We start from the raw sequence: 288,358 nt of genomic DNA on the forward strand, positions 1-288,358 counted from the left end.
CTGAGGGCTGCTTAGAAGGTGTCTTTCAGAACGGATGCCTTAGTAACGTGCAGTGGTGGTGCAGTGCGTCTCCCAATACCCCCTTCACGATTGATGATGGGATACCATAATCAACAGAAGATATGGCTTCTAAGAATGAAAAGCATAACAGATTTGTAAAGCGACGCAGTTTTCCTGCAAGCGTGCCTTGGTGGTAAGCCTAGCCAACGTATGCCTACCAGAAAAATACATTGAAAAGGAGAACAGACAAGTTTTTATCATTTTATGAAATAGCATTCACTTATTCTTACAGCAGAGCGAAAGTGCAAGAGAGTTACAATGTTTAGTCATCACAAAATTAAGGAAGTATAACACCAAGATGTGGTTTAAATATCTTGGGGAGAACAAAGCGCCAGCTGAGGAAGAGGGCAGAGAGCACAGAAAAATAGGCAAACATAATTTTGCAGACAGGAAAGGTAGTGCCCCAAACAGCTCTGGGCAACGCGGAGGCCTTTACAAATAGCTATAATATGATAGTGGAAATTCCTCAGGTGGTCAGAGAAGGGTGCTCAATGGTTTTGAAATGAGATAAAGCCAACAGGGGAAATAGCCTTCACAACGTGGCATTTAGCACGCAATGCCTTTACCCCGCATCCATTAACACGCAATGCCTTCACCACGCATTGTCTTTACCACGGAGTTCGTTATTTATTTATTGCATTTCTAAAGTGCATTACACCAGAAGGCATCAAAGCGCTAAACCGGAAGAATAAACAGACAGAAAAAGTGGGAGCCTGCATCAGATCCTCAGCCCTACAGGATGTTTCTAACCAGCCTAATCTGCAAACAGCCAAGTTTTGATCTGCCTGCGGAACTTCAAGTGATAGCCCTGACTCCTAATATGTTCCATCAGGGAGTTCGATAGCCTGCCGCCCGCTGTCTTGAAGGCACATTCCCCCCATCTGACCTTAGATCTTGGAACCTCTGCCTTGTAGAGTCCAGCAAATCTCAGCGCTTTCCTGGGAACATACCACTTCATGGTTGTCCTAAGATAACTCGTGCCCCTGTTGTATAGGCCTTTATGGATCAAGCATAGTACTTTAAAGGCCACCCGTTTCTTTATCAGCAGCCAGTGAGGAGTCTCACACCTTCTCTGACCGAAGTGTGTTTGGGTATTCCCACGATTAAACGTGCGGCTGCATTCTGGATGACTTGGAGCTTGTTTAGAAAAAGTTGATTAATGTTTAGATACAGGGCATTACATTAGTCGAGGCATAAGATGATAAAAGCAATGACCACTGAGCTCCTTAGGAAGCAACGGCAGAATACTCTTCAAAAGCCTGATCAGCCAAAAACATGACCTCTCAGTTCTATTAACCTGGTATTCAAAGGTTAAGTTGTTGTCAAACAACACTCCCAGGATTTTGGACGCAGCCACAGGAACAGGTAGAGAACTGCAGGTAGCAGGCCGCCTTCGGTCAGACCAAATTGAGTTGTCAGCTTCAAACACCATAATCTCGGTTTCTCCCTAATTCATTTTTAACCAACTATCCTTCATTCACCTGCTCAACTTCTGCATACACGTCCTAAACTTGTCTGCTACCTCTTCCCATTCATCGGAGATGGTGACGATAATCTGAGAATCGTCTGCATAGGATGATACCTGGAACCCGAATGACCGTACCACTTTTGGCAATGGAGCAACATACAGGTTAAAAAGGGTAGGGCTAAGGGACGACCATTGGGGAACTCCACAGACAAGTTGGAAGGGGTTGCTCTGAAATCACCACATCTCACTGTGTTCATTTTATTACACAGAAAAGATTCCAACAGCGTGCGGGCCATATCCTTCAGCCCAACCTGCCACATTCTCTGCACCAACAGAGATGGAGATATGGTGCCAAAGGCTGCTGACAGGTCTAGCAAAACCAGGACTGCCGCACCTCCATGATCAACTTACCTATGAATGGTATAAGTGGTGGCAATAAGCACCGATTTGATGCTGTGATCCTTCCTGAGCCCAGTCTGCGAAGGCTCCAGGAATTCATGCTCAAGGAGGTATTTGGATAGTTCCTAGTTTATATGCTTCTCCAAGTTCTTCGCCGGAGAAGACAACAGAAAAATCAGGCACAGATTATTCAAGTCTGTGGGGTCACCATTAGGTTTCTTCTTAAGAGGGATGACAACTGCTTCCTTCCATTCCTCTGGGTACATCCCAGTCTCGATTTGCCACTCAGATGCCTTTACTGCGCATGCCTTTACATCTAAATGGTATGTCTGAAGCAGATCCAGATTGTACAATTTTTCAAAGATGTATTAGAGGCTACTGATTCACTTTTCCATCAGCTTTGCCTGAAAGACCTGGAGGTAAATATGTGTAGCAGATAGTGTAGAATTTGTCAAAGATGGAAGGATCACAAAAAGGATTTTCAAATAGGTAAAACCATTGCTTCCTTCCACTAAGAAGAGGGCAAGGCTGATGTGATATATATTGGTTGCACAGAACTTTACGAACGGGAACAATTGATTCTGATGGTCTCTAGACAACACCAAAGAGGTAAGAAGCAAGACAAGAGTCTGACTTAAGAGATGATAGACTGGAGTACACTGTATCCCTGGATATGCAATTAAAACAAGGAAAGAGGCATGTACCACTAGAATATAGCATGTTACAATGCATGCTATTACATCGGATTCTAGTACAATGCGGTGGTTACAACGACCCCATTATTAGAACGCGATACCTTTACATCGCAAGTCATTAGATCAACTTGCTGTAGGAGGCGCACTGGACTTAGGAATAGTATAATTTACTATTCCAACTCCAGCATGCGCAACAGTAGGGAAGGTGTTGGAATGGTAAATTATACTATTCCTTAGGTTAGAGCGCCCCCTACAGCAAGTCGATCTAATGACTTGCGATGGAAAGGTATCGCGTTCTAACAATGCGGTTGTTGTAACGACCATGTTGTAAAAGTAACGCGATGTAATGGCAGCGTTGTAAACGCTGTTTCCCATACCACTATCTTCTGAGAGTGGAACACAAGTTAAAAAAGCTGGAGAATGAGAGGAGACATTACTGATCAAGAAATGCATGGTAAGTTTAATTTTAGAGATAAAGAACCCAGAGGAGATTGTGCAGAGCTCAGCAGAAGGAGTAATCAGGATACACAGCAAAAGGGACTGATATGCCCATTCACTAAGTCAGTGCCCCCTTCAGTCAGGTTGCTAGCATTTACAATGAGCTCTTCCTAATAAGAGGTTTGAACAGACCTGACTATTTTTCTAGCTTCTGGGTGGTATTAACTAAATGACATTAGAAATGCTGCTTAGGTTGAGATGCCCCACTTGTTCAATATTTGTGCAGGCGCATTTGATGGTAACCAGCTCCAAAGTAAGCTAAGAAGCTGAAACACGATAGCGAGGTGACAGCATGATTTAAGTAAGTGGGTAAGTACTATCAAAAACCTCTGTTATACAAGAGTTAATGTTATTCAAACAGGAGAGAGCATTCTGGAGCTAAACAAATGTCGGTACTATATAAGAAGGCATTCACTCCTCAGCAATTTTCTACCATGTTCTTTTCACTCCAGTTATGAATTAGGGTGAAAATATATTTTAGAGCAAACTTAACAATGGGAAGGGCAACAGATTGCACCTGTTAGTTTAAACTTTTTCTGAGAAATAATATCTATTTGTTTTTAACACTTCTAATAACAGCACTTTGAAATTGCTAGTGGGTCTGGAGTGTTGCAGAAGGAATATTGAGTGGTCACATTATCGTATGTATGGATTTTCTATTCCTAACACTACATCTCTGTACGTTGATTATATATATCTTTAAGGTACGTAATGTGAATTTGTCTCCCCCCTCTCTCTGTGCACTTGCCTTGTCTGCAATATTCCAGACTACAGCCCTACTGTAATAAAAATATGTGCAGTTTTAGTGTGTCAATCGCACTTCAATTTCTTTTTTTTAAAAACAGATAGATTAATAATAACTGTAACAATAATCAACACATCTTATATTTCAGCATATTTGCAATGATGTCACTAAACAAATTGGGTTAACCCCTTCCCCCTAATCTTAGCACTATACCCATTACTTCAACATAAACCCAACCTATACCCTTAAACAGTATACCCTATGCACAATACCCTCTACTCGAAACCACGAACCCCTAATCCCCAACCAGGCCCCAAAACCTAAGCCTAACCCCAAAACCTACACCCTTAACTCTAGACCAGCATCACATAACTCTTAAAGCTATAACTATAACAACAAATTCTTAAGCCTTAACTCCAGGCCACTGTACTCTATACCATATACCCATAAATGTGTAACATTCTACATTTACCACTTAACCCCAAAGCATAATACCTTTATACCAAATCCTTAGCCATAAATCACAGTCCCTTAAACCCTATCCTCAAGACCTTAATCCTATACCTTTATCAAAATCCTTAACCCTATTCACTTATCTCCTATATCTCATACCTTAAAGACAGTCGTTACAGCATTGGATTTGTCCAGAATGGTCTATGCGAATGCTCATTTCTTTACCATTAAAAAAAACTATTAATGAAACTACAGATTCTCCAGAATGCGGCCATAAGAAAGCTCTTAGGCATTCCAAAAATCAAATCAGTCAACCAAGAATTGATTAAATTACACTGGCTTCCAACTCACAAAAGGATCTAGTTAAGATCTTCATGCATAGCTTTTAAAGCATTGCATAACATTGGAGCTGATTTTTTGAAAAAGCTATTTATTTGGTATTTTCCATCAAGACACCTAATATAATCTAACACTAAATATCTTAAGGTTCCCATGATAAAAAGAGCTCAGTGGGGCGGGCGAAGTTTCATTGCAGGAACAGCAAGACTTTGGAACACTCTTCCCATGGAACTCAGAGCCAGTCCTAATCTCTTCTCCTTAAGTAAGTAATTAAAAACTTGTTTTTTTAACAACTAGTTATTGCATATGTATGACCTCTCTGTGCCTTAAAGCAGCGCCAAGATGCCCCTGGACATTCAAGCGCTTTATAAAATTGAAATCTAATCAAATTAAATTAATCAAATCTAAATCCTGACCCATAATTGTTAACCTTTTCACACCTTAAACCCTGTCCTCATTTTAATAAAGTGTGGGATCAAACGCTGTGGGAAGTATTCATTTTAGAACTCAAAATGTGAAGTGTTATTTTTAAACGTTTTATTTTCAAAGTTTTGACACAATACCAAACATGATGGTCGGTCCAGGTTAGCAGAATGCAATTAGACACCAATTTCCCAGCAAATGAAGAAATAAACATGATTAAACCTATGTTCACCTTACCAGTAGGCCCTTTTATTATTTAATAGACCCAGCTTTAGACGAGCATCAGTCATGGTGAAGACATCAGGTCAGTCAGTCAACTTAGCCAAAGTTTAAAGTCACCTGATATTAAAAAAATTGGTTGAGTGAAGTACAAAGCAACCAATAACATCTGTAAAACTAATGCTATTACTTGCAGGCTGAAGAGGACGATAGCAAAATGGGTGAGGTTACTCTTCAAGGAGATCTTAGAATTAATGGCCAGCAGCTCACACTGGGTATGCAAAACAAGCTCAAATTCTAAATAGATAAGACTTTCTTTAAAAATGATAGCATGACTGGTCCCACATTGATATGTAGGTCAGAATGGATGACCTTGAAATCATCAGGAACTGCAATGATAATATTGGGCTCTGAGGTTTCAGGCTGCCAAATCTCAGTTACAATTATTTTATTTCGTGCTGGAGTCTCCCTATGGTAACGTATAGAGAAAATTAAATATATTAATATATAACTTACAAATAAATATTAAAAATATGTATATAGTAAATATTAAGATAAATTAATGTTATAGGTTTATTCTAAATTTAGAACAAAATAAAAATGGTATAGCACTACCAACTTAAATTTAAAATAAATATTCAATTACATTTATTTTTCTGAAGTTTAAATTAAAAAACAAATTCTCACCGAAAGAATGTTTATTACCCATTAATAACGATAAAAAGTGATGTATTGAATTAGTTACAATTAATTTAGTTATATTTTCATTAAAGTATTGTTATAATAATTTTGTTTAGTTTAACATTGTTTCCTATGTGGTTATAGTTTATTTCACGACTCTATTAGTTTCTATGGAAGGGCGTTGTATTACCAGTGGGTTGAGCAAGTGGAGCTGGGCTTAGTACTGCTCGTTTTTTGTTTTGTTTTTTGGTTTTTTTTAGCAGTAACTTACACTCAGATTTTGTGAATAGCCATCAGTAGTAAACTTACTCAAAACTGCAACTTACTCAAAAGTGTAAGTAACCTTTCTAAATCAGGACCAAAATTTCTGTCAGAAATAAAGAAAAATATCCTTATCGGGGGAGTAAGAATTCATAAGCGTGCATCGAAAGGGTTTCTTTGGTTTAGCAGGAGATGGCTGAGGTCAGTGGTTAGATTTAGAAATAGGAGAGGGCACGGTGATGTAATTAGCAAGGAACTTGAAAACAATATCACGTTTGGGATTATTCAAGAGAGTATTTGAGAGTGCTCCCTGTGGCCTATTACAGACAGCGGAGGTTAATTTGATAGTGATGTGTGTCCTGAGCCTAGCTGAAGTGCCTATGGGCACAGATGGGTTTGTCATAGGCATGCCACCAGCAGACCTACAAACACACATGCAGCAACATTAAAAGTGTCACCCTGGAAGAGCACGAAAGAGAAGTGTCCCAATATCAGAAAAAAAATGCCCAAGCAGGACCCAAGCAACTAATAAAAATAGAAAGGGACTAATAATATAGAATAAAAAAGAGTGCAAAGGCTCCTAAAGAGTACCATTTACTGGGATAGGAAGTGAACAAAAATGGTTAAAAAAAGAAATGTACAACTAAATTAAACAGCATTAATATAATAACAGGCCCATACACATAGATAAAGTTCAATGTTAAATAGCATGTGGGATCTGGGGCCAGATATAAGAAATGTAAAACATAGCAAAGCCAAAAAGTCTCACATTTGAAAGGTGTTAGCCAACCTTGTGGCTTTGCAAGTGCTTGTTAGCAATCCTAAATAGCACCTGCAAAAACGATTTTTTTTTATTTCTGATACTGAACAGCATCAGCAAAGGCAAAATCTGTGAGGTACATGTACACATGCATGTGCATACGTCATGAGGTGGCAGCCAATTTGGCTTTTAACTCCAGAGAAATGACTTGTGCATGCATGTGTCACATATGTCATGACGTATTACTCATTTGGGATTTTTTTTTATTTCAGCATTTCCAGATGGCAGACACTAATATTGGAGCAGCAAATGGAAAAAAATAATAATAATAACATTTGCAAGAAAATGCATTCAGAAAAACAAGTGGATGGTAGCAAATTACAGCTGCCAAACCTTCCTAAAAAGTGAAAAGGTGTAATACAAAAAAACAGGACAGAGAGGGGCATGGAAGCAGCTGAGGAGAACAGTGAGCAGAGAGAGATGGGTGTTCAACAGAGAATCTGTGATGTAAGCTATTAAAACAAGCATTTGCAATGCAATAGGTCTCGCATTAGCAAGAGTTAGAGCTATTGGCATTGTAAATGACAATGTCTTTTACCCATGTGTTATGGAGTGGATTGGATGTATGCGGTGTGGAGGGTAATTATGTGGGTTGGATTGGAATTGTTTGTTGTGGAATTATGTGGCATGGAATCGTGTGTTGTGAAATGGAGTTGTGTAGTGGAGTTATGTGGCATGGTGTGCTGTGGAAATATGTGGATAGTAATTATATGGTACTGAGTGTACTGGAATTTTGTAGAGTGGTATTGTGTGTAATGGAGTTAATTATGTAGAATGGTATTGTGTGTTGTGAAGTGGCATGTAGTCAAGTTGAAGTATGTGTTGTGTTGTTAAATGTTGTGGCATGATGTGTAATTTTGTGTTGTGGCTTGGAGGTATGTCGTGTGTTGTGGAATTGTGTTGTGGAGTTGAATTATGTTTTTTTTTGTGGAATTATGTGGTGTAGAATGGAAATGTGTAGAGTTGAATTGTGTGGCATGAAACTGTGTGGCATTGTGTGATATTATGCTTATTGGTCTTATGGGGCATGGTGTGCTACATTAGTCTGTCATTGTGTAGACTGTCACATGTATTTTTTCACTGCTGTTCACTAATCTAAGAAACACATTACACAACTTAATTAAGAACGAACAGATTACTTTACAAGTATCTACATTTTATAAATTCAGTGCAGAAAATTTGCTTAAAGCACAATACACCACTACCGCGTTAAAAGCCAAAAGACTGAGAGTGTTCCGCCTCCTCCATGTTGCTGACGTCAGATGGTTCTCCCAGACACGGTGCATCAAGTATGTCCACCACATTTCCTGGAAAGCCACTCCATATCCATGGAGGCATCCTAAGGCAAGGGTGAAAGAAAAGCGAGATGAGGAGGGATAATGTCCCTGAAAGTTTGGTAAAACGAGAGGGGATTCAGAGCACTGACTGGATTGAAAGTCGTAAATTAAAATGATAGCAGAGCTTGAGTACCAAGCGGAACACTAGGAAGGCAGACCATGTGTGCAGTGAAGAGATAACTCGTAACTCGGCTTCGCCATTACGTGACGAGCAGCTGCCAAAAAAAACGAGTAGCCCCTAAAAAAACACAGAAACAACTACAGCATAAGGAAACTGTAGTTGGCCGGTGCTCCCGAACTATAAAAACAGATGTGAAGTATGGGAGCAACACCAATAAGGAACCAGAAAATGCAAGTGACGCAGGAGGGAACCAATTGAAGCAGAAGGGGGGATTACACTCCATATAATGCCATTACAGCAGGTCTTTCAAACAGCGCATGCGCGCTGCCTAGGCTTGACCTAAAAAGTTGAGTTAGGTGGCAAACGGTGGGTTAAGAAACAGATTAGCGGGTGGTAGAAGAGCAACAGAGAGTGTAGGAAGCTGGAAATGTGAAGGAAGAAGCAGCACAGACTGGAAGAAGAGGAGAGAGCAAAAAACACATGCACTCTATGGAGTATTGATAGCAAAAGAAACAAGCATTGGCAAAGCCAATAGGACTCGCTTTTGGGACCTATTGGCTTTGGCACTGGTTTTTACTTCTGCTGTACACCATGGGGACTCGCAAGCATTTTCCCAGGGGTCAAAAAGCATGCTCTGTGGTGTGGCTGAGTGCTACATTGATGCTAGTAGGGTGAGGGTCTGGGCCCGTGTGGATGTATGGTGGGTGTAGGTGGAGTGAAGGACGAACACGATATGGACTATCAGTCATGGAGTGATTTTTAGGGTTTCATTCTATACTGCCCTCTGAATTATTCCTCTATTCTCTGGAAGAGATACTAATATGAAGATACTGTGCTAATCTGTTTCTGAGTCTCTGATCCTTTGCCACTCCCTGTGAGTAAGCCTTCTCTGCTTGCTATTGCTACCTTTAGTGCAGGGTATCCAACATTTTCTATAATGATAGCTACTTCTGATCAGTGAAAATCGCCATGATAAACTGAAGGCCAAGTAACTCTCACATTGTTACCAGACACCACCTTGCCCAGATTCATTGACTTTACACCTAATGTCCATGGAGCCTGATACTATGGTTGAGACAAAATACTGTGACTAGGGGTACTATAATAGGGCTGCCATGTACATCAGTAAGTGCATTGTCTGTGGGGGTGTTTGAACATGTGTGTGAATGAGTGGGATACATGTGTATGAGTGAATGAGAGCCTGTGTCATATGTACTTGTGGCACAGGACATATCTTCCCTCATATGTGGTACCATTACATGAAAAACACAAACTTACAACCATTTTTTTCAAATGGGAGAAATTTAAAGAACAGAAACATTTTCTGCAAAAATGTTCATAATAAGGGACTGCACTTGATAGAACATTTTTCCACACTGTAAATTTCTCCAATTTAAAACAAAATGGCTGTATTTTTAAGTTATAAATATGGCAGTGTGTCTACCAGCCACTGGTAGCAAGATACCTGCTGTGCGCAAATGCAACACTTTGAAATGAGAGAAAATTCAACTGAAGAATTTACTTTATGTTTATATGCATTACATAAAACTAATCATTTTCATTTTCTCCCATATCAAAGTGTTTTTACAAACAGCAGGCATTTTGCTCTCATTGGCATGAAGATTTGGTGCCATATTTATAATAGGAAAGTTATGTCATTTGTTTAAATGTGAGGAATTTGAAGTGAAGAAACATGCAATTAGTAATAATCAAAGAGAATGGATCACTTGTAACTGGCACCAGGAAGCATGTTTCTTCACATATTCTAATCAAAGGTAGGGAAATAGAAGAAGCTGTGATCCATTCGGCTTCCAGCTAATTAGTAATAATCAAAGAGAATGGATCACATGTAACTGGCACCAGGGTTCGGCTAGTTGTTTCTGATATCTGGTAAAAAACCCTCATTCACGTAAGGCAGTTCGTGGGCGGTATATCTTGATTCTCCGCCTTGATGTTAAATATGTGACAGCATCATCATAAGGTCCTGAAGAAAGCCCCCCAACCCCATTGGGCACATTAGGGGCTGAAACATGTCGACCGACCACTCAGACTAAAACTGCAGCGGATTCATTATACGTCCATTCTGCAACTAGCTGTTTTTTATCTATTTCCCTGCACCTAACGGAATAAAAATTGAATATAGGTAGCTTGAGGAATCTTTTAACATACTATTCACAACAGTTGAGCACTTCTCACCTTTTGTATTTTTATTTTTTTCCCTGATAACTACTGGAACTTCCAGTGGTTCCCTCTGGGTTGGAGGAAGCATGGGAAAAGCCCTATGATGATGCTGTCACGTATTTAACATCAAGGCGGAGAATCAAGATATACCGCCCACGAACTGCCTTACGTGAATGAGGGTTTTTTACCAGATATCAGAAACAACTACCCGAACCCTGGTGCCAGTTACAAGTGATCCATTCTCTTTGATTATTACTAATTAGCTGGAAGCCAAATGGATCACAGCTTCTTCTATTTCCCTACCTTTGATTAGAATATGTGAAGAAACATGCTTCATAAAACATTAGTGCTTAATTGGCTTAATAAAGACAATGTTTCATAGAAACATTTTTCTTCACTTTAGAATTTTCCAATTTGAAATAAAATTACTGCATTTTTCAGTTATAAATATGGCACTGTGTACCAGCCAATGGGAGCAAGATAATTGTTGCTCGTAAATGCAACACTTTGAAAAGGGAGAAAATTAAAATAAAGAGTTAACTTAATCATTTAGTTAACTCATCATTTAAATATTTTCTCATTTAAAAGCATTCAGAAACATCATTTTGTTCTCATGCTCCAATGCTGAGTTGAGAACCATTTTTAATTAATAGTTAACTACCTCAGTGCTTGAGTTCTAAACCTCTGTGACTGACATGGGTCATAAATCTTAGTGAGACACTGCTCATTATCAGGCTCTGCTATCTTCCACCCTTATAATAATGTAAAATAAGCATAGCCTTTCCTTAACTTTAAAAGGAAAACACACTTATTGCAGTTCTTAGTTGAAAATGAACCCAAGGCTGGGAGCTCCTCTGAAGGTTTCTCTGAGCTAATGGAGTGGCTCACAATGGACTCATTGGAGACACCGGCTTTAGCGAGTCAAGTGTGCAAAGAAAGTAACTCAATTATTGAATTTGAATGAAATAGAATATTATGCCTCAGATTGCCTTATTCCTTGAGTCTCTCATCAGTAAAACATTAGGAAATTAGGAATGCTTAGAAACTGGTTCTGCTAAGGTAGCAGGTAGCAAGTGCTATAACAACTTTGAAAAAAAGGTGCTTCATTTGTTCTTTCCTAATTCTGATGTATTTTGAAATATTTGTACAGTTCATTTACAGGCATTTCAGTTTGGTGTGTGCTTCAAAAAAAGAAAATCATACAGCGTTTTTACACTCCCAGTACCCAGCAAGATTGTCACATAAATCCTCTCACTTTGCAGTCAGAGAAAGAAAAGTAAACACGCCACTCCATTTAGAAGAATAAACACCAGTTGGTCAGAAGACAGAGTCTGCCCTTTGACCTCTGACTTTGAATGCACAGCAAATGTGACAAGGTCAAAAACAAAATATAATGGCCTCTTTATTGCTCTTTCAACTTCTTAACGTTAGCACATTAATTGGGGGTGCTTCAGCATCTCCTACACCTTTACTCCCAGCGACTATGGCATGTTCACGAAAATGATGAACAGGATTGTTTAAGTTATGTTACTTGTAAAGAACACTCACCAAAATAAACAAGCTTGTAGACAGAACATTGTTCCTCACACGCATGCAAGATTGATGAACTAGTAGCAGCAGAGAGAAATACAATTGGTCAAGCAGATAGATCGGAGGTAATAAACCTTCTCAAAGAAATACAGGGTTTTTTTATTGTTGTGAACTAGCATACAAGAAAGACAACTGTGAACACATGTAATCTTGTGAAGTGCCTCACGAAAAAGAAAAAAAAGAGTTCCAGAGACGTGGTAAACAGACTATGTTTCACTGGATAGACAAAGACATGCTGGACTGCATAAGACAAATAAATCCTGCAAATAGAAAGCAAGCAAAAGTGTGTGACAAAACACAAAGACAATGGTAAGCAATGGGCGGAATGCATACCTTGGAAAGTTTTCAACATGTTCCCAATATGTCTCTGCAACCTGTCTGGTAGGCTACGACCTAAAAATGGAGGTCCCTGAAGGTAAGAAGAGAAGGATACAAGTCATCCAATTAAAATGATGGTAATGAAACTATGCCCCAGGGAGCGACCAACACAAGAAGAAGAAGGAAAGCCATTGAATAAGAAGCAAATTATTAAGATTGGAAAAGCCACCCCATAGGGTGACTCAAAGTTCACTGTAAGTATTAGTACAGCACATAACATGTCTTTCACAACAGACAGCTATAGCTACCTGTAAGTTATGCTTAAAATGTGAGGCATTGTGCACAATCTTTAATATCAGCTCACCCATGATAGTCACACATGCAGTTGCTCAAAGTCACTGCTAAAAAGGGACACAGTAAGCAGGCAGTCCTGTTATCGCAAAGATGTAGGCACTCAACCAGGAAACAGGAAAGCAAAAATAGAAATAGGTGAAAAAATACAAATAAAATATTGCCCAGAAACACCTGGTTAGTGTCAGCTACTATGCAATATAAAATGAGCTAAATAAAAATGGGAAACACAAAAAATGAATAAACTGACATTATATACTGACAAACTCAAATAATAGTGAGCACAAAAGTGAAAATAACAAACAGAATTTAGGGTGAGGTTCTGAAATATAAAGAACAGAAAATTGGGACTGATATAACAAAAGAATGCCAGGTAACGTGTACAACGCTAAAAAGCAGGTCGGGATAGGACAATGCTTTTTAGGCCTTCTGTTTAAAGAGTGTGGAAGGAAGGCCATTTGGAGGCGTTGCATGGTGGAATTATTGTAAGTAAGGTTAAGAGTACAACAGTACGTGATGTGCAAAGAGTTTGTATAATGGATGAATGCGGTAGTGAATATGTGCATTTTCAAACCTTCATAGTACAAAACATTAACAACACAATGGTCCAGCACACTTAATTTAGGTCAAAGTTTTGCATGAGTGACTGGTGTAGTTTAAACATTTGTGAATCACATATCAAAATCAAGAATGGCAATTCAGCAGGGTTGTTCCTTCAAATCCTTTATTGGTGACTTCTGTTTTTTCGACAAGATAAAAGACCGCAGCAAACGCGTTTCGTCCTTTCGGACTTCTTCAGGGCGGAATAAAACACACGTTCTGGTTATCTTGACTGTATTTATTCACTTATATAGTTTCTCCTTCTAAAATCTGGTGATGTGTGATTGTATCTGATATTTCATATGTAGTATGGGATACTAGTCTATCCTCCTTTGCCAAATTAACACGGTTGGTAGTAAACCAGTTCCAAGGCAGGAGCGTCCTCTGCGTTATTTCATGGGTAATTCGGGCAGTCTGTCAGCTGGCATGGTAGCGTGGCGTGGTTTACTACCAACCGTGTTAATTTCCAGACAGTATGTTTTGTTCTGCCCTGAAGAAGTCCGAGAGGACGAAACGCGTTGGCCCCGGGGCACTTTATATAGTACGGCCCATGATGTGTACCTTCAACTGCAAACATCATTTGCTTCACGTGCCACAAAAAGCTACATGTCAAAAACACAAAGGACATTGGCAGTGAAGGAGGTTTGGAGAGGCTGGGCGTGGGATCAGGGGGACCCAGTGTTTGTTACGCCCATGGCACTGTTGAACGTTTGGCTGGGCCTGGTGGGTCACCAGGCGCTGCTGCATTGTACTGAAAACATGCTAGAAAACAATTTACGGTAGTAAAGGGGGCAACTGCACAAAACCCAGAGCTGATCCACCCACGGTAAAAATCTGACTCCAGCCTAGTAGTAAGTTTATGTCTTCAAATCCCAAGAAGATACCTTGTATTGGTTTGTACTCGGCCGAGAACAAGATAAGGGGACTCACGTCACAAATGCATGGGTGAGAGCAAAATGATACCGAGCTATTTGTGGGCTCTGGTGTTGGGCTGGGTGTGTGTTCGACACGCTCGATTAATACTCCGGCTGAAATGTGTAGGATAACTCGGAGCAGACAAGACAGGTCTGTGGCAGAACGGTGGGAAACAGCCCGGGGTATTAAGAGAAACCGATGAGTAAGCGGTGCGCTGTGATCTCAGCGTGCCTGAAGAAAAGGCGCTTTGCGGGCATGGTGTAGCTGGAATCATGACCAGGCAAGCAGTATGCGTGGTGCGGCGACGAGAGAGGAGCAGGAACAGACAGCATTTTATGCAAATCCAGTTACTCACATTGTGTAGCCTCGAGCCAGGAAACGTTTGAAGTGCAAGGAGGTAAAACTGATTTATTCATCTCACAAATGTTTCCTAACTTGTTTCCGAGCGTGTAAAGTTCTGTCCATACTGTTTACTTGCTCTCGTTTGAGAGCCTTCGATGCAGCGCCTTATTTGGGAATTAAAAATTGCTATTTGCTTGTTTATTTGTGGTCTTCGTTCTGCTCCGAAAAGCTATTTATTGTGGCTTGTATTTTTCTCTGCAAATAAACAGCAGATCGCCAAAATGTGAAAGTGAGGAAATGCCAGCCTTTCCCACGCCTCTTGTCTTGATAGAGGTAGGGTCCGAGATTCGGGATCCCTGCCTTTTATCCAGAAAATCCGGAGAGATCTCCTCTGGAGAAGGAAAACACCGTTCTTGTCGTGTGAGCCTGGCGTGTGTGTGTGTGGAGGCGGGAGACGAGGATGGGCGTAGCGATGATGTTGGGTGAATGGTGGGGGCGCTCTATTCTCTTCTTGCTATAAGGGGATTCTGCGCTCCCTCCACCCAGTCTGGAGTGTATGACAGGAGCCCCCGGCCCTGCCCCTCATCCCTCCCAGTCCCTGGACAGCGAGAGCCGCACAGTTTACGCGGAGAGCGGTGTGAGCGCACCGTTGGGAGCGGCGCAGTCTGGGAGACCGTGGGCGGGAGCCCTGGAGCTGCTGGACCAGCCCGTCTCTACTGGGGGTCTGCGGAGCCGGGCGCTGCTCTGAAGCCCCAACATCCTCTGAAAAAAACATTCATCAGGTGAGGGGCAAAGAGCTGCACATTCAGGGCAAAACTACATTGAGCGCTCGCACTGCTACTCTTGCACTAAAACACCCTTCACTTACAGCCCGCCCCCACCCCACCCCTACACTTACAACACCCATGCGCTCCCACCCTTACACTCACAACGCCCTGTATGTACTCAGCGCATCTCTGCCCTAAAAAACATGCATAAAACACACCAACCGCTGTGTCTGCGAGCGGCGCATTTCATCCTCTGAACCCGAGAGATGAGGGGGGCACCCAGGCTGCAATGTGGCCGGAGTACATTTCATTTCGGGACTGAGACATTTCTACGATAACGGGGGGACGCCGGTCCCGTTAGCCTGGTAAGGCTATATATTCCCAGCACCTTCTGAGTGGGACACAATTCTAGGCAGGACGTTTGACTTCAAGTTAGACTGGATGTTAAGAGAAGATGGCCTTGATTTATGTGACGCCAGCCCCCCCTTCTCACTGCGCGAGGTGCGTTATTTCTTTATTTCATCGTTATCTTCACAGCGTGTTGCAGCATTTGTTATGTGCCTATCTGCAAAGTCCAGAATACTTCTCATTCCGGGATCAGACGTGCGCTGCGCGGGATCCCACTCGGGTGAAAGCGGGGAGGGGGGCAATTGTACTTGGCTTGTGCGCACTGAAGGAAAGGGACCACGGACCTACGCCTCCACCTGGCACACAAACTACACGCATCGTGGACTGGCGGTCCAGGATGTGTGTCTCTTGTGGGGTGTCCGTATTCTGTCTATACCCGTGTGTTTCTGCCGGGTCTCCGCCCCGCCGGGTGCGCTTTGTGCCCAATGGTGGCCTGCTCTGCCCCGCGCCTATCCACGGTCCGTGCCTGCTGTGTCTTCTTTGATCCGAGGGTGTGCTGGCTGAGCCTCACAGGTCTGCGCCTAGTCTGTGGTTACTGGAATCTTACTTTTCTGTTCTGTTTGGGTACGTTAGGTCTGGGTCTGGTGTGTGTCCTCTCTCTGGCTGGGCTTTGGTGAACCCAGAGACTTTTTAAGGCATGAGCAAAGTGGCCTCTGGCCCAGGGCCCCCACCTTTCAGGGGGGCGGGGGCCTTGATAGAGCCAGTTCTGTTGTCTCTTGCCCCGATGACCTGAAAGAATTCTTAAAAATATTGTTTTAAATATAGTTTGCCTTTAATGTACTTTTTAATATGGGTAATATATGGGGGTCTTACTCTTTTACAAACATTTCGCAGAGAAATGGTTCATTTCCACATCATACGACAACCATTAAAAAGATATCTTTTAGACCAAAGCTGGACCTCACATATGAGAATGGGACGGGGGTCGCATGGATTATCTGCAATATTATTAGAGAGCTGCTTTTGAATTATAGATTGAAAACACACATCACTTTCCCTTAATATTAGATGGAAGTACATTTAGAATTTGGACCAGTGTTCCTGTGCAATGTCAGTGGCTTGGCCAAAGGGGGCACGCAAGAGCTGAAATTGGATCTAGCTGTTCCAAACAGGGGCCCCTTAAATATGTTTAGCCAGGGCCCCCCAAATCCTTAAGATGTCCCTGACTGAACCCAGTCTGACCAGCCTGAGCCTGTTTTGTTAAATGGTATGTGGTTGTGCCAACAGGGACATTTAAAGAATTTCGGGGGCCCTGGGCCAAACGTATTTTGAGGGCCTCTGTTGGGAGCAGCTTTGATTTTATGATCCAATTTCAGCTGTTTCATGCCCTCTTTGGCCGGTCACTGACAGTGCACAGGCACACTCGACCAAAGTCTAAAGGTGTTTACATCTAATATTCACCAATAATGACAAATGTTTCAATATTGTATAATAGTAGCAACAGCTCACTAATATAACTGCAAATAATCTCTGTGACACCCTCCCATTTCTGAAATGTGAGCTCCAGTTGTGATCTGCAGGACACTTTTTTATGGATGTTACATGAAAATGAAACCTAACATTTCTCTGCAAAAGGTCTGCAATATAATCTCACCCATCAACTGCATTAAAAGTAAATTAAATGAAAACGGTATTTAAAACAATCTGTTTAAAAACTATACAAGGTAATCAGGGCAAGACTCTGACAAACAAAGTTGGCTCCACCGTGGGCCCCCCCCCTGAAAAACTGGGTCCCTGGCCCAGAGCTCACTTTGCTTTTGCCTTAAAACGTCTCTGTGTGCCAAGTCTGATCGTGCATGTGTGTCCTAATACTAGCTAAGTTTGCCTTCCCGTGACACTTGGAGGGCTGTTTTGTAGCACATCTTTTGCCGCCTCCCTTTTGAGAGTGACCTGCCACATGCCTGTGTCTCTTCTGAGCCCGGTTTGTGCTTGATCTGTGCCTACTGTGGTCTTCGTCTATAACAGCTAAATGCCTGTTTTGCAAGTGGCCTTTGTCTGTGCCTGCTGTCTGCCTTGGATTTGTCTTTATTTAACAAGGTATGTGCTTGTTCTCTTCCTCATCACTATATCTCCTCTATCCTATTTCTTGTTTTCAGTGCCCGCTCCGAACGTGATCTGTCTGCTTCATGATGCTTGTTCTGAACAGTGCCTGTCCCTGTTCTGAGCTAAGTGCGTAGGAACCCCGGGGCTTATTTACAAGCCTCTTGCGCCACCGGTGCGTCACTTTTAATATGGGAAAAACGATGCACCGGCGGCGCAAGGGGCTTGTAAATAAGTCCCTCCGAATTTGGACCGAGCCTGTCCTGAGCTGGGCTGGTGCCTGTTATGAAACGGCTCTGTTGCTGCTGTGGGCTTGGAGTATGGTCTTTGTGCGAACCACCTAACAGGCGCTACAAGTGTTGACTTGACTTGCGTATAGGCTGAGACATGCCTGCTCTTTGACTTGTTCTTATATGTGCTTGTTGCGTGCCTTCACTCATGAGGGATGCCTGCTCCGAGCCTGATCTGTTGGCTGGTTCCTGTGTGCCTGTTCTGCGCCTGGTGTGGAGTTATTCTGAGACTGCTCTGGGCCTGTGCCTTCCATTGAAAGCGCTGATATCGCTGTAACTTACTGTTACCAGTTCTTGAATAAATACATAGAGCTGGCCTTGGCTCCACCCAGAGAACTACATCTATCTCACCTCATGCTTCTGGCTGGTTAGTGTATCACTCCACCTTCTAGAAAGTGCTTCAGTTAAAAAACACGAGGGACTCTTTTACATCTGAAAAGTGTATGAAAAGAAGGTACCGAAGCGCACAATTAATTCCCTACAATGCTGATAAGCACACAGTCCAATGATGTATCACCAGTAAAGGTGACTAAATGTTTTTTATTCTTCACATTTTTCTCCAAGCCTTGGTCTTATGGACAACACATCTAGGAAACGGCAGCCAACACATGTTTCATCTACAAGACTTTTTTAAGGCTGCAAATGGTCTACATAAAGCTCCTGTTACTGTGAGTTTGGATGACAACAAGGAAAGACCAAGAAACCTCTATAGAGTGGTGATAAAGATGAAAATGCAAAGAAAGAAGACTCACCCTTGAGGGAAGAAAAAGAGATACATGAGTGTGAAGAGTAGAAATTTTCCCAAGGCCATTTCCAAAAGAGAGAGCATGCGGCAGGAGACTCACGCTGTATCCTCAGTGTGAGATGTGCCGATTGTTACGTGGTGCCAGTGTACTCCAAACTGGAATGGAGCCTAAGACAAGGCTCCAAGAAATGTAAAAGCCCCAGGCGCCCATGTGACAATTAAAACCAAGACCATGTGTGTATCCCTGTCACAATGCCAGGACATCCTGGGTGATATGTACCCGTAAGGCGATGTGAAATCCTATCTCCGTGCGGTACTAAGTACAAAAATGAAAAAAAGGCAAAAGTCTGTGGAAAAATAAAAAATATAAACTATAATCCATCATGAAAGGGTGAGAATACGTAGCTTAGCTAATCAGGTAGTCTTAATGTTAGGAGTTAACGTAGCTCACCAAAAAGACACATGCAGTTTCCCATTTGTATCAACTAAAAAGATAGTATCAACAGGTCGTCACGTGAGCCATACCAACTGTGAGTCCTAATATGCATCATTTATAAGAGATCCCGTAAAGTGTACTCGCTGCCACCCCAATACCCAGTGAGCATGTGAAAGTTCCAGTGGCTGTCACTAGGAACCCCCAAATGTGCGTACAGACTGAAATACAGTAATGCAAAACACAGTGACCAAAATGTGGCATACTAAGTATGTGTTAGAAATGGGGTTTCTGGTTGGCTAGGGAATGCACCTAAACCAGGCATAGCCCACCACTCTCGTCAGGGTAAGGGAGTTACACATCCAAGATAATCCCTGCTCACCCCCATGGTAGCTTGGCAGAGCAGTAAGGCTTATCCCAGAGGCATTGTGCAAAGCGTGTGCTCAATATACACACACATCAGTGACACAATAAATATACCACAAAAAAGACTCTCCACAGGATGATATAGAAAATATCTCAGATATTGTATATGACACATAGACCACAATCACATAAATCATAAATCACTTTGCCAACTAGGCAATTGTCATGACATCACAGTTGATGCAATATGGTAAAGACTTACAAGTTGTACACGTCATAAAAAAACCAACCCTGCGCACACAAGGCGAATCCTAAAATAATGCTCATTATCCGAACAGTGCAAAGCAAAAACGGCATACATTAGAACACATCAGGGCCTAAAATGCTGGTTAGGTCATACATAAATCATGGCTGCTGGTCATACTATGCCAATCCTCGAAAGGTAAGGAAAAACAACATACATCACAACATTAGTGCATAAGAATGAAGCAGTTAGGTACGGCACACCACAGCAAAATTACCCACAGCATATCCATATCCCCATATGTCACCATACACAGCACTGGTCACAGCGCCCTTGCACTTCTATTAGACCAGTTATGGTAGCCAGTACATACATATATGGCATGCTGGAACTTTCAAAGGAGTCCCACCAGAGCCCCTCACAGAACAGGGGAAGGGGAGGCTGGCCCACAAGCCCCTGGAGAAAATGTAGGTCACAGAGCAGGGCCCACGCAGGCAGACCAGCACAAGGATCCTGGTAGCAAAGTGGCAGTCTCTAAAGAAGGTCAGCCCAACAAAGCAAATGCTTCAAATGGTGGTTCCTCCTGGCATCCCTAGCAATGTGCAGCGTATAGAGCCAGCAGCGTCTAGTTACAAGTCCCATGCAGTGTTTAAAATCGTAGGGTCAGAGCCCCTGTACTTATACTAAAAATGTATTTGTTCTGGAGGTAACTTGAAACAACTTTAGATGTGCACAACACCCCCATTCAATCCCCAGCCCTGGCTCCAGACACACAACAGGGAGGTGGGGGGGGGGAGAAAGCATTGTGAAAGGCAGGCGCAGCCCTATTCAGGAGACAACTCCTCCCAACCCTCTAGCCTAGGAAGACTCAGGATATGTGGGGCACACATCAGCTCCTTCTGTGACTGTCTTAAGTGAATGCACAAAACTGGACCCAGGCAGTCTAAACCAGACGTTGATTGGAGCCAGGCTGCAAAGCACAAAGAGTCATATGCGAACAAAAATGCCTATTTCTAAAAGTGGCATTTCTAAAATAGTAATATCAAATCCGCTTTGACCAATGAGCAAGATTTATCACCACTATTCCAAGCATACCAAACATGGCAATGCTACTCCTTTCATATTAGAAATTACCACTGAAACACAAATATCAGGGAATTCCAAAAGCAAACCTAGGAGGCTGCTCCTCACAGCAGTGAGAAACCAAATAGGCTGTTTGTCACTACCAGGACATCCCACACAACAAAGGTGCACACCCTACCTCTAACCTACACAGTACACTGTCCATAGGGCTACCTAGGGCCTACCTTAGGGATGACCCATATGTAGTAAAAGCGGAGTTCCAGACTTGGCAAGCACTTTAAATACAAAGTTGCTGTGGCAATAAACTACGCATGCAGGCCCTGCTGTGGCAGAGGCCTGAGACGGGTTTGAAAGGCTACTTCTGTAGGTGGTGCGAGCAGCACTGCAGGCCCACTAGTAGCATTTAATTTACAGACCCTGGTTACATAGGATACCACTGTATAAGGGACTTACAGGTATACTAAATATGCCAAACAGGTGTAGACCAATCTTACCAAGTTTACTCGAGACAGTACATGCACTTTAGCACTGATCAGCAGTGATAAAGTGCCCAGAGTCATAAAACCAACAAAAACAGGCCAGAAAAACTATAGGAGGAACGCACAATGTTTGGGGATAATCCTGCAAAAAAGGCTAGGTCCAACAGTATGGTAACAGGTAAAAATCAAGGCAGTCCTACCTATAGCAATAGTGATAATAGATCAATCCCCATGTGGCAATGGAGACTGGGATGTGCCTAAAAATATAGTAAAGCCTGATGTAAAAAAAAGTCTGCATACCGTATGCAGACTGATGTTTTATGCATTATGGTACCAGCAGCCACATAGTGGAGCCATCTTACCTCCTATTAGAAATTGAGTCTCTAGTTGGCAGAGGAATGCACCCTGTCCTAGTAGGGACCACAATCGTAGTCAGGGTAAGCTAGATACACATTAAAGATAACCTGTGCTCACCCTCTGGAAGTTTGGCAGAGAGTCAGGCTTATCTAAAGAGGCAATGTATTAAATATTTGTGGAACACACACACACAGTGAAAACACCACAAAAATACTTTATTCTTGTTCAGAAAAATAGAGAATATTTTTATGAAAAAATCAAGGCCAAAACGACAAAAGTCCAATAAGCTGAATCACAGTTATGAATTTTTTTGGAATAAACCAAAATTAGTGCTTAGAGGTCAATAGCGCTTAGGGGTTACTTGAGATCACGTTGGCCTGAGGAAAATCCAAAGTTCAGGCCGCCCGTAATCTGAGGCAGGCCGGCTACAGGAATCATGTAGGTCCCACTGAGAAAGTACCTTGGCTGGAGCAAGCGTCGACGACAAAGGCTCTATGCAAGGAGGCGCCACGTTGATCCCGTGAATGGAGCAGAAAAGTCAGCGCCGATCTGTGCAGTCAAGGACAGTTTCGTCGATAAACCCCATTACGATGCAGGTGCTGTGTCATCGTCGAGCCGCACTGTATATCGTCATCAAGCCACGCAGTCCGTCGAGGCAATGTCATCGATCAGCTCCGACGTCTGCACCGAAGGTCAATGCCTGCAGCCTTGTGGTCACTCTGGGCTAAATTGAGATAAGTCCAGTTCTTGTCCTCAGCAGAGCAGAGATCAGCAGGCGGCAGGGCAGCTCAGCAAAGCAGAAAGTAGTTCCTTCAGAGCAGCAGTCAGGCAAAGTGGCAACCCTTGTGACACAGCAGTCTTTACTCTTGACAGAGTTATTCACAGGTCCAGTAGTGTAGTGTCTTGGTAGGATCAGAGCCCCAGTACGTATACCCAAATGTGCCTTTGAAGTGGGGGTGACTTCAAACCAAGCCCTTGAAGTGCACAGGTCCCCTTTCATTCCAGTCCTGTCTCCACACTACCGTAGGGGATAATCAGACATTTGTGTGGGACACAGGACACTTCCTGTTGAGGTGGAAGTGTCAGCTCCCCCTCCCTCTAGCTATCAGAATGTAGATTAATGCAGATGAGTTTTCTGTCACACCCACCCTTCCTGTGTTTGGGACTGTGTAGAGGGAATGCACAAAGCGTGGCTGCCACCCATTCCAGAAGTGTATTGGAGACAGTCTGCAAAGCACGTAGAGCAGTAAGAGCAGAGAAATGCCAACTTTCTAAAAGTGGCATTTCGAAAAATAGTAACGTTGAATCAAACTTTACTTGTAAAGAGGATTTATCATTACCATACCAAAGAGAGGAAACATGATGCAGCTTCTCCTTTCTAATCAGAAATTACAGCTTTAAAGTGTTATAAGGAATTCTCGATGCCAGCCAATGAAAGGAGTAGGCCTCACAGTAGTGAAAAACAAATGTAGCTGTTTGTCACAACCAGGACATGTAAAACTTAAAAGTACATGTCCTACCTTTTAGTTACACAGTACCCTGCCCTTAGGGATACCTAGGGCCCACCTTAGGGGGGGGGACAAATGTGTAAAAAAGGGGAGTTTAAGGCTTGAAAAGTGCTTTTAACTGTCAAGTTGAAGTGGCAGTAAAATACACACACAAGCCATGCAATGGCAGGTCTGAGACAGGTTTGAAAGGCTTCTTGTGTGGGTGGCACAACCAGTGCTGCAGGCTCACTAGTAGCATTTAGATTACATGCCCTTGGTATATGCTAAATCACTTTACAAGGGACTTATAAGTAAACTGCATATGCCAATCGTGTCCAGACCAATGTCACTACGATTAGGGGAGAAGCACATGCACTTTAGCACTGGTTAGAATTGGTAAAGTGCTCAGAGTCCTACGGCCGACATAAAGCTACAGCAAAAAGTGGAGGTAAACAGGCTAAAAGTTTCGGGGAAGATGACCCTAAGGATGACAGGTCTAACACCTCCTACATATGGTTAGTCTCCAAACAAAATTAAGGGTGAGCGCAGAGTCCAGCAAGATAACAACGTGACATCGGAGGCCGTGATAAGCCTAAAAATAAATACATGCTAAAATTTACAACCAATCGTTATATCTATAACGAAGACTGTCATCAAGTCGCATGCCGTCAGAGACAGAGACAAATGTCATCTTACCTTGAGCTTGAAGTTCGTCACCGAAAACAGTGCAGAGCGAATGCCATATTCAGCATGTGATTAAACGTCCCCCGGTGTCTCTACAGGCATAGACATAGACACAGGACTGTTGTGTGGTCGATAACAGAGTAAAAGACAGTTGACATGATGGTCGAATAATGCGATCATTGTGGTATCGATGTCGAGTTCACAATTGCGCCCCAACTCACTATGTGGAGCAAAAAGAATGGGTTAGAGGTAACATAAAATAAAGAACGTATGGTCTGCAAGACGGTAAAGATGTCACAGTGACAGTCTGAAATCTGTTTCATGTTTTCCATTGTGCAATGCTAATGTGACGAATTTTAGATGAAAGTAGTTGTGGTGAAAACAACACGTTAATCAGCCCATAGGTGACGATACATGGTTAATGTGTTGTGCGAACCCTATAGCATAGCCATCGCTTCACTTTTGTACATCTGAAAAGTGTGTTCAATCATCATATTGTTTATCGCAAATAGTTCTTTATATCTGATATACATTCTACACAGAAAGCAATCTATCTTTTTTGCAACTTTCATTACCACGATTGGCAATGCTAGTAGACTTTGCTTTAGTCTGCTAAACAGCATTTGTGCGTGCAACACAATCAACAGCATTTGTGCATGCACAAGAACAACACCATTTGCGCATTCCTGTTTGAATGCGTGCACACCCTAAATATCACTTAGGGAATATCGTGGGATCTAATATCATAGACAGACTATCAACAGGCAAAATATCAAAAGGTAAGTATCTACAGATGTTCAAAACCTGACTCCACATATACGTTCCTCGTCAATACTATACAGTATTCTATATCCTCAAGGTACATATACATAGAGTTAAGAATAGTAAATCTATACTTTTATGTGCACTTACTTTTCAATATTTTGTATCTTGATATTTTGCCTACAATATTCTGCTACCTTGATATTCCTATGCTCAATATACTGTGGGACAATAGTTTGCATGCATTAGCATATTAAAGCCAGACCTCTTGGCATTGCAATGCTCGATTTTATTTTAAGCGTTCTTCTGAGTGCGCATGCTCAGTTCCAGTGTGTTTTCAGACACCTGTCTTTACTCTGCATTACTCTCTGTCCTATACAGATGTGCCGTCATTTTGTTTGCTACAGCCTGCTGGTAAAACAATCCACTTCCAGTGCTTGCGGGGTTACACACTCCGTGATTGATGACACGCCTTTTTACACTCCGCACTTTTTTATATGCTGCACTAGTTAATGGTTCAAAGTAACACTTTAATAGCAGTTTTACACATTGGATGTGTTAGTCAGTCATAGTAACACTCTCTGCACTATTTCACACTGCAATTGTTAATGACAAATTGAAGCTGTATCCTTGCATGCAGTGCTGTACAATGCACTGGTTCATTGCACACACAGTAGTAATCTCTATGCAGTAGCATATGTCGGTAGCACCCAGTAACTACCCACACTGCACTTTTATTCAATGTCATGGAATAAAACTCGAGTTGTAGTTTTACACACTGCACATGTCAGCATAGAGTGACACTCCCTCTGCAGTGTTACAAGACACTTGACAAGGCAAACTATTGCAGTTCCCCTACCACACTACACACTGCCTGTTTGTTACCATTGTACACACATAAGCAGTCTACTTAGTTCAGTCAGTTGAAACTTTATTTCAGCCATAGGCCGTACAAGTTACACATAAAATCAAGCATAAAAATGCATTTCATTATCATTGTGAGTATACTATACATTGATTTTAGTAATCTTCAAAAGACGTTTTGTGTACAGTAATTCTCTGATATCGTAACTGCTCAAAATCAAGGGGGAAACACAACCATTGACAAAAGCCTATTGTAGTCCGCCATGTTCTATGGTGGAATTTGTAAATTTGCTTTGGCCTAAATTTTCTTATGTAGCGGTGACCAGAATTGATAACAAAAAGAAAGATTATAATTTCAATTCCAGAAAGTTCATACTCTGTTAGTACCAAATTGCTGTTAGGTCAAAATGTATTAAAGTTACTTCTAATTACTGCAGTGACTCTAATCATTCAAAAAGGGACAGTCGGGTGATACAGTACTAGGGCTTAAAGTGCTACCGTATAAAGTGCAGTAATGCCGTTTCTGTGTGACTTTATTGATAATGTAAAACTTGAGACCACTAACACATACCCGTATCTGGGAATTCTAATAGATCATAAAGGCTCCTGGAGGCAGGCTATCGAGTCGAGGAAATTGCTTTTTATGAGGGCAACAGTTGCGTTAGTTCATTTTTCGAGGAGATTGGGAACGAAGCCTCCCATTGAGCTCATCAAGATATATAAAGCTAAATGTGTAGCCATTGCAACATATGGGGCCAGAGTGTGGGGGCATGGGAAGGTTGAAGCCCTACAAAAGGTTGAAAATAGTTTTTTAAGGTTTCTTCTCGCTGTCCCTCAGGGCACTGCGATTTATTCGTGCCATTTGGAACTGGGTCTGTCTTATTTGACAGACTTTGTTAAAATCCAACCTCTCCTCTTATGGCACCGTATTTGGACATCAGATAAAACTATCTTCTGCAAAGGGTTTATTCAGGACTGTATTTCTCTAGAGAATGCTCATAAGATTGGATGGATAGCTTACATTAAAAACTTTTTGTATGACTTGGATATGGCGCAATATTATCATACTCCTATCCTAATCTCAGAACTCTCTAGAAAAGCGTTTAAAAATCAATGCTTGATGCATTTAGAACACTTGCGGCTGACCAACGAGGCCAGTAAAATAACAGTCCAACATATGTTATTAATTCAAACAACTCTGTCCATCCAACCCTACTTAACTCTCAATCTTTCTAGCTATGAAAGATTTTTGTTAACTCGGTTTAGGTTGGATATTTTCCACCGTCTGGTCACTTTTCCAATAACTAATGACTGGGGAAAGAATCTACAATCATGTCCTTGTGATGATGTCTCTGCCCAATCTACAATCCACACAATCCTATTTTGTAAGTTTTATTGTGAACCAAGGAAACGTTGGCTTGTACCGATTCTAAAAACTTTGGGCTTTCGAAGGTGTCGCATCGCATTTCTCTCCCTCCAATACTTGGATGAAGAATGCTCTGCTAAAGCTATAGTTACATTTTTGAAGTTTGTTATTAGACAAAGGCCAAATTTAGACTAAGCTGAGAAATTTATTCGTCAGGATCATCCTTACTTTTATTAGCTGTACAGCTTAAGATGTTTCTTTTTTAAACTGCTCTTAATTGTTTTTATTTTTTTTTAATTGTGAAAATCGTGATAGTTGTAGATGAATTTTTTCGTATGTTCTTTACCAGAAGAACATATTTTAAATTTCAAATGATTTCATCTGTGTAAATCTTCTTTTAACATGTACTTTTATGGTTTTTTATCTTCCAAATATATAAAAACCGAATAAAGGACTAATGAATGAATGAATGAGTGTGACTTAACCAATGGTTTTTAATAAATATAGAAGAAACCAAGAAGGTATAGATTCGATTAGTCAAGACTGTTCCATTGGGGATCTTTGGTCGACTGATTGAGCAGTGCAAAAGCAAGTTTCCTCCTAATATCCCAACTAATTTAGAAATACTTTATTCTACAGAATGTAAAGCATATTAATCTAAGAGCAATTAGCCGTACTAAAATCATCATTTAAAAGACACATATAAGGAATCCTAATTATGGTAGCAGCAAGATCTATAAAGTGCGAAGAGAGGGGTGTAGCAAAAGATGATTTATGGTGAAGTCAGCATGCTGTCCCCATCTGGCATCAGCCCTCTTTGACAATCCTCTTTGCTCAAATCCTCCACACCCAAAGGAGAAACCTTGAGGTGGCAAATACAATGTGCTCCTTCGTGTCACATCAAAGGAGCCTGTGGGCCTCCCAATAATGTACTATGCCCAAAAGATCGCAAACGGGGATGATCCACCTTCTTTGAGGCTCAGCATAGCCTGGGCAGAAAAAAAGAAATTGCCAACTCTGGGGTCGACAGGCAAAAGGGGTAATTAAGAGTTGGAACTGTATTCTTGTCCCAGTCTACTTAGTTATTGTTCTTGGTTCTCCTGGCAGTGTTACATGCTACACTTGTCCCTGGTGCAAACAGTAGCAATCTCTATACAGTGTTAGACATTGCACTTTGTAGCGGGTCCCGATAGCACTCCCCTGCAGTGCTTGGAGCTGTACTTGTTAACGATAATTAATAACAATTTCCTTGATTACAGTTTTAGACACTTCACTTGATCATGGCACACAAAGTAGCATTCTCCAAGCAGTGTTGAACTCTGCCTATGTTAGTTGCACACAGTAAACACTCTCCCTGCAGTGTTACACACTGCACTTGTTAGGTGATACCATGAAATAACAACCTCCTTGTAGTTTTATGCACCGCACTTGTTAGTGCCACACTTTTTGCATTGTTTTACACTCAGTCTGGAGTCTCCCTACCACACTGCACCCTGCACAAAATCATTGCACATTTAGCAGTATCAGTCTCCCTACGGTGTTAACATAACATTTGCTACATTTGCAGTAGTACACGCTGCACTTGTTCATGGCACACATTAGCAGTCTCAATGGAGCCTTAAGTGCCCTTGTTAATAGCACCTAACAGAACCACTCTCCTTGTAGTGTTACACAGTTTGTTTGTAGGTGGTCAACAGCATCACTCTTGATAGGGTTTCTCAATACTTTCAATTGAAAGAATGGCTTCAGGCCGGGTTAATTAAGGGGCACCTGGTACAACCACAACTCAAATAACCAACAAAAAAACTATCAATTATTCACGAACAGCAAGAAACATAGACAAATCTGATTACAGTTCTGTGACTTCTTGAGCTTGAACAACTGATATTTTATTATTGTGCTTCCATTTCAGGACTTCTCCTAGGATCAGTGGGTCTTTGAGGTGGACAGAGCCTGCGCCAGGGCCCCAGGATGGGCTTCCTCACTTTTGTGGGTTTTTTGCTGCTGGAGTTGGTGGGCCTGGCCCTTGGAGGTCTTCAGCGGACCTCACCTTACACCAACCTGAGTGAGACCGACTTTACCCCATTCAACAGTACAATGTCTGTCCACTTCACCACCACCTCCTCCTATTCGCCGACCTTCAACCGCTCCATGCCCATGTGCTTGCAGAGGACACAAATCCACCATGCCTTCAGGTACTTCAACACTGTGCTCTTATGCATCATCTTCATCGTGGGGATGGTGGGCAACGCCACCCTCCTGAGGATCATCTACCAGAACAAGTGCATGCGGAATGGCCCCAACGCGCTCATTGCCAGCCTGGCCCTGGGAGATCTCATGACCATCATCATCGGCATCCCCATCAATGTCTTCAAGGTAGGCCTCACCAGGCTTCTTGCAGAGGCTGGTTTGAAACCTTAAGGTTTCAATGAATCAAATACATACTGCATAGAATCGAAAATTGAGGAATCTTGTATCATAGTCAACAATAGATCTCATTATGAAGACTTATTAAAGGGATATCAATGCTTAAAACTAGTTATGTGTAGTTGCGAGTAAGGTTCTGAGTAACTTACCCCTTGGTTTGCATTCAAATGGGAGTTGGAGCCTGAGGCCACTGATAGGCTGTAAAGGGAAGGAGGCCTACACAACCACTTTAGGAGCAAATAGCAGCTGTGGCAAATTTAACTAGGCTGAACAGTGTTCTGAAAATACATACTATATGAACAATAGCTCTTTAATTGTGTCTTTTCCATATTTTGAGAATGTTTGTACTTGAATCAATGTTTCAGACTTCTTATGAAAAAGAGAGTTGTAGATGTTATTAGTGTAGATGTTTCTGACATGATGTAATTGCTGCTTATGCAAAGCTATGCCTAGTGGGTCAACTCGCATGTCTTGAGGTAAATCAGAAGAAAGCGAAAGATAAAATGTAACCTTGGGCACAGTCAGCACAGTCGTGTTCATTTGATCAGGTGAAACGTAAAATGTGAGAAGGCTGTAGTTCTTTAACTTAGAGCTTTGCAACTGCTACCACATGAGTTGAAAGAAGAAACCTAGAAGTGCCACACTACATTCAGTGCTAACCTGCAGAACTCTACCTCCCCACACCACACAAAAAGTGTGAATAGTGTAACCACAACCTTCCAGGTCACTAGGGACACCGTGTCTAGTCCTGAACTTACGCGTGATCACCTAATTCATTCCCGGTGCTGTAGAGTTGATTTGCTTCATTTGTACTAACTAGGCCAACACACCTGAAACAGTGGGTTGTAGGTGAAAATGTCATGTCAGTGTCCATAATGACCTGGATTGAGGTTGCCACCCTAAGAGGGAGCACTCTATGTGCAGTGTAGATGGTGTCCTATGTTCTAAAAACCTTGTATGAAGTATTCTAAGATCAACATTTTTTTCAGCTATCTGCAAACGTAATGTATGACTATAAAATAATAGGAGGCTGAAATTTGCAGATGTAACTCTGACTTACACCTGAAAAAAGTAATAACTTATGCATGCGTATTTTCCACTTGATCCACAGAGCAGGAAATGTGTTAAATGCTGAGATCTACACTTTGCTTAGACAGTTTGTGCTTTTTCAGACCAGTAGATGTTCGGAGAGGAGTTTTGGAGTCGCGTTGAGGGATATTTAGTGCAAATAAGATGATCTATCACACAGTATTTACTTGAGTATTTACATCTTGTGATGCATTTCTCACACATCACATGTGACTTATACTTGAAATATTTAAGCCTTACTGTTGCCGCAAGTGTAGATTAGCGTAAGAGATTGCATCAGTGACATGGTGGGTGTATAGAAAAGGCACGCGGGAGAGGGAAACGTGCTAAACGAAACAGATAAAAGTGAGATTCCGCAAATTTCCTACTCATAGTTATTGATTGTTTATACAGGAGTATGGACTTAAAGGGTAGAAAACCCATGTGTAATTTAGCTTCCTTTGAGAATGCCATGAACTGACAAAGGGAATTTTCAGTGTGTGCAAATTACACACAGGTAGGTCAGAAGTGTTCGTGGAGAAGTACCTATGAATTAATATCATGGTTAGGAGTAAAGTATGCATGCTTTAGTTTGCGAGTGCTTTTCTTAGTATGTGCTAGTTGGGACAGCAAATAAAATCCTGCGTACACACCAGACGTGATGGTAATATTTAAACCAGGTCGCTTACTTTTTAATCAATAGAATAATGTAGTAATAGGTAATAAATCATTGTAGAGGGGCGAGTCCTACAAATACCCGGATGTAACTGAAACAATCGCCAAGTTATGCAGCTTCATGTCCACAACAAAAAGCAAATTGCTGATTATTTCTATTCTACTTTCAAAGTATGTTTTAATGACAAAAAACCTCCCTTTTCTGAAAAGTTTGTTTAAAGTCTATTTGACAGCCTGTTCTGCCTGCAGTTGTTTAATTGGTGTTTAAGCTACTCCATAGGCGGTAGGTAGGATTTGAGCGACGCCACAATTGGTTACTGATGCTTTGCCTCTGCCGCAGAGGATTACTTGAAGAAGAATATTGTGATTGGCTGGAGAGACTTTCCAATCATAATGTACTGCACAATACATGTACCGTCTCCTCAGCACTAATTGCTTTGTTTACTGGTCCATTAAATGCCACTTACTGATACATTAAATGTCACATTTTGCCATATTACAATTTCAGAGAAAATTCCAAATCAGAATAAAAGGTTTATAAACAAAGAATATGTACAACAAAAAACTACATATGGACGATGACAGTGGTACAAAACGAAGACATCAGTGAAGTGTCAAATTATATTTCTGGGCTCCTATGGAAGCTGCTCCTAGCATAGGATATCCTCTGATATCATAGACTTCAAATAGAAAGCAACTAGTTCCTTATCCGGACTCTAAGAAACAGATACCCCTTAACCTAAACTGAGGTGTGAAATTTGGTAGTGGGTGGGGAACTCAGGAGGTGGTGAGGTAAAAATACCTACAACAACTTGGATGGGAGTGAAACGAGCATGCCTGACTTCCTCCAATGCCTATAGCATCTGTCTTCATTTCTACATTCATCTTTCTTTCATTGGCCATCATGATTTTCCAAGTAGATTCTCAGACATAGGTCTAAGACAATTTCCCTTTAACATATATTTTCAGACATATTTGTTTATGACTGAGAATCTATTTGGAAGGGGCAGGGTGAAACATATTAAATGATAATACAAATCTCATAGTCACAGACAATCGACAGCACAGCTAGAAAACTCTTATAGGTTTATAAGGCAGTGCTAAAGCTCAGTTTACAAATACCTGGCAAGATCAGAAAGAAGAAAGGCTACACCAATCTTACAAGCTCAGGCTTTAGACAGAAGTATTGACAAATTCATAAAAACCTTGATCAATAATGATGAAATGTTTTCAAATATTCTTATGTACTCCTGCCACACATGGGCTAATGTACCAGTATGCGGCAGTGGAGGAGGCCCAAGTAGGTGCCAAGAAATGGGTCATCCTTCTGACAAATGTGATGCCCCCCACATTTTGCCATGAAGCCCGTAGTACAATAAGACTCAAGTTGTGCCTAGTACACGGAAGTGGTAGGGTTTTAGTATTTACCCTTCTTGCATGGTGTGATAATATACCACTGTTGAGTTCTTTATTACCCTGAAGAAGACCAATGACCTGTAGACACTGTCATAAGGGTCGAAACATCTTGGTAACTGCAGTATCCTTTTACGGTCAAGTGATTCATTGTTTTCACGTCATTACACGTGTCTCATGATTTTAAGTATTCCAGAGGTTTTGGTAATAAAGCAAGGTTTTCAGTATAACCCTAGGTATTTTTAAAGCCTTTTTCTTGCCAAATTAACAGGACCCAAGGTATTGTCCTGACAACAGATTTCTAAGAACTCCCAGAGTTAACAATAGCTTCCGTCGGTTGAGTCTGCTGGAGTGGCATTGGACCTACTCCAGTGTGAGAGGTCATCAAATGATGAAGCATACCTTGATAATTTAAGGGTGAGACGACCTCTCAAAAATCTTTTGATGACCCTCTGCTTAAGAAAGTCTAAACTGCGAAAGTATAGCAGTGACTTCATTGCCCTCAAATAGTTTGGTGTTTTGCATTCATTTATAGGGGGTAATAGTTGAGGTTGCACCTCCTCTTCTTTGTTATTGCGGAAGACAAATGTTGACTTTTAATTATGATAGTCAAATAACAGAGGTAGTGCATCATACGGTAGTAATCTATTTCCACCATTATTGTGCCAGTGATAGCCACAGTTGTGCCACCAGGGCAAGCCATAGTTCAAGAATGGACACGAATTAGGTCAGGATGTATGATAGCCACATTTAAGTCAAAAATGGCTATACTATGCAAAGGGTGGTCACGCTTAGATCCCCACCAGAATAATGCAAAGGATAGTTACAAAGAAGAGAGATATGCTGACGAAATGTCAAATATGGCCACTATTATGCTAGCCGTAGCCACAAATGTGTCATGTGTGACCACAGTATGCCAAATATGACCCAAAAAGTCCAGGCCCTTTTTATAGTAAGAATACGTAGAATTTTGTCAAGAATGACCCCAAAAGTCCAGGCCCCTTTTATAGTAAGAATACGTAGAATTTTGTCAAGAATGCATATAGTGTGCCAAGGATAAGCCAGAATGTTAGCAAGAACGTCCACAATATATGAACGATTGACCACTATTATGTCAGCACAGTAGCCAGAATGTTGTCAAGAATGGCTGCAAAATGCTAGGGATAGACCACTATTATTCCATGGCTAGGAATAATGTTCTCATGCATAGACAACAGGGTTTTGGAGACACCCAATAGAACAACTGATATATTTTATATCAAGAAGTGTTGTTGTATCTGTATACACAAATAGTATTGGTTTACAATATAAACATGTATGCAACATTTATTATTTGTCTATGCAGTTTGAATCTTAATAATACATTAATAGATTAAACCAGCTCAATAGCAGAAGTGGTTCATGGAGACGAAATAGAAGACAAAGTGTCCGCAAATTGTGGAAAGAAATTATATTAAAGCGTCCAGGCAACACATGTTTTGCTTCTAGCAGCCACTTTCCAGGCTCAAGGTGGTTACAAGCATTGCGTATCCTCCATCTAATAGTTATAGATTGAAATATATAATGGTGTATTTATCAATTATCTCAACATCTTATTTTCATCTATCTCTCAATTTGTGATATATTTGTAACTTCATTGGTATATAGTGCAAGGTGACCAAAGTAGAAATATGTCAGTAGATGTCAGTCTGTCATATGATTCCACTAGGGACCTTATCATAGGTCCATTTAAAACCAATATATACTAGCGTGCCCTCACCATTCTCTAATATATGTGACAAAACAGGGGGAGACTGGTGTAAATGAGGAATACTTCTAATTCTGGACCTGAATCTCCCTTGCTACCCCTATTTCTATTTTATTTTTTTATTGGCCTCATGCATGTTCATAACATATTAAGCACTGGCAGGTATTCTAAAAGAGACAGACTGAATGTCATGATAGATGCCAACAATATGGCAGGACTAAGCAAACATATTGCCTGTGTTAGCCAAAATATATTCATGCATGCCCGTAATATTTAAAAGATGAGCAACCATTAGGGTATGGATCATCAGTTGGCCATAATATGCTGTGTCAACGATATATATTAGTTACCATTACGATTCTAGCCCACCTGCAAGCGGCACCCACAGGCAGAAATACACAGATAGGTAGACACATATGTACACACACACATAAGCATACAACGCAACATACTTCTTTAGATTTGCTCACTCACCCAAAGACACGATTCCCATATACATTAACACATGCACAAAGTCTTTAGAACAAATGCGAGACGCCTATAATGGTGGCCCCACCCCATTTTTTAGACGCTGCTTGCACATTCAGGTTACCGCAAGCAGCGTCTAAACAAAGGGGCGTGGCCACCATTATAGTGAAAGCGCGTATGGTGCTTTCACCCAAAGTGCAAAAAAAAGTAATTTCAAAAGCTCTGTAGCACAGCCGCTAAAGGGAAAGTGGCCCGTGCTGGTAATTAAATAATTAAATAGGCGCAGCCGTTAAAGTGAATGCGGACTGCGCCGTATATTAAATAATTAAATAAGCGCGGCCGCTATAAAGCTGACTGCGCTGTAATTTGAATAAAAATATATTACTATTTAAAAGAAAGCATGCGGGTGTTCCGATGTCGTGGGTGGAATAGGGGAACAGCATTAAAGAAAATAGTGCTCACCAACTTATAGAGCAGACCGTGTAACAACTGAAGTAAAAGGGCCAGTTCTCCTGGGAGGTTACAAGTGAAGATATGGCGGTACTAAGCAGGGACTAACAAGCCTATGTACGAATCAGAAGCCAGCATTTATGAAGTGCAATGACATAAACCAATGACAAATATGGGAGGAGAGTGGGCGGGGCTTCAAGAGCATACTCCAATACAGCATGCCTCACAGAGCGAGCAGCACATGCGCGCTGCCCCTTAGCTCGACCTAAAAAGCAGTGCTATCTGCAGAGCGTGCTCTAAGTCAGTGAGTGGGTGCATGCCCCAGACCTCACAGTACTGTAATACAGAGAGGCAGTACACTCACGTTTACATGTTTCCACGCAGGTGGCTTCTGTACCTCTCAAAGCGGGTCACAGACTGCACACAAATTCATGGGGTTCTCCAGGACCACATTAAGGACTGACTTCAGGGTGCCCCTGCAAAAAAACTGACTGCACAGCTCCTGATGCATTATCAGATTCTCTGAAGGGGCCTTCCTGCCTACCTTTCAATGCCGGGATGCCAATGACTAGGGCCTGTCACTGAAATCTTTCTCCTATACGGGCATCTCTGGAGGCCCATTGGCCCTCTGTGTCCCCTCCTTCAAGGTTCCTAGAGGCACCCTAATGTGAATCAACTCGTGGGTGGCGAACTTGTGCTGCGATCCATGATATTCTGATTTTACTAAAATTATATGTAATATACTTACGGTGGCTTTTAGCCAGCCTTTTTCTTCCATTGGTCTGTTGTGTCATTCATTACAGCATACAGCATGGTCAATAAGTTAGCCCACCTCAGTCATTGGCTAACTCAACTGTGAGTGACACCACTCTGCTCTTTCACTAGGAACACGTCTGCATACAAAGTAGTTCCCTTCAGTGTAAAGGACTACTATGGCAATTTGTGTTTTTTGGGATGATTTTGTTTTGTGTTTAGCCAATGGTTTACCTAATGGGTCCAGCAGCTCTCCCAGCAATAAAATATTGCAAAAAACATGACAAAAATTCACCAGCAAAGCATAAAGGATTGCAACTACCACTTGATCTGATGGCTTTGGCAACATTTGTTTGTCCATGTGTGTGCTTCTGTAACATGACACAGGGAGAGGGGCAAATGTATTATGTCAGTGGCACATGTTTCTTGACCAAAGCACAGGACTGTGCAGATAACCCATCAGCCTCCCTCTCCTAAATCCCTGTTCTGTACTGACAATCTATAATAGGGAAAACAGGGGAGTCAGAAGTAGGTAGGCGGAGCAAACAATTATGATGAAGCAGCTCAGGCGAGTATGACAGTAGCACCTTAGAACCTGTAACGCAAAGAGGTTATTAACACACGGCGCACACTTATCAGAATGGAAGGTGCCCAAAAAATATGTACTCTTACCACCAAGAAGTCCAGAGGATAATTGGACTTGGTGGATGCTAGAAACTGGCCCGTTACAGATAAGACTGGAAGAACAACTGGGGAGATTTAAATGAGTAGGCGGCTACACAAGAAGCAGAGGAAAGACACAAGAACACAAAAAAGGGTGCGCATGGAGGAGAGGACGAAGTGAACAAACTAGTTGCAGCAGAGAGAACCCACATTGCCAGACATGGGGCCTGATTTAGATCCTGGCGGACGGGTCACTCCGTTGCAAAGGTGAGGGATATCCCGTCCGCCAAAATAGGGATCACATAGGATATAATGGGATTTATATTTCAGCGGATGGGATATCCGTCGCCAAGATCTAATTCAGGCCCATAGCCTGGAAGGCAGGACCATCATAAATACTATAAGTACCCTTTTTAACCCAAAAGTGAGGAATCCCCAAACAGGAAGCCAATAACCGCCATCATGGATCGGCAAAATAGGTCATTAAAGGTGACAGCAATTTAGGATCATCTCGGACTACAACAGTGCAAGAGGCCGAAAGTGGAATGGAGATTCAATATCTTTTTGCTGCCCTGGTGGTCTTTGTCATCGTCCACGAAGGCTAGCAAGTGGGAAGGCCTAGGACTCCATGGTGAAGATGGTGTAGCGCGCTGCACCCTTCTACCCACCCCCAAGAACCCAGAGTCCCCAAGAATCCCCCGGAGTCTTGACAACAGCACTCTATCCCGATGCGAATGAGGGAACAACCATATGCCACTCTATAAGTGCTAAGTTTGCACCTGTGCATTTGCTAATACAGAAAGAAAATCACCAAGGTCAGCTGCCAATTCAATACTACCAAGGGGATCCAGGTGTACTGACAATGGCACAAATACTGCCCTCCTCCCCTCCCCCTGTCTCACCCACTCCCGAGGGTCCATTTTGAACAGGAGGGGAGAAAGAAATTATCTGAAAGTATTACAAAATTATTTCACGGAGGACGACTGGGCCAGTGTGCATCTTGGCTGAGCTGCTGGGATTCTGACTGTCACCCATCAATCATGGACATAGGCTGTCGATGGAGAGCAACAGAGTCGAGGTAGCTTCCGACTGAGGAAATGTTTTAAGAGTGATGAGCATTCCCGCCTCTTACTCTTTCTCTCTGCCTGGGTTCAAATACTGACCAAAGTTGGACTTCATTTTGCCATCATACGGCTGCGCCGTTGGCCTGTGGAAAAACGAGCTGAAAATGAGTTTAAAAAATTCGCGTCTGTCTAGAAAGCCCATTCTGTTTTTAACAAGGACGCTTATGTCACCAGTTACATTACGGATGAGCTATAATGCAATGGCACGCAATGCTGAGGCTGTGGGTGCCGAGGAATATCATCGAAAGGAGGCAGATGAAGGCTTCAGCCGTCCAGTGACGTCGGGGGGGCGTGTCCAGTTATGGACTGCACCGCGCAGACTTCTTGTCCCTGGGAGATAACAAGGCCATTCAGGCCATTTCCCGTCACCTTTGCTCTTCTCCGCGGAGGTCTGTGAGGAATCCTGTGCTGCATGCCCCAGGGGCAGCCATTGGCCTGATGACCGGACATGCAGCCAGGGCAAAGGTCACAGCCTTTCTACATACCGTTGAAGAGACATGTTCTTCTGAAAGAGCTTTGTCGGTTGAAAACGTGCTCAGTTTTGTGAGTGTGCGAACAGGGCCAGGGCATTGTTATTAGTTTCGTTATTTACTATTTTGTATCTACTCATCCAAGGTGGAGAATTTGGCAGGCGCCATAATATGCACAGTGCAAGTTTTCTTCTCCTTTTCAAATCTGGATCACCTTCACATCTGTGCATGAGGCACACACCTTATTTCTCTGTTGCGCTCCGAATTAGTCAATGTTACTTTCCATTTGATACCTCACCTTCCATGAGTTGCAATCATCAACGGCCTAACGCAAAATTATAGCCCCCCCCCCCCCCCGCAGAATGTGATGAGGGGCCCCTGAGTCTCCCATTTCTCATAGATATTCATTGACCTTGGCCTAGATGGCCGCCCCTGGAGGGTTGTACCCCCCCCCCACCCCCAATGCACCTCAGGGATTACAGGTGCTCGCCTTACGCCCCTGGCTACTGCCCAGGGACCAAAGTTGAGGTTACCTCTCAAACGGTCTGACTAGTAGAATTTCGTAGGCCCTAGCTCCACATGCTCATTATAAATGACACAGACACAGTGTATCGTTACTGAACTGGCCATGAGCATGTGTGCTTGGGCCCTTTTATTTTCAGTCCCACGTCACTCGTGACGGCTGTGTTGGATGGGTGTGGGGTGTGTGTGAATGCCAGCCCTCAAGGGAGTGGCTGGTAAACTAGTGCATGCTAGAACAGTGAACGTGCACTGGTGATGCGCATGCGTAGTCTCTTACAAGGTAGCCTCTGCTGGCTTCCTGTCTGCCTGTGTCTTCACTCTTACTGTGGCTTGCCACTAGGGGGTGCACAATGTTATCCCCCCTTTCAGGGAGAGAGTCAGTCAGTTTCGGGTTCTCTGGTACCACCTGGTCTCCGTTGCAGCATGGGAGACAGGGAGCTGCGCTGGTCACTGCCCCCTCTGGTGAGTCAGTTTTCAGAGGGAACACATGGCCACAGTTCAGGTTTGCTGTTTAAGCCTTGAACATCCTTTACAGTGCAGGTACTTTATTGGGCATTGGCTTCCCTTGTGTCAGCACCTCTGGGCAGAGGTGTAAGCCTGGAGCCTCCTGCCACAGGGGCGTAACACAGGCCCCCGCAGACCCCGCGGTGCGGGGGAGGGCACACTCCAGGGGCCTCCTCACTCTCAGCGGAGGGAGACGGCTGCGCCTGCAAGCAAGCCTCTTCAGTCTTCGCAAATAAAATGGTGCTCCTGCGCGCACGGCCTCCCCAAGTCCCCAGAAATTAAACTGTGCGCGCACGCCACGGTGACAGCCTCTAAGCCTCCGAGTCTTCCCTCTCTTTCTGTCTCGCTCCTCAGTTAGTGAAAGCCGAGACTTCAAGAAATGGGTTTTACCCTCTCTTTCCTCCTTTCGTTTATTTGCTCACCTGTATAATGGATCCAAAAAAGAAAAACATTTTTGCTGGAAACGTTGTGTTTTTCTGACACAAGTGCAGCCTCGGGGTGGAGAGAAATAAAACATTCCTAATGTGAAAAATAAATAACTAATTAAAGCAAGACAGAGTGGTTGCAAGGTGGCCAGATTGATTTATTTACACCTAAACACATTAGCGCCACTTTACACTGTTTGCCAGTGAAGTGATACTTTTGTTTTCTCCTCTCTCTTTGAACAACATTGTTTTCCCTGTGTATGGGAAAGTGCACCTTGCCTGGAGGTACTGAGGGCCATATTATCAAGGACGGCGTTAAAATTATCGCCGCTTTAGTGGAAGGAAATTGCCGCTAAAGCAGCGATAATGGACTTGATAATATGCCCTTGTGAATTCCCATAGAAGCCCATGTTCACACCGGAACATGGGCTTCTATGGGAATTCACAAGAGCATATTATCAAGCCCATTATCGCCGCTTTAGCGGCAGTTTCCTGCCGCTAAAGCGGCGATAATTTTAACTCCGTCCTTGATAATATGGCCCTGAAATACCTGCTTGATGGGTGAATTGGAAAACAAAATGTGTACAGTGACTGTGTGTTTACGAATGTGGTCTTTTTAAACCATACTGCCTATGTTTTGAAAGGATATAAGCAATGGGCCCTGAAACGGGTCACTTGCGGGCCCTGTAGTCATGGCCTTACCTTTTCATGCAAAAGCACTCACTAATTTCAGAATAGTGAGTGTAAAATGAAAAAGGTAACCATGTTGTTCCTGCTTACATTTCACATGATTTACTTAATCTTGCATTCCCTATGAGTGTTTGCTTTTTCTAGGATGTTGTTAATTTTTTTTAGGCAGCATATTGCTCTTGTCTAGTGCGTAATTAGAATTGAGTCACATCCAGGTGTTTATAGCGGGTCAGTGCAGTGCAAGTTTCTTAAAGTGGGGCAGTATGGTGTTCAGTGGGGGAGAGGATGTGGAGCTATGGTCAGAGCTGCTGAAGTGGAGCTGGTGAATCAGGTTCAGCCTTAATGACCAGGCTCCCAGACCACTCTCCTGAAGTAGCACATTCCTGTGCTACACCTTAGAAGGCGCCGCAAGATCTTAAAAGCCCTGGTGTCTTAGCACCAGTAGGTGGACCCTAGTGGTGGCAAGTGTGGATTAACCTTTAAGGCCTGTCCACCACTGTCCATGAAGTTTACCTCCAGTCTTGGAGACAGACCTATGAAGCAGCACACCATAGAGTGGCAGTGACTCTGTCACTCAGGTCACAGGACCCTTGAGCAGGGTGGCTCTAGGGCAGTGCAACCGCACCGTGCGCTAACTTCAGGTGGGGGCGTCATGTTTGTAAGTATAATATGGTTTTAAAAGCACTTGCTGCCTCCTTCCTGGCCTCCAACATTTTTGGGCAACAATAAAAATGTCTTGATAACTGCAGTGATTAATGTTCTTAGAGAGAGATGGTGATTTGTCTAGTGAAAGGTGTGAGTCATGAAAAGGAATGGCAGAGGTGTAATGTGCATGCTACTAAGAAAATGTGCCATGCAGATCACAAAGTGCACATAATGTGAATAGGTCAGTGGGTTACTGCTTTTGTCAGAGAGACCCTATTGTTACTTGCAGTTAATAAGTTAAAATCCTAACATTGAACAGTGAGCTATTAACTGTCATGTAAGAGCTGCATGCAAACTCCAAGGTATAAATTAGAGTGTTATGTTTTTTTCATCAGTCTTCGATTATCCTAATGTTGCAAAAAAGGATTCATTTGGGTAGAAATCAATTCTGATTATTAAAGAGAACCCCCAACCATAGTATTATTTTTTAAATTCTGAGTTTGTGTTTCTGCATACCAATCACAATTAAACTATGCTGCCTACTAGTATGGTTGTCATGTGACTCCTACACCTTGTAGTCCTTTGTCTTATGTAACATTTCCTACACAGTGATTTACACACATATGAATGATTGTCTCTGTGTAATATGTGTGATGTAAAGTGCTCTGACACCCTACACTTGTATTAGTGATGCTGTACATTTTCTGATACTTTATTATTTTGAAATTTTTACACATGCTAACAGTCTCTGCAAAGATTTTTCCTCATTAGTACTAGTGGAGCATACAACTGCAGCAATGAGAAAGGTGACCAGTCAACCTTTGCAAAGGGCCCTCCACTTCACAGCAGCACAAGTCACATTTTTTAGTAACTTTTGATGTGTTTGAGCTATAAACAATTTATTAGTTAAAATTGTCAGATTATGCAGCAGATGATGTATTATGTGGCAAATATGGCAAAGCCATAGTTATGTGGAAAACATTTGCAAACTAGGATAATTTGCCATTCATGTTTGAACTGCTCTTGTGGAAAAAGGGAGGAGAAGTGCTGATGACAGAAACTCCATGGCTGGGAGACAAATGGCTTGCGATTCCACTTTTAAGGATATTTGGGACATTCTGTGATTGGAAACGTATCCTACTTTGTGAATGTATTTTAATGTCAATAACACATATTTAACCTTAAATAAACATGTGTATCTGTTGGTTAAATTAAATAATGTAATAATCTGTAACCGGTTAGTGAAATGGGAAACGAATACTAAAAATTGGGATATTTTGCTCTTTCTGCCACACCTCTCACTCCGCCCGCTGACCCAATCCATTGGTTAATCCCGCCCTCTGATTCTCCTCCCACAGTTCCCCTATTTTTTTCCCCCACTTCGACCACTGCCTGGCACTAACATGCATTAGAGACAACTGTGGGCTTTTACCACTGGGTCTCTTAGAGAATGACACCTCAGGTCCATACACGGGAGCTAAACACAGCATGTTTCTGGGCTCTGCGCACAACGTGTTTGCTATTTGACCCCAGACTTCTGCAGCTTGTGTTGGGGAAATTAAACATCCCCTTGTGCTTGTATAAAACATAGCTGCCAAGTGGCATTGGCACCATGTCGTGTCCATTCGTAGCTTTTATCCAACATCACTTTGCATGCTGGAATGTTTAACCCCTTACTTAGATGGTCACAGCACAACTCCCAGAATGCAAGGCACTGTTGGCTTAAAATCCAGGCCTGGCTGGCGGTGTCACACGTGACGATAGAGCCATTTGGAGGCAATGGTAAATCTGTAATTTAGCAGGCGTGTCTATACTCTTAGTAAATTGTAAATACCGCCAGTGTTGACACACTGAGGTCTGAGGCCTCTGTTTGTTATGAAGTAAGGCCCAGTCTGGTGGTTCAGGTCAGTCCTTGTGAGGGAAGCTGCTGGACTTGTTTTTACCATGCACTTTGAAAGTATTTTCACCTTGATGCAAGAAGAAAGTTGGATTGTTTTACAAAACATGCTTGATTTTTGTATATTGCTGGACTGGCGATTGCTTTATTTTGCACTTTGAAAGTATTTGCACTTTTTCTTTTGCTTTACCAACTACAGTTTGTATAGATTTTCATTAGGTACTTGCTGATATGGTTTGTTTTTATTCTACATGCAGTGTTATTTATGGTTTTGCTTGCACTTGTCTGTAAGACGTGTACCTTAAATCTTGTATTTAGCATTGTTTACACTACAGAAATGATACATTAAAACAGACAAACATCTGCATCAATGTTCTAAAGCATCCAAACAGTTTTCTTCCTCAGCCTTGTTTGCCTGCTTGTTTTGCAGTGCTTACTAATAAAGACATTATGATTGAAATTGCTTCCTCATTTCACGTTATTATCATGCACAAACCTTGACAGTCGCTAGTGTGTGGCATGCAGATAATTCACCAGTCTATTTCTCTTGACTTTCGCAGGATACTGAGTTATAGCTTGTGTACTTCTCCTATATATTGTCAGTCGAGTTTTTATGGAATTGCAGGTTTGGGTTGGTCTTTCAACGTTTCAAGGTATTGTCAATTCTATTTCAGACCCTTCATAGTTGTTCTTTGTTCTTCAGCCATAGGCAGTTCCTGAGACAACAGGATCACTGTTTGGCATTGTTCTGATTGCTGCCTCAGTTAAATAATCTGCTTTTGACAGTATTGTTACAAATGGTATAGCTTGTATGTTAAGAGTGTTTCCCACTTTCTCATTAGAACTTAGAGAAAGACAATATAGAGGCATTTCATTTAAATGTTGGAGGTTTCAAATCAAAATATGCTAGATTTCTGGGTGGTAGGGCAAAGTGGTAGATGGTGGGCCGCGCCGCCGGTGTAGGGAGAGGCCTCCTCCATGTGCTTTGCAGGGGGGCCCCCTCAAGTTTCGTTACGCCACTGTTCTGCCAGGATCAACCTTCCCCGCTAATTCGGCTGCTGCGGGCAGTGTGTGACTGTGCAGCAGGACCTCACTATCAGTCTCTAGTGCCTAGGTTGATGCTACAGGGTACCCATCTCTTTAACAATCAGGGTGGCATGGATATTGCGGGAGATGACCTGTTCTCTTTCTCTGCACCTCATGGGAAAGCAGATGCAGATATGGGGTGGAGGCCACCTAATGCAGGGGTAGCTGGACGGCTTGTCGCATTACAACATTTGTCCTGGCCGAGGCCACCGCACACCAGTCACTCCGGTAGGTGGTGCTGCCACCTCAAAGTTGGGGGCCACGGCAATCTTCTTAGTGCTGCGGGCCGTTTTTTAGTAAAATGCTTACTTTAGAATGGTGCTGTACCACAAATAACCACCAGGGGTTTAAGATGTTAATGTTGTAGCAGCATCTTTTGTTCTTGACTGTTGTTTTGTGGGCTCTAAGCCCACATGCTGCTAAATAACTGACACAGACAAGGTGGCTATGGTTAATTAACTGGCCACAAGCACGTGCACCCGGGCCCTTTTATTAGCAGGCTCACGTCACTCATGCCGCCTGTGATGGATGGGTGTGGGGTGCCTGTGTGCCCACTCCCCAAGGGAGTGGTCAACAACTGTGTCTGCTGAGACACTAGAACGTGCCCAGCAGGACACAACACTGACAACGGATTCCGGCTTTCAGCTGGCCGGGCTGCAGTGGTAGGTCTCCACTCTTCCCCTCGACGGTAGGCAGGTAGCCGCCAGGGGCACGCAGTGCTTTGTTCACTTGTCAGGGCTTCTGCTTGTGTCCACTGGGTTACTCTTCTCCCTCCTTGCCAGGACAAAGGGATAGCAGGCCCGGGCAGCAAACATTCATGCAGCTGGCAGTGGCAAGAGACTACACGAGCTTCGACTTGCAGGAGCTGCAGTGGTGCGCTGGGTGCTGTCTCAACGCCTCATCCATTGATGGCACACTGCACTCGCTCACAGCAGCTTTACTGATGGCTCTCTTCTCCTTGAGGGGCTAGGGCATAACGCTGCTTGCTCTTCTCTGCGCTGCGCTGCCCACCTCACTGAGTCTGACAGCGGATGGGTGGCAGTATGTACGGTGAGGTGCTGGAGGGTCTCTGTTTCCTCCTTCTTACACGGGGACAGGGTCACCCTCTTCTCGGGGCAACGTGACCACTTCCCTCGGTAGGCGGTAGTGCGCAGTTCCTGTGGAGTTGTTACCTTCTCCTTCATGAGAGTTGAGGAGCGAGGAGGCACAGCATGTGGGGTCAGACCCGTGGTCACCATTGTAACCCACATGCTCATTAATAATGACACGGACACGGTGTGTATCGTTACTGAACTGGCCACGAGCGCACGCCCTGGGGTTCTTTTACTTGCAGACCCACGTCACTTGTGACGCCTGTGTTGGATGTGTGTGGGGTGTGTGAAAGCCACCCCTCAAGGGAGTGGCTGGTAAACCAGTGCATGCTAGAATGTGTTCAACAGGACACTACAACTGGATCACCTCTGTGTGCCTGTAGCACATCTTGGAAGGGGGGAAGGGATCTATCTACCTGGCTCACCCCTTTGATTCCCAGTAATCCCCCTGTGCATGTATCACATCTCATAAGGTCCGAAGAGGCCTATCTGCCCTACTCATATCCGTGCGCCTGTAACATGGCTCACAATGTCTGAAGAGAGCTGTCTTACTGGCTTACTTATTGTGTACTTGTAACACATCTCACAAGGTCTGAAGAGCGCAGTGTTCCTGGCTCTCCTCTGTGTGCCTGTATCACATCTTGGAAGGTGGGAAAGGTCAGTCTGCCTGTCTCACCCCTATGTGTCCGGGTTGCCCCCCTGTGCATGTATCCCCTCTCATAAAGTCTGAAGAGGCCTGTCTGCTCAATTCATTTCTGTGTGCCTGTAACACATCTCACAAGGTCTGAAGAGAGCTGTCTTACTGGCTTACTGATTGTGTGCTTGTAACACATCTCACAAGGTCTGAAGAGTGCAGTGTTCCTGGCTCTCCTCTGTGTGCCTGTATCACATCTTGGAAGGTGGGAAAGGTCTGTCTGCCTGTCTCACCCCTATGTGTCCGGGTTGCCCCCCTGTGCATGTATCCCCTCTCATAAAGTCTGAAGAGGCCTGTCTGCTCAATTCATTTTTGTGTGCCTGTAACACATCTCACAAGGTCTGAAGAGAGCTGTTTTACTGGCTTACTTATTGTGTGCTTGTAACACATCTCACAAGGTCTGAAGAGCGCAGTGTTCCTGGCTCTCCTCTGTGTGCCTGTATCACATCTTGGAAGGTGGGAAAGGTCTGTCTGCCTGTCTCACCCCTATGTGTCCGGGTTGCCCCCATGTGCATGTATCCCCTCTCATAAAGTCTGAAGAGGCCTGTCTGCTTAATTCATTTCTGTGTGCCTGTAACACATCTCACAAGGTCTGAAGAGAGCTGTCTTACTGGCTTACTTATTGTGTGCTTGTAACACATCTCACAAGGTCTGAAGAGCGCAGTGTTCCTGGCTCTCCTCTGTGTGCCTGTATCACATCTTGGAAGGTGGGAAAGGTCTGTCTGCCTGTCTCACCCCTATATGTCCGGGTTGCCCCCCTGTGCATGTATCCCCTCTCATAAAGTCTGAAGAGGCCTGTCTGCTTAATTCATTTCTGTGTGCCTGTAACACATCTCACAAGGTCTGAAGAGCGCAGTGTTCCTGGCTCTCCTCTGTGTGCCTGTATCACATCTTGGAAGGTGGGAAAGGTCTGTCTGCCTGTCTCACCCCTATATGTCCGGGTTGCCCCCCTGTGCATGTATCCCCTCTCATAAAGTCTGAAGAGGCCTGTCTGCTCAATTCATTTCTGTGTGCCTGTAACACATCTCACAAGGTCTGAAGAGCGCAGTGTTCCTGGCTCTCCTCTGTGTGCCTGTATCACATCTTGGAAGGTGGGAAAGGTCTGTCTGCCTGTCTCACCCCTATATGTCCGGGTTGCCCCCCTGTGCATGTATCCCCTCTCATAAAGTCTGAAGAGGCCTGTCTGCTCAATTCATTTCTGTGTGCCTGTAACACATCTCACAAGGTCTGAAGAGCGCAGTGTTCCTGGCTCTCCTCTGTGTGCCTGTATCACATCTTGGAAGGTGGGAAAGGTCTGTCTGCCTGTCTCACCCCTATATGTCCGGGTTGCCCCCCTGTGCATGTATCCCCTCTCATAAAGTCTGACGAGGCCTGTCTGCTCAATTCATTTCTGTGTGCCTGTAACACATCTCACAAGGTCTGAAGAGCGCAGTGTTCCTGGCTCTCCTCTGTGTGCCTGTATCACATCTTGGAAGGTGGGAAAGGTCTGTCTGCCTGTCTCACCCCTATATGTCCGGGTTGCCCCCCTGTGCATGTATCCCCTCTCATAAAGTCTGAAGAGGCCTGTCTGCTCAATTCATTTCTGTGTGCCTGTAACACATCTCACAAGGTCTGAAGAGAGCTGTCTGCCTGGCTCACGTCTGTGTGTCTTACAAGGTCTGGAGAGGCCTTTCTGCCAGTTCACCTCCTAATCTGGGACCTGCTACTAGAAATACAGAGCACAATCCACTGACTAATTCCCCCCACCACAGGGGCAATGCTGTGTAGGGAATTCAGTTGTTCGATTTTACTTCATATTAAGTGTTTCTTACAAAAGGTGTATGAGTTCCATCTCCCTCCAAACTTTAAATCTCAGAAAGGATATGGCTACAACTATTGTTATTTGCCTGCAATCTGATTTGCAAAAACATATGGAACAGGTTTGTGAAGCAGACATTTACAGAGTAAGGCTGCAGCATGGGTGACAGCAGCCTTATCTCTCATGCTGCCAGACTGTTAATGGCCCTTCTACCTCATTGTGCACAACTGGCCCATAACTGTGAGGTGGGCAGCTAATAGCTGTTAACGCCCACAGCAGAGGGAAATAATGCTTCATTAGCACAAATCATCAATCTTTTAAATGAAAATGCAGATATTCTGCTTTGCTATGAGGAAGTGTTTTGGATATACTGGGGATATTGTGCTGGGGCATATACCATGTGATTTAAAATAAAGCTCTTCAGATTTAAATCCAGCCTTAGCCCTAGAAGCAACTTGGCAGCAGCAGCAGCATCCAGTGTGGATTCGTCCCCGAACGTCTTCTTGCTTCAGAAATCACACAACGCATTTCTGGTGTCTGGTTGTTTGTTCACATTCAGAGGTTAAGCTGAATGCCTGTGTTTATTCCGTTTCTATCTGTATGCTTTATTTCTAAGTCTGAGCCTTTTATACTCAATGCCAAAAACATGTTTTATTTGCAAATCTTGAAAAGGGAGATTCTGTCGTATTTGTGTAGTTGTGGTCAATTTGGCCGCTGATGTTTTAAAACAGTATTAATGCTGGGATTTGGCGCCCTGAAAACAAATTACATAGAAGTTAGAGAACAGCTAATACTGCACGCATTTAGCTGGACAGAGCACACCATCTTAGAAGACTCTTGCAGTTCCAGGCTGAATTCCCTGGCTTGGCAGAGTGAAGAGGCATCTCGAAAGAGCATAGAGTTCTAGCCGGAAGAGTGCCCACTCAGAGACTAGAATATTTGTCAGTGATTGGGGGTCCTGCCTGGGGCCCATCTCTGGCGGGTCTGCTCCAGAAAGCAATCCGCCTGCAGGAAAGAATTTTGAAACAATCTGCACATGCTTTCAGTTTAAAGAGGCCCTCTGCTGGGTGGTGCCATAGAGAGCTAAAAAACAGCGAGCAGTGTGTAATTTGTGCCGGTGCCAGTGGATGGTGGGCACTGGCACTTATTTTTGGGACAGCTGCATCTTTTTCATCTTCAAACTTTGACCCACAGCAACTGAGAGAGAAAGGTAGAAAAGGGAGACAGAAAGAAGGGAAGCATAGGAAAAGAGTGATGCAAGGATGAGTGAGATAAAGAGACGGCACAGCCTGGGCAAGCAAACCCAATAGGCCCAAAAGGCAAGACATTTTGGCTTTGCCAATGTTTGTTTTACTTTACGAGTGGGTGCAGAGGCCCCTTGGTGTGCAGGGCGATGATAGGAAATGCTACGCAGACTCTCATTAAGGCGCTGAAACGTTTAGGAGCCTCAACATCTGTTTACCATTACGGTGATGGATTTTCTGATGGGTCAGATTCTCCTTGGGGGGCTGGGTGGAGGTGGACATTAAACAGCCTCTGTACAGCACATCACAGCATCACGTTGTGTACTTTCATCATAGGGGCAGACGCTTATTGTCAAGATTTACACATGTTTACAATTGTACACGCAAGGGTGAAGACACAGGGAATGCCCGGTGTTTGCTATGGTTTTCTGATGCCCCTGGCTGGAAAGAGGCAATGCTTACATAGGACATGGGGCAATGCTTGCATAGGACATGTCTTCAGGCATTTGTAAATGGAAGATCTGTAGAATGGGGAAGGCTGTTTTTGTGTGTTTGATTTAGTATCCCACCACAATTCCCTTTATGTGTTTACTTGGCTGTGATGTGTGACTTAGGTGAAACACGTGCCTCTCAGATGCAGCTAAGTGATCAAAAGACCTTTACACTTGAGCAGACGTTTTTCTCAGTCTCTCTGTCTCTCCCCACCTCTCTTTTTATCCCTCTTATTCTCTCACTCTGTTACTCTCTCTCCAACCTCTCTATTTCCCCTCTCTATTTCTTTCTTCCAATGCCCATCTTCCTTTCTCTTATTTTCATTCTAATTTCTGCGGTCTCTTTTTGTCTATATCCTATCCCTGTCTCCTCACAACCTCAGGTTCTCCACAAATTATTCTTCACTCCATCCACCAAGGAGGTGGAAAATCTAAGTTGAGAATGTCCTTTAAGTACATTGCATACATTCAGCATGACACAGAAGTTCAACTTTATGGAAGGACAAATGCCCTCCCAAGCACCCTCTGCTTATTCAATCCACTGTACACAAGCTTTGCTGTTGGTGTCTAATCCAACACTACATTATCACTGTCCGATTCTTTAGGGTGAGCCTTGCATGAATGAACTGGGCTCCACTTGTACTTCCACCCTGCCTTATCCATCACAGGGGCAGATTATGGCTCCATAGTTCATATGGCTCCCCACCATAAACCAAAGGCAACCATCAAGCCATGAGGATCTGTCATGAGGAACAGCATTTGTCAATTACTGCAAGGCAACATCTGCCTAAATTATGAGGAACCAGCTACATCCAGGGAGCCCGTGCTCCTACCCTCAAACACATCTTCACATATGCCAATTGTTACATCAGGGACCACATTTCATATGTTTGCAATGGAGAATTCAAATGACAGCTTGACCTTGGTACTAATAACATAAGGAGGTTCAAGGGTTGTCTAATTTTAAATTACACCAGAATGGAACGTTGGCTTCAGCACCTACATGGTTACCTCCAGAGCTTGAAATGGAAAAATAGTAGTGCAGGTACACTGTACAACAGTACCTGCTTGTTTCTGAGAGGTGCCGGTACTCTCCAATTAAAAGTATTACATTTCTCTTGAGAAGTGCAGGAACTCTCCTTCTCTAAAAAAAAAAAAATGTGCCGGTATTTAAAGCACTGGTTACCTCACCGCAATGTAATAAAGTAATGTGACACTAAGACAAAATACTGTATTTTCTCGCACTCTGTCAATGCTTACATCCACTAACTGTTCAATATCCAACTAAATGTGGTTAATGCAGATTTGTAATTATTTATGAATGAGGTGCTGTGACCAAAAATAGTGTGCATAGTTTCAAGGCTGTATATTATGCCTTATACCACTGAATGGTTGCATACATTGGTGGCGAGTGTCAGCCATGTAGGAGCTGAGGGCTGAGAAGGTGGGCCTTGAGGGTGGGTTTGGATGTAGGCAGGAAGGATTCGGATCAAAGGTTGATGCAGTGAGTGCATGCCTGGAGGATACTAGATGGCTGACCAGATCAACATGACGTGGAAGTCCTTTTTCCATTCTGACTTCGAGCATTTTATCTTCTGGTCAGTCAGAGTTGGAGAGCATTGGAGCTTCCAGCCACAGCACGTTGAGTTTTGAGGTGCTCAAGTCTTCTATGGGGGATCTGGCACGCATGCTGATACTTTACAACTGATTCAATGGGTTTTGTGGTTCGAAATGGAAGTGTCCATGGTTTTAGCAATCCTGCAGGGGACGTACTGCCCCACAGAGCAGTGGTCATTTAGAAGGCAAGCATTTTCACAGCCCTGGGGTCTCATCTTTGGAAACTATTGGCTTTGTCAATCGCTCTAGCTATGTTGTACGGCATCCCTGATGCTGTGCAGCATGGCTTTTAAGAGAAAAAAAGCCTAAGATGCAATCCATGGTGCCATTTTGTGGGAATACGTGCCTAGCATGTACACGCCTACAAAATTGTCGATCTGAGTTGGATCGGTAAACAAAATGAAAACAATTTGCGTGGGTGGCACAATGAAACACAGGGGGTTAAAATCACGGAAGGCTGAGGAAGCAAAAGAAGGGCAGGGGTTGAAGCAACAGGAGGGGGAAACAGCAACACGGGGGCACAGTTTTCGAAGTCAGACAGAGCATGTGGATGGGGAAGAAACTCAGAGGGCGTGGGTGGGTGGAAGGAACATGGAAGGTACAGGGGAGCAAACAGACAAGAGTGAGCATTACGTGGAGCTGGGAGGGAGAGGCACATGGGCAAAAAAGCGAAGGACCAGCACACAAAGGCATCATGATTACTTATTGTTTGTGACTGCCCTTAGTTTTAGTACTTTCAGGCCATGTCCATCTTTTGTTTTCAGAGTGAACTTTACTATTTGGTTTCGATTTTTTATGTGTTTTACTTCATTTTTTAAAAACTGTTGGAATGTGCCTTTGAGCCATCTTTCTCTCCCTGCTGAGCCATGCAGCCGCCATCTTGCGTATTTAGCGACCCAGGCCAGTATCCTACTCTGCCTGCAGGGACCATGTTCACGTCAAACAAGCCATTGAAAATGGTGCACGCCGCAAGACAGCACTAGACAGAGTTTGGGGGAATTTCTGCTTTTATCACTCGTCCTGCTATCGCGATAGATTGGTAGAAGATTGGTCATTTTTATTTGTTATATTGCTAATTCTTGTAATACTGTGTACTGCCTCTAGTTGACCCTAATTTTGATGGCCATAAGTCGCAGTGTCTCTTTTGGTGTTTAGTTATTGTTTGTGACTGCCCATTTTTCAATTTGAACGGCAGTGAACATGGCACCAGTTTGTCTCTTCCTCATCTGCTGTGCCACTGCCATCTGGTTCATTTGGCAGAAAGTCTCCTGCACACAGCGGGGGAGCGGGTCACATGGCTAAGGTACATCAGTGGCAGCTCATATGCACCATTCTGCACCTATTCTTATCTAAGACTGCACAGGTACCGGGAGAGGCGGCATTAGGTATTGTTGTGCTCTGCCAGCTGGAATCGAAAAACAACATAGACATATCTTTTTCACTTTGATTGAAAACCTAAACAGAGCATTAACCTAAACAGGGCATTAGGCAACCCAACCCATGTAAAAACAGTTTGTTGCTGCCTCCCAGAGCAAGAATCAAGGACATGGGGGAATTAATTAAGGAGCTAAAGAAATTTACTGACTGGGCAAATTGAGCAAAACTTGCTGCATTTTGGATTGGCATGGGGTACATACATCAAAGCTTCTAACCGCGGAAGGTAGCCTCAATCTAGATCTGTGGGCCTCTCCCAGGCCTTTCCATTCTGAGGCACCCAGAATCTTGTGGCAGCATGCTGCTTAGCCGACCCCTCTCTCTTAATAAACACAGGAGGGAAAGAAACCTTCGCCTGGTAAAATAACACACCTGTCTTCATTTACGTTTCCGATCAAGCCTCAATTCCATACCACTGGTTCCATTATGTCCGTAAACTGATCCTTCGACCTTCTACTCTGCTCACTGCCTGCTCTACTTGGAGCTGTGAATCCGCTGACCACATTGGTCTGGATTGTCTATTTTTGTGAAAATGGTACGGTCATACATATGAAGGTCAGAAACAGATGCCAGACCAGACAACACCTTCATTTGTTCTATTAAAACGTTGAGAAATTAGCAATACCTCCACTAAAAATTATAAAATCTCCTGGGTTAGGAGATGTCAGAGCACTACAGAATGGCAACAGTAGAATTTGTGAATCAAATGTTCTTACATTGAATATCCATTAAGGCGGCCTCCAATGCTTAAGCAAATATTAATGTATAATATAGGGGAGTGCATGGTTTGTCTAATATTAATGCAAAGCTAAAATGGGTCTGTGAAACATGTGTTTTTCAAAAACGAAATCCTTCAAACTAAACTGATGTTCTTCAAGGAAACTGCTGCATTAAACACTTAATCTGGCAAACGTGATTGACTATTGAAGAATAAAGGACCAACTATGGGCCTGATTTAGAGTTTGGTGGACAGGTCTCTCTGTCACATGCATGTTGGATATCCCATTCGCCTCATTACAAGGGGAGGCGTAGGAGTGGTGCAACCTGGACAAATACTTTTATTTCTCCTCATTTGTTGCTCTTTCTATGTGCGCTGCTGTTTGTGCACCGGCGCAGGGGAGAAGGACAGGAATGTGCTGTATCCTGTAGATACGGCTCATCCGGCCCTTTAATTTGACGCACTGCAGCACAGCAGGAAGGCTCGCTGCGGTGCCGTGCGTCAAAATATAGTAAATGAGGCCCAAGGACTCTGACTTCAAATGTCCACTTTACTTAGTGGTGATCTTCACTTTCATGAATGATATTAAAAGAAATACAAGAGTACACATAGGGAATATATATAAGTTTACTATGAGATGAAATAGTAAGAGCACATTTGGCATAGTGCGTTTTGTTTTGTTAACTAAAACCATAAGTGCTAAATAAAACGATTGAGAGCATTCCTATAGCGGCACCAAAACGAATTAAAGGGCCAAGGGTTACCATGGAAGAAAACCTTTAAGAGTATAATACATTAAATTTAAAAAAAGAGCTGCAAAGCAGGCATGGCCATCAGTAACATTTCTAATACTAAGCATTCAGCAAGAACACTGCGAAGATTGTTTGTTCCTGACTCGAAACAACAAGCCGCGCTTTCCTGTGACGCACTCGACAAGTAAATACACGCAAACATCTGGAGATGATTCCTCCCATGTGATTTTGATGTTTTTGCCATTTATGTTTGCATATGTGGATCCTTCTATTGGCGTTTCCGTTTTGGTTCCTTTATTCTGGTTTCAATTTAATTTGGCTTCTCTTGCGTCTGTTGTAATTCATTTTAGTTTGGTTGCTCTTGGCGTCTATTTTCCTCGTTTGTTCCAATGCTGAAATGTCATTGTGTGTTGATAAACCTTATGCCCTATCCCCAGTGTTTGAGAATCATGAATCTAAAGTAACACATACGTATAAATGCAGCAAGCATTCGAAACTAGGAATAATAGATAATAATGCACATCAGGTCTTTTTAATTAGACTATTTACTATTAGGTTAATGTAGAGCATGGGCCAGGCCTTATGTGTGTCAGAGTGTAGCACACAAGCAGGCATACGGTTATTTGTATAATGTGGAACACACAACAAAAGATGAAGAAGAACAAGGAACATTATTTATCAGTTAATCAGTAAAGTCTGAAAGGGAAGCACGTGTGGTACAGTATTGACATTTTGCATTTACATCTGAGAAGATATCACAAAAGTTGAAGGCACTCTTAAATGGGCTTATGGAACAAGGCAAGCAAAGTGTCATCTCTACTGTTAGAATGAATGGGCTAATGCAATAAGGCAAGTATAATGACAAACCTACATATAGAATAATAACGGGATACTTCAATAAAGCAAGCAGAATGTCATACCTACATATACAATATTAAACAGTTTGAATAACTCACTTCAGACTGATAAGAGAATGAGCCTCTCTGAAGGAGTCGTAAAGGCAAAACTAGCAGAACCATGGAGGTTACCCACCTAGAAAACAAGGGGTTACATAGAAGCTCATAGAAGATTACCTGAGCAAGGACCTAGTTGTTTCGAAGACACACTCACTCGGGGCACATTGATTCAATTTTTTTAGTTTGTGAAAGCGGCAGTAGCCATGCCCAACCCGTTTCAGTTCGAGCCTCGAACCTTGATCACGGGATATGTTTTTTATATATATATGGTTGTGTTGGTTTGAGGATCTGGGTCTGTTATATGATATGGCTGTGGGGCCTTTCAAAAACTACAACAATTTATAAAAATAGAGAGTATTTTTATGAATTTTTAGAGACCTTGATGTTCAAAATCTATGAGAGGGTTCAGAGATACAGATTTTTGAACCTAAAAATACTTTTAAGAGAAACCACAAACAAGCATTGGTCAACAAATAAAAGTTTGTAAACTTTTGAAAAGTTTGAAAGAGTTAGTTTGGTAACTCTGGCCCGGCTTGTGTGACCACATCTGATAGGCTGGAGTTCTAGGGGGCCAGAGGGGATACTTTGGACAGCTACCTGACCACCAGAGGATTTTTAGGACACATTCCAAGCTTTACAGGGTAATCGCAATAGACTTTAACAGAGTGCTCCTGATGCTGGGGATACAGACAAAAGAAGCTGAAACGATGCTCCAGTTGAGATGCGGTCAATGGAGGTGTCTTGGTGGTGGTCAGTCGGTCAACGGGTGATGAAGGGTAACTTTGGCCACAGTGATCAAAGTCCTCCGAAGTCCTCTACATTGCAGTACCAGGCCAGCAGATGCCGGGCGACTGGTCCCTTTGCACCTCGGTTGGTTTGAGATGTCATCATTGATGTCACTGACCATGTCATGAGTGATGTAATATGTGAGTTCATAAGCAGTGCATTGTGGGGGTGTACGTTATAGTTAGCTCAGGTAACTATAACTAGCGAATTTCACTGGTTTTATATGAGGGAAATCTGAGCCTAACTATGATGTCCCTGTAACCTTTTTTTTCTGTGAATGTACATATATATATATGCATTGGATATTCCGAGTGCACAGTAGGGCCGTGAAAACAATTACAGAAAAATTAATTCTCTCAAGTCCATAATCTGACTCACAGATTGCCCTGGAGAGATGGCAACACTGAAAGAGAGAGCAGCAATGCAAACCACCACTTAGGTCCAGATCTACAAAACCCTCATAAAATGCAGCGTATCACCCAAAGTTGCTGTGCTAAGCAGCATGAGAGAGCAGTAGTGCTCCCTCCCTAGCATTGGCACACAATCAGGCTGCCGAGTGCCACGCACACAGTTTAGCACCGTAGTGCAAAGGCATCTGCATGTGTCTAGCATAGGCTTTGTACTGGAAGGCTCATCTTCCAGTTTAAAATACTATGCCTAGACAGACTTTAAAGCTATTCCCACACATACAAAGTGTGAAATGTTAGGTGGAATAAAAGGAATTCTCCGTTTTAACACCTGCTTCATAGTGGCATTATATTTTGGTGCCTACTGTTGTTAGTTTATAGGTTTTTATGTAAGGGTGTTGAGGCAAATTTCCAGGGCAAAACAAGTTTTTCACTGGAAAGTAAAAAATTCAGTGGTCAGTGGAACCCTCCCTTTAGTCTCCCAAAGGGCACCCTCTGAGGTGTATGATGGCAGTGTGCAACTCCTTGGTGGTGCACAGTCAATGCACCCTGGGCTTCTTTTTCCTGGCATCTGGCAATGGCAAATGAGCAAAGCACAAGGGCCACCTATCATGCAAATGATAGACCTGAATAATGTGTATTAGACAAGTGACTATGAATTGTTTTGCTGCCCATTCTATAATGCACAAGTAACTCTGGTGCACACAAGAGTGGGAGCAAACAGACATCCTTTTTCAGAAATTCTTCATACCCAAAGAGTAAGCATATCTGTTTATGGCTTTGTAAACATTAGAGAATCTGGGTGTTCTACCACTATATCATGGTTGAAGCACTGGCCCACAAAAATAATGCATCCACTATATCGACTACCACCATCTCATAAAGGTACCTGAATGGCGAGTTAATAATAGTATATATTTATTTACCTTGAAGATATAGTGATAATAGATATAGTGGATGTGATATTTTGTAGGTTAATATTTTGACTACGTTGTGGTGACCCGAGAATGTCTAATGAAAGGACCCAGAGTCACAGAATCTTGCCTTGCCTTCTAGGTAGGATCACAATTACAGAGCTGCTTGGTGCAGATGTCTAGAACCTTGCTTGCATTTTTACATTCAAGAATAGCTGTATGCATTAGGCCAACTTTCTATCTCTCAAACTCTTTAGTGGACCAGTGTTTGCTTCTGTATTCCAACAATATCAGGGAGGTGAGGGAGGTGTGCAGCATTGTGTCTGGAGCAAGGGGCATGAAACTGGTGCCTACTGATGGCCGCAGGATAAATCTGACAAGAGTCTTATGCTAGATTTGTATCAATATTACTTAATCCTTCCCCCAATGGTGCTTCTTACTCTGGTCTTTCTTTCCAACACGGTATGTCTTTATAAAGGGCTTCACACCGCACTTCAGCCATTTCTAAGTCCTGTAAGTAACATCTGTTTTACCCAATATAATGATATTCAATTTACAGATCACATAGTGGTGGAATGCTGAGTCAGTTTGCCAGAATTCGAAATTATGACTGGCAGATGACTGCATTTCTCGACTTTGAGCATTTCAGACACTGAACCTTCGTGCCCGATTATTCTGTGATAACTATAGAGCTTGAACATGTTGCATCTTGCTCACTTTCTCTTCTCTCCTAAGAGGGAAACCTTGTTTGAGCTCATCTCAAAATCAGTTCAGGCTTTTGACAGGAAATGTAATACATTCTCACTGCTTCTAACATGAATATACTGTGGCTAGTAGAAGAAATATTTTTACAGTCACTGTTGGTAACTTGTTCCAAAAAGCTTTCCGCTTTCTCCACAATGACCAAGGAATCTATGAAGGAGAAGCTGCTATTATATTTACTGAAAGCAATACTATTACACAGGAACTTAAATACTATTGGTGGATGTGTCTCGATCTGTCAAACTTCCTGTCTACCCAGGACACCCTCTAGTACTTATTGCATACAGCACATCAGTTATAGATCCAAGTTTCTGAACTACTTACCTTTGGAAATTGACATTTCTGAACTGATCAACTTTATAGCAAAGTAGCTAAATAGTGCCACCTGTAATGGCTGCCTTGGTAACGTCGCCATAGGCACCAAACTAGCCATTGGCTCTATGACAAAGGCGTGATATGACTCCACCCTTAAAGAACTATAGAGGGCCAACCACTGAATAGATGAAAGATGAAGAAAGGATCAACGGCTTCATCATGAAACCGTCAATGCCAACAAATTCTTCATATCAGCAAAGAACAGGTTATTATAACAACCTTAATTTTAGACCATGAAGTCTTAACATGGGCTCATATTTTTGCCCTATCTCACATACATTTAAGAGAATGACTTATGTTTCTGAAGAATAGCTTGGTTACCCAAATCCTTCAAATACACACATGGGAAAGTATTCCCATGTGTGGAACGTTGAGAGAGCGCCATCCAATTAGAATTCTCCCTCTGCTGTCTATGGGTATTTTTACAGGTCCACAAAGTAGAATTCTGTGCTGCTGGCTCTCAAAATCCTTTCAGGATGTCATGGGCTCATGACGCCCAGTGGGAGCAGAAGCTTTAGAGGAGGTGCTAATTACCTTGTTGCCTTTGCCTACAGGGCATAAACAGCTTTTAATTAACTCCTCTTGTTGTCCTGCCTCCTCTGCTCTTGAGCTCAAACTGTAGGGAGGTGCAGGCAATAATGTTGAATTGTTTCTGCAAGACCTTGATCCTGTGAAATAAATCCAGATTTTAAGCATTTACTTTTGTAGTAATTCTCCCTCCTGATATTAGCTTAGTAGTGGATTTTGCATGAATGAATGAGTTAATCAATTGACTAATGAAGAAGGAGATCTGATACCCAACTCACCATAAAACACATAGGCGTCTATTAGTATATCGGGCGGATCGCCAGCACTCATATGGCGGTGGCGATCCGCCCGCCATTTCCCACCGCCTGCCAGCAATTTACCCCCCGCCCAATTACAAAGGCGGGGGGGCCCCGGGAGACGGAAAGACTGTCCGCCGGTTTTCCGCCTGTCGATGAGTTGACCGGGTGGAAAAGGGGCTGGATATGGTGGCGGTGTCTGCAAGACACTGCCATCCATATTATCATGCAGGCGGAATGTGGCTTTCCATGACGGTGTTGCTGCCATGGAAAGGCTTGCGGTGTCTGCATGTGGGGCCCGTTGCGGGTCCCCGGTGTGCTGGGGGGTGAGGGGGTGCACATGGGGGGTACCTATGCTACCCCCCTGCATTTGCATGCACAACGTGGCAGGCACCGCGCAGTGCCTGCCACGTTGTGCATTCAAATGCACAACATGCATTTTTTTACCTTGCGGCGGGTGCTGCTTGCAGCACCGCCCGCTGCAATGTAAAACAATACGGGAAGCACCCGCCATTGTTGCGGGCGCATCCTAATGTGCATCACGGGACCGCCGCACATATGGCGGTCGGTCCCTTTTGCCGATACAGGCCATCGTAATAGACCCCATAATCTCAACTGTAACTTGACATGCTTAATAATTTAAAATAGAAAATAAAATAAAACATTTATTTGAATAGTATTCTCTTGGCTTAAAAAAAAAGCTGGATGCAAAAAACAGTGGGGGTTTCTTGGCGATCCATAAACTAGATGTTCAAATTCTTGTGCAACTACTCTTGAATAATATTTAGATAAATATCTAGACGATATTGAATGTTAGTACAATGAACTGTTGAGGATGCTAGTAAATCGATAGATGATGTTAGTGGATTGTCATATGCAGGGCCACTGGAATTATAAGATTGTGCGGCCGCAGCATTTTTGGCATCATTGTAGATTTGCCACATTTGCCATATACTCCAAAATCTGCTCCATAATCTCTAGATTTGGACAAAATAATTGCTTCTAGCTCACATGGTTCAAAAGTTACTCATAGCCCAGTGAAGCTTGTTGCTGCACAGTGGATATCCCGTTGCAAAGGTTGACTGGTCACTTTTCTGTTGCCTATTTCTATATTTGGGTGTTAAACTGGTTCTAATAAGGTGCAACCAATTCCCAGATAGTGTTAAAAAGTGTAAAAATTACAAAATTATGAAGTAATACTATCACAAAATGTGCTACATTATGCTGCCTAATTTGAATTTTCTTGTTGCATCGTTTAGTCAATCCTGCCACATAATTTGGCCCCCTAATGCCACATAATTCCAGTGGCCCCGGCCATATGTAGTCAATGAATCATTACTTGCAGTCAATGAATAGATACATTACGTCAGTGAATTGTTAGGTAGTGTCAGAGAATTCTAAGGTGCGTCAGTGAATTTAGGTATACGAAAGTAAATTCTCATCCAACTACCCCATTTCAAAGTCTTTCTATGGTAACATATGTTCAAATGTTAAAAAAAGTATGTAACTTGGAAATAAATATTAAAAATGTTTTTGTATTATTATTAATGTAAATTAATTTCAGATATTTATTTTAAATGTAGAGTAAAATAAATAATGCTTCAGCACTAATTTTGAAATACATCTTTAACTAATGAAACTATATTAAATTAAAATAAAATTATTTTTCTGAAGTTTAGATTAAAAATAAATTCCGACCTAAAGAAAAATGTATTTGTAATTATTCATTAATAATCATTAAAAGTAATGTATAGAATTAATTAAAATTAAAGTTGTTATATTTTAAAAACATTTATTGTTACATTAATTTAAAAATTCAGCGCCGTTTGTCTTTCTGCCTCGCCTTTTGTTTTTCTTTTAGTGTTCTGTGTTTGTTTGATCTAAGTCTCCTGTGCCTCTAGAACTATCCGGACTCACTACGGGGCCGACCCCCGGGAACCGACTGCAGCTTTGATAAATGTATATTTCATTCTGTACTTAGCGGCCGGCCCTGGTGGTTGTAGGCCCGTGCTTGTAATCGAATTATTGTTCAATAAAAATTAAAAAAAAAAAAAAAAAAAAAATTCAAATTAGGGTATTAAAATATTTTATAATTATATAATAAGTGCGTGCTATACTATATACGAAACGCGTCAGATTTGGTGAACTTGCCTTTTTAAATAAACTTGCCGAAAGAAGACTGGGACTTGCGTGGTTTTTCCTCGTTGCTGCCTGCCTGGTGGTTCTGTGGTGAAAGACTTCTGTTTGCGCATATATATATATATATATATATATATATATATATATATATATATATATAGTCCCAATGCAATTCCCCACAAAAAATGGCATACGGACTCCTGGATATGTGCTCCTCAGATTTGCTTTATTGCAGACATAACGCTATGATGCGATTCGCCCACCTCAATTGGGCTTGATCACATATATATATTGGCATTACATTATATATATATATATTTTTTTTTTTTACTATTTCATATATTTAAACATATTTGTAATTATTTCCTTTTGGGTTTTACGTTAATTTCCTACTTCTATTATTCTCTATGGGAAGGTGTTGCAGTACCCGTGGTTGACCATGTGTGGTGCTGGTCTTACTACTGTTTTTTTAGTAGTAAATTACAGTCTGATTTTGTGAATGAGCAAGAAGTAGTAAACTTACTCAAAAGTGTAAATTACTCTGAAGTGTAAGTTACCTTTGTGAATCAGGCCGTCTGTTTCTGTGAATGAGGATCTATCATTCTGTGAATGAGGATTTATCATTTGCAAACAAAGGGGTCAATTAGGACGTAGGGCGGATCGCCACGGCCCGCATGGCGGTGGAGATCTGCCCTACATCCTTCCCCGCCCTCCACCCATTTCCCCCGTCATATTAGTATGGAGGGGGGGACCCCGGCAGACGGAAAGACCGTCCGCCGGTCGACTCGTCGACCATGCGGAAAGAGGCCAAAACATGGAGGCGGTGTCTGTGAGACACCGCCATCCATATTATGATAAGTGCGGAAATCAGCGCCGCCATGGAAAGGCTCGCGGTCTTTGCTGTTGGGGGCCCGCAGCTGGCTCCCAGGGTGTTGGGGGAGCACATGGGAGGTACCTATGGTACCCCCCCTCATTGCCATGCACTACGTGGCAGGCACCACGTGGTGCCTGCCATGTAGTGCATGGCAATGCCGTGCACAGTCCATTTACACTGCAAGTGGGTCTGCAGCCAGCAGATCCACCCGCAATCTAAAGAGGCCAGGATGCGCCCGCCAGTGTGGCGGGCGCATCCTAACTTACATGGCGGGACCGCAGTGACTTCGGCGGTCGGTCCCTGGCTCCCTTACGGTGTCCGCCCATCATCGTAATGGACCCCAAAGATGGGTTTTTGGCACCAAAATGTTTTGAATCAGTTCCAAGCTATTTCACAGCAAATGCTAATAATAGGATATTATTGATGTGAGGATTTATCGGTCTACTCACATTTTAGGTCCAATCACAAGTGTTGAAGAAACCAGGAGGAGGTTCAAGAGATTATGAGATTATGGTAATTACTAATAGCAGGGGATCTCCACATGTAATTCCGGCAATAATGAGCTAAACCCAACAGAATGGGGAATAACTGTGTAGAATCAGATTTACCTGCCAGTATTCTGCATGCAATTGCTCATCCCATGTGGTTTACCACAGATATGCTATGTGCAGGTGGTAAATGACCAAACGCGGCGATTGAGGCTGCGTGTGGCTTGCTGATGCGGACTCTGTTTATGCCTTTGGAATCGTACAGCTTTAATGATTTTAATGATTACGCTTAAAAAGCTTCGCTTTTAAACATTGTATTGTACTTTTGTTCTTACCTGCTTGCACTCCCTCGTGACCCCGTTCCGTCCCGGCTTTGTGCCGTTTGTGCGGAGGGTCAGCTCGAGGATTCCTACTCCCTGCTCGCGACACCACTTCCGCCCTGCACGCCATCTTTGCAGGTTAGCGGTCTAGTGCTGCCGAGCGTGAAGGGTATTTAACTCTCGATATAGCTCAGTCCATTGACCAAACGCGGCGATTGAGGCTGCGTGTGGCTTGCTGATGCGGACTCTGTTTATGCCTTTGGAATCGTACAGCTTTAATGATTTTAATGATTACGCTTAAAAAGCTTCGCTTTTAAACATTGTATTGTACTTTTGTTCTTACCTGCTTGCACTCCCTCGTGACCCCGTTCCGTCCCGGCTTTGTGCCGTTTGTGCGGAGGGTCAGCTCGAGGATTCCTACTCCCTGCTCGCGACACCACTTCCGCCCTGCACGCCATCTTTGCAGGTTAGCGGTCTAGTGTTCCCTCGCCTCAGGTACTTAATGGCAGTGTGGAGGAAGCGCAGCGGACGAGCGCAGCGGGAGCGCCGACTTCGCGCCGAAGTCGCGCACAAGTCAAGCCCGTCTGCGCCCGTCCGCGGCCGACCAGGCCCAGGGCCCTGCCGTAATGCCCAATTCTACTCTTATTCCTCTACCGAGCTTATGAGATTGAGATCCTCAGGTCCTATCCCTGCCCGCGCTGTCAGAGCGGCTCAAGCATGTGGCATACACATTCCCTCTGACCCCTCGGCACCGGACTCTGTGTATGACTCTTCCCCTTTGTCATCGCTGATTTCTGCCTCTTTGCTGATTTATTACCTCAATACCCGTTCCCTCATTCGCCATCAGCTTGAGATTTTCCAACTGCTACATCAAAGCACCATAGATATCCTTCTTTTAGCAGAAACCTGGATCACTGAAGATTCAGCTCCGGATATTCTGGCAGCAATCCCTTCCGGTTACTATATTATACACACTAACCGGCCTGCGGGGAAGTCTGGTGGTGGAGTGGCGGCCATCATCCGCTCGACGCACACCTTCTCCGAGGTTACGGCAATCTCTATCCCTAAATCAGATCTCCTGGCACTCAAATTTATTTCCCCTAAATCGTCTTTCGTTTGTGTTCTTGTATATCGACCGCCTGACTATATGCCTCTTTTCCCCAAACTCTTCAGCGACTCCATTGCTCAACTAGCAATAGACCACGCTAACCTTGTGGTGAGTGGCGATTTTAATTACTGGCCTTCAGATGCTCATGAAAGTCAATTATCGGTCGAGTTTTCCGACCTTTTGAAAGGCATGAATCTTTCTCAACACATCCATACCCCCACTCACCTTAAGGGTCATATCCTTGACCAAGTTTGGACATCGGATCTTGATATCTCATCCCCTTTAGTCTCCCCTTGTCCCTGGTCGGACCACTATTTCATCTCGTTCTATCTTCATCTGCACATCCCGTGTCCTCCCCCCCGCATCAAGAATCTCATGGCCCGTAACTGGAAAAATGCTAACCTGTCCGAATTCCATGACATCCTCGCCTCTTCTGCTCCCATATCTCTGACCTCTCTTGAGGCTCAGGCAGCTAACTTTGAAGAATGGATACGCCAGGCCAGTGACAAAGTAGCCGCTCTAAACAAGATAAAAACTAAGCGCCCCCATGACGCGCAACGATGGTACACGGACCAACTCAAAGCAGATAAACTTGCCTTGCGGCAAGCTGAACGTCGTTGGCGTCACCACTATGACCCCCAGTTAAAACTTGTCTATATCGGGGCTCTAAAAACCTATAAACAAGCGATCTTAGCAGCCAAGACGGCATACTTCTCCCAATTAATCTTGGTCTCCAACAACAAATCGAAAGACATCTTCTCGATAGTAAATGAGCTTTCCTTGCCGGACAGGGTTACCCCTCAGCCCCAGCCGACCCAAACCCTCTGTAACGCACTCAACTCTTATTTCATAGAGAAAATAATAACCATTAGGAACAATATCCCTAACCCGGCATCTCCTGTCCCCCCCCCCCTCTTCCTCCCAGAAACACCAGTATCTTGACGGAATTTCCACCTATCTCCCTTCAGGATTTCACCTCACTCCTCCTCAAAGTTAAGTCAGGTTCCCCTAACGATTGCTGCCCCCCACAGATTCTGAGAGAGGCCTTCCTTGCCTGTCCGGGCCCCCCCCTTGCTTTATTAAACAACTCTCTTGCAAAGGGGGAGGTCCCTCTCTCTTTCAAACAAGCCGCCATACTACCCATCCTGAAGAAGTCTAATGCTGACCCCACCATACTTAGCAATTATAGACCGATCTCTCTCCTCCCCTACTTAGGAAAAATTCTGGAGACCTATGTTACCCGCTGTTTGAGCTCTTTCATAGAGAATTCCTCTTATTTGGATCCTCAACAAGCGGGATTCAGACCCCTCCATTCCACCGAGGCGGTCATAGTAGCAGTCCTGGACACCCTCAGGAAGGGCGCTGACAATAATTTATCTCAGGCCCTTGTCCTACTAGATCTCTCAGCGGCGTTCGACACGGTCGATCATACCATCTTGATCGACCGTGTCCACAATGCCGGCATCCAGGGAGTGGCCCTCGACTGGCTCAGATCTTTTCTCCATCAGCGATCTCAGTCCGTCCATCTCTCCACTTTGTCCGCGCCTTTTGTTTCTCTCCCTTGCGGAGTCCCACAAGGCTCGGCATTATCCCCGCTTCTTTTTAATTTGTATCTCCAACCCTTATTAGCCTCCCTCCGCAACTCCCCAGCTACAATTTTTAATTATGCGGACGACCTTCAGTTAATCTTTCCTATTGACCCTTCTCCCTCCTCCCGTGTTAATTTTCAGACCACTATGCTGACTATCGCTGAGTGGATGTATCACAGCCACTTGAAACTGAACCCTACCAAGACCGAGCTTGTCTTGGTAGGTGGTCCTAACCATCCATGGAATTCCACCTACTGGCCAACATCCTTGGGGGCCGCTCCGACTCCCGTGCGCTCAGTCAAAAGCCTCGGGGTGATTATTTCAGAAGATCTTTCAATGAAACCGCAAATCAATTCGGTCACTTCAGCCTGTTTTTTCCATCTCAGGCGGATCCGCAAGATTAGCAGGTTTCTTACCAAAGATGCTTTGACCCAAGTTGTTATCGCACTCATTACCTCAAGGCTTGACTATGCCAATATGCTGTATGCGGGTATCCCAGTCGGTCTCCTTCATCGACTTCAGCTGGTTCAGAATCAAGCTGCCCGTCTGATCTTCCACCAGCCTAAACATCAGCATGTTACTCCCCTCCTTTTTAGTTTGCATTGGCTCCCCATCTCTAAGCGCTGCACTTACAAATTGGCATGTTCCACCTTCAAGGCCCTCTCGAATGCAGCTCCTGCGTTCATCTCTTCGTGCCTGACTCGCTACATTCCCTCTAGGGCCCTTCGCTCAGCTTCTCTCAATCTCCTTGAGGTCCCCAAATTTATAAGGAAGAAACACGGTGGCTTGAGTTTTTCAGTCCAGGCTTCCTCTACCTGGAACTCTCTGCCACCTTCACTCCGCCTCTGTCCTCAGTACGATTCCTTTCGCAGACTTTTAAAAACTCTGCTTTTTCGTTCTGCATATGTTTAACCCTCTCTCCTGAATCACGCTACTGGTCATTTGAGCGCCAAGAAACCTATGGTGATAGTGCGCGTTACAAATTTCTTTTAACATAACATAACATAACAAATGTGTCTGCAAGTGGGCAACAGCAGGGAGAGAAGCTGGGGTGGAGGTGGTAGGAAATGGAAAGGGAAGATTTTACCTAGCGGGCATGCCATGCATTTTCTGGGTGACTGGTAGAGGAGATGGAAAATGGTATGGGCAGCCATGCACTCTTTTCCCTAAGCAGTTTTACCAATCGAAACTTCTGACTGGTAAAATCAAGTCTGGGGTTCCTTCTCCCAGAAAATGTAATTGCAGGAAAACTGGCAATCTCATAATTGTGCCAAATAGAATTCTACACAGGAATTCAGGGCCTTACACTTTTAGTCCTAACTCATACGGGCCAACTTCACAGAGTCTTGCTAGAAGGAAGAACATCTACTCCCCTAGTTTCTAAACGATTTCTGGAATAAATTACTATTTGGTAATTCACATATAATTCCAGGTGAATTCCTGGATATCTGTGACTGCCATAGTTTCCCTTTAGAACTCGTGCTTCAAGGCCATATTAATAAAATGCACGTAACAAAATGTGCTTTCATGCTTGTAAAAGCAGTAAATTATTCATAAAAAAGGGATTTATTTTCCTCTGTGTTCAAACCCTTTAATTTGCTGGATTCCCTTTCCCACCATTGAAAGCTATTGATTTCTGACTTAAACTGGAATTGTTTTATTCGAATTTTCAGGGTGGGTGGCTCCCTAGAAAACGTTTTTAAATCTGAATGCCATTGCATTGTGTGGAGCTTGTCAGACATGGTACTACATTACAAATGTGACGGTAAGCCCTGTCTGCCAACTCCCCATCCACCCACCCTATTCAGAGTGCAACAGACCGTCAGCTCGCCATTGGCGGTGCCCTGCTGGTTCTGTCAACTGAAAGTCCACTCCCACGGCATGACTGAGTTGTGGCTGTCAGAGTAAGGTCATCACACCACCCGCCATGTTTAGGGTGAACTATCTGATGTCCTTTTTTTCTGTCCATCACACTCCATGGGTGTGGGGCAGTGGTGTAACATAGGCTCCCGCAGCACCTGAGTTGCGGGGAAGCCCCTAAACTCCAGGGGGCCCCCTCAGCACAGTACTCTGACCCGAAAGCTCCTGATTCAGTCTGGAGGGGGGTCCTCCACTTACCTTGCTGGAGGGGCCTCAAGTTTCATTACGCCAGTGGTGTGGGGTTTATTGGTTATTTGGGGGCATATCAACAAGGGCTTTATCTCTGCTTTTTTGGCTATAAAAGCCAAAAAAGGAGAGATAAAACTAGCGCCCTATCAACAAAAGGGTGCTAACATGCAAATTTGCATGTTAGCACCCTTTTACTCTACGCTTCCCCTTGCATCTCTAATGAGATGCAAAGGGGGCGTTCCAGAGTAAAATAATAGGAGAAATGTCGCTAAGCGACATTTCTCCTATTATCAAGAATATCGCTAACCCTGTTAGAGACAAAAAAAGCAGCGCTAACCGCGGTTAACGCTGCTTTTTTACGTCTTGTATTTTTCTGACTTAGCCATGATATCCTATGTAAGGTGGATATCATGGCTAAGTTTGCCTGTCCCTATCAACAAGGTAACGTGAGATTATCGCTGGGTTTCCAGCGATAATCTCATGTTAGCCTGTTAGCGTGAGGATTTTTATCGCTATTGAGATAAGCGTTGCTAATAGCACGCTATCTCAGCGATAAAAATTCACGCTAGCCGGCGATAATTATCCTAGCGCTAAGTGCGCTTAGAGATAATTATCGCCGGTTGTTGTTGATATGCCCCTTTGTTTTCTAAAAATAGACTCCCACTTTTGGATGGTGGCCATCCACCAAACCTTTGATACCTTTGGGACCGCTATGACGGTGGCTCCTCTGAAGGTACGGAGCTCACCCCTGGGCTAGCGGTAATCTCTAAATATATCTGGCCAGTCAGGGTGGAGGATGCCATCCAGACAGAGATATATCACCATACTTTAAAAATAAAGCCTTAAGTCTGCTGCATATACCACTTTTTCCACACTACATTGCCCTAAAATTACCTCAGTGAATAATCCACCAAAATCCACCAAATTTCACCATCACAAGTGCAAGCTTGATTTGAAAATTCTACTAATAACGTTACTTTTATCTCTAAAACTTTTGTTGTTCACATGGACAAAATGCCTATGTGAATCTGTCCCATAGAGTTTAGACTTAGAAATAAAAAAGTTCGAGGCTTCTGGCAGAGTTGCCCCTCCCTTCAGTACAATTACTCGCCGTTTTGCAGCTCTGTTTTCATAACGAATTCCAATGTAATGGCGGGAATACCAGGAATGCCTTTTTATGGTATGTATATCTGTCTTTTTCTCTTTGGTCATCTTCAAAACAAAAGATAACGAGAGGATGTTTTGTCTGTGCGCTGTGTGCTCTCAGCCGCCAGCCGCCATGCTACGGGCAAGCCTTACAGAAAGAGCACCATAGAGAGGCCGCCATGACAGAGACAAGGCCATGGGACTAAGCAGAGCTATTGTCTATTTGTTTCAAAGTTAAAATGTGGCTGAATGTGCGCATACCTCACAACACCAGGCTGTTGAAAAGATACATAAAGGACACGAAGGATAGACAGCGCATTACTGCAAGTAAATAAAAAGAAAATGAAAAATGGGCACCGCAGTGAGTACATGTATATCATTTTCTGGTGAATATGTATGTTCCATCCGCAAACATCTTCGATGAGTGTTGCTGCAGGTCAGGATAGAGGCATTTGCCATTGTATGTTTGATTGTACTTGTATCTTGATTTCGGAGTGAAATACCATCGTAAAGGGCGGGCAGGGACTTCGTCCTGTGTCATAGGATATATTTCCATCCTGCCGCACATTACATTTCCTAGTTCTGAAAAACTCAGTTTAACCCCTCCCCATCCCCCCTCCTCCACCCCAAGAGACCTTTATTGTTAAAGACAGTTGGGCATATAACAATGACAGGCCTCAAGAGAGCAAAGCGTGTCTGTGATTGTTTAGCAACTTTAAAGAAGCATTGGCAAACCCATTTCACTTTCCCAGGGCTAGATTGTTTTCAAGTAAGCCGGCACTGGCAAAAGCCAAAAATGGCGGCCAACCATCTATTAACTTATAAGTATGGCAGATAACCTTGTCGCTTATGGCCTTCACTAGAAGCCTTTATCATGAACAACTGCATCAAAATCGTTTTTTCATTGCAGTGACATCCCAACAGTGGCTAACCAAAGTGGTTAACCACTGTTGTGACATCACCAATGGGGAGGAATCACTTTTCCTTTGTTCAGCCATCTCACTCGAGTCTCCAGAAACCTGAGTGTGACGGTGAAATGGTGATTGGCAGTCTAATAAGCGTATTTATGCCTCTTCTGGGTCTCCACAGACACCATTGAGAAGAGAGATTGCAGGTTGCGCTGTGCCAACTGCCTTCTTCCCAGACCTGCGCAGTATGAGCCGATTGTCCTTGAGGTGTCAGCTCTCTTGTAGTATGGGGTATTCGGTATCGCGCGCCGGGTAGAGTGTTAGGCGCGCGATGCCACTAGGTGATGATTGTAAAGTGTTGGTATTCTTTTGAATATAGCTCGGGGCATGGCGTTCGGCTCACGGGTGTTCCGATGGTATCAAGTCAGTTGCTGTCTGGACGTCTATGTGAGTGGGCGCTCATGCTACGGGTGGAGTGTTTCTATGAACTGAATAAACCTACTTAAGCTTACCGTGATTCCTTGCTGCTTATTACATCTGGCGACGATCGGGATTTGCTCCACCCGCCGAACCACGCAGATTTTGGGGCGTCCTTCAGGAGACTCGATATCGGAAGTTTTCGAGGACTGTTGAGATCGCTGTCATCAAGCCTGCCTTCGACGTTTGCTGTGCCTTCGACGATTGCTGTGCCTTCGACGATTGCTGTGGTGAGGTACAGGCATACGGAGGTAAAGTGTGTGAGTGCTCCTCGCGCATGGCTGAGTGGGAGTATTTGAGTCCCCACGCATGCGCATAACTGTTCGCCGGACTACTCATCCTCAAGGTGACGTCAGCGCGTGATTAACGCGACGCCATCTTTGTTTGGGATTGAAAGGCTTGCAACTCTACCGGTACAAAGGGTAAACCGGTCATTTACTGCCCGCGTGTTGGATTCGAGGACACGCACGTCATTTTAAATATTGGTTTTGAAGATTCCTACTTACTTCGACGATACACACGTCATTTAATCCTCCATCCTGTGTGTTTTGGATCCAGTCTGCGACGATACACACGTCATAGCTTGTAACATTTATTTAAAATCACCGCACATTCAGTGAGACGGTACTATCATCATACATTTTTTTTTTTTTTGCGGTGTTTGTGACATTATACAGGTATACTTACGACGATTTTGAGAAATACTGGAGAGGCATAAATTTATTTATTTATTTATTTTTTGTGAAAAAAAAATGTCTGCAAGCAACCAACAAAGTAATCTCAGCTTTACTCAACCACCACCCTTCCTAAGCAAACCAGGTAGCCCACGTATCATCTGGTTGGAATGGTTTAGACTTTTCGAAAACCATCTGGTAGCTATAGACGCCGACAGTTATTCCCCTGCACGCAAATTTGCTATACTTTTTAGTTGCCTGGGCCAAGCGGCACAAATAATTTTTCATAGTATTGTACCTATCCCTCCACCAGCCGCTCAATCTGGGGATAATCGTTGGAATGCATATGTGGAAGCTGTCGCTAGACTTAAAAAACAATTTGAAGACGAGCCTAATATTATGCTGGAGCGACATAACTTTTATGCACGTAAACAAAAAGAAGAAGAAAAGGTGGAGGAGTACGTCTCCGCTCTCAGGGTGTTGGCTACCACCTGTGGTTTCGGCCCACTGTCCGATGATTATATAAGAGATCAATTTGTTTTTAATTGTGTATCCCATAAAATTAGACAAAGGATTTTGAGTTGTAAAAATCCTCCTTTGTCTGAGGTTATTGAGCTAGCTCTTAGCATTGAGCGGTCAACGATTACAAGTAAGGTTATGCAAGCTGACGCCAAGCTAGGTATCAACGCTATGGACTCGAACGAACCAGATCAAGAAAATTCTTTAGCGTTGGTCAATGTTAAGCCTAAGGGAACAAAATTTGTACAGAAAAAACAAAACATATTTTGTTATAGGTGTGGATCTAGAAACCACATCGTTAATTTTCCGGGATGCCCAGCGGTTTCAAGACGCTGTGTGATTTGCAAAAAAGTAGGCCATTTCCAAGGGGTTTGCAGAAATGCTAAGAAGCCGATTAACATCCGATATTTACAGACTGAAGTTGATGAGTGTACAAGTTCTTTGAACAATGTTATTGTAACTTTGGAATGTGTAACGTGTTGTATCAAAGGTCCTTTATGTTTAGCGGAAATTGATAATGTTTCTTTACAGGTCATGGCGGATTCAGGGTCGCCGATAACAACTTTGAGGGACACAACTTTTTATGAGTATTGGAAGAACAAAGAGCTGCTTACGTCAGATGTACATCCCAAAGCTTTCGGGGAAAAGGATATAGATATGCTGGCGGGCATGGTACAATGTCTAGGTAGAGAAACCATGACAAAAATCAATGTGGCAGTGAAGGGCAAGAATCTAATCGGGTGGAAGGATTTAGCCCGAATGGGGTTGTATTTAGTTCCGGGCGATGAGAACCCAATTAAACTTGGAAAGATGCCCATTTGTGACATCGAAACGATAGAGACAGATAATGACAAGACAGATAATGACAATAAGGTACAAGACCTGCTCAGGGAGTTCAAACTTGTTTTTAGAGAGATTGTAGGGAAAGTTAAAGGGGCGGAACACCACATTAAGCTAGTTCCGGGCTCACAACCCGTTACCCATAAGGTTCGCTCGGTACCTATGAGCGTTCGTGAGGACCTTAAACTTATGTTGAAAAACTTATGTGAGCAAAATATTACCCATCGTGGTCGCTCGGAAAAAATCTGGCAAAATTAGGCTTTGCGCCGACTTGCGCACCCTTAATAAAAATATAGTGGTGGACTGCCACCCGCTGCCCAGAATTCACGAGTTACTTGCAAATCTAGGAGGAGCAAAGTGGTTTTCGTTGATCGATCTTAGATCTGCGTACCACCAAGTGCCATTGTCAAAGGAATCACAAGAGCTAACCACCTTTGTGACACCATTTGGGGCGTATAAATTCCTTCGTCTCCCGTTTGGGTTAGCATCAGCAGGGAGCGTTTTCCAAAAGTTAATGGATACCCTGTTCGAGGGGATTGTGGGGGTCCAGGCATACTTGGACGACATTTTAATCTATGCCAAGTCTCGTGATGAGCACGATAAAATTTTGAGGGAGGTCCTGACCGTTCTTGAGTCCAGAGAAATGACCGTAAGGGCGGACAAATGCAAGTTCGCGGTACAAGAATTGGAATATTTAGGGCACTTGGTATCTGAGAATGGAATTAAACCCAAGTTCTCCGTGATTAGGACAATTGAGGAAGCAAGAGCTCCAAGCGACAAGGACGCTTTGCGTTCGTTTCTGGGGTTGGCAGAATACTACGCTAGGTTTGTGCCTAATTATGCGCAGTCGGTAGAGCCGATGCGTGAATTGCTTAAAAAGGGGCGTAGTTTTAAATGGAATGATGACCTGGAATCAGCGTTCAAAAACGTTAAAAAGCTGATTGTATCTGCTCAAGCTTTGTTTGCATTTAGGGACGATTGTATGTCCCTTATAACCGTAGATGCCAGTATGTCTGGGTTCGGAGCTGTGCTGAGCCAAAGAGTAAACGGACGTGAACAGACTGTGGCATTTGCTTCCCGGTCTTTGAAACAATGTGAAAGTTTGTACAGCACAATAGAGGGAAGCACTAGCGTGTGCGTGGGCCATACATAAGTTCAGAATGTATATTTGGGGACGGAAGTTCGAATTGGTAACAGACCATAAGCCTTTGGTGTACATTTTTAACAATATCAATTCGTCCAGCATGTCAGCTAGGCTGATGCGTTTGGTTTCCAAAGTTCAAGAATTTAATTTCTCGGTTAAACATATCCCAGGTGGGAAGAATTTTAGAACGGACTGTTTGTCTAGACTGCTAATGGAGAGGGATGATGAAGATGATGTGATGTTGGATGATGTGGAATGTGTGGCGGTGATAGATGCAATCCAGGTGTGTGATTCGACTTTGTCAGAGAGTGCGTGGAAAGACGCATGTGACACGGACGCAACACTTAGGAAGGTGGTTGAGTATTCATCGGGTACATGGCCTGACCCTAGGAGTTTAGTCGGAGATCTTAGGATTTTCGCTCAGGTGGCGTGTGAATTGTCAGTTGAAAATGGGGTTGTTCTGCGGGGTGACAAGTTTGTTCCTCCATTCGATTTGCGTCCTATGATTATAAGTAACGCCCATTCAGGTCATTTAGGGTCCACTAAAACTACAATGAAGATTAAGCAGCATTATTGGTGGCCCGCGATAGACGCACAGGTGAAGTCTACTATCGACAACTGCCCCGAGTGCTTATTGTCAGATAAGCATTGGCGAACGTTGAAAACCCCACTCCATCCTACCGAATTCCCGGGTGCCCCTTGGGAAAAAATTGGCCTGGATTTTTCTGGACCATACTCTGTGCTTAATCAAGATAAAAAATTCATTTTATTGGCAGTGGATTATTTTTCAAAATGGATGTATTATAGTTTCATTGAATCTCCAGATACAGAGTCAACTTTGACGTTTTTAAGGAACATCTTTTCGATCGAGGGTGCTCCAAAGGTTATTGTCACCGACAATGGCACACATTTTGTGTCGGAAAAGATGTGTACATTTTTGAAACAGCTTGATGTAAAACATCTTAGGGTAGCACTGTATTCCCCAACTTCCAACGGATTGGTTGAAAGGGGGAATAAAATTGTAAAAGAAGGCATTCAGACTGCCCTGGCGGCAGGTTTGGATGTGAATACATTTCTAGTGGAAAAATTGTGGAGCTATAATACCTCCCCTCACTGTACAACCGGAGTATCACCTTTTTCGTTGTTAAGAGGTAGAGAAGCTCACACATCTCTATTGCCATCTTGGTTAAAAGAGAGGTCTGTTGAAAAAAGGATAGAATTTAAGGATGTTGCCAAGAGGGTTTACTCTAAGCAGTTACTAATGAAGGAAAATTTTGAAAAAAGGGGACACCCAACATTAGAAGATGTGGTTGTGGGGGATTGGGTCCTAATCAGGAAACCAACTAGAGTGAAAAAAGGGGAATCAAGGTTTTTAAGACCTGAAAGAGTGTGCAATGTAAGTAAGGGGGCCGCTTTTGTTGGAAATAAAGGGTGGTGGAACAAAAGACAGCTCGTTAAGATTTCTGACATACAAGCCAATACCTTGTTGGAAAGACAGGATAATGTGGGTGATGAACTTCACTGGCGGCATTGGTTAAAGCTGAATGAGTCCCAGTCTGGTACACGCGCTCTGTCTGATGAAGTTCCAAGTTCTCATGACATGGGTACGGGATCCATTGGGCAGGATTTGCGTTCTAGTGGGTATAAGAATTCAGCGCTGTCTTATGGGAGCATGAGCAGTGTCCACACTTCTAGTGGACGCATTTCTAGGATTCCCAGGAGACTTAAGGATTTTGTTAAGTAATATGGAAAGATTGTTATTTTAGATATGAATTGACAAGTATTGTTTTAAGAGAGAAAAATGAATGAAATTAAATATTGGAAATGATATTTGTACTGTAGAGATATTGGTTTTTTTTGTGTTTTTTTTTTTCTTCGTTTTGTAAAAGGGGGAAGGTGATGTAGTATGGGGTGTTCGGTATCGCGCGCCGGGTAGAGTGTTAGGCGCGCGATGCCACTAGGTGATGATTGTAAAGTGTTGGTATTCTTTTGAATATAGCTCGGGGCATGGCGTTCGGCTCACAGGCGTTCCGATGGTATCAAGTCAGTTGCCGTCTGGACGTCTATGGGAGTGGGCGCTCATGCTACGGGTGGAGTGTTTCTATGAACTGAATAAACCTACTTAAGCTTACCGTGATTCCTTGCTGCTTATTACATCTCTGCTCTCTATGTGAGAACAGAGAGCTTGGCTTTGTGCTAGGAAGGGGTGGGGTTTGAACGAGAGAGGTGGGGTGCTGTGCAGGGGGCCAGGTAAATATATTTCAGTTTGTGTGCCAAGGGTGACGGGGTGGATGTCAGGAGGCCAGGAATTTTATTGTTCCAGTTTGGTTGGGGAAGGGTTTATTCAGGTTGGCAGGGTGCTATGTTTTTGAAAAATATTTGGAGATGTGAGGGAATTTTTTTTAGAGGGTAGTGGGGTGGTTCGCAGGAGACCAGGTATTTATTTCATAATTTTGGGGACGATGTATGTTGAGTTTTTTTTTTACGTGTTATATATGATTTCTCATTACTCATGTGCCCCGCGTACATGCTGGAAAAAGTGGCAGATGATTTTGGAGACATCTTCAACTTAAAATTATAGATGACTAAACTTTGATATACAGGAATGTTTTTCACCTTGAAATTCACCTTGCAGACAATTACAGTTCCACTCTTGCTGTCTATTTGATGTTACTCAGAAACCCTTGGTGAAAAACATGGCAGTTATTTATAGCGCCCCGGTTTACTGACAGAATAACGATGTCAAAAATATAGATGTAAAAAATATCGAGATAAAATTATAGAATGCAAACATATCGACTCCCTATAAGTAAAATTAATTTACTCCCCACCCTTTACCCCTATGAAAGTAAAACCAACACAAAAAATAAACAATTACCCAAATTAAATTATCAAGGACACTGCATTGCATGTAGATGGCAACCATCTTCAAAGTTTCGAAAGTCTTGTTTTTTAAACTTTCAAGATGGCCACCACATTGCCCGTAAATGCAGCTCGTGGCCATATTGGAATGATAGAAAATGCAATTTTCTATATTAGTAAATTCAAACATGAACAGCTGCGCTACTGGCCCTGCCAATTTCAGCAAAAGTTGAAAAGCATTAGACATTGGCAAAGCTCATAATAGCAGGAGAAGTGTGGTAGGAGAAGAACAGTGGGTAAGGGGTGAGAAAGGTGCATGAGGGGAGAGAATGCCTGAGGAGATAGAAAAGGGAGGAGAAGCGGAGGAAGGGAGAGAGAACTGACACCAAGCTGCCGCGGTGCCTTTCCATGGATTCTCTTCACATGCAGGAGGCTAGGATTTTTTTGACCCAGTTTGTTGAAGAAGTGGGTGGAGAAGGGTAGATGCAGGTTGGTAGAATACTATGTCTTGTTGTAATATTTAGAGATGGGCAGGGAATGGTTTTGTAGAGGGTAGTGGGGTGGTTGGCGAGTGACTAGGTATTTATTTTAAAATTTGAGGGATGATGTATGTTGAGTTTTGTTTTACATTTTATATATGATTTGCCATTACTCATCTGCCCCACGTGCATGCTGGAAAGAGTGGCAGATGATTTTGGGGACCATCTACAACTTAAAATTATAGATGACGAAACTTTGATATACAGGATGTTTTTCACCTTGAAATTCCCCTTGCAGACAATTACAGTTCCACCCTTGATGTCTATTTGATGTTACTCAGAAACCCTTGGTGAAAGACATGCCGATTGTTTACAGCTGCCCATGTATAATATGTATTTCTATACTTTCAAAGTTAAGTGGCTGCCCGATTACATCAAGATTCAATATAGTAACCGTCTTGCAAATATAGAAAATCCTATTTTCTGTACTTTCAAGATGGACACTGCCTTGCATGTAGATGCAACATGGCAACCTTCTTGAAAGTTTAGACAGTGTTCTTTTCTAAACTTTCAGGATGGCCACCACATTGCCTGTAGATGTACTTCGTGGCCATATTGAAATGATAGAAAATTAAATTTTCTATATTTGCAAATTCAAACATGCACTGCTGCGATAGTGGCACTGACAATTTCAGCACAATTTGAAAAGCATCAGACATGGGCATAGCCCATAATAGCAGGAGAAAGACAGTGGGTAAGGGGTGAGAAAGGGAGAGAAAGACTGAGGAGGGGGGAAGAGAGACAACTGACACCAAGCTGCAGCAGTGCCTTTCCATGGATTCTCTTCACATGCAGGGTCCTAGTGCCCTTCTGCTATCGTACCATTACAACATTACACTTGGTATCAGAGGAAGCTCAGAAAACAGTGCCTCTGGAGACGGAAACTCAAAGAGATGGGAGGAGCTGGGGGAGAGTGGAAAAGAACACAAGCAATGAGCATTGCTTGGAAAAGAGAGAGAAAAGACCAAGCCACACACATCCATGGAGTGCTAAAACACACAAGTCAATTGAGATAAAAGAAAAAATACTTCTCTGATATATAAAAAAAAAGAGGAAAGCAAACCAGTCCTTCAGCAACAACATCATTATCCGATCTGTCATATTCAGCTCATTGGATGCAGCAAATTTCTTCACCGATCGGATGACGGTGTTTTTGCTCAAGGATTGTCTTGTATTCCTTTTTTTGGATCAGCATTTCTGCTGACAGAGGAAGAAGAGTTGTATCTTGACAACACAAGGCAGTGGTCAAAACTTTTATCAGACCCTTATCATTTACGGTTCATGGTGCTACCTTCTAGTTCTGAGGAAGATACAGATGAAGCACTATAAGAAGAGTCAAAACGTCGGTGCCCCAAAATCATCTGCCACTCTATCCACCCAAACTGTACTTTGTCTTGTCTTTGGATGTAACAAACTATGGACTTGTCTACATGGTTGATTATTTGTTACATACCAAATTTTCTGTGTGATTGAGGTCTGTAAAAAATGGTAATTTCTATTAAACCTCATCGTGGAGATTGTCACAGGCTATACTATTTGTTTTGCCTAGGAAGCTGTTGTTGGCTTCCTTCGAGGGAACCACTGTGTCTACATAAAATCGATAGCTAGTCTCCCAGGAACACAGGGTTGCGCCATATTAATTTCTTGATGACATAAATAAAAGGGAGCAAGAGTGTGCCTAGAAAATATTGAGCTGCTTACACTTTTAGACATATTCATGATTTTTAAGAATCTCCACAAATGCAGAAATCTAAGCAAACCCTAGGGAGAAACTTATTAGGGAAGATTTACATATTTGTTTATGAATTTGGCAGCCTCATATGCCCAAAGAAAAATAAATACAAACTAGTACTATACAAAAATACCAGCCAAAGCCAATACATCTAATTACTGATCAACATACATTTTCAATAGCAATCAGCTGTATTTTTGTCCTTAGCTGCTTGGTAGATGTCAGGCACTTCATTTTAAGGGATAAACTGCATTTTCTGAGGTCAATGTGTACTCTTGCCACTGCCTACATCTAAAAATGTTTTTTTGAACACTCACAAATGCAAATATGCAAATGAGTTACTAACTCCTTTGAGGTTTCAGTAAAATATTAATGTGTTGCAATTGCAAAACATTAATGCTTAGCATAACGAACTGGTATTTAAAAGCAAATGCTTTAAACATGCCCCTGCCACATACTGATTCATTATGGTTTCATAAACCCATTTAAGGATTCAGAAAAGCTCAACTGGGCTTAGTACATTTGAGGTGGGGGTTTAGTCTCCACAGACCAGATCAGAGCGTTGTTGAATGCTGAAACCCTTTGTACATCTGGCCTATTGTTACCAAGACTTTAAAATATGCATACAGTGGACTTTCGCTCCATCTGTGATTGGCTGTTTAGTCTATAGTTCTGTCATATATGCAATAGCTGCACTGCCGTGCATGAGGGACTAGTTTATAACTCCAAAGTAACACTAACACCAAGTCTCACTAAGTTAAAGTCTTTATCTCATGCATGTGTTGTATACAGAGAGCAATACTTTCTTTTAATTCTTTCATTTATTGCTGTTAGCTTTTTATAATGGTTTACTTAGAATCAAAATGCAAGCCAGAACGATTGGCTTTGCCAATGATTATTTCGATTTGCGCTGTTTCTTCCGGAATCTGCGCTAATAGCACAGAAGCGTAATTATTTGCGTGTACTTTTCCCACCACTTGTGTCTCGCTTGACCTGAACCTGGAAGCAATCGCACAGAGGAGGTCACAGGATGTCTGGCTCCGGAAACAGCGCTTCTCTGGTCATTTGTTCTTCATCGCGTACCAGTAGTTGGCCCGTGATGAGCTCCAGTTAGTTTGCTGTTCCTGTGAAGCAATAAAAAATGTTTTAACAGAAATATGCTCTCCTCTCTCTGAGGAATTTCAGCAACATCTGCTTTTAAACAGTGATTATTGTTGCTCTAGTGAGGACACAGCCTTTCCTCATGGGCAGGTTTCAGAAATCACAGACACGTTACAGTTCGCTTTCCTGCTCTCTCGAAACTCCCACTTTTGAACAGTTTTAAATATTAAGAAATTATTAGTTCCGTGCTCATGTCAGTATACCACACTCATTTTACAAGATGCCACTGGGGCGAGAGGCCATACAACTTGGTGCTGAAATATATGGATTGTGCAGCACAAATATTGTGCTGCACTTGTGTTGCGGTTCCAGTTCAGTAACAAAACATACCAAAGTTACCCTATTGACAAACCCAAGCAGAACTGCTCAATGTGCTTCTGAGAGTATTTGATGACCTTTCAAACTAGTGCAAGGGTGCAAGTGTATTGTTTTGTGTTGCCTTCTGATACACAGTTTCATTCCGACCCCACTTTTCACAGATCCCCATGCATTGCCAAGACCCAGATCTCACTGTGGCTCTCCCAAAAAACACAGCTCTCAACTCACCCCTCTTTGCCAGAAATACATAGGATAAAAGTGGATTCCAATCCAGGAGCCATTGTTCAGCCACAACTAGGATCCGGCTGCTCCAGTGAAATATGCTAAATTTGTCCTCTTTCATTTTCCTACACCCGGGACACATTATGTAGTGCCCGAGCATTGTCTGCTTTCTGATCGGAGCATCAACATGCAGTCGGCGAGGGGTTTTCTTATATTCAGTTCCAGCTGGGCCCAAAACTAAGGATGGAATTAAATAAATATCAGTCCTACTTTTGTTAAAATATTTTCCTGACTGAAAGCTATCTGGAGCCTAACACTTAGACACCAATGAAATGGAAGGAAACAAAGGCACCCAGTGCGTTATCACTGTTCAAGTACTTAAGAGAAACTATGATTTGGGAGCAGGCTTTTGACTTTGTTCAGCTCCTATATGTAAGCAATATGCATGCACTGTAAGAATGTCAGCTGTATATGAGTAATAATGCAAGTCGTAACCACAAGGAGATGATGGACAGAGTGCTGAAACTTTTCAGACACTCACCCCCAGTCACAGATCTGGGTTGAATCCATCATCGTTCTTTAGCTCACTTCACCACCCCAGTTCAGACCCAGCCATATGCAAATCAGTCTTGACCTTGTTACTCATGGGAACAGTCCAGCCCGAACTACCAAGCCAGGTCTTCCCTGGACCGGAAACCAGCATCCTGTGACCGGATTCAGGGTAACACCCCTCATCAGCCAGGCTATCTTGAATCCAGTGGCAAAGTGAGCAAGGGACCCACATCTGGGCATACCCTGCCAATTTAGAGCGAACAAAGCAAACACAAGGAGATGATGGACGTAGAACTGAAGCTTTTGAGACACTTATCGCCAGTCACAGATCTGGGTTAAATCCATCATTGTTCTTTAGCGAACTTTGCAACCCCAGTTTAGACCCAGCCAAATGCAAATCAGTCTTGACCCTCATAGGAACAGTCCAGCCAGAAGTGCCAAGCCAGGTCTTCCCTGGACCAGAAACAAGCCTCCCGAGACCGGTTTCAGGGTAGCACCTCTCATCAGCTAGGCTAATTTGAATCCCTTGACTAAGTGAGCAAAGGACCCACGTCTGGGCATACCCTGCCAACTTAGGGCACAGAAAGCAAACACAAGGAGATGATGGACGGAACGCTGATAGCAAATAGCACTTACAAATTTGTATTTCTTATGCGATGTTACTGATCCAAATGTAAAGTATCAGAGATCCTTACATCACACGCATACATTACTCAAGACAATAAATCATACAAGTGTGTAAATAAGTGTACAGGAAATGTTCTATATGACAATGGGAGTTTAAGGTGGAGGAGCCACATGTAAGGTGTGGGAATCACATACTGTCCATACTGGTAGACTCTATATGTCAAGAGTGCATGTTTGAGAGGAGCACAAAGTCAGGATTTAAAGTGAATGAGTGCCACTGGACTTTATTACTACATGAGGAACCCTTTCTGGCAACCTTAGAATAACGACAGATCGAGAAACAAGCATTTGCAATGCAATCGGTCTCGCCTTTGGGACCTAAATATTTAGCCATGCAGCACATTACTGTTGGTTCAGCAGCATTTACTGGTGAATTAAAAGTGCCCAGCCTCCTGAAGCTGCACTTTTGATGAAAGCAAGCACTGTGCTGAAAAATAAAGGCTAAAAATGAATGATAATCAATACCAAAGGATATGCAAAACAGTAAGAAGGAAAATTCCCATCTTAATTTCAAATCAGTATAGAAGCCTCCACATACTGGTAGATATAGATCAAAGAAAGGGGTAGTGTTGCCATAGTCTGAGGTCAGATAAAGCAGTGAAGAAACTCCATAGACACCTTTTTAGACGCAAAGTAATGCTTCATGGGGTTCGGATAGACCTGGAACAGTCCGCGTACATCTGAATAGACAAATAGTACATGGAGAGTAGGGAACTAAACCCAAATTCAGAAACGAGTGGTTTTCGATGCGTCAGATCTCTAGGCTTCCGTACAAAGCAGTCATACTCACGTGAGAAACGAGCTGTCCGACGCAGCACTCCATGTCTCTCTCGTCACAAATGTTGACAGGTAATGGGGAGCTAGAGTATAAATACGGTCGTAGTGGTCTTAATTAGTGGGAAGTGAACCAAGGTGTGTTGCTGGCAATAGTGTTGCTGTATGGACTGTGCCGGGAACGTCCAAGAAAAATGGCTGATTGTATTTTTAAAGAAAACAACATCAACTGTTCGGTGTCTTACTCAAAATGAATGAAAAAGGGCAACAGACTTTACTACATTAAACAGCGTTCCGAGTCTTTCCTATACTAAACAGAGTTCCAAAAACTCGGTTGCTCAAAATGAATCGAGGACAACGTTACAATTGTGAAGGAGGAAAGAAGGGAATAACTGTAAAGAATTTGTGAATAATCCAGTTTTTGAACGCCATAAGCCATCATGCTCTGGTGCCATTCTGGATGGCAGCATCTCATTTAGTACTTTTCTCAAACTGACCAACCAAAAGAAACAATCGTTGAAGGGAAGAGAACACAAGCAGCGACGATTCATGATTCTGCCCCGCGCTATTCCACCCCCTTTCTGCTTTGTGCTCCCACAACTTGACTCCCAGCTTAAAGGATCCCAGACAAAAGAGTGGTAGCTCACTCAACCATCATGGGACAAATACAGTGAGTAACTCACTCATCCAGTCAGTACAAAATGCGATAAGACAAACCCTCGCAAAGAGCAGTTACAACACAGATAGGGGAAGGAGTAACCTGTAGAAGAAAGAAAACAAAGACCTATCCAGTGTAACTGAAGCAGTGGACAGGAACAATAGCTAATCGGAAGCAGACCCAGGGATGGGACAGGCAGCATCAGACGATCGCAGGAGAAGACTCACAGAAGTGAGGAAAAATAGTACAGCCAGTGAGTCATCCACAACAAGCTTAGAAAATTGCTGGAAAAAAAAATAATAAATGGAAAAATACAAAGATGATGAGTATGGCTCTGACTCAGTGGGAAAATAACTGGTTACAGAAATAGTTGTAAGCACATATATTCATGCTAGACACCGTCAGGACTAACTTATTATGAGTAGCAATGACAATAGATAAGAATAAGAAAAAGGATATCTCTCTCTCTCCCTAAAATAATTACCTGTTAAGTAGTTGATTTAAATTGTCACTTATTTGGTGATGTAATATTTGTACGTAAATCTGCATTATAGACCTTACAGCCTGGACAAGCTGTGCATTGAATTCCTGTTAGGAAGGAAGTCAAGCAATTGTGTACCAGTTTGTTTCTTCTTTATTCTAATTACACACACAATGTAAAAAGGTTGCATACAAATCCAAAAAGCAGGAAAACTCTTAATCTCACCTCATTTAACTGTCAGCTCCAGGCCACGCTCCTCTATAGACCACACACTGCATCATGTATTCTATGCTTTGGAGGGGAGACCCGCCAACATAAATTAAACAGTCACATAATATCAGTAGAAAACAAGAACGGACACAAAGCTGTGTCTCAAATAGTCATGAGAGTATGAAATTCCTCCTTTTGGTCATGGCATGAGACTATTTAGACAGACCCAAACTGAAACTGAGGGAAGTAGGAGAAGGTGTTTGGGAGATTATGTATTTTTTTAGAGAAGCAATGTATTTTTTTAAACCTTCTTAGTTGGTTTTGACATGTGATGGATCAATGTTCTTGCAGTAGAGAGCTCCACATACGCCCTGCTTAAAATCTAACTTCTCCAGTCTTGTCAAAGCTGGATATAAAAATGATTTGAGCAAGTCCAAGAAGGACAAAGAATGTAAAGATGGGCCAATATAGCGAACTGCATTTCATTCATCAGTGTTTTGAAGTTGACCCTACACATTATTGGAAACCAGTGCATCTTAAAATTCAATTGAATTCGATAGTCAGAGCAACCACACTCTTGTAGGTGGACAGATTAACAAATTGCAAATTATGATAATCCAGATGAAAGATAATGGTGGTTCTCTGTACAACAAAAGTCAATTAAAAAAAATCAAAACAGCGCCTTTCTACATTAGCATATTATTTGCTTGTCTTATTTGAAGTACACAAATAGTGACACAAAACCACCCACAGTAGTTACACGAGTATATTTAAGTCATATTATCAGTTGCTGTCTTAGAACGTAAAAAACTGAATATAATTGGTTCGCAAATTTGAAAATGACTGCCCTTAAATGGAGAACAAGAGGCAAGAGTCTTCAAGAGGTAAAATGACTAAAAAAGGTATGTATGGTAGGATGACGTGTGTAATCTGATACCCAATACCTTGTTTATCCCCAAAAAATCCATGAATTAAACATGTCTTTTGACTGTAGAATAACATTGTTAACGCTATTTTATCAGATAATCTAGGGATAAAGCTCTTATGCAGGATCAGGGGTGGTGTTGTCCTCAAGAATACATGACGAAATGTCACCTCAATAGATTGTTTATCAACAAATAATATAGTACAGTCAAATTAAATAAGCCTTTTTGAGTTAGACATATGTTATAAACCACAAAGGTTTAATAAAAATGTAAGATCATTGCAGAAGGTAAAAATATGGCTAGTCATTCAGAGGAAATTAACATAAAGCTCAATCAAATGTAGAAATCAATAAGTAGAACCAAATATGGTCTAGCGTGCGCCGTGGATAATGCATGTCTGCTCTCAAAGGATCGGAGGAAGCAGCTCCAGAGATTCTCTCTGGCTCACCCCTAAAGTGAGGCCACTTTGATTGCAAAATGCACAGTAAAATCATACAGTCAGCATGAGGTGAGCAAAATTATACATAGGCTCAGCAAATTACAATACAAATAAAATTCAACAATTCATAATATCATTCCCTAAATGAATAATAGTTAGTCTCTGTTTCCCTTAATGACATTGGATGTGACAGTATAAATCTATTTTTATATGTGAAACAAGGAAAGACTTATGACATGAATGGGCTCACTGAGCTTCAGGCAGAAAGAACCTTGAACTGTTAAGTTTGGGAAGCTTACCATGTGCAACACTTCAACCAAAGGAAACAACAGGATATCCAAACATGTATTATAGCCTTATAGGCCGCCGTAGCGGGCTATACCGGCTGTTAAAGGCCCGCTGCAGCGTTAAAGGCCCGAGCCGAAGGCGAGGGACTTTAACAACAGCAGCGGGACTTTAAAAGCCGGTATAGCCCTGCTACGAAGGGCTATAAGGCTATTAGAACATTCTGCCACTAGAGGGCAGAATGTTCTAACAAAACAAAGCCTTCAGGGAGCGCGAGGGGATTCAAATCCCCTCCGGCTCCCTGAAGTCTTTGTTCACAGCCAGAGCTGTGAACAAAGACACATTGGAATGTTGGTGCTCCGGGCTTATACCAGCCATTATAAGCCCGGAGCGCTCCATTGTTTTCAATGGAGCTCCCAACATTCCAATGTTCTAATTAATAATATTTCACTGCACATTTTGCTGTGTGTGAAGATAGTAACAATTAAAACATGGCCACTTTTTGAATTCCAAAATGGAGTCAGGTACCTAGTTTGCCAATGTAAGGTAACACAGTCCTATAGCATGCAGCAAGTTGGTCACACATGTAAACCATTCATGCAACTATATTGTTATTATTTTATTAATTAAGAAGTTGCTGTAGCATTATGTAAGCATTATGCTCCTTTGCAGTAACAATGCTGTGCGGCACCAGTAAAAGGCGTGTTGGCCTTGTGGATTTGAGTTGTCTGATTAGTTATTGGCGCGTGTTGCTTACTTAGCATGAGCACCAGAGAGCATTCAACATCCCCAATGTTGCTTAGGTTTTGGGAGGCGTGGAGTGCCGATGCTTTTTGGAAACATTGTTAAACGTCTTGAATCAAGTACATAGCATTACAGAAACAGAGAGGCAACCGCTGCTCAGTGTTTCTGAACTTTGCTGTTTGTCGCGTCTGTGCTAATTAGGACACATTCTGAGTTAAATGAATGTGTTCTGGACAGTGACATCGCATAAACAGACTCTCAGCTCTGTTCTGAGTCACACACATGTTCATGACACGACCCCTGGTCTAGTTTGACTATTCCTGGAAACTGCGTGCAGCAATCAAGGCTGCCCAGAGAGAAGCTTGACTGAAGCTTTGCAGACACACATCTCCCAAAGACACTGCATGAACATGTCTATCATGGCCACAATTTAAAAAGTCTGCAAAGGTAGTGTTCTTCTCAGCTGTGTGTTAGTTCCTAAGTGAAAGTAAACATGCATCCATCAGCTGTTTACAGAGTTTGTGATCTTGGCCAAAACGATCCCAGCCTGGGCGGAAGGTCATTTTATATCATTTCCGTTGTGTGTGTCGTTTCAGAGTTCTGTTTACATGGAGCTAGCACGTACATTAGATGGAAACATTCCAAAAACACAAATATAATTCTGTTAGCCCTCACCAAGGAATACGAGACTGGTGATTTCTGGCACATACATTGCTTAAACGTGTTTGTTTATGTGTGGTATTTGTATAGCCCAAAAAACTAGCTGAGGAGCATTGTGCAGGGTGAACTAGTGTTCTTTAAAGTATAAGAGTGTTGTCATTGCAAATTAATAATTAAGATAGTTTTGCATTTTTTCATATGCTATGATGGGTCTCAATGGCAGCATTTTGATTGGTCCACTGTCATTCAAGTTTTTTGCCTTATGTTATTATTATTTTATTATTGTATTACTATTAAGTTGAATTTTAGAACCAGAGTGTATATAAGGGAGCAGTGAGATAAGGTATTAATTTCATAAATTTACAGAAAAGAACAAACAATACCTGATTTGAATTCATTAGAAAGTAATCCGTTACTTAGTGAGTTATTAATAATATCAATGCTGTCAGTGATGTAAGCACCTACTCTCTGTTTCGTGAGTTTTATGTACGATGCAAGACACACATTGCACAGTACCATGAAGGTTTACAGTTCCCCATCAATTCATTATAATCTTCCAGTATAATACGTTTCAACTGATTAAGTGTCTCTATGTGTGGCCAGGGAAGGTGGCCAACAGAACGTGCCCTTAGGGAGCTCTGTCTTCCCAGTGACTAATCCTTTACCTATCCTGCTTCCTTCTGTCATTTTTTGAGGCATCCAACCCACCCCTGGTTTTAATTCTAGGCCCTCTGTGTTGGCTGCTGAGGAGTCCCTGGCACCAAATGGATGTCTCTGCCGATATGAGAACCGGAGCACACTTACGCCGTCCTGTGTGACTGTCTCTGGCCTAGCTGGGTCTTGGATCCACATCCTACCGCTTCCTGCCTGGGAGCACAAGCCTCCATTGTTCACGGACCTCACCGGGGCCTGCTGGGACATTAATTGTGCACCTCGATCCCATGGGACTGTTGGGCTCCAGGGCAAGTGAAGGCCACAGAGTTGTCTTCCCCGTGGGAACTTCGCTCAGGGCCGGAAGGACAAGGTGGGGAGGGAGTCAAGGGGCTGGGTAAAGGGAGGGATTAGGGTGGGCTATAAAGGTGTCAGGAGAGGAGGACCCAGCCTCTTCCTGACACCTACACCAGTGGGGAGGGAAGGTTAATTTAGCTGTAGGGGGTCCGTCGGACCTAGTGTTGAGGAAGGTACTTAGTTTATTAAAACTTGAAGCGCCTACCTGCAAGGAAGCGGCAGGGATGGCGACGCCTGATCACAATGCGGTACGAGCCGTGCTGCAGGTGCTGGGGCAGTCGGGCCGTGAGGACCTTTTGCAGCCTGGTGTTCTGGACCAGGCGTGGGTTTGCATTGTCCGACCCCCGTGGTCCGCTTCTGCAGGAGTTGCAGCGGCGGTGGCGACGTGCATGGAAGAGCCACCACACGCCAAGAAATCGTCCGCAAGCAGGGATGCGGGCCAGCTCAAGCAGCCGATGTCCAAGCGCGGAGGTCAGAGGCAGAGCAGGGGTGCGTGGCTGCCATCTCATGTACCGGCCCAGCGGAGAGCTGGTGCCGAGATGGAAGCAGGGACAGAGAAGCTCCAGGGAGAGGATGCCCCTATGGACCTCGCGTGGATACCTCTCCCTGGGAGCCAATTAATTAGTAACAAACAAGGCAGTTCAAAGAAGAGGGTCCAAGGGAATACATTTTAAAGACCACTAAGGATTGTATCCCCAAATAACTTTTGCCAAACATAGAAATCCTAGGGTCTACACACGTGACGACAATGACCGTGAACAGATAACACTACCTCCAAATTGTTAGGGCAGATACCTTTTCAGGACGTAATCCCTCACTCACCAAAGGTGACATGCTTCATCATAGGGATTCTCCTTCCAAAGGAAACTCTAGTTCCTTTGAGGGCTACGACCCCCTCACTGAGAGGGATGTTTTGTTTTAGGGTATGGAGGATCTACTAAATCCATATATGATGAGCAAGGATGTATGAGTGAGGACGCAGCGCAAAAAAAGGAATTGTGAAAATGTGAAGAAATGTGAAAGTTAAAACTGGCTTGGAGGCATCAAAACCATACTTTAATAAAGATATGCCTACTGTCAGAGTTAAAAAAGCAGTGCACCAGCGGTATGGATTTAAACTGCTATGGTGTGGTGATTAATGGTCAACATGTTTCAGCCCTTAAGACCCAAATTGAATCAGGCTTTCATCAGGACCTTGCGGAAAAAAGCTGCTGCTTATAATAAACTGGAGTAAACAAAAAGGATATATGACCAATGCAATGTCATCGGTCCGTCACTATCAAAATGTGCTGTTATCTGTAACAAAGAGAAACATAGCCAATATCAGGTATATGCAAAATTATATCACCAATGTGATCATACATCTCTCTTACGGAAATCCTTTGTTTTTTCAAATTATAAGCTTTATATACCGAGTTGGTTCTCCTAGGGACTATGAAGGAAGTTATTTTAACTATTAGACTAATAGGTGATATTGAGTTTTTATCTATTTAGACTCATACTCTGCAATTATAACTTTTTTGTAGAGCGGTGCTCCCTCCCACGGTCATTGTCGTCACGTGTGTAGACCCTAGGATTTCTATGTTCAGCCAATTAATTAGGACAAAGGTTGGCCTGGGCCCCATGTTAAAGAAATCTAAATGGGCGGGGGCCCAGGAATCTTCACACATGGCAGAGCCTTTGATCAGGGAGGATGGCAGCTAGGCTCCACGTGGTGGGGGGAATTTCCCCACCCTTTTGTCTAGGTGGGAAGGGTTAGATCTTGAGTCCAAAATTAAGGAACACCACTGCATAATTAAGGAGACAAAACTAAAATGGGATTAAATGTGTGCGGCCAGAGAGGGCGAGGGGCAGGAGGCTCCCAGGTGGGGGTCGGGGCTCCACTTGTGGGAGGAAGAGACAGCAAAGTCACAGTAACCCGAGGAGGAGGCTGGGGGGGCAGGTGGGTTTGGGTTAGGGACAGGCAACAGACAGGGAAGGAAAAAGGGACAACCGGCACGGCTGAGAGGCCCGGTGGTGCTGGGGAGCCCTCAGGTTGGAGCAGCCTGAGGAGGGGGAGACAAAACCAGCAGGCGAGGACGGTAGGAGTGGGGTGGCACCAGCGGCGTGCCGAACGGCCTTGAGACACTGACCTGAAGCAGCAGAGGGGTCCACAGCAGCCTACCCTCCGAGGGATTGAGCGGCTACAGTGACGACGGAGGAGTGCACTGGTCTGAGTGGAAAGAATGCGACAGGACAGAAGAGAGCGGTGCATGAGGAAGTGTGGACGTCAGCAGAGAATGAGGCTGATCTACTGCTGGATTACGAGGAAGAGAATGACGAGTGGGAAGAGGGTGAGGTGCGTGATGAGGAGGACGTGATCACAGGGGGCTCCAGGGCACCGGAGCAGGCAACCAAGAAAGTTGGTATCTTACTGGAGGCAAGTGCGGCTATGGACAAGTCGAAGCCAATGGGACAGAAGAAGGCCTGCGGCCGGGGCAAAGACAAAGAGGTCCACAGAGGATTATCAGGTAATGGGGACTGGTAGGCGGCATGGGAAGGGGGCCCAAGGCCGCAAAGAAAAAAGCCTGCCGGTCGGTGGGTGTAGGTGCCGTAGGGCGCAAATCACAGCGGGGCAAAACTGTTAGTTGTCGCAAGTGTCCAGGCGGATAAGGTGGATTGGAGTGAAGGGAAAGAGGACAAAGGGGATGATAAACACCACAAAAACTGCCATACATGGGACTGGCAATGCCATTGGGCTCGCATCTGTCTGACAAAACAAAAAGTAGGATATGGAAACAAGAATACATCAATGTGTTCAAGCTGCTCAGTAGGGAGATTCAGGCAAAGGAGGGATTAAAAGAAGAGGAGTGGGAGATGACGAGGAGACTGAGGGTTCCAATTAATATGAAGAACTGGACCTCAGCTTTCCTTATATAAGTTAGCATTTATTGCAAGAAGGATTTGGATAGGGCGATTGCCTTACTGAGGTATATGGATATTACATGAAAGGCACAGATGCACTTTGTGGGTTTCGCATGGCTGAGTTACGATGAGGAGTTTAGAGCTAGAATCAATGTCAACCCAGATAAACCACGGGGGAAGTGGATCAGGAGTTGTGGATGCAGTGGATGTAATCCACACAATCCTCTGCATCCACACATACGGCCAGCGGCCTGCTGTGACGTACCAGTCCTTTCCAGCGTGTCCTGCTCAGCCAGGTGTGGGAGGGGCTAGTTTTGGGGCAGGAGGATCAGGAGTACCACCAAAGCAAGGGGACGTCAACATGGGCGCATGCTGGAATTTCAATAAGGGATTCTGTTTCAGGCACCCCTGTAAGTTTAAACATCAGTACTTCAAATGCGATGGACGGCACCCGCTCACGCCATACTTTACCCTGTCCATCCCAGCCAAACAGTGGAGTGCCACTAAGGGCTGAGGACAGTCTGGGCCAAAGGCCTCCTGCCCTGGTTAGGATTGAGGCCATGGGCCCGTGGCTCTTGATTTACCCTGACAGAGAGGCTGCACTACGAATACGGTGGGGTTTCATCGAGGGTTTCCGGGTGGGATATCAAGGTCCCATAGAAAGAAGATGGGCGGACAACTTAATCAGCCAGTGAATTGCCAGAGGTAGTGGCAGCAACATTGGAAAAGGAAGCTGAAGAAGGGAGGATAGCGGGCCCATTCACAAATTGGCCTATGGAGGACTTGATTATATCACCTCTAGGGGTGGTGCCAAAAAAAGAGCCAGGGGAGTACAGGATGATTCACCACCTATCCTTGCCTGACGGGAGGTCAGTTAATGATTTCATTGCGGAGGAGGACTCGAGGTAGCTGTACGCCTCAGTGGATGATGTGGTCCGCCTGGTGAAGTTTTGTGGGCAGGGAGCGTAAATGGCAAAATGTGATGTAAAATCTGCGTTTCGTTTGCTGCCCATACACCCAGAGGATTTCTAGCTACTGGGGATGCAGTTTGGGGGCTCCATCTATGTGGACAAAGTCCTGCCGATGGGTTGTGCGATTTCTTGTGCACACTTTGAGATGTTCAGCATTTTCCTACAGTGGGTTTTCGTGAGAAGCAGCAGTCACCGGGCAGTGTCTCATTACCTGGCTTTTTGTTCATAGGGGAGTAAACCTCGGGAGATTGGGGGAGGGCGCTGCATCACTTTCAAGAATTGTCACAGGCATTCTTCCTTGGTGCCAGAAAAAACAGCTGGGCCCTGCTGTAGACTGACTTTTTTGGCCATTGAACTGGACTCGGTCCAATGGGTGGTGAGGCTGCCTAGCGACAAGGTGGCGGACACACAGGCTTTTCTGCTGTGGGTGGTAGGTGAGAAGAAGATTGACCTGAGAGCAGTACAACAACTGCTGGGTTTTCTGAATTTTGCTTGCCGGGTGGGGAGAGTGGGGAGAAAGTTTTGTCAGTGCCTCGGCATGTCCATGTCCGGGGCAGTGCTACAACACCACAGGGTGAGGATTTTGATAGGGGTCATGGCAGAACTGAGAGTTTGGCAGATGTTCTTGGCTGATTTCAATGGGGTGTCTTTGGGTTTCGTGGAGGACAACACAATCTGGCAGGTCTAAATTGTTTCAGATGCGGTAGGTGCATTCGTTTTTGGACTATTTTGGGATGGACGTTGGTGTGCTGAGCTGGCACACTGGTTGAGGCAGGGAAGGAGCATTGCATTTTTTGAGTTTTTTCCACTGTTGGTGGCATCGGCGGCGTTAGGTGTTGAACTGCAGAATAGGACGGCGCTTTTTCACGTGGACAACATGACTGTGGTGGAGCTGGGCCTGGGGGAGTAAGAGTGATAGCCTGGTCAAGAGGTCTTTGGCGGAATCCCCAAGATGGAGCTACAAATTGGCATGGTCTGAATTTGGAGATTTCGCGGGACATTCGGTAGCCGCATTGAGCATGGCGAGGCAGGACACTGAGCAGGGAAAACTGTCAGGGATATCTTTCTATGGCAAGTTATATTTAGGTTTTGATCCTACCAAAGATGAGATTCTGAGCAGAATATTGAAAGGTTGGGGGCGTGAACAAAGGGGTGAAGGGAAGGGAGTTCCAGGGGAGGCCATAACTTTTTAATTGTTGCAACGTTTGTTGGAGGTTTTGCCAGAGTGTTGTTACGACACATTTGAGCTGTCAATATTTAGGTTGTGTATGATTTGGATGTTTTTCGGGGCTTTTCCGGGTCTCGGAGTTGCTGGGAATGGTACAAAAGACAGGGGTGTCATATGAGGAGGTGATACTGGATCAGGGCCGACTGGGGATTTGGCAGAGTCACTCTAAGACGGATCAGGCTGGCAGGAATAGATGGTTCTGGTTGAATGAGGGTGGTTGCAGAGGTTTGTGCCAGGTACAAGAATGGCAGGATTATTTATCAAGACCAGGACGGCCTGTGACAGGGATTTTTTACAGTGCGTCAGGAGGTCGGGTGACGGCTTCTCAGCTGCTGGCAGTTTTGCGCATGGTGCTACAAAACGTGGGCAGGGACCCAGCCAGGTTTGGGACCCATTCCTTCCTCATTGGTGCTGCTACAGCGGTGGCGCGTTTAGGATGGTCTTGGGGCAAAATCTGCCAGATACAGAGATGGAGGTCCAGGTACTAAGAGAGATATGTGAGCAAATAAGGGCTACAGAGCCAAGGAGGGGAGGGACAGGAAGTGTTAGTGCACGGGGGGAATTTTTCTTCTTAAAATGCTAATCTATTCCTTAATGTCACAGGTTGTGTGAGCGGCCCAGGAACCAAAACGGTTACCTGGATAGTGGGACATTCTTTCGTGGAACGTCCACCGCAACACCCACGGCCCTCCTCTTTCACGCTAACCATAGCGTGAAAGGTGGCCTTGGCTTAACGCTGCCTTGTAAATAAGGTGCAGACCCTATCGCCATTACAACGTCGCTAAAAGTGATGTTGTGGTGGCGATAGGGGCTTGTACATATGCCCGAGTATTTTAAGTACTTTTAAAAGCATATGCATTTTCATCTTTTTGCCTGTAACTGTTAATAATGACTGATTTATTCAGTGTGTCATATGGGAAATTAAATCTTTGTGATTGTTGATACCGTAAATTGTGTTCTAACGTATTTATAAAGGAAATGGTGTGCTTAGCTTCAAGCACATTGCCAAGGACAAGTGATATGTGCAAAGTTTTTAATCCACGGCCGCGATTTGGAGTCAAAATGATGAGTAGGAATGTGTCTTGTTTCACATAAATGAAATGTTATGATTATAGCAGACTGTCACAGCATTTTCTAAGAGTCTGTCCAACCTCAATTCAAGATGCCAAGAAGAATCGCTGTCTTAAATGCTTGAGGCTCTTAATTGTACAAATATCTACACCAAGTGATTAGTTTTCATGATTAATATATGAAGAAAGAAATATTTTATACTGTAAATGTTTTTAAGGAAAGCACTTTCCGAAATAAACTATTGTTATAGTAGAGGCACATCGACTTCTAGCAGAAGTAGGGTACAAGCTAGACAAATACACCTTAAAATCATGCCGCCGACTTCTCCACAGGGAAGGCCAAAGGTCTGGACGGTTATTAGCACAGGTCCTCAGGCAGGAAACTCCCATCTCCCCCATGCTTCATCTTAAAGCTCTTCAGTGCCACGACGAGTACACGCAGAGGGGGATAGTCGATGCTTTCAAAACCCATTTTGAACAAGAGTAGCGCAGTCTCTACCCTTCCGATCCGGATCGTATATATGTGCATTCCTGACCAACTTAGCACTTCCCTAGCTGGATGAGAAATCTGTTCTGGACCTAGAGGCAGATCTCACATTAGGAGAGGTCCAGGGAGATCTGCAGCAATTGCGTTAGAGGAAAGGCGGTGGAGGCTTCCCAGCAGAGTTTTACCAGGCCTTCTCCCAACACCTACTGTAGGTCTACTTAGAGGCCAAAGATACAGGTGTACTTCCTGATTCCATGCGTGAGGGCTGCATCTCTGATGCTAAATCCAGGTTCAGACAGCTGGGACTCATCCTCCTATAGACTGCTAACCATGATCTACACAGACTTGAAAGTGCTTTGTAAAGCTTTAGCACTTTTGTTATGCCTCGTAATTACACGAAGATCAATGCGGGATAATACCTGGTCGTAACACTACTATGAACCTCCAGAGATTAACGTGCCTCTATTCGATTCAACACTCATTTGACTATCTTCCCCTGGAAATTTTCTGGCAACTACACACCCTACTTACCCTCCTTGATCTGGGTGAGTGAACTCAGTAGGGTAGCTAGGAACATTCTTTTCCGATCATTGGAAGAGGGAGGTCTGGCAGTCCCAAATCTGGAACAGTATTTTTTCTATCTCAAATGCAACAAGCGGCACATTGGCTCACAGAAGGGGGAAACTAGGAGCAAAAGCTATTGATGGACTCTACTAGAGACTTTCCTCTTCACAGATCCTGATGGTGGGTGGTAGAGGTGTTGGTTATGTACCTTATCTGATTAAACAAACTGCCTTGTTGTGGGCGTGTCCTGTGAAATTGCTTTTGAAAAAATATCCCCTTTGCCAGGGAATTTGTATTCTGGGTCTTGCCTGCCTTCAGGGTGTTCAAGGACCCGGTGAAAATGTACGCCTGGCGTGACGGTGCTTGCGAGATGCTGGGGATCTGTATCCTAACAAGGAATTTATCTCATTCGAATTTGCCCAGAGTAGTTTCAACTTGTGAGCGGGCCAATTTCTTCAACATGCTAGCCTAACAGATATAGTTAAAGAAATATAGACATCATTCCTAGCAGTCCTGAGCACTTCACACACTTTCCGGGCTTTACTGGAGCTGGGGGAAGGGCGTCATTTGGTTTCCCTATTTTATTAAGCCATGTCAGCTGACCGGACGCATTCGCCTCCCCTGTCAGAGTGGCCTGGGATAGAGAGCTAGGGATGCATATTGATGACATGCAGTGGACTAGAATGTGTGGCCTGGTGAAATTTATTGCAGGCAATGCCAGGATCAAAAAAATCCATTTTCATTTTCTGCATCAGACTTTCATAACTGCATTGACTCTGCATAATGTTGATTCTTCCAAACCATTGCTCTGCTCACGCCACCAACACCCTCGAGCATCTTTTTAGGTCGAGCATTCGAGACCCCTTGTATATACTTTAGTATTTACTTTGGTATATATACTTTAGTACATACTTTAGTATATACTTATATGTGTCTCTATTTTGTGGGCTCTGGAGATGAGCCCTAGGACTTGTCTGCTTCCGCTTAGGGACTGTTTTTTCTGTTCACTTGCCTCTATTTAACTGTCTGGATAGAAAACGACCATCAGAGTTCAGTAAAATACCAGAATTGCTTTCTGCTGAGGGACTTTATTTTTTTTATTTTTCTGGCATCTGCCTCTATTTAACTTTCTTGATAGAAAACGACCAGCAGAGCTCAGTAAAATACCAGAATCACTTTAGTATTCTCTAGATTCCGGTCCATAGAAATTGTCTTCCACTAGCACCCGTAGACAATAATATTTTTTTCAAATCTTGTCTTTTCAGTGATATGACCACGGAAGGCCCTGCTTTTATATTAAAAACAGAGCTTTGGACTGTATCATTTCCTGCTTAAAGGCAATGTTGCTCTTCATGTGTTCCCATACCTGGCGTGCCACACAGTTTGGTGCTTACTTTCCCTCCATGTTAAAGAACAGTAGAAGTTTCAACACCCAGGCTAATGTGCTGCATAGCTAAATACATATAAGGTCCGAAAGGCGAGACAGATTGCATTGCAAATGCTTGTTTACATTTGGCATGGAATTGCCTCCCAGATCATGGATATTGTATGAGCATAGCTGCTTGGATAACGGCAGTCGTGGCAATCCCATGTCCAGCAGAACCCACTAATTGCCTTTTCGGAGACATGCAAAACAAAAGTCCACAAATTCACATTTAAATGCTTACATTTGCTTCCACTGCTGGCTAAGCACCGAGTGGGTCTTAGTCTGGAACGTGGGAGGGGTATGTGGCTGAATGGGTGGTGGCAGAGGAGCTTTGGCTGAAAATGTGTAGCCACAATGACAAACTGAGAGATGACCTTGAGATTTGGGGAGAGCTGCTTGCCAATTTCTCAGACCCCTCAGGCCCTCAGTGGGCATCAGAAGCTGAGGACGGTGACTCTTCAGATTCCAACAATGCTTAAAGTTTTGTATGATATGCAGGCGCGGCCCGTTCAGGTAAGAGCTTTGGGGAGGTGTGGCAGGTTGTGGGGGGAGTCAACAGACGGCAAGGGGAAAAAAAGAAAAGAAAGAAAAAAGCACTCACCTTGCACTCGCTGCATCGCCAACGTGGCGATACAGCGACCGCAAGGTAAGTGGTTCTTTTTTCTTTTTTGTCTTTTCCCTCCTCGTCGTCTGTTGACCCCACCCCGCCCCACCACTCATACCTGCGCTCACCTCTCCTGGTGATATGACCCTTTCGTGTTTGTACCCAATATGCTGTGTAGGCGCAGGTATCTGTTTCTGCGCATCACTTTATGTAAATCACACCTCCATAGAAATGTATGTGTATTTCATGCTTTTTCTCTCTGTGATGTTTTTGTTGATGGCACTTGTGCTTATTTACTTGTTGTTGTAAAAACAAAATGTAAAAGCACAATAAAAGATGTTTTATAACACTAGTTAGCTTGTGCTTGTTTATGAGGGCTACTCTCCATAAAAGCATGCTCGTGTAGGTACTAAAGTGGACACAGAAATGATCAGTCCCAGTCATTTTGAGTATCTACTCAAGTTTCTCCTGTTTATTGAAGCAGAATATCAAGTATGACCAGCTGTAAGAGTTGGGTAATTTACCAATTGGTCAAAGCCTATAGAGCACAGCAATGACACAGTATTAATATCATGGTTGGACCTTTCTAGTTCAGCCCTCACATTTAAGTCTCCAAGAATTAACAGATCCTTGTAAATGTGGTATGGATAACTTTGGGTTAGATTGGCAGAACCAGGCCGTTTGAAACCTCAAAAATGCTTGTGGGGATGTACAAAGCCCAGATTGTGATTCGGTAACTTGGGTTTTGAAATTCGGTATATGGAAGGGACGTGTTGAGTGTGTCCCTTCCTAATATCGAATTGAAATGGTATGTACAAATGTTTAGTGACAGAAATTTTTTCATGAAACATACGCAATTTACCGCCATTTGAAAAATGGAGGTAACCCATCTGCAAATAGGAGGGGGTCCCAAAAGGACCCCTTCCCCTTTGAAAATGGTTGGCAAAATGTTTTTTAAGAGCAGGCAGCGGTTCCACGGACCAATGCCTGCTGTTAAGAAATGAATCTTCAAAATTTCATATTTTTATTTTTAAAAGCAATCACAGACATGTTGGTCTGCTGACCCCAGCAGCCACCACCTCTGTGATTGCAGCAAATCATAGTGGCTCGCTAATTACGACCTACCTTATTAATATTCATGCAGTGGGTCTATTTGCGACCCATTGCAAATAAAACTCAAGAGTTTCATGCATTTGGAATAGCGATTTCCTAATTGCGATTTGCATAAAATCGCAACTAGGCACACTAGTCCTACTTTCATACATCAAGCCTTCAAATCCTTTTGCCAATCTTGGAAAGTATTATTTAGAGATGGAGGGCAATAAAGGATATAGAACCAGTGGTGTGCCTTTTCACTTTGTCTGCCCTTTTAATATGATTGATTAATTTGTCGCAAATCTTTATAGTTTATTGATAATGTTTGTAGAGGAATGAAAGATAACTGCAAGCACTTCTCTGCCTTTCTCACCCCAGTCACCACTAATTATATTGACATTAAAGGGAACTCGTTCCTCTATCAGTAAATGGACTACCCTTACTAGCCACGCAGCTGTGACTACAAACATAAGGAGCTAATTGTCACTGTGTTCAATCTGCCTTTGTCATGATTCGCACTCACTAAACTGGCAAAGAATATGACTTTATTACTCTGATTGAATAATCCGGTGATTGCTTGATTTCATAATAACTAGCATGAGTCCAACAAAACTGATATGTATTCAGGGTTAAAACACATTTTTGCTATAAAAAGACTGTAAGAGGGTTCACACTATTACTTATGTCAAAAATTAGCCCCTTAGCCACAAAACGTTTTTGCAATGCAAATTGCGTTTTTGTGTATGAAGGCCCAAGTCTTGATGAGAACTACATGTTGGTAGTGTCAAATCTGCATAACAATGAGATGTATCAATAATGTTTTAATACAAACATGACAGCCAATATATGCTTTGTTCATGGATTATGTTCTCATGAGCTAATTCAACATTGAAAGAAAATGTTTGTCATGTTTCCCACCTCTAACAATTCTTTAGAAGTACTAAACCCAGAAAAGTGCTGCCAACGCCATGGTGCAAGAACCATTTAAACAAAAAGAATTGCATGGCTTTTGAATATAGTAACTTAACTGTGCATGTGGCTGTGTGATCAATAGTTTTCTTGCCACAGAATGTTACGCAGTTTTATCAAAATGCTCCTTGTGTATTGAATGAAATATGGTAAATATTTCACTATTGGGTGTAGTTGTGGGTCAGTATATTCAGATGTGTGCTGAAATGGTATCAATGCCTACTAAAATGAAGTGCCATGTTGAAAGTGGTATTTTGGACAAGATATGTAAGGTTGTGGTGGAGATTGTGTCACCTCTACGCGTTTCATTTAGTAGTCCTTGTTTGGTCCAGGTTTTGATTTTGAGATTGATCGTGTTCTTCAATTTTTCCATTGGATCTGATCTGATTTTATAAAGTGCACAAATACCCAAAACGTGAGGTATCCTGGCGCTAAGGAACTGGGTTGCAACAGAGTTCAACGGAACAGAGGTGAATTTTGAGTAGTTTACAGAATGTGAGATGACACTTTTTGGCACAAATGAACAAAGGGAAAGCATACCAAGCTTGCAAGGTGACCACCGAAAAGCAGCATCGACCAATGCAAGATTTCTTAATTTGGGAATGCTGACAAAATGATGAGTACTGGAATGAAGACATTGTCCATGAGATCAAATATGCCTTCCTCTATCCTGCCAAACTACGTATCTCATTTGATCGCAAAAATCACCATTTTTCTGACACAAAAGCCGCTCTTACATTTGCCAAAAGCCTTTCAACTAGATCGCCCAGGGGGTCCCCTGCACCCAGTGGGGCCGCCTTCATGATAATGACTAATTAGGTTGGCACCAGTACCTGCTGAAGCTCTGCCATCCTCTACACTACCAAGGGAGATACCACTGAGTACAATATAACACCGCAGTCCGACTTTGAGTGCCATATCAGCTCACTATGTAATTGTGGACCTGAGCCACAGTACATCTACGTGGGTGGGCTCCACTGTTCCAGCCTCCCAGTCAGTTCCTGGCTGAGAAGTTCGCCCGGCTCTCCTTCGCCCTCAGGGATGAGTCCCACACATGCTGTGTTTTTTTGGGGGGAGGTTTGGGTTGGGGGGGTGCTGAGTACTCAACCAGGTTTGGGGGTTGGTGTGGGTGGGGGTGGGTTGCTGATTGATTCCTATGCTATTTTGTTTGTTGTGATTTCCCTTTATGGCTGGCCTATGTTGTGATATTTCACCTTTCTTCGCCTACTCACATAGCAGATACACTATGCCCCAGACACCACCTCTTTACCTCCTTACCTTTTTACTCGGCAGGGTAATTTTTCTTATTTCCTCAAGTTCCATACCTTGACATCCTGGTATGTCCTTGGGCTTCATGATACCACAATATGGACTCTATGACGACTGTTATTAAATGCATGACATGGAACATACGAGAGCTAAACGACCAGCGTAAGGCCAGACTTGTATACATTTATCTCACCAGACACCATATTGATATTTGTTTCTTGCAAGAACTCCGACTAACACCCTCTACCTCCTTCCATCTTCGGGCACGCTGGTGTGTGGCAACACATACCTCACTTTACTCTAACTATACGTGCGGAACAACCAGACTTATACGCATGGGCCTCCCGTGGCACCTTACTCAAGTCAGGAGCAACACGGAGGGACGACACGTCCTCTTAGCCGGCATCCTACACCAACAACCTGTCATATTCGGCCCTGGTTATGGACACAGCACCGACTGGCCAATTGTTTTTGCCACAGTGTGGTGACAAATAATGAACCTTGGACCGAGTGCTGTGATATGGGGGGTAGAGGACTTTAATGTAGTTCTTGACCCGATCCTAGACACATCAGGTGCCTCTCGTCGGCCCCATCCTAACGTGGCCACACAACTCCATGATCTGATAAATGACCACTGCCTGGTCGACATTTGGAGATCTTTACATGGAAACCAGAGGGAAGGAACATGCATCACATCTGCTCACGATTCTTGGTCACACATAGACTATTGGTTGACCTAGTGTGATGTTCTCACGTGGACCACTAATGTGTCACTGCTTCCCCGTACATTATCACACCATGCTTCTGTAATCCTAGAAATCTCTATGCCACTGGCCATCCAGTGAGCGTTTACATGGCGGCTGCCCCCTGGTGCACTTCGGGACCAGGTATTTTGCTCCAAGATCCGCACCGCTATTACAGTCTATTTTGCCATTAATGAGGGTTATATCGCTTCCCCACTAGTCCTATGGGATGCCTTTAGGGTCGTGAGCCGAGGGGCATGTATTGCAAAACAAGCCGGTGTCCTCAAAGCGATAAGAACGCACCTCCCTCAATTGTACTTCGGGCACTTGAACTTGACTACTATATCTCCAAGGTCCCTGCCACTATGGCATTCATTCACAAAAAGCTCACAGAGTTCAATGATGAGTCAGGCCGTGAATTGAATTACTTGTCCCATGAGGCTATGGTGTGCCGTTATGGTGAGGGTGATCAGCCCGGTAAGATGTTTGCTAATATGCTTCGCAGGCCTAGGGCTTCAGGCTACATAGTGGAACTCCTGGACGAAAGACTGGAATGGCATTCTAATCCCACCACTCTACTCAATATGATGACATCCTTTTATGCCAGACTCTACCAGACTAAAGTTGCGCCGTTACTTAAGGAACTTGAAACCTACTTAGATATAGTACAATTATTATGTCTCGACCACGCGCATCGATTATACTTAGACTCACCTTTCACAGAAGATGAGGTTCTACAGGTTATACAAAGTCTTCCTTATGATAAGGCGCCTGGCCTGATGGGCTTACAACCTCCTTTTATAAAGAGTATGCCACTCTTTTGAGCCATCTTCTTTCTATGTTTGAGGCTTCCTTGGAATCATCTGAACTACCACCGTCGCTCCACGAGGCGGTTATTGTCACGATTCTCAAACCTGCAAACCAATGTGACTCCTACAGGCCATTGTCAATGATAAATGTAGATAACAAAATATTAGCCAAGCTTATTACTAACCAACTTCTCCATCTCCAGACAGACATAGTACGACCTGACCAATCAGAATTTGTGCCCAGGTGTTCCAATGCACACAATCTCCACACACGGTTTGCTGCCATACACAGTGTGGAGCCACGTCTTGCCACGATTGCCACCCTTCTTGATGCCACAAAGGGATCTGATTCTTTGAATGGCCTTTCATGTTTATCCTCCTCCACAGACTAGGCATGAGCTTGCGGTTTGTGCACCTTATTAAACTATTATATACTTCCCCAACTGCTAGATTACACCTAAACTGGATGATATCGGACCCATTCATGACCTCAGGGGGGCAGCAAGGTTGTCCTCTATCCCCGATTTTATTCGCTATAGCTATGGAGCCTCTCGCAGTTCGGCTGCGTCAACTTCATGCTCATTGGGGGATTCATTTTAAACTGAGGAAGATTTGAATTCCCATGTATGCACATGACATCACACATTACGTTCGAGATCCCCAATAAAATGTGGATCCTATCGTTCGGGAAGTCATTAGATATGGCAGTCAATCTGGCAAAAATATCAACTGGGCCAAATCCATCATATTCCCCCAACAAACAATACGCTGTGGTTTGATTCTGAGTTCCCGTTGAAATGGGCTATGGAACCATAGATGAACTGTGGCATGCTAATTATGGCTGGGCAATGTCCTGGCTAGAGAATAGGATCCCAGTTTGGAACCAACTTCCTTTATCGTTGGCGGGGCAACTGGCGATAGCCAAAATGGTTGTATTACCTACATTTCTGTATCTCTTTATCAATATCCCCTTGCAGCTCACTACCCATTTCTTTCAACGTTTAAAATGGAACTTGATCTTGCTGGCCTGGGCTGGCAAACAGCCCAGAAAAGCATGGGAAATCCTTACACTCCCACTACGCCAGGGTGGTCTCAATGCACTGGACATGATGCTATATGCATTTGGCGCCCAGGCACAATACATACTCCATTGGTTATATCCTCAAAAAATTCCAGTCACATGTGGCAGTGGAGGTGGACATGGTCCCCCTGTACTGCCATCCACTGTACCATTTCAAACATAGAAACTCACATGCAAAGAGATTGACACCATGGAATGTGTTACATGGACATGGGATGGATTGCGACGCCACGTTAAATTGACTTGTATTTGTGCCCCATCTATTCCCTTAACCCACAAGCCAATGCTGCCAGTGATACAATATGAAGACGCGAAGGCGCGAGCACTCTGGAGGAATCTATTTACATACACTGACCTATATCCTTACGGGCAGTTCCTTTCTCAGTTCGCAATAGATGACTCCCCACGCCCCACTGTAACGGATGTCCTACTATACCATCATATCCGTGCCAAATGCCAGGTGCAGCATGCCACTTTTTCTGAGTACCCACCCACGCTACATGCTCTTGAACATATGCTGACAAATGCATCCCACCGCACATTGATCACACGCCTGTATCATGCAAGAAAAGCCGCCAATCCGCACCCCCACAGCCAATGCTAAATGGGCATTGGACACAGTCCCCCCTTCAACAGTCGAGCAGTGGACATACTGCTGCGAGCAGTCAATAGGTAGTTAGACAAGCCACTTCTGAGTATGGGACCAGTCCACAGAAAATAGGTTGGCACGCCATGACATCTGCAACAGTGTATGCTATGTATAAGATGGGATTGCCGCAAAAGCCATGGCACACAAAGACACATGAGAGATATATAAGTACTGTACAACAATTACATTCGTTCTTGCAGTGATCTATTAGAATTCCCCTTTGTTCATAGTCCACTGTACCCTGTACAATCCCATTCCAACAGATATCTAGGCATAGTGTCCTACCGATATGTCCTTCTTCCAGGTCCCAACCTGTCGATTGCATATCCATGTATTACAAATAAATATGAACATTTATACAGTTGAAGTGTAATTTACGTATTATATTATGTTTTCAATCATCTGTTTGTAATGTCTGGAGGTATTGTACCAATGGGTCCCAAAATTCTTTAGGTCTGGAGGACTGTGGTAGTTCTTCGGCGTATGTGCCTAGTTTCTCCTTACAGTGGGTCAAATCTGAGATCCAGTCCTTACTCCGTGGTAGTCTGTTGCTACCCCAGCGTAAAGCTATACACCTTTTGGCCAGTAATAACGGCACAGCCAGGAATTTGCATCGTTTAGCCTGCTCGATTATGACTAGGGGTGCATTAGGTATCTGTTCAGATAACATGGTAGTAAGAGTATTAGTTACTTCCTGCCAGTATTGTTGAAGTTGCGGGCACGCCCACGCCATGTGCAGAAAATCTGCGTGGTGGGCACTGTATCTATGGCCTCGGTCATCTGTTCTTAGGCCATAATTATGTAATTTTGTCGGTGTGTAATATACCTGGTGTATACATTCGAAATGTATGATGCGCAGATTACAATTGGATGTGAGTAACTGCAATTGTGCGCAGCTACATTCCCAGTCCTCTTTGGCGATAGTACATCCAAGTGTGTTTTCCTATCTATGTAGTGCTTTGTCCCGTTCTCAAAGCCGCAAACAGTTTTTGTTTGAATTTTTGAGAATGGAATTCAGCTCCTAAAAATATGAATAGGTCAGCTATTGCAACACTGTTCTTTTAAATTGAACTTTGGTCGCATTTCGGGAAATAGACGTTAAGATGACGTCAGAAAACTTTATAGATACCATTAAACCGAATATACTTGAACCTAAGTGGAAATATGCAGGTGTTAACCAGACCTTTTTCTTATAGGATAAAAATGTAAACCGCCTTTTGCTTTTAATCAGCTCAAGGTGGCAGAAATGTAAGCCAGCTGGAAGACAAACCATTTCTGGGAGAAGTATTAAGGTTTTGCAAAAACATCTGTTAATGCACTTAGTAATTTCCTCTTGCAGTCTGACTCATGACTGATCCAAGGAAATCCTGGATAATTATATTAATATGGAAAATGTTGGGCATGATTTTGATATACCTACAGGTGACGAACCAAAGATAGTGGGTAAGGAATTAAATTGTCCACATCTGAATTTAAGAGCTTAAAGGATGGTAGTGGGTGTAATATTTTAATAATTCATATTTTATTTTAAGTGACATTTATGAATATAACATAGTTAATTACTATTGTCATTTGTATTATTATTGTTAGTGTTGTTATTTTATAATGTTAAAGTTATTATTATGCATTACTGTACTGTGCTATTACACTGAGTTGGATGTATTTCTAACTCAATGCTTCTATTGGCTAAAATTCAAGTACCAACAGCATTCCCAGCAGTCTTGTTAAGGTATTATTCAGTATTTTGATGGATAGTTTATTAATCATTCCTAAAAATAAACATTGCAACATGCGCTGATGCTTTTAGGCAAGTAAAAATGTGTTGTGGCACAATGTGCTCCCCAAAAGACACCGGGCATTTTGTTTGTTACAAAGGTGAAAATCCTGTGGCCGTATTATACAAAGCTCCTAGGGGTCGCAATAGGCGTTTGTGCCCGCTTTGAGTACCCTTGGGGCACTTGGGTATTACAGTAGGGACCGCAGACGCTTGTGTGGCCCTTTCTGTAATACAGAGGGCAATGGCATGTATATACCACCCACCTGTGCTATCATTAGAGGGCAATCCCTCATTTTCATGGGGGCATATCCCCATTCAAATGACTGAATCTCTTTACCCCTGCTCCCGTGCTATATTATAAACGTGGGCACAAAGGTAAAGAAGCTGTCATGAGGTGATGGCAGCCATCTGGCGGGGTAAAGGGGTCCTATGGACCCCCAACACCCCCCTTGCAGGCAGGTGCAGTCACTCACTGCACCCGCTTGCAAGGGGATATCTCACTCCTCTTTGAAAGTACAGGGGGGTTGCTGTCTGCACAGTGAAACATGGAGCAGCTGCTTCAGAGCAGCTCCATATTTCCCTTGAATGTGCTGACCCCAGGGCAGCACAAGTTCGCAGCTGCCCTGGGAGCAGGACATTCAATCTAATAGAGCGTGCTCTCTTCTCTTTGTTAGCTCCGAGCGCACCTTATGAATGATGGCGGCTCGCAGAGGGAGTGCTGCGGGGTGGTGGGTCGTGGAAGGGCAGGGTGGGGGGGCTTGTGGAGCTGGACACACGACGGCCAGGAGTAAAGTAAGTAAATAAATAAATACAACAATTTGCCTTTCACTCGCTGCATCGCCAACTCAACGATGCAGCGAAGGCAAGGTAAATAGTTTTATTTATTTATTTACTTACTTTATTCCTGACCATCGTATACCTGACTCCACCACCCACCCACCCTGTCCCCCGCCCTGCCCCACTGCCCCGCAGCACTCCCTCTGCGTGCCGCCACTGCTTGTGAAAGATGCGCCCAGCGCTAACAAGAAAACGTTTCTGTATTGTATAATATGGCCCCAGGTGTGTAATACAAACATTTATTCACATCGGTACGTTATTTAAACAAAACGTCAAAAGTGAGGTGTGCGACACAGTGTGTAGTGATCGTGTTGTCACCATGAAGGAGAAACAATAATTAAAACAACTGTATGTGTAACTATTGGGGTAAAACTGAAACCAGGAAGGAGACTTCAAGGAACTTCCGTAAATGTAACATTTAGAATCTTTCCTCGTGGGTTAGTGGATCAGTGTTTCAATCCAACCAAGGAAAAGGGTCTTCATCAGGATGAAAAAAGGGTTTGTATGAGAAGCAGGTAGGGAGGCGGACAACCTGAAATATGAAGGTCCAGATTGGACCGCAGAGTAGTCCTATCAGATGCCTCTTTGTTTGAAAACTTTATTGATAAAACAGTGTCCTGAACATAATATGAAATTAATGAATGGGTACTTATGTGTTAAATACATCTCCAGTATTCTATACAGACATGAATGCAAATTGATTCAGTCCCTCGGTTTAATTGCAGATGGCCTGAACAGGTCTGTAATGAGATGTGAGGATAAAGATATCTCTTGTCTGCACTATATTGTCTTTCATCATACATATGCCACTTTGTCTTGAAGTATCAGCACCAGCTGGGTCACACTTTGCCCTATATAAAGATCATGATGGCTCAGATTTTTCTAACGGATGGAACATAGTTATATGTATAACACGAGCGCACTGATGATTCAGTTTTGTATTGTCCGCCTTTTAGCTGCATAAAGTTGATCTAATAAAAATAACAGTAAGCTGTTTTACGTCTTTTGGACATCTTCACTGGGCGGCTGTGATACAGTGGCTCTGTATGGTACTCTTGGAAGTGCAGAAAGGTATAATCTGGATCATAAATCATTAGTTGTATGAAAATTGATGACTGATATATGAGAATATTGGTGAAGCTATCTCAGTACATAAATATACAATGCAAAATTCCATGTTCTTATCACTATGCTGGATTACAAATCTTAAAGTTATCAAAGGGGGTTTGAGGTACTTCAGAATATGAGAGCCAGTGGGTAACAAAACATATGAAAAGACATAATGAAATAGTATAACTTGCTTGCTGTGACATTTGCTCTATTCACCTCGCAAACACAAGGGACCCAGTTTGAACTGGGGTCAGCCTCAGCTGAACTGAGATTGCATGCCCCTCCTGTTCGGACCTGCTCATATTGTTTGCCTAAAGGAAGGCCCCTGTCTGATCTCTGCTCCCCTTCTGTCCTTCCCTCAGCTCCTTGCTTCGCGGTTTCCCTTTGTCGAGTCGCCCTTTGGACTGTTCCTCTGCAAGATGGTGCCCTTCACCCAGAAGGCCTCGGTCGGGATCACCGTCCTCAATCTTTGCGCGCTCAGCGTGGACAGGTAGGCCACAATTTCTCCTTAACTCTTGCTTTATTTTCAGTATGTATATGTGACATAGGTACTGTTTTGCTGAAATACCACCCAAGTGCTCTGCATGCATCAGCTTTCACACAAAATACATTCACAGAGAGAGATGCATAACACAGCTGTACAGTTAGCCCCCTCTTAGCTGGTGCGAAGTGACTGACAGACAAGTGATGAAAAGTGAAGGGTCAACCCCTGAGCCGACTTTACAAGGACACAGCCACCTTTAGGTGGCCATTTTGCCAATACACTATCTCCCCATTTCATGTAACTCTGAAATGATATCTCATTTCTGCAGACAAGGTTTATTTACTGCAGCATTGAGCTAGACTCCTTCTTTAGTCCTTTTGGAACAGTCTGAATGCCCTGCTGGCATTCCCTGCTTCTGACTGCAGCAGTTCTCACCCTGGCATGTTGGTTCTGTTCAGCATGTTCCCCGTTTCCTATCGTTCTCCTGCTGCTCGGGGAACTTTTTGAATCCGCATCAAAATTACGAGGCCAGGCAGAGAAAGCATAATGTTACCACTTGGCATGATTAGCTCATGATTTAGGTTTTGTGTCTACTTATTCATGCCCATGTTTTCCTCTCAGCATTACCACTACACTTTAGCTAGTAATGAATGGCAGTCCAACATTTGTGACAATTGTAATTGACATAGCCTTAAGGTCTCTTCATTGGAACCTATTGGCTTTGCAACGCCTTTTTTGTGGTGCTGTACAGCGACAGGCTTTTTTTTCTGACACTGGACAGCATTATCGAAATAAATAAATAAATAAATAAATAAATGCATGATGAAACAACCGTTGCTGGAAGTTGTGTCATTCCACTAGCACACACATGTGTGCTGATGTCAGCGGAATGACGCATGTGAAATTTGCTTTCATTTTTTATTTTCCAATCCAAGTGGCACCTGCCATCTTTGATATGTAAATACAAAAATTAAATCAAACAGAGATTTATTTGCATGAAAGCACAAATAAATAAAAAAAAAAGGATTGTGGGGACAGGGGGTAGGTGGAGCGAATGGGGGGAGCAGAAGGGATGAGAAGGGAAAATCTTCGGTACAAGGGAGAGAACAACACAACTGGAGAGAAGAACTCAGAGCATAGTTGGGTGGGGTAGAGAAAAGCAAGGAGCGCTCAGGGGTCAGCACACAAGGGAGTAGCACACTAACGTGACAGCAACACAGGAAGCAGGGGAGAAGCAAATGAGGATAAGAACAACACAGAGCACGAGGGGCAAGGGAGAAGTGCGCGAGTAAAAAACACAGAGCAACTGGGATGGTTTCGGGGAGAAAAGGAGAGAGCAGGAAAGCACGTGCTTCATTGAGTGCCAAATAAAAAAGAAAAAAAAGTTCCTTAAAAGTAAAGCAGTGGAAAGATATTAGCCAACCCATCGGAGAGATGGTGACGAGGCTATGCTCAAGGAATGGACAAACACAAGATAGATAAACTTTGACAAGCACAGCCATCGAATGAGAAGCAAGCAAATGAGAGTGAAAACCAATGGTAAGCAGCAGGTGGGCTGAAGCCCCTGTAAGTTCTTGGTAAGCCGAGGGCTCAGCCTAAAAATGAATCAGAGCTGTTTTGCCATTTGTTTTTGTGTTCATCAAAGGCCCTCTAGACCTTATGCTACAAAATGAATATAAAAACTTAAGTAATAATCAATGTTGCCTTGCTTCTGTTGAGCTGAGGCAGCGAGGCACACAATAAACTGGGTAATAAGACACTCAAAAGTTGTGTGCGCCCATCTTGTACATTGTCCATCAGCCCAAAATCAAGTCAAACAGAGTGTTACCTCTGAGGTGTAATGAGGCCCGTGGAGTTTGTTGCAGAGCTCCTTCGCCACATCATATTACAATTATAACATGTGGCTGTAATCACTTTATACACCACCAATCTGTATGATTATTATTATTATAATCACCTTTATTATTATCATCATCATCCTTGTTATTATTATCGTTCGTTATCCTCCTATCCTAAAGGAAACTGCTTTCAGTATAGGTATCCTTTGGTGTTATATTGGAAGCCACGTATCAGTTCAACCACGACATTGTCCTTGTCTGAAGGGTCTTAGCTGCTCCGGTGACCAGGTCTGCCTCTCTGTCTGAGGATTCTCCTTTGGCTGGTTGCAAGCCTCCTCTCCCTGCATATGCTCATCATAAATACCCCATAATGCCATTCCCTCACATGTAAGATCACTCTCCTCCCCAGGGTCTGTCCGGTGCACAAACAGGATTTCCTGATTAGTATGAACAGCAATCACTTTTGTCTGATGGAGTGCAACATTTTTGTTCAATTGTGCACATTACTTTCACCTCTAGATGACAATAAGCAGGGGTGTAGGTATCAATAGTGGAACAGGTGCAATCGCACTGGAGCCCAGGGGCATAAGTGGCCCTCTGCACCCCAATTATGACTGTACTTCACTATTTAAACGGGGTGTAGGGACCACTTTTCCTTGATTGGAGTAGTGACCGTGGGGCCCTTGTCAGGCTGCTGATATAAGGCGATGGTTCTCCATCTCTTGCCAAATGCACGTGGAGCTTTTTAAAAACAGTTTTCTGCTGCATCGATCTAATTCGTATTTTTCAAATATTATGAGTTTTCGACTTTGTATAATAGCAGGAATTTCATCATTCAGCTCCCTCTATTACAATGAATGTTTTGTCTTTACATCAAACATGGTATTTACTACATAGAATATAGTGATGAGAATTGGGGTTTTTTTTTTGAGGGGGGGCAATATTTTGTCCCCAATAAAAACCATAATAATTAAAATAAAGATAAGGTAGGCTATTTTGACTTCCCTGGAGACATTGGGTTTCAGCTGCATGTCCTCTCTCTTTGAACACAATGGGGCACAGATTACTATGGCTACAATTGAGCCAGTGATGTTTCCAGACATTTCTAAGATGCACACATTGTAGTTCTCAAGGCTTTTGAGTGACAGGTTACCATTACCTCTGAATGGTTCCGCAACACAGCTGATAAGCTTATAGGTATTGATTCACAACATAAAATACCAAAGCATTTCATATAAGATATTTTCAAAAGCAATCATTTTCGAAGTGCGGAGGGTACTTCATGTCCCCCTGGTCCCTATCAGTGGCATCCCGCCCATAGGAACTGAGGGATCAAACACCTTTTGCCCATCAAGGAGAGTGTCTGTCAGGCTGAGCAAGTCTTTATTTTCAGATCAGGCAGACAGGAGCGAGAAGCTAAATACGCAGGCTCCTGGCTGCCTCAGCTGAACTTTGCCGGGCTGAAGATGTCACAGGTCTTGTGGGCGTGTCCTCTTCAGACTGCCAAAGCACCTCTAGTCTCTCCCCCTCGTGATGAGAGGGAGTGCCAATCATTGCCTCAGACCTGGACGCTTCAGTTTTAAGCACTGAAGGGCTCAGGGTCAAGTGTCAATCACTGACAAATCGTCACAGAGTGGGGTGGAGTCAGCAAGTCTCACTGACCCAATCCCACTCTGTGACGAGGGAGGGACTGCTGTCTGCCCTCATTGGCTCAGGTCAGCCAATGAGGAAAGGCAGCACTTCCATCCCTCCTGGGCTCCCCGAGGCAGAGCTGCAGGTAAGTGTGATTGTTTTTTTAAATTAATATTTGGTGCACGCATGTATGGATGAATATTTGGTAGTGAGTGTTGTGAATGGATATGTGTGTGAGTGTGTGCATGTGTGTGAATGCATGGGTGTGAATGAGTGAGTGAGTGTATATGTATGCATGTGTGTCCTGTCCGCCTTCTCCCTGTTAAAATTTCCAGTCGCCACTGGTCCCAATTCTTGCAAAGCCCTCCACGTCGCAGGGCCAGAATACCTGAACCGCCACCTCGATTTCCACACACCTGCCAGACAACTCCTCTCCGCCCAACTCACCCTGGCCTTCGTCCCACGGATCCACAAGACCAGAACTGGAGGAAGATCCTTCTCTTACCTTGCCACCAAGACCGGGAACACCCTGACCCAGTTCAGGAAGGACCTCAAGGCCTGGTTCTTCGACTGAACCTCCACACCCAGATTTATCTGCAGCCCCCCCAAGTGCTTTGAGACCCTCACAGGTGAGTAGCCGTGCTTTACAAACCCCTGATTGATTGATTGATTTTAGGAAAAAAGGTTGAAGGCACCTGACCTGGAAATCTTTTACAAAGAACCATTATCAATAAATTCTCTTTGAAACTTTCACAGTGTCTTCTCCAAATATGTATTGTTTAAAGTTAATGTGGAATGTGGGACATGGCCATGGTTAAATTTGTCATTATAAAAATTGGTGGTGGTGGAAGCAACTTCTGTGAAGTAAGAACTTTCCCTTAATGTATGTTTAGTGATAAAAAACAATATCTTCTGGTTCTATTCAATTATTTATGTCCTTGTGGGATTCAAATCTATTTTTCTTCATTGACACATGCTTAGATGAGTATGTCATCACATATAGTTCTCAGCAAGTTTAAAAATATTGCATATATTTCTCAACCAAAAAGCAATGCTCGCCAAGCATCTGTGTCAGAGCTGCCAGCTGCTTGTAACGCTTTGGGGATGTTTCCCAAATTAGGCACTGAATAGCAGGCTGTATGCGTCCCAAAAACAACCACTGAGAAAATGACGATCACTGCGCTGAGTTGATGAAAACATACTATGGACTCGGTTTAAAAATTTTAAAAAAAAGATGAGCTGATGCAATGGGATTAAATTTAGACCACTCCATGTTTTCTGCCAAAGCACTTAGACAGATGTGGGGTCACATTTAAGGGACTCTGAACACACTTTCAATTAAAAGAAAATGTCACACAATATAAATATGTAATACATGCATCATTAAATGGATTTACGTTTCTTTTAGAATAGTTATTAATATTTGGCATCTCTGATTTTATTTCAAACCAATGGTTGAAGAGGCGCTTGACTACGACCAATGCCCAGATCCTGATTAAGGTTCCACTGACCCTGCCACTCATTGACTATGTCCAACACGTCGTGGGTTTTGCAGCGCCACTTTAGGGATTGATAAGCTTCCAACAATCTAAGCATGAAGGTGAGGCCTGCTTCAATGCACGAGGCTACTCACATAACTATCTGCTGAGCTCCCCCTGCAAAGGCACAGTGCAAAACCTGGTGGCTCGTGGATGACATGGGTGGCTGCCATGGTCAGCCTTGTGTACAAGGAGAGCGGTGCATAAACACTCTGAGAGAAGGCTGGTAAGAAAGGACCATCCACTCTGCAAAGTGTGCAGCCTCTCCCCCACCTGGCCATGTGGTCTGGGAGTAATGAAGCAGAGTCAGAGGATGTGTAGGTCATGTGGAGTGATTACTATGAACCCTTATCTGGGCACAAATAAAAAGGAAAAGGGCAAGCAGAGGTACCACTTGTGCCACAGGACGGCTGTGTGCAACAGATAGCACACTTGCTGAAGTTCTTGGAGAACCAAGAGACTTGAGCCCATATTTATCAATATTTCTCACAACACAATAACCCACCTTGCTGCACTGCATGACAGGGAGTGGGCAGTAATGCACCGTATTTAACATTATACAGTGCATTTCTCCTCTGCCTGTGCTGGCACAGAAACTGCTGCCTAGAGCCAACACAGGCACTCTTGCACCATGGTGCAAGGGTACCTGCATTGTAGGCACAATTGTTTTTGTGCAGAAAGGGGCACTTTCCAGTACAAACAATCTGCAGAGGCATTTTACTCTATCTAAATATGTTGCAGAATGCAGCACAATTAGAAAGAGGAAACAACATGAAGAAAAAAAGATAATACTCCTCGTTGCACCTCTGGTGGGGAGGTGTACATTTCTGATGCATTCCCAGGTCTACCAGTGTTGGTAAATCTGGGAATATGTCAGAATGCATGGGTGGATGCATAGGAATACCCATGCGCCACCCATGGCATGCCACCCTACTGCAGAGTAAAGCAAGATAGCACTTTGCGCTGCCCTGCGTTACTCAAGATTTATCAAACCATTCAGGCCCTTGCAAGGTGGGTTTGCGTGGCTTGATAAATCTCGTTTAAGTTTTGCGTCGCCCTCGCATCCCTATGAGTGGTGCAAAGACAATGCAAGACCTTGATAAATATGAGCCCAGATTCTTACAGGCGATTCCTATTGACTAGTGCATTACACATCTCTGCCCTTTGCATATATTTGCTGCGTGATCTGATGCCTTAAAAGATCCTGAGGAACACCCTTTGCTTCCACGCAGGTGAAAAAGCACCTTACTCATGTGTAGACAACTATATGACTCCACTGCTTTGAAGGCGGAGCACAATACACCAGAGTCGGACCTGTTTCTTTAGCAACTCACCTCTAGTCTGGGGGATTTCTTAGCCCACGCAAAAAAGGGGCACATTTATCACTATCTCACGTAATGCAGTGCAGCCAGACACCTGGCTGCGCTGCATGAAAGAAGAGTGCAGGAATGCACCATATTTAACATAATATAGCACATTTCTTTACTCTCCTGTGTGGGCTCACTTTTGGCTGCCTAACGCCAATGCAGGCACCTTCGCATCATGGTGCAAGGGCGCCTGCATTGCAGGCAGGATTGTTTTTGGGCAGAAAGGGAGACCTTTCTGCTAAAAAACAATCCTCTGCGGCGTTTACCTCTTGGTACGTGTGCTGCAGAATGGGGCATTTAAAAGTTAAAAGTATATGTGCAACTTTTGAAATACACTACAACCTGCCCTATGGGTTATTTATGGCCTGCCCTAAGGTTTACACATATGAATTACCAAGGAAGGTGTAGAACTGGTAACGTTTATTTGTCCATGTTGAGATGTCAGTTTGAAACTGCACACACAGGCTGCAGTGGGAGGCCTGAGGCATGTTTGACAGGCTACTCACGTGGGTGGCACAATTAGTGCTGCAGGCCATCAGCATTTAATTTACAGGCCCTGGGTACATGTAGTGCCACTTTGCTAGGGACTTGCAAGTACATTTAAATGTGCCAATTGGATGTAAGCTAATTTGACTTTGTTTAAAGGAGGGAGCACAAGCACTTTAGCACTGGTTAGAAGTGCTGAAGTGTGCAGAGTCCTCAAAGCTAACAAAACAGGTTCAGAAAACAGGAGGATGAAGACAAAATGTCTGGGGATGTCACTGCAGAAAGGGCCAAGTCCAACAATGACCATATGATCTGTCAGGGGGAAGGACCCAGTATCAACAGCAGCTGAAGTAAAATCAATACAAAACGACCTGGCATTCACTCTTACATGGTTGGATGCCATGAACAGGAGGGTCACCGCAGTAGAGGATTATATCAAGCAGATGAACCAAACACCCAGGCTTGGGCCAGAAAATGTGATACCCATGGAGAATTTTAATTGACTTGGAAGGCAGTAGTTGCTGAAATAATATCCATTCTCTAGAGTGCCTGAGAGCCTTGCGAAAGATGAAATCTCTGCCTGCTAGCATAAATTATGAAGTTGACTCTACTTTGGGGTTCTCAAGAGCACACAGAATCCGCTCAAGCTGCCCGACCAAAACTGAAGCGCCAAGGCTCATTATACCTTGCTTCCTACATCACCACCGGGCCTGATAAATGATATGCTTAGCCAGAAAACAAAATGACCCATATATGAGAAATACAAGATCTAACATTACAGCCAGCTACTCACAGGAGATTAAAGCCAAAAGACAAAAGTTTCTCGCCTTGGGGTGCTGAAACCTGCTGAAATGCTGATTACTATTGATGGGTGAACCAGAGGATTTAGAAAAAATCCTTTAAAAGCTGGACACTACAACAAGGATGATTCCCAAATAGATCCCCAGGAGGGTCTACAACAAATGATGGTTATCTGCCATGTTCTATACACATAGTGGAGTATTCCTTGTCTGGGAGAGATAGGTTGGAATTTGTAACCAGGGGATGGGCTAAAAGTGATTGGCCCAATGGTGTAGAAATGAAAAGGGAGTGAGAATTGTTCAGGTCCCACTTCAAGATATGCACCTACATCCATTGGCTACAACTCTACTACTACCCTGCCACAATGGACCACTTCACAGACTGATATGGTAATGTGTTGTATTTGCAAGGCCTTGCATGTACCCAGCAAGTGCCAGGCTGCTTTAGCAGGCAGAATTAATCACCTTTGGTTCATGTCTTCATTTATACATTTATCTACCTGTTTTGTTTACTGCATGCCTCACCTCATCTTACCAGCAACCTGGATGACGTGCTTACTTGTTTCCTATATCCATGTGGTTCCAGTGGTCTTGCTACATTTTCTGCAGTTTATTGTGTCTCTCCTTTGTCACGTATTCTCGGGAGCAATAACCCTTCCTATACAAAGTAGGCAAATTAACTAGACTAATAGTAGGACCGTCTTCATCACTGTAAGAGGTGGTTACCACCCTCTCTGATCTGTTGGCCCACTCCTACTTAGGACACTCCAATAATCCCCCTTATCAACTTCCATTCCGAGTACCCCTGATTGTACAGTATTAGTGCCTGCACTCTTTCCCCTTAAGCCACCCTCCTTCCAAACTCCATGGGGTTACAGACAAGGTATGTGTCAAGGTCATCTGACTAGGGAGCAGCCATGACAAGGTATGTACATCACAGCTGGCCGGAGTCGACAGACTGCCAACCCCCATTGTATTGATGGTAGAGCTATGTCCCTCGAGGCTGAAATCTCCTTCCCTGTTGTCATTTAAAGTCAATGGTCTAACCCACTACATAAAAAGCAACAAGGTATATTACCGTGAAAACCCCTAATATTGCTAGAATGCAAGAAACGTATCTTTTTTCTATGGAGTAGGAAAAGCTTACTAGGGATTTGGTCAGCAGTGTGGTCACCAGCAGCGTACCACGTAGATTCACAAGCACAATCCTTCCCTCGCCACCTCTGATCAGTCATAAGCAATGTGGCATGGCAATCCCGATAAGGATATTACTGCCATAGGCTGCCAGGAAGACTTTGAATAAATGCTAAGAGGAGCTATGTCTTTGCAAAAACTGACACACTTGGCCACCGTAAACTAAGGGTGGTAGGGCGGGTCGGGTCCCGCCGGAGGTGTCGCTCGAGGGGTTACAATATAAAAAAAAAAAACGTACCTTTTGGCGCCGGCTGCTCCAGTATCCTCCTCCTGCCGGCCCGCCTGATACGGCCTGCCAAAACACATATGCGCACCCTCGGCCCCTCCCCTCCCAACACGGCCGGAAAATGTAAATTAAAACGATGCAAGAACATTGTTTTAATTTACATTTGCTGGCTCTGAGCCAGGCATAGGGGCGACGCTCCTCCGCCATTGCGGAGGAGCCACCACTGCTAATTATAGGCTCCATTCATGCCCCTAGTGTTGCTCAATCACATGTCCTGATGTGGCTTTCTAGGGTCTTTGACAATTTCGATTCCTCAAGTGTTACAATTGGAGGCAACTGGAAAATTGATCCAGACTACATACTGGATCACTACAATCTGCTGAATAGGCACAATGGGAAGGACCAAGCAGTACTGCAAGATATCCTGCGAGACCATGGTCTGATAGACCCATGGTTTATAACTCATCCTACGTAAAGAAAGGGACTTCAGGTTCGTCCATAACCCTGCTCTGGGATAGACTTGCTCTCACATCACAGTTGGTCCTGCCATTGGTCTCTCACTGCAGTCCCACTTGAGGGTGGGGTCTCAGATGACTGGCTGATCTTTCCCCAATAAGACCTGTGCCACTTTGCTCCTCCACCCAAAAGGTAGAGGATGAACATGACCAATGTTTAATTGGTAAAAGAATAAGTGCCAGGGCCCAAACCTTTGCTCAGAAACCCTCAGTCCGGCCTACTGTATGTCAGAGTGACTAATACCAAGGCTGCATGGTCTTGATTCCACTTCATGCATCTTTAATCCACCACTGGACACTCCCTGCCCCTTTACTTCGCTCTTTCAGGTTCCCGCTTTCTCCCTCTTACTCCTCCTATCCCCCTTGTTTGTTTTGTCTCTCTTGCTCTGGGTGAAAGTCTGATAAGGAAAAATAAGTGCCAGCCTCCAAAAATGAGTGCCAATGGGCCCCACCTGCAAACACCAGTTCAAAATAAGCACTGAACTGAAGTGCAGAAGAAAACACTGTCTCATGTCAGAATGTTCAACAGACAGAATAGAGATTCTGTTAACATGCTGCAAATTCTTTGGGCAGCCGGTAAAGTGGCACTGCGTGACGCCTTGATGAGGGACTCGGCAGTAGCCACACACAAGATGCAAGACATTCTATCTGCCCTTGGAGCAGAGTATCCTAGGTACTATATACAAGAGCCATATTGGCTGCTCAAGTTCTGGTTCTGTCACTCAAAAGAATAATATTAGGTTCATATTCTTAACTTCATGGAGAGTTTGATACAGAAATTGATTGTATAAGATATCAAGACATGTGCTAGGTTTAATGGGCATTTCAAAGAAAAACAAACTACTACGTAGATTTATGGGTCTTTTCTTGCTGTTAAACAAACAATAATTTGTAACAGCATGAAAGAGCGATAGCGCTCTGTAGTATGCAAAGTGTGGGTAGGAACTCACGTAGGGGCATATTATCAAGACAGGCGATATAATTATTGCCGCTTTAGCAGCAGAAAACTGCCGATAAAACGGCGATAATGGGCTTGATAATATGCTCTATGGAATTCCAATTAAACTCAGGTTAGATGTCCTTCACATCCAACATGGACTTCAATTGGAATTCCATAGAGCATATTATCAAGCCCATTATCGCCCTTTTAGCTGCAGTTTTCTGCCGCTAAAGCGGCGTTAATTTTATCGCCTGTCTGGATAATATGCCCCAATGTGCCTGAGGCAGAGGTGTGACCTTGACTTACCTGCAAAAGAAAGGTGACTAGCAAGTAATGGTAGAGGAATGGGATACGTTACTACTAAAAGTTAAAAGGACTATGGCATTGTCACTTCTTTTCGCCCTTGCATCGCCAGTATAACTCTGAGCACTTTATGCACATTACACTTTGGGCACCTCTCACCTGTTGTGTATCTTTGATGCTGCTCCACTCCAATTGTTATTGAATATATAAGTTTCACTTTGACAATTCTTGGCCATATTTCCTGTTTCCTTCTATGGTTCGTCAATGGCAACATAAAATAAACTTTTAAAGTGTGGTACTTAATGTATTATTCGATCTGTGACTGATACCTTTAGAGCCTTGTTGTTGATATATTTCACCCAGAGCACCTTCCCTATGTCTATAAAGATTTGATTCACACACCATCAAAGTGTTCTTTAATCAGTGAAGAGTGTGTAAAAAGCAGAAGTCATACGCCTGTTCTCTTAAGGGTTCCATTTCTTAGGCGACGTTGAGAGCTCATGTCTGGGTTAATCTGTGCATAACTTCGAAACCCGTTTCTGAAACCAACCATCTGGACTGAATTCTTCTTTGGAGCAGTGACCCCCCAAGATTAGATCTGTAAACTCTGCAGGTGATTTTCGTTTTGTCCTTATTTGCTTGGACTCCTCTTTGGTTTTCTCCATGCCAAGCATGCACAATCCAAAAAGGGAATGCCAACAGATATAGCATTTTGTGTTTATTCAACAAACAACCAATTCCACAGTTCTATGTCATGGTCAACGTTCTTCAAAAGCTGACATACGAATTAGAGAAAATGTTGGTCAGCAAAAACAAAACAGCTACATTTTTTTGAGTGATTTAATACTTTCACATCAGAACAACGAGTTCCAATAAGAATACATTAAAACCATGTGCTTGCACAAAAACAACAGCCTCAGGCACATGTTATTCATATGAAGACAGAAACGCTGTTGAAGAAAAGAAGAGGCACATTGCAGTGCTCATTGCAGAGGGTTTTACACCGAGATGAGACGTGTGCAGCTGCGGGAGCTCAGACACCCTCTTCTACTCCAGGTTCCAGAGCAGCACTCACAGGTTCTCGGCTACAGACCACTCTCAATGACAGTACTCTCCAGCAGCCCAGGACCATAGCCTCTTCCAGGGCAGCTGTAGACAGCAGCAGTCCACAGTGGCCCCTCTTAGGAGTCAGTCCAGCAAGTCTGCCTCAGACAGACCACAACAGCAGCTCCACTCACAATACATGCCAGGGAGGGTTTGAAAGTTTATGACAGCAGAGCGACTATTTCAACAGCCACTGGGTGGAATATTCTAGGATGGATTTTTAGATGCTCGTGTCTAAGATTGATCAGTCTGGTGAAGGAGAATAGATGGTACTAGAGACGAATACCAAAGCATTACTCTACCTACTGGAGGTAACCAAGCTCATTTGAAGGTGAGGGAGAGGCACAGTTCAGGGCTGTTGGTTTATGAAGACGAGTTCTCCGTTTCTCTATTTAATCATAGCATTTGTAAAGCGCACTACTTACCCGTAAGGGTCTCAAGGCGCTAAGGTGTGGGGAAGCTGCTACTGTTCGAAAAGCCAGGTCTTGAGGAGTTTTCTGAAGGTCAGTAGGTCTTGGGTCTGCTGTAGGCGGATGGGGAGGGTGTTCCATGTCTTGGCGGCGAGGTGGGAGAATGATCTGTTACCGCCGGTCACTCTTCGAATGCATGGGACAGTGGCAAGGGCGAGGTCGGCGGAGCGGAGCTGGCGGGTGGGGGTGTAGAAACTGAGTCGGCTGTTGAGGTACGCTGGTCCGGTGTTGTGGAGTGCCTTGTGTGCATGGGTGAGGAGCTTGAAGGTTATCCTCTTGTTGAGGGGGAGCCAGTGCAGGTCTCTCAGGTGGGGTGTGATGTGACTACTGCGAGGGATGTCGAGGATCAGGCGTGCGGAGGCGTTCTGGTGCGTTGGAGCCATTTCAGGAGTTTGGCCGAGGCTCCTGCGTAGAGAGCGTTTCCGTATTCAGCAGCACAATGAAGGCGGCGCTCAGCAAATGTGGTCTAGGAGATAATCAGGTAGTAATCACTTATTCTGGATCGGTGCAGATTCTAAAGAAGCTGCTCCAAGAAAGTTAAAGAAAGCAGTCAGAAATACCAATAGGTGGCGATCCACATGCAATGTTCATCTAATAAAGTGAATCTTTGACCTAGCAAAATGAGCATTTTTAATAATGAGGGTTCTTCACCTTGAGTGGAACACTGTGTATGTAATGGATGATGCGCAGCAGTTCTGGGCTGTGGGGTCATTGAACTCTGTGGAGGTTGGGATTTAGAAGGTACTGGTGTCTGGTGTTACAGGCGCATGTTTTTCTCTTGGCAATAAACTACAAGAAAGAAGACTACAAGTATTGTGCCCTGCTTACAACAGCATTATGTTGCTTCTAATGGCTGGCACACTTTTGTATTGCTATTGTTGGATCTTTAGGCTGCCAATGGTTTGTTAACAAATTTCCTCCTCATAGTTGGCACACATTCTTTGGTCTGTTTATAGATGGTACACATCTTTAAATTGCCTATGTACACATCTTTAAGTTGCCTATCTAGACATCTCCAAGGCTTCCTGAAGACAGTCCATATCTTTTGTATGATGTACTCATATAGGAAGCCCTAGCACCGACGATCATTACATTGATGTCACCTCAGGAAAGTCAGTTGCCATTGGGGGGTCCAGGAGACATTTCACCCCTTATTCTACCAATGTGTTAAATGATGGGGATTTTTCATCCCTTGTGTTTGGTCAGGACGTTCTACTGGGATGTGCAGAATGTTTACAGAAAGGATTAAATAGGCATCCTCTAGAGACACTAAGTACCTGATTTAGAGTTTGACAGATGGGTTACATCATGACACACATGAGGGATATCCTGTAGGCTTTATTACAAATTGCATAGGATACAATGCACTTGTAATAAGGCAGATAGGTAATCCGTTACATTTGTGATGGAGTAACCCGTCGGGCATAGCTCTAATTCAGGCTCTACATTTTTTGATCCATCAAGGGTGTTGTAACTGCATTAAATTGGGTTTACCCTGCACCTAGAACATAATTGTTGGGTGTGAGTGCTATACAGGATTACAGGCTGCAGGGGAGAAGAATAATGGCGGCTGGCCGGTCCTGGTATTTGATTAGTGAGTGGCTATGGTCAGGCCAGCTTTTAGAAGGCAGTAACAATCTCTTTGGGAGAGTAGCATAGGTTAGTCACTTAGATAATGCATTATCTTCGGAATGGGAAAGGAGTACATTCGCTCTCCGGTTGCAGAAAGACCGCAGAGAAGGAAAGGAGAGAAGAAAGAGGTTAATATTTATTAAAAGTGATGTTCATTGTAATAGGCAGCCCTGCCTCACTTTGTACATCACTAAAACGGAAAAGAGGCCTGTTCCTCTGGCACGGCCTATTCTTCACTGGTGCACGCCCTTCATTGTAAAAAGATATACCAGCAGTAATAACTGCATTTCTGTTATCTGACGAGAATCAATAGATTCTCTGTGGCTTTTAGGTCTCGCCTAGGCAGCGCTTGTGCTGTCTCTTTGAGACATGCTGTATTCAGGATAGGGCATGAAGCTCCGCCTCAGGATGGGGCATGAAGCTCCGCCCACTTTCCGCCCACCAGTTTAATTGGCTCCTATCCCTGTACTTTGTAAATGGTGGCTTTTCATAAGTCAAAAGTCATGAGGACACCCCCTGTTACATGTGTTCTTCCGCCACTGGTTTTAATTACAGTCTCGGAGCACTATTTTCTTTAAAGGCTTTGTCCTGCCTGCTTTTGCAGGCAGGACATACTCTCCCACTACACTTTTTAAAAAAAAAGTTTTTATTTATTTAACAGCACGGCACACCTCAGCACTAATAATGGCGGCCACGCTTTTCTTTTGTTACTTGCAATTCTGGGACGCCGCCACATGCCTTTTTTTCTATTTTTTTTTTTTTCAATGGCAGCACCCGCGGTTTAGCTGTAAACATCTTAAGCTAAAACGCGGGTGCCGCAATTGCTTCAAAAATTTAGAAATAGGAAAAAAATTGAATTTTTTTCTATTTCTTTTCTTATGAAGCAATCGCGGCACCCACGCTTTAGCTTAAGATGTTTAAAGCTAAATCGCGGTTGCCGCGACTTTAACAAAAGTAAGCAAATAGAAAAAAAATGCTACAGCACACTTTTTTTTCTGTTTGTTTACTTTTGTTACAATTGCGGCACCCACGCATTAACTTTAAACATCTTAAGCTAAAGCACGAGTGCCACGATTGCTGCAATCAATCACTCAATCAATCAGGGGTTTATAAGCCTGCTACTCGCCCATGAGGGTTTGCTCTGGGGGGTAATGGGGGTGCAGCTCTGGATCAGTCGAAAAGCGGTCTTGAGGTCCTTCCTGAACGTGTGCAGGGACGGGGAGCGTCAGATGTTCACAGGGTGCTCGTTCCAGGTCTTGGCTGCGATGTAGGAGAAGGCTCTCCCGCCTGCTCTGTTTCTGCAGATGCGGGGGACCTCTGCCAGGGCGAGGTCGGCAGAGCGGAAGTTCCTCTTGGGTACGTGGAAGGAGACTCTCTCTTGAGGTATTTGGGTCCACTGGGTGAGGTGTTTGAAGGTAACCCTCTTCTCGACGTGGAGGCAGTGGAGGTCTCGTAGGTGTTGGGTCATGTGTTCGTGATGCCGTGTCCCGAGGATGAGTCTGGCTGCGATGTTCTGGATGGTTTGGAGTTTGTGTAGAAGAGTTATGTTGATTCCGGCGTAGAGGGCGTTTCAGTAGTCTAGTCTGCTGGTTATGAGAACATGGGTGACGGTTCTTCTGCAATCTGGGGAATCCATTTGAAGGTCTTGCTGGGGATGCGCAGGCAGTTGAAACTGGTGGAAGTGACGGCGTTGATCTGGCGGTTCATGGAGAGAGAGGAGTCGAAGATGATGCCGAGGTTTCGTGTGTGGTCTGTGGGTGTAGGTGTGAGTGGACTCCCAAGGGCGGAGGGCCGCCAGGTGTTTTCCCAGACAAAGGTACAGGGTCCGAGGATCAGGACCTCGGTTTTCTCTGAGTTGAGCTTCAAGCAGCTGTCTTTCATCCAGGCTGCGACGTCCTTCATTCCTTCCTGGAAGCAGATTCTGGTGTCTTCGGGATTCTTCATGAGTGAGAGGATGAGCTGGGTGTCGTCGGTGTAGGATACTATGCTGAGCCCATGCTGTCTGACAATGGCAGCGAGGGGGACCTTGTAGATGTTGAAAAGCGTTGGGCTGAGCGATGATCTTTGGGGTACTTCGCAGTTGATCTCTGTGGGCTCGGAGAGGAAGGGAGGGAGTCTGATCCTCTGGGTTCTGCCGGAGAGAAAGGATTGGATCCAGTCGAGAGCGGCTCCTTGTATCCCTGCGTCATGAAGTCTGGCTGTGAGCGTGCGATGTGAGATGGTGTCGAAGGCTGCCGAGAGGTCTAGAAGGATGAGGGCCGCAGTGTGTCCCTGGTCGAGTAGCATGCGGATGTCATCAGTGGCGGCGAGAAGGGCAGTCTTAGTGCTGTGGTTGCTGCGGAATCCAGACTGGTAGGCGTCTAGGATGGAGTTCTCATCGATAAAGGTGGTCAGCTGAGCATTTACGAGTCTCTCTGTGACTTTGGCCGCGAGGGGGAGGAGAGAGATGGGCCAGTAGTTTTTCAGTTCCGTTGGGTCGGCCATGGGTTTCTTGAGGAGGGGTTTAACCTCCGCCCGCTTCCAGTCGTCTGGGAAGGTGCCGGATCTGAGGGAGGCATTGAGGGTCCATCCTAGTTCGGGTGCAATGGTGGCGGCGGCCCTGTGAAAGATGTGCGGTGAGCAGGGGTCCATCGGGGCTCCTGAGTGGGTTTTCTTCATGGTCACGGTGATGTGCTCGACGGTGGCGGGATTCCAGGTCATGATGGTTGGTTTATCTGCGGCGGTGGGGAGCGGGGTGGTGTATGGCGTCTGTTCGCTGAAGTTGTCGTAGAGGTCCTTGATCTTAAGATGGAAGTAGGTGCTGAGCTTGTTGCAGAGTTCCTCGGAAGGTGAGACGTCCGTGGCTTCACTGGGGGGTTTGGCGAAATGCTGTATGATGTTGAACAGTTCTTTGGCATTGGTCACGTTGGTATGGACTTGATAAAGGTCCTTTTGGTGTCTCTTATGCGCTGGTGGTATTCCTTCAGAGCGCTCCTGTGGTTTTTCTATGCTTCCATGGTTTTCTGGTTTCTCCAGGTCTTCTCTAGGCGTCTGCAGGAGCGCCTGGCTTCTTGTAGTTCTGTGGTGAACCAGGCGGCCTTCAGAGGGCGTTTTTTGGTGGGGTTTCGGAGGGGTGCAAGCTTGTCAGCGCAGCAGGAGATCCAGCGGTGAAATTCCTTGGCTGCGGAGATGGCGTCGGTCGTGGCGCTGGGGGGTCTTGGAGGAGGGTGGTGTTGAGGTGTCCCTCTGTGACCTTGCTCCAGTTCCTTCGTGGTCGTCGCGGGGCGAGCTTGGATGCGGTGATGGTGTTGAAGGTGAAGGTGAAGTGAACGCAGTGGTGGTCCATCCAGAGGGGTTGGGTGGTGTGGCTGAAGTGGATGTTTGTCCCTCCTGCGAAGATGGGGTCGAGGGTGTGTTCAGCTCTGTGAGTGGGCGTGTTGACGAGCTGCTTCAGTCCGAGGTTGGCGAGGTTGTCAAGTAGCGTGGTGGAGTAGGGGTCGCTGCAGTTGTTGAGGTGGAAGTTCAAGTCCCCAAGTAGAATGTAGTCTTTGGAGGTGATGGCGTGGGGTGTGACAAGCTCAGCGATGGTAGTTGCGGACTGGGTGCGAGGACACGGGGGTCTGTAAACAAGGGTGTCGCTTAGCATGGGCCTGGGGCTGGGGCTGGTCTGGAAGTGGAGGTGTTCTGTGTTGGAGAGGGGGTCACTCATGCTGGAGGTGGAGAGTCGGAGGGGGGTCTTGTGTGCGATGGCGAGTCCTCCTCCTGGGTGGTGGGGGCGGTCCTTTCGCTGGATCTTGTAGCCGTCGGGGACGGCAGTGACGATGTCTGGGCCGGAGGTGGCGTTGGTCCAGGTTTCCGCGACGAAGGTGACATCGGGCGAGAGGGTGTCGATCAGGTCCCAGATCTCTTAGGTGTGTCAGTGTAGGAAGTGCACGTTGAGGAGGATGCATGTCAGGGCTTCGGCCGTGCGTGCGTCCGGCGAGCCTTCGACATTAGTGGGGGCTTTGTCGATGGTGAAGGATCTTCGGCAGGTTCTGCATGAGAACTGTCTGTGGGTGGTGTTCAGTGAGGATCTTTCGCAGTCGGTGTGTTTTCCGAGATTCAGTGCGTGGAGGGCGGTGAAATCGTAACGGTGGGGCCTTGGAGATCCAGGGTTCCTGGCACTGGCTGCGGTCGGAACGCGGACGGGCGCAGACGGGCTTGCCTTAGGCGCACCTTTGGCTCGCCAGTGGCGTGTCTGCACAACGGCTGCAATTAAGAAGGGGAGTGGTAAGGGACGATCAGTGGGGAGGCAGGATCGGCAGTGGAGGGGGGCCCTGGCAGCTTAGAACCCAACTTCTCTTCTTTACCCTCCAATCTACTCATTGTGCCCTGCACCTGTTTCTTGCCTCTCTGTGAGTACAATTGCAGTTCCTACATGTTGGCTCTCAATTCCTCCCACTACACTCCCTATGTCTGCTCATTTCACGCTTCTCCCTTTTTTCACTTTCCTCGGCACTAAACAGAAAAGGATTGTAATAAAAAACAGAAAACCCATTGGTGTATGCCAAAGGAGGCTAAATTGAAGATAACTATAGAGTTCAGCCTAGGTTCAAATCAAACTCTGCTCATTCTTTTTGTTCCAGGTACCAGGATTCCCTGCAGCTGTGTTCACTGTAACAAAACAGCAACTCCTCCGAGGGCATTTGTTGTTATTTTAGAACCAATCACAGGCTATGATGGACGTCTATGGATGCTCGCACCACCTAGCATTGGTCCCAGCCTACCAGCCAAGACTAAGTAGCTTTTTGATTGGCTCTTGTTGCTTTTGCTTAACCCCGTCGATGCGTATGACGGAGCGGTTCCGTCATGCGCGTCGGTCACGCTGTGCGCATGACGGAACCGCTCTGTCATGGCCCCGCCCGCGCACGGAACCTTCAGCACAGCGCGGTAATCCACGCCGCGCTGAAGGGGTTAAGACACTGAAAGAAAGGCGGAAGCAATAAGATTTTAAGGAACCTTTTTTGGAGGCCGGTAGTATAGCGCCACATTTAGAGGTTGACTCTCCCTACCGCAACCTGCTTCAGACAAAGGTTGGCGTGTAGGTTTACTGCAATACCCCTTCACTAGGAAAGGCCAGGCTCCCTGTCAGAATGGCATCCTGCATTGGGGGTCCAGCCCAAAGGGGACCCTGTATTGGAGGAGTCCCAAAAGGCTTTCAGGAGATAGAGACTGCTGGGCGGCAAAGATTAAAGGTGGGTGGTGGTAGAGCAGCTCTCAGGTGACATGTTTAGGTATTTTCTTTCTCTCATGCTCGTTGTGCTGAATCCGTGCTTGACAAGTCCCCAACATGTCTTTCAACTGTGACGTTTCTTACTGAGGATTCTGAAAGTGTCGCTCCTCCAAACGTTGTCTTTTTCTGCTGCTCTGGTCTGTTCACCATGTCTCAAAGTTTAAATACTTCAGTTATGAGCAATTAACGTGCAAGACGTAAAGCGTAATCTAAGAACTTCTAAAAAAAACAAGCATTTGCAATGCAATAGGTCTCTCATTTGCAAGAGTTTGAGCTATTGGCATTGTAAATGACAATGCATTTTATAAATAAAATGCTATAAGAACAATTAATGGACAAAGTTCTGAATGTGTCTTTTGCTATTATAAATAAAATGTATTGTCATTTACGATACCAATAGCTCAAACTCTTGCAAATGCTAGACCCATCACATTGCAAAAGCTTGTTATTTAAGGCTTGGTGCTTCCAGAGACCCTGGAAGCGCCTGTTCGCCCGTCCCAGCCCAAAAGGGACTAGCAGATGAAGCTCAAGACATACACTTGGTCATAGACAAAGGGTTGGAACTCGTATCTCTCTTTGCTACATAAGCCAACGAAACACAACAACAATATGTAATAGTCCACAACTCAATGCAAAAAACAACTATATAAAAAATGTATGATCTGCCTAAAATACTATCCAGCCAACCGATTATTTTGTGGCCTAGTTAGCCTGTGCTAAGTAGCCTTATAGATTTACAAGACATCCTGTAAGGGAGCTGGTAGCTGCTGCCCCTCTCAAGATGTAAGAAATGATCTACTCAGTGCACCTCGTCCTGTCAGCAAAAGTAACAATGCCGCCCTGCCCTGTTAGTAACAAAACAGGAACCTGTGGAAAAAGCAGAAACTCCCTTTAATTATTAGTATTTAAAGCTTCCAGTGCAGCTGTACTTCTATCTTCTAAGCCAGTTTTTTTTATTTTTAGGCGTGCGGACGAGCGCAGACAACTCTTTCTGGTAAAGCACGTCCTAGACAACATTCATCAGATAAACACGAGCGTAATTGTGCTTTGTAGAAGCTGAAACCAAAACATCCAGCTCTTCTTGCTGCTCCCAGGCGTGTCCTCCAATCGCCGTCTCCTGTCCTTCCCTCGGACGCATGTGAACGTCCTGACCTCAGCAGCCTACGTGCTTCCGGTGCTGAAATCCGGCGAGGGAGGGCCCGCGCCGGGTCTGATCCCGGCCTGCGGTTGTTTACATTTATTAAGTGGTCTCGCCGTGCTACACCTCATTTATCAGTCAAACATGTAAATGTCTCTTGGTCTTCAACGGAAGTTTTCCATTTTAGTCAAGTTCTGGCAAGGATGTCTATCAGTCGTTGGAGATTAAGTTCATGTGCCGTAGCCTAGGGCCAAGGCAAAGCTCTGGGTTCAGAATGTATTTCATTCGTATTACGACCATGAGCTTACACTATTTATGGAACAAAACTTTTATCAGTCAGAATGTGTTGCAAAGTACCTTGCTTTGAGAATTGACATCAGAGCCTGATGTGCTTGGGAGATCACCCACGTGTTGTGAGAACTTGCATGTGTGTGTGAGACAATGCACACGTGTGCGTGATATGTGTGAACATAAAAGTATAAGTGTGGGTATCAGGCACACAGGAGTCTGGTTTGCCCGATCCATTCAATTGTTTAATTTGTGAACACGCAAGTGAAAGGGCCCAAAGATTTTCTCAGGAGCCCGCGGCCAGCATGTCATGATGGCCGAATACCAAAGCTGATCATTCTAGATTCCACGTTCGTACTCTTCCTCTCTTATCTCACTCTTGCAGGTTCTTTTTCTTCCCTGCTATCTCCCTTCATCACTGTTTTCACAGCTTTCTCTTCCTTTTTCTTCCCCTTTACCTTTCTGTCTCTTTTTTGCTTGGGGTTAATATCTGGTGATAATCTCTCTTTTGCTTTGGGTCAATCTCTGGTGATAAAAAAATAAGTCCCTGACTCCAAAAATAAGTGTTTGCGATCCCCAACTGCAACCACCGGCACAAATTAAGCACAGAGCACCAGTATTGCACAGGTGATGGCTGCTTACAAGTTCTTTCATTGTCAGCCCATCAGCATCCAGTTTGGAGTTTATGAGATGGAGCTGAAAGAGTAAGCCGGCTTTTCAAATGGCCGTGGTCTCCTGACTCTAGGACCATCCTATAGCTACTCAAATGTATCCTGCACGCAGGGATTGGAGTGTTTAACTCCTCCAAAGTATTTTTACTCTCTCACTAAGCACGTGCAAGAGATAGCAGGACTGCCAGCATCAATCCAGCTATCCCTTTGTGCTTCGCCACTCTACCTCTGTAAAGCAGCTCAGACCTTTGTGTTCTACTGACCCAGATGTGTCTTCTGAGGCGCCGCCCACATGTCTGTCAGCCAGGTGTGGGGTGGGCCCGGTATCTGTGTCTGTACTTCTCAATTTGTAATGAATTTCGTGTTCTGTGGATGAGATTTTACGAGCCTTTATTTACAAAGTTTCCAGGAATAGGAGGAATACCCCGTTCCATCTGCAGGAAAAAGACTGAAACTTACCTCAAAGTTTGCCTAGAGAGCAAGAACTTCGACTTCTGTAGAGAGGACTGTAGCAGAGCAACCAACATAGGGGCCATCCGGACAAAGGATCAATGCAATTTCTGCTCTCTTATTTTAGTTACTAAAATGTTAAGCAGATTTAAGACATTATATTTTCACCAATCTATGGAAATGTTAGACATGCAAATATGTCTTACTTTGAGGCACATCCACTGGAAACATATTTCTCCGATATGTTTGTACAATAGGAAAGGTGAAATCACCCCAAAGGTTTATATTCTGCCAAGACTTGAATGATTGAGAACTCTTGCATAACATTATATTTTATTGCATCACACTGGCATTAAGACAACTCATCATAAATGAGAGAGCGTTCGAAGCATGTCATTGAACAGATAGCGTGTGGTTGGCAGAGTGCTATATTTGGTGTGATCGTATGTGGGAAATGCTTTTGTTATGTATATGAGTGATCAGAGAGGTGCCCTCATATTGTCCTGGGGCTCAGCGTAAGCAGTGTGTGATATAGATGCGCTCAGATTATGAGCATAATTAACTGGTAGTTGACTTTTATTTATTCCTGGGGACGTGTCCCGTGTTGTGTTTGTGGTTATTACAGAAAAACTTTCTTTGTTTTTTTCTAAATTCTCTCCTTATCCTTTATGCCACAATTTCCCCCCCCAGTCTGCAAGTGTAGTCAGTCTGGAAAAGAGGAGAGGCTGGCAAGAAGTATGGACAGAGAAAGGACAGAGATCCACCTGGACTGCTTGCATTGCAGGCATTCCATACATTAATATTAAAAAACGATGCCTTGGGGCTAAGTTTGCGCTCTATAAATTCATTATTCAAGGATGTCTCATTTTGATTGAGGAGGAAGACAAGACCTGAAGGAATGGACCATATTGAAGTACTCCAGGCTATCAGAGATCATCTGATGGTCTTTACCATGTGTGGCAGAGACCATCACATGATGATTGCCTGTCAGGTAAGATATTGAGTGGCTTGGTTTGAATGGTTGATAATGGCTTTGTTATAGTCTGCTTGTGCTCAGACACTTTCGAGTTGCCATGGTAATAGCCCACTCAGCTAGCTCTACAATATTATGGCCGTCAAGAGGGTACAACTCATATACAGTCTGCACTGATTACAGACAGAGTTGACAGAGGCCGATCACTGTGTTTCCTGTCGTATGGGCACCACTGTCATCCACTCTAGCCTCCGATTGTTGTGTTCCATTCACTCTTTGAAAGCCTAGGGTAAAGCATTCTTCTCTTACTGCAAGTGTTTTCTGTTCTGAAAATGTCAGCGCATCCAGTTGTTTTGGAACATCATCTCACGACCAGCCGCGTTGTACTTTCTTCCTGAACTTTGATTGATATTGTATGTATCATAGCTTGGCTGGTCAGGAGTGCCAATGTTTTGCATCCTGTAATGGCAATGATGTCTGCCTGATTTTCTTTTTCTTGCGGGACAGAATGCTGAGTGAAGGAAGATGTCAGTCTTCACCGCAGTGTCATGCTTTGGGAATATCATTGGAATTTAATTTGTAGGAATGGCTGACTTTTCCCTTGGATGGCTTTGTGGATAATGCAAAATGCCCTGAAGACAGAACGTCTAGCAAGTGGCAGCCAGAACAATGCCTGTAGCTCATGGGTCATGTTCCCTTTGTTGGAGAATAATAGAGCTTCCTCAGTTTATCCCCTCAGGACCTGAGAAAAGCATCCTGTTAAACCAAGTTTAGGAAATCACTAAAATAAGACCGCTGTCAAGAAACCCCAAGGGGTAGTGAAAGTAAATAAAATAGACAGGTATTTCCAAGTTACACATTGGTGAACCTTTATCTCATAGATATTTAGACTGTGCAGATAAAGACCATATTAATCTCATCTCATGGTTACTGTGCTTCACTAGGTAAACCTCTAGCCATTATGAAAGACTTGCCATCAAACACACAATGCATTGTATAACATAGCACAAACAAAACATATAGGAACAAAAGGCCAACATGTGTTTTATCTCATTTTCAGGTACAGAGCTGTGGCTTCTTGGAGCCGGGTTCAAGGAACTGGCATCCCCTTGACCACCGCCATCGAGATTGTCTCCATCTGGATCCTCTCCTTCATCCTGGCCATTCCGGAAGCTATTGGCTTCACTATTGTGGTGTGGGATTACCGGGGCCAAAACTACAGCACATGCCTTCTCAAAGGCACAACACCATTAATGGAGGTATGTGTAATGCTCATTGAGTGGCAACACTCTATATTCCCTTCCCTGCTCTAATGCTTATTTTTCTTCATTACATTTATCAAGCTGGCAGCAATTTATTTTCCGCTAAAGCAGTTGGATTTTTTTATAACTGGCCAGTGTGAAATGAAAGAAATGCTCCTCATTATGAGTGCACTGATAAACCTCATAGCCAGTAAGATGGTTCAGCGAGTTGAATTATTGTTGCTTATATCTGCTGTGATCTATATGTTGTGAGCTACAACCCTCACAAGCCCATCTCCCCATTTCATCCTTGCAAGCTTAAGTTAAGTACCAAATTGAAGCATGCAGATATTTCTTTCTGATGGAAAATATGCATGAGTAACTCATCCATTCAAGAAATCCTGGAAATGTCCCACTGTCATAAACTTCCTGAAGTGCCAATATGAATCATTTCTAAATTGACAGAATGTCAGAAATCGGCTCCAAACATATGAATTATTCTATAGAAGCAGTCCTTGGCCCTGTGTTTTTCCCTTTGTTTTGTTATAATTATATTACAGAAATTGTACTATACCTTTTTGTGGAATGTAATACAGAAAAAAGAGAATATTTATCCTTGTAGGCATTGATTTACATCTTGATGGATGGAAGATGTAGCCTCCCTTTACCTAGCCACAAATTATTAGGCAACTTCTGGAAGACAACTTGCAACCAAACGCTAACCTACATGATATCGTTTTGGAATGTGCAAGAGTGAATGTTGTGTTAGCTGCAGCATGTTAATAGAAGGTACTATATCTATCCTCATGGCATTCCTCTTTCTATTGCCAAGGACTCAGTTCCTGTTGCTAAGACAAGGGGACCTACCTGCTACATTGGTCTCGCAGCTAAAACTGTACCTGGATGCTCCAATGGCTCCTTCCTGCCTCTCTGTGCAGCAGGATTAGTGTTGTCTTCAGTAAGTGCTCTGATGTTAGAAATAGTGAAGCTTGTCACAGACACATGAAGTAGAAAGGTTTAATAACGCAAAGCCAGTGCTTAATTTGTAAATAAATAATTTCTGGGGACCTCGTCAAGAGGCCACTGCAGCCCCTTTACGTGCCACCAGTGACAGAATCAAAACAACTACTAATCAATACACCCTACAAGTATAACATTTCAGACTATTCCAGACCACAAAGCTACAATAATGGCTTGGGCAGCAGATAGTCATTTTTAATGTTCATTGCAATAATAAACAACTGTTGTGTTAATCTCAAATTTAGATAAACAGTGCAGACTGTCATAAGTGCCGATGTTGACAATTAAGTTCTGGTGCCGAGCACCAGAAAACCACAGACTCAAACTAAGCACTACGCAAAACTCTCTTCACATTACCAGATATGTTTTCTAGGTTATCGCCACGCTCTTCAGTGAATACAGAGAAAACAACTACTACAGTGAATACAGAGAAAACGACTATGAGCAAAGCTAAAAGATCTGGTTTAATGTGCTAACACATTCAACATTAGCACATTAGGCCATCATTGTAAATAGTTCCTCATGCGGGTCATTGCAAGCACTCAAGTGGAGGTCGAACAATACACTCAGTAACATCAGCTGAGAGATGAATACTACACTTGGCTGAGCCAAGCCATGATTTACAAAGTTTGAAACCAATAACAGAAAGAGGCTGGTCAAACAAACCCAGTGGTCGAAAGGGGTGGAACCAAAATCCATCCTACGCATATTGTGAGCAATAGGGCAGTTTGACAGCTGCATTCTTAAAACCCAGCCTTAACAATGAAGGAATACTATTATAGTTTTTCTTTGGAAGTTTGTAATTTTGTATCTCAAAGTCATCGTGTATGTATTTATGAATCTATCTAATCATGTATTTAAAGCTTTTTGTGAAACACTGCAGAGTTGCTGCTTCAGGGTTCCCGGCACAAGGGCTGGTGTATGAGAGTGAAGGCAGTGTGTCAACTAATCTACCAACAGCCATTCCACACTCCTTATAGAAAATTACAATGTTGTTCTTGATCATCTTCCTTGAAGGCCGAGCCATGAGTAGCTCATGTGATAGAACAAAGAACACCAAAAGACATGCCCCATTCTTATATATATGATTGATTAGAATGTATCAGTTGTGGGTGAACGTTGGCTCTCAAACTGGTTTTTCGTGCCTAGTTTGAGAAAACTACTACTAATGCTGAACAGAAGCGATATCATTTAAGGCTTCTTCGGAGATTCAGAAATTTAATTTTCAAGTGTCAAAGGGGTAGAACAGGTGCTACAAGGGTGTTGACCTTTAGGTGGAGTTATTTGAAACAAAATCTTTTTCACTTATGGGAACTGAAAGCCAATATATTTGGAGCAACCGATGTCAGATGCCTTGTTGGTTGGTAGTTCTAGTAAATTGTAATTATAATAACCCACAGCATGCCAGTGGAGGAACTTGTGGAATAAGCAGAGTCCTACTTTGTGGCCTCTGGCTGATCAAGAGTCCCATACGTTTGGCGTAGCAGTATTCCAGGAATGACTCAGTAGCAAGGACTTGCATGATCCTAGTGGGTAGAAGCAAGGAAAGAATGTACCAGAGCAGAGATGGTGGATTGCGCTCTTGGTGACCATGTTGGCGGAGGAAAGAAGGGGACGTGATTAGTAAAAATAACACTAAGAATGCATAACTTCTAAGTTGGCTCTGAGGCGGGGCCTCTGGATTCATGGATTCAGGCTAAGCAAAATAGAGTGTTAAGGGGCCCACTTGGCTGATAAACATAATAGCTGACATATGGCTGTTCATCCACAGACAAATTTGCTTCATATAGTGGTGAACTTGCCGTAAGACTCAGTAGTACCAGCTAGCTCAACATACAAATCAAGCACTGAAGAGTCTCCGATAAAAACATGCAGGCTCTCCACTGTCACCTTCGAAGATGACAGTGAAACCTAGAGGATGAAACATAGACGGTAAACTATAGAGGGTAAGTCCATCAATCACTATGTTTCTGAAATAAATCTATAAAAAAAATTACTAACAATAATTTGCCCTATATTTGGAAACACAAAGATAACAAAATAAGCATTAGAATTTTCTCTAAATGGGATAAAGTTATCCTCCATGTCTAAGCTTAAATTCAATTGACTATTCTTAACACTTTATATAGCAAGTGTGAGTAAAAATATCTACTATTTGTAGCTACTCTGCTTAGGGGTGTCTAAAGTAAGCCCAGTAGTGCTGCACCCATGCCTCATGCTACTAGACTCCCATGTCAATTGATTTTATGTAAATGCATTTTATGTGGGAAGCTGGCACTAATCCAGCCCTCGTGGAACTGTATTGGACACTCGGGCTTTAGAAAAAAAACTAACATTTTCTGTGGGCTCTTTGCGGTCCTGCCTTGGAAATTACCAGAAGTGCGCAAATAAGTCTTCTGCAGCCTGTTGCAGTGCTGAAATGCCATCAGGTTTCGTAACTACTGATTTACTATAATACCATTCATTTACTCCAGGGCTCTCTACATGAGAGCCTGAGTTTGAAGCTCGCACTCCAGAACACCACAGAATAAATGAAAAGGCAATATATAAACTAAGTGAAAGCTTTAAAAATCATTTTGATTTAATATCTCAATTTATTCAACTAATTACCATGTATGGAACTTCCCTCCTACGAAAATGCAGCACGGCAACTCCATATTTTCTTAAAGTAATTCTTACTTAACTGTATCTAGCTTTTTTTCTCGGATCAAGCATGTGTGGCAATAGATGCCAAACTCTTTGCCTTTATTTTTGAATGGTTTAAAGTACATTCCTACTGTAATCTTACTCCTTTATGAAATTCACATCGTGTAATGAAGTGCCAAATATTCGGGCAATCTAAAATATTTTTACCATTTAATAAGAATGTGACCATCACAATACAAGCAACACATTTCAAAACTATTCACCCCAACTCACATTTCATTGAAAAAACACATCTGAAAAGAGTTGCTGAGTGAAGCATGGCTTGGATGCCCACTTCCTGTTATAAATTGGTTCCATGTGCGACTGCTTGTGAACAATAGAACCACTATTCCAGTTCAAGAACAGAACTCTGCCAGCAGATGTAAAAGGGGGCAGTGAACAAACGCATGAACAGTTCTAAATGCATAGGTAGGTGCATGTTTACACATGCATACACGAAACGGCTGTGCAGTGGTGGACTCTACGAGCACGTTTCACTCAAAGGTGATGCGTCGGGAGCATAATCTGGAGATTGTGTGCAAAATGTTCATGTTTCGGCAATGCACAAAAATGTCCATTTGTCACTAGCGCAAATTGCGAATTTCACAAATGCAAAGAAATATTTTGTGCACAACACAAATGAAGTATGGTTGACAAAGGTACGGATGGCCGGCCCACGTGTCCACTATATGCCTGCATAGGTTAAGGTGGACATCAATGAAAGTCGGCTTGTGTATGGACCCTGCATGAATAAGTGCCAGCCATCAGAATATCCAAGCACTTAACGAATGAACCCCTGACCTTGTAATGTTTACTTCAGTGTAAACAAGAACACGATTTACTTCTGTGTCATGTATACCAAAACTCCTTTGTGTGATTTTGTCTTTGTGTAAGAAGTCCTCGTCCAGTTGCATCATAGCCCACTCCCTCCACCCCCCCCCCCTTTCCACCCCATCCCCCTCGAGTACTCCCATTTTGGGCACATAAAATGTAGAAGCTGCTATGGACCAGCTCTGGTTCTGAGAACGTTTCTGGCACAACTCTTACTTTGCGAGTTGTTAACTGTCACGCTGTGTAACATTTGTCATGCTATCCTTTGAGATATTTCAATTGATATGAGGACATTTTTTAAGGAAACCTCCAGCTTTGCAATCATTCCTTCACCTCAAGCATCCTCAGCACTGCAGTGAAAGCACTTATGGGTGCTTCATCTGCGACTGACACTGGGGCCTTCGCCACAAAACAGAGACAAGTTAATGCACATGATTTACATATTAACACTGAGAGAACTGGGTCCAGTGTACTGTCTTGACCTCTGCTAAACAGTTATCCTAAACCTCTTGAGCGTAATCCATATAATGGTGAACAATACATAACTCACTTCGTATCCATCCTCATTAGACCTGATATCTTAACGCCCTAAATGCTACCAACATCAAATCAAGATTTGGAGGCATATTTACAAGCCCTATCGCCACCACAACATCACCTATAGTGACGCTGTGGTGGTGATAGGGGCTGCGCCTTATGTACAAGGCAGCTTTAAGCCACTTAACATGGCTTAACGCTGTCTTGTACTTAAGGCCCCCTTTGGGCAGTGGGTGTTGCAGTGGGCGTTCCACCGCAGCACCCATTCATTTTCTGGCAGCGCCAAAATTAAGACCAGGTAAAAACTGGTCTTAAGATGGTAAAACAAGGCGAAATGCATTATTTCTTCTCGTTTTTAGGTCTCGCCTAGCTATTGCATTTACACAATGGCTATGCGAGACTCTAGTAAGAGGGGCATTTCAAAGTGCTCCCAAAAGTGGATTGCATGGCGAGCACGCGCACAATCACGTGCATCGTGCCGCCATGCAATCCGTTTGGGGAAGCGCTTCAGCCCACTGGCGCGTGCACGTGTAGCCACAGCATCATACTTCAAAGGTTCCGCTCCCCCGCCTGGAATGCGTTCCCCCGCCCCCGCCACAGCATGCCGAGAGATTGTTTCCTCATGTCGCCTCTCACAACTGTCCCTCCCCCACCACAGGGCTAGTCTCACGGACGCATTGCCATCCATCGATTTCACTTTCATGCCCGTGTTCTCTTTTCCTTTCCGCACACAGCCCGCCCTCCCCCCTCCGTGTTTTCTTGCAGCTTTGCCCAGATCTGAGTCTCAAACAACCAAAATAATAAGTTTGCCCTGCACGCTTTCTGCGCTTACAAAGTTAACATATGCCGTGCTCATTCCCTTTTCATCCTTCTAAGGTCGATAACATTAGCTCCATTAATTCTGCGTCTAAGGATTTAAATAACCATATTTTTTCTTGCAACTTTAGGCACTTCACACACACAGCCCCACTGCTCACACACACAGGCATCAAGGCAGCAACAGAATGCTCTGAGCCCCACCAGTGTTTGCCAAACACACATGCCTCTCGCATCTTGTGTTTTCTTCCAGCTTTGGCCCGTGTTCTCTTTGCCTTTCAGCACTCAGCTTCCCCGTAACCACCATTTAACTAACATCCTGCCACACTCATTCCATTTTCATCCTCGCTTTCACTTTCATGCCCGTGTTCTCTTTGCCTTTCAGCACACAGCTTCTCCGTAGCCACCATTTAACGACCATCCTGCCGTAAACACTATTTAACTACCATCCTTTTAGTTAAAATAAAAGAATTGCCTCTAAGGGTTTAAGGAGCCATAGAAATACAAGGCAAGGCAACATACACTCTGAATGCCACTCAGAGCCACATAATTACATGCCACATAACTACAATGCACTCAATACAACAGACTCTCCAAAAACCAATCAGTGCCACATAGTTACACCCACATAATTACACAGCGCTCAATGCCACATACACTTCAAATACCACTCAGCGCCACATAATTACACACCACATAATTACACTACACTCAATGCCACATGCACTCCAAATAACACTCAGTGCCAATTAATTACAATGCAAACAATGCAAGATACACTCAAAATAACACTCAATGCCACATAATTACACGCCACTAAAATCAACATACACTCCACACAAAACCACTCAGTGCCACATAATTATATTCTACATAATTACACTCTATCTATCTATCGCCCTCTCTATCTATCTATCTATCTATCTATCTATCTATCTATCTATCTATCTATCTATCTATCTATCTATCTATCTATCTATCTATCTATCTATCTATCTATCTATCTATCTATCTATCGGACTATTGCACTCTATCTATCTATCTATCGCATCACCACAGCATCACTTAGCACCACAACAGCATCACTCTAGGGCACCACTACATCACTATGCGCTACCACAGCATCAATTAACGCCACAGCATCACTCGACACCACCACAACATCACCCACCGCCACCACAGTATCAATCTGTACAACCATTCAACAACAACTGGCTCTAATATGTTCTCTCAATATTTAGGCTTTATTACAAATGGCACAAAAAAAATGATAATGTTCGAGGCATGTGGGCTGCTGAATTCATATCTGTGCATAGATCGCCGCCTAGTTTGCACGTTGTTGTCCTGGAAGAGTCTTCGAAGTATCCTGAGATAGGTGACTCCTCCCCTGGACCACAGTGCGCATGGGCATCCTCTCCATCCTCAGATTGTTTTTTTCCGCCATTGGGTTCGGATGTGCTTATCTTAGCTCAAGTTAGGAAAATTTAATTCAAGGCCAAAAGGCCTTTAGTTTTCGTCGGTACTGTTCCCGCTCGGTATCGACAGCTTTCTTGCTTAGTTTAGCAAACTTCTTCAAGTTTTTCGGATCCGTTTAATCGGATCATCGACCTTACATCGACGATGGAATCGAGGACCCCATTCAAACGGTGTCCTGTTTGCCACACCAAATATCCACATATCGACGTCCACCCGGTGTGCAACAAATGCCTCTCGCCGGATCACGACGAATCGAAATGTATGGCCTGTGCCCGATTCCGATCCAAGAAGACTCTCCGGAATCGACGGGCAGCGAGATTAGAAGCGCAGCAATCGGCACCGGCCCCGGCCAACATCTTCAGCACCGAGGACAAAGATGTTGAAAGCGTGGAAGACACGAACTACAGCCCCGCTTCCGAACACGATTCCCGATCAGAAGACGCCGATGAAGCGCTTTTTCACAGGGAAGAAGCCGAGGATGAGGTAGGAGACTACGATGAGGCCTTTGGGGCCGAAGAAGATAGCTCTGGTGAAGAGCAGGGCCTACCCGTCGAAACGGAGGCTATCAAAGTGCGTCATTCTACGGCTCTGGTCGAGGGATCGCCTCCGGGCCTTACCCGAGATCAATCCCGCAGTTCTTCGGCCCCGCCTTCGGGCCCGGCCTCGAACATCCAGCAAGAGCCATTATTACCGAAAAAGACTGGTTTCCCTTCAACGAAACCGAAACCATTCGTCGCACCGGTTCCACAGAAACCGAAAGTGAAACTAGCAGTGGTCGGCTCGAAGCCCTCGAAGACCTCCACTCCTTCGACGCCAGCCCAGACCATCGGCTCCGAACGCACTAAAAGGGATTTCGGCGCCGAACTCGCTGCAGCAGATGTCGGTACCGACCCGAAAAAGAAGGCCATCGGTACCTCAAAAGCGCCTCGGCCCCCGGCACCGAAGCAATCGGCCACGACCACCAAAGTTAAAATGGCCGTTCCATCGGAGTCCACTTCGAAGGCAGCGACTAGGGTCAAGTCATCGACTCCGTCGACCGCTATTACCTCTCCTCGAATCGATAACCCTGTGGCCCCGAGGCAGTCCACGCCTACCTCTACAGAACCACTCGGCACCAAAGAACCTTCGGCGTTCTCGGTGCGACAAGTTGCGGCGTCATTGCAACGCATCAGAGAACAGGCAGCCCTCCAGTCCACATCGGGCCCGACCCGAAAAAGGCTCCAAAGGCACCTTCGGCACCAACCAACATCACTTATGGTTTGCCGCCGTCCACGGCGCCAAAGATTTTCGAGATCCGAACACGTGTCCGCCAGACAAGGTCCCCATCTACTGGACACTCTCCTACTGAGCCTTCACCGTCCCAATTCATCGACGCCGACACCGGCAGACTCATGCTCCGAAAACGGAAGGTCACACCAGAGCAGACCTTGGACTCTTACAGAATCCCTCTAAAGCAGAAACTGCCAGCAGAATCGGAACCGGTTCTATACGAACGCCTGCATACCTCCTATCTGGATCCCCAGTCCTTTTCTCCGACGCCCTCCGACACGGACGCAATAGAGGATTACATGGGTGATGATACCACCTACCCTAGGGATATAGATCCTGAGGAGCAGCAGGACCCAGATCAAGCTTGGGATGACCCTGCAGACCCGGGTGCCACAACGGATACCCAGGACACGCAACTTTACGGTGCAAAAACATCTCCCACAGAGGACACTGCTGCCTTCAATGCCCTCATAGAACGTGCTGCAGCCAATCATGGAGTGCAACTCCACTCTGACACAGTTGAGGACGACTTCTTGGTGACACTTTCGCCTCCTCTGAGAGGACTGTCAAGACTCTGCCCATGACTACTTATTCGGACCGGAAGTTGACACCACTTTAGAAAAGATAAAAAAGGACACTGACACTGCGAAGTCAATGGGGGCTCTGCAAATGCAGACATTTCGTAGTGGCTCCTTTCGTCGCCCCGGAAATAGGGGAGCAGCTAGAGGACAGGGGTTACAGCAGACATACAATAAAGGGGGCACACAGAGTACCTACGATAAAAACAACAGAGGTGGATATCGTGGCTCCAGCACCAAGGGCAGAGGACGCGGTTACGGCAACACCATGTCTTCACCCAAGAACAAACAGTGACGCCCTCTCCCTTCCCCCCGACCACATAGCACCTGTCGGGGGGAGACTCCAGCGGTTCCTGTCCACGTGGAATACCATCACCACGGACAGGTGGGTCAGGGATATTATCCAGCACGGTTACTGTCTCGAATTAACCTCCACTCCACCCACAATACCGCCAAAGCACCGTCCTATGTCTGCAGAGCACTTAGCATTATTGCAGCAGGAAGTGCTAAGTATGCTGCAAAAAGGTGCAATAGAGGTTGTGCCCTTCAACCAGCAGGGGACAGGGGTGTACTCTCTGTACTTCCTAATCCCAAAAAAGGACGGGTCGCTCAGACCTATACTAGACCTGAGACCCCTCAACCACTACATTCTCTCAGAGCATTTCCATATGCTCACCCTACAACAGGTTCTCCCGCTGCTCAGCCAGGGAGACTTCCTAGCCACACTAGACCTCAAAGATGCGTACTTCCACATACCCATACACCCGTCACACAGGAGATATCTCAGGTTCACTATTCAGGGGCAGCACTACCAATTCAAAGTCCTCCCCTTCGGTGTGACAACAGCACCCAGAGTTTTCACCAAGTGCCTAGCTACAGTGGCTGCACATCTACGGAGACAACACATTCACGTCTACCCTTACCTGGACGACTGGCTTGTTCAAGCAAAGTCAGCCCAGCAATGTGCCAGCCACATGTCACTCACCATTAACCTTCTTCACAGTCTGGGATTCTCACTAAATTACCCAAAATCACATCTCCAACCCGCACACGTACAACAGTACCTGGGTGCGACCATAGACACTCTGGCAGCCACAGCTCAGCCAAATTTAGTGAGGATCAACAGCATGCAAATGCTGATCTCAAAGTTCAAACCTCAACACTCCCTTCCTGCGCGAGTGTTCATGCAGTTGATAGGCATGATGGCCTCCTGCATTTTCATAGTCCCACACGCGAGACTACATATGCGCCCGCTTCAGGAGTGCTTGGCACGTCAATGGAATCAGGCTCACGGGCAATTAAAAGACCTAGTGTTGGTGAGCGATCGGGCATACAACTCTCTGCATTGGTGGAATCCACAAAACCTTTGCAAGGGCCGACCGTTCCAAGAGCCTGTTCCACAAATAATACTGACGGCGGACGCGTCTCTCCAGGGATGGGGAGCTCATGTACTCAATTACACAGTGCAGGGACTATGGACAATACAACAAAAGAAGATGCACATCAACCTTCTGGAACTGATGGCAATCTTCCTGGCAATGAAGGCATTCAAAGTACACTTGTGCAACAAAGTCGTGTTGATCCGAACGGACAACATGACTGCCATGTACTACATACAGAAGCAGGGAGGAACACACTCTCCACAGTTGTCTCATCTGGCTCAGAGCATGTGGAAGTGGGCCATTCAGAGGAACATATTCCTCATGGCGGAACACCTCCCCGGCAAGGACAACCAGATGGCGGATCTGCTCAGCAGACACAGCCACCAGATGCACGAGTGGGAGCTACACCCGTCAGTACTCCAACCGTACTTCCAACAGTGGGGTCATCCAGAGATAGACCTATTCGCCACAAACGAAAACGCAAAATGCCAAAGCTTTGCCGCCAGGTTCCCACATCCACAGTCGCAGGGCAATGCGATATGGATGAACTGGTCCGGCAGATTTGCGTACGCTTTTCCCCCAGCGCCATTAATACCGCTGGTGGCACGCAAACTGTGACAGCACTCACTGACACTCATCCTAGTTGCTCCCACATGGGCGCGCCAGCCATGGTACACCACCTTTCTAGAACTTTCTGTGGTGCCGCATCAAAGGCTGCGGATCAAACCTGCCCTCTTAACGCAGAACCATGGAGAAATTCAACACCCAGATCCACAACAGCTGAACCTGGCAATCTGGCTCCTGAAGTCTTAGAGTTTGGCTACCTAAACCTGCCACCTGACTGTATGGAGATCATTAAGGAGGCCAGGAGACCCACTACCAGAGCTTGCTATGCAGCGAAATGAAAGAGGTTTGTCATTTATTGCAACAACAATGACATTAACCCGCTAGACGCATCCATTCAAAACATAATCTGTTACCTCTTACACCTATACCGATGCAATCTGGCATACACCTCAATACGTATCCATTTGACCGCAATAGCAGCCTATCTCCAGAACAGGCAGCACCTCTCTTTATTCTGAGTGCCTGCCATCAAAGCTTTCTTGGAGGGACTTAAACGAGTAATTCCCACAAGACACCCACCAGCACCGGTGTGGAACCTCAACTTGGTCCTCACCCGACTGATGGGTCCACCCTTTGAACCTCTCCACTCATGTGAGATTCAATTCCTCACCTGGAAAGTAGCTTTCCTAGTGGCAATCACTTCGTTAAGAAGAGTTAGTGATCTCCAGGCACTAACCATTCAAGAGCCATTCATACAGGTTCATGCGAACAGGGTCGTACTACGTACCAACCCCAAATTCATGCCTAAAGTAATATCGCAGTTCCACATGAATCAAACTATTGAACTGCCTGTTTTCTTTCAGAATCCACAAAATGTCGCTGAAAGAATGCTCCATACACTAGATGTCAAAAGAGCCCTCATGTACTATATAGACAGAACTAAAGACTTTAGGAAGACAAAACAACTTTTCGTTGCCTTTTCTCCACAACACAAAGGCAACGCCATCTCCAAAGCAGGTATAGCCAGATGGATCGTTAAATGTATTCAAATTTGCTATCAAAAGGCTAAACGCACATTAACGATTCCCCCACGAGCCCACTCAACACGTAAGTTAGGGGCGTCCATGGCTTTCCTGGGAAACATTCCTTTACAGGATATATGTAGAGCAGCCACATGGTCCACTATACATACATTTACCAAACACTATTGTGTAGATGTACACTCAAAACAGCAGGCAGCTGTAGGACAGGCTGTTCTCAAAACTCTTTTTCAGACCGCTGCAGCTGGCACTGGTGGCCGCCGCTAATAGGAGGTACTGCTATGTATTCTATGCACAGATATGAATTCAGCAGCCCACATGCCTCGAACTGAATATGCTACTTACCAGTATGCATCTGTTCTTGGCATGTAGGGCTGCTGACATTCATATCGCCCACCCTCCTCCCCGGCGCCTGTAGCAGCTGCAGCTCTCAGAATTACTGTATAGCATGGTCATCACTTTCTGTATCTACTCCATCACTGCCACAATGGCGAAAAACAATCTGAGGATGGAGAGGATGCCCATGCGCACTGTGCTCCAGGGGAGGAGTCACCTATCTCAGGATACTTCGAAGACTCTTCCAGGACAACAACGTGCAAACATCCGGACCCAACACTAGGCGGCGATCTATGCACAGATATGAATGTCAGCAGCCCTACATGCCAAGAACAGATGCATACTGGTAAGTAGCATATTCAATTTAACTTCTGTTCTTGGATTTTAGGCACAATTAAATACACTAAACATAATCTTCACAAGAGTTATTAACAAAAGTTTAAACGATTGCCATTATAATTTACATTAACTTTTATTTAGGTATTAATTATTTGCAAAAATTAAAAGCCATTGTTATTTGTAATATCAATACATCTAAGTCATGTAAATACAACACATATTGCATTACAAATGCTATAGGTGTCACATTTGCAACAGTTAAAACTATTGACATTGTACATGAGAAAGCTAGTAATTTCAATATTTTCAATACCAACACATAAATAAAAAAATTAGTCAATTTACAATACAAAAAGTTCAAACTTTCCTAATGCGAGACCTATTCCATTGCAAATGCTTGTTGCTTTTCCATGTGTGCTGCCTTGCGCAGCACACATGGAAAAAGCAAAATGCCATTGTTTGTTTATGTGTAGGAAGGTGTCCCTTCCTGTACATAAATATATATATATTTTTTTTAAATGCCATTTTGTGTCTTTCATATGTGCTGCATGAAGCAGCACACATGAAAGTGACAGAATGGCATTTTAGGATTGTTTATGTGCAGGAAGGGACACCTTCCTATGAATAAACAATCCTCCCCAGCACGCAGACACCCTTGCACTAAGGTGCAAGGGTGTATGCGTTGGCGCTAAGTTGCTAAACTTAGCGCCATCCATGGGGGAAACGCAAGGCTGCACCACATTCTTGGAAATATGGTGTAGCCTTGCATTTCAGAAGTGGCGACGAGAGGCGTTAAGCCAGGAAGGCTAACACCTCTCTCCGCCACTTCACTGTACATATGGCGGTTGGTTTCTCCGAACGCTTCTTTACAGATTACATATATAGGCTTGTCTGATTGATGGCTTCTCTCGCATCCACTACATCCAATAGCCAATGACTATATGCTGTACCCTTGTGGAAACCAACAACCTCTATTTCTATATATTGAATGTCTCTAAACCAATACGTCTCCCTTGTGTCTATTCACAACCCTCCTTCACTTTCACTGGAAAAGCTGGGGTTCATTTAGACAATTAAATGACGTTTTCCACTTTAACGTTTCAACCACCACCTGTAACCAACTACTCAACTCCCACAAAGCACACCCCTATTTCCACGTCACTAAGACCCAGATTAATGCTCTATTCCTCTGCAAGATGGACAGTTGCAAAAGATTGCTCCTAGAAGATCCCACTGTTTTTTAAACGTAATGAAAAGTACTAAAGCTTTTCATCTATTCCCTTTCAACATTCCTAGATGCATCCGCATGCCCCCCTTCAGACATCCAGCAGATTGACTTACTCTGTGACGCGACACCATCTACAATGTCCTCATTCTAGTATTCACATCAGCCCATGGCTTTAGGGGAATCCCCCCCACAGACCCCTAGACACTATCAGCAATTACAATCCCAACATTACATCGTCCAACACCTCTGCATATCCTTAGTTTCAGTTTTTCCCCCCTGATCACCCTGACCCGGACCCTTCCTCTACCATGGATACAAGAATTGACATGACACTGAAACACTGGAAGTTAGAAAATATCAGACAATCCACTTGCCTGGGGGGATTTCACTTTCGGACCTGTGATAAAAAAAATAGGTGATATTACCTTCCAAAAGGGCACGTTTTTGACGTTATTCTGAGACCCATAATCTATATCTATGTAGCCATATGTGAACCTGAACAAGGTGATATGTTGTCGAAGCTTCGTTTGACCTTCACTAGCAATATGGTAATACATGACATGGGACTGTTTAATAACTCAATCACTTTTTGTTTGGTCATTTCCCGAATATAATCCCCAATGTGTGTTCTTTTCAACAACAATTGTACTGATTGTAAAATACTTTCGAGCATGTGTAACCATCGGTAACAGTTGATCGACCACATGTTTTAACAAGCTACTCAATTTTAATCTATTGAGAGAACATCTCGAAAAGCATTTATTTGACAATTTTCGTATGCAATTTTTAAGGACACATGAAGCTGCTGGGAAAAATGGAAACCTACACTTGATCACTAATTTACTTTTGCCATCTGAGGCTTTATTTTCAAAGTCAAAAAAGGACTGCACTAAAGCAAATTGTTATGAATATGGTATCAAACAAGATTTGATTAGATGAAATCTTTGTGAATCAGTTATAACGCTGACATAGCTAGATGACTTCATTAAAAGTCCTGGCCTTGAAGCATTTTTGAGAAGGAAGATATTACTTGAGGCTCAATGGTGAATGTTGCTAAAATATTGGTTTGAGGCTAGAAAATACTTTATCATTAAGTGTGTTTATGAGGAGTTCCTGAAGCCAGTATGAAGACCGTATACAGTTTTAATTGTGAGATGTTACAAATAAGTTACATAAATGAGAAAGTCGATTGCCCTTGTGAATGTTATCTTATGTTAAATGTTATTTGAGAGATGATGTGGACTATATTACTTTCAGATGATCGTCCAAAAGTGATACCTCGAGTCACAATACAAAACATTTCCAGATTTGTCAGACTATGCAATAAATCATTTCTAATAGGCGGATGTCCATTGGAAGATAGGTGTTCATCAGAAGATTAAGAAAAAGTGATTTGGCTGACATTTTTGATTAGTTAAGCACTGCTTTCTAAATAAAAAGACCGGAATTTAGATTGGGTGGTAATGGATAATCAATCCCCTGACTTGTGGATGAAGTGCTTATTTTGGAGATTAGTCAACCACCAGATTTTCTTTCACCATGCTACATCAATTCAAAGTAAATTGCGCCATTGTTTTCACCACCAGATTTATAACGTTCACAACAAATTAGAATATTTTCCATTGCAAACCAACTTTGTATTTTATCCTTTGATTTTAAATTTGTGCCTAATTTGTATCAGACTACACTGAACTTTATCTTCCTGCTGATTTTTTTGTTGTTGTGCTAGTATTCCCTGGAAAGAAAAAGAAATGTAATTGTATCTCCACACAAAAAGGGAAGTTAGACAGTAAAACAATTGATGACTTGGCAGACAGACTGAAATGAACCACATTTGTCAGCAATCACCTACTCACAGACCACAGTGTATATAATCAATCATAATACATAACCATTGCTAAGAAACTCTTTTAAGTCTTGAGTGAAAATATGGATGTTTAGTCTGCTTTTTACGCATCTTGCTGTATCTTTGAAGGGTGCTTTACAGCCGTGTTTATGCCAGGGCTATTGTTAGGTTTGCGGAGAACATGGTTTAATTTTCTCAATATTCCGTTGAAGTTTACTCGACACACTCTGATGTACTACTTTTATTTATTTTCTGTACTCTGTAAGCTCACTCCTGAACCTTTGATGCTGTACTTTTTTGTGTATCGTCTTGACACATGGGGTTGAAGCTATTTTTCTGTCTTGTGCAAGGTAGTAAATAACTATTGCTGCCACTCTGCCACCAGGTTTATTTGATATGGAATAATCATAATTTGTGTCCACTTCCTCCTTCATATGGTTAGCAAGTACTGATCAAGCTTTTAAGGAATAAGGAAACGTAGCCTAGACTTTCTTGTCTGACTTACAGATCTGTTACACTGCAGAGGTACAAGGAAATTATATCACATTTTATCAGTGCAGTTCTTAAAGTCATTATTCTAAAAGGGTGAAACTAATGGGGATACTTACATGGTGCCCACTTAATGTACAAAGAACATGCACCTTACATGATTGTCCACTATTCCCACAGCTGTTAATATGTCAGACTGTGCACATGTGCTCAATGTCATGTAAATTGTTTCAATGTTACTAGTGAAGTCTGGTGACCTAAAAAGGTGATGGCATTTTGCATGTTTACCTACTAATTATGAATGGCTTTCATGGAGAGCCACTATACTTTATTTCAATTTCTAAATCTGATAACTCACTACTATGACACAGCACAGTTGATAACAAAACTTGTTACTCTCCATTGCTACGTCCTAAAGGCCTTCCATGGCAGGCTACTATGGCTGTCTGAGAGCCTTTCAGTGAAGCGCTGCTTTTCTGCTTTGAATAAGAGCAGAAAGCACAGCTGCAGGAGGTAGAAGGAAGGCAGGGAAGGCGGTGGGGGTTGGTCAAGGATGGCAGGTAAGGTCTTATTTTTTTTTTACCTTGGGGACAAGGATCCATAACCGCGGCCACGTTATCCATGGCTTACCCATTACTCCTCTGCCACTGAGTAGCAGTTGAAAGCAAGGGGCAGATGATTTTGGGGGCCATACATAACATAAAATTATAGATGAGTAAAAAGTTAATTAAAGGGATGTTTTTCACCTCGAGGCTCTGAGTGACATCATAGATAACTCGAGCTTCACACTCAGAACCCCTCAGTGAAAAACATTCCCTTAATTCACTGTTACCCATCTATAATTCTATATGTTATGCAAGGCTTCCATAGAAAACGTCTGTTGTTTACATCAGAATCTAAATCTGGTAATTCACTGCTATGACATAGCAACAGTTGATAACAAAACGCGTTTCCTACTGTTGCTATGTCACAAAAGCCTTCCAGGCCTGGCTGAGAGGGCTCTCTGAGAGCCTGTCAGTGCAGCACTGCTTATCTGCTTCACTGAAAGCAGAAAGCAAAGCTGCATTAGGGGGAAGGAAGGCAGGGAAGGTGGTGCAGATTGGTTAAGGATGGCAGGTAAGGATTTTATTTTTCACATTTGGGTTAGGGAGGAGAGACCACATTATGTATGACTCGCCCATTTCTCCTCTGCCCCTGCACAGCAGTTGAAAACAATGGCAGGTGATTTTGGGGGATGTATGTCGTTACAACGCACACTTTTACAACGCATGCACTTACAACGCATTTTTTACAACGCAAAATCCACTACAACGCATTCCATTACAACGCAGGACACTACAACGCATTTTTAAAAACTACCTTTACAACGCATTCCATTACAACGCATACTACCTTTACAACGCATACCATTACAACGCATAATATTACATTGGATTTAAGGTAAGTATTGGATAGTATAGGGGTAAAAATTACTATTCTTACTCCAGGGGGTGCAACAGTAGGGTAAGTGTTGGATAGTATAGGGGTAAAAATTACTATTCTAACTCCAGGGGGTGCAACAGTAGGGCAAGTGTTGGATAGTATAGGGGTAAAAATTACTATTTCTAACTCCAGGGGGTGCAACAGTAGGGCAAGTGTTGGATAGTATAGGGGTAAAAATTACTATTCTAACTCCAGGGGGTGCAACAGTAGGGTAAGTGTTGGATAGTATAGGGGTAAAAATTACTATTCTAACTCCAGGGGGTGCAACAGTAGGGTAAGTGTTGGATAGTATAGGGGTAAAAATTACTATTCTAACTCCAGGGGGTGCAACAGTAGGGTAAGTGTTGGATAGTATAGGGGTAAAAATTACTATTCTAACTCCAGGGGGTGCAACAGTAGGGTAAGTGTTGGATAGTATAGGGGTAAAAATTACTATTCTAACTCCAGGGGGTGCAACAGTAGGGCAAGTGTTGGATAGTATAGGGGTAAAAATTACTACTCTAACTCCAGGGGGTGCAACAGTAGGGCAAGTGTTGGATAGTATAGGGGTAAAAATTACTATTCTAACTCCAGGGGGTGCAACAGAAGGGTAAGTGTTGGATAGTATAGGGGTAAAAATTACTATTCTAACTCCAGGGGGTGCAACAGTAGGGCAAGTGTTGGACAGTATAGGGGTAAAAATTACTATTCTAACTCCAGGGGGTGCAACAGTAGGGCAAGTGTTGGACAGTATAGGGGTAAAAATTACTATTCTAACTCCAGGGGGTGCAACAGTAGGGCAAGTGTTGGATAGTATAGGGGTAAAAATTACTATTCTAACTCCAGGGGGTGCAACAGTAGGGTAAGTGTTGGATAGTGTAGGGGTTTTAATGTAATATTATGCGTTGTAATGGTATGCGTTGTAAAGGTAGTATGCGTTGTAATGGAATGCGTTGTAAAGGTAGTTTTTAAAAATGCGTTGTAGTGTCCTGCGTTGTAATGGAATGCGTTGTAGTGGATGTTGCGTTGTAAAAAATGCGTTGTAAGTGTAGTGAGTTGTAAAAGTTGCATTGTAAAGGTTGTATACCGATTTTGGGGGCCATACGTAACATAAAATTATAGATGGATAAAAAGCGAATTACGAGAATGTTTTTCACCTCAGGGTTCTAAGTGACATCATAGACACTTTTTGATGTTGTTCAGAACAGCTTGGTTAAAAATATCCCCATAATTCACTGTTACCCATCCATAATTCTAAATGTTAATCACGACCACTACTATTCATTGCCAAGTAACATGCTCTCCTATATGCAGACAGTGCAGTTCATTACCTTCTTTGTTAACTTTCTTATTTGTTTCTTGGGATTTGGGGACTTGCCAGCATGTCACAGCAGCAGCACTATGGTGCTCACCTAGTACCAGTCTAAAAGTTGATTGCCTTTTTGTCTAACAACTGAGTGAAAAGGCAGCCTGTTAAAGCGTTCCAGCTCCGATCACAGCTATCAGCAGATGGATATTGCAGACAAAGCTTTCAATAGCTGCAGAGCTAAGGGAGGCCCTCTTTCTTGTGAGCTCGTGTTTGAGGTCTCAAATGATGTTCATTTGGAGGTCTTTAAAGGAAAATGGAGTCAAGACCCAGTTTAGAGTTTGGCAGAGAGGGTACTCCATCGCAACGATGATGAAGTACCCTCTGCCAAAGTGAAGGCCGCCCTCCATATTTACAGGCGGGCAGAACTTCAGTATGTCGACGACGGAAACTATTCCATCCCTGCCAGAAAGAGAGACTTGAGTAGTGGAACTAGCTATTCAGAGCAATGTTGCTTAGTTTTGTGCAAAACAACATAAAGTGCATTAGTGTCTCCCTCCCTCCAGACTCACAGCAGCAGCAATCAGTCCCAAAGCAGTTAGTAGCAAACAAGGCCAGATTTACTCTGGGAGGTAGTATGCTCAGGCAAAATTTCAAATACAAAGTGCAGCATGAGGCAGGGGCAGTTCATTTAGATATTTTTCCGTTCCCAAAGCCTGCATTACTTGCAAATACTTGCAAATAACTAGAAGTCATGGGCGAGGATTATAGACACTGTCCCTGTTTGCACCACTCACACATTCAAACAGGGGCGTATTCCATGAACGTTCTTAGTCAGCTCCTCAAACACTGCTTGTTTCCTAGACTTAATGACACTGTTTTACATATCTTAGAAGCATTGACCCTGATTCACAAACTGCAGTTGGTAAAATGTTTTGCAGTTCTAAAGCAGTTCTATGAAACTTACTACGAAGTGCTACTCATAAACTGCACTTTTGTAGGAACTTACACTTTTGGGTACGTTTACTACTTTTCTGTATTCACAAACTGCACTGTCGTAGTGAACTGCAGATGGGAGGGCGATCGAATACACAAATATTAGGCACACCAAAGCAATGCAAACCTTTCTTGCACATAAAAGGTGCAGGATAATCATTAGCAATGAAATGACCAGAGCATTACAGAGAGGAGCAGTATAAGCATCCCGAGCAAAAGAGGCCCAGCGTGGGCAGCCATGGTGCAAGTTCCTCTTCCCACTAAACATGAAAACTATGAGCAGCAGCTTACCAGGCCTCCCTCGTGAAACAGATACAGCACTGGAAATAGCAGTATGGCAAAGGTCCCGTCCAAGAGCGGTACACCTGTGGAAATATGGATTTTTCTGATCAGTTATGTCCCCTATCTTGGACCCCAACGGTTTCATGTATGAATCACAAGTACATGTATGTTCCCTCCAGTTCCAGTTATAAAGACGCAAACACATGTGCGTCCACCGTCAACATGTCCTCTGTCAGATCCGCCATGAATAGGCCGGATATTCCATTCCTAAGTATGAAAGGCCACCGGCTTTATATGGTTCACTTATGCCATTTTACAGTCCAGGCAAGTAGGCCCTGATTCTGTCATCAAACTCTTCTTGTCTTCTGCCTCTGAAAGCTCCAGTCTGAGCCTGCATCTGCGACCATGAACTTTGTCTCATTCTCTGCGCGGCTCACGAAGCCTGACATCAGCCTGCTGTCTGCCAAAAACTGTATTTCACCTTCGAAGTTATCTGCTCCGTTCCCTGCCCGATGCATTCCTGTCTAGCAGTTTAAGTAAACATTCTTCCAGCTACCGAGCAAAGGCTCGGCTTCTCTGTCTTTACGCAAGTAATTCATAGCCCTATTACTATGGAAGATTTCCGCCCTCGCATCTAGTGTAGACACTTAGACGCTTGTACACGCACTAACAGTCAGTATAGTCAGTATAGAATAAGATTCTACTCGAAGAGACCTCTCTTTTGGATAACTTAGTTCTTTAAACATAGGATGTTAGATATGATTTGGGATTAGGTTGACTTGACCCTCCAGACTTCTGTCGCCACATGTAGAGCTAAATGTCAAGTCCCCTTCACCCCCTAGTTGCACGTCAATTACACGTCATGCTGCTGCGCGCGCATTTCTGCCAAGTATTTCTGCTGACATTGCGAAATTCTTTCATGTAACCACCCTCTTATGACATCACATCTGATGACGTTCTTTCATCACTCCCAGTTACGCCTATTTTTGCTACGCACGAATATATTATCACCACTATCAATTGTTACGCCTCTTGTATTTGCTTCACTGTAATGCCTATTGTATAAAAGTAATTGATTGTCAATAACGTATGTACTTCACTTCCTGAACCTTCGTGGTGATGGAACCTGGAGCAACCGATTATAATCGACCACTGGAATAAAGCCCATTCCGAACCTCTAATACCACGGATTCTGCCTCTTATTTACTGAGCTATTTTATTATGTTTCTGTATCAAATTAAGTCCCGGTAATTAAATTATTTACCACATGAATGGCGCCCGAACAGGGACACTTTCTCATCTCACGCGCCGGCGGTGCGTTGCAGGCCCGGTCTCCTGCCACAGCTGGACGGACAATAACGCGTACCAGCAGGATTTCCTGTATCTCCCTCCGGTCAAGCGGGGGCGACTGAGGCTGCGATCAACACCCAGACGAGGCGGTGAGAAGTGCGAAGTATCCCGACCAGAGCCTAGCTGAGAGAGCAAGATCCGAGGTATACAGAGGCCCACCAGTTTCCGAAGTCCCAAGTCGAGTCCAGTGTCCGAAGTGTTCGAGTCGAGTCCAGTCCGGTTCAAGTTCAGTTCAGTTTCCGAGGCCTTCCGTTTCCGAGCTACCCGGTGAGTACCATTACTGGGGAGGCGTTCTGACGTGCACATAGGTTGTGCCGGTCAAGACGGGTTTGGGTACACAAATCCGGTCTGCACTGTTTCAGCAGTGTATCTGTACTGTTTAGCAGTATATCTAGTATATCAAGTATATAAATTCAGAATAATCCAGTTAAAGTCGAGTATTATGTTTAGTGATTAAGTTTTCCTTAGATCGTCATTATCATCGTTGCTCAGTTAAATGTTAAATGTTAAATGTTTTAATAACGTTCTGCATATTGTGGTGTGAATGACTGTTCATTATTGTGTTTAATGTATTAAGTTTGTTCAAAATCAAGTATCAGATCAGTTTTCAATATGCCGCTCTTTTCGAAATTAAGACAGATCACAACAAGAAAAGGGGTACTCGAAGAAGCCGTTCCTATTCCTCCTAGGGACACTCCAGGGTACTTCATGTATCATAAACATGGCTTAGACGCTATATTATTTCTTGATTTATGGGTAGACTACACCAAGGAATTACCAGAAAGTCAGAGGTGGCCCGCAGCGGGGACCTGGGATGCAGAGTGCATCATGAAAGTAGAAGAAGAGTTATGGAAAAGGAAAGTCAGACAGTCACAGAAGGACGCCATTGAGTTATGGCGTAAAGAATCTCATAGACGTACAGAAAAAGCACTCCGACAGGAAGAGAGAAGAGTAAAGAGAATTCAAATGAAGTCCGAGAAAATCTATTAATTGAGGAAGGTACCCGAGTGAAATTAGAACAAGTAGACAGACAAAGAAATGCCCTTATGAATGGTATGTATCCCCTTCTGGCCGAAGGATTACCTAAGGCTACTCCAGAGATACGAAAAGACTTGCCACCCCCATTATTTCCAATAAAAGTACATCCTAAGGGGCATCCTAGAACCGCAGAAGATGTTTTTCTTTCCTCATATTTAGATGACGCAACTCCCGAGTATGCAAATTCCGCCCCACATAGGCCGCCTGCCAGGGAGGTTCAACGCCAAGATCCTGTATCTGTATCTCTACAGCACCAAATCCTGACACAAGTTCCGGCAAGCACATCTGTTTCTGCATCTGTTCCTACAGCTACTTCTATAGCTGTATCCACACCTATAGTTGCTGTATCACGTTCAACGAATCCTTTCACACCCGATACCCCAGACGGGGCTACCGGAGGTGCTACCAATATCTTTTCTACGCCACCTAGAATAAATAAACTTACTTTTCAAGAGTCAGCACATTCACGTACCCCCAAACTCATAAATGCCCGTACGCTTAAGGAACTTCTTGTAGATTGTAGATATGACCCTGTGCCCGGCAAAGAGGACGAAATGATCATGGCATCATTACGTATCAGACGAGCCGCGGTGTATTTAGGGAAGTTACCAGGAATGACTGCGCATCTAGATAATATATACCATTTTGTCCAAACAGGGCGAGATTCTGAATGTATTAACAGAGCTATGGAATACCAGAAAGTGGAGATACAGGGGGAACTGTTACGTTTCCTTATAAATTGTGTGATCCGAAATCAAGACCGACCGGGGGTAGACCCGGAAGCAATGCAAATTCTTACCAGATGGAGCCAGAATATATCAGAAGGGAGACATGATAAGCAAAATTGTATAATAGCCATGTGCCGAAAGATCCGTAAAGAAATAGAACGCCTACACGAAGAAAGATTAGCGGTAGACCAGTTCGAACAAAGCGAGGAAGAAGGATTAGGACTGCCCACAGGACAGTCAGACACCATAGCCTATGTAGGTAGAGGAAGATCTTGTAATAGTACTAGATGTCTTACTGACCCGATACGTCCGATATGTCTAGAAAATAACAGGAATTTTCAAACACCTATAATAAATATAAGGTCCCCCGAGCATTCGTTCCAAGCCGCTGACAAATTACTGCGAGAACGAAGGGGTTATCATTTTCTCGATTCTATGGATGAACAAGAATTAGCCAGGTCAGCTGTCCATTGGGTTGACAGTCCCGGGAAGTATAGTGATGATACAGTAGCACGCACATTTTTGAATCTCACCCCAGATAAACAGCGTTTAGCTGGGATTTATATGATTCAACAACTCCTTATACTATATCAGAGTCAGCATTCGGATCCTGGTCCCTTACCTGACATATTGACTGAATTACTCATGAATAGATGGAGAGGTTCAGGTACTAAATTAATTAAAGAAATACTAGAATTAAGAAAGCAGTACATTCTTTTTGTATGCTCAGAACATGTCTCATTGCCCATCAAGGAAAGAACTACGTATTACATGGACAGACAGAATCCCTTACGAGAAGTGCACCCAATAAAAGGCGAGGACAATGAGTTTAAACGTGTATTTGTATATACGCCCATATCGAAAATAGAATTGTTAGAAATGAAGAAAGTGGTACCCAGTCATGACAAAGACCCAGCGGGTTTCCACCGAGAAATTAAAGACATGTTACTCATGGGAGAGTATACCTATCCCGACATTATGACAATATTAAAGGTATTAATGCCCGCTGGCATTTATGAAAAACTCAGGGAAAAAGAGTGGGAGGTAGGCGACCAAAAGATAGAATGGTCAGCATTAGAAGCAGAAGAAAAGGCCCGAACTGCAGGAGCAGGACTTGGGGATAAAACTAAAGCACTACCAGGTTTACTAGTACAGGTACTGCCACGTTTATTGACTACGAAAAAGGAAGATTGGGGTACAATTTCAGCCTGTAAACAGAAGCAAGATGAAGACACTAGTGATTTCTATGCCCGATTTGAAAAATGTTTTGGTATAAATAGTGGCATAAAAGCAAGTAGTGAATCATACCCACATCTGTTTGTGACAAAATTAGTAGAAAATGCCTTGCCTCAAGTAAAGAACAGAGTATTAAAATTCGAGAGTACCTGGCAAGGTAACACTCCATCACAAATGTTACAAATGTTACAGTACCATCACAATAGAATTAGAGAGGAACAAGAACATGAACAAAGACGCATGAAAGACACGAAAATGAAAATGCTAGTCTCCCAGACAGTTCCAGCTGAAGGACATAAAAAGGGTACGACACATTCCGGTGATTCAACAGGACCTATAAAAGGGATATGCAACTATTGTAAAAAGCCAGGTCATTACGTACACGATTGTCCAGTTTTGAAACATAATATCGCCATAGGTAATACAAAAGAAAGACCACGGCCACCTAGACAGGATCAGAATGAACGAGGAGCCCCACAGCATGCGCAGTCCATGCCAGCTCCACCACAGTCTATACAGTTTGTGCCTGCTGCACCAGCGCTGCCTGTTGCTGCCACACAAACGACGACAAGACAACTGTACCAGACCGCACAGTATGACTATCCTGATTATCAACGATACGCATGAACAAGCCTAGAGAGGGAAGTTGACTTACCCCTTATCGAGATCCCTGTAGATCAAGAAGGACCTTATGTACATAGTGAATTATTAGGCCAAGACAGAAAATTTTTACTCGATACAGGGGCAAGTCGAACAACTATAAAACGTAGTGAAGTTCCAGGGGCACCCCTCTCAGGCTCACAGAATATTTCCCTTGGTTTTTCAGGAAAACCTATTGTTAATGAAGTGTCACAACCTCTTCCACTTACGATAGGACCTTTGACCCGAACTACAGATTTATTGCTTACTAAATCATGTCCAGAAAACCTGTTAGGAATAAAAACACTGAAAGCTCTAGGAGCTATAATATGTTGTTCTCCGGAAGGAGTAAGATTGTTTTTACGCGATTTTAAAGGTCATTATGTGTCTAGAGACATGGATCCCCGATTGCAGACTTTACCTACACATCTATGGGCACAAGGCCCTACTGATGTTGGTTGCATGAATATTACACCATATCGAGTCACACTAAAGGCAGGAGTGGTACTACCACGAATGCGACAATACAAGTTACCACCAGATGCTGTAGTGGCTTTACTGCAAATCATTGACGAACTCATTGCCCAAGGAGTGGTTGTGGAAACAGACTCCAATGTATGTAATTCACCGATAATTCCGATTCTCAAACGAACAGATCCGAAGGCCCCGCCAGTATATCGATTGGTTATTGATCTGCGCGAATTAAACAAGTGCATTGTGCCACAATTCCCTGTGGTCCCCGATATCTCATCATTACTGACAGCTATTGATTCCGAAGCAACATTCTTTACTGTAATTGATCTCAAGAATGCTTTTTTCAGCGTCCCAATAGATCCGGAAAGCCAATATTTGTTCGGATTTAGTTTAAATGGACGTAGCTTTAAATTCTCCCGCGCACCTCAAGGATTTACAGAAAGCCCCAGCATCTATAGCCAAGCACTAAAACGAGAACTCGACAGTATCCGCATGCCAGTTAACACTGCTCTGCTTCAATATGTCGATGATCTGCTGATCACCGCTAGAAGCGAACCCGAATGTGAGAAAGCATCACTGACAGTTTTACAATTTCTAGCCGAAAAGGGGCACAAGGTGTCCCCTTCTAAGCTGCAATTCTGTGTCCAGCGAGTTGTTTATCTTGGACACTCGCTGTCCAAGGAGGGAAGGCAGCTTACACCCGACCGCATTCAGTTAATAGCTAACATGCCAATACCCAAGACACAAAAGGAGGTACGGGCTTTCATAGGCCTCACTTCATATTGTAGGCAGTGGATCCCTCAGTATGCATTTCTAGCAAAACCACTCATTCAGTTGACAACACAGGAGGCAGCCACATCGACTGTTCTCCCTTGGACTCAGGAACATACACAAGCTTTTGAAAGCTTAAAGACAGCCTTATGTCAAGCACCGGTTTTAGCAACACCATGTTACAGTAAACAGTTTACACTCTTTGTTACAGAACGCGAAGGTACTGCCTTGTCAGTACTCACACAGGAACAAGCAGGAGCACACAAACCATGTGCTTATTTTTCTAGTACATTAGATCCCGTAGCTCAGGCTTTGCCTGCGTGTCTGAAATCAGTGGCAGCGACAGCTTTAGCAATCAGACAAAGCGATGCCATAGTGTTAGGACATCCATTGACAGTTCAAGTACCACATGCAGTAGAGGTTCTTGTGAATAGAACGCAAACACAACACTTGACTATAGCGCGACTTACAGGGTACGAGTTAACCTTGTTTCAGCCACATATAGAAATAAGACGCTGTAACACATTGAATCCTGCCACACTTTTACCTGTAATCGGAACAGACCCACTAGCCCATGACTGTATTGAAGTTACTACAATAACAACGAAACCCAGACAAGACTTAACCGATGTCCCGTTGTCAGACCCAGACCTGACGTTGTATGTAGATGGTTCATGTATGAGAAAAGGTACAGGAGAATTAGTGGCCGCTTACGCAGTCACAACAGATACTGAAATCATTGAAACAAATTGCATAAATACCTTGTCAGCTCAAGCCGCAGAGCTCATCGCTCTGACACAAGCGTGTATTCAAGCCACAAATAAAAAAGTCAACATATACACTGATTCACGTTATGCATTCGGAGTCGTACATGACTTCGGCGTGCTGTGGCGAGAGAGAGGTTATTTAACTTCTCACGGTACCCACATTCAGCACGGACCCCTCATTCATGCCTTATTAGAGGCAATACATCTACCCACTGCAATATCAATTATGAAATGTAAAGCTCATACGAAAGTTACCGATATCATTTCTCAAGGCAATGATCTAGCTGACAGAACAGCTAAACAGACTGCTCAAACTCAGACATCCGACATGACAAAGACAATAGTCCCGACGCCAACACATTGTATGACGGTTAAAGATCCTACTCTTGACGTAATTGATATACAGACACATGCTACACCAGACGAAATAAAGAAATGGACTGAATTAGGAGGGATCCAAACGGATCAAGGATGGATGATGAAGGAAAAGTCTGTGTGGTTCCTTCCTGATTCAATGGTCCAAGTTATAATTAACACTGTACATAGTCCAGCACATCTAGGAGAAAAAGCTATGCTAGATAGCATTCAACACATTTGGTTCAATAAACATTTACGAGCTGCAGCCAAACAAAAAGTTCGTACCTGTATGATCTGTTGCCAGTTCAACCCAGGAAAAAGCGTTCCCGTAGAACAGGGTGGATTTCAGCCTCCTGATCACCCTTTTGAAGTCCTCCAGATGGATTATATCCAGATGGAACGATGTAGAGGATTCAAATATGTTCTCGTAGTTGTGTGTGCTCTTTCCCGTTGGACGGAGGCATACCCGGTTTCAGATTACACTGCCCCGACTACTGCCAAACAGTTGGTTCGAGAATTCTTCCCACGATACGGTTTACCACGTGTTGTTCACTCAGATAATGGCCAGCCGTTCTCATCCGAATTAATGAAACACGTTTCACTTTTGTTAGGCTATCAGTGGAAATTCCACTGTGTCCGACACCCCGAAGCAGCAGGTCTCGTAGAAAGACATAATCAGACTCTGAAAATAAGATTGTCCAAAATATGCAGAGAGAAAGGTGTCGACTGGGTAGTAGCATTACCAGTTGCACTCTTTTACACAAGAATGGTAGCACACTCTCGAACAGGGCTATCCCCTTATGAGGTGGTCTTTGGTAGACCACCAAATATGTGGGGGACGCCTATACCACGCAAAATAACGGATATTGACTGTAACATGCTGACAGATTACTTGGCTTCCTTGATGTCTGCACTACAATCTTGTCGTTCACAGGTAGCTGCAGCTTTTCCCGACAACACTGAGGTGAAACCCCATGACGTAGTTCCGGGAGACTTGGTCCTCGTGAGGAACTTTGATCGAAAGACTCAGCTGGAACCTAGGTGGAAGTTGCCTCAGCTGGTGTTGCTCACCACAAGGACAGCCGTGAAGATCGAGGGCAGAAAAGGCTGGATTCATTCAAGTCATATCAAGAAATTTCATGGACTACAATCAGATGTGAATACCACACCCCGTGTGTCTTCACCCATTGACTCAAAACTTCCTTTTGTTGAAAGGAGTAACTCCGAACATTATAAACTAAAGCTTAGGTCCAATCAGTCAAGCAATTTGATTGTTTAAGTCCTCTCCGAGGTGAAGCGGTTGAATTGTCTCTGACATGTATCCCTTGGACCTGAATAGAGATACCACCCGAAAAATGTTGAAACGACAGGCGTTCTGTAAATCACTGCGGAGTCATTGCATAGTGACGTTATTAATTTTGTTTTTCTTAAGTCTTTTTATAATTACTGCAAGTATATTGTTGCACATATATTATCCTATTTCTAGACATGTTTACAATGTTACTGCTGAACATTCTTTTAGTGAATTACCTCCGCTTGAGTTGTCTTATAGATTTGCGCTGCGCAATAACACGTTTATCAGTATGTTACATCATTCCCATCAGGTTAGCAATGCTACAAATTGTTGGATATGTGGCCGACTCCCTCCCTATCAGAATTATAAAGGAATTCTACCTCTCTTTCCATACCCGTTCACACACCACGGCTCCTGTGGAGCATGGTTTAGTTTAATTAATTCTCTAGATTCGAATTCTGCAGTTTATCAAGATAACTGGGTATGGGGAAATTTGAACTTAGTTTTGCTTAAAGTCTGCCACCCTAACAAGGAGGGACTTCCCCGGAGAACAGGAACTGATCTAGAAAATGAAGTGTATGGATTAGGTAATTTTACGCTTAATCTTATGATCCTAAATGTCGAATCAGAAGCTACTCCAATTTTGCTCGCTATGTCAATATTTCCAGTAAAGGGTGAACTATGTGTAAGAAAAAATGGTTCCATACATATGGGCCATAGTAGATGCACCACTGTAGTAGAATTTAGTGATCAAGGCAAGTCTACATTTAGAGCTTCTCGCCATTCCTATTTCATATGTGGTCAGACGGCATATGTACGTTTGCCTCTAGATTGGGATGGTACTTGCTATATTGGATTCCTTTTGCCACCTGTTTTTCTAGCTCCTCCTGATTATCACAGAAATACTCATTTAGTATATAATAGAGTAAGGAGAGATCTCCCGATAGTCGATTATACTGAAACAGCATGGGAAAAATACACAGATTTCAATAAAGGTCTCTTTCCCTATATAGGTACCGTTACTAATAGTAAGCTGATACGTAGATTAACTAGGACCCTTGAAGCAGTAGTGAACGAAACTATTTCCGCCTTAGGCAATTTAACGGAAGAGCAGTCTGCTATGCGGATTGTTGTGCTTCAAAATCGTCTTGTCCTTGACGTCATCCTGGCCGATAGGGGCGGAGCTTGTAGGGTCATCGGATCAAGCTGTTGCATTTTCATACCAGAAAATTCGCCATCTGTATATAAAGCCATAACTCGCCTTCATAAGATTGTAAGCCAGATACACCAGAATCCAGGCACCTGGACTTGGTCCGGTTGGTTTTGGAGTGTATTATCTACCTTTGGATGGAAGGTCCTATCTTTCCTAGGTATTGGCCTTCTCATACTATTCAGTTGCTGTCTATGTCTACAATGTGGACCAGCGATCTGTGGTCTGTGTGCCACATCGTGTATTCCACCGCCAGGATTTCATCCATCACGGAAGAAGAAAGGAGAACAAATGATGCTATATGAACAGATCAATGGATTGATGAAGATTGATATCTCTTAACGGGCAAGTAGGGGACAAGGAGGGAATGTGGAAATATGGATTTTTCTGATCAGTTATGTCCCCTATCTTGGACCCCAACGGTTTCATGTATGAATCACAAGTACATGTATGTTCCCTCCAGTTCCAGTTATAAAGACGCAAACACATGTGCGTCCACCGTCAACATGTCCTCTGTCAGATCCGCCATGAATAGGCCGGATATTCCATTCCTAAGTATGAAAGGCCACCGGCTTTATATGGTTCACTTATGCCATTTTACAGTCCAGGCAAGTAGGCCCTGATTCTGTCATCAAACTCTTCTTGTCTTCTGCCTCTGAAAGCTCCAGTCTGAGCCTGCATCTGCGACCATGAACTTTGTCTCATTCTCTGCGCGGCTCACGAAGCCTGACATCAGCCTGCTGTCTGCCAAAAACTGTATTTCACCTTCGAAGTTATCTGCTCCGTTCCCTGCCCGATGCATTCCTGTCTAGCAGTTTAAGTAAACATTCTTCCAGCTACCGAGCAAAGGCTCGGCTTCTCTGTCTTTACGCAAGTAATTCATAGCCCTATTACTATGGAAGATTTCCGCCCTCGCATCTAGTGTAGACACTTAGACGCTTGTACACGCACTAACAGTCAGTATAGTCAGTATAGAATAAGATTCTACTCGAAGAGACCTCTCTTTTGGATAACTTAGTTCTTTAAACATAGGATGTTAGATATGATTTGGGATTAGGTTGACTTGACCCTCCAGACTTCTGTCGCCACATGTAGAGCTAAATGTCAAGTCCCCTTCACCCCCTAGTTGCACGTCAATTACACGTCATGCTGCTGCGCGCGCATTTCTGCCAAGTATTTCTGCTGACATTGCGAAATTCTTTCATGTAACCACCCTCTTATGACATCACATCTGATGACGTTCTTTCATCACTCCCAGTTACGCCTATTTTTGCTACGCACGAATATATTATCACCACTATCAATTGTTACGCCTCTTGTATTTGCTTCACTGTAATGCCTATTGTATAAAAGTAATTGATTGTCAATAACGTATGTACTTCACTTCCTGAACCTTCGTGGTGATGGAACCTGGAGCAACCGATTATAATCGACCACTGGAATAAAGCCCATTCCGAACCTCTAATACCACGGATTCTGCCTCTTATTTACTGAGCTATTTTATTATGTTTCTGTATCAAATTAAGTCCCGGTAATTAAATTATTTACCACACACCATGTGTAACAGTGAGCAATGACAGCCATCTTCACAAGAGAGGTATAGTATGGCTGTGCCACAGCGGCAGAGCAAGCCTATGTGAGGCGATGCAGTGTGAAGGGATACGTGTGCACAACTGACAACATAGCACATGTGACACCTTCAGTCATTCCTGGTGTTTTATCCTAAAGACTGTACAAACAGGGGGCCCGATTCACAGAACAAACTTAAGACAAAATCCTAAACTTAGTACCATTTTGGTATTCACAGAATGCACTTACTACTTCTGGTATTCACAGAATGAACTTACTACTTTTGCGATTCACAGAATAAACTTACTACTTTTGCTATTCACAGAATGGATTTACGACTACTAACTTTACGTCCGCACTCGGGCCGGAAATTCTGCCCCGGAGGCGGAGTTTTCGGCCCAGAGGCGGGGCTTCCGGGCCGGAGGCGGGGCTTCTGGGCCGGAGGCGGAGATTTAGCCATGGCCAAAATCTCCACCTCTGGGCCGGAAGCTCCGCCTCCGGGCCGGAAGCTCGGCCTCCGGGCCGGAATTTCCAGCCCGAGTGCGGACGTAAGGTTAGTAGTCGTAAATCCATTCTGTGAATAGCAAAAGTAGTAAGTTTATTCTGTGAATCGCAAAAGTAGTAAGTTCATTCTGTGAATACCAGAAGTAGTAAGTGCATTCTGTGAATACCAAAATGGTACTAAGTTTAGGATTTTGTCTTAAGTTTGTTCTGTGAATCGGGCCCAGGGATTTGTAATCTGATGCTAAAATATGCTATACAGAAAACGACGAGTACCAAAAGGCACAATGATGTTGGATAAAAAACGTAAACTAGCTGGACGTTTTTCACATGATGGCAAGAGGGTGTATGTGAAAACAGGTTGAAATACAGCCGCTCAGTGTGCCATCGGGTGCATTTGGGTTATGAATTTGAGAAAACACATTTTAATCTGGTAGCCATGCTTTGAGAGTTATAACATATAGGTTTCTGGTATAACTGAAGGATCACGTATGCTTTTTAAAGATGTATTTTTTTATTTTACTAATGGGTGCAATTTACATGATGGTGCATGCCTGAGTGCCTTTTCTCTAAGATTTTTTCGTATCCACATATTATTTTTCAGGCCATTTAAATGAAAGATAAATAACTTTGCTTGGAGAATTCATAGTGATATGGGTAAAGAGGTCATCTGGAGGACTCTGCGCCATGGAAAATGAGCTGTGGGGAGATCACTGGCCTGTGTCTCACTTTCTGAGTCTGGGGCAGACCACATAAACACCCAGGGCTGCCTTTCATGTTAAAGGCACCTAGTGACTTCGTTGGTGCCCCTTGTTGTGTTGATGACTTACACATGCCCTGTGTAGAAATATGATGTGTATGGATTCTGTAATGCAAGAAAATCCGGATTTTATCTTGGAGTAGACTGCATCATGAGTAGACATATATGTACTGTCTCCAATAAAGCTATTTCTTCACTCGCACAGGGTGTGTGCTTCATTACAAGTTTGGCGACGAGATGGCGAGCCCTACCGCTGGTACTACTACTTACTTTAAAAAGAGTCCTCATGTGGGGAAGAGCCAGCTCTTGACTAATCTTATGAAGTGGAGACGGTTGTTAGTGGATTTTATGTTTGTGGGTAGGGAATTCCATAGTTTGGCTGCTTGAAAAGAGAACGGTGTTCTACACATGTGTTTTTTTATTGTATGTAGGAATTATGACACAGAGAGTCATTCTTGAGTCTAGGTTCTTTTGTTGAATGTATTTGTTGACTTGTTTCCTGATGAAGAGTGGTCCTTTGCCATGTTTTACTTTGTGTGTGATACAAAGCAGCTTGAAGGAGTATCTTCTTGCAACCAGTAACTAGTGTGGTGCTCTCAAAGCAGGGGAGATCTGTGCTAGTGGCTTTACATGTAGGAGGAGTCTAGTGGCAGCATTGTTAATTCTTTGTAGTCTTCTCATAGTAGCCAAAGTAGAGCCATGATACAGACTATTAGCGTAGTCCAGTTTGATAGAACAAGAGAGATTGTAGCTTGAAATTTGTCTGGGAATCCTAGGTGCGATAAGATGCATCACAGTTGTTTCATTGTGAAGAGACTTGATTTGGATACCTTATCCACTATTTTGTAATGCACCGTAATTTACCACCTTAGATATTTTAGGAGGTGGTCCTAGATCATCAAGGCAGCTGCAGAGAGGTTTGTGGGTTTTCCAGTCGTCACAGGCGATTATATCAGTTTTGGGAGCATTTAATTTAAGGTGGCTCCATGTCATCCGTTGATCAACAGCCCAGAGGCAATCAAAGAGTTTTGATGTGTTAATGTCCTTTAGGTTTTCTGATTTGAGGAGTATCTGCATGTCATCTGCATACTTATAGCATGTGATGTCAAACCCTTTGATCAGATCTGGTAAAGATTTCATATTCATGTTGAAAAGCATGGGGGAGATTATTGAGCCTTAAAGGACTCCTGCTTTAATGTTATATGGTTTAGAAGAGAATGTGGTGGGGTTATGTATAATATTTGTTCTGTTGTGTAGGTAGTATGTGATTCAAATGAGAGCTGTGCCCCCTGTTCCGGCTTCTTTAAGCTTTTCTATGAGTGTAGAATGAGCCACTGTGTCAAAAGCTGCTGAAAGGTCCAAGAGAATAAGGGCATCAACTCTGTCTGGTCCAATGTGATTGTAAGGTTATCGGAGATGGAGATTAGGGCCAATTCAGTGCCTCTTCCTGGACTGAATCCAGTTTGGAAGTCGAAAAGTATGGAACGATCTTCAACCTTCCAAACAGCGTTCCCAGCCTTAAAAGCCTTTCAGAAAGAGCTATTAGGAAAAACAATATTGATCCAAACAGACAACACAACTAGAATGTTTTTCATGAACAAGCAAGAGGGAACCCAATCCTTTTCCTTATCGAAACTAGCCCAAGAAATCTGGAAGTGGGCAATACAGAGGAGAATGGAAGTAACAGCAGTTTATCTTCTAGGCAAGGACAATGTAGAAGCGGACAGACTGAACAGACAAGCATCATGATCTCACAAATGTGAACTAAATCAAAAGGTACTCAAGAAGATCTTTTGGAGTTGGAGAACACCAACAATAGATCTAAACACAACCCCAAGCAACGCAACATGCCAAAATTTTGCGTCCAGGCAACCATACCACCAATTCGTAGGGAATGCTCTGTCGATAGACTGGTCAGGGATATTTGCGTATGCTTTTCCCCCAGATATCACTGTTACACAGAGTGATCAACAAAAGCAAGAGGAGCAGGATTGTGCTAATACTAATTACCCCTCAGAGGGCGAGGTAAATATGGTTTTCAGAGGTAATAGAAATAGCACAAGGGAACATTCTAAGGCTACCTACACAACAAGACCTATTGTTGATGGAAGACGGAAGAATGCTACACGTAGAACTAGAATCTTTGATCCTGGCAGCCTGTTTCCTGAGGACTTAGAATTCAGACATCTAAAGCTACCAGAGAATGTAATGGCTGTTGAGAAAGAGGCAAGAAAGCCAACCACAAGGAAGTGCTATATTGCTAAATGGAAGAGATACTCTTTATGGTGTCTTAGAAAGGGAATATTAAGGAAAAACACTATTTACGCAATAGTGTTAAAGTACCTAACACACACCTACTAGACTGCAAATTAACATATGCCTCTCTAAAGGTACACTTAGCTGCAATCGTGGCCTACACAGGAGGTCACATAGGAAAAAGCTTCTTCACAGCTCCAGTAACAAAACAGTTCTTAGAGGTGGCAAAGAGAATTGCACCACAAAAAAGGTACCTGCACCCATGTGGACTCCAAATGTGGTACTCACTCATTTAATAGAGGCACCCTTTGAGCCTTTACACAAAGCCACACTAAAGATGCTCACGCTGAAGATAGCATTCCTGGTGGCCATAACATCTCTTCTCAGGGTGAGTGAAATACAAGCACTCACAAGTCAAGAGCCATATTTACAGGTTCATAAGGACAGAATTGTCATGAGGACAGATCCACAGTTCTTACCTAAAATAGTTTCACACTTCCACCTAAATCAAACAATACAAATTCCAAGTTTTTCGCAACATCCGAAATATCAAGCAATGAGAGCGCTACACACACTAGACACCAGGGGCGCTATATTGTATTATATTGAAAAGGCAAAGACAGGCAGGAAGACAAAGAAACTATTTGTCTTGTTTGCCGACAGCAGTATGGAAAATCCAGTAACTAATGGCACAATTGCCAGATAAATGACACAAACTATTTAACTGTGCCACACAAGGGCAGGGGAGAGACTAAACTCAACTTCAAAGGCGCACTCAACAAGGAAATGTGGAGCAACCACCACCTTTCTCGCAAATATTCTGTTACAGGATATATGTATGGCAGCAACGTGGTGATCTATACACACATTCACAAAGCACTACTGCATAGACATTCAAATGAACAAGTAAGTTCAATGTGGACAAAAGTTTTTAAAAGCATCTGTTCGCAATTGTAAGTTTATCTTCAATCTAACTACTGCAAAACTGAAAAGAACCTACAAAATCAATGCTTAGCATGTGAATCCAGAAAAGATTCACCACACAAAACAAATAGTTTCTTACCTGTAGGTGTAATTTTGCAGCTTAAAGAATTGTCTGGATTCACAACTCTCTCACGCACCTCCAATAGAAAGAGAGAACAAACAAAAAGAAAAAAAAGAGAGAAAAAAATCTGAAGATGGCGAACAAAGACAAGGAGCTTTCGGGGAGGTCATAGGGTGTCACAGGAAGAATCAATTGGGGGTCCATTGACTCCCAACAACCAAAACAACAAGCATTAGCATAGCCAATAGGTCTCGCCTTTGGGACCTTATAAGTGCTTAGCTATGCAACAGTTGATGTTGTTGCACTAAGGATATTGTGCTGCATAACTAAATACTCATAAGGTCCCAAAAGTGAGACCAATTGGCTATGCCAATGCTTGTTTATTTTGCGAGTGAGAGTACTGGCACTTCTCAAGCGAATCGTAATACTTTTAATTGGAGAGTACTGGCACATTACAGAAACAAGCAGGTACTCTGCAAGAGTGCCTGCACTTCTATTTTTCCATTTCGAGCACTGACTAGACCCATTTTCAGAGTTTAGGTAGGGTTTGACAAACCCCGAAACCTACGTGCATTTAAGTTTCCCCTTTGAAACACTTTTTTTTTAGCTTCAGAGTCAAAGCAAAAGTTTCAGAAAAGTGTAATTCTTTGAGGGCATCGCCACTTTCGACATGACCTTGTCAAAGACGGGTGACTCAAAGGCATGCAACAATCAGAGACTCCTTTTGAACTGTTTGGGGCTCAGAGAAGCATGTTACAGCTGACATGCTCTGTGATTGACGAAGCGCTCATGTTAAAATACTTCAACCGTACGGCGAGTGAAAACGGAAAAAAACATGAGCTTTGTGCAGTACGAAGATATTCATTTTCTTTGATTTTCTTTGACAATTCCCGCTCTTCGAACGAGTTTAAAAAATGACACCCTGAACCGAAGGAGCATTGAACGTTGGGTTTAATAACTTCCAAAATCCAAACCACAGACGAACCCCGAAGGCCGAGTCTCGCACTGCTGCTGTCAAAGAAACACATCAAGCAGAGGAAATAAAAGGGATGAAAAAGAAAGTTGGCTACCTGTCCGAGGGGTAGAGTCATCAATAACTGGAAATTCGAATTAAAATGCCACATGAAACACGTGTTGAAAGCGATTGGCCCAGCGATCACAGAGAACTGTTTTTTTTTCTCTTCTTTTTGTAAAATGTTGGCAAAACCTGATTCCAGCGAGGCTTTCATCCCGCAAGTAAGAATAGCTGTCTCCTGCAGACGGCTGCAATGGGAGAGAGAGGCGTGCGCGCGCCGGCAAACGCGCGAGTCGTGCGCTCGCAGCAGAGCCCAAAGTGAAAGTAATTGCACGTTCACGCGAGCGTGAACGCAAGGATTAGGCCAGCAAATGCCGGTGTGAAGCACTTTTAAATCCCACTTACAAAAGTCGAGCAACAGCGCATGCGCTGCTGTAGGCTCGACCTAAAAATAGAAGGACTACAAAAAAAGTGGAGAATTTCAGACCCAACCACTAGATGGCGGAATAATGCAAAGCAAGTGAATCCAGAAAATTCTTCAAGCTGCAAAACTAAACCTACAGGTAATAAACTATTCATTCCTCTCCAGTGCTGTGCTCTGAGGTCTTGCACCTGGAAATTGGGGAAGCATCAGGAAGCAAGTGAAAGTAACTACTTTGTTTAACAAGCTCAGCGAACGCACCTTTGCAGGTGGGGTATTCGTCCATACCCACCCGACCTCAAGAGGCCCTCTTAGTGAATTGTTGTCATTTTAGTAACACTGCAACAGATGATAGTTTTTTTTCATCCTCTAAATCTATGCTACATTTTTAGGATGCGTTTTTTAACTTATTTAAATTCTTTGCAGCTAGTCTGCTGAGCTGTGATGTGTAAGGAACCCCTAAGCTCTGTGGGGGCCCGTGGGGGCCTCTGATACCCCACTGCCGTCTCTAAGCATGCATACTTTTAAAGGTTGCTCCTTAATAACAAAACAATAACGAAAAAGTCCTTCTCTATCAACATTTCAAGGATTTGGAATGACATCCTGGCCAACTCTCAATCCTCCTACAATTGAGGAGGGATTTGAAGACTCGCCTCTTCAACAAAATGCATTTGGAATCAGCCACCCCAATCTCTGCCTCTTATAAACAGTCATGAACCGGATCTCTGAATTCTCAACAATGTTCAGTGTTCCATAACCCACTAGTTAGATTCAAGCTGTATAAATACCTATTAATTAATACATACATACTTACATACAAGGGCATGGTCATATGGGGGCACTCCAGGACAGGTCTTGCATAGGAGGAGGTTAATAACTCCGAGGTGCAATGTTTAGAACCAACTTTGCAATGCATTGGGTAGGTTACCCTCGAAAAGTGGTCACAGACAGGATGTTACATGGAGTAGGTCAGCGGTCCTCCTTGTGATGAAGCTACAGTAGCTTTACAGACAACGAGGAGGGAGGGTGCTGTTGAAGGAAAAATGGTTTCCTCAAAAGTTGGACTCTAAAATGGAGTTAGTTGCAAATAGAACAAGGGAAAAGGAGAAAAAGGCAAGTCAGAAATTCTCTAGACTCATGGGTGTAAATTTCCGCTCGCTTGTTCTGTGCACACTGCATTTGTACTAAGTTAGAGACAGGTCTACATGACCGAAATGTAGCATTCTTCGGGTATTGTAACTGTTCATATTGCCATTATCTGTGGCCTTGGCTTTTCAAAGACAGGCTGGCGCAGGCTCAGAGCACAGCAGAAACCGGAAGCACTCCACGAGGCAAAAACAACAGTGAGAGGCAGTACTTTTTCTGATAAGCCCGTTTACCGCCAAGTAGCATACACTTTACCAAATTAAAGCTTATAAAAACCACCACAGTTGATCGACACCGAATGTAAGAGGAATCCAGATAATCGTGTGAATTACGTCAATTCGTCTCCTATGTATGGTCGTCTTTGGCGACTTTTATTTTATATTGGGGTGAGTGCCAGGTATTGGCCTCAGTCGCAAAACAGAACCAATACATTTTCTGAAAAAAACGCCTAATCAGTTATGATGGCAACCCCACTAGTGTGTGTTTATATATAATATCTACCCGACGCCTTAAATGGTCGTCCAGCTGTGTTGACATAAACGACGTCTCCAATTCGTACATTATGTGTCATCGCTTAGCTTTTCAAGTGAGTCTCCAGGTGCAGACTCCTACTGAGGCAGGGTTGTTTTAGTCTACGGGTAGCAGGTTTTCAAATAGAAGCCACCCAATCCTATTCTCTAACGAACTTGCCACGCTGTGTGCCAATACAGGTTAATGCATTGAAAATCAAAACCTGGCTGCCATGTAAAAGAAATACCTTAATTCCCAACCCTGTAGTGCAATTGTGATCTTAGATTAACAAGAACTCTTCTGGCAGTCCCCAAATGTGAATGTTGCAAACCTTATCCCCACTTTCAGTGCAGCCCCTGCTTTTGCAGCCACCCATGACTTAGGGAGAGGTGCAGACGACTCACACCTCCTCACATTGTTAAATGGTAGCGGCAGTTTCAGTCGATAACCTTTCAAGTATTTGCCCGGCGGTAATCGCCTCTCATACCACTCGATGATTTTACCAATAAAAGAGGCAGGCGCCGGAGACTGGAAGGCAGGAAACAAAGTTTTATTCCGTCGGAGCAGAACACATCAGATCAGACAGCAAGGTATCGTCACGAGGTGCTCTAACCGCATCTCTGAGACCTGGTCTCTTATACACCGGTTTATTGCTTTATTACATATAGTACATTCTTGAGATTCTCTTGATGCCTGAAAGAACATCCCCTGAAGCCCCGGCTCAGATCCGATCCCACACATGGTTACATTAGAGGTTCCCACCCTACCCGCAGCGGGAGATGGCTATCGCGCAGCAGGGAATTCCGCTAATTCCCGGGGGTGTGTGCAACCGGCCGGGTCTCAGGGGGTAGGGGCTTTGATCTACTGTAATCCCTTTGATGCGGGGTGTTTCCCTTACAGTAGGGGCAATAAACTGCATCCGCAGGGCTAGGTGATGGCCTGGGACCAGTTCGGACAATGGGGCGCAGAGGAAGGGGGTTATCAAAGGAGAGGCATGACCATGTATGGGATGTCGGTCGGATGTGGTTCCGTAGCAGGGTCGCGCAGAAGGAGAGGGTTTATGGCCTGTATGAGAGAGCGGGGGTGGCCGGCGCGCGGGGGATGCTCGCAGCACCGGGGGAAAGCGCTGGCGATCGAGAGTGAGCGGGGAGAGAGAGTGGGGTGCCTAAAATGGCGGCCGTGCATTTGCTATGCGTGGCGCTGGGGAGAGGCAAGATGGCGCAGATAATGTTCAGTTTGCACGCTAAATTTCCACAGTCCTCCCTTTTAACATGTCTCGCCAGCTTGCCTAGTTTGGATCTATCCCCATAATACCCCGTACCTCCACCTCATTCAGAGCTTTCATCCACTCAGTTTCAAAGTCCAAAGTCTTAGGGCAGATGCAGTTCATAAAAAGCGAACATAAAGGTGGCAGACACTGAATCCCCAAGCAACATCCACATAGTATCATGATTGGTATGAGGATAAATGAAAACAGCCTCCATCCCCAACCTTTAATAGTGTCCCAAAACCAACTCCCCAGTGACCATTCTTCTTGCTCTTGATGGACCTCTGTGGACAGTCTGTGGAGGTGTTCAATTGCTTTGTAGACTGAGGGTGAGTTATCCGGTACGTAGGTACAACAGCTGGACCCAATGATGCGGCATGCTCCTCCGCGATCAGCCAGAACCACATCTAGAACAAGGCGGTTCTGGAGAGCCACTAGGCGGACGGCCTGAAGCTCAGCGGTGTTGTTGGCGAGGGCGCCAGCTGTAATGTTCATTGCTGTTTCGACTGCCTGGGTTAAGTGGCGGATGGCACGGCTGTTTGCCATCGGACCCCAGAGCGGAACAAGACCCTTTACTGCGTCCATGAACTGTGCTCCGGTGGAGTCGGTTTGTACAATGTCTTTGGCACGTTTCTGTCGGTGATGGTTTGCTGGAGCCACATACGTCGGAGGAAGGACAAAGGCGATGTAGCAGGTGCCTCCCCAACCTTTCGGGAGCCAGGTGTAGGCCTTAGTACCACAGACGAAGTACATATTCGGGGAGGCAACAAAGGAGGGTGGGTCAACTGAGTCCAATGTTCGGGTGATGAGGCAGGAGCTGTGGCCCACCAGCTGTGCCCCCAGGCCTTCGAGGCATACAGATCCAGTGATGTTGATGACGGACAGGGCCACTGTCAGGGTGGCGGCTGTCCGTTTTCGGAGGTAAGAGAAGGTGGGTCTGGCTGGATTGTTGAACACTTGCATTTCAATTCGTTCTTTGGCGGGGATGTCCATGTGAAAGGAAGTGTTCGATCTCAGAGGGCAGAAGAGGGCGGAGGTTCTACCAGTTTTGTTCAGCCAGAACCCATGGTAGAAGTGTGACATGGTTCTGCCGGAAGTGGCATTGTCCTTGTAGCTCTCCTGCAGGAGGATCAGCCAGGCGAGGCAGGAACCATGGACAGAAAAAGGTGAAGGGATGAAAGGGATTGAGTGCCCAGTGGCATGGGGCAGCAATCCACAGATCCAGCAGTTAGTGGCGTTGGTGGCAAGATTGTGTTGGTGGAGCAACTGCACAAAAGAGTTATTCCAGAACTCCTTACGCCTTTCTCGGAGTTGGGGTGAAAGTGAGATCAGATGGTGTTCTTTCGTGGTGGTAGGTTGAACGGTAGTCAGCAATGTCTTATGAGCGGGTGTGCTCTCCTCCATGATCCAGAAGGTGACCACGAGGAGAAGGCAAAAGAGAAGGGAATTGAAAAGCGCTATTGTCTTAAAGCTGTGCATTCGGTCAGTCTTTGGGTTTTTGAAGTGGATCTTCGGACGTCCGGTTGCTTCCATCATCTTCATGTCGGGCGCTTCCATCACCTTCAAGAGACTCGGTAGCGGGCAGAACCACAGACTTTGTTTTAGTTTCTCTCCTGGTGGCCTTTGAGGTGACTAGGCTACCGTTCTGAGATTTCCACTTAGCCTGTGGTCTGCTTAGCCGAAGTTCTCTCCTTTCGTCGCAAGTTATACCCTTCTTTGGATGGCACAGTGGGATCGGGATATTCAATCAATTCAAGTGTCTCTGTATCCGGGCAGCGGCTCAGGGATGGTCGGTCTTTGTCCAGAAGTTCCTCTTGGGCGGTGATGTTGTCCGTGGTTGTCAGGGTCGGTGATACCTTCTTGCAGTGGTGTGCATGCAGCCAATTGCGTTTCCCCTCCACTCGAAGAGCTGTTCGGGTGGTGATCAGGACTTGCAGGGGGCCCGTCCACCGGGGCTCCAGACTCTTGGTGCGCTGGAAGTTACGCACTAAGACTAAGTCACCGGGTTGGATGTCGTGTCCCGGGCCCCTGGAAACATCGGGAATGGCGTGCAGCACCTGCTGATGGATAACAGACAACGTCTTAGTTAGGTTATACAAATAGTCAGACATGAGGACGTCCGGGACGTCGTGGATGGATGTTGGTTTTGGTGCAGTCCAAAGGTTCATGGGCCGCCCAAAGACGACCTCGTAGGGGGTTAAGTGGTGTTTGGTGGGGGTGGAACGCATTGATAGCAATGCTAGTGGGAGAGCGTCTGGCCATCTTAGTCCTGTGGTGGCGACTATTTTTGCTATCTTAAGCTTCAATGTGGCATTGTGTCGCTCAACCAGGCCTGCAGATTGGGGATGGAAGACCGCATGGAATTTCTGTTTTACACCCAACCCCTTTAAGATGAGTTGGATAACTTCGGCTACGAAGTGGGGGCCGTTGTCGCTCCACAAAATTCGACAAAGGCCGTATCGGGGGAAGAATTCCTTCAGTAGTACTTTTGCGGTAGTTATAGCGGTGTTGTCATGGGTTGGGTAGGCTTCCACCCACTTGCTGAAGGCACACACAACGACAAGTACATACTTTAAACCTTGGCACCTTTCTAGCTGGACATAGTCCATTTGTAGGACTTCAAAGGGGTGATTGGGGACCCCAAACCCTCCCCGGGTACAGCAGTTCCTTTCCCAGGGTTGTGTTGGAGGCATACTAGGCATTGTTGGACCAGACGTTTGGCTGAGTCTGGTATTCTGTCGTTGTGCCAGACTTTGGAGATGAGTTCGATCATGGGGGCAGACCCTATGTGTGCGGGGGAGTGTGCCATGGTCAGCATGGGGATCAAGTATGAGTCGGGTAGCAACCATTTGTTCGAGTCTTTAGTTCGCCAACAACCGTCATCGTCCTTCAATCCCACCCGGGCCCATTCAGTTAATTCGTGTGGTGTGCTGGCTAGTTGGATATCCCTAATCGTTTCCCTAGCATCCTTCCATTTCTCAGTTTGTGACCTGGTCACGTACATGCGGGTCGTGGACCTATTCTCGGCTGTGGTTCGGGCAGTAATGTCAGCTAGTGCATTTCCCTGACCTATAATGTCTGTCACCTTCCTGTGTGCCTGGCATTTGATCACAGCTATCCGTGTGGGGAGGAGGACTGCTTCGGTCAGGGCAGAGACTAGATCTCCATGCAGGATGGGTGTGCCATGAGAAGTCAAGAATCCCCTCTCTTTCCATAAGAGCCCGAAGTGGTGAACTACCCCAAAGGCATACTGACTGTCTGTGTAAATGTTTGCGGTTGTCCCTGCTGCCAGGATGCAGGCTCGTGTGAGGGCAATTAGTTCAGCCGCCTGTGCGGATCGCTGTGTGATGCGGGCTGTCTCAACAACTGTTCGAGCTGTGGTGACTGCATAGGCAGCTGAGGTGGTGCCATCAGGGAGCTTGATGCATGAGCCATCCACCCACAGTTCTCCGTCAGGGTCCGGGAAGGCAGTATCCCGGAGGTCAACCCTACTCTTGGTTTGTTCGTCGGTGAGGGTCACGCAATCATGTATAGGGGATGCATTGGGGTCAGCGTCAGGGAGAGGTAGTAGAGTAGCTGGATTCAGAGTGGTGCATCGTTTCAATGTGATATGGGGTGCAAGCAGAGTCAGTTCATAACCAGTCAGTCGTGCGCTAGTCAGGTGTTGAGTCTTGGTTTGGTTCAGGAGGGTATCAACAGCATGGGGTACTAGCACGGTGAGGGGGTTCGAGAGCACGATCCCCTCACTTTGCCGGATAGAGACAGCAGCGGCGGCTACTGCTCGAAGGCAGGCGGGCAAAGCTCTGGCTACGGGGTCAAGAGTGGCAGAGAAGTAGGCACAAGGGCGTTGTTTAGGGCCTATGGACTGGGTTAGGACAGACAACGCACATCCCTCCCTTTCGTGGGTGTAGAGGGAGAAAGGTTTAGTGTAGTCTGGGGTTCCTAGGACTGGGGCCGAGCAGAGGGCGTCTCGTAATTCTTTGAAGGAGGATTGGCATTCGGGTGTCCAGGGGAGGGGGAAGGGGGTATCTTTAGCCAGCAGGGAAAGCAGAGGTTTTACGATAAGACTGAAATTTGGCAACCACTGTCGACAAAAGGAGGTGAGGCCCACTAGGGACCGCACTTGCTTCTGAGTTTTGGGAACAGGGGTTTCTAGAATGGTTTGAATTCGGTCAGGGGTAAGTTTCCTCCCGTCTTTGGATAGTAGGTGGCCTAGATACGTTACTTGGGGCTGGCAGAATTGCAATTTCTTTCTGGAGACCTTGTGACCGTTCTCCGCAAGGAAGCGGAGGAGGTGAATGGTGGCTGTGACGGCAAGAGGAGTGGTGTCGGCCGCCAAAAGAATGTCATCAACGTACTGTATCAACACCACTCCATCGGGTAGTTGGACTGCATCCAGTTGCCTCTTGAGGGCTTGGCTGTAAATACTGGGACTCTCAGTGTAGCCTTGGGGTGCCCTGCAGAATCTGTACGAACGGGCTTTTAAAGTGAAGCCGAACAGGTAGCGGCTGTCTGGGTGGATGGGGATGGAAAAGAATGCGTTCTTGAGGTCAATAACAGTAAAGATGGTGGCAGTGGATGGAATCAGGGTAAGGATGGTGGTGATGTCTGAGACTACGGGGTACTGGGGTATGACTACTTTGTTAACCTCTCGCAAGTCAACAATGAAACGGTAGGCTTTCTCATCCCCCTCGCCTTGCTTCTTTACAATGGGTAGGATAGGGCTGTTGCAAACATTACTGACTACTTCTTCTACCACTCCTGCCTCGACCAGGGACTCGATGATTTCCACCAATGCCTTCTCGCCTTCGGGTGATATCCGATACTGCGGAAGCTTTGGGAGCACTGCGTCCGGTCGGACGGTTATGTGTACCGGGTCGATCACCATGCGCCCTACATCTGAGTCGGTTTTAGCCCATAGATGTGAAGGTAATGTGTCGAGTAGGGACATATCAGCATCGGTTATAGAGAGCATACACCGTGTGTGACAGGGTCTGGACAGATCTGGGTTATCGTGTAGGATGACTCGAACTCCGTCTGGGGAGCATCTGATGGTAGCTCGAAAATGTTTTAGCAAATCAAGTCCCATAATAGCATCGGGGGTGTTGGAGGAGAGCAGAAAGGTCGTGTCAGTGGTGTTATCTTCTAAGTCAAAGGAGATTGGTGCTGATAAGGGGTTAGTGGAGGGCGTTCCATCGAAGCCTATTGAGGTTACATGTGAGCCAGACAAGGGTGCCCTAGGGATCAGTCGTTTGGATAACGCACTACGTGTCGCCCCAGTGTCTACCAGGAATGGGGATTTTGTGCCCAAGACCTTAGCAGTGACGTAAGGGCCTTGCTGGTCAACACGGAGTTCGACTGGATCCCTCCCTTGCCCCTGGCGGTCCTATGCGAAGTCATGGGTGCTTTCATAGTCGGACTGCTGACACTGGTTTTGTCGGGGGCGATCAAAGGTGTTTGGTCTGCCTGGCCTGTCATTGATGGTGTTGTTCGTGTGCCCTCGTCCCTGTCCTCTATTTCTGGGGTCATATGCTGTGTCTCTGGGGTCCCTATTCTTGTTCATTTCCAGAAGGACCGGGCACTGGGATTTCCAGTGTCCGAACCCTCTACAGAACGCGCATTGATTCCCATCTAAGTCTCTCCGTCCGTTGTAGGGTGTAGGTGTATGGTCTCTAGGGGGTAGCTTTCTAGGGGCGGTTGGTTGGTAATTCTCTTTCGGGGGTTCCCTTCCTATGGTCACCCCTTGCAACTGTGCTATCATTACCCTCTCCTTCAGTTCCTTTTTCTTCTTCTCTGATGCCCTATCGTTCTCGTTTTTCTGATTTTCGTAGTATTGGGCCATCTGGAGAATCGCTGCGGGTTTGGAGGCTGCCCAGCTACTCTCGCTGGTCTGTAGCTTCTGGGAAACTTCTTGTGACAGACCCTTTACATAATTCTGGACAAAGAGGTGGTGTCCGGTTGCGGTGGTCATGTCTTGGCCACTGTAATCGGAAAACACAGTCTCGAATCGGGAGAAGTATTCAGACACATCTTCCTGGGGTTTCTGACGGCAAGCCGTCACTATCGACCAGTCTACCTTTCTTTCTGGGATTAGAGTCTTCAGCTTTTGTACAATCTTGTCTGGGAGCTCTAAGATGGCTTTCGGGGGTTTCTGTCCTGGCTCTCGCTGTTTATCTATGGTATCGAGTTGTACCCAGGTATATCCGAACGGCTCAGCGTGGTCAACTTTCCGGATTTGTTTCCACACATCAGCCGGCAGACATAGCCCAAAGAACAAGTCGATATCTGCTAACGTCATTATCGTTGAGCCTAAGGCTGTACCTAATTCCGTGTAGAAGGCAGTCGGGTTCTTTCTTAAGTCGGGTAGAGTCTTTCTAAAAGTCAAAATATCTTGCCGGTCCCACGGCTGATAGACCCAGTTATATACAACCCTTCCCTTCGCATCTGGGTTGTTGATGTCGTCGTGTGTTCCCTGACCCCGTGGGGGGACCCAGTAGGGGGCAGCTTCTTTAATGGGCATCATGGCATCGGCCCTTCCTCCCTGGGGATTAGTTGCTATGGGGGTTTCTGTTTTGGTGGTCTGTCCATGTTCTTTAAGGTGTCGGTAGACCTCGAGTGTACGAGTGAAGAGGTTCGTTACATCGCCCTCTCTTTCTTCCCCAATGTCTACCTTCCTATATAGGGCCGCTAAGCCTTCGGGACCTTTATCGTGGTACCTATCCTCATATGCATTCAGGGCGTGATAACAGAGCCGTACGACGAAGTGTCGTCTGCGGCTGTCGGCATACGAGTTATACACGTCTGTTATATACTCCTCACTTTCTTTTCGTTCCACCAGCGTCCCTACTATCTTGTCAATTCCTGCTCGTTCATCCTTAGTTAATCGATTCATTCTGGTGGACTCTTTCTTTCCTATCTCATGGTCGTCTGGCGTTGTAGTCGACGTTGGGTTCGGCACAAGAGGCTCAGCCGGCGCGGAGGCCGTGAGGGCCGAGGCCCCTGTACTGCTTTCGCTCGTGTTCGGGGGTTGTGGGTGTTGCACTATTGATTGGGAGGGTGCATACGGAGGGGGCATGTAAATGATCGGGGGACCTAACAGTAACTCGTCATTCGTTCGCTGCTTGGAGGACAACTCAGGGTAGAGCAAAGAAGGGGTCCTAACAGCGTACTGGTCTGAGGTTTCGGGCTCCTGTCTTAGTTTAGTTTTCCTTCTCTCCTTTATGTCTTCTTCTAACTTTCTAGCGGCAAGGTGAGCTGCCTTTCGTAATTCCTTTTCTGCTTTTACTTCTTCCCTCTTTTTCCGTTGCGTCGCTTCTTTGCGCCACATGCCGATACTGTCAAGCATAGTAGGCGTCGTCTTATTGCTACGCAGAGCTATTTCTAGCGCTTCTATCTTATGGTCGTCGAAGGATCCCATCAGTGGCCACTGACTCTCGGGGTCCTTCTTTGTATATTTATGCCATAGCTTGGTATAAGCTACGGCGACTAGTCCATATTTAGTGAACATGTCCTTATTAGGGGTGCCCTCCAGTGGAGCCGGATGGTTCACCTCTAATAAGCGGTCCGGGCAGAACCAACTACCAATCAGTGGGGAGAAGATAGGCATGACGGGTTTCAACGGGGACAAAAGTCAGCACTACCTATCTTTTCACTGCTTGCAAAGACTAGACAGAATATCTCTATTCTTCGTTATTTGCAAGCAGAGAATACCTCCAAAGAACCAATATCGAACAACTAGTGTTCGGAAAATCAATCAATCAATCAACCAATGGGAGATAAAGATAGGCATGACGGGTTTCAACGGGGACAAAAGTCAGCATTACCTACCCTTCACTATTTGCAAAGACTAGACAGAATATTCCTATTCTACGTTATTTGCAAACAGAGAATATCTCAAAAAGCACTATTCTCCAAAACAATCAATGTTCGGACAATCAATCAATGGGGAGATAAAGATAGGCACGACGGGTTTCAACGGGGACAAAAGTCTGCGTTACCTACCCTTCACTATCTGCAAAGGGAGAGAGAGAGAGAGAGTATTTCTACTCCTCCCCGTTTGTAGACAGCGAATATCTCAAAAAGAACAATCAATGAGCAATACTAGTATTTCCAAAGCGTCAAACAATCAATCAATTATTTCTCAATTTGTCGTGTATCACGACCTTACCCGGACCGCGTGGACAGTTTCTCGTCTTCCGCCTCCAGCGCCCGATCGTCCTCTACTCTCCGTATTTGCCGCGGCACTCCTGATGGTTCCCAGTCAGGACCGTAGATCACTCGAGAGAGGTCTGCTCGGAACCAGTGAAGTTCGGATGATCGGCTGCCAGACGAGGGTCTATTGGGCAGGAGCTCTCCCGATCGTTGCAGTCGTTCACTCTGTCGTCGGGACCTCTCCCACTGGATCCACGTGTCGCTGATGGGCCCCACGTTGGGCGCCAATTGTTAAATGGTAGCGGCAGTTTCAGTCGATAACCTTTCAAGTATTTGCCCGGTGGTAATCGCCTCTCATACCACTCGATGATTTTACCAATAAAAGAGGCAGGCGCCGGAGACTGGAAGGCAGGAAACAAAGTTTTATTCCGTCGGAGCAGAACACATCAGATCAGACAGCAAGGTATCGTCACGAGGTGCTCTAACCGCATCTCTGAGACCTGGTCTCTTATACACCGGTTTATTGCTTTATTACATATAGTACATTCTTGAGATTCTCTTGATGCCTGAAAGAACATCCCCTGAAGCCCCGGCTCAGATCCGATCCCACACATGGTTACAGTAGAGGTTCCCACCCTACCCGCAGCGGGAGATGGCTATCGCGCAGCAGGGAATTCCGCTAATTCCCGGGGGTGTGTGGAACCGGCCGGGTCTCAGGGGGTAGGGGCTTTGATCTACTGTAATCCCTTTGATGCGGGGTGTTTCCCTTACAGTAGGGGCAATAAACTGCATCCGCAGGGCTAGGTGATGGCCTGGGACCAGTTCGGACAATGGGGCGCAGAGGAAGGGGGTTATCAAAGGAGAGGCATGACCATGTATGGGATGTCGGTCGGATGTGGTTCCGTAGCAGGGTCGCGCAGAAGGAGAGGGTTTATGGCCTGTATGAGAGAGCGGGGGTGGCCGGCGCGCGGGGGATGCTCGCAGCGCCGGGGGAAAGCGCTGGCGATCGAGAGTGAGCGGGGAGAGAGAGTGGGGTGCCTAAAATGGCGGCCGTGCATTTGCTATGCGTGGCGCTGGGGAGAGGCAAGATGGCGCAGATAATGTTCAGTTTGCACGCTAAATTTCCACAACATCTTTCACACACACAGATTCTTTGCAAAGGCCCAAGGCACACCCTCTTACCTTCTCGGATCACGCCCCAGTGGGACTCCCCACAATACACCAAGGTAGTCCAGAAGGAAAACTGGAAGAGCATAATTCATGAGAGATCCACTGACAAGGTCAAGCACATCCCTTTCAAAAGACAGCTGCCACTCAGGGTTCCAGCAGCACCAAGAGTTCAGCTAATTGGTGATTACTGTGATAATCAGAACTGTGTTAAGTGCCATAATATATCATAACTAAGGCGTCCGTTTTTCCGCTTTTACTATTTATACAAATAAACACAGACAGAAAACAATGCATTTATTTAAAATAAATGGAAATAAACCAAAAATGTGGTTTCTTTTGAGTGACTTTTATGCTGCCTTTCAACAATTCTAGGCCAAGTAGGTAGACAGCGGGAGATCTCTTGGCTTTGGCAATTTATTTTATATGTTGCACAGAAACACAACATTGCTTGAAGCTAAAAAAAAAAATCGATATGTCGCGGCCAATGCTGGCTGCGTAATAGACCTTTTTTTTAGTTTAGTTTAAGCCATTTTTGCTGTACAACATTGTTGGAAATTTGGGGGTAGGTTAAACCCTATTCAATCAGATTCCACAATTGGTGTCAGGGTGAAACACAAGCAAACCCCAAATTAATCTGTGCTTAACCCTCTGGTAGCTTGGCACAAAAGCAGCCAGGCTCAACTTAGAGGCAGGGTGTAAAATATGAATGCAGCCCTTCTAACAGTAATAAAGTGAAAACATGATACAAGAACAATCACACACCAGTTAAAAAAATAGATGAAATTGTGAAAAGTTTATGAGACTAAAATTACAAAAATCCAGATAAAAATCCAATCAGTAGAACCGGGGGTTATTCATTTAATTGAAAATAGTGCCTAAAAGCACAAAACACCAAATGTGTTTATCTGGTCGCACTGGACCTAGACATATGTTATTTTAACAATTTAAGTGAAAATAGTGCCTAAAAGCAGAAAGCCACAAATGTGGTTATCTGGTCACGCCCGACCGGGACAGTCATAATTTTAGATTGACCAAGATGGAGTGTGGGCTGGATGCTTGGAGCCAGCTATGCCCACTGAACAAGAGTACCTTAAATCTTGGTTGCGAAGCATTGTGAGATCCCACATTGAATATGCGTCATGCAGTAGAGGCTATGAGAGGTCTTGGTGTGAAGCTACGTTATGCAGCAGGTGTTCCAGGAAGCTGCGAGGTTGCGATGTGAGGTCCTGCATAGTTGTCGAGGATGTTGTCTACGTGGGGCTTGCGATGCGAAGTCCTACGTTGAAAATGCGTTGCAAACTGGCTGGTTCAAAAGGAGTTGTGGGGCTTGTGATGCGGAGTCCTGCGTCGTCACGGAAGATGCCATTGATGAGGGGCTTGTAATGCGAAGGAGTGCATCAAGGATGCATTGTGCAGAGGTGGCTCCGATGAGGCTGTGGACTGAAGTGCAAACTCCTGCATCGGAAATGCATCACGCAGTGATTCTGATGTGGAGTTTTGTGAAGCGATGCGTCGCACTGCGTTGGTTCTGCTGTGATCACAGCTGGGCTTGCAGAGAGCCTCCAGGTACTCTTCCAAGGGTCCAGGACTGGGGTGGCACCACTTGGGTGGGTACGACTCACAGCAGACAGAGTCCAGATGCATGGTTCAGGGTAATTGGAACCTGCCATCCCTGAGGCTCTGTTCAGGAGGCTAGCCAACTAGCCCTTAGAGTCACTCTGGTGATCCAGGTTTCAAGATGCTGGTCCAGTCCTTTGACTGTCCTGCTGCATGAATCAGCTGGGCAGCAAGACAACAGAGTATCAGTCCTTGTGGAAGAGCAGTACAACAGTCCATTTAAAACTTCCACAGGTCTAAAGGTGTACTTAAGTGTTGGGTCTGAGGGCCCAATATTTATACTTTGTGCCCAATTTGAACTAGGAGAAGGTCCTGGAGGTTTCCATTCCCAAAGGTGTTAGGAATTTTCTGCCTCCCTGCCCTGGCCACAATAGACAAGTGTCAAACACTTTGTAAGTGTGCAGAGGCAGAGCCTTTGTGATGTGCAAGTCTGGTAGGCGACAGCTCCTAACGTTTATCAAGTCAGAGTTGGCCCACCCTGCCAACACCTATGACCCGTTGTTTCACTGTCTGGGAGCTATACACAAAGACCAACTGCCAGCTACATTTAGTCATGTGATCCAGAATATAGGCAGCAGAAGCCAAATGGGTGGGACAAGAACATTTCTACTTTCTAAAAGCGCCACTTTTAGAATTGGGACTTAAAATCTGACTTTACAATTGAAATGGTCTTTAAAATACAATTCTTTAGATATCAAACTTAAAATTTCCATCTGCTCCCAATTGAAAGTTATTGCTAATTAAACATAAAAAGTTAACCCAATGCTATCCTATGGGAGAGGTAAGCCTTTCAGTGGTGAACATCGAATTTAAGAGTTTTTCACTGCCAGTAGATGTAAAAGTTAAAAGTACATGTCCACATTTTAAATACACTGCACCCTGCCCTTTGGGCTGTTTGAGGCCTACCCTAGGGGTGGCTCACATGTATTAAAAAGGAAGGTTTAGGCCTGGCAAATGGTTTATTTTACTAGGTAGAATTGGCAGTTTAAACTGTTCATACAGGCTGCGACATGTTCTGAGTCGTGTTCTGAAACGTTTTAAGACAGGCCTGAGACACGCTTAAAAGGCTACTTAAGTGTGTGGCACAATCAGTGCTGTAGGCCCACTAGTAGCACTTAATTTACCGGTCCTGGGTTCATGTAGTATCGCTTTACCAGGGACTTAAAAAGATATGTGCAATTGGGTGTAAGCCAATTTTTCCATGGTTAAAGGAAAAAAGCACACAAACTTTAGCACTGGTTAGCACAGAGTCCTAAGGCCAATAAAAACGAGATCAGCAAAAATTGAGGAGGAAAGCTAAAGGTCTGGGGGAAGATCACCCTAAGGCAGTCTGATTTAACAAACTCTATTGAAATGTTTTTTTTCCTTATAAGGACAGGTGCAACAAGCATCATTTGGATAGCCCCAAAATGAGAAAGCAATCTGAAAACCCTCCGATTGCTGCCCAGAAGGGGCTTATTTAACTTATTTAATCCTCTTTGTGAGTTTCTATCTGCGGTTATGAGCAACTACCTCAAGTGAAAGGGCCTTTCTGTGGCCACCAATATCTAATAATGGAGAAAATATACTTTTTGTTGTGAAACTCAGACCCATCAAATAAGCTGGCCTTCAGGAGCTGCAGGCTACTGCTTGTCACAGCAGTGCACTGAGTATAAAATCACATCATGGCTGGTGTGTATGCATTTGGAATAAAAAGATACAGAAAACAGCAGTCAATGCCTAATTGCATAGCAGCACATTATACACTGGCCAATTTACACAATTGCATGAAGGAAAGGGCAGGTGGTAATGGTGAGGGGTGATGGGGAAGAAGAAATGGTTTGGGTGGGTGGGTTATGGGGGAAAAATTGAGCAATAAAGGACTGTTGGAGGTGGCTACTGAAGAGGCAAGCAATGAAGGGAAAAGCAGTCCCAGAGTAGAGGAGATCTGCGGCAGGGCAAGCAGCAGGTGGTGAGAGGAGGCAAGCAATGATACAAGGGATGTCGTGGGGAAGATCAGGGCAAGCAGCAATGAATGCGGGCATAAAGGAATTCTGCAAAACAGTGCTAAACTAAATAATAAAGAAAATGTGAATCTACGGTTGCGCAGGCACAGACATGAAGCAGTACTTGGTCCATGCTTCACTGCAGGGACACACACGAAGCCCCAGGAGGAAGCTGGAGGCAAGGAGGAGGCACTGTCCAATAAGAAGCAAGGAAAAAAGAGTGATGTGGGAGCCAACCAACAGTAAGTAAAGGTAAGTAATGGGTGGGCTCCAAGGACCTTTTTAAGATTTTGTTTTCCTTTCAAGGGAGCACTGTGCATGTGAAAGCTAAAAACAGAATGATATTTCCTAATATATTGGCATATATCAGCACTTGTTGGTAGTATAATGCTAATATATACCTGTGGGTATACTGTTATGATATATTTGGCTGCTTAATTTGCTTAAACAGGACAGCCATCAAAGTGCAAGTGAACATTTATCAGTTAAATAAGTGAGTAAATATATTATTTTATAACTTCATTTATTCACAAAACACAACATAAATATGGTTAAAAGTGGATAAAATGGCCAAAAAATAAATACTGATATAGCCAAAAAAGTTTAAAAAAAAATATATCACACATGCTAGAAAAACAGTTTCATGCATTGAACACCTTCTGCAGAGATCTTTGAAATTCACGGGTTTGAATTACAGTAGGGCTGCCTCAAAATATCATTTTCTCAAAAGCGAGAATGTAAGTACAAATTGATTGGCTCGGTTGGCACTTTAACAGTACCTACTATTTAAGTTCAAGGAGAGGATTCAGAGTGAACGCTGTGTAGTATATAAATAGTCAATATTTTTTATGTAAGAATTCAGATATATCTCCTCTACAACATATTCACTAACAGTTAACTGTATATCCTTACCTATTCTTTCTGTAATATTGCTATTTATTTGACGAACCCTACATTTGAACATAATTTCATCCAATTTTTCCAACAAGGGGATTTCCAGATTCCTTTGCCAAATAGTGTCAGCCAAATTGCGCTCCAGATGTCTTAAACAAAAGTGTCTGTGTGCTTGTGGATTACTCAAACTATTCTTTATCCTCTAAAGCCTTTTATCCCAGATGATGAACTGCCAGCAAGCTCAGGTATTGCCCCAGGAAATAATACACTCATTTAAGAAACCTCTTGCTAGGATGAAGACTCTAGTATCTCCTAGTCACTCCAAATCCCTTGTGTTTGAAGGTCCAGTTTCGTATTTCAGAATTGTTGACCTTAAAAGGCTATTAATTTTCCACTCTGTCCCTATACAACTCAGATGAATGCACAGATTGATGGGAAATTAGTATTTACAGCCATTAACTCCCGCACTAATAGCACCCCCTCCAAGCTCACCTCCTGCGGCACACAAACAAATGCCCTCTACTTATCTCTGAAAAATGTGACTTTTCTATACTTACTAACAAAGGTCTAGAAAGCAAGGAAACAACAATAATTAATGCCCACAATGTAACTTTTCAGATTATATAAATCCGTTTCTTTAATTTCTAGTGATTGCTAAAAAAACCTTACTTCTATTGAAGGTTATTCCTGTTATCTTTCTTCTATGGGAGTCTTTAGAAAATGTACCTTTGTAAAAAAAAGAAAAATGCTCATTCTCAGGAATGCTTTTTTGCCATATCTCTAAATCTACAGACATTTTTTAAATGCCAAGTATATGGAAAGAAGTGTACTACTGGAAATATAATCAGTATATTAATTGCATCTCTCCTTGTATATATCTGTTAATGTAAATGTGAGAATGTAGGTTTGTAATTCGTATGAGATTTTCATAATGTCAGGACACCCTTGTTAAAGAAATGTTTAGGAAAGTGGCTACTCTGCCACCATCCTGCTGGCCCCATACATGACAAGCTAGTAGCATTTTGGCCTTGTTTGGGTACGCAGGCATTCTATTGTGAGTGCACGTAGGGGAGCATGTGGTCAGGTGGGTGTGTTGTGTAACCGAGAAAGAGATAGAAGTAAACCCCACACACCAAGCTGTGTTTTCCCAGAGGTTCTTTAATTGAATTGAATAGAGTCTGGTCATTCTCCAGAGGTGTCCAAGCTCTGCAAGCACCAGCACCATTCGGCCCTGAGCCAGTGACCCTTAGTCCTTTGGGTGGATGCCTTGGATGTCACTCTGGAGCAGAAAACATCTGGTTGAAAGAAGTTAAGGGTCTGATGTTCAAAGGTTTTTTGCACTCACAAAGCCTGCGAATCACAACATTTAAGGGATTGTGACCACAAAATACCTTTTTTCTATTTACAAAATCACTTTTACAAGCCTCAAAAAGTTTTCCGACTCGTAGCAGGGCTATTGGAACCCTGTCCTATCGCAAATAGCAGTAGGTGTTGAAGGGGATTTGGAGAGAGATAGATGCATCAATGGTTTGTGAACGCAATTGTGGTTGTAAACCATTGATCGGATACTGACATCACATAGGGGTTAGTATATGATTCACAAAGGGTAAGATATCCCTGTGCTAGAGCTTCACCTGTGGGAATAATGACGGTGGCCACTGCACGGGCAGGCTGTGGTCCAGTGGTCCACTTCCTGCTGTCCCCAATGTCCTCCAAAATAGAAAACCCTTTTTTAAAAGAAGCATTGGTACCTTTAATGGTCATGGGATACTTTAAATAAAAAAAATCCTATTTGGGAATTAAAATGCAGTGTAGGAGGTTTGAGGTCCCTGGCAGGTCTCCATCCTTGCATTTACAAAAAATCACAGGGTTCACAATCTCACAATCTGCAGTCTCTCTAATTAGTATTCATTTGGCAGGTCGGTTTAAGACCCCTGCAAATGTACAACTTACAACGTGATCTATTAGTGCATAGGGTGCGTCACAAATAAAATAGTTGCAAACGAGTCGGTGTGCAAATTGCACAACTCTAGTTTGCAACTGGGATTAGCACATCTGGGCCCTATATGTACTGTGCTTTGGGACCACAATCAGGAATAGCAAACTTGTGGGCAGGCACAGCTGTAGTTCTGGTGTTGATTCTAGGCAGATACATGCCCACAAGCTAAGGTAGCCAGTCTACTGCTTAACGTGGACTCTTTGTTTCATGTGTCATGGAAGCACAGGGAGCAACATCTCCAAGTGTGTCTGCATTTCAATGCAACATAAACTGTATGCTCCTCCGTTACCCCTACATTGATTCTTGTACTTGATAATAGACTGATGTGGCATTCTTAAAGTTTATGTGAAACTGCTCCTAGAAGTTAATATTAGGAGACAACCTGCACTTCTCCAAATTGCCCTCAGTGGCTATTCATTGCTGCCAGTAGGGCAGTTGAAGTAACAATTATTATGTGACTGAGAAGAAAAATTAGTTCTCTGGTGGGAATCTGTGGACATGCTGAAGGGTCTTGTTGAGTCTAATCTGCCTGAATGGGACCCCCCTTGGTATACCATAAATGTTAAATGACTATAACACTCTTGATTCAGAAGAGACTGGGATGAAGAGTTACTGTGTGAGGAGTTCCTTGTTACTTGCTAACAACATGGATGCACTGTGATCTCGATTTACTTAATTGGGTACGGCTGTAGATTAAGTAATGGTCCAGTGGTCCCAGTTGTTAAATAATGGATTTTTATGTATAGCTCTGGTAGAGAGCCACTAGCATAAAGAACTGGATTCAAATCAAATAACTTACTGCTATGACATAGCAACAGTTGTTAACAAAAGCTGTCACCCACTACTGCTAGTCCATAAAAGAATTCCAAGCTGCTCTGGCTGGGCACTCTAAGAGCCTGTCAGAGCAGTGCTGGAAACAGTGAGACCAACTTCTGGAGGAGTGGACGCATAGAGTGGTAGGGGTGAATGGCAGGAAGCTAGGTTTATTTATTTTTAAAATGTTGGACAATGAGGAGAGGCCATGTTATGCATGGCTCCCCAATTACTACTCTGCCCTGCATTGTAGTTGAAAGCACAGATAGATGATTTTGGGAACCATAGATAACATACAATTATAAATGGGTAAAATGTCAATTACAGGGATGTTTTTCACCTCAGGGTTCTGAGTGACATGATAGATAACTTGAGCGTCGTTCTTGTCTATTTAATGTTACTCAGAACCCCTTGATGAAAACATCCAGGTAATTCACTGTTGCTCATCTATAATTCTATATATGTACTAATATGGCTTCTCGTGCATGTACACTTGAGCCCCCATGGTTTCTGTATGATGAAAAGGGCCATCATCAATCTCTATGGTCAAGTGGGCAGAGGGAGAGGTGTGGCACAGTGACCAGGTTGACTGACTCTGAGCGCAGGGCTCACGGTTCGATTCCTGGCACCTGAGGCAGCTCAGCATCATGTGGCCCTGGGCAATAGCTCACTTAATCTCCCCGATGGCCCCCAGCACCTTGAAACTTTAAGGGGTGATATGCTCTTGCTTTACAAAATATGAATTATTTATCATTATTAAGTGGAGCTCTCTGCAGGACAAAGAATTCAAGAATTCATATTCGCTTGCACTGCATGTATTACCACATGTAGTGGCCTTTCTGCCCTTTCACACGTGTGCCTATTCCAGACCATTATTAGCAGAGTGTCCATGGCATTAATTACTGTTCATAAATGTCACACTGACCCTGCTTTAGATTAATAAAGGATAAATGTTGAATTCAAATTTTCCTATGATATTTGAAGCTGTTGAGTCATTTTACTTTTGACTTGATACAACCTCTGGTGGAAATCACACTAGAATACAAAAGAAATGCTTTGATTACTATCTGAAGTTTCACATTAGTTTCCACTGAGAAATACCTCAGTTTCTCCTTTCCTGCACCTGAAATCGAAGGGCAGGATCCATGTCTCGTGTACAAATCTCTCCCCTAATGCCTCATATCTGTCTACTTGAAAATGTTTCAAACAAGATGTAAAAGGAAGCAAGGAAATTGGATTAACCACTCAGCATATGGTGTTTCGGGTACTGTGAATGGCAATTTCTCTAAATCAGAGGTCTCTGACATTTCTATTATAGGAGCTATTTTTGTTCATTGAAGATCATCATGAGCTACTAAAGTTAGTGTTGTAAGAGTGACCACATCAGATAAGATTACCTCAATTGCCACCATATACAAGATTGCCAGCAGTGATCACCTCAGTGCCTCATGAGGGTTGCCAGCAGTATTATGAAAAAACCTTTGTCAATTTGGGATGCCTTTACAAAGAAAATACGTAGCTATAGCTCCTATGCCCCTGGTACCAAGGTAATACTGTTTGCAATAAGTCTCACCACAGCCACATGGTTTATTACTAAAATACCAGATTTAAAAACATTTTGTAAATTCAACCATTTTTCATCAAGCAGCTTATGAGCTCTGAAAATACACATACTTTTGTCTCAGATACAGACATTTTCATTTTGGTATACATTTATTAATGCAACCAAGCTAAATCTTCAAATTTAATAGGCAGAGCTGCACACAGGAGAGCTACTTAAAGGAAGCTGGAGGGTTACTGGTAGTTCAAGAGCTACTTGTTGGAGTAGCCTGCTGTAAATGTTCTATGTTTAACATTGTGTAAGTTGTATCCTTTTTCACTCTTATTTGTTGTGAGCATGTTAAATTGTAATGCGAAAATAAATCAGTTACATTTAAGTACATCTAAGGCACACAATCAGATTTCAAAATCTGCAATGTTCAGCTTAATTGCATAATTGATCTAAGCAGACTTTGCCCGTGTTGTAAAATGGACATGTCAGTCTGTATAATGCCAATTGCTAGGGCACAATTTTATTCAAAGAATAAATCCTGGTTGATAATGTAGTCATACTGTTATCAACAACAACCAATGTTGTTTCTAAATTAGTCCTGTCAATCTCATGTATATGAGCTCAACAGCTTCCTGCTGTAAAACCTGCTGTAAACAGCATATAAAAAGCTCTTTTGATGTGTTGTTCTAGGGCCTAACAAAAATCCTGTAAATCCATGTCATCAGAAAGGAGAGAAAAGTGTTCTTTCACTGTGTCTAATGTGGAATGTTATCATTGCTGGCATAACTTTCCCACACTGTCAGTAGTGACAACTCCTGAGTGTTGTGTCTGTACGTAATGTGGGTCTGGTCAGTTTATTTTGAAGCCCTCCATGTTTGGCAAAAATCATGCATGAATCCGGGCGGATTTCTCCAAGTTATCGCAGAGACTAACAGAGGTGGAATCTACAACAGAGACCCTATCCTCAGACACGGCCACGCTGCAGCGACAGGTGAGCAGCCTGGAGGAAGACAACAAATTTATCCTCGCCAAACTTGACGATCAGGAAGGGCGCTTACGCCGCAACAACATGCAAATTATTGGTGTTCCGGAGAAGATGGGCGGGCCGGCTCTGGGCCTCTTTGTGGAGGATCTCCTGAAAAAAACCCAGCTACATTTGTTGCCCACTGCCTATGATGTACTATCTCAGGTTGGCGCACATGCGACCCTACGACCACCACACATTCATCCAATGCCTACCGATCGCTTTACTGCCCAGAGGGAGGTAATCCCTGACCCCGCACAGCCACCATCAGGAGACACCCATAAACCTAGTCCACCTCTTACTATTATTTCCTGGAATGTCAACGGTCTAGGTGACAAGATAAAGAGAGGGCTAATACTACAATATCTCAAGAGGCATGCGCCCTCTTTGATCCTTTTACAAGATACTCACTTAGTGGGAACTGCTACTAAGGCGCTTGATATGTGGGGCTTTAAGATGATAACACACTCATCATTTACCTCCGGTTCCAGAGGGGTAGGTATACTTGTCTGAAGGGGCTTCCCACTAGTAATCCGAAGCACCCACACAGATTACCAGGGCCGCTTCGCAGCACTCTCCTGTTAGTGGGAGGGGCGGGCCTACAATTTTGTTTCCATCTATTCGCCCCTGCGCTTCACAGTCTCACCCTCCCTACATTAGGGAAGTTCCTGCTCAAGCTGCCCATTGGAGAACTTATTGTAGGTGGCGACTTTAACGCCATACTTGATTCTGCCCTAGATAGATTTCCTCGGCGCAGTCAAGGGATCAACCCCACGCCCCATCGAGAATTCACGGAAGCACTCGGCCTGGTAGATATCTGGGGCGCGCACCACCCCACGGAGCTTCAATACACGCACCACTCAGGGGCTCACAACAGTATGTCCAGAATTGACTATGTCCTCGTGTCTCCGTTAAGTCTCGACCATATTCTAGACGTTAAGCACCTCCCCAGGGGGATATCCGGCCATTCTCCGATTTTACTCATATATACCTTACAACGTACTGGGAGACAGCGTATATACCCCATACACCTAAGATATGTGAAAGACCCGACCATAGGTAAACAACTTCACGAAACCACGAAACACTATTTCCAAGACAACGTGCATTCGGTATCCTCTCCCACCACTCTCTGGGAGGCGTACAACACAGTCATACGCGGACGGGCCATTTCCCTGATCACTTCACACAAGCGAAACAAAGCCCAGAAGTTACAGGAGCTGGAGAGGGCGGTTAGCCTTGCGGAAGCTGATCGCACGAGTGATCCGACCGCAGAGACGACCCACACACTAGCCCTTGCCACACAGGCCCTCAGGGACCACACGTGGGAGGAAGCCAAGGCCGGAGTACGACAAACGCAACACACGATTTATGAAGTAGGGGACAAAGCAGGCAAATTCCTTGCCTGGCTGGACAAAAAGGAACGGGCAGATCGCTGGGTGGCCCGGATACGCACGCTATCTGGGGAGGAAATCACGGACCCACAGGACATAGTCACAGCTTTCGCACGTCACTACCAGACAGTTTACACGCCAGCCTCACACACCACCGTGCAGGAAGGTATGGCCTTCCTGAAAGATATACGTTTGCCAAAGTTGACCACCCTCGAGACACAAACACTAGAAGCAACCCTCACGGCTGATGAAATTACAGCAGCTATCAGAGGACTCCAACCGGGAAAAGCCCTAGGTCCGAATGGCATTCCCGTTGAGCTCTATAAGAAAGAAGCAGACGTACTAGGGCCCCATTTGCTACAGATGTACATAGACAGCCTTGAAGCGGGACTATTGCCAAGGGACCAAAGAGTGGCCACTCTGGTGGCGATGCCAAAGCCAGGTAAACCCACTGAAGAATGCACCTCCTACCGTCCTATTTCACTTCTCAATGTGGAGGCCAAAATATTGGCGAAGGCGCTGGCGAATCGGCTCCAACCCCACCTTGCATCTCTTGTCCACCCCGACCAATCGGGCTTCATGCCCAGTCGAAACACAGCTATGAATCTGAGGCGACTGCATGGAGTATTGGCCCGCATGCCGATGATACATGAAGACGCGGTTATACTATCCTTAGACGCCAGTACGGGTGGAATGGCCCTTCCTTTTTGCGGTGCTGCAGAACTTTGGGTTCGGGCCTCAATTTCTGGCTTGGGTCCGGCTTCTATACACGTAACCACTAGCACATGTGGTGATTAATGGGAGGGTGTCTGAGGACTTCCCCCTGGGACGAGGGACCAGACAGGGCTGCCCCTTATCCCCGTTATTTTTTGCCCCTGTGCTTGAGCCACTCGCGGCCTGGATTAGAGAAGACCCAGTGATAAGGGGACTATGTTGGTCTGAAGGATGGGAGGACCGTATTTCCCTTTACGCAGATGACATACTTTTATATATGGCCTCCCCCAGCCGCTCCATTAATTGCCTCCTAGACATATGTGCATCCTATGGCAGATTCTCGGGATACACGATCGATTGGACAAAATCGGTCATATACATTCTCCATGGTCCCCCGCCGCGACTGCCCAGGGGCGTGACAATACAAATCGGTGGCGGAGGGTTTAAATATCTCGGCATTAACATTACCCCAGACAGTGCCCAGTTCTATGAACGCAACCTTGCACCCCCGCTCAAGAATCTAAAAGCGATGTGAAACATTGGCACTCCCTTCCTCTGACCCTGCTGGGCCGTGCAGCCCTTTTCAAAATGATGGCCCTCCCCAGGTTTTTATACATCCTCTAAAACACACCAACACCAGTTCCCGATTCCTACTTTAAAGCCATCGAGGCAGCAGTGAGCGACCTCCTGTGGGACGGGAAACCCCCCGCATTGCAATGCAAAAACTAACCAATAGCTGGTATGACGGTGGGATCGCTCTGCCTAATGTGCGGCTTTAATACTGGGCCTCCCAACTTATAATAGTGAACCAGTGGCTCCACGCCCCATGCGAGGAGCCAGCACTGCGTATGGACAGACACACCCTAGGCACGGACAGACTCTTGGGACCACTATACAATAAGGCCCTAACACGCACATTGACTGGCCCCACTGCTCACACAACACACGCATGGTTTAAAGCACAGAAAGCGCTGGGCTGGGAAGGTAGGATTACCCAACACACACCACTCTGGGACTCCCCTAGACTGGGCATGCTCCGTAATAGTAAGGGTTTCGCCCATTGTGACCTCATAGGGATCTCCACAGTAGGAGATCTGTGGAAAAAGGGGGAAGTGGTGACATTCGCTCATCTACGCACAACATACCAGATGACTGATTCGGAACAGTTCCGATACCTGCAAATCAAACATGCACTCACCAAAGCCATTCCCCAAGGTGACGATCTCCCCGAATCATCACCACTAGAAGATCGCCTCCTAACGGACCACCTCACCAAAAAGGCGATCTCCCTCACGTACCGCAAACTGCTGAATAACCAGAAAGATCCTACACGCGCCCTGAGAGAGAAGTGGAGAATAGACGTGGGAGAAATGGATGATCAGGACTGGCAGGAGGCCCTGGCATCCCCCCGCGAGGTAGCGATCTCATCCCGACTGCAACTTGTGCAACTGAAAATACTACATAGAGCATACTATACTAGGACAATGATTCACAAGATTGGACGGGCCAAGACACCTTTATGCCTGAGGGGTTGTGGACAACTGGGTACGTTTTTTCATACGCTATGGGACTGTCCCGTCATTACAAGATACTGGGGACTGTCATGGCTACTATCACCAAGGTTGGCAGTGTAGAAGTTCTCCCAGAACCCCGAAGGTGCCTCCTTAATATATGGGAACCTACTGATCTTAACCACGCAGCACGAAGATGGGCAACCCTGGGGATTGCTCTGGCGAAACGAAATATTGCACAACACTGGGGGGCGTCCACAACCCCTCTACACTGTCACTGGTGTCAAGACTTAGATAGGGCAATGGTAGCGGAAAAAATTGCATTTATTCACAGGGGTTGTCCCCGTAAATGGACTCGTGTATGGGGCAGATGGAACGCATTCCGAGGCAACATATGCTCCCCTCCAGTAGAAGCCTCTGACCCTGAACTAAGTGACTAACATCTCCGACAATTTATGGGTACACATGGAGGCATGGACTTGATATGTGTTACTTTTATGCCGCAAGTATGGGTGGGCATTGCAACCTTGTTTTCCATATCCAGTGTAATATTGCCTAGTCAATTGTACAATGTGAAATTATTACTAATATCTGATGTCAGCAAATCTGTTTTGTTCATCATTAAAAAAAAAAAATGTTTAAAAAAAAAAATCATGCATGACAGTCTTTAATATCTAATAGCTACACAAGCCATCCATCTGAACTGGAATGTGAAAAATTGTATGTACCATTCTTTATCATGTTATTTAGATGTTCCTCAGTGTAATTTGTAAAGAGTTGCCAATTATGAAAACGTGCAATTATGGGAATATTTGGTGTATTCATATCTTTAATTTTAGCCAGGCCTAGGCAAGATGTTTGCTTCCTTGTCTTGATATTAGACACGCTCCAAACAAAGCCTCATTGCCCTGTTCTTGCCAAGTTTTAGTTCCCCACACGGATTTCAGATCAATATTGTCTTTCCAAATGCCATAACCTTGTACAGACAACTGGAAAATAAAGGAGGCTGAATAGGTTAATTTAGTTTCGGCCAGCATATTTTTCTTTGCTAGGGAGGGGAAAGTTTAAAATAATAAGATGCAGGGTCTATAGGGTTATTACCATAAAAACCAGCAAACTTCCGCAGGCATGTTTTCAAGCTACCCACTGGTGGTGTCAGGCAATGTTTGCATTGTGTGTAATTCAAAACTGCACATGGAGTACTAGCTCTTTGTAAGTAATGGTGCGGACACTGATGATAACAGAACATTTCTCCAAAATTAGTTGTTCCACTGTACATATTTTCACTTTCAAAAACAGTATAATATTCTAGTTCAGAGATCATAGACCTAACTGTATTAACATCCTAATCGTCAGATGGGCAGCCAGGAGTAATTACATCAGACATTGATATTTTAAAGACATATGGAATTTGTAAAGTCTCTGTATGACCAAATATTTTCAAACGGGACCTTATCTCAAACAATGCAATCCAGGATGGGAAATGCATAAATGTTCACAAGGGACAGGTCTCTTCACATTTTGTGAGATGAAGAATGAGGCATCACGCATCCAAACCAAATGAAAAGCAAAAGCAATGAAATGGTAATCTAAATATAAATCCAAGGTAGAACAAGGTAATTATGTGTTAGCCAAAAAATAAATGCAATAATTCCATGCAATGGCTGCTCTTATGAATCTGAAAAAAAGTAATCAACGTCGGCAAAATAGCCTGAGGCAGTGTAGAACTGGTAGATACGTACAAAGGTGGACCATAATAAACAACTTCATTGTTAGTGATAGTAATCTAAGACTGAATTCACATACAGTGTTTGTATGGTGGTGATAGTAGTGACTGGAAGCAGTATAACTTCAGTGTCTGACATCCCCCGCCAAGGATTAGAAATGTCTGCATCATTTAATGCTTGCAAAAGTATTTCTTGTATGGTAGTGAGACAAGACAGGTAACTTCCCAGGAGCCCTCGGAGCCTGCTGTGTAGGCATGACCACATCGTGTGGTTTTACGAGATCAATGGAAACAAATATCTGGTATTTACAATCATCCAGGACTGGCACTGGTGCTCTGTAGGACAGGCCAAACCCCTTGTCGATAATCTTTTTTCGAACTAGATCCCCAATCTTTGAAGTGCGGACAGGAGCCACTAGTTGTACCATCACTTATTCAGTGGCTGAAAGTTTTTTCAGTTCATTCAAACGATCATTTCGGAAGTCTGTTAGTTCCTGTAAGACAGCCAAACATTCATTGATGTTAAAAGGCGCATATGCTTCCACTGTATCAGGATTATCAAGGTCTGGAACACACATCTGGATGAAGAACAGGACCTGATAGAGAGTCAGGCAACCCAAGGATCTTCTAAGTAGATTATTTAAAGCTCACTGCACTTCATAAAGAGGATGGATCCAACTGCGACCTGAGCCTAATACTCTAGCCACTATCGAATTTCCTTCAGGATGATATGGGGCGTAATAGTGCACAGCCACTCCCAATGTACCCATGATATGCCTGTAAGCCCTAGAAGCAAACACTGGTCCCTGGTTCGGGTGGAAGGCAGCTACTGCATATGTCCCGATAAAGACTTGCAGATCTTTTATAACAGTTCGAGCATCAGCCAGTCACTGTGGTCATACCCATAGGAACTTAGAATACAAATCCACTGCAATAGGATGTACTTAAAGGAGCCGTCAGAGGTTAATGGCCTGCAGCGGTTGAGATACACACTAGCCTAAGGCTTGTTTGAAATTAAGAGAGGAGTCTGCAGTGGGCGAGCAGCAGTGGAAGCTTTTGTTTGTTGACAAATGTCGCAACTAAAGACAAACTGCTTGGTCTGTATGTTGAGATATGGTGTATTTTGCACACTCAGTAGGTAGGAGCATTTCCCTGGATAGCTTTTTGGTAATGGAGGGCCAAAGCGTGAAGCTATAACAGCTACCATGATGTCTCCATCCACTCTTGTATAACTGCAGCAACAACAGCAATATGAACTGCTGCCTGTGCGGCTTCATCAGCCAGTGGATTCCCAGCAATGTGCATTCCAACATGTTGATGACTCAATGTATGAATTGCATGAGCCTGTGACAAAAAACGTTTTAAGTTTACCACCTTTCCTCAAAACAGTTTATGCTTGATAGAATTCCCTTTGGAATCTCTGAATCCATTCTGGCACCAGTAGTGTAAATCCCCATTAAAAGACTGGACACAATAATACAAATTGTACACTGAGTGTGGGGAATTCAGGATCGGTATTTTCTAGTGACTGATTTAGAGCTTTGAGTTCAGCCAGCTGTGAAGTGCAACCAGCCAAGGAATGAGTAAATGTTTCAAGAGGCTGAAAAACTCCCTAATTTTTCTCCATACCACTGTGTAAGTGGCGGAGTATTAATGTTTAGTTCCGACTAGGGTCTGGGCAGAATAGACAATGAAATTGTACGGGTCAAGTGGGAAAATTTCTTTGGGCACAGGATATTCTTGTTCGTATTGTAGACATTTTTTGTGTTTGTAGTGTAGGTTCAAATACATAGTCTACGTCAGTAGCTGTTAAGGAAGTTTTGCACTGTATCCTTTGTGGATATAAGGCTTTTGCTTTTGGAACACTGGACTTTGTAACAACCTTTATGGCCAGGATGGGAGTCACAACAATTATGCATTGCCTCTGAGCCAATTATATTTTCTTTAATACAGCTGTCTAAACTGCGGTCAGTATTTTTTTTGTTGGTGCAAAATGCATTTCTGCATTGGAATCTAAATGTGATTTAAATGGAATTGGTTCTGTATCACCTTCATTGAAAGTGACAAATGTGTAACCATTGGCCCCAGCAATTATGCATATTACCTGGTTTGTGGTGTTAACACACGTGTGTAAGTGTTTTAAAGCCAGTCTGTTTGTTTGCACACCTCGCAGAATCTGGGTATATGCTGGTGTCCAATGTGTGCTTGAGAAGTCTGGATGTATTTATTTATAAAATGGTTTTACCTGTTGTGCCGATTCTGGTATGTATGTTCTACCAAAATTGTGAAGCTCAAATGTGATTGTAGCTTTTTGGTGGTTGTAAAAGAGTGCATTTCTCTTAGGAAAGGTGGTGCTAAGCTTTTGCCATCATTTGTTAACTCATATCCCAAAACAGGACACTGAGATAGGCAATTTCTGTTTTTTGGAAGTTGAATTTATATCCTATTTGAGCAAATCCACAATCATTTGGTGTACTCTTGATAAATGTGTGCTGTACTCATTATCCGTAAATTCTATGTCAATGACATAGGACAATGGATCTGGATCAATTGCTTGTAGAATTGATCTGACACGGGCAGAGAACAAGCCTTGGCTGTTCTCGTACCCATGAGGGAGGCGACAAAATAGTTTTTATGACCTGAGCAGGGAATGTGGTTAGATCCCTGCTTTCAGGTGCAATGTTTGGCAGAAAAAAACATTAGAAATATCTAATGTTGTTTTATATATATATGTTTTATATTTTTCACGCAGAATGTTCTTCATTATTGCTGTGCTGTGTGAGTTTTGCACTGTGAATGTGTGTGACTTTTTAAATGTCAGTAATCTAAGACCCGACTGTATGAAAGATGAATCTTGACCCCACCCTACATGATTGCAGTATAATGCTGGGCCTTGTGCAAGAGCCCACTCCTTGGCATAAACTAGGAGAGGGCATAACTGACAGAGTTTCACTTCGCAGAATTCCACAGAGTTACATAACAACTCTGCAAGATTCAGCCGAGTTCCACCCACCCCTACCCAGGAGTTAAGTTAACAGCGACCGCACGCATCTGCTGCAGAAATGTGAGCACAGGCAGGTCACAAGTTTCTGTCACAACCAGACATCTCAGCAGGTAAATACACATACCTGGGGTATGCAGTAGTAAGGTCAGAAGCTCATGTTACAGTGGTGTCTTTAACTTTTACTGCGTGGATAAAAAAGAGTATTATTGAGTGGGTAATTGAAAACCTGTTGTTTTCAGAATTACAACACCACAAGAATGTTCTTGGTGTAGTAAATTTTGGGTAGCTCTCATTATTTTCTGTGCTGAGCAGGTACTGCGTACTTTGCTTTAGTGTAATCATGAAGCACGAGGGGACTCTGCATTACTAATCTCGAATCAAATGTCAACACGCAAATCACCATGTTAACTTTGATGGGGCATACCTAAAATAATGGATGGGATAATAAAAAAACAATAGTAGTGCAGTGAATATGTATTTCTCTGGTAATTTGCGGATGTTGCAAACCAGATAAACACACTTTACTTTATAAAACCTATACAAACTCTATTGTGCACCTGTATTTTCTAAATAGGCAAAGCATGTAGTATTAAACAGTCAAAGCTTAAAAACGTTTTTTAAGGCAAGCGACAGATTACATTCAGTTTTTCAAAAAATGCATTTAAAAAATGCAAACTTATGAACGTTAGTGTTATTTTACAAATATCAGCTTTAAAATATTTGGATTGAAATATGCAAATTGAGAGGTATTCGCTCAAACCTATATAGCTACAATTTTAAACTTTGGCAAAATGACTGTAAAGAACTCAGTGGGCAAGAGGTACAAACTCTCACCTTGCCACATCCCTGAGGACCCCACAGGAGAATGGAAGGCACCTTGTTTGACTCCAACAGGCTCCTTAGCAATGTGTCCATCTCCAACACCTTGCTCTGCCCCATGTACCCCTCCAGGGTGCTGGGCTGCATCTAGTCTGCTAACAGCTTACCCTCCACCTTCTCTGGAATGCTCTTCCTCGGCTCTGGCTGAGGCTTGGGGACCAGCAGCAGGGCTTGAGCCCCTGGTGGACAGCACAGGGCAGGTTGCACCCTCCATGCACACCTGCTGTTTGTGGGAGAGAGGGAAGGGGGTGTTTGGAGACAGATGCTGCTTCTTGGTGCTGGGAGACCCATCTTCCAGTACTGCCAAGGCCGCAGGAGAGTGTGGGGTCCCATTATGACAGGTGACTGCGGGGGATTGCCGGCATTGGTCCAAGTGCTTAGGTACAGGAGGAAGGCAGTGCCTGAGAGCAGACAGGGCAGAGCACCCACTCTTCTGCACTTGCCGCCTCATCCATTCTATATGCCCTGATACGCACGATCCGCTAGAGACTCCTGTTTCCTTTTAAGAGAGAGATGTGGCGTTACAGTTAAGATTTTTCCCTTTTACCAGGGAAGGCGAAAGGACCAAAGGTGAAGCCTCCGCCTGCTCCAGCGTGGTGACAGCAGCAGTGGCTCCCGTTAATAGTAATCTAAATAATCAGTCTGCGCAGGCAGGAGCAGTGTTGTTGATGAATTCCGCCGATGGAGCGGAGTGGCAGTATTTTTTAGTAGTTCCCCATTAAAAGAGAAACGCAGAATAAAAAATTATGCCCACCCCTAGCATAAACCTGTTTGACTTCTTCTGGAATGAGGTCGGAGAAGGACAGTATTATTATGTCTTCCCCCTGTGGGGCCAATCCCATTCAGCCACAAGAATGTCATGTGTTAGTGTCAAAATTTCCCCAAAAAGGACTTTAATGGTACGGGGTATATCACTCTCAATTTGGATGTTCAAGTTATATAATCAACCAGGAAAGCTAATTCTTTGGTCTGGTGTTTCCATCTGAACAAAATCATTAGTTGTTCTTGCCACCAGCAACTCTTAAAAAATCTGGTGAACTATCAAGACCTCTACAGCACTGTCTACCAGTGTCAGTGCCACTCCTTGTTCCGAAGAAGGGCATATGTGGCATATTTGAGTGAAATACCAGTCACTTTCTTCTTCTTGAACTGAGGTTTCTGTTGTGGAAGTTTCTCTTCCTTTATTATGGTGATGTCAGACAAGCGTTATGAGTCCTTTTTCTGTTTCACATATTCTTCTGCTCTACACTCTGATCGGCCTCCTCTTTACGAGCGGTTTTCAGATGTGTCCTAAGAGGAATGAGAAAGACGTGTATCAGTATACTGATACCTCTCAGACCTGTTTATTAACAGATTAACGGGTACACAAATTATAGCGATTTACAGAGGACATCGTTTGGGGAGATCCGACCCTTGACTTTGTCTTTTCTTTATTTTTCTGTTAATCCCATTGTTTTTGAGAAGACTCTTGTACCTGCTTCAAGTTATCCTTACCAGAATCACTCTTATGTTGTGGTTTATTATGTCTAGCTCCCAAATTATCTCGACCTACAGAAGTGTAGGTTTCAGCAATAATTTTTGGTAGCTCAGGCTCCTGGCTCGCTAGCGGTAATTGTGCAAGACATTGGCATAATACCAAGGCTGTTGCATGCCCTTTTATAATACTGAAAATAATTGAGGTTACTGTGGCGTAATTCAGTTTCATTCCAAAGTCCAGGACAGGGACAGCCCCGTACTCATTTTGAATCTGTTTCAGCACGTCTGGCAAAACAGCAATGGATTATGTACCATGCTTGATAGTGTATATTGAAACAAAAACTATGCCCCAGGTTTCACAGTCCTCGACTGTGGAAACATTCCTAAAGGTAGGCACATTGTGAGAAATTTATGTTTATTTTGGGGTCCCTCATTGGGAAATACTGCTTCAAGCTGATTTGTTTTCTGTGCAATGCAAAATGGAAATCCTCCTGTTTGGTGGGAACTTTACCCATAATCACATTTATTGCAATTGGACTAATTGCTACATCTAGCTGCGCAGATTGAACAGCTCTTGCCCATGCTGGGTTTGTTGTTATCGCTTGCATAATGAACTGTATTAAACGTCTGTATACTCTAACTAGTCCTGTGTAAAGAGCTCAAACCTGGGAAACAGTCGGAACAACGCAGGTAGAGTCACGCCTGTTCTGACAAAGCAGGTGCTACCACGCTTGCCTTAACCACGCATATGCCTTAACCACGCAATGCGTGGTTGAGGCAGTGCGTGGTCTAGCTGCTGCTCAGCAGAAGCAGCAAGGATCGGGAGAGGATGCAGTGAGGTAAGTGGGGCTAGGGATTGAGGCTGGCACTGGGTTTTGGGGGGTGGGGGGTAGTTTTCAGGGCTGGGGAGTCGGTAGTTTTCAGGGCTGGGGGGCCAAAGAATTTTTTAGGGCTCAGGGGTGGGGTAGCTTTTAGGGTTTCGGAGGAGGGGGGTAGTTTTTAGGGCTTGGTGGGCAGAGGCGTTTTTAGGGCTTGGGGGATTGGCTTGGTTTTCAGTAGGGAGAGGGTACTGTTTAGAACTCAGGGGGAGCAGAGGTCGGAGGGTAGGACTTACCTGATAAGTCTTAACAACGGATATGTCTTTGCCAAACATGCCTTAACTTCACATATTTCATTGTAAAGGCATGCGTGGTAAAGGCAAATGCATGGTTGAGACTAGTGTGGTTAAGACCACGTGGAACTGGCATGTGTGGTAAACACATGCGTGGTTCCACCACAGAACGTTCGAAGATCTCTGTTGTGAGTTGCAATAATTGTGGATATAGTGTGTAGCCGGCTAAGACTGTCCATGTGCCCTGTCATTACTGAGAGGACCCAGTTTCACACTTGCTAGTGCATGTGGAAGGGCGCCTTGGAACCAATTTACATGTTCCTGAAATTTTAATGGTATTTCTAAATCTTCATATGTTATGTATTGGCCTATTGCGGCTGCTTCTATGAATACTCTGATGTTGGCATCTGCTGCAGGAAAAGTGCCCCATGAACAGAATACCTCTATTTTATATACTTCATGGGCGTCTACCACAAAGGTAACATCTCCTGTGTGTTTATGAACAGATTTCACAGAAGGGAACAAACTATAGTGGGGTGATCCTTTTAAAGGTTCAAGCTTGAACAACCTACAGACAAAAATAGGGAATCCCTATTGACGTGAGGAGGATTATTCCCTGACACTACGGATGCCTCTGTATAAGGTGACTAGGGGCTTTGGGCATACAAAAGAAATACTCAGATGACCCATTAAATAAGTATCTGACCTATAAAGTTGGTGGCGCAGTGTCGTACAGTTTCTACTAATTAAATAGGACTGTGCATTTGGACAACGTATGCGTCAATATATGGGGACTGAGTCCATTCATACAATCAGATAATGTTGGCCCAACTCCTGGCTAGCTCACTGTGCACCATCTGGACCCCTAAACTTGACGGGGTACCAGATGGTCATTAAACCAAACAATGCTTAGCACCAAGAGGATATACAATTTTTACTTAGAAACCACACAGCTCATGGGAATAATTATTTCCCCTCAGCTACTGGTATTGCATCCAAATTAATGTAGTCCTAGCCCTCTCTAATTTCAAAACAAACCAGTATAGCAACCCTCCGCTATCTGACTCCTCCACACAAATAGGTGAAGAAACCTCAAGAAAATGAAGGTGAGAGTGAGAGGGCACCTCACGTACGCAACACCAGGGAGGCTACCAGCCGGTTCTCGCCAGTATGCCCACGTTTTATCATCATCGGTTACCCACTCACAAAAGTCAGGAAACTAGAGTCCAGTGAAAAAAGAAAGGAAACAGACCAAGAAAGAAAAGTTTGTTACTGTCCCCATCAAAGAAAGAAGCCCGTGTATTGCGAAGAGCCAGATGTCCCAAGCAATATTTAAAATTGAGTTAGACACTCACTTGAAGTAACCCTCTTTATTCAAACTGGTGAGTCTACTCAAAATAAAAGCACTCGATGTTGCTAACCTTTGTAAAGAAGGCCAACATGTTTCATTGCCACTTATCTTTGTTCTGGCAAATTCATCAGGTCATAGGGTTTCAATCAAGCACCTCACTGGACATATGCTTTTATGTTGCGGAAGGGCATGTAGAGGCGGAGGGCATTCGTACCTGCCTCCACTATACCGCACGGGGTTGTATTGAATACTCTTTCCCCGATTTTTAGAGCTGCACTATTACTAACTTGTTATTCACCGCAACCGCTAGCGGTTGCGGTGAATAACGAGTTAGTAATAGTGCAGCCTTGTTTGGGTTAATGATTATTGAGAGGAGGGCGTCTTGGCACATACCCTCTGTAGCTCCAATTTGTGAGGGGGTACCAGATGGTGTCTGCAACCCCAGAAAATAACCACTCTAATTCCCCCATGAAATCTTGGAAACAGATCTACCCTTTCATTGTTACCAGGAGACACAAGAAATACATAAATTGGCATTTCAAACATTTATTGAAGCAATTGGATTTGTGTGTAAAATACGTGAGCTGCAATTATTAGCAGAAGGAAATAAACAATTGTTTTTACAAGAATGATGATGATGAATAATTATAATTCAACCATTATTATTGTTGCAGTGATTATATGAATATATGTTATAATGATACTCCTACCTGCCTAAACTACCTATACTTTAGAGGGCAAAGGTTGGATGCGGTCTGCCAGATTACTTGGAAAACCCGACTCCCATTTTACCTGTGTGAGTGATGTATCTGGAGGCCAGTCTGGTGTAGAAAAGGTGTCTATCCTTTTCAGGATAGTGATGAAAGTCAGCAAGGCTGGAACTTGGTCACAGGCGAATGTCCAGGAAAATCCATGGAAGTGCTCCTTTTCCGAACCAAAGTTCAGAAGCAGTTTGTATACTGAAAACTGGTTCTATTCACACTGTCCCTGATTTCGGTTGCATATGTTATTATTTGTTTTTCGGACTCAAAACTGTCCCCTAATGGACAAACAAAATTTAGGGAACGTGCTCAGTATACTTATACCCCTGAGCAGAAATATTTTATTTGGTTTTTTTTCACTTAAATTGGTTTCATGTTGCCCAAAAAATAAACAAATCTCAATATCATGAATACGCTGGAGGGATTCAAATGTTTTTCAGGCGCAGACTATATTTGCTTTTAAATGTTATTGTTGATCTGCATGCAGTGTCGAAGTTTTCCAATAAATTGTCTTACTCCGATATGAACACTTGCTTCATATTTTTTTCAAGAATAACTCGCCTTAATATACGTATAATTACACAAAGACTTTATCTCCCGTCTTTCTTTGCTTTTCAGACTTACCAAATTTGGAAAGACTGGTGGCTGTTTGGCTTCTATTTCTGTGTGCCCCTGGCTTGCACTGCCATTTTCTATACTCTAATGGCATGCGAAATGCTAAACCGAAGGAAAGGCAGCTTAAGAATAGCTCTCAGTGAACATCTCAAACAGGTAAATATTACTTTACAAAGGTGAACATAGGAAAAAAGTAATCTTGAAAGTCCAATAATCTGGTAGACCAATAGATACGTTTTCTTGGCAATGTTTTAGTCCACAAATGTTTGTTCCAGAGTGTAAATTTTCATGACCACTGTAATCCATGCAGAAAATCACAAAAGACTCATATGCACTTATACAAGGACAAGACGAAACAAGCATTGGCAAAGCTAATAGGTCTCGCCTATGCAAGATCTTATGGCTTTACCAATATGTTTTAGCCATGTTGTACACCAGTGTGGCTGCTGTTCAGCATGGCTAAAAGTTAGAGGGGTAAAGGAGAGTGGAGTGGAGTGTTGCAAGGTGGAGTAGAGTGGAGTGCTATGGAGTAGCGTAGAGATTCGTAGAGTGGCTTAGAGTTGAATGAAGTGGAGTGGTGTAGAGTATTGTGGAGTGTCATGGTGGGAGCAGAGTGGCGTAGAGTTGAGTGGCATAGAGTGGAGTAGAGTGTCAGAGTGGATTAGAGTGTTGTAGAGTGAAGTGGCATAGAGTGTTGTGGAGTGGTGTAGAGCACAGTGGTGTGGCGTAGATGGTGTTGCATAGAGTGGAGTAGTGTGTTGTAGAGTAGAGTGATGTAGAGTGGAGCAGATTGTCGTTTAGTGGAGTAGTGTAGGAGAGTGAAATGGCATAGATTGGAGTAGAGTGTTGTAGAGTGGAATGGCGTCAAGTGGAATGGAGTGGCATAGAGTGGAGCAGTGGAGTAGAGTAGAGTGGAGTAGTGTATTGTAGAGTGGAGTAAAGTGGCATGGAGTGGTGTAGATGGAGTTGTGTAGAGCGGCGTAGAGTGGCATAGAGTGGAGTAGAGTGTTGTACAGTGGAGTGGCATAAAGTGGAGTACAGTGTCAAAAAGGGGCGTAGAGTTTAACAGAGTAGAGCTTCAGAGTGGAGTATCATAGAGTAGAATGTCGTAGAGTGGAGTGGTGCAGAGTAGAGTGCCGAAGTGTAGAGTGGAGTGGTGCAGGGTAGAGTGCAGAGGTGTAGAGTACAGTAAAGTGGTGTGAAGCAGTGTTGCAGAATAGATTAGAGTGGCATAGAGTGGAGTGCTGAATAGTAGAGTGGCGTAGAGTGAGTGGTGTACAGTACATTGGTGTAAAGTGCAGTAGCATTGCATAGATTTGAGTGGTGGAGAGTAGAGTGCAGTGGCATAGAGTGCAGAGGTGTAGAGTGCAGTGACAGAGTGCATTGACATAGAGTAGAGTGGTGCAGAGTACAGTGGTAGAGAGTAGAGTGCACTGGCATAGAGTGGAGTGGCGTAGAGTGCATTGATGTAGAGGGTGTTTGCATAGAGTACAGTGGTGCAGAGTATAGTGGTGCCGTGGCGAAGAGTGCAGCAGTGCATAGCAAAATGGGGTAGAGTTCACTGGCATAGAGTAGAGTGGAGTAGAATAGATAGGCGTGGAGTGAAGTGGTTTAGAGTGCAGTGTCATAGAGTGCAGTGGTGCATGTAGATTAGAGTGGCGTATGCAGGATCCGGCAGATGTTTAATCCTCCGACAAGGTCTCCCTGCCATTGCTGCCTAATTCCTCACCGTTAACTCCTGACCTGGTATTATATATAGTCTTTAGATTTACACTCTCTGACCAATTCTGACATTATCCTTGGCAGGGCCGACATCTTCTCTAATAAATGTACACAGTAACATGTATCTGCTGGTTTGTCCCTGGACGGTTGGACTTTCACAACCACAGCATTTAAGTTGTCTAATCGGGAATTGATGTTTCTGATGTAAGTTGCCAGTGATTGTAAGATAATTATTTGTGTTTCTAGATTGTCTGCGTGCATTATGGATTGACACATAATTGCAAATGTGTCATCTATTGCGTCCCCCAGCCCAACACATTTTTCCCTGCATCCGTTCCATTATAGGTATGGGAATCCTGAGCACCTTACTGTGTCTGGCAAGGGCTTGGCAGACTTTTATTTGGCCATGAGCTTGAAACCATCTTTCCTGCAGGAACATTGGAGTGGCTATTATCCTGGAGCCCACCTTTGGCGTATTTTATTGTCAGCCAGATCCTCCGGTTGGATGTGTCCGCACTTGATCTTACTTTGGGGTAATGTACTGAAAATCTCCTCATCCCCAAAGTAATGTTCTTCCAGCTTGCCAGGAACTGCCTAGTCGATAGTAGGACACTACGGACGCATGGACAGCAAGGAGGCATATACAGCAAGGAGGCGGGGCAAGGTGTGAGCTGGGTGTGGGTGAGGCGTCCTGAACGCCAAGCTCTGAGTGCCGAGTTTTAGGTATCTGCTCCATGCACACCTTGTCGGACTGTTAAACATCTGCCAGATCCTGGTCCTAAGGAACAACCTGCGATGACATCAGGCACTCCTAGTCAGCCATACAACGAGGGAGAGATCAATCGATCAGTCGAGGGCCGCTAAGCTCAAATAGTGTGGAGTCACCAAGGAATAAGCTCTGAAGGAAAATCAAAAACATCTACGGAAATTAAGCAAAAAACTAAACCACCAAACAAAAGTTGCTCAAAAACCATATTCTATATTTGAGGATCCTCCATCCACGTGCAAGACATTGAGCAAAACTCCTCAACTGGAGAAAGCATTGGTAAGTTGTAACATCACTTCCAGTAAGCCACATCTTTTACATGAGGACCAAAGACCAGTCCTTGGTAAGGGTGCTAACAACCACACAGAGAATACAGCCTGACAGCTGTGGGTAAGCTTCATCAAAGGACTGCTCCAAAAAATACGACGAGGGCTTCACAAACAGAGGAAATCAATGCCGGCCTGCGTTTGTATGTTCCCGGAGTGGAGGATAATCTCACTACTATTGCAGAGCCTAAACATACAAATGGGGGGAGGGAGGAATCTAACTCACCAGTTACTAGGGAACTGGAAGTGACAGATCAGTTGTTCCAAAACAGCCAAATTACCAAAAAAGGACAGTCTTTTACAGGTGGCAGGTAACAATGACAAGCTGCAATCAAAGGATACTGAATTTCCTCCATTAGTCACAAATCTTCCTACTAATACTAATAACCCTATGCCCAGGGACAGGTGTTGTTGGATAGATAGACCGTACTGAGCAGCACTATTTGCAAATCCCCATCAGCATCCAGTCCAGCTGCGGGATTTGAAGGAAACCTTAGCCCTGAGGCCATTAGTATCTCACAAGAAGTTGGGTGTGGGAAGGCAAGGTCGGGTGTAGCCCTTGTCTTATACACACAGACAAATGAGCTTTAGGAAGTTGAGAATAATGAGGCATCTTCAATTTTTCATCCAGAATATATTTCCAGAGTGGAAGAAGATATTTTGAATTATATACTAAAACTTTTAACGGCTCTCCCAGACCTGCTTAAGTCTAAAGATCTCGAATACATTTCCTTTATACCGGGGACAAAGGTGCACCCAAGGAAGGCCACCAAAGTGCTGTTCCAAGAAGTGGAGACAGTAAGACATGTGAAAGGGTGGTAAAAAACACTGGATTGGTATTAGTAAAGTGATAAAATACAAATATCCATGGATCCTGGCTAAAGTGCCCCATTGGCATGAGCAGCGAGAATCTGTCCTGTGTTGTTCAAAAGGCCCAGTAAACTCAAAGTCAGGAACAGAGCCGATGTAGATCAAGAAGGACCTGGCTGATAATAAAAGGGTGTGCTGGTTGGCATGAATTGAATAGCAACAAGCCTGAGAGGCAACAGGACAACTCTGGCTCAAATAACATCATCTCTTCAAACCATCTACTTATGTTGCAACTGTGCTCCTGGAATGTTCGAAGCTTAAACAATCTTATCGCAAATACTGATGCGATGGAGGAAATTAGTAAAAATTATATAGTATGTTTGCAAGAGAGGTGGCATCTGGCTGCAATGATACCGCAGGATAACTTTGAATTCTTCGTTCCAGCTGAACCATCTACCAAAGGGGGAAAATTCTCCAGAGGGGTTTCAATTCTTATACATAAATCTTTGGTGCTTTAGGTAAAAGAACTGGCAAGTGGTCTGGCTGTTTACATCTTTGTCAAATTAGTCACAGCAAACAAAACCCAGCACAGCAAAGCAACTGGAATTTTCATTGGAAGTATTTATATAAATTCAAAACATCCAAAGAAGAGACTCTTGGCTGGGGAAGTCTTAAAAACCATCAAATCTTTAAGACAACAGCATCAAGAAGTCATGCGGGGGCTAGCAGGTAACTTCACTATGTACCTACTAGGAAGCAGCAGAACCCCTAATATGGGAGCAAGAGGAAGACATTGCATGGAACATCCCGGTGATTTCCTTAGGGCATGCCAGAAAGAATGAGGTAAAGGCAGGTAAATTTGCCACCACTCTCAACCAGCAGGGTTATGGAACTTTAAATGGCATAAGTGCCTCGGATAAATCTCCATCATGCACATACATTGAAAATCCAGCTCTTCCTTAATTGATTACATCTGGGTCTCAAAGCAGAATTACCTCCAGGTGAGCAACTTTCAAGTGCAACCCAGTCTGATTAGCGACCATGCAATGCTAACCTGTTCTCTCTCCATGATGGCTAGCAGGTTTCCACAAGTTCAAACAATTGGTGATCAGGAGGGCGTATGTGGCACGCATAGATAAAATGGTCTCCTATGTCATCTGTCCTAAGAAAAGAGGAATTAAAGAAATCCCTAACAAAGAGGGGAAGTGGGAAGTTATCTTTGACTTTGCACTGGCCAGCTCTCATGGAGCAGCTACTTAATTTATTTACTCAAAAGGCCTGCAACACCAAAAACAAGCAATCAGTCAAGTCACTCCCCGAATTGAGAGCCCTTAAGCAAAAATGGTATTGTCTTTTGAGAAAGGCCCACATTAAATGCATCTACGCATAAATAATAAGGGAGACACGGAAGGCAAGAAAGGCATATAAAGACAAATTATGGGAAATCACCAAACAAAGTTAAGAGAAACGGTGGTTTGAACTCTACGAAGCCTAGAAAACAAAACATTCTAATACATTTTGGAGACTGGTTCAGAAATGGCAGATGGAATCAGTCAGAACCTGGCTCCATGCATTTCGGTAACTAAGTGTGTAGAACATATATATACAAAATGTATAATAAACCGGTTGATGGGTCAGGTGTTGTGTCCTGCGAGACACGTTCTAGTGTCTCGACAGGCACTGATTTAGTAGCCAGTCCCCTATGGAAGTGGGCACACTTGCACCCCCACACGCATCCCTCACAGGCGTCACGAGTGACGTGAGCCTGTCAATTAAAGGGCCCAGGTGCACGTGCACTGGGCCATTTCCAGTTCTGCATACCCGTGACCGTAAGGTCATTGATCCAGTATGTGGGCCTAGTGCCCACAACACAACAGTCAGGCATGATCCCATTGAAAAACTGGCCATCATTGTGAAAATCACGTGGAATTGGAAGAAAACACTTTTAATATAAACAAGATAATAGCTTCTTTTCGCCTGGCAGTTGTTCTGGGGCCTAATTGTCTCCCCACTTGTGTATTCAAATCTGCAACATAAAAATGGGCCTCTTTACCAAGCTCTCTGTTCAAGAACTGTATTTTGACAAGTGATGTCCCAGAGAGTTGGAGAAGCTCTATATTAACTCCAATGCATAAAAAAGGTCCATCCAACCAACCAACTAACGTCAGGCTGATTGCTCTCCTTGATGTCGACGGTAAATGCTTCACCAAAGCCCTGAATGAAGAGCTAGATGAATAGGCTGCTGTGAAGGCATTGATTCCCATCACACAATCAGGGTTGAGACGTGGTTAGGGCACTGAGGATAATTTGGCTATCCTCACCTCCCTGATTGAAGCTGCAAACATCAAAGATGCCCCTCCCCTCTATGCTGCATTCAAGGAAGGCCACCAAAGTGCTGTTCCAAGAAGTGGAGACAGTAAGACATGTGAAAGGGTGGTAAAAAACACTGGCTCAATATAGGATTGGTATTAGTAAAATGATAAAATACAAATATCCTTGGATCCTGGCTAAAGTGCCCCATTGGCATGAGCAGAGAGAATCTCTCCCGTGTTGTTCAAAAGGCCCAGTAAACTCAAAGTCAGGAACAGAGCCGATGTAGATCAAGAATGACCTGGCTGATAATAAAAGGGTGTGCTGGTTGGCATGAATTGAATAGCGACAAGCCTGAGAGGCAACAGGACAACTCTGGCTCAAATAACATCATCTCTTCAAACCATCTACTTATGTTGCAACTGTGCTCCTGGAATGTTCGAAGCTTAAACAATCTTATCGCAAATACTGATGCGATCGAGGAAATTAGTAAAAATTATATAGTATGTTTGCAAGAGAGGTGGCATCTGGCTGCAATGACACCGCAGGATAACTTTGAATTCTTCGTTCCAGCTGAACCATCTACCAAAGGGGGAAATTTCTCCAGAGGGGTTTCAATTCTTAGACATAAATCTTTGGTGCTTTAGGTAAAAGAACTGGCAAGTGGTCTGGCTGTTTACATCTTTGTCAAATTAGTCACAGCAAACAAAACCCAGCACAGCAAAGCAACTGGAATTTTCATTGGAAGTATTTATATAAATTCAAAACATCCAAAGAAGAGACTCTTGGCTGGGGAAGTCTTAAAACCCATCAAATCTTTAAGACAACAGCATCAAGAAGTCATGCGGGGGCTAGCAGGTAACTTCACTACGTACCTACTAGGAAGCAGCAGAACCCCTAATATGGCAGCAAGAGGAAGACATTGCATGGAACATCCCGGTGATTTCCTTAGGGCATGCCAGAAAGAATGAGGTAAAGGCAGGTAAATTTGCCACCACTCTCAACCAACAGAGTTATGGAACTTTAAATGGCATAAGTGCCTCGGATAAATCTCCATCATGCACATACATTGAAAATCCAGCTCTTCCTTAATTGATTACATCTGGGTCTCAAAGCAGAATTACCTCCAGGTGAGCAACTTTCAAGTGCAACCCAGTCTGATTAGCGGCCATGCAATGCTAACATGTTCTCTCTCCATGATGGCTAGCAGGTTTCCACAAGTTCATCAATTGGTGATCAGGAGGGCGTATGTGGCACGCATAGATAAAATGGTCTCCTATGTCATCTGTCCTAAGAAAAGAGGAATTCAAGAAATCCCTAACAAAGAGGGGAAGTGGGAAGTTATCTTTGACTTTGCACTGGCCAGCTCTCATGGAGCAGCTACTTAATTTATTTACTCAAAAGGCCTGCAACACCAAAAACAAGCAATCAGTCAAGTCACTCCCCGAATTGAGAGCCCTTAAGCAAAAATTGTATTGTCTTTTGAGAAAGGTCCACATTAATTGCATCTACGCCTCAATAATAAGGGAGACACGGAAGGCAAGAAAGGCATATAAAGCCAAATTATGGGAAATCACCAAACAAAGTTAAGAGAAACGGTGGTTTGAACTCTACGAAGCCTAGAAAACAAAACATTCTAATACATTTTGGAGACTGGTTCAGAAATGGCAGATGGAATCAGTCAGAACCTGGCTCCATGCATTTCGGTAACTAAGTGTGTAGAACATATATATACAAAATGTATAATAAACCGGTTGATGGGTCAGGTGTTGTGTCCTGCAAGACACGTTCTAGTGTCTCGACAGGCACTGATTTAGTAGCCAGTCCCCTATGGAAGTGGGCACACTTGCACCCCCACACGCATCCCTCACAGGCGTCACGAGTGACGTGAGCCTGTCAATAAAAGGGCCCAGGTGCACGTGCACGGGGCCATTTCCAGTTCTGCATACCCGTGACCGTAAGGTCATTGATCCAGTATGTGGGCCTAGTGCCCACAACACAACAGTCAGGCATGATCCCATTGAAAAACTGGCCATCATTGTGAAAACCACGTGGAATTGGAAGAAAACATTTTTAATATAAACAAGATAATAGCTTCTGTTCGCCCGGCAGTTGTTCTGGGGCCTAATTGTCTCCCCACTTGTGTATTCAAATCTGCAACATAAAAATGGGCCTCTTTACCAAGCTCTCTGTTCAAGAACTGTATTTTGAGAAGTGATGTCCCAGAGAGTTGGAGAGGCTCTATATTAACTCCAATGCATAAAAAAGGTCCATCTAACCAACCAACTAACGTCAGGCTGATTGCTATCCTTGATGTCGACGGTAAATGCTTCACCAAAGCCCTGAATGAAGAGCTAGATTAATAGGCTGCTGTGAAGGCATTAATTCCCATCACACAATCAGGGTTGAGACGTGGTTAGGGCAATGAGGATAATTTGGCTATCCTCACCTCCCTGATTGAAGCTGCAAACATCAAAGATGCCCCTCCCCTCTATGCTGCATTCATCGATTATACCACTGCATGTGATAAAGTGGATCGAGCTAGGCTCTGGCTGAAGCTATAGAACTGGGGAATTCCGGCAAATCTGTTGAGAGCTACAATTATTTTTTACGTTAAGACCTGGTTGAAGGATAACATTTCTGCCAATAGCATTACATCACAAAAGATATGGACCAATACGGGTCTAAAACAGGGGTGAATTTTAGACCCTCTGCTATTTAACCTCTACTTGGCAAATATAAATAGTGTCTTAACCAAAGTAAGAGTCTTTGCACCCAAGCTAGCGGGTACCACATTCAGTGCTTACTGTACGTAGATGATACGATTATATTCGATCGAACAAGGTGGGCTTCCAACGATCCTTGGACGCCCTATCAGTGTACTGCAAGAAAAAATAAGTTCACTTACAAAGCCAATGGTAAGCAATGGCCGGAATGCATTCCGAGGGAAACTTTCTGAATGTCCCCAAGATGTTGTTAGCAAACCAGACAGCTGCACAGTCTGGAGACTTTGACCAAAAAAAAGTTACTCTGTATCTAGAAAAACGGGAAGCACAAGATATAAGACGCCCACACAACAGGTACTCGCATACCTGTGTCAGTCTTTAATATTTAAAGAAAAAGTGGAGGGACATGGAGAGTTATTACTATCCTGCCACCAGCATTGACAAATGCCCAAGTTGCCTAGATATTTTGTATCCCTGCATTCTACCTTTGTCACTGTTTTCCTATCTTTCTCTCTCTCTCCCTCTCACTCTCTCTCCCTCTCTCTCTCTCTCTCTGTCTCCCTCTCTCTCTTCCTCTCTTTTAAAGTCTGACAATGAAAAAACCCAGTTGCCAAAACTGAATATTGGTGACCACCACATGCAACCAATGTCATAAATTAAGCACTGCCTATACTCATGTTTAGATACCCAAATCTTTAAACACAAACCTTGAAGTCTCTTGACAATGAACTTGAAATATTATTAAGTTATCATTTAAAGGACATATTGTATATTAAAATTGACCCAAATGGAATTAAACTTTAACAGCAAACCTCTTTTGAAATATATACATTCTTTTCAAATAAGATATGGGTTGATTGAAAGAAAGTTCACTAATTTTCATTCTAATTAAATTTCAATTATGGTGTAATTTCAAATGTGTGTTAAGACTCCAGATAAAGACAGCGACTGAATTACTATTGAATTTGACAACTGTCCTCTCTGGATGGCTTGGGTCAATAGAATTAAATGTCTTTACGAGAATCTTTTGGGAATGAGAGTTTGGCTGTCAAACATTTGTCCGGAACAGATTAGCATATTATGAGACAATTAGCCCCTATTATACAGCTGGGAAGGAAGACTATTTCTCACTTCTTGGAAAAGTCCTTCCCTTTCCATGATTTACTTTCCATATAACCCCTCCTCCAATCACCTAGATTAATTTCATGCCAATGCCTACCAGAGCCAATATCCTGGTAAAGGTAAAGAACCCAGAGGGCTAGAGGGAATGAGGACTGGTGTGATGAAGACTTGGACTTGGAGTAATGAAGATTACTTATATGAAATCAGGACATTGTGTCCTTCTCTGTCTTACACATAACCAGCACCTGGGATGAAGGATAGCAATTTTAAGGAAAACAACTTAGATGTCAAACAGAAGCAATGTCCAGTACTCTAGTACCAAAACAACCCCTACCTATTCCTAAGATATCAAAGTGTCAGTGGGTGGAAAAAAAGGTGATAGAATGTGCCCAAGTACCTGCCCTACAAATCTCATGTAAGGAAATCCCACCACATTTGCCTAACAGGTAGACATGACCCTGTTTGATTGCCTTTGGACCCATTCAGGCGAACACTTTCCCAGATATGTATATGTTTGAGATATAGCCGACCTACCCCAATGGCTCAAAGAGGCAATAGAGGATTTTTTCCGTTACCAGTGTTCTCAAAGGATACAAAAAGGGTTTCTGAAACATGAAATTCCTTGGCCATCTAAGTAAATGACCAGAGTCCTGCAGACATCTAAATAGTGGAAAGCATTACCTATGCCCTCATGTTGAAAAGCTGGAAGAAAGATTTCCCTGGATGAAGGAACAGATGGTGGACTCTTCCAGCTATGCAAGGAAGTGTAATGGTCTTATGAGAGTCACGCATCCACACGTGTCACAACTCGGGACGCAGAGACCTTGACCCTAAAGTGTATGTCGAATTGCTGCACCTAATTGGAAATGTCAAACTATCTGTAAGTCCCTAGTAAATGTTACCCTGGTACTCAGGGCTTGTAAGTTAGAGGGGTACCCAAGGGCTTTCAGCACTGATTATGCCATTTTGGAAGACCCCCAAGTAAAACAAGTCCCCCATTCTGCCGCAGTTGTGCACTACTAGCCCGACTTTGCCATTGGAAGCAATGGCAAAGACACCACTTCCCCAGAACATGTGTGCAAGTCACTCCTCTGGCAGGCCTACCGAGCCCTAAAGGCAGAGTGCAACATATGACAAAGGCAGGACTTGTACTTCGCATATTTTGACAGTAAAACCAGAAAAACAGTAATTTTTACAGTGGAAAGACTTGTTGCACAATTGGCGAGTACACGGCTACACAATATCACCTCATCTGTGCTAAGTCCTGAATGGTGCGGCCAAAGTAGGCACTCCAAGGTATCAAACAACTTGTTACATTAAGCATGACTTGTATCTCAAGTTGAAATTAATGTACCTTGTTGCAATGTGTATCCTGGGATAGCTACATGCCACACACTACAGGAAGTGGTCACCAGGTGGAAGGGAACCTCGTAGCCCATTGGCTACCAACCACATCCTGCCATAAGGGCACCTTCCAAGCATAAAAGGGGCACCCTTGGCCCCGAAACCTCAGATTTCAACTGACATGGAAGAAAGACTGAAGAAGGACTGCCCTGCTGCACAAAGGGACCAGCAAAGAGAGGGTGCACCAAAGAAGACTGCACCTACTGCTCCTGGTGGCTAGCGAAGAGAGGAACTGTGCCTGCCATGTCCTGCTCAGGGAAGAGCTGTCTCCAGAGCCCAGTCAAGCCAAGATAACTCCAAGGGCAAGCTGACTGGCCTCCTGTATGCAGCACAGGGACACAACAGCTGAACATGCCTGCTGGGGCAAGTTGGTATCCCAAAACCTTTATTTTGCTACCTCCACTGCAGCACCGAAGACCAAGAGCCAAAGCACAGAGTAGAACCTCAGTTCGGTGACCCCAGGAGTTCTGTCAGAGAGATGCTGGGGGCCTCAGAATGCAAGATATTGACCCAGGAAGGATTGTCATGTAATCGCAAAAATAGGCATCTGGTCGTCCAGTAGTGACTGAACTTCAGCCTGACTGTAGAGGACTTTGTGGGACATCGACCCTGCAACCAGGACCCCCTCACCGTCTTCGTGAACCGAGGAATTCTTGCAGAAAGACCCCCATTGATTGCATCGCAGCCACACCATCCTTAGAGCATCTTCAACATCCTTCATCCCTGGTACCCGGACCACTCCATGGGAATCCATTTCAATGCAAATAAAGTGCCTGGAACTGCTGAGGGATTGCTTCCCCTGAGAATGTGACTGTTTTTGAGGACCCTCCTGGCTCCCTGACTAGATCCCTGCCGGGGTTGGTTGCCACAAGTACTTGTACCCGACCGCACTGACACATGCCTAAGTTTCTGAAAACGTTTTTGTGTCAATTTGTTGACTTTGCCAAGGCTTGTTTGTGCTTGAGTGAAATTGCTGTGGTTTTTAGTTGTTTGTAAAATCTGTTTCTCTGGAACTCTTAATTAGATCCTTTTCATTCTAGAATCTAAAACGTATAAAAATAGTCGATTTTTATAAATTGGTGTTGGAATTCTTGAGAGTCATGGCGATTTCCTATTCAATTGTTTTTGTGTTGTTTAAATGTTCATCACTTGTTCCACTGTGTAAGCCTTGCTGCTCAGTGCCACAGCTACCCAGGGATGAGCTGAGGGTTTTACAGACGAAACGTACTGAACCTAAAGAGGTTGCTGAGTGTATTACACGCTGAGGTCGCACAACCACACCATATAATACACCCCATTGCCTCACATTTACCATATGTCTGAAGTGGAGAGCTTTTTTATATTGTCTGTATGTCAAAGACTACTTCTCATGAAAACCCCTACATTTGTAACCAAGCACTTTTTAATCTCTATGCCCTCAGTCTCAGCTGAGAGATCTTTTTGAACATCAGGGTTAGAATTGAAGTGGGCTTGGGTGAACAGAAGCGAATTGTTAGGTTCTATTGCTAACTGAGACAATAACAGAATCCAAGGCTTCCTGGGTCAAAATAAGACTATGAGCATCACTGTTGCTTCTTCCCTCTGAATCCTCTGAAGCACCAACGGAACAAGGGGAACAGAGGGAAGGCATACAGCATCTCCCGAGGAATGGAAGTGCTATATAATTCGTACCTCAAGCTTCTTAACTCACCCTCCCTGAACATAAGCAAGGAAGAAGGGTTTCCATTGGTTATACAAAGAGATCTAGAGTGGGATGACCAAAATGGTCTTTCGTCACATGGAATGCTTGATAGCTCAGATGAAAATCTATTGAAGAGGAACTATTTTGACTCAAACTGTCTGTTTGGAGAACACCACCCCTGGAATGTAAGTAGCTCGAGTTTACAGAATATTTGTATATGCCCAAGAAAGGATTTTGTGGGATAGACTGGCTTGGGAGAGACTCTGTACCTCTCTTTCTGTTTATATATGATTTTGAAACTTGATTGTCCAATCTGACAAGAACTGGTTTATTGAACAGAGAGGTTGCCAAATGCCTTCAATTTGAAGACTCGAAGGAACCTGTGTGTGATCAACTGCCCTGAGTCTATTACTCCCCCAAAGGTTACACCCCCAACCCCACTGACTCACATAGGTTACCAAGGCTTGTGGAAGGGGGACTGCCATCTGAACCTCCTTTTGCAGATATAGTGGCCAAAGGAGGTCATGTACTAAACCTGGAGGGGCTGATATTTTCACTTTGTAGCCCAGGGAAGCTAGACACCACTGTGCCAGAACATGCTGAACTAGGGGTTTAAGATGATGACGGGACCAAGGTACGACCGCAGTGAATGAATGAATGAATGAATTCGGATTTCTAAAGCGCGGGTAGCTGCCCTGAGGCGTCCAAGCGCTAAGCATATCTCTGAAGTTTGAGTAAGGAGGAGGGCAGATTCAGTACCATGGTTATGTGGTGAACAGGAGCGTTTTCAGCAGTTTGCGAAAAGAGAGAATGTCGGGGTTTGATCTGAGATGCTGGGGTAGGGCGTTCCACTTTTTAGCCACATTGAAGGAGAAAGAGCGGCCTCCGGATCTTGATTTCTTTGTTTGCGGTACAATGGCTAGATTTGCAGAAGTGGAGCGCAACTGTCTGGTGGGTATATAGGGTGTGATGAGAGGGAGGTTGATGGTCGGGCCTTGCGACCAGAAAGTCTGGTGTGCGATGCAGAGTGATTTGAAGTCTACTCTTTCCTTTACAGGGAGCCAGTGCAGTTTCCTCAGTCCGGACTTTACTGAGGATCTGCGAGGAATTTGTAAGAGTGTTCTGGCTGCGCAGTTCTGTATTAATTGTAGTTTGCGCAAGGTGAAGTCGGGAGCTCCGAGATATAATGCGTTTCCATAGTCCAGCCGCGATTGGATCAGGCCCAGGACTACGGTTTTTCTTGCTTCAAAGGGGAGTAGAGGCAAAATCTTCCTAATGACTCTCAGGATACCAAAACAGGTGGCAGAAAGTTTTGTAGCCTGTTGGTCAAAGGACAGGGACCTGTCGAGCCAGACACCAAGGCTCTTAATGGCGTCTTTGGGTGTTGGGGCCGGACCTAGGCTGGTGGGCCAGAGATTGTCTATGGTCGATGGTAGAATGTGACCCAGGAGCATGAGCTCTGTCTTGTCTCCATTAAGTTTGAGACAAGACTTGGTCATCCAGCATTTGACCGTATCCAGGCAGCCTGCAAGATCTACATTTGCCGACGTACCGCCCGCCTGTGCCAGGGAGACCACCAGCTGGGTATCGTCCGCGTAGGTAATGATCTTGATACCGAACGGACGGACGGGCGATCTCAGCCAGTGGCCTCATGTAGACGTTAAATAACGTTGGGCTCAATGAAGATCCCTGTGGGACCCCACATCCCAGAGGCTTGCTGGAGGAAGTGACATTGCCCTCAAACACCTGGAAGGATCTTTCACTCAGGTAGGACTTGAGCCACTCCAGAGCTCTGTCAGATATTCCGGTGTCCAGGAGACGCCGCAGAAGGATACCGTGGTTAACGGTATCAAATGCGGCGCTCAGATCGAGGAGGATGATTGCCACCGATCCTCCCCGATCTAAGATTCCCCTGGACTCCTCTGTGACTGCCAGCAGTGCCGTCTCGGTCCCATGCTTGGGGCGGAAGCCAGTCTGGGATGGGTCGAGAAGTTGGTGTTGTTCGAGAAAAGTTGTTATTATGCTATTTATATGTTTCTCCAGGATCTTGGCTGCCCAAGGCAGCAAGGAGATCGGGCGGTAATTGTTGAGGTTCTTGGTGTCAAGATTTGGTTTTTTAATCAGGGCCCTCACCATAGCCTGCTTCCATGCTGCTGGTACTATGCTGGTGGTAATCGAGGTGTTGAGTACTTCAAGCAGTGTGGGGAGGATGGTTTGAAACGCCGAGACTAGAACATATGGGGGTGCTGGGTCTCTAGGGGAACCCGACTTCACCTGGCGCATGAGGAAAGTGAGGTGATCTGCCTGCAACTGGGGGAATTCCGCCAACACCGGGGGGTGATTGGGTGGGTAATCTGCCTGCGACTGGGGGGATTCCGCCAACACCGGAGGGTGATTGGGTGAGTGGATTTGAGGGGGACAAGGGGCTGCTTTAATCAGAGCAGTCTGGTCTGTAGAAGGGAAGGATGAGTATATAAGGTTAATTTTCTGAGAGAAGAAATTAGCCAGGTCTTCACAGCGGAGCTCTGGATTCTCCGTTATAGACGGGGGTGTGGGGAGGGTGATGAGGCTTTTTACTATTTTGTATATCTCTTTTGAGCTGGAGCTAGCCTCTGCAATCTGGTTGGAGTAGTATGAGGATTGCGCACTTTTTATGTCTTTTTTGTATGACCTGATGGCGTCTCTGTAGATAGTTTTATCTATTTCCGCGTAACCTAGTCGCCATTTACGTTCCAGTCTCTTGCAAAAACGCTTTTTCTCCCTTAGTTCGGTGGAGTACCAGGGAGCTGAAGTTCTGGATCTTTTAAAAACTGTTTTCTTCAGGGGGAGCGTGGCGTTTAGGGAACTCAGAATCCATTCATTGAATGTTTCATTGGCCTGTGAGGGAGTCTGACCGATTGAAGGAATGGATTTTTGTAATTCTTGGGTCCACTGGGCCAGCGGTATTTTAGACCAAATTCGAGTTTCTTGGACAGTGGGTGTAGGGGGTATAAGTTTCTCTGTTGTCCAGAGCAACGGGACTAAGGCATGGTCTGTCCAGGGAAGTGCTATGGGGGGACGAGCCTTCAAATGTGTGCAGTTGCTGAAAACTGGATCCAGCAAGTGGCCTTTCGTATGCGTAGGAGATGAGACCAGCTGGAGCAGCTGCAAAGCAGAGAGGTCCCTACTTAGTTTGTTGGCGATGGAATTATTGGGGTCGTCAAAGTATATATTGAGATCACCCAATAACGTGTAGTTGGAGGGCGATAGGGCCAGATCGGCGACTAGTGGTGGCAAAGTTTCATAAAACTGTTTGGGAGTGCCTGGTGGACGGTATATAAGAGTCCCGGAAAAGCTCAAATTGGGAGAGAAATCCAAAGTAAAGGACATACTTTCACATTCCGGAAAGGGGTTGGGAGTGCAGCGACAGGTAAAACAATCTTTAAAAATGATGGCTAGTCCGCCCCCTCTGTCAAGTTCCCGGTCCAGTCTTACAATTTGATATTCCTGCCCCAGGATTTGGACCAACTCGGGGTCAGAGTGAGGGGTTAGCCAAGTCTCCGTTAGAAAGAGAGCGTCTGGTTTTTCCTCTTCGATTAATAGGGAAATCTCTGTGCAGTGTCTAGGAAGAGACCTGCAGTTCAGCAGGAATAGTCGAAAAAGTTGTTGGTTAGGTGTAGAGGGTTTAGGTTTGAGGTGAATTTTGCAAACCTTGCATTGGGACGGTAGGTCTAGCGGGCCATATTTATGAGTGCAGGGCAGGATTCCCTGAGAGCTGATGGTTCTGAGTTCCTCGGAGGCATAATACCGAGTTTGCGTGACGAGAGAAGTAGGGGTTATGGCCCCTGGTCCCGGCCCGTCCTCGGCGCGCAAACGGCGTGCCCGCTGCGCTCGTCCGCTGCGCTTCCTAGAGTGACACATTTTTATATGATTGGGGTATGACGCTAGGGGCGTGGCCTGAGAAGGGGGCGTGGCCAGCAAACTTGCCGGTAATGTCGGCGTGGTGCTTGTTTTTCCTCGGCGTGGGTCCACTGCGCGCTGGCAGGGAGATGTGCACAGGTGAGAGTTAAAATCACAACAAGTTTTCAATTTTAAAAGAAGAAATTAGCAGCAAATCGCCTACTCCCGGCTTCCGCCTCAGGAGATATGTAATCTAAGGGCGCTGGTGATCAGCGTTCCTTAAATAGGGCGGTCAGGGGGCGTGGCCTGAGAAGGGGGCGTGGCCAGCAAACTCGCCGGTAATGTCGGCGTGGTGCTTGTTTTTGGGGGAGTCTATTACTCCCCCAAAGGTTACACCCCCAACCCCACTGACTCACATAGGTTACCAAGGCTTGTGGAAGGGGGACTGCCATCTGAACCTCCTTTTGCAGATATAGTGGCCAAAGGAGGTCATGTACTAAACCTGGAGGGGCTGATATTTTCACTTTGTAGCCCAGGGAAGCTAGACACCACTGTGCCAGAACATGCTGAACTAGGGATTTAAGATGATGACGGGACCAAGGTACGACCGCAGTGCATGATGACATCAGACTCTTGACCCTCAGGCACCGTCAAGCTGGCGCTGAATGTAGTTAGAACAGATTTTGAAGAAACAATTGTACATTCAGTCATCTCACTTCTGGAAGAAAGATTCTTGCTCTGTCTGAATCGAGCAGGGCTCCAATTAATTTCTTCTGGCGTGTCAGGACTGGCTACGATTTGTTTGTGCTCCAGAGGAATCCCATTGAGGAGTTGTCATTTTACACCTGCCGGACATCTTTCTCTGCCTTAGAACAAGAAGAGGCTACAATTAGCCAGTCATCTAGTTCGGGAAATATATGTATAGCCAGCATATGCAAATGAGCCACCACTGGAGCTAGATCTTTGTAAAGACTCTCAGTGAAAAGGAGAGGCAGAAAGGTAACACGTTGAATTGGAAATGCCTGTTTCCCATTCCAAATCAGAGGAAATCTCTGGGATTTTAGAGATATTAGACCATGAAAAAAGAGCATGTCATTAAAAAATGTATTTTTGAGATTAACGGAATCACTTGCTGAAGAGATATCATTTTGATACTTATGTTGAGATTTTTTTAAATCCATAACTGGATAATATCTCCCAACAGGCTCATCAGACAAGCCATAGTAGTTACTGAGCAGGAATTGAAGCTATTGAGGACCAGAGGAAATAAAAGAACACTTCTGTAAGGAACTGTGCCAGAATATCCATGTTTGCAAGGATTTCCATAGGATCTTTCTGTTCATGGAGACAATGGTGAAGGAGTTGGCAACCTTTTCAATAAGTTTGTGAAGAGTAGGCCGCATATGTTGCTGCTCGTAGGGCAAAATTTGCAGATGCGTATCATCTTTTTAGAGAACCTTCCACCTTCTCATCATAGGCATCCATTAAAGAAGCTTTGTCTGATGCCAGAGAGGAGGCCGATGTCTTGCTGGCCAAGATAGTATGCACTTCTGGTATAAGGGGATTATTTTCCTCATATCATTCCAATGGTACCTTTTAGATAAGAGATGTTGTTAGAACACCTTTCTGCGAGCCACGCGGCATGCAGTACTAGGCTCAGCATTGTCGGTTGAGGCCTTTTTTTACTCCTGTTGTTCCATATCATGACCTACTATGGATCCTGAGCAACTGGGCCAAGTTCCCCTTCTGCACTTTACTCTCAGTGGTAGCTGTGGAAAAGCAGTCAAAGACTCCCTCAGGGGGTGAGCTAGGGGGACAGTGTAGCTACAAGTAAGTGACAATGACTCATAACTCGAAGTGAACACAGTACTGTGAATACATCAATGTCTAGTTCATGTGGCAGTGCGTCCTACTCTGTGGACACCAAATCAATTATCTGAGTTACAACACTATGGGGTCGATTAGGTTGGCGGGCAGATTGCCACCGCCCATATGGCGGTGGCGATCCGCCCGCATATTTCCACCACCCGCCTACCATTTCCCCCCGCCACATTACAATGGCGGATGGGACCCTGGCAGACGGAAAGACCGTCCGCCGGTTTTCCGCCAGTCAGACAGGTGACCGGGCGGAAAAGGGCTTCTATATGGTGGCGGTGTCTCCAAGACATCGCCATTCATATAAGAATGGGCGGCAATGCAGGGCTTTCCATTGCAGAGACACCGCCATGGAAAGCCAGGCGGAGTTTGCTTCCGGGGGCCCGTTGCGGGCCCCCAGGGGTTGGGGGGTTTCGGGGTGCACTTGGGGGGTACCCATGGTACCCCCCTCCATTTGCATGCACAATGTGGCAGGCACCGCGCGGTGCCTGCCACGTTGTGCATGCAAATGCACGACATGCATATATTGCATTGTGGCGGGTGCTTACAGAACCGCCTGCCAGAATGTAATCTATGCGGGATGCCACTGCCACCGTGGCGGTGGCATCCTAATTTCCATGGCGGGACCGCCGCACCTATTGCGGTCGGTCCCGTTTCCCAGTACGGGGGCGGGCGGACTTTCGTAATAGGCCCCTATGACACATTAGGGTACATTTTGAAGTTTGTTATTCTGTATGATGACTGCCATATATTCTTGTATATGGATTAGGGCGTTCTATAAACAGAAGTGATATAGTTGATCGATCAGTCTAAGTTTTTGTTGACATAGTAGAAACAGTTGCAACTTACCAACCCTATTTCAACTCACTGTTGTCATGGTAGGGTGCAGTGGCTTTTAACAGCATGCTAGTAATTTACCACTGACTCTAGTAGATTACATACATGTGGAGTGGAATATACTGTAGGTTTACCGTAACAATTTAGAGTGTGCCTACATTATGCTGAGAAACCCGACTTCAGGGGCCCCCGACATAGACTTGTACTGGAACAAAAGTGGAACATATGTTTGTTTCCACTCTTATCCTGCTTGTGTAAAAGGAGAAGACAAAATAATTTACACCAGTAGACATTACATAATGATTTGTGAACAAGGGTAGAAACTAGAACAAATGTATATGGATGTTTTGTCCATTTTATTTTTAAATTTAAAGTTGCTAAAATTTAAGACAAAATAACTGTGCTCGGTTTTTGATTATGAAATGCTTTAAATCTGCATTGGAAACTGTACATAATTCATAAGCAATTGGGTTAGTTGACAGGGGTCAAAACCACCCTCAAATAATAAACACAATCGTTGTCAGGGAAGGTTTAGGCCTGGCAAAAGGTTTATTTCGCCAGGTCGAAATTACAGTTTAAAAGTGCACTACAGCCTGCAGTGGCGTGCCTGAGACATGTTTTACAGTGCTACTTTAGTGGATGGCACAATGGCACACTTGCAGCGTTTAATTTTCAGGCCCTGGGTACACCTAGTACAGTTTATTAGGGACTTATAAGTAAGATACAATTGACTGTAGGCCTATTTAATATGCTTAAGGGAAGGGGAAAAACCCAAGAACTTTACCTCTGATTAGCAGGTTTAACGGGCATAGAATCTTAACAGCTAGCAAAAACGGGTTTAGCAAAGACAGGCCAGGCATAAGAAAGCAAACATCTAGGGTGACGCTGCGGAGATGGCCAGGTCCAACAATTAGCAAAATATGTTTTAATAATTTTTTCACAATCCATTTTTGTCCTAGTGCACATGTTTTTCTTGTCCCAGTGTAGTTTTATTACCTATCAAGCAACATCATTTGCCCCATATTGATACCAGTCTACTTTATATACAGTCTGTCTCCTGGAAATGAAGCCTTAATTGAGAAATGTGAATTATGTGCATTCTGCAAGCAAAAATAACATCTCTTGCATAATTATTTCTCCTTCTTCAGCGTCGAGAAGTTGCAAAGACCGTTTTCTGTTTAGTTCTGATTTTTGCTCTCTGCTGGTTCCCCCTCCATTTAAGCCGACTGTTAAAGAGACATGTATACAACGAGAGAGATATAAGCAGATGCGATCTGAACAGGTAGGTTAATTTTAACTAACCTAATCAGTTGTCTTACCATAAAAGTAAACTTGCATATGTGGTAAAGCTCGTGATGTTTCTCATTCAGCTCTTTCATTGGAATACGATGGAAGCTGCACAAATACTTATAAATGCTCTGCAGGAATAGGCGAAGTGCACGAACACCACTTGTGAGAATGTTAATTTAACCTTCACTGTAGCTCATCTGTTTATTAAAGACTTTGACTTCCAACTGTCACGTGTTCTTTAAAATAACAAGAACTTGCTCAACTTCTCTCGCTTCTAAAAGTCTCCTTGATCACTCAGAAGCCCTACAACAACCCCAAGGCACCACCAGCCAGTGAGGCCTTCCATATTCCTTCTCAGGCACGTTTTCATTCTTACCGTAACTCGTATTGAGCAGCAAAGCATCGTAATACTTTCAGCTACAAAACTAGCCTTTTGACACATTTGACTTCATTGTATTACTTCTGTTTTGTCCATGGCACTATATGATGCAACAGGCATGTCCAGAGTCTCCCATAGGCACTGCGGAAAACAGTAAAACAAAGTAGGAAGAAAAACAAGACAAAGCTCTGTGAACATTTTATTTGGTTTATTTACATATTGTTATGTGTAGCGACATGCCGGCTGCCTTTAACATTACCGGGATTGCACTTTTGGGACGTTCACGCCTGAATGTCAATATCTGCGATTCCTTCCTCCCATGATTAAAGGACGAACACGGCACTTCAGGGCAGTGGAATCTAATTGTTTACTTTGACAAAAAGTGTGGAAATAAACCTATGTGTCAGCGTGTTTCAGTTAGCATTGCCTTGGTCACAAACTCGTTGAACAAAAAAAAAAAAGAAATTCACCAGTTATAGTTAGCAGTGCTAACTATAACATGCACCCCCGTCATGCACTACTTATGACCTCACTTATGTCATCAGTGATGTCATCTGAGATGTCATCAGTGATGTCAATTGAGAAGTCATCAGTGATGTCATAAAATATGCCATAGAACGTGTCACGAGTGATGTTACATATGAGGTCATAAGTATTGCATGGCGGAGGCGCAAGTTATAGCTACTATTTATAACTAGTGAATATGTGTGTGTGTTTTTTAGTTCAAAACGTTAATGCTGTCTCTGACAAATTCACCTAACTATAACGTTACTTTAACCTTTGGCTTTTTCAGTGAATTTCTAAGGTTTTTTATTTTAGCCAAAAACAGATCTTCTTTTATCATACCTAACTATAATGTTACTTTAACCTTTCTTTTTTAGTTTTTTTGTGTGTGAATATATATATATTCACAGAAGTAGTTGGAAGTTGATGGCGTACACCTAACCACCGTTGGTGCTCTGCAAGTCCGCAAACCCCAGCGCACTCTTTTTAACACAAATTACGGATTCCTCTTTGTAAAGAAAGAGCCAGAACTCCTAGCAAATGTGATTCAAACAAGGTGTTAAATCAAGTTGAGCTCCAACATGTTTCAGTCCAGGCAGGACCTTGATCACGTTGTTTTAAAAAAATGAAAACATATCTTTTTTATCACAACTAACTATAACGTTACTTTAACATTTGTTTTTTTCAGTGAATATATATAAATATATATATTCACTGAAAAAAACAAATGTTAAAGTAACATAATATATATTCACTGAAAAAAACAAATATTAAAGTAACATATATATATTCACTGGAGAAACAAAAGGTTAAAGCTTAGTTATAGTTAGGAAAAAAAACTATTCCCTATACAAACCGAGCTAAAACTGCACAAACTAAAAAAATTCTAAAGTTATAGTTATAACTGTCATTTACAATTTATCCACCACCTTTAAATTATTTTAAGTAGCAGACATCATTACACATACTTTTCAGCTCGCTAACCAAAGAACACTAACTATAACTCACCACTCTACCATACACTGTGCTGTGACAAATTATGTTGTAGTGTTGTTATGAATGCTATGATTTCACATGCTATAAGTGATGTAAGCATGAGTAATAGTTAATGTAGGGTAGCAAGTGATGTGACAAAACTGTGTTTGGAGGTGTGCGGCATAGTCATTTGAAGGTATTATGTAAATTATAAATTGATGGTATAATGATAACATTACAAGTTTTAACATTTGTGTACTTTAAGTTGGTTTATATACAAAGAATACATAAGGTTTTTCTACCTAAAAATTATCATTAACTTTTGTTTTTTTCATTGTACGTTAATGGTTTTTATTTTTTAATAATAATGTTTTCCAAATCGAAGTGTGGAGTGTCAGTCATTGAAGAGTCATAAAGTGGAGAGTAGTACAGCACAGTGAAGGAAAGTGTTGTAGCTTCCAGTGTGATAGAGCGGAGTATTGTAGAGTAGAATACAGTAGAGTGGAGTGACATAGCGTACAATGGAGTAAGGTATTATACAGTGGAGTGGTGTGTTATATCATGGAATGTAGCATTGTAGAGTGGAGCGGCATGTTGTACAGTGCAGTGGCATGCCAAACATGATATATTAGATCATATTGAAATGTCAGTGCAGGTTGTCCCTGAAGACCATTGTAGATTAAAATATCAGCTTGCCGCGGATATAAGGGAATCTTGAAAATAAGAATTTGAATGCTTTTAAGAATGGATCAAGTCTGTAATGATTTCAGAGAAAGATGTTGGCTTGATGTTAAAGTGATGTTTTTCGAATTCAGCCAAGCTTAGATGTCCTGAATTAGAGTTATCACAAGTTTCTTGTAGTCAAAATGCGATGTGGTACGGATAAACCTGATTCTATAGTGTTTTAAAACCCAATCTCAGGGAATTGCTCTGGAATCAATCTGTTTTTTCATAATTGTCAAAGGATTGTCATAAAGTACCAGGGTAAGAACCGGAGTATTGTTATAGCTGAATATGTACAGTGTAACATGGATTCAGAGCATTGGTGATTTCTCATATCATGTATTTAGCTGGGATAGGGACATGCATGGCATTTTATCATTGAGGCCTGACTCATCCATATGTAATTGCTGTATCCAGTGTTGCTCAGAAACAATGAGGAGATTGGATTTGTTTTTATTACTGCCCTTAAAGAGGGTTGATCAATCTCAATCCATCTTAACTCATCTTCTGTATGGCCTTCTTTTAAAAAGTGGGTAGTGAGTTAAGTTGTGGATGCTTTACAAGGAATACTATTTCTTCTTCTGTGTTCAGTAATTCTTATTCATGCCTTTCTTGTAGTCATGCCTTTGTACAGTAGGGGACAGTTTGTCAGGTGGCACAACTTCCATTGCGTTTTAAGATTAAACTATCCCAGACAAAAGATGGGTGGGTTGAAAGACACCATTTGTACCATCCAATAACTGTTGAGAGACACTTGTGGATGAATTCAAGAGACATTTGGGTTGAAAGACACCTGATATTAAATTCCTGTGATGCCTGGCCTGAAGGACTCTCTGGTGGTGATAGTCTGATACAGTCTCATGTTGTCATGAGCCTGTTTGCATGTTTCTGCATGTTCATCCTTGAGTTAGTTAAGTTTTTGTTGTCCAGTTTTTTACGTTGCAAGGTAGCTGAATCATATTGATTTAGCCAACCTGCTTGGGCTAGTGTCATTGAGGTTTTGCTCCTGCCACATATCCATCATGGTCTGGTTAACTAGCATGATCTGGTGTCAGAGTTTGTGGCATGAGTTTTGTCTTTTGAGAGAGTTTTTCTATAATCTAGTTATTGTGTCATATTATGTTTGGAATAGTTTGTTAGATTTTCTGGTTTGATGTCATGGCAGGGTATATCCCTGTTGTGGAGATGAATGTTGGAATGTTTTGAGATGTTATTCTGTTTATGTTTACTGCTTCAATAGTTTGGGTTCTGTAATCTTGATTTGTATACCAGCCTGGTATGAGAATTTAGTTGTCTCGTTTGGTGCACTGTTTTGAAGTCTACTGTTTGGTGGTTATGATCATTATGACACGATTATTGTCTTTGGTTGCATGTAACAAAGTTGACTAATAATATGGAAAAGGGGAATCTTCTGAAAGTAGTGGAAGTACGAAAAAGGGCTACATTGAAAACAACAGTGGCTCAGAAAACAGGAGAAAGCAGGTGTAGAAAACCACTGGGAAACCGTGCCAGAAGAATATACCCTAAAAGAGAACTGACTCTGGAAGAAGAATGTACGGTTAAAACAGCGCTTGCTCAGGAGACACTGCTATGTTGATGGCTGAGGAAACAAGAATGCACTGATAAACAGTTCTTGTTTAATAAAAAGAGCAACAGATGTTATCAGGAAATCTCTTTAGAAAGTCAAACAGGAACACTGCAGTAATGACCACCACTGGGATACAGAAGATGCTTTTGAAGGGCCTAACAATGGTCATATGCAATCAAACTAGTACATACCAGCCACAGCTTTGCTCATTTCTCCCCCCATCCGCGGCCTGTGCGGGTGCACTGTACAAAAAGTACTAAGCAAGGGTTTCCATCGAATGCAGCATTTTAGTAGTAAACACATCTATATTTTATAAAGACAGATATAGACCCTAAACAGAATGAGAATAATCCGGATCCTGTTTCACAAAGTCTGGTTTTTTCTTGTTTACACTTTCAGATGCCACACTGGGCTGCAGAAATTCTGCCATGCTTTCAGAATTTCCTTCACTTATAATTAAAACGGTGGCAGGGAAGGGGGTCAGACAATTTATCTGAAACAATATAGTGCATACCCAAAACGTTCTAACATTGTGGGTGCCCACAAACATTTGTAATGCATTTCCACACTTCACAGCACCACTAAAGTTACAACCAAATGAAGCAGATGTCAGTGCTATAGTTGGTCTGGTACACACCAGCTGTGAATGGCAGTTGGAGGAATGGTAATTTCCACAAGGACAGTAGAAATAAAAAAGACAAAAACTAATTGTAACTTTGTCTCCAGTAGGTTTTATGAACTAAGTGTGGAGCTGTAAATGTCCGCTGTTTGTAAGAGAATGCATATTGAGATTTGCTGTTTCTTTGTGAATTGATTCTCAAATTGAGTGTAAACACTCTGTATTATGATAGTAAAAGGCACAAACATATAAACAAATGTTTTCTTCGTGTAAACTCTTGGCATTTTAAAATCTAAGAGTTGCTATTTAAGGCTTACATACTCAATTGCAGCAGATCAATTGTAGTCCTGTGGTTTCTGGAAAATACCTTATCTAGGATCTCCTTATTTGACATTCGGTATCAATAACATACATATCATACGGCACCATGTGTCATAACATATTCATATCATGTACAGTGTTCTGTCTGAAACACTTACGATGCTTTGGAAGACATGCTAGGGAAAATATATCTGTTCAGCAGTATTTAATGTAATGAACCAAAATTGAAAGCATGCCTTCTTACTGCAGCCGTCAGAAAGTAACAGTACCCTGAATGCGATAAAGACAATGACCCACGATGTTTCTGTTTTTTCATCTTTAGTTTCTTATTGGTGCTGGATTACATCGGAATGAGTTTGGCTACTGTGAACTCCTGTATAAACCCAATAGCTCTTTACTTCGTGAGCAAGAAGTTCAAAAACTGTTTCCAGGTAAGGCCATTTCAGTTTTATGCAGTGCTTTATTTGAGCCAGTGGCTGCCGGTGGAGGGACACCGCACTTATTTTTCCACATCCGACATTTATCGATAGCAAGAGAGGGAAAAACACATAAATCAGAAGGACTGAGGAAGAGAAGATGGACAACCGTCACATAGGGAGAAAGCAGGAACCTACAAGAGTGACATAAAAGGAGGAGGTATGGTCTGGTAGTGGTTTAAAAAGGCCTGAGGTAAATTGAAGACTACACAGCTTTGGTATTCATCAAACTGACATTTTATTGCACTGGCTGCAGGCTTCTGGGCACCAGCATGCAATAAATTCATAAAATATTTTGTAGTTAATCTTTAGCTGTGCGTTTTATATTCCATAGAATATGTTAGGGATTAGGGGAACATCATGAAGGTGTGCGCTAGTGCAGAGCTGCACGCCTATTTTGAAGTCATTGCATGGTTTAAAGCGCATACCACATGCATTTAACTCAGAATTTCTCCACAGTATTGCATATGGCGCAGCTCGGAAATTGGACGAGGCAGCTACAGCTGACTTCAGTATATGCTCTTTGGAAAGTGAAATGCCGTAAAAACAGGCACAGCAATTATCTTTGCACTATACGGCCCCTGAAGTAAAATAGAGGCATAACGTGTTGATATTGGTCAAAGTATAATTTTGGATGTTTTTCTTAAGTTCCATAGCCTCAATGTACACAATTCTTGTGTTTTCTCCCTTATAGTCTGATTTAGAGTTTGGAGGGCAGGGTACTCTTTCACAAACATGATGGAGTACCCCATCTGCCAAACTCTTGGTTTGGGCAATCTATTGAGATTTGGTTGAACCGTCAGCTTTCCGTTGGTGGTGCCCCAGTTTGCTCCTTCGATGGAAAGCTTACTCCAATGTCCTGATGAAGTGCTGGCTGTTAGAGTAAGGGAATCATTCGAACCTGCCCTATTTAGTATTGATGGCCTGAGGTCCTTTTTTAGGCACATGAGCTGTCCATTGTCAGACATTTCTTTAGCTTACAGTGAGCTTGGGGCCCGCCCATTGTCACTTGTCACTCTCATTTGCTTGCTTCTTATTTGACGGCCTGTGGGCCTGTGGACTTTACTTCCCCGTCAGGAGCTTCTCCTTTCCCTGGAGTATGGACATATTTTGTTGGTACTAGTTTTTTCTTTTTATTTAAGCACTCTACAAAAGTGTGTGTTTGTTTTCCACCTATCTCCCTTGTGTGCTTCTCTGCCCCCTGTTTCAGTGTTCTCTGTCCACCTGTGCTTCTCTGCCCCGTTACCTTTCTCCCGTCTCTGTGTTGCTCTATGGCGCCATGTGTTTCTGTGCTCTCACCATCTGCATATTGCTTTATCTCAAGTATGCATCTATGCCACCCACCCCGGCCTCCATGTTGCTCTGTCTTTCCATGTGCTTTTTTGCCGCCTCCCTCGGTCTCCCATGTTGCTCTGTCTCACCATGTGCTTCTCTGCCTCTCCTGTGTAGTTTCAGTCCCTGTGTTGCTTGCTGTCCATCTCCATATTGCCCAGTCTCACCATGTACCTGTGTGATCCCAATATCTCTGTGTTGCTCCTTTCTAGCCATGTGCTTTGGTACTCCCCCATGTTACTTTGTCTCCCTGTGTGCTCCTCTGTCCTCCTGTGTTGATTCCACCCCCACATGTTGCTTCCTCTCTGCCCGCATCCCCCATTTTGCTTTCTCACCCATCTATATCCCCATTTTACTTGCACGCCCCTCCCCAGCATTTTTTCTTTTTAGTTAGCAATCTAAGTCGGATTGGTAGCTAAACATTTTTTAAAAGCGCCTGTGTCATTTTGTAGGCAATTACATGAGTGTTGCGCACACCTATATAATGACGAGGCCACCTTCGTCAAAAGGTTTTGTTCTTGAATTGTTTAAGTATAATACACAGCCTTAGGGGTGCTGTGCAACATGGGTAAAAACCATTGGCAAAGCAAATAGGTCTCTAAGGTCCGACCTATTTGCGTTGCCAGTGCTTGTTTCTGTCTGTCACCAGCAAGGAAAACCTGGAGATGGTGAAAAGAAAAATGTAAATAATGACCCCCACACTAAGGGAAAAAAATCTCTGAGTATTTAAGTTTACAAATTGAGAGACGTATAATTAATAAACATTAATCACAGTCAGTGAACATACATATGTTCACAAGGGTGCTATGTTGACTGATACAGGTTGAAGATGCGGTTCTCTAGCGAGACAAAATGTGTAAAGTGATTTAAAACATTCTAAAAAATATAAGTGCAATGGATGTGTGGCTCGTACATTTAGAGAACTGTGGTTCATTTGAATTCAGTGGTTATTCTCAAACATGTCGCAATGCCACTATCACCATGAAAACACTTCACCGACCCCCAAAAATGTTGGACTAAGCATGTTCCAAGCAAGAGAAAGGGAAATGGGTGTAAGGTACAGGTTTACTCCACCAGGAGAAATATTTCCCTGGTAGAAGCGAAGAAAGCAAAAAAGTTAAAAAGTTAATTGTGCTAATTTATATTTTCACTGCCCGTATTCCTGCAGATTGCTGGATTAAAGACAGATGTGCAAGACTAAAGCTGCTCTTGGGAATCCGTCTTCCATAAATTTCCATGACTAATCATATTGATTATTTCAGTATCCCTTAAAAGGTGGAATTTTACGCAAAACATAGACATATGTTTGTGACTTATACATTTCCAACATTTAAAAAAATGTTGAATCAGTAACAATGAGATTGCATTCCTCTACTTGACTATATGAATCTATTTTAACATTGATCATACTGCGATGTATAAAATTTGACCAAACAACCTGTATCAAGGATGGATGAACAAACATCTGTGACTATCTCAATGGACAGATTCTCAAACGCAACAGATTCTTCCGGTATATTTGACAGCCCACGGTTGGCACCATGACACCGTTACTTTGGTACCTTCCAGAGTTCATGAGAAACCTAGAATGAAAGTTCACCCTCTCTGACAATCAAAGTCAGGGCTAGGCTCGCTTTCTATTTCTCTCTCTCTTGATCGCAATTCATCACTCTCTATCTCTATCTCTTATCTCGCTGCGGGTAGTGGATCCATCAGAGCCCTCGCAGGAACGTTGTGATAGAATCTCGGACTTTTTTCAAGCTAAAATCTCCGGTATATATTCCGTGCTGGAGGCAGCTAACTCCAGTACTAGGCTAAAAGCGGAGTTGCCGACCCTTTCTTGTGAAGCTCTTCCCGTGGAGGAGACCCCGAGCTTGTCTACCTTCCCCTTTCTGTCCTTGGAGGAGATGGATAGGGTCCTGGACCGTGTCAACTCTGGCTCTCCTCTGGATCCTTGCCCGCTCAAGGTGTTAAAAAACTGTTGGGATATTGTGGTTCCTCTCTTTATGAGGGACATGAATGTTGCCATCTCTGTGGGAGTCTACCCGTCTCTGTGGAAGACAGCGGTGGTTAAACCTCTTCTTAAAAAGCCCTCTTTAGATGTTGCGGAATTAAAAAAACTTCCGGCCAATTTCTCTGCTTCCCGTTCCTGCTAAGATCCTGGAGGCCCACCTAAATTCTCACCTCAGCACATATCTAAGGGATCATCATTTGCTTGATGGTTCTCAACATGGTTTTAGGAGACAACATAGCACGGAGACAGCTCTGAAGGTAGTCTTTAATAACATTCGGACGCAGGTCGATGCTGGCTGTACTACGCTCCTGGTGCTTCTGGATCTTACTGCAGCCTTCGACACCCTATCTCCTCATAGGCTGGTGGCCCGCCTCCGAGATATGGGTGTCGGGGGCACAGCGCTGAGCCTTCTTGCCTCCTTTCTGGGGGAACGTGAACGGAGGGTGAAATTGGGGCAGTATTTCTCTGCCCCTAAGGTCCTGCAGTGCGGTGTCCCCCAGGGCTCGTCCCTAAGCCCTACACTTTTTAATATCTATGTGGCCCCTCTTGCAGAGGTGGTTAGATCCTTTGGGCTGGAGGTATTGTCCTATGCGGACGACACCCAAATAATGGTGTCAATAACTCATACCCTGAAAGACTCAGCCCTAAATTTCAGGAGTTGCATGGAGGCAGTTTCCCTCTGGATGGTGGAAATCTTTCTGAAGTTGAACGGAGAGAAGACTGAGGTCTTGATCTTTGGTAATGATCAGGGAATCTGGTCCAATGATTTGTGGCCGACCTCGTTGGGGGTCTGTCCCTGTCCAGTTTCTCATGGGGAAAACCTTGGGGTGATCATGGATAATATGCTCTCTCTGAAGCTGCTTTGGCATTATCAGGATCCTTAGAAAGATTTCTCATTACCTTTCTTTTGAATCACGCAAACAGGCTATAGTGGCCTTAGTAACCTCGAGACTTGACTATTGTAATGCCCTTTATTTGGGCATTAATAAAGGCCTCATCCATAGGTTGCAGATGGTGCAGAATGCTGCGGCTAGATTTGTCTTGAATCTCTCCCAGCCGCAGCCTCAATTAAGTCTCTGCACTGGCTCCCGCTGAATGATAGGATTATTTTTAAGATCCTTTGATTGACCCATGAAGCCTTTTATGATACCGGTCCTGAGGGTATAAAGTCGACGGTTTGTCATTATGCCCCTTCTAGGTCTCTTCGGTCTGCGGACAAGAATCTTCTTGTCGTGCCCAGGTTTAAGAGGGCCAAATGGGGAGGTAGAGCCTTCTCCTCCCTGGCGCCCAGAGTGTGGAACTCTCTTCCTCTGAACATCTCTGGAGAGCCTTCACGCCTTGAAGACCTGGCTTTTTGTTAATTCTTCAGTATGAGCTTGCTCCTTCTCCCTCGTCCTCTGATGGTTTGCATCGAGCGCCTTGACGCCCTTGGGCATAGTTCGTGCTTTTATAAATCTAATTTCATTCATTCATTCATTCACTCTCTCTTATTATTTCTCAAACAACTTGGAGAAGAGATAGGACCCAAACTGAAAATCTTTCAGCCACATTGTGGATTTTAACTGCTGAGAATGCAGAGAAAAGTATCCTTACAGAACATTCTCTCATAGTATGCACTTGTGCCAATCCTACAGACAGAAGTATTTGCCTGTGACCATCTCACATACAAAAACAGCCCATTTGCTCAATAACTACATTCGCAAACTAGTTTTTCTTTTTCTTTGTCAAGGCCTAGTTTCTGGTTCAGTTACATCAATCGTCACCTTCCACAACACCCTATAATTCATAAGTCGTTGAACTTGACAACAAGTGCACAAGCTATCCCACTGACCTTTTCCCTGTAAAGGGAAAAGGTCACGTTAGTCAAATATATACAGTAAATAACTACATTTACTCCACCTGTCTTTATCCGCATTCTCCTCTCCCCTGTCGCCTACTGGTTCCCGGGTTAAACAGAAAAGGGACAAAGAGGTTAGTGGCCCCTCCAGGGACCCCCCCAGTTCAGGGAACGGGGACCCCTTTGGGTCCTCAGGTGTTGTTGTCTACTTCATTGACTGAGCCTTTGAACCACCCCTCCTGTGTAATAGTACAAGTGGACCCTTTTGGGTCCTCAGGTTTCGTCGCTAATGTCTTCATCTGATCCATCCAGTGCAGCGTAGTCATGCAGGAGACTGTGGAACATCTTTTGGCATGCCAGGGTTGATGTCTCCTTCTTCCCTACTACCATGCGGTTTCTGGAAAACAGAAGAACATATTTAAAGCAGCACATGAGCCTCCAGCAGTCCTGGAGGTCCTCGAGTGCTTGTGTCCCTGGGATCAGACCATACATCGCTGAGACTGCGCTGAAGCATGATGTTGGTATCCAGGCCCCAAGGTCCATGCCTAGTGTGTTCGGCAGGTCTTGTGTGTATGTGCACTCCCATAAGAGATGGTAGGTTGTCTTGTCTGCTGTGCACCCTCTCGGGCAGGACTTGTATTGGTTGAGCCCTCCTGTTTGCTTGAAGGTTCTCACTGGCAGTCCACCTTTAAAGGTGAAACATCCAGGGTGACCAGGCAGAAAAGGCGAATTTCCTATAAACACACATGGGCCATTGAGGCCCACCCAGAAAAAATTAGCACAAAACTCTTTGTCAGAAATAGAGAGTGTGTGTGGTTTGCTGCTGGTGTTTTTGCAATGGACATAGGGATCAGGGATAGTAATAGGGAATAATGCCAACATATGCTAATTTCACCTGGTTTGCATGCCTTAATGCAACTAGCACTATGGTGATACTTGGCCATTCAGATACTTAAGTGACCACAAATTGAACTCAACTCCTAATAGTTGCTACTGCCAAAAAGTATTGGTGCCTATTTTAGCACCAGTCCATGGATCCAAGTGATTTCCATAGGATCAATTGAAGATTCATGAGGGTAGATTAGTAGTTGAACTGGTCATTAAGATCTGTTCCTTTGTTTCTTAAATGTTTCTTATTTGGTGTACACAAAATACAGAGCTCTGAGTGGGCGTAGTCAACTTGGTCACATCATGATGAGTAAACCTTTGCATACACTTAAGTGTGCCTTTTTGGCCTAACGAGAGCTGGGATAAAAGCAAAGGAAACGTTAGATGCTAAAAAACTCAATTCCATTCAAATGATAATCATGTCTTGCAGTTGTAGCAGAACTCTGACCAAATGCTAAGGTTTGTAGGAGTGACATTCACCCCGACCTGATACCCACTTTTTTGCATAGACAAATAATCTTACTGATGCCAGGATGAGAATGACTGTTGCAGGTGACGTAGATGTGAGTTACCTTAACCACTGTTTATTTTCTTTCAGTCATGCCTGTGCTGTTGTTGCCAGTCGCAGCCATCGAACACCATGGTACCCTTGAATGGAACGAGCATTCAGTGTAAGAATCAAGACCAAAACAATCACCACACCGATCGGAGCAGTCACTAAGACACTGTTTTCTTAGACATAGCAAGATGACAACAAAGACTAGGTTCCAAAAGCTCCAGTGGCAGAACATTTTTCAGGATGAAAACAAAATCTGGTTTTGTGAGACATTTGCTACATATGAAGAAGTTGATTGCCAGTAGAATGGAGTTTTTGGCTATTACTGATTACGTGTGCGATGAGAAACCTCAGTGATTTGTAGTCATGGATCCGCTCAAGAACCATTGATGATAAACTGAAACGGCCAGAAAATTGCCCATTCTGTCTAAACAAGGTGTTCTTTTGTCTTCTACAATTGTTTCTTTGCAGCCAGCGAAGAGTAATGACATTTACTTTTGACCATGGCCTGTTTTTACAGTTTTTTCTTGGTTTTTAATGGACAATGCAACCAATATCCAAGGACATCAAAGAAGTATTTCACAGAGTAATGGCTATATTCTGTATAGGACTAAGCGTGAAGTGGAAAACCTACTATAAGGAAATGTATGATAGAGATTAGTCTTTTTAATATATGCATATTGGAATGGGACTCCACCTATTCTAGCATGGTTTACAGTATTAACTTGAGTCCAATTGAGGGACGTGTCAGTCAGTTAGCATTGATAGGACTTCTAGATCCCCAAACAATGCTGTACAAAGCTTGGCTGTGAGGAACAGGAGACTTCTTCACTGGCACACCCCTATGGCACTTAGTCACAATAAGGGAGAAATTTCAGTATGTGATGTATTAGAAATATATATTTTTTATAAAAATAATAATAATAATGAAAAACATTCTTTTCTCAAAAAGGAGGTGAGGAGCATTTCTTTTAAATGACTCCCTGTCTTCATTATAAAGCCAGGTGTATCTAGCACCCCGCCTACACCATTTATCCTCCATGGCAAAAGGTGTAGTCCCCAGATTTTGCGGTAAAACCAGAATCGGAAAGATCCAAGCATTGTTCGGCGGTGTGCACCAGCAGAAACATCTTTGAACAACCTTTCCAATCGCAATCCTGTAATTTTGACTCACGCAGCTCATCAGTGCGGATGAAGTGTATAAAGTGTCAATATAAATACAGTTGATATTATACTGTGTACATACTGTTTTTTTAAAAACATATTTAAGCATGTTGTTTACATTTCTTTGAACCCACAGTGAAGGATACAGTGTGAATATCTCTGGATGGCTTGTTTCATACCCAGAGTTGATGCTGATTGTAGTGTGCTCAAAAGTGGAAATAAAGAGCAATGTTGTGGGTAAAGGAGGAGCCAGGGAGTCATACATCAAGAACATGTGTGTTAATATATAATAAAAACTTGTGTATTCCATGATTTCGGAGTTGCCTTGAGACTGAATTACTCTATCTCCTCCTCTATTAATGCATCGCTCTAGGAAACTAGGAGCAACATCACTAAGGAATAGGCATAGATCAAATGTGATAAAAAGAAATGGTCAAGTTAAGTTTCTTAAGGGTAAGACGAAAGATTCACCATAGGTATCCTGATATTCCTAAATGATGTTGCAGCTACAGAGAGATTAAGACCTTTCATTGCCACTGGCGACCAGAAATAAGTCCCAAAACGTTTCCAGGGCTGCTAAGAGCCACATGAATTTTACACTCTCTTCTTCTCAACACATTTCAAACCTCCACCAATATCCATGTTCATCCATAATGGCAGTCAATGTTTGGAATGTGTACAAGGGCCCTCCTTGCCCACACATGCAACCCATCTGATCCTTGCAATTGACCTATCTCATGATATACCTGTTTCTGGTCCTCCATTGTTGTATAATGCCCAGGTTCTGGTGCGGCCCACTGCCTGGAGAGGACCAGTCGAAGCAAATGGCTTACTGGTGGAGTTTAAATTGCAAAACCGTGAGTGCTGGAGCCCCGAGATTTGCTCAGAATCCTGCGGCTGGCCCTATGGAATGTCTGGGGTGCCCAATACCAAGGTCTTGTAGTCTTGATTCCACCTCATGCCTCTCATCCACCACCAGACAACCCGTGCCCCTTTATCTCACTCTTCCAGGTTGTTTTTCATCCCTACTTTCATTGTCCCAGTTTTTTTCTGTATTTCTCTTCCTCCTACTTTTCCACTTTTGTGTTTTTCTCTCTCATGCTCTTAGTTAAAATATGATGTGGAAAAATAAGCGCTGGTTCCCAAAAATGAGTGCCGGTGGGCCTCACCTGTAACCACCGGCTCAAATTAAGCAATGTGTGGCCGTGTAAAAAACACCCACAAACGTAAAAGGTTGTGAGTAGTCAGCCTGGAGGCTGGATCTACCCTGGAAACGATTACAAAACTTCTACTGTGAACGGCTGGAGTAGGAAAGGAAACGGTATATTCCATATTTCCTAAACAGTTAGGGTTCTACGGAGGAAATTGTTTTCTCTGTGATGAAACACAGTAAAACGATGAGTTTACGCACATTTCCAGTGCATTGTCTGTCAGACGGTACATCCACTTATCTATGCATAAACACCTGCCTGTGCTAATTAGCCTTGGTATGCAGTTCTGGCATTATGCTGTTCAAACGAGGTTGTAGTGTGGTAGACACATTTAATTTGTGCTGAAGTGCAACTCTTTTTATGTCTTAAACACTAAAGCATAATTTGTATAGCTTAGTTTTGTAAAAAGAGCTGCAAAATAACTAATTGTATTCCGAGCTATAATTTTGAACAACTTGCAAATGTAATAAATTGGAGCTTGGATTAAATCACAAAGCTTTGGTGCACATCGCCGTGTTAAGCTAGTTAAAGATTTTTGTTCATACTCATCTCCGGGCGACTCGTGCGTAAATATTCCATAAACACCTATGTGTAAGCATGGCATCCGTGCAGAGGGATGTCTTACAGCTCTACATGCTTACATTAGGGATGTGCAGAGTTGGGAAAACGCGGCAATTCTCTAATTGTTTTTGTTTTACTCTTTTATCCTCGTTCACAATTATTTAGCTCATTATTGCCGCCATTCCTTATGCACAATACATACATTTTGGACTGACTGTCCCCACGTATTTCATAAGACAACTTGGCCTGTTTGGGAGAGAGTTCAATTCTGGATGACTGTAAAAGTGCACATCTAACTATTTTAGCATGCCACAAATGCTATCACTTTACGTGTGTAAATTAAACTTACATTACCCATCCTTGGACGCTTCTGTGACGCTCTCCTGTAGATACAGAACCTGAATGCACATTTTCTTTCAGTCGATGGAGATTCCAAAATACTTTTAGTTGATCACACCCAAAGACTTTCTCTGTCTTGTTGATGCGTTTAGGGAACACACTGTGCATGTGGCCAGGGAAACCTAAGAGCTGCCCTAACTCACATGTTTAACAGGGATAAGGGTAGGGATTTTATTTGGGGAGCATGATAGCAAAGAAAGGGTTCTATTCAAAGAGTGGTCCCTCAGGAGCTGTTGCCCCGGGATTCCCCTGGGGTTGCTTGGGATACCTTGGCGCGGTTTAGTGTAAAAAGTACCTAGCGCTGAATACTCCTCTTCAAAGCGCACCGAGGTGCGTTTGTGTCTGTTTGTCCATCTAAACTTTATCTAGCTTCTGAAACATCAAAGTGTTTTTAAACACATGATTGACACACACACGGGCTGTATCTAATGAACATGATTTTAATGGGTTGTTTTTAGGTTCGTGCTATAGTTTACGCTTTTTATGAAGCTTTTGTGCCTTATATCCAAATAAAAAATATATGGAGAAGTTTGCTAATGCTCGCTTCATCACATTTTGTTTCTCCTACCGCTGGCTCTCAGGCACCACACGTTGAGGCACGACAAGATGGGAATGAGAGACATTTCTGTCCTGGGAATGTGGGGACTGTAATTGGAATTTTTACAGGGAATGTAAACACTTTCATGGCCATGTGCGCTTAACAGAGTCAGTGTGAACATTTTAATTTTCGAGTGTCAATAAATAGTTTGAGATGACAAAGTGCACTGTGGAAGCCGCTATGATAATTTTTTTGGTCAATGTGAAATTGGGATATGAATGTGTGCTTCACTGGGGCACAGCTAAACTAGTGGGGAAATATGGAAAATGTCATAGCAGTCGGAATGTGTATTTATGTTCCACCTATTTGAACTTCACTAGACTGTACATGTAGCATACATCACACTACACACCCATATTGCACTTCAATTTCATTTTGTTAATTACATGTAATGTGTGAATCACATAACCATTTTACTATCTTTGGGGTACATCTTCTGGCACAGACAACATGTTTTCAATATCACCAGCTCCCTCTCTCCCTTACATAACATAACTACTGATAGCAGTAGTTATGTTATGTAATGAAACAACTATGAACCATCAGATGTTCTAAATTCGTGGATTATGGCAGGACAGCATATCTTCAACAAAAACACTTGAATTGCCACAATTACAATAAGAAGTTTTATCCAGCAAATTATTCTTATCTGGAATTACAAAACATTTTATTGATGTCTAGCTCTCACAGAGGCTAAACAATTGTCGGCTCTCTTCAGTGGTTAGGCCAAGTGTCCCGATGAGGTTCCCAATGGGTCATTAAAAATAATTTTGGGCTCCATCGTTGACGCTTTCGAAATTCCTCTACATAGAATATCCTTAGTCTAAATGTCATATCTTAACTGCTACTTGAAAGCAGCAGACATGAAAGTTTAATTTCCTTATGAATCCCCACTTTCCATTTCAACAGGCTTCCTGAAGCGGAACAAAAAAAAAATTTGAATATGCGATTCTAATGGTTATTCCATGTTAATGAAATGTGGCATGTCTTCTAATGCTTTGTGGCCCCTCACCCATGGGGTATTGTAGGAGAATTTAGAGATTTAATTTTCGTGCGACAAAAGTATCATAGCAAGAATATTAACTATAAAATATTGTGAAGGTAAGTATATATGTAAGTATAGATTTACCATAGTTAATGCCACCTATATGTATCTTGATAATATGCACTATCTTCTAGGAATATAGATGTGGGATTCAGCATAAACCTTCTATATTTACTGGTAGATAATCCGGCTACAATATTTTTGTAGCATGATGTTTTTATGCTCAATATTCTGACCTACAACCATCCTGCATAGAATCATCAGACATAGAACCATAGGAATGAATATGTCCAGGGCCGGACTGGAATTCAAAATCAACCGTGAAATAATTTCAGACCAACCACACACTTTTGGAAGCCACAACTAAAATGGGGCCATGGGGCATGGTTAGGTTATGGCAACAAAACCTGCTCTGAAAGCAGCCCCCTAGCCTGAAACTCACCAAGGAAATACCTGAGTGTTCAAGTGGCTCGTCTAGCCCAGGACATGTTCTACATAATGTCCCATAACCAAACTACTTTCAAAGTGTTTTATCCTCATCAGGGTTAACACAAATAAAATAAAGACCCAACAACGTGGCTCTTAATGAGACTATTACAATTATTTCTTCAGTCTATTTTTGTAAAGAAACAAACAGAGTCACTAACATTGTGATCTTTCCTCAACGTCTCTATTTTTTAATACCCCTTGTCAGGTTCTTAAATCATTTTGAAGGCGCTTGTTGGCTAGGACACTTCGCTTTCTGTGATGATACGCTCCCTGATCTTGCTCTGGTCAACGGCCACACAGTATCATAGAGAGTACAATGTTTTGAAACAATGCCAAGGATTAATACATCTTCAAAGTGTTTCACCTGGCTGATGAAAATAACAAGTAGCATCATTAGGCCCTGACAGGTAGAGAGTTTGTTATTTAAAGTACATAAAGTGCTAGCTTTTCCCATTTCTGTCCACAGATCAGTATTTATCCAGCACTTCACTTTCAGCCATTCCCTACCACGCTGCCCAGAGGCCCCTCTTGCTTTCCATTCCATTTTTCAGCTCTCACAGTCCCTCCCCACCTACACACCGACAGAAGATCCAAAATCCATGACTATATTAAATTTAAAAGTAAACATTTCATTTTTGTAGAAGAAAAAATGTGAGCGTTTGCAAAAAGGCATCCCAGAACCTGTTCCTAATCATGAGATCACGCGTGGAGGATTTCGCCCTCTAAGAGCCCATTGTTCCGTGCAGGCTCTGTCTGGTTCATATTTGGTACAAATTATGCTGCAGGGTAAACAGAGCAAAATGTTATGTAAGCTGTCTTTAAACTGCTTCCAAAGGATAGATGCCAGCTTTAGATCAGCCCCTGACAGTCAAAGACTGCTCCTGACACTAGCACCAGTGATCAGCACGTGAGAGGCAGGCGCTAGCGGTATCCGACAGGTATATGTGCGTTCTCTACAGTTGTTTGAGGCAAAATACATATTTGCTCTCCCTCCCTGCTGCAGTGTCACCAGAGGTCCCTTTGTGGTTTGGCATTCAGCGAGTTTATGCCAGGGAATAGTCATACGCACCACCATAGAACAGAACAGAGCAAAGCCAGCTATTGTATCGCCTGAGACGCCCAGCAAAACAACAGCTTGGAGTAAAGGAACTTCTATGTCACAGTCAAAAGTTTCTTTAGTCGGCCAAAATGAGATGATCATAAAAGCACAAAATAAAAATTCTTTTCACGACAATCATAACATTGGTGCAATAAAAACAAAGATAAATGATAATTTTTTTAAAACACCATAATAAAAATTAATGGTACAATTATGATGCATCATTTTTCCTTAACTTCACAGCAGCAACAATATAACTAAGTACAGCAGTGCACATTTCAGGTGAAGCTAAACTTTGCAAATACACCAGCCCTACTTTATAAGAGGCAAAGTGCTTGTGCAAAAGAATTGGTGTTACAAAAACGCTCTCCTAAGGTGCAATAGTGTACAAAAAAGCTTAAAGTGCACAGTGGGCTGGGCAGAGTCAGCCTCGTAAGGGAAGAGAGGCAAACCAGGTGCATCCTAGAGGAAAGGCCACTCTCAAATGGGCTGTATTCAGTCTCGGCCTTGTCAGATACAATCTGCGCTCAGGGTTAGAAATTCAGGTTAAATAAGGTTCCATGCCTGAAGTTGTAAAAATCCGCATGTAACTAATAACTGAGCTCATAACGAGAGACCTCTTGATTCTAATTACCTCTCTGTGTGATTCAAAGCTTCATTTAACAAATTCTTTAGTTTGTGGACTAATACTTTCAGATGAATCAAAGAGGTGACTGTATTCCAGGCTATAAAAAGTATTAGTAACATATATCAGCCATGGGATGATGCACGTATTATCTAGGTTTAGGCAATCCTCCTACACCTGCCTTGAAAATCCTGCCTTAGGACTGCTCCATAACTTCAGCCACAATAATAAAGGGGCCATTCCAACTTGTTCCTCCAAAAAGTCCACACCCAATTCCAAATGCGAGATGAGGCTCAAGGTGGTTTTGTGAATAGATAAAAGCCTGTAGTTTCCCTGGGGCAGTATGGCCCCAGACTCCTGCTCCATGTGTGCCAATTCAGAGGCACGTGCTCTTCTAGAGCTGGATTATCTCCTTCATCGACTAATCTGTTAGCAAATCTAAAAATCATATCACTCACTGCCCCCATGTTTTGCATTCTCTGGTTTATTAACCTGTCCCATTAGCGTCCAACAGGATACCTAAATAATTTAAAAAAGGTACCTTTTCAATTGCTGTCCCCCCGATAAATAAAGATTTTGGGACTTTGTACGTTTGGGGCCAAAAGTCATTATGAATGATTTTTGCTGGTTTATCTTCAGATTTAGTTTTACCATAAAATCATTAAAACCATTTAAAATCTTACGATGACCATTTGCTATTAATGCTAAAATGACCATGTCGTCCGCATAAGTCTACACAACCAATGTAAAATAAGATCAGAAAGGGTGCTAATATATAGCCCTGTCTGACCCCTCTTGCAACCTTTATTGGGTGTGCACAATAAACCATGCTGTGTGTAGCGTACCTTTGTTGTAGTTTCCCAATGCAAGCGCCAGACAAGGTCCAACACAAGGGGATCAATGCCCGCCTGCGCCATCATTTCCCACAACTTACCCCTGTCTATTAAGTCGAAAGCACAGGAGGCCCATGAAAGCCATATGCAAGGCACCTCTCCTGGCTTTGACATACTTCCCCAAAATCAGGGATAGATTGAGAGCCTGCTCCACAGTCCAAGAACTGGGTCAGAAGCCATATTGTACATATGAAAAATAGGAATTGGCCTCTGCCCAGTTCTCCAATTTACCCAAGATGACCCGCCCTAAAATCTTTGCTGTGGAATGTATTAATGAGATTGGGCGAAAACATGTAGGTAAATTACGCTGACTTTTTGTAAATTGGTACTATGATAGCTTCTCCCCAATAATAAATTAGATCACCCCTGACTACTGCTCTCAAAACATTTGCAACTAATGAAGCTCAAAAATCTATGTTATGTTTAAACAGATCTATTGGAACCCCATTGGGGCCTGGCATCTTCCCACTAGCGGCAACCAGGATTGCTTTAGTAACAGACGCTAGGTCTATAAGTTTGAATAGCCATCGCTCATTAATGGGATGGAGACCTACCCCAATGTCCTTAAGGTGTGCACCCCCCTCATTGTTTGGATTAAAAATGAGGGAAAAGTGTTCAATCCATTCCTTTTCTGGGATATGATGCTCAATATCAAACCTGCTTCCGTTCTGCCTTTGATGAAAAAGGACAACCTAAATGCCATGGATAAAAATAACTATCTCCCTATCTCCAGACTTCCCTTAGCCGCAAAGCTAGTGGAGAAGGTAATGAATGAACAACTATCAGAGTATATAGAAGAAAACTGTCTATTGGATGACACACAACACAGGTTCAGAAAAAAACCACAGTACTGAATCCACTTTGGTGATAGCCACCGAAGATATCCGTGAAACGTTTGATAAGTGGGGGGCAGCAGCTTTAATTTTGCTGGACCTCTGCGTGGCATTTGATACGGTCAATCATAAGATTCTGGTTGACTGTCTGCGGAGCCTGGGGCTAGAGGATAACAGCACTAGATCTCCTCCAATCCTTTCTAGCCAATAGATAACAAAGTGTGGCGCTGGGCAATTTTACATCCAGGCCTTTCTCCCTGCCCTGTGCAGTCCATCAGGGCTCGGCTTTGTGCCTAACACTGTTCAATCTTTATGTCAACCACTGGCGACACTTATAAAAAAATCTGGCTTCTCCCTAGCATCTTACGCAGATGATACTCAATTAGTGGTGTCATTAGCAAAACCCGACAATAACTCAGGTTCTGCTTTCAGGACCTGCATGAGCAATGTAAGCAATTGGATGGACAACAACTGTCTTAAATTAAATGCCACTAAAACTGAGGTCATTCGTTTTTGCAATAACCCTTCCCTCTGGATGTCAGAGTGGTGGCCGCCAGACCTGGGCCTCCTTCACGAACCAGCTAATAAAGTAAAGCATCTTGGTTTCCTACTGGACAAAGAGCTGAAGTTTAAAGAGCTAGTGAATACAATTACATATGCCTCATTCTGCTCTCGGAGGCTTGTAAAAAAGATTGAAAAATTCCTGCCACCTAAGCTTTTGAAGGCAGTAATCATCACAATGGTCTTTTCTAGGATCGATTACTGCAATAGCCTTTATCTTAATCTTGCCTTAGGTCCCTTGAAAAGGCTTCAGACCCTGCAGAACACAGCTGCACGTTTTCTTTTTAAAATTCCTAAATATGAATCAGTCAGGGGAGCCATCAGGAAACTCCACTGGCTACCAATCAGACAAGTGTCAGGCTCTTTGCCTGGCATACAAATCACTGCATGGACTGAGGCCAGTCCGATTCAAGGAGAAGCTCAAATGGTATATCCCAGGGAGGTCACTTCGCTCAGGCTCTGCTATGAACCTGTCAATCCCTCCTTTCAGGAGAACTACCTGGTGTGGAAAGAGCATTTTCAGGACCACAGCTGTGCTCTGGAACAGCCTACCTCTGACACTAAAAGCTGCTCCCTCTTTACTTGCTTTTAGAAAGGCCTTGAATACCTGGCTCTTCTCTCAGGACTAGGAGATATCGGGATATTCTGCAAGAGCTCCCATCCATCCCATAGCTATAACCGCTTCTACAGCGCCAAGACGCCCTTAGGCAAGAGTTTGCGCTTTACAAATCTCAAATCAAATTGGTGGCTAGTCTGTTGGAAAAAAAAGGGTCATTTACTATTTTCCCTAAAAGTCGACTATCTTTCAAAAGAGCTAACTTTTCTTGGTCCTCCCATGCCTTAGATCTAATTTATTGCTTCATTTTCTCAATGGATTGCTTATAAGTATTTCTTTCCTAATTTCAGTTATGTTACACGGGGTCTCACTAGTGGTCTTTTTAGAACTTTAGGCACTGGAGTACAGTCGGGACTACACCGTGAATGAGCAGGGTGTCTTTTAGTGACTTATTTGTATAAAGGCTGCGTGAAATAAATTTACAAATTCCTATAAAGCAATCCGGGATTTTGTTAGGGGCAGCTTCCAGAGAGAGATAGCAGGAGATGTCATTAGAGGCTTCAGTAACCAGTTCATTAAGAAACTTGTTTGAGTTCGATGAAGCCCCACTTTAATCAAAAACCCCTTGGTTTGCAGAGTAACTGACAGCGAGAACAGTCTTGCCCAATGTATTAGGCTGAAAAGAAATAAAAAAAGTATAATGATAGGATTATGATCACTGTGAGGAAGGGGCCAGACCTCATGACACACAAGATTCTATGCTAAATCAGTCAATAGGAGAACAAAATCTACTGTGCTACCCTTACCCCCACCTGTAAAAGCGGGAGTGTTTGCATTACCCCGACCCTGAACATCTGGGGAAAAGAAAGGTCAAATTGTGTGTTAAAACTATAGGCCGAAGGGACATCAGGGGGGACTTGTACCACTCCCACCATAGGCCACCTAGTGGGGTGTGAGATCTGTCACAGGACTAAAACTCCTATTAGACTCAGTGCCACAGAACCTCTCTCATATCTCCCTTTCACCTCTTTCTTCCCTGTTTCTCTATTTCTATCAGCCTTTGCCTAATTGTCTCAGCAAGTCAATGTAAGAGGGGATTAGCTAAAACAGATATCTTACCTTAAAGTACCTGTAACCATCACATACATACTATGTTTGGCTAACTCTGTGACAGAATGCTATTGTATTTGTTTGTATAAAACTAATAAAAAAACTTTGAAATTAAAAAAAACTAACTGGTTTAAAGCCTCCAATAGATAGAATGTACAAAATGGGTAGTGTCAACTCCTTGATCATTAGAAAACCCACATATTCGGTTCCCACTATGGTTACATTTAATGATGTTAAAATCTCCTGTGGATACAATTGAGGTGTGAATTTTCTCTATGTGCACACCTTTTGAAACTGACTTTTCCAGCTCTTGGATGATAACTACAGGTTGGGCGGAGAAATATTCATGTAAAAATGTACTAAACAATTGTGGTAATCAGAGGCTTACAATTTTATAACATGATCTAGATACTAATACGTTTACCTTCAGATTTCTAATAGTGCATGACACAAAGATAGCCAAACCTCCCTTTCCTCTTCCAACAGATGACGGGGTTGCATTAAAACAATAAGAGTTGTACCCATTTATGGCAATGGATTCAAAGGCTCACATTTCCTGGCAACATATAAAATCAAAATTATGAACAAATGTCAACCAGTCCTCATAATTAAGTTTCTGGCAGATCCCAGCAATGTTCCAGGACAAATATCTCATGTTTTGCCCACATGAAGGGATAGGGCACGGATGGATATTGACCCAAAGGTCTGTCATGATAGCAGCACAGTCACTCTCCCCTGTGTAAAGTCAATCATTGTCTTCTAGGACACAAAGAGCCATAAACCTGTTTTTGAGAGGAGGATAGAAATAAGGTTGAAGCCTATTAAGGGTTTGATTAGAAGCTTGGCCTAATTGATCTATGAGGTGACTTGTGCTAGGTGCTTGTAATAGAAACCAATGGTAGGATCTTTATAGAACTTGATTTCACCATGCCAGCTCTTGCTTGTGCCAGGACATCACCAGCGACCATGGGGTTGCGAACATTTATTAATATAGTGTCACCCAGGTATTGCTTCTACAGGAACCCAATATCCCCACATGCCACACAAATAAGATCTCATTATGGAAGTCCCACTGGCTACTCACCATATGGTTCATGGTTCAACCAATGAATCACTTTATTCTTGAGAGCCCATGTTGATTGAGTGGAGCCAGCAGGCAGATTAGGAACGTTGGCTAAATCAATTATGTGGGGCGGGAAGCAGGGGGGAAGTTCAATCACAGGGCTGGCTAGGATCCGATCTTGTACGATTTCTGTCAGAGCAGCTTTCAGGGTGTATCGAGGCAGTCGGAGTCCCACCCTGATGAGTTATCAGATTGAAAGCTACTCCAGAGGTTGTGGCCATATTCTGGGGAGCAGCACCGCCACTGTCCCCTTTTTGCCTGTTGATAGCTGGTGGTTGTGAGTCTGGTATTGTAGTGCTCGATGAGGGAATTACGCCACCAGTTATGGGTTGCTGAATCTTCCGTGCACTAAATAGGCCTTCCTCACCAAATTTTACCAATCTACTTAGGCTGGCCTCAATGACAGCAAGCCATAGAGCGGACGAAATTGGTCATCCAAAAGATCACTGAGGCACCCACTTATGATATCCCATTAATCAACATCCAGGGGTGGTGGGCACGCTGAAGATGTCTGCCTGCATGGCATTGTGGTCTGCTTAGAATGAGATGATTTTGGTTTCCGCATTCTTTTCTGAGGTTTAGTTGCTGACTCCGGATAACATGAACAAACAGAAGTTGTGGTACCATTGGCCAGATCTGCCCAGTCAGCTAGGTCCGCACCAGCAGAGCCATTATCACCAATAGATACATTTAGCACACTAACAGGGTGGGCTGGTGGGCAATGGTATCACTATCCATTGAATGGCAGGGTCTAGGCAGCGTAGTCATGGACAATTGAGGTGTGCTGTGGTTTCTGTTGTGAAAGAGAGCCACAGCCCTCACCAAAAGGCTGTCAATTGTTGTGCATGAGTGTAATAGAGGACCCATAGTGGTAATAGGAGTAGCCTTTCTTTTCCCTATGATGGCAATAGTCGTAAAAAGAAATGATTAGACACACAGCACCTTATAAGGAGAAAGGCTGATCTTGCAAAAAAGACCTTTGAACTTTGAAATGCATTGCCTCTAGAACTACGCTCCTGCCCCTCGTTAACTATTTTAAGAATCATTTAAAAACCTGGCTACTCAACTGATACATTTCGCTGTAGAAGCCCGCCGCCCAGGCGCCTAGAGATCCCCTTGGGGATGATTAGTGCGCCATATAAATAAAAATAATAATAATAATAAAATTGTCATGATCCAAAGAGCCAAGAGAGTGGGCCCGGCCTCTTTTGGTCTATAAGGGGACCAAGACGAGCCCGCTCTTGACCCGGTCTTCACCTGGCGAGTGGGATTCACAGAGAGCTTTTGAGCTTGATGCTGTCTGGGGTCACGCCTTGCCTCAAAGACGGCTGGGAGATGTATTCCCACCCTAGCCTCTCCGGGAAAGTTCACTGCGGGCTGGGACACCAACAGTGCAAACACTCCCATGCTGTAGGATTCACAGATCACTTTTGAAAGCAATGCTGTCTGAGGTCCTTCCTTGCCTCAAAGAGGGCTGGGGTACGTAGTCCCACCCCAGCCTCAAAAGGAAAGTTGACTGCAGGCAAATGCGGGTCGGGAAATCACTGGTGCAAACACTCCTGCGCTGCAGGATTCACAGAGCGCTTTTGAGCGTAATGCTGTCTGGGGACTTGTCTTACCTCAAAGTCCCACCCTAGCCTCACTGGGAAAGTTAAGTGCGGGCAAATGCATGGCGAGAAACCGCCGTAACACTCCCGTGCTGTGGGATTCGCAGAGCACTTTTGAGTGCAATGTTGTCTGGAGCCCTGCCTTGCCTCAAAGACGGCTGGGGGACATAGTCCCACTCCAGCCGCACCGGGAAAGTTCACTGCAGGCAAATGTGGGCCGGGAAACCGCCGGTGAAAACACTCTCCTACAACTACTATGTCATACCTGCAAGCTCCTTGCTTGTGACTCAGATGCTCCTTGGCCCTAATACAAGTAATGCATGGTCAGATACTAGGTGGCTGGAATTAACAATTCCCGTTGGTACTTCCACAACTAACAATGCCTTTTATAAGTTATGCGAACAGAGTGGGGAACACTGCCATGGACCTTGTTTTTCTGGCCATTCCCCATTCCACGTGGATTAATGTAGTACATGCTTAGTATTCTCTATGCTGGTGGAATGTTTATTCGCCTATGTTCTCTGTTGCCTTGTAAATTCTAGGTTCTCTTCCACTGCAGTTGCGGTTGGCTTCTGTCGTGGAGAGTCCGCTCTTGTACTTACTCTGTGCTTAAATAAACAACTCTTTAAGAAGATGCCTGCTTGCTACAGCCGGTTTACTACAATTTTGGCGACGACTATCGTTTAACAACCCACGCTGGATATCCTAGTTACGCGGCAGTCCCATCACAAGAGCGGAAGATCTTCACCCTCCACACCCACTTCAGTTTTTCAGTTTCTACTTACTGGCCTTCCGATTTCTACTCTCATCAGTCCAAGGTGAGCCCACTGAATATCGGCACAAAGGAACTGGTCCGTCTACTCTGACGCTTACGTTTTGTAATGCATGATTTGGCCACCGGATGGAGGATATAGTGGTGTGCGAAGCTGAGCCAAATTCTAAGGATCTTCTGTGTTAAGTGACTCTCTCACGCTACTCACTGTCGCTCGGTGATTGGCCTCCTGTTGGGACCAGCGTTGAGGTGTCAGTTGCTGCGGGAGGAGCTCTGCTGCTCTCGATGTCTGCATGCTGAGTGATGACGTCATAGAACCCTCCCACCGGATAGCGGAACCTTCGTCAAGCGGGAACTTGGTGTCAAGCGAGAACTCGTCAGGCGTTTCCACGCTCTTACGTCCGCACGTCCTTTACGTGGTAGCCATCTTTGTTCATCAAGACTGTTAATTTAACTACATCTACAGCTGTCGAGTGTACTCGGCTCTGCTATAAACAACGCGGTAGTTACAGCGGCGATACACACGCCTTCGTGTGTTATTTAGTAAAGAGGTTTCGTAGATCACACAGGTACTGTCATTACTATTCATGCCACATATCTTGCCACAATTCTTCAGCATTTAAAAAAGAAAAACATAAAGGGAGAGAGGAACGCTCATAATTTCCTAGAACTAATTCTTCTGCTTTTTGCGTGTACTTCTTGTTTTAACTTGTATTTTTAACTCACACACGCAAGTTTCGTTTGGGCCAATATGACGAATGAAAATCCATCTATAGTTCTTCCCCCAAGTTTCCTGGTTATTCCTGGGCAGCCCAGTATCTCTTGGGACGATTGGTTTCCTATGTTTGAGAACTATCTAGACGCTTTGAACGCTCAAGAATACTCCGCAAAAAGGAAGAAAGCGCTGTTACTAGGTTCTTTGGGCAAGGAAGGTCAACGCATTTTTCGATATTTACCACAAGCCTTACAAGCAAATGGTCAACCTGTCCCAGATGAGTACAAGGAAGCCATTTGTCATCTAGAAGTCAGGTATGCGAAAGAGGAGAATTTGGTCATGAATAGGTACAGGTTTTATACCAAGAGTCAAAATATGGGTGAATCGATTGATGACTTTGTGGCAAGACTAAGGGAAATGTCTGTGAAATGCAAGTTTGGCAATATGACTGATGAGCTTATAAGAGATCAACTCATAGTACAATGTAACAACAAGAAAATTCAGGAGCGTCTTTGGGCAGCTAAAAATCCTAACTTGCAGACTGCTATAGAGTTAGCGAAAATTGTAGAAGAATCACAAGGGTGTATGAAAGAATTGGAAAAAAAAGTCTTCTAGTGATGTCAACGAAATTTCGAGTCAAGAGTTTTCAGAACAAACTCTCGTTTCTGGTGAACTGAGTGACGTTGCCGCAGTGAAGAACAAAAAAGTTTTTTAAAAGAATTCTTCTTTTAAACCCCTTAATATACAAAGGATGCCTTCGCCTCGCATGTGTAATAGATGTGGTAGTTCTGTTCATTCTTCTGACTCTAAATTTTGTTTTGCAGCCAAACAAGAGTGTCTAAAGTGTGGTCGCATGGGCCATTATGCGAGAGTCTGCCGTGGCAAACCTCGCTCTTCTGTGGCTACTGTGGAGGACTCTATATTGTTTGATGAGGAGGGTCACAAAATTTTAGTCATTGATGATGACTCTGCAGTGGAATTGGTTGAAAAGCGCAAGGTTAGGCCTAAGGCGCTTTTCACCATTGATAGTAAAGAGTTGTACTTAATGGTGGATACGGGTTTGAGGTACACTATCATCCCATATGAGCTCTTTAAGGACAAATGGGGTACCAGGAGTCTTTTACCCAAAGATATCTCCCCGGGTGGCTATGAAGGTGAGACCATTGACATTGTTGGGTATTTCACAGCAAACATTGTCTTTTCTCATAGGAACATACATGGCAAGGTTTATGTTTCAAAGGCAGGACCAGCAATACTTGGTTGGGTCCACCAGTACGATTTGGGAATAATTGTCAATCCCCGGGCTTCCCCACAAGTAATGTTAATTGAAGATAGTGGCTTAAAGAAAATTCTAGAGCATGGGTACTCACAAACTTTCTCTCGGGGGCCAAATTTACAGTGTGGTTTCTGGCCGAGGGCCGCACTGGTGGGGGCGGGGTCATTGGGGGCGTGGTCATTGGGGCGGGGTCAGTGGGGCGGGGCTATAGGGGGGGAAAAAAATCACTGTCGAGTTTCAAAACCTTATTAGACAATGCTGTATTTCCAAAGCAGATGTAACTACATGGAGCACATGTTTATAATTTTTTATTGTATTGCTCAGAAACTTTCAAGGAAGGAGCTGAGATGGACACATTTAAAAAAAAAAAAGTTTTGGGAAATTCGCAAAACGGCCCCAAAGTTATTGTTAAACCAAAACATCATTTTCCTATGGTAACTAGTCGTAACTATAACCACACAGTGACTACTACCACTGTGTTATGCATGTCTGAGAGAGACTAAAAAAGAAAAAAAAATGATCTCAAAAAGCATTGCTATAATAACCCCTAGCATTGAAAGGAACTACATTGTGTGTAAAAGAGCAGAATGTAATCTCAAGTTAGTTAGGATGTGGCTGAAGTGGGTTGACTCATTGCGTCATTCTGTATGGTGTACTGGACAAAAGACAAATGTAAATAACACCAAAACCGACAACTAGAAGAGGACTGGCTAAAAGCTCCTCTTGTGGCGTAAAGTTTTGCACCGTCCCTCCAACCAAGAAACTTTTGGCTAGTTCTTTTTGCCAGTGGTAAACAAAACCAATGCCTTTTTGCCACATTTTCTTGCCGCAGTTGTCCATCGAGGACAGGTCATCATCTTCTCTTTGGGATTGTGAAATTATGCTTCTGCACTGAGAAATTGTATGTTTCTGTGTATTGTACTGATGCGGTTGTCCCAGTTGAAGGCAAATGTACACAGGTAAATCGTGTGAAAAAGCATCTTTTCTACGGAATGAAGTGGACTTCCGGGCTGTGTAGCCAGTAGCCAGGCCACCCTTTTATTTTGAAGATGCTGAATTCTGTTGGACACAAGGGCTATAGATACTGCCATCTACCATGTTACACTAACTCAGTTGATGTCACTTCACATTAAACTTGTGGAGTCACCTTTTTGACCCTAATCTTTTCTTTTTCTCACTTCTTGGATTTCCCGATCGCCTGGGCTCCGGTTGGCTTTCTTGCAGACCAATCAGACCACATTCTCCTATTTTTGTAAGCCGCATTGAAGCTTGAATGGAGCGGTCTCCCCGCTCTGGCCTCCTAGGGAAAGTCTCGGCTGGCTTCTGGACATTCGACGGTACCCAGTATGACGCTGCGTGCTTCTTTGCATCGTCTCTAACAGATGAAACTCGAGCACATTAACTAAAGAACACCGACACCCACTGGCATCCTGAGGATAGGTTTGTGTACAGTTGTGTATTTCTGCTGGACACAGTTAAAGATGTGTAGTTATCCTGGTTTCACACAGGGTAGGGCGGGGTTTTCCCATGAAATGTTGTGAAAAACAACACTTGGCAAGGAGGGTAAACACAGACTCCCCTCCCTCTCCGGGCTCCACTGCCAAGACTGTTTCTCACGATATGGATGGAATCCCTGTCCTTCTTAGCGCTGAACACCCGAGCACTATTCCTTGTTTGAATGAAACCTTTGTCTGCTGTCATTCAAGAAATAGTTACCAGAAGATCTTTTATTGTAAATGCCTTTTGACAATAACGTGGCGGGACACAGGAAGCTTCTTCAAAGGTCCTTTAAAAGTCAGCTGTAAAAGCGCTAGTTACAGCTGACTTTTAAAGGGCTTGTGCTTCGCGCCGGGTGCCGTGTGTGACGTCACCTCTCAGCGGCCCAGGGCAATCAAAGACGAGATAAGCAGAGAAGATGGTCGCAGGAGTAAACGTTGTGAATACGTATTGAATACGTATTCACTACGTATGCTCCTGCGGCCATCTTCTCTGTTTACAGGATGGAATTTGCATACTGTATGAATGTGTATGCAAGGGTCCGCGGGCCGCCGATGAAGGCCGGGCGGGCCGCCAGCGGCCCGCGGGCCGTACTATGAGTACCCGTGTTCTAGAGGATGCCAACTCTGTATTCAGGGAGGGTTTAGGCCAACTTAGAGGATCTTCTCATCGAATTGTTTTGAAGGAAAATTCTGTTCCAGTACAACATAAAGCCAGGCGCATTCCAATAGTGGTCATGCAAGAAGTCAAAAGGATGATTGATGACATGCTTGCTTCTGGAGTTATTGAACCTGTGGAAGCTTCACCATGGGTTTCTCTCTTTGTCGTCACCAAAAAATCGGATGGCAAGCTCCGCTTCTGTGTAGATTTGAGATCTTTGACTGATTGTGTGATTGCGGACACCTTTCCCCTTCCTAATATATCAGAGTTGGTCACTACTCTACATGGTGCTAAAGTGTTTTCAAAGTTGGATCTCAGAAGCGCTTCTTCACAAAGACTCCAAACACTTGACAGCATTCATCACGCCTTTTGGCACGTTCCAATTTACACGCTTGCCCTTCGGTCTCAATTCTGCTGCCAGTGTGTTTCAAAGGATGGTGTCTGATCTCTTTGAGGGTGTGGGCAATACTATATATTTTCAAGACGATATCTTGGTCTATGGGAATTCTGAGGAGCAACATAATGTCACTCTCAAGATTGTTTGACAGACTTTCATCTGCTGGGCTGACTTTGCGTAAAGATAAGTGTAAGTTTTTGACTGAACAAATAGATTACTTAGGTTACACTATTAGTGCGAGTGGTGTACATCCAAAACAGGACTTCTGTCGTGCTATTCACTCTGCTCCCCGACCTAAAGACAAAGATCAGTTGTGTTCTTTTATGGGGCTTATTGAATACTACTCTAAGTTTGTAAAAAAAATTCTGATAAGACTGTTTGTATGAGGTCACTCTTAAAGAGGGGTGTTAGTTTTGTATGGTCTACTCAGTTGCAAGAGTCTTTTGAGGCCATCAAAAGGGAGATATGTGATGCCAAGGTCCTTACCCCTTTTGACATAAAAAAAAGTTCAGTGGTGACGGTGGATGCCAGTGCTACTGGTCTGGGAGCTATGCTTTCTCAAATCTCTGGTCAGTCTGAGCATACGGTTGCTTTTGCCTCTAGAACCTTGACCGAAGCGGAGAAGAATTACTCGGTGATTGAGAGAGAGGCGCTAGCCGCTGCTTGGGCAGTGGAGTATTTTAGAACCTACCTGTGGGGTTTGAAGTTTGTGCTGAAAACTGACCAGAAACCCCTCATAAAAGTTCTCTCCCCTGGGGGGACGGGCAAAGGCTCTGCCAGACTGGCTAGGCTTGCCTCTAAGCTCCAAGAATTCCAGTACACTGTTCAACACATCCAAGGCTGGAAGAATACTCAGGCTGATTGTCTTTCAAGGTTGTCTTTAGATTGGCGGACAGTTGTTGATCCGTCTACTTCTAGTTCCTCTGATGATATTGCAGTAGCTTCCGTTGAGGATGCTGTGTTTGTTGGTGAAGGGGCCTTTCAGGCATGTGATTGGGAACGAGAAATGGTTGCGGATGGCACATTGCAAGAGGTCTTTAAACTTATCTCTCTTGGCTCCAGAAGGAAGAGTGCAGTTTCAGTTTCTGCGCGTCCTTTTCTTAAGGTATTAGAAGATCTCTCGCATGTTGGTGACAATCTCATTGTAAAAGGGGAAAAATGTATACCTCCTTTTGGCCTAAGAAGTAAACTTTTGGCCCTCGCACATGAAGGGCAGTTGGGTCAAACTCTCACTCAACGTCGTCTGAAAGATCACTTCTGGTGGCCCGGAATGGATTCTCAGGTGGTGGACTGGGTGGAGAACTGTCCTACCTGTAGGGAGGGAGAAAAGAGACTCAAAATGTGTCCTAGCCCTTCACAGGGTCATCTACAAAACCCTAGTTCACCATGGCACACTATTTGTTTAGATTTTATTGGCCCCATGGGCGAACTGCATGAGAGAGATAGATTTGCCATAGTTGTGGTTGATGTGTACTCAAAATGGTTAGTTGTAGAATTCACCAACAACATCACTACTGAAAGTACTATCAGATTTTTGGGTAATCTGTTTAAGGATGAGGGCCTTCCTTCTGTAATCATTACTGACAATGGTACTCAACTCCCCTCTTCTGACATGCAGTCCTTTCTTAAGGGGTGTGGAATTTCTCATCATCGCACATCCTTGTACAACCCACAAGGCAATGGGATCTGTGAAAGGGCCAATAGGGTGGTGAAGGGTATTATACAGATGGCTTTTTCGGATGGTTCCATTGTAAGGAAAATGGTTAATGAAATGTTGTGGGCGTATCGCACTACACCCTTAGTTGATGGCCAGCTGTCACCTTTTCAACTCATGAGGGGGTGGGCTCCGGGTTCTAAATTGATTCCTGCCTGGATGAAGAGGGTGGTGTCTGTGCAAAAGAATCCTTCAACATTGCTGCCTACTTCTCCTGTGCGTCCTTTCCTTGTGGGGGATTTAGTCAAAGTCAAGAGGGGCAGGGTTATCAAAGGGTTATCTAAGTTCAAGGGACCTTTTACAGTAAAGAAAGTTTTGGATCATTGTGTTATCCTCAATAATGGTGAATGTTGGAATTTCAGACGGGTAGCTCTATATAGAAGAGGTGTACCTAAGGATAGCTTTAGAGAGTCTTCTTCTTCGGAGGAGAGCAGTGGGTATCTTTTGGCTTCGTTGCCACTGGAGCCTAACTCTGTAGTTTCTTCACCTCAAGTTGTTGGCGGCGGTGGTGATTCGTGCACGTCTGGTGTTCAGTATATTCCTAATTCTATTTCACTACCGATGCCTTTGGTCCCTAATCGCACTCCACGATTTCGGAGAACTCCAGCTTACTTGCAAGACTTTGTATGTTAATTATTGCTTTGTTTTATTTATTTGTTTTCATCAGAAAGGAAGAAGATGTGTAGTACATGCTTAGTAGTCTCTATGCTGGTGGAATGTTTATTCGCCTATGTTCTCTGTTGCCTTGTAAATTCTAGGTTCTCTTCCACGGCAGTTGCGGTTGGCTTCTGTCGTGGAGAGTCCGCTCTTGTACTTACTCTGTGCTTAAATAAACCACTCTTTAAGAAGATGCCTGCTTGCTACAGCCTGTTTACTACAATTAACTTTAACATTTACCATCTGCTCCAAGCAGATAGCAAATGCGAGTGAGTGGAGACTGGCATTTACACTTGCAGCCCACTCCCAAATCAATGTTAACACTAGCAGCTTTCTGGCCTGTAAAATCACATCCAGTCTTCTTGTTAGCAGAAAATTCAGGTGCAGGAACACCAGGCCAATTATAATTAAGGCTTCAAGTTTTCAGTTTTCACTGATTTCAGTTTTCACTGATTTTTACAGATAAATATAGACAGATAACAATCTATTTCCTGTCTGTATTTATTTAAAAAAATTGAAAAATACTGAAAACTGGGCTTCTTGGTAGTGCCTTTCATACTCTTTCATCAATTCCAGGCTAGCAGCTGAGCAGTTAGATGGTGTGGGGAGTTAAAATACAAGGTGAGACATCCTTAAATAACAACATATGTCAACATCCATTTATAACATAATGTGAATATACCACTGGGTGTATTGTTATGTAGTATTTGGCTGTTTAATGTGCTAAAACACAACAGGCATCAAGTGTGAGTGCACATATATTAGTTAAATAAATGTGGAAATATACAATTTTACAACTTCACTTATTCACAGAAATAAAATAAATATGGATAAATACTGATAAGATGGCTAAAAAAAGAAATATGGAAAAATACAGGCGGAATGTTAAAAAACATAAAAGCCATAAAACCGGGAGCCCTAATTATAACTGAGCAGAGCAGTATGCCAGTAGGGGATGCAGCTCTGCTCAACACATTACCGGGACCTTGATGGGCTTCAGGCAGGGATTACTTACCATTGGTTGGATCAGTGGCGTAGCTAGAGCATGTGGCGCCCGGGGCTATCCCTCAGATTTCCGCCCTGGGGGCATGCACTTCAAAGAGGTCCGAGAGACACGTAGTATCGCCGCTAATAGTTACCTTGATCATGCAACTTACATGCATATACACGACACGGATGAGGCAGCTTAAAAACAGTCACCACCACAGAGCAATGCCACACAACAAACATGCACAAATATTCTTGCCACACATCAGGCCCGGCTCCAGGAATTTTTGTTTGGGTGGGCCAAGGGTGTATTTGGGTGGGCCACTGCGGGCTCGATTTGTCGCATATATGTCTGGGCAGGCCTGCTTCAGGGCCCTCCTTTATCTCTTCTTAGTCTTATAAGAACCAGTAAAACTCACTCTTTTCCAAATCTCTTTCTAAATATTATCACTTTCCATATAATGTTCCTTTGATGGGAAGAGGAGGTTTCTGAGGTGGTAGTATCAGGCAAGTAATACTACTCAGGCTCCATCTGTTCGAGCCTTCATGGAGGATCCCTCTTCATTACTACCTCCACCTGACCCCGGAAACTGCAACGCACTCCCTTACAGGCTCCCTCTGTGCGAGCCTTCAGGGAGAATCCCTCTTCATTACTACCTCTACCTGACTCCGGACTCTGCAACGCACTCCCTTACAGGCTCTCTCTGTGCGAGCCTTCAGGGAGAATCCCTCTTCATTACTACCTCCACCTGACCCCGGACTCGGCAACGCTCTCCCTTAAAGGCTTGATTATCCACTACTCCTCTCTCCAGTGCACCTTATCTCACAGCTGACCTTGGGCCCCAGCCCCATATCAGGCACCATCGGGCTCCACTTTGCTTTTTCCCGGTAAAAACATTAGTAAAATCACCTTCAAACTTAAAACATTGAATATAGCAGTAAATATAATTAGCAAGCACTTTAAAGTATGTTCCACAGTAGCCCTTATGACCAGACTGCTAATTAAATAAACAAAAACAGAAAGGCCATGACAGGGCCGGCTTTAGCGCTGATGCGAAAGTCTTTTTTGGCGCCACACTAATAACCTCTTTCTCCGTAAATACCTTTACTACCACCTTCCAACAGTGCCCCTCATCCCTCCATGGCCCCCCTAGTGACCTCCTCCTCAGATTGCCTCATGCCACAAGTGCCCCTCATCTCCCCATAGCCCCACCCCCTCATGACCTCCTCCTTGGACTCCCTCACTGCCACCATCCACCAGTGCCCCTTATCTCTCTGTAGCGTCTCCCCCTCATGACCTCCTCCTCAGACTCCCTCACTACCACCCTCCACCAGTGCTCCTCATCTCACCCTAGCTCCCCCTCCACACCATGACCTCTTCCTCGGATTCCCTCACTGTCACCCAGGGCACAAGTCCTAAAAAAAGAAGTGGGGGGACGCTGACGCCACAACAGCAAGTGATGTCACGAAAGGTGGCTTGCACCATCAGACTCATTGCCTTCCCTCGCTCACCCCTTAGATGCGATTGCATCAGAGAAGCCAGCGCGTGAGCAGCGTTCTGAATGAGCTCCGATCTCGCCCCAGAGAGGCCAAAGAGTAAATGTGTGGCTCCATTTGCGCCAGTAATCAAGCTCCCGTTAAAATAAGTGAGGGGACGCCATCCACCCACCTGGTACCCCGACTCGAGCCCTGCAGTCACCCTCCACCAGTGCACCTCATCGCTCCACAGCCCCTCCAACTGCCTCCTCCTCAGATTCCCTCACTGCCACCCTCCACCAGTTCCCCTCATCGCTCCGTAGCCCCTCTCTCATATGCATTTGTTGTTTAGCGCTACTCATATCAGTGTAGTGTGTCAGCACTTTACACCACGAACACATTATACAGAGACAATGAATCATACAAGTATGTAAATCAGTCTACAAGGAATGTCACATAAGCCAATGAGGATTACAAGGTGTAGGAATCACATGCCATCCATACTGGTGGGCAGTATATTTTGAGAGGGTTTGGTCTGGGGAAACACAACCTTAGGATTTAAAAGAGTATTCCATGGGGGTCAGCTTTACTGATAAAAATGTATCTCTGCCCAAACATACTCATTTTAGCAACATTAGAATGATGAAAGACTGAGGAAGTTCTAACTATATCACAAAACAAATCTATACCATTCATGTTTGTATGCAGCTCTTTGGTGACAGTTCATTGGTCACTGTCCTATGTTAGGATTGTAACTTCTGAACTGCAAGTAACACAAGGATCTCTGTGGCAAAGGCAGCAACCCACTGAGCTTCCACACAAAATACAGTTCATCTGCATTTAAAAACTACTAACAGACAAATAATTGCTCTCCAGCGGATCATTAATCACCAGCGTTATTGGGGCATCTTTTATTGTCTTATTGTTGTCCTGCATCGGCCATGATAATGATAAAAACTATTTAAATGAAGCGCACACGAAGTACGTGTCCTGCTGGGCCTGCGCGCATATTTTTAAAAAGAAAAGAAACACATTCTCTTACCTACTACTGCACTAAAACGAATTATCCACGGACGCAGCAGAGCAGACTGCCCCAGGCCACAAGGTCCTCACGAGAGTGCGTAGTGGTGAAGCGCGTGACGCGTCACCGCTACGTTCTCATCGCGAGGGCCGGCCAAAAATGTAGCCCAGGGCCGTCATTGGTAGTGCTGGCGCGCGCTCTCCAAGATTGATGGCCCTGGAGCAGGCAGGGATGCGACCAGTATACGCGGGCGGCGCCGCGCGGGCAGATTAACGGTCTCAATCATTATGGTGGCAATTGCAGCAGCAGGCGCTGACGCACTAGCGCACTCAGCACTACAACCAAGGTCAGTGCGCGCAGTGCGCAGCGTGCTGCTTGCTGCACTCAAACTGGGCCGCCCGGCCGCGCGCCGTTGCGGCCGCGGCGGACTTTATAATTTATTTAGTGACATTGTGTCCCTAAATAAATTATAAAGGCCACCGCCCTAAATATAGTGCCGCCTGGGGCGGTCCGCCCCCACCGCCCCCCCCTAGCTATGCGCCTGGGTTGGATTCATGGTCACTTTCATTTCTTTTCTTTTCATTGGTCAGCGGCAGCCGGTTTCATTTTGACGATCTCACTGCAGGAGGCTTAGTGAGGATTTTAGGTTCACCTTCTTTAGATTTGACACACACTCACACGATCATTTCGAGCCCACTCATTTTATTATTTTTTCTGTTTTGCACAAGAGAGAACATCTGCGTTCTCTTTCCCAAATCATGTGTCCTCTCCCTCCATCGAAAGCCCCTCCTGCCGAGAGCCTTAATGGAAACTGCGGCCTGCTCTGAGAAGAGGGCTGTTAATAGGTTTGTTTTGTCTGCCAGGGCAGGTGTTACTGTACGGTGAAGGAAAAAAGGTGAACACAGCACTGTAAACAATGACACTTACTGCCCTTAGCATTTATTTGAAAAGTTCAACGGGTTTAGAGGGTGGTGTTGTAAGAAGGCAGGCTGTTATCTCAGGACAACATGCAGTCAGCAGCAGCTCATGTTGGGGCTCTTCTTTTCATGCCAGATGCGGGTATCACAGGATGAGGGCCGAAGGGCACTATGCAAATCGAAACTCAATTTGTAGTGACCTGACTTGCACTCTTGCTGCAGGGGCTTCATAGCAAAGGGGGGTAGGTACAGTACACCCCTTCTGTTATGGCCCGGCTTTCTGTCTGTGGAGACAATCTGCATATGCTTAAGCAAGCTAGTAACCATACTTTGGCCTGGCTTGACAGCATAGATAATTGTGTCAGAATCCCCAGGAGAGGGGCTTTGGCTCCGCCCTCAAGTTGGGAGTCAGGAGTACAAATTTTGGTTGGCAAAAGTTGTGTGCTTTCAAAAAAAGTGCTTACCCTTTCCACAGCTGTGATCATTTTGTTTATTGATCCAGGTGCCTGACGTTGAACGTTCAGTGGCATACACACATTATTCTGTAATGCTATTAAAGTGCCTTAGAAAACTAGATAGTTTATGGTGTTTTTCTCTGGCAGCAGCAGAGGTGGAAGGAGGTATTAATTAAAGTACATGTTTTTTTAGGTCTGGCTTAATAGTGCAACTGTCGCCTGACCTTTTAACCTATAGCAAAATTATACTACAGTGCTTTGTCTCCACACAAATACATATCCATTCCCATGCTATTTCGTTGTAATGCTTCAAATTTATACAGTATTCCTTTAAAGCCAGTCGAAATGGCATTGCCAATGCTTGTTTCACTTGAAGGGTTTTGTAGTTGAATAATGTTTTCTTTATATTGTTTTCCTTTCTTTCTGTTTTTTAAAAAGTACACATTTAATTGGAAAAACATTTGGTTTGTCGAGTGTGATGTCAAAGGAACATTTTTGTTTTAGATTTCTGTGAAAGATCTTTAGTGGATTAAAGCTTCTAACTAGCAGGGGTTGTAGAGGAAACTGTCAGTTTCTGAACCGCTTGAGGCCTGTTCAAGGCGCAATAATGGTTGCTATCTTTGAAAATGTATTTTTTAAGCCCCTTTTAGATCAAGGGGAGCATTTTGAGGGACAAGTTTAAAATGCACTTGAAATGAATGGGGCGAAAGTCAAACAATTTAAAAATGGCACAGACAAAATGTCCAATTTATTTTTATTGGAAGCTGAACAAACATAAAAGAGGAATACATGAAACAACAGTAATTTAAAAATTAATCATTAAGTTATAACAAGCAGGAAATACAATTCAAGAAAAGACCAGTGAATAAATTAATATTCTTTACCATCGTATAGGAAATGTCCAGTTACTAAGGTATCGATGTAATGTTATAGTGGTCCTTGCTGTTAAATATCTCCCTGAATGCACAATAAGGTTACACTTTAACCAATGAGATATTGGAGCCCTAAAACAATGAAGACCAAAAAACATTTCTGTCAGGTACCATGTGCTTTTTGATCCAGAATTAAACTTTTTAGTAAGTTGAGGGCAATGATTTGTTAAGTTCTTTTGGGGCCTGTTTAGGTCGAGCATTCAAGACCTCTTGCATATACTTTAGTATATACTTCTATACTTTAGAATATACTTATATGTGTATGTACTTGGTGGGCTCTGGAGATCAGCCCTAGGACTTGTCTGCTTCCGCTTAGGGACTTTTTCTTCTGTTCAACTGCCTCTATTTAACTGTCTTGATGAAAAACGACCAGCAGAGATCAGTAAAATACCAGAATTGCTTTCTGCTGAGGGACTTTCCTTTTTTTAAAAATATTTCTGGCAAACTGCCTCTATTTAACTTTCTTGATAGAAAACGACCAGCAGAGGTCAGTAAAATACCAGAATCACTTTAGCATTCTCTAGATTCCAGTCCATAGAAATTGTCTTCCATGAGCACCCGTAGACAATAATATTTTTTTCAAATCTTGTATTTTCAGTGATATGACCACTGAAGGCCCTGATTTTATATTAAAAACAGAGCTTTGGACTATACCATTTCCTGCTGAAAGGCAATGTTTCTCTCCATGTGTTCTGGCGTGTCACGTAGTTTGCTGCTTACATTCCATCCATGTTAAAGAGCAGTAGATGTTTCAGCACCCAGGCTAATGTGCTGCATAGCTAAATACATATAAGGTCCCAAAGGCGAGACCGATTGCATTGCAAATGCTTGTTTTGTGTTTAGTATTGCCATAATCTTTTCATTTGGCATGGGCACATAATATCAGATGGTGCCTAAGCTGACACCAGGGTTATAGACTACAGAGGCTACCCTGAAAACCTGAACCAGGGGTAAATGCTGAAATCCTAACAGCGGTTCAAGGTGTCATAACATATCTCACACAACACAAATTAATACAATCTAAGTCATACAAATCAATTAAGAAACAGAAAAAAGGAAAGAGAAAGATATATATGAAACCCATGTACAACAAAACATCAATTCATAGAAAATGTATTATTAATTTCATTAAAAATATTAAGACATAGAGGACAATGACGCTCAAACACAGTACACGAACAATAACTCAACAATACAATGTGTAATCAAAAAGGTGGCAAAGGAAAGGGTTTATACATAAACAAAAGGGTTCAGGCCAAGACTAGAACAACACAGTGCATAACAATGCGTCCTTTATTACTTGCGGCCACATCAATGCGTCGACGATGTTTCAACCGTTGTAGACATTATCGGTTATCATCAGGACAAAGTAATAACTACATGAGCGTCCAAAACATTGAAGTATGAATCTAAAAACAGAGATGTAAATGGGCATCAGAAGAAATAATATTAATACATACTGTACTACAACATGCATTCACCAGGATGCATTTCCAATTGGAGAAGTTAAAAAGGAGAGATAGAAAGAGGGAAAAAAAAGAAGAAAAGAAAAGGAAAGGAAATAGGAAAGGGGTCCCGCTTCGCCGCTGAATTTCACCTGGAGCAGGGCGGCTGGTTTCTTTTGCTGTCGTTGCCTGAGGAGGGGTCACCTGTTTCGTCGCTGCGCCTGGGGGCGCCACCGCGGGTAAAGGCACTACACGGGACTCCGTATCCCAGGAGCCCGTGTGGAGTAGCACCTGTGCTTTGCCCCGCCCACCAGCCCCAGCCCCTTTAAAAGACCTCGCGGAACACGCTGGCGCGGGTCCCGCTTCGCCGCTGAATTTCACCTGGAGCAGGGCGGCTGGTTTCTTTTGCTGTCGTTGCCTGAGGAGGGGTCACCTGTTTCGTCGCTGCGCCTGGAGGCGCCACCGCGGATAAAGGCACTACACGGGACTCCGTATCCCAGGAGCCCGTGTGGAGTAGCACCTGTGCTTTGCCCCGCCCACCAGCCCCAGCCCCTTTAAAAGACCTCGCGGAACCCGCTGGCGCGGGTCCCGCTTCGCCGCTGAATTTCACCTGGAGCAGGGCGGCTGGTTTCTTTTGCTGTCGTTGCCTGAGGAGGGGTCACCTGTTTCGTCGCTGCGCCTGGAGGCGCCACCGCGGGTAAAGGCACTACACGGGACTCCGTATCCCAGGAGCCCGTGTGGAGTAGCACCTGTGCTTTGCCCCGCCCACCAGCCCCAGCCCCTTTAAAAGACCTCGCGGAACCCACTGGCGCGGGTCCCGCTTCGCCGCTGAATTTCACCTGGAGCAGGGCGGCTGGTTTCTTTTGCTGTCGTTGCCTGAGGAGGGGTCACCTGTTTCGTCGCTGCGCCTGGAGGCGCCACCGCGGATAAAGGCACTACACGGGACTCCGTATCCCAGGAGCCCGTATGGAGTAGCACCTGTGCTTTGCCCCGCCCACCAGCCCCAGCCCCTTTAAAAGACCTCGCGGAACCCGCTGGCGCGGGTCCCGCTTCGCCGCTGAATTTCACCTGGAGCAGGGCGGCTGGTTTCTTTTGCTGTCGTTGCCTGAGGAGGGGTCACCTGTTTCGTCGCTGCGCCTGGAGGCGCCACCGCGGGTAAAGGCACTACACGGGACTCCGTATCCCAGGAGCCCGTGTGGAGTAGCACCTGTGCTTTGCCCCGCCCACCAGCCCCAGCCCCTTTAAAAGACCTCGCGGAACCCGCTGGCGCGGGTCCCGCTTCGCCGCTGAATTTCACCTGGAGCAGGGCGGCTGGTTTCTTTTGCTGTCGTTGCCTGAGGAGGGGTCACCTGTTTCGTCGCTGCGCCTGGAGGCGCCACCGCGGGTAAAGGCACTACACGGGACTCCGTATCCCAGGAGCCCGTGTGGAGTAGCACCTGTGCTTTGCCCCGCCCACCTGCCCCACTGTTGTTGGACGCCCTATAAAAGACGTAGCATCATCCGCTACGCGGTACGCGCCGGACGAAGCCCGGACAAAGGGCGGACAGTCTGTGACAGTCCGGGACTGGCCGTGGCTGGGCTGGGCCATACTCTTTGTTTCCCGTGTGGGATTATCAGGCCTTAGAGGTGTTCTCCGTTGTAGGTAAAGCACTATTAATTTATACTGTCCTGTTGGTGCTTGCGAGATACATTGTATTTTATTGCTGCTAATACTTAACACATTAACTAACGTTCACAATGCCTACAGGATCAAAGGACTCAAGTACTTTGGGGTCAGGCCCTCTTGATAATTACCTGGTGAAAAAGGTTAACAAAATAAATAGCGATCGTAGGGCCTCCCTGGGAATGGACAGTCCCCTACTGAGCCCCAATGTTCCCCAGATTCCCATAGTGAGCCCGCTGGATCATGGTAGCGGTGAGCCGGCCGCTTCAGCTGTCTCAATGGTCACAGCCCAGGTCCATAAGGATCTGCCGGTCCGTAATATACTTATTCCGGGTGAAAGTTTTGATGAAGCCATCCCTGATGCTAGGCCAGTGAGGAACTGTAGAAAGCAGCATAACAAAAGGGGGGGGGGAGAAGTCTAGAAAAAGGGCCGAGATTACCGAACTAGTACAGGCTAATTTAGATGAGACCTCGAATTCTTATGTAGACAGTAATGTTGGAAACAGCTTAATATACCCGGATCAAATGTCCGTACTATTACGTTCCCTGGAGGATATAATTGATGCTAAATTAAACCAGTTAGTGCAACCCTGGTTCGGAAATTAGATACCATGGCCGATGAGGTCAAGAAGCTAGGAGGTTTGCTAACTAAACATCTAAAATTGTTAGATAGCAACACCAAGCCGATGGGAGTAGCCGGGCAGGAGAATGTAGCCAGAGTAGTTAACCAGCATCATCCCCCTCTGTCTTCCAATACTTCAGTCCCAGTTATACCTGAGCCCACCTTTGCACAAAGAACTGCCACATTAGCCCCTACGGGGTTGGTTGCGTCATTGAACAGCCAGGAGACTAAGAAAAGTAGGTCTATAAATCTACCCCCGGCATGTTCCCCGTATGTTGGGATTTTAACTAATGTACCACCCCAGGATAGTCACTCAGCTCCTATGCACAAGGAAACTCATGATTCCCTTAAACACAAAACTGTTTCCTGGTTGCACAGAAAGTGTGGATTTCCGTTTAATCTTGATAATGAAATCCTAAGTACTAGACGAGTGAGTTGGATCGGGCCTTCGAAAAAATCCTGTGTTGGTGATTGTATAATAGTTAACTTCAGATACCCACAGCATGTGGCTACAGTCTTATTGAGGGCTGCCACATTGGTACAAGATGTAAACAGCATCCAGGTGCGTCCTCTTGGTTTCTTTTATAATCTCCCCCCCAGTGTTCCCTTACATAGCTTAAACTTGAGAACCTATAGACCATTGATCACACCGATGCCATTTTCCGATCAGGGCCCAGTAGATGAAAATTTCTTTAACTTTGGGTCCACTATTCCTATTCGAAATCGTTTTGAGGTATTTTCTTCCCTGGATTTGTGTGATTGACGAGAGGCTACCGAGGGCACTAGGGATGAGTTTTGCTCCAGTTTGGAGCCTCAGGAAAATGATCAAGTACCCACGAATCCCGTTGGTAACAATTGCAGCCCAATGACAATTAGGAACTCAAAGGGGGCTAACTTTAAGATGGTAACATGGAATGTGGCGGGCATACGTTCCAAGAGAGATAATCCCTCCTGGCTAAGTTTCTTGAGGGACTATGATATCATGGCTTTTCAAGAGACCTGGGAAATCGACTGTGATTTTTGGTTGGACGGCTTTACGTCCCATTTTGTTCCAGCAAAAAAGTCAACGTCCGGGAGGGCTATAGGGAGCTTAATGGTTTTGGTATCGGTGAATTTAAGAGGGTCAGCTACCAGGATACCCTGTTTATCCAATAATTTCCTTATTTTGGAATTTAAATTCGCTAAATGTATGAAATTATTGCTAGTGAATTGTTATAATTCCCAGCAAGGGGACTCGCCGAATATCCATTTGACCTGGTTGTCAAATTTTTTAAACACCTATATTCTAAAGCAAACCACTTTCTGTCACTATATCTTGTTAGGTGATTTTAATGTGCACTTATGTAGTCATAATTGTTTGTTAATTGATATTGATGGGCCAGATTTTACATCCCCACAACACTTTGAGCACTCAAAAAAGGGGGAAGCACTGGAGAAACTTTTATCCGAAAATGAACTGTATGATCCAGGCTTCTCCGATCAAAGGACACGGGTTCCCACATTTATAGGTAGAGATAGTAACACAATAATTGACTACATATTTCTTTCTCCTGGCCTTTTAAATTGTGTAGTATTTTATAACGCTATACAGTCAACTTTTAGCGACCATAACCCAGTGGCAATCGAATTGTTTGATGGTTTCTCTTTTTTAAATACATCTATACCCTCCATGATGGTTGTTGAAGTGAGGACAAAAGACCAGGGAAGGAGGTTAAACTGGAGCAAGATAATTCCAGAGGAGTTTTTTAATACTATTACTACTGATGCGGCTATGGATCTAGAAATTTGTGGAGATCAACATGCTTTGGGGAAGCAAGTAATCTCCTCGTTCGAATCTATTTGTCTTAAAGTGGCAAATGAATTAACTCGTAACTGCAGATCTGCAATTAATAGTTCAGCCACTGGCTGGTTTGACCATAAATGCACCAAATCCTACAATTGCCTTAAAAAAGCTCTTCAGGCACGCCCGAGGAACAAAACTCTGGTGACACAGCTTAAAAGAGATCATAAGAAAACACTGGAGGATAGGAAAAAAGAAATTAAACATAACGCCTGGGCGGATCTTATGGATAAAGCTACTTTAAAGGACAGCGCAAAATTTTGGTCAATCATTAATACGCCCTTTTTCTTTAACATTAAGAATAACGTGTTGGAAACTAACATTGCAGAGGAGGATTGGCTGAGCCACTTTGAAGATATATATGGTAGTCACCTCGATTTAGAACCTTTCATGGGTCAAGGCCTGGTACCCACCTCTATGCCAGTAAGGTTCCACATAGGAGAGGTTATTAAAGCAATTGAAGATTCATCTGGAAAGAAGGCCCCTGGACCAGACGGAGTGCCAACCGATATGTATAAGGCCAATCCTTTGTTTTGGGCCAATATACTGACTAACGTCTTTAATAATGCGGCTTGCGTTGGATTCCCTAAATCATGGTCTTGGTCGGTTATTATACCGATCTTCAAGAAAGGCCAAAGGGCAGACCCGAGATGTTATAGGCCAATATCCCTGTTGGATTCCTCTATAAAGATCTTGGGGAAAGTTATCCTAGCTAGGATAACGGGGTGGGCCTCTGACAACAACATTCTGTCAGACGCCCAATATGGCTTTAGAGCTGGGCGGAGCACAGAGGACCAATGCCTGAACCTTCTCCTAATAACAGCCGAATATACCAAGGTGGCTAGCGGCTCAATTTATTTGGGTTTTATGGATTTGTCCACAGCTTTTGACCTCGTCAATAGGTCTAAGCTGTGGACAATGCTGCTGGAATTGGGGCTTGATAGGTCGCTTGTGTATTTTTTAGCTGAGCTCCATAAAGACCTAAACGCCTCCATCAGGATGACGGCTGAGGGGAAATGTACGTCCAGTTTTAAATCCAGCAGAGGGGTGAGACAGGGATGTATTTTAGCCCCTATGCTATTTACATTATATATTAACGCCCTGGAACATAGTCTGGTGTTAGCAACGCTGGACATTCCGCGTATGGGAGGTACCCCGATCCCGGTCCTCCTATACGCGGACGATGCTGTTCTCCTGGCCAGGACTCCCTTGGCCTTGCAGAAACTGCTGGACTCGTTTGGAGAGTTCATGAAAAGCCTGGACCTGGTAGTTAATAATAATAAATCACACGTGATGTCACTGGGCCGGGCAAAAAATAAGGTTAAGCCCTTTTTTTGTGGGGGAGAAGAAATCTCACGTGTGAGAGTATTCACCTACTTAGGAGTAGTCTTCGATGACAATAGTTCTTGGTCCCCCCAGCTTTTATTAAAGGCAAACTCCGCGAGAAACTCTGGTGGGGCAGTATTAGGTTTTGCAAAAAGACTGGGTGGGAAACCAGTAGAGGCAATATTAACTATTTATAAGGCCAAAACTATTTCTATTGTTAGGTACGGGGCGTCAATCTGGGGTTACATCAAGCATGATGTGATCCAGACGGAGGAAAACAAATTCTTGCGCTCTCTTCTTGGCCTCCCACAATCAACAGTTTCCTATTCAGTTCATTTGGAACTCGGGATTGGTTATATAACAGATATTATTAAATTAGCACCATTATTATTATGGATAAAAACATGGCTAAATCCGAATCTCTCCCTCAACCACAAAATCCTGAAGGACTGCCTAAGTTTAGATTATAGGAACAAAATCCAGTGGCTGTCTAATATTGAGACGCTAGCTGCATACGTGGGGAGACCAGACATTTTTTCTAACCCCGAATCCCTATGTAAGGCAGATCTGGAGTGGGTAAAATCTAACTTCAAGAAATTAAAGGAGGCGGAGCGAGAGGGATTTGAAATCTGTAAACCATCAGTCAGGGCGCACGTTCTGTTAACCCCGTCTTCGGGGACCCCACTCTATCTATCAATAGTTTCTAACTCTTTCCACAGATGGTTGTTAACCAAATTGCGGTTCAACCAATTACATATGGTTCTCTGGGATGTGGAGGGTTGGAGAAGACTAGAAGATGTTGCACCTTGCAAGTGCGACGACTTTTCCCCTCAAGACATCACGCACTTCTTGTTTTTTTGCACATTTTTTAAACATGCCAGGAAAAGGTTTATCATTCCTCTGTTAAAAAGTATGAATTTTAGCCAGTGTAAGCCAGCTTTAATGTTTTTAAATTTGTTAGAGTCTCCATTAATTATGTTCTGTGTTGCCAGCTTTTTAGTAGCAGCTGTCAGAGAGAGGAGGGCCAGACTAAAAACTGTACATGATGTTGATCCCCTCTAATAGCTGAAATCCGAATTTGTACTAATTGTCTAAACGGTTATGGTAAATTTTGAATTTTAATTTTATAAATGAAATTGTATATTCTTATATGTATATTTGTTATTATTTGTCTTTTATATCTTTGTATCTGTATAGCATACTTTTATGATTTGTAATAATCGAATAAAGTGGTTTTGACTTGACTTGACTTGAAAGGAAATAGAAGGCACTGCCACCAAAAATATCTGTGTATTGGCAATAGATTCCAATTGTGAAATAGTGGCCTCCACCATGACGTAAGGTATAAGGTATATTGAACAAATCACCTCTTCTGTTCTGGTAATAATTCCAGCAGATTTGTGGTTTATAATTAACCAAGGACTGGTCGAGGAGTGAATTACTACAGGGAAAAATAATAAAAGGTGATTCAAATTCCCTAATCGATTTATATTTAGGACCAGACATTAACCACAGAAATGCCAGTTGCCCTACTTACATTTAAAATTGACGATATCATATAGGATGTATAGGATGATCCACACATAAAAATTAGGCGAATCAGACCGTAATTTCGGAAAAGAACAACTGAAAATGAACATGAAAAATCATGTAATTGTCTCATGAAGCAGTTTCAGAACTAAAGAATAATTTTTGGCAACACTTACAGTCCAAGTAATTGCCACTAGCCTGGTTATATAGTTGGTACTCGCCACAAATTTGAGGACTTTCAGTTTACCACTGTATCACGTATACAGAAGATTGATACGTTAAGGCATGTTCCAGACAAATCAAAACAAACCACTCAAGCTCTGTGAAGAAACAAATTGCGATAATTAGCCCTATAAAAAACTAGATACAAAAGTCAACCGAGGGTGCAAAGCACATCCCAATAATGCGAATGCCATGCCTGATAGATCCAGGGCATTTATAATAGCTACATGTATGCCATTGCACCAAGACGTAAAACGGATTTCAGAAAATTATTTTAATTGGAAAAACCAGCTAAACTGGTTATCCGAATTTAGGAAATGTGGCAAAACACTTCAGAACTATTCTCTAGAATTGCTGGTAATCACGAGCTAATCCTATCGCCAAATAGACCGCATCTCACCGATCGGCTGTCTAAAAATTCCTAACTCACATCCCTAAATGAACAAAGGCTCGATGAACGCTTAACAAAGCAGTACTAAGCTTTACCAGGGCATGCCAAACCAGTACAAGATAATGCTACCGGCAGAGCAAAAATACAGAACTAATCAACTTGCGACCCATGATGGAAATCGTAAAAAGTAAAAACAGGGACAATGCGGCAGAATGCTAATAATGACCGACTAGCCCCAAATCTAATCCTAACACGTACGGTTGACCCGCTTACCTCAAATTCCTCGCTCATATCCCGGAATGGAGAGCAGACTGCCCGCCGCTCGCGGTAGCGATTTAACTACTTCCGAAGTATGCCAATTAAGTGCACACCGTAACTGTCGGCGAAACAGTAGTGGGACTAAGATTTAGAAGAAAATCAAGGCAGACATGTTGGAAAAAGAATTACTGCATATCCAATATAGGAGGCTTTCAGACCATATTTACAAAAAATAAACAAGGCTACTATATCACCATCATTTACTATAAGTAAGGAAGAAACAAAAACAAAAGAGAAAAACATGTCGATTTAAATACTTCCAAAAAGTGCCAATTAGGTGCACATCGTAAACTTCTGCAAAAGAGTAGTGGAACTGAGAATTAATAGAAAATCAAGGCAGATATATTGAAAAAGAACTTCTTGGGAGATTAAGGGGGGAGAGGGGGGCAAGCCGACATCAAACACTTTATTGTGTGTGAAAAAGGCCGCTTTATTGAAACAGGTGCATATCACAATTTAACTCCTTGGCCACTGCCTTACAAAACTAACGCCTCGCTATACAATAACCTCCTGACCCCTTGTGTTTTCCCCCCACCCCTACGATCCCCACATCATTTCCCCCATCCCCCCAAAATACAACATAACATTCCATAACCAACATATAACCCAATCCTACACCATGTAGCCTTTCCCAACTCCCAAACTCCCCTGACCGTAACCCCTACCTGCCTTTAGTGCAACTGTAACTATCCAACCTCTAATCTAAACTTATCCAACCTGTCTACCCTTTACCTGTCCCTGGACCCACATTACCAAACCTCTAACAACAAACTCTAGCCAATCCCGGCCAACTGTCAACCACCCCGCTTGCACCTGCTCCAAGCGACAATACATCCAACCGCCCCTATGTACCTGTTCCAACAAATGCTGCCCCAAACCCGCAAAAATGCAACCCCCAAAGCCCCCTGTAACAGGCCCCCTAAACCCCTCTAACCATAGGGAGGGAGGGTGGGAAAAACTTTAAACTAGCGCACCCAGCCACCAGGTCACCAAGCCTAAAATGGTGGCTGGGATATCGCGCGTTTTACCTATATACCCCTTGGGCTACTATCCCTGGATTTGGGCTACATTTGGGCTATCCCTCAAATGTAGCCCAATTACTACAAAATGGCCGTTCGGCCACGCCCCCCTCTCCCCCCTCCCAACCTGCCCGGGCGGCAGACCTCGCGGTGCTCGGCTGCCCCCCAGGCTCCCAATGTCAGATACACAAAGGCTTTCAGACCGTATTTAAAGCCGATATTTACCCATCATTTACTTAAGAATTGATGGGAATTTTTTTTTAAAAGGAAATAAGCGTAAATAAAGGATAAGCTGATTAATACTTGTTTAGATATTTGTGGAAAAAATAGGGCGCAATAGAACCGATTAAAAAAGGGAGTATACAACCTACCATGATCATAGCAACAAAATAGGAAGAATAGAGCCAAACACTTTTGGGCCCATGGCTATTTCAAAGTAATAATGGGTAGATGAATCAAGCCCATAAAAAAAAAGTGAATATGCTAATACAATCAATATATAGCCATCTAATTGATTCCAACGAAGAATAATAGCCGCATTGCCACCAAAATACACCAAAGTGAGTGTAAACAAATAGATATGTGAATAAAAACAAAACAAAAAGATTTTTTAAGAGAAGAAATTCCTGTATAATGCACATATATTACGGTATTTAATCAAACAGCATTACAGCTTGATGCAACGTCACATGGCCATTGAACAATATCACATATTTAATGTTCACAAAAAAATATATATTAGGAGACCAGTTATAGTACATAGTACAAAACACTTATGTCACAGTGTTCAGTCGGCCAACAATCCAAATCCTAATGTTATTGTCAAGCATAAAGAACATATTCATAAAAAATAATCAGTGTGCATATATTTACTTCAATATAGTCACGTGAGTTATAACAATTCAATACATTTACATATATGGGGTAAACAGTTGGTATGTTGTAGCAACCAATAGAGTACCCCAAAATATCGACAGTAGAGACAGTTTTTTAATAACCTGTCAACAGAATATGATTGAGTTGCATTCCTCAAAAGTGTTAAGACAATTATGGATGCTATCGCATTGAAGGATTCAACGACATTCGGTTTTATTCAGAATACTAACGATGTTCCCTCCCCTAGATGTTTTTTTTACTCATTTCGATTACTTGCCAACGCAGGTCAGATGGTGCATGATTGTATTCCAAATAGTGAGATACCAAAGGAGCATGTTCGGTTTTACATCTAATGCGGCTTTTGTGTTGTGCCAGACGTACTTTCACCTTTTGTGTCGTTTGCCCTATATAAATAAGGTCACAAAGACACCAGATAGCATACACAACATTTTGTGTCTTGCAATTTGTGTGATCCCGAAGGTCATGGCAGATGGTTCCATGAATAAATTGCTTAGTTTTAAGGTTTGAATAGCACATCAAACAATTGCCGCATTTGTAATGGCCAACAATTTTATTCAGACCCCATAGAGTGGTCAAATAAGGTGCTTCAGTACTGGGTAAGGCAGCCCGAACCAAGTGGTCTTGAATATTGTTACCCCTTTTAAAAGAAAATAGGGGCTGTTCACTAGTAATGCCCGTGGAAGAGATTAGGGGCCAATGTTTTTTAATGATGGTCGTGATTTTATTACTTTGTGTACTGAAGGTAGTCACACAAGGTATACGGTTCATAGATTTGGGTGGCTTCGGGGTGAGTAAAAATTCACGATGGTTATACCATGCTCTTTTTAATGATCTTTTTATGAGTCTTCTTGGATATCCACGTTATTGCAATTTTTTAGCAAGTATATCGGCACCCTAAAGTTGTCATCTTTAAAAAAACTATTCCTGCGTATACGCAGAAATTGCCCAAAGGGCAAGCCATCCCTCAAACCCCTGAGATGACGACTGGAATAATTCAACAGAGTATTCCGAGCCGTGGGTTTGGTGAACAGTTTTGTCGTCAATTTACCATTGTATGGGACAATGGTAAGATCAAGAAAGTCAACCTTTTGATTACTAACATGGGAAGTAATTTTAAGGTCAGGAGACCTCAAATTAAGCCAACTCAAAAAAGATGTTAAATCAGAAATAGTGCCAGTCGAAACAAAAAAAAAATCATCAATGTAACGTCGCCAATGGCAGACGTTATCAAAGTAAGGGTTGTTAACTGAGTCATAAATGAATCTACATTCAAAATCATCCACAAATAAAATAGCAAAATTGAGGGCATGAGAAGCCCCCGTTGAAGTGCCTTTAATCTGTAAATAATAATGGCCATCAAACTCAAAATAATTACGAGTCAGTGAAATAGTTAATAGTTCAATGATAAAATCGGTAGGAACTGTAACAGGTCCAGGGCGGTTGTCCAAAGCTCTTCGAATACCTTCAATGCCTTCAAGTTGAGGAATATTAGTGTATAAGGACTCAATGTCCAAACACACTAAATATTCAGTCTCTGGTGAAAATTGCATTATTTCAAGTTGAGAAACAATATCCCAACTATCACGCACATAACTGCGGGTATTAACGGCTAGATCATTTATTTACAAAGTGGTTCCAGGACTGACCCACATCCGGAGACTATGGGTCGGCCTGGATGATTAACCAAATCCTTATGCTCTTTGGGAAGTGTATAAAGGACAGGCGTCCTGGGGAATTTTGAATTCAGAAAACTAAATTCTTTATCACTAAGAAAACCAGATAACTTAGCATTGGATGTCGCAGTTGTAATCAATTTTTGAATCTCAAACAGAGGGTTACTTCTCAAAATAGTATAATCATTTGTATTACCAAGTTGGTGTTGAATCTCAGATTTGTATTTGTCAATAGGTTGCACAACAATACCCCCGCCCTTGTCTGCGGGCTTTATAATGACTTCTTGATTATCTTTGAGGGCACGAAGCGCTTGGCGTTCAAAGAGATATTATAGGGAATATATTCAAAACCTTGATTTAAAGCCGTAATTTCTTTAAGGACAATAGACTCAAACGCCAACAATTCAATAGGCATCTTATTATTCGGGGGATTAAAAACAGATGGATTAAAAACATCACAAGTACACTTATTCAGAAAAAAAGGCTTTTAGGCTCAATTTACGGAAAAACTGTAAAAGTTCCATTTGTATCTCAAAAAGTCAGGTTTTTTTCTGTAGGGAGAAAACTAAGCCCTTTACTGAGAAGGGCAATTTCAGCTGAAGACAGTGAATGGTCAAATTGAAGATAGGGATGATATCAACACAAGTGTTACCATTGTCCACCTCATCTATTGAGGTGGACCCAACTGGAACAATATCCGGTGGGTCTGCCGTTCCCCAGCCTGGAAATTACACTGTTGTGGGGGCTGTCTGGTTTTCACCCGACCTCTCCCTCGGCCGTGTTGTTCTAAAAAAGGATTATATCCAGATGTTGAAGGCCCTTGTCCAGGATTAGAATTACTGTCGGATTCGTCGGCTGAACTAGCAGAAGAACTTGAAAAAGTAATTTCTGCATTTCTCCTGAATCGGCCCCAAGTCTGATAATTCTCAGTGTATTGTTGTTTCGCTGAAAATAAAAATCCTTCCATTAAATATGCATGGGCTTTTGCTTGATCAAAGTTAGAAATGTCCTTCTGAATTTTGTTAGTTTTCTTTGTACGCTCTATTTTTTCAAATTCGGCAATGGCTTTATTCACTTTATCAAGGGTAGCTTTGGCATCAGCTACCACATTGCCCTCGTTCAAACGTCTTTCTAAGTCTGCCATGATTTCAAGCTCCTTCTTGCTATGCTCTAAGGCAGTGTCGATTCCATGGACTAGCCAATGGCGAGAGCAAGTAACACCTATATGACTAAAGCCTTTGGAATTCGCACAAGAGTAATGTCTGCGCCGTTGGTAAGTCACTTGTTGAAGCTATCCACAGTGACAGAGACATGAAATGGACGGTCCTGTGTGTCATTAAACCAACAATGAGGGGCGGAGACCTCAAGAGAATTCTCCTGCAAAAAGAGGCGTACCTCATTCTTAAATGTAATAGTGCCACATCAGGACTCAATGAGATGTCTGAAATGTCCAGAGCATAAATTCTTAATTTTGGTACTCGTAGGGTCGCCGCTACATTCTTTGTACTGATTTCAAACTCTTCATTATTTTAAAACATAAGTTGCACCTAATGAAAGCAAGCCATGCACTGATCCTCGACACGGTTAATTGACCTACAAAGACCAGTAGCCCTTAGTCGACACTCCTGAAACCGGGAGGTCGAGAACAGGAAGTCCGCTTTCCTCGGATTTATACTTCCCGAGCACAGCCGCCTCGGTTTAGTTGCAGCGAGCGGAGCTGAATTCAAGCAGTTCTGATGTCCAGTTAGGTAAGATTTTGATTGGTTCCACTGCCATAAGTCTCCGTTTGGGGGTTAACATAATCACTTACACCTCACCTTTCTTGAACAGATCCTTTCTGAAATTTAAAGCATCTTTCAGTGCTCGAGGCAGGCCTTGTACGCGGAGTAGAAGTCGTAGTCAAAATGCGCTACTGAAGTGTGATTGTTTTTCCTTTTATTCGTTTCTAAGGCTCAGGCTAGCAGGGTTAACAATAACTCACTTGTAATTCTTCTTTGACAGAATTCTTCTGTTCGCAGTCATCGCGCTTCGTGAACATTTATCCCAGCGCTCCAAATAATTATTCCCTCCCGAGGCAGGCTAATTATTGGGCAGAATCGGCTGCAAAGTAAGTCTTGCTTTGCATCTTTTAAACAATACCATTAAGAGTCGGAAGCTGAACACTTAGCAGCTTTTTTATGTTTTCTAGAACAAAATATTTGCTATGTCTCGGCTGTCAACAGAGGGAAAACCCTATAGGGCAGCATCAGTGTTGCTCCTGAAAGCACAGGTTCTCAGAAAGTGCAAGCCATTTTTTTACTGGCTTTTTCACAAACGAGTTGAAAGAACTCCTGATTACAATAACAAGCATTTGCAATGCAATGGGTCTCGCATTTATAAGAGTTTGAGCTATTGGCATTGTAAAATTACAATGCCTTTTATTTATGTTTTGGTTTTAAAACAAATAAAAGGCATTGTCATTTACAATGTCAGTAGCATAAACTCGCATAAAAGCAGTGTGCGGCGTGCAGCAGTGTTCGGCGTGCAGCGGTGTGCGGCGTGCAGCAGTGTGTGGCGTGCAGCAGTGTGTGGCGTGCAGCAGTGTGCGGCGTGCAGCAGTGTGCGGCGTGCAGCAGTGTTTCGTGTAGCAGTGTGCGGCGTGCAGCAGTGTGCTGCGTGCAGCAGTGTGCTGCGTGCAGCAGTGTCGTGCAGTATGCAGCAGTGAGTAATGCAGCAGTGTGCAGCAGTGTGTGGCGCAGCAGTGTGTGGCGTGCAGCAGTGTGTGGCGTGCAGCAGTGTGTGGCGTGCAGCAGTGTTTCGTGTAGCCGTATGTGGCGTGCAGCAGTGTGTGGCGTGCAGCAGTGTGTGGTATGCAGCAGGGTGCGGCATGCAGCAGTGTGCGGCGTGCAGCAGTGCGGCGTGCAGCAGTGTGTGGCATGCAGCAGTGTGCGGCGTGCGGCAGTGTGTGCGGCGTGCGGCAGTGTGTGCGGCGTGCAGCAGTGTGTGCGGCGTGCAGCAGTGTGTGCGGCGTGCAGCAGTGTGTGGCGTGCAGCAGTGTGTGGCGTGCAGCAGTGTGTGGCGTAGCAGTGTGTGGTGTGCAGCAGTGTGTGGCGTGCAGCAGTGTGTGGCGTGCAGCAGTGTGTGGCGTGCAGCAGTGTGCGGCGTGCAGCAGTGTGCGGCGTGCAGCAGTGTGCGGCGTGCAGCAGTGTGCGGCGTGCAGCAGTGTGCGGCGTGCAGCAGTGTGTAATGCAGCAGTGTGTAATGCAGCAGTGTGTAATGCAGCAGTGTGCGGCATGCAGCAGTGTGTGCGGCGTGCAGCAGTGTGTGCAGCGTGCAGCAGTGTGTGTGGCGTGCAGCAGTGTGTGTGGCGTGCAGCAGTGTGTGTGGCGTGCAGCAGTGTGTGGCGTGGTTTGTAAACAACAAGAAAGCGGACATCAAAGGAAGGGTGGGAGGGAACGAGCATATGGGGGTGTGAGTTATAACAAAAGTTTATTGTTGTAAGAGGGGATGCAGGAAGTGAGGCCGAGCGCGCGCTAGTGAAACCAGTCTGCTGCTTTCAAGTCCGATGCCAGATGCCAGCTTCGCGCTTGAATGCCTCACATGCACTGGCCATAAACCGCATTCCTAAGGTCTTGTGCCCCTTACTAATTCTCTCTGAATGCGTGAGGCGGCGCACGCTCAGGAAGTAGCTGGTGGCAACTGGAATGCGCGTGGTTGTGCGCGTAACCACCACCCGATCCACCTGGGAAGCCTTTGGGAGCATTTTCTGAAGCCCCTACATAAGTCTCGCTGAGCGATCGCTTCTACAGCACAAACCCATTGGCTGCCAGTTTACAGTACCACATTAGAGATCAGGGAAAAGCATTGCCTGCAGTTGAGGTAATATTTATATCCATTTGTTAGAGCTGTTCAAACTTGTATTTATGGTTCATTAATGCAAAACCTTTATTATTAGGGTGAGCACTCTAAGTAAATGTTGTAAGCTCAGACTGCACTACTGACTGTGGTTCCAGTATAAAAATGTGAGCACACGTTTTCAATGTTTAGCAATATGAGGATTTGTAAACTGCTCCCAGAATGCTCTCTGATTTGATGCAAATATTTGCAGAAGCTTGAAAGCAAGATTGATGATTCTTTGCTTTCAAAGTAAAATGTTCACAAAAAATGTAAAAACATTTCGCAGAACTACTGTAAAACTTTGCAGCATCATTTAATAAAATGTGTTGTTTTATGCTAGAATTTCCCAAAAATATTCATAATGGAAAATCAGTGTTCAGTTTTAATAAGATTATGGGAAACATAGAAATAAACAAGCATCAAGCCAGTAGGTCTGAAATTGTTGGTCAGCCTTTTGGTTTTGTCAATTTGTGACTTGTTTTGGCATGGTTTTTGTAAAACTTTATTGGTGTGGGAGCTGCTGAGTTCTCACCTTTATAACAAACATTGGCAAAAGCTAAAATTGTTTTGGGTCTCAAAAAGTACTCATTGCCACAGTAGTTCCTGGCACTGAACAAAACTACTGTGTGTCGATATGCTCCTTGTGAAAGAACAGAATGCTGTCACTCACAGTGAAGCCAGCCGATAGACAGAGAGACAGAATTTTAATAAACACAAAAGGTCTTGGTTATCGCCAGTCCTAATTAGAGGACAAATTATTAAATAAAGTCTCAAAAGTGCACCCATGTCCTTGCATTAAGTGCAGATATATAGCTTTCGTGAATTCCCAAGACTTTACAGAAGTAGGCCAAGAAGCAGTACTCCTAGAAAATATTTGTAAAATGCTTTTTAGCATGAGCAAATATGCAGATGTAGATTTGCTCATGCAAAAATCTGAATGATTTCAAGTTCACTTTCCCTCCAACCACTTTTTCCCCAACCCTGGAGGAAGTTTTATGCCTGCTATTATCACAAGTACATTTCCAACCTTTCTCAGTATCGGAAAAGATTAGAGAGGAGTTGGTGAAAACCCTTATGGAAGTAAGTAGGGTTGCACAGACTCAAAAAGACATTGCATCCCTGGAACTATTGTTTACCATTACCTTCAGCCCCAGTATGTAGATCTGTGAAAACATGGCAACAAAAGGGAATTGCTAGTATTCAAACCCTACTACGGAAGGAGCCCTGGCATAATCAGAGAAGCTATTTCAGACCACTTATGTAATGAGATTGCTGCCATAATGTGTGGTTGCATTAAATGGAACAAAAGGGACAATTGGATTTTGTTACAGTACAAGTAGATTTATGAAGCAACCTGCCCCATGGACATGTAGATATTTTTTTAAATTTCACACCCTGAGTGGGATTTACTGTACCACACAAAGCCACCTTGCATAGCTCTGGATGGCATAGTAAATCTGAAGTAACGTAACGTAGCGCAAGTCGATGCCCTGCCAATATTGAGCCAACAGATACTGGGCTCTATTCCTGTGACGCAATGTGCTGGGGCTGAAAAGTCCCTCAAATGGCAAAAGAAATGTTCCCCTGCCCTGGGTAGACAAGGTAAGATGATATCTGGATCTTTGGTAACAAACAGGTGAACCCGGATCATGTGTGCACTATGGCCTCAGCCTACCTCTTGGATTGTGGTCTAGTTAGACCAGGTGGGGCACTTAATGCTCTACCCTTATTGTTATGAAGGGTATCAGACCTTAACAAGAGGTAGTCCAAGCATGGTGGTGATAGCAAATCATTTTTTAATGAGTAATCAGTAGCATGGCCAGACCTGTTACATGTGTCATGGAAGTGGGGCTTACTTGCCCACTCATTTGAAGCCGAGTGTGAGATTCTGATCCATCGGCACCGCTCTCTGTGACTCCCGTATGCCAGTTTGGTGCCACAATGAGGAATAATGATCATCTCTCTTCGTGCTGCACTGTGACAAGAGAAGAACGTTACCCTATGCAGCGCCTTTATCTGGGGAGGGTTCTTGCTTTATTGGTACTGCTTTTGACTCCCCCCCCCCCCCCCCCCCCACCCTCCATGTAAAGTGGGAACTGCGGGGAGGATTGAGGGCTGTTGCTCCAGTGCATTCCTGTGGCGAGAGGGGGGCTGTTGCCTTTTGCAGTACTGTAACCTGAAGGGACCATCACCCTGTGTGCTACTGTTCATGACGGTTGGTATGCTGGGGGAGGGTGGGCTGTGGTGAAGTGAAAGGGCCGTCACCCTGAGGCAGGCATGAAGAAGGAGCTGGCCATAACCCACGGAAGGAGAGCAATAATTCAACTTTGCAAATCCATGAGCACCCAAGACCTTCTGCCAGATTCAGGAGAACTTACCAGTTGACCGACTGAGCGCCGTGGAAGCCTGCCACCTCAAGAGTAGGATCCAGATCTCTGCTCATCTCCAGGCCACAGACGTATGTTTGAGGACTCTGCTTAGACATTCCAGCGAGAGTGGGTAAAACAGAATACCGGGTAGCTGGGTCTCGGGGGAACTAGTTTTGACTTACGTGCTACGAGGTGGGGACACTTTGACTTTTACCAAGCCACTGTGGCACTTCAAAGACTTGAACTCACTAGTGGGGCCTAGATTAGATATCACCTCATATAACTGGGGAATAATAACAAACCTTAAATGGGGAGGCAGGACTTTTGAAGCTCTCCCGTGGAATGCTAGGGAGCCTGCCTTGTGAAGACTGTGTGTATTATTTGTAGTATGCCATTTTATACTTGTGTTCATATATAAATACTGCCTATTATATAAAAGTAGGTATTTGACTGGACTATCATTTAATAGAGATTGTTGGATGTATTTTGAGTTGTGAGCTTATGTTCACTCTACACCTACCTCCTCCATGAGAAGCCTTGGACTGCTCGACCTACACTACACTAAGAGTCAAGTGCTGAAGGGGTACTTGGCTCAGTTGCTCAGAACTTATAGTAAGGCGGACCTTCTGGTCCTCTGAAAGGGGTTTGGACAATTGGTGGCCAGAGGTGGGGCCCATAAGGTTTAGGAGTCCAAGGTGCAGGTGTGGCATTGGCCATTTCCAAATTACAGCAGTGACACAATAGCTTCAAATGTAAAACATTTATGATCAACGCCTGCACAAATAAATAATGGAAACACAGACTTAGGCCTCAGCCCCCCCCCCATGTTTGTAGATCAGATGAAAGATCTATATAGGGACAGAGGGTTGAGTGTTCTCCGAAGTAGGGACAAAGAGGTCCTTGCTGATTTAATTAGGGACCAGTTTGAGATGCTGGGTGAAAGGGAAGAGACTGCTGTGAACTATGGGGAAGTACCTATGTTAGGAACCCAGGAGGAAAGTGCTGTAGAGTCAGGCTCCAGGATTACCTTAGCACAGATTTATCCGAGTCACACTCCGAGTGTTTCCCCTAATGTACTTCCCAGAATTCCCAGATACACTCCCACCCTTTATTTTCTAAAATGGCCCAGGTGTGTACGCCACCTCTAATTTCTAGGGTACCACTGTCACCAACTCCAGTAGTAAATACCTTTGGTGGGTTTAGTCTAGTAGAGAGCCTGAACTTGCAGTAGGCTCTCCAGAAAGCTAAATCTGAGCATGAGAAGCAGGCCAGTGAGTCTGAGAGGGAGAAGCAAAGACTAGCTCACCAGGAACAAGGCCCTCCACGACACCGGACCAGCATACCTGAACAGCCGACTCAAATTCCACGCACGCCAAAGGACCCTACGATCAACCCAGCTCTCCTATGCTGTGGAACCCCGCACCAGAAAGACCAGATCGGGAGGCTGCTCCTCCTTCTTCCTCGCGGCCAGAGCCTGGAACGACCTTCCGCTCCACCTCAGACAGACAACATTGCTCCCCATCTTTGCAAGAAACCTCAAAACCTAGCTCATCGACAGACCCCCTCCTTGATGAACTGGAACCTGCGACCCCCCCCCAGCGCCTTGAGACCCTTGATGGGTGAGTAGTCGCGCTTAACAAACATCTGATTGATTGAGTGGTACAACCAGAAAGCTACCTTGACTGGGTATAAGGAAGGTCAAGGGATGTTGGTACTAGATCCTATTTGTCCCAGGAATTTGGAGGACAGAGTGTGTGCCATACAATGTAGATCGGAAGGTTTCTGAGGTAAAGAACACAGGTGCCACAAGGGAACCCAGAAGGGTGTTCCATGTGAACAGACTGAAGCCATACCTCCGGAGAGATTACTCAGTGAATATCATGGACATGGCAGAGGAAGTTGAGGAAGATAGTGATCCTCTTCCTGACTTGTTGCATAGTGACCTGATGGTACTGTGGAAGGGGTTCAGTTAACGCTTGTGGTAACACCTGAGCAGCAGAGTGAGTGTAGAGAGGTGTTGAGAATGTTTTCCAGGATCTTCTTGCTGACTCCATGGTTGAAATCTGTCTGTATGCATGATATAGACACTAGAGACATTCTGTCAGTAAAGGGCAGAATGAACAGTATTTCTCACTGAGAACGTTCTCTAGGCTTGTGGTACTAGTACCAAAGTGAGAATCTACTGCCTTGAGACTCTGTGTGAACTACCATGCCCACAATTAGGTGAAAAATACAGATGCCTAGCTAATACAAAAAGCTATTGGATCAGTTAGGTGCTGCAAAGCACTTGAGCACCTTTGATTTAACCAGTGGCTACTGGCAGACCAGAAAAAGACAGCATTTTATACGCCACACAGGTTGTATATGTTTAAGGTGATGGACTTGGGGTTGAAGAATGCTCCTATAACACATCAAGGGCCAGATGTATGGAGGCCAAAATAGCGCATCGCAAATTGTGAGTCTT

At 43.9% G+C, this 288,358-nt stretch overlaps 1 protein-coding gene and 1 long non-coding RNA gene across 2 annotated transcripts; one reads left to right on the plus strand and one right to left on the minus strand.

Annotated features, from left to right (window-relative positions):
• Positions 1-8,269: 8,269 nt before the first annotated feature.
• Positions 8,270-15,288, minus strand: LOC146862442 (uncharacterized). The gene is made up of 3 exons (XR_014978128.1): positions 14,830-15,288; positions 12,624-12,699; positions 8,270-8,400 (listed from the first exon to the last, which is right to left on the minus strand). It is a non-coding gene; the product is annotated as an uncharacterized LOC146862442 (long non-coding RNA).
• A 45-nt stretch (positions 15,289-15,333) lies between these two features.
• EDNRA (endothelin receptor type A) lies at positions 15,334-240,829 on the plus strand. The gene is made up of 8 exons (XM_085641629.1): positions 15,334-15,598; positions 29,104-29,567; positions 107,630-107,757; positions 131,628-131,826; positions 206,397-206,549; positions 227,000-227,133; positions 232,573-232,681; positions 239,396-240,829. The coding sequence occupies exons 2-8, from the start codon at positions 29,163-29,165 to the stop codon at positions 239,516-239,518; spliced, it is 1,251 nt and encodes a 416-aa protein (XP_085497755.1). The 5' UTR covers positions 15,334-15,598; positions 29,104-29,162; the 3' UTR covers positions 239,519-240,829.
• Positions 240,830-288,358: the final 47,529 nt, after the last annotated feature.

This window comes from Triturus cristatus, chromosome 2_2 (assembly GCF_964204655.1).
Source record: "Triturus cristatus chromosome 2_2, aTriCri1.1, whole genome shotgun sequence".
Classification (NCBI taxonomy): Eukaryota; Metazoa; Chordata; class Amphibia; order Caudata; family Salamandridae; genus Triturus; species Triturus cristatus.

Bases quoted from the DNA above. Each gene is read 5' to 3' on its own strand.
- EDNRA (XM_085641629.1), top strand. From the start codon at position 29,163: ATGGGCTTCCTCACTTTTGTGGGTTTTTTGCTGCTGGAGTTGGTGGGC. The intron at 107,758-131,627 runs GTAGGCCACAAT...TCTCATTTTCAG, and splicing joins TGCGCGCTCAGCGTGGACAG to GTACAGAGCTGTGGCTTCTT. The intron at 232,682-239,395 runs GTAAGGCCATTT...ATTTTCTTTCAG, and splicing joins AGTTCAAAAACTGTTTCCAG to TCATGCCTGTGCTGTTGTTG.